Genomic DNA, 288358 nt, shown 5'->3' on the forward strand with positions numbered 1-288358 from the left:
TTTCTTTGTTTTCAGATTTACAGCACAATATAACCATACAATATTTCTACACTACCGTTCTTTTTGAAAAGAAATGTATACTTTTGATCTATTTAATGCATCATTGCTGAATAAAAGTGAGAGTAAAGACATTTGTAATGTTACAAAAGATTTACACTTCAAATAAATGCTGTTATTTTCGACTTTCTATTCAGCACAACTGTTTTCAACATTGATAATAATAAATAATGTTTCTTGAGCAACAAATCAGCATATTAGAATGAAGGATCATGTGATGCTGAAGACAGGAGTAATGATGCTGAAAATTCAGTTTTGACATCACAGGAATATATTACATTTGAAAAATGTATTAAACAAAAAGTTATTTTAAATTGTAATAATATTTCACAATATTTTACTCTATTTTTTGTTCAAATACATGAGAGCTGATGATCTTAAGAGACGTCTTTCAAAACATAAAAAAATATATATATAGGCCTATCTTTCTAACCCCAAACATTTGAACGGTTATGTATGTATGTATGTATGTATATGTGTATATATATATATATATATATATATATAATTTGAAAAGTATAAGGCTCAAATATAAGGCTCAAGTGTCAATATTTGACCACTGTTACAGAATAAACATTTTATAGTGGTCAATTTCTTGAATTGTGTCAGGAGGTCATCTTACATTTTATGAACCATGGTGGAGGAACAAATAGTTTCCCATGAGCTATAATTCATCTTATTAAATTTCAATGCCAGTGGACATCTTATGGTACTGTTACACCCACAATGTTGAAAAACTTCAGACTAAGACACTTTCATACCTTCCAGTGGTTGATATTCCCCACACTTTCTCAGTGCCTGTAGTTTCATTCTGCAGAGTTCTTCGGCTAAAACCTAGACCGACCCTGTCATAGGTGCACACCTGAGAAACAACAGATCACAGACCATCAAGTGTCATAAAATCGAGAGCAGGAGAAACCTCAACTGTCACTCAAAAACATTAATCTATAAATTCTTTAAGAAACTTAATCTACAAATAAAGTGTGCATTAAAAGCACTGCAAATTTTACAAAGTCACATAATTTCACCATCATAATCATCAGTTCATCTTTATCATCAAGCATTGCAAATGTTTGTAATGCAGGTTATCAGCAGGAATCTCCAGCAATCCACAACTGTAGTTTTGTGATAAGAAATGACAGCACGTCACCTCACTGCCTTACTAGAGTAATACAGGAGCACATGCATTGAAAGCTGAAATCATTTAACTTTGCGGGAGATGAAGAAAAATCAATAGTGTCTTTATGGCCTTTATGGTCTCTTTAGACTCAAATCAATGAAAACTCTGGTGCTGCCTTGTTTATTTAATGTTGTACATGAGAGCAGTGAAAGGCTTTCTCTTATCATCTTGTTAATGAAAGAGATTGCATTAGATCATTCTAAACAGAATACACCGTATAAGTGTAAAAATTATTATAATATTATAAAAAAACGGTACTATATATACGGTTATCCGAACCACACGATGGCCTACACCTAACCCCGCCCCTAAACCTTCCCGTCACTGGGGTTAAGACCAATTATACGATGGCCTACCCCTAACCCCGCCCCTAAACCTACCCGTCACTGGGGTTAAGACCAATCATACGATGGCCTACCCCTAACCCCGCCCCTAAACCTACCCGTCACTGGGGTTAAGACCAATCATACGACGGCCTACCCCTAACCCCGCCCCTAAACCTACCCGTCACTGGGGTTAAGACCAATCACACGACGGCCTACCCCTAACCCCGCCCCTAAACCTACCCGTCACTGGGGTTAAGACCAATCATACGATGGCCTACCCCTAACCCCGCCCCTAAACCTACCCGTCACTGGGGTTAAGACCAATCAGGGATGACTATACGGACTATACGGGACTAAAAAGACACACGTGTGGTCCGGATAACCGTATAGTTCCAGAAAAACGTATAATTGTGTTAAGATACAATTTTATACAGATATTTTATCTTAAATATCTGTTATCATATACAGTGAAAGAGTAAGAAAATCTGCATTATAGCTTGAGCTGCGAGTTTCTCTGTATGACAATGTAGATATGCATATAAGCCAGTCAGGGGCGTCACTAGACCCTTTTTACTGGGGCACAAACCCCAGTGAAATACTGTTGTGCCCCAGTAAAATATTACTGATAAATCCATGTCTGACGATCGTGGAGATTAACGTATACCAACCTGAAATCATTTTGACAATATCTCTGTCATGACGACTCTCGAAGTGTTTGGCATGGTAGTGGATATGACAATGTTGATATGTTTGGTCTTGGTGGAATAGATCTGCTACGCTACTGCTGCTGCAGAGCAAGTACGGGACTTGCTATTGCCAATACATACATGACACGCTGCTGAGAGCAAATAAGACATGCTGCTTCTGTACAATATAGCATACGTGAAATACCCGTATCAGATCTATACAGGTGGAGCTGAGGAAGAGGGAGGGTTTCTGAAAGCGCGCTGCAACTGTTACAGCAAATGCTGACCAAGTATTTGAAGGTTGAGCAGCGAGCTCATTGGCTACTGATACAGCAGGAACCAATCAGCTGTGCCCTATAGAGCATGATGTGATTGCAAGCAGATTGAGTTAAGGACCTCAGCCTGTGTCATTTCAGTAATCATGTTGTACTGTATGTTTGCCATCAGATGTTTAGATTCGGCACTAGCAATGGCAGATTCGTCAATGAATCACTCTTTTGATTCATCGGATTACAAGAATGTTTAATTTCACAAATCACTGAATCGTTTGCAGTGGTTTCTCACACCGAAATAGGTGCGAGACACTTTATTTGAGACAAAAGTATACACTCACAATGGGCGAGGTGAATATTTGGCCTAAATACTTAGGTTGTATTCACCTACTGTCCACTGTAGGAAACAAACTTGAAAATGTCTCCTATAATTTGTCAGCAAAGCAGCTCTTTTGTATGCAGATTGTAAACGACTCTCCATATTTTGGAGAAGGTTTGGGCGTGTTTTCGCAAATGACAGTTATGCTCATTTACAATACTCCAAATTCAAAACATTAAAAGAAGAAAAATGAATGTGTGTATGCACACATCAGCATAATTTGTTTTGTGTGATAAGTTCTCCTGTGCGTACAGATACGAAATAATTCAAGGAATTATTAGTAAATGAGACCCAATGTCAGAATTATAGACTGAATAGATCAGGCAACTCACTTTCAGTGAATAGTTCAGTTTACTCCAAATAACCCAAGACCAGTTATGATACAATGTGTACTTTTTTTTGTTGAAAGAATGGTTTAAAAGGAAGATTTGTACAGTTATTGAAACTGAAATCAACTAAAATTTCTAAATGACTGTTCTTAAGACACTGAGTTGCTAAAAAAAATTTTTTTAAATCATACATGAACATGAATTTTTGTTTTAAGGTTTATTTTTATTTTAAGTTTTCAAATGTCCAGTACTCATGTTGGCAGTAAGTTTAAACTGACCTTTGTTGATAATGAAAGACTCTCTTGCACATGGTACCAAATATCTGAAGACATTCCTGCTGGAGCATCAAGAACAACTGAAACACAAATGAAACATCACTTACACTGTGCACAACTGACAATATAAAGATCAGATCTTTCATTTTTAGATTAACTATTTATTTAACCTACCAACTGGTCTTCCATACCCTTTGCAAAACAGATGGATATTTTGGCCGAGGCCGATATCAATCAGCTGGGCACCTGCGAATATGAAGAAATAGTAAAACAATGAGCTGAAGACTTAAGTTCCCACACTGCACATGATCCTAAAGTCTTCCTGAGAAGAGGAGGTCTCACCTGTGGGTGACAGCGCCTGTCCTTCTCTCTGCAGTGAGGCGTAGTTCAGGAAAGCTGGAGTGAAGATGATGAAGAGCAGAACCTTCGTCCAGAAGGATACAACAGCCCAGCAGCTCCTCTGAGAGACAGTCACATCTGGAACAGCGGAGTCCTCTGATGTCTGTGGGTGGGCAGTTCACATGACATGAAGTGACATTGTCCAGGGACAGAGTTACTCCCTCTAAAACAACTTTTTTTTTTAAATCCCAAATGCGTTTTATGCTGCAACCAGTACACTGAAAAATCATACAGAGCTGCGTATTTACGAAACAAATGGTACAATAAGATAGTATCAAATAGTAATACCATGATTTTTTTAATTTGCACCACTGCGGTAGTATTCACAGGGTAAGTTACTTCAAAATACAGCATGGTAATACCAAAGTATAGACACATGGCGTTCATGGGGATTCATCACCTTCTTTCTATCAGGTTTGACCCTGTCCTCATCTTCTCGTCCGTTTGTCTTTCTGCGCAACATATTCTGATAGTTTTTCACTCATATGAAAGATAACAGATGATAGTATAATTGTATGAATGAGCGTCAAATACAATACAGCAGGAAGACACTTCCGCATCGACGGGGACCCATGAGGAGCTAAATGCGTTTCGTTAAAGCTTATAGTACCGTATGTTTTGTGTATAACAAATTATTATACACTGAGCGTTTTGATTATCAAGTTCAAAATGTAGAAATAAAACAATTAAAAACCGTTTCACTTATTGGTTATTATTAGATACTTCAAAATTTGCATTTATTAATTTAACAGACGCTTGATTCAGATTCACAAATGAGGAACGTCAAAAGCAATCATTTAAAATGGACTGAATATTCAATAACAATATTCATACCAAAAATATATATATATTTTGTAATTGGCTACATAATGCCAACAAGCTAGAGCAGAAGTGATATACAAAAAATGTAAATGTGTGTGTGTGTGTGTGTGTGTGTGTGTGTGTGTGTGTATATATATATATATATATATATATATATACACACACTTTTACCTTTTTTGTGTAAAGATTTTAATGGAACAGTGTTAAAAATAAATTGTATCCTCTCTAAGTTCGTCAGCCTTAGGACAAAACAGCATCAACACTCCTCATCTTCTCTAGCGCAGCTCAACCAGGCCTCACCAACTTTTTTTTGCTTATTCCGTGGGCAGGGGTTATTTAAATGAGTAACATTATGACTTCATAAGATCCAGAAAAAGAGTGTTGTAGTTCATTGTATAGTTCTTGAAAAGTGAATTCTGTTAAATAAAATATCTCCCTTCGGAGTGGACTTCTAGCTTTGTAACCTTGCAGATCTTTTTTATGCTCAAACAGCAACATTACAGACTAACTAAAGTTGAAAAAGTGAAAAAGCATAATAAGGCTGAGATGAATCAGGTTCTGGGATGCACCACTTTAATACTAAAAGTCTTGCAATGAAACATCTGTCCTGTAAGAGGTGCTGCTGTGTGACATTATCTGACTGTCAGTTGATTCATTTACACAATAACCATCTTAAACCACATTTTATGTCACACTAGCAGAAGGACACACAAGATCAGTTGTGGCAGAGCTGCACTATAAGAGAATATTTAATGTGGCAGCAGAAATAAAGGTCATTATAAAGGTCAGTTCCAGCACTGCAACATGAGTGTGAGTGCATTTAACATACGCCACAGGATACTGACCCTCTTCAGGCCCTGTATAGGTTCAGAGTTTAATTATGTATACAGTGCTGGTAGTCATTCTAAGGGCAATGCTTCTGTCGCAGATGTACTGTATGTAAATTATGATTTTATGCATGCTCTCGCTGCAGGTTTATGCCAGAGTCCAGCATCCATATTGAACAGACTCTGAAGCCTGTGAGCAACCTCAGTTTGTGTCAGTTTGTTTCCTTAGATGAGGCCATGCTAAACTGAACAATTGTAGATGTTCAAGGCTCTTCTCTGCAGGGACCCAGAGGAAAATAAAACAACAATGACATCAAGTGCCAGGAAATGTAAGACTTCATGCTGTGCCTCAGACAGCAGGTGTACTGTCATGTGATTGCAAGCGTGGCTCTCTGACTGTCATTCACAGCAATCTCTGAACGATAACACAGCAGAAGGAGCGTCAATCATCACGATCTGTTCAAACATGTCTCAAATCGACAGTCATGAGAAGTATCATGCCCGTTCAATCAGCACATGATTTTAAAGGCAATAAATGCATGTGAGGCATTCTATAATTTAGGGTACATTTCACAACAGCAAAATGTAAAAGCAATATGCTTTCTGAAAAAAACAACTATTGGTTTCAATTTATATATTTTATCAGTGTGACTTATCTGCTAGTTGCCAAGCTTAATCATTAAACACCATTTTTGATATTACAGATAAAAAGAGCTACATTGTAAGTGACTCAAATATTTAATGTCTGTCATATGTACAATGATTATTTTAAAAGTCTTCTGAGAATATTTAATTTTTTTGCAAATACAGTATTTGTACTATTCTCAGCAGGGTCACTGAGGACAAGAATGTTGTTGTTTTTTATCAGAAATCTACTTTAAAGATTATTTTGATCGTTTTACGAGATGTTATGCAAAACTCCAGTCCATGTGGATGTAAACTTTACCCTAAAAGAATATTAGAAGCATCATTCTAGATATTTAAAATGTAAAAAAAAAATAATAATAATTCAAACTAGTTGACCATGAGAGTAGCATTCTGTTGACCCAAGTAACATAGTTGACTGGACACATTGTTACAATGACACACAAGTCATTTACATGTGAAGATCTCTTATGTTCCCACTTGCAAGTAAACAACATATAGTTAATAAAAAAAAAGAAAGAATTATCCCTTAACTTATAAACATTGATCAGCGAAAATAAACAGAAGCTCAACTGAAACTGTTTAATGCGTAAGAACAAACCTCATTGGTTCTTGTGGAAGCTCAAACATGATGCGTAACACAAGAATGAACCTCACTGGGTTCTCCAATGTCAAGCACCACAACTGATGAGTGAGTTGATGAATGTTTAAATGCGAATAAAAGCCTAAATTCAATCTGTTCATCATATAAAGCGATCGTGTCTCTTCGGAAAATTTGGACTAAACCGCTCAATTCATTTGGATTAATTTTATGATCTCTTTATGAACTTTTTGAAGCATCAAAGTGTCAGTTGCGTAGTTGTCAGTGAAGCTCTCCCAGATTTTATTAAAATATCTTCATTTGTGTTTCAAAGATGAATGAAAGTCTTACGGATTTGGAACGACATGAAGGCGAGTTAATGATGACAGAACTTTCATTTTTGGGTGAACTAACCTTTTAATCCTTCACCGTCTTGATTCACACTCATGCAAGTACATGATCATGTTCACACAAACACTCAGTCTCCTCTGGCACATATAGGGTTAAATTATGAACAAAACTAATCTATGGCAAACAATGCATTATCATCAGAGGACATGATAATGAATTATTTGACATAAAGGCAATTTCAAGCAAACTGATGTCCATGTTTCCGGTAGCACTTGGTAACACTTTATTTTACAATGTCCTTGTTACATAATGTAACATGTACTTACCATAGTAACAGTAAATTATGCATAATTACATGCAACTAACCCTCAACCAAATCCTAATCCCACACTAACCCTATAGTAAGTACATGTAGTTGATTAATATTACTCAGCACTTATATATATAATTACACTGTAACAATGACACCTTAAAATAAGGTGTAACCGCACTTTATTTACAGTCCTGTTCCCCATGTACACACTATGTACTTATTATAGTAATTGCAATAACTGGGTTATAGGGACCATCCCTAAACCTAACCTTAACCCATGTAGTTACCTTATATTAACCAGTACTTTCTTAGGTAAGTACACGTAAGTGCATGTACTATAGAGTAAAGTGCAATGTTTTCTATTACACTGTTTGTAATTGACATTCATTTACAAATGTAAATAGTAGAATTTCACATTTTGTTGCAGATCATCAAAGTTTGAGGCACATAGGGAAAACACAGACATAATATTACTAGGCCTACTACATAATATTTCACACATTTTCCATAATTTTGATGAAATTACAGCTTAATTAGAAACGATACACTAAAAATATGAACCACAAAACAAAAAAATCTACGCACAAAAGGTGAAAAGTAGCATATATAAAAGATGAAAGCATTATAATGTCATTGTATAATATCATGTTTCAAATTGAGTTGCATGATTATTAAACAAACAATGCTAAAAAAAAATGTACCACAAAACTATTCTAACCTCAAAGGAAAATTACCTCCAAGGCTGCTTTTGTATAATAATTTCAACTTATTTGACATTTTATTGCCTTTTTACATACAATTTGTAAAATTATATTGATGATTTTTTGTATATTTTGCTTTAAATTCTTTTAACATACAATTTTAAATGACAAAAATTAAAAGATTTTTTTTAATTAAATTATATTTATTTTATTTAACAATGCAGAAGACATTTTTATGACAGCACCTGGATTATGAAGATCTGTGTCATGTGAACCATGATCATATTAGATTAAGAGATATGTTTATCCAGATTAACATTTACATGTATGCATTTGGCAGATACTTTTGACCTTGACCTTGACCTTGGCATTATAGCACTGCTACTTCTGCGGAGTGATTTGCTCACAGCACCTGAGAAGCCCCGTGGTGAGGAGCAGAGAGTTCGCTCAGAGTTGGAGTAAACCACTCCGCAGAAGTAGCAGTGCTTCGCCTTCTGAGAATATAGTTCACAGTATGTATACGGTTAGAAGATGGCTGTGTCTCATGTGACCTTGTTATTTGTACACGGTGTGACTATACAAATCACAACATGTAAATAGGAAAATGTTGGCGTTATTTTGTCACTTATTGGGAGCAGTATGGTAGCTGGAGCCATTTACCTCCAGTCTTTGTGCTAAGCTAGGCTAGCGGTGGGTGCGTCAGACAGAGTTACGGCACGCACGGAGATAAAAAGGGTATGTATGGACTTATCTAACTCTGGGGGATACGGTGAATAAGCTAAAGCCCCAAATAGTCGGCGTGTTCCTTTAAACACTAACCAAAGCAATGGAGAAACTCAGAGTAAATGGATGAAGGAGGTCCGAGCCTGCAGCCCTGCATTGCAGTAATGAAATGAAAGCAGGCAGATATGGATGATAAATGGCCGTTATTGAAGGGACTGTCAGGTAGCGTGGGTGCCAGATATTTTTGAACAGTGGCGTTGAGGCCTGCGTTTCCAGAGGCTGTCGTGAGCTCAACCTCCTTCAGCTGTCTCTGTCTGGCCTAATTAAACTTCGGGACGACTGATCTCATTAAATTCAAACCGTACAGAAAGACAGAACAGAATCTGACCATTAATATCCAGAGGCTTTAGCCATTATGTAATCAGCTGGAAAATGTTATTGTTTGTATTGTGGAAGTATAGAGAATTGTGCAGAACTCTAATTAATGTAATCAGCATTTGCCATGTTGTCGGCACAGACAGATATATATGTATATACATAATCATGATTTTACCAGCATAAAATCTGAATGTTAATGGAATAATAGCCTATACTGATGTAGGCTTTTTATTTTTCACTAAATTATACTTTATTTATATCCTATTTGTCCTGTGCATTACCCATGCATGAGTATGTTTCCGAATCACTATACTTTTCCTAATTCGCATTTTTTATTTCTTTTTCTGGAATGATGTTTTCACATATACACTTTTTAATAGGTTTGTTAACACCTGAGATATGTTAATAAATTCATTCCAGAAGCAGTAAATCGATTGCAATCACATCATGTCTGTCTGCAATTAAGGAAAAGGCTGTTTATGAGCAGTTTCAGTGAGTAATCATCATTGATTTGAAATAATTAGCCAAGAAAATAGGAACACGTAGAAGGCTTGCAATAAACGAAGAGACGTTAAAGGAATAGTTACCACAAAGATTTCAGTTTTGCCATTCAGTCTTCTGAAGTCATACATTTGTGTAATAATCTTTGAGTGATTAGATATTGCTTTCTACTAGATTTAACCTTAAGATATTAGCAAAACTTGTGCTGGATATAAATTTCTCCTCACCTCAAAGAGTTCACAAACACTGCATAGTGTGACTCAACATAAAACAGAGAGAAGCACGTGTCAGGTGACCTGTCAATCATCCTAAAGCCAACAACTGTCTACATCTAACTGGCTCTCTGAGGAAGCATGATGCATTTTTAATGAACCATTTAAAAGGCATAAACGCTGGCAGACTAGACACACACCATGTGGGAAGAGTCAGTCTGCATACTGATACAGCTGGAATATTTATATAGCCTACATATTTATATGCAATACTCAGATTTTTTGGAGTAGGCCTATCTAGGTCTTGACTTATGCTTAGTTGAATTTGCATTAGAATGAGCTTGCAAGTAAATATCATACTTTTTACCCTCTTTTTTACAATCCAAACAGAATCACTGATTTCTTCATACCCACAATAATCTATCTGTTCCTTCAGGCTGATCAAAAAGCGATTTACCTGTGCGAAGTGTGTGTGATTCATTTAAAGGAATCTGTTCCTTCAGACTGTTCAAAAAAACAACTCACGCGAAGGAAGTGTGATTCATTTTAGTGAATCGGCTCCTTCAGACTGTTCAAAAAGTGATTCACCTTAGTGAAGTGTGATTCATTGGAGTGAATATGTTAATAGACATTCATAATAAAGGCTAGATGTCTCGTCCGCGCTCCTAGCGAATGGAGGTCGACGTCCGCACCTGGCGGCCATCTTGCCTAAGTCAGCTCGCTCACTCGTATCATTGTGTTTTAATGGTGCATGTACTTTTTAAATAACCATAACTTGCTAAATTTTCTCCCGATTTTCAAACGGTTTGGTTTGTTATAAATATCAGAGATGTAGTTATGACACTGCATACTTATGAATAATTATAACCATGGACTTCAATTTTAACATGTTCAAGCATCCAGAATTATAGCCACGTTAATAACGTTTGTAAGAAACCAAACCGTTTGTAAATCCGTCAAGATTTCAGCGAGATAAGAGGATTTGTGTTCGTGCAGATCGCTCACCTTACAGCAGATACCACTAGAGCCCGCCAGAAAGCTTGCCTGTGACAAGATGGCCGCCGGTGATGACGTTAGAGACTCCACCGTAAGACATCTAGCCTTTATTATGTATATATATGCTTCAGACTGTTCAAAAAGCGATTCACCTGAGGGAAGTGTGGTTCATTTCAGGGAATCGGTTCCTTCAGACTGTTCAAAAAGCAAGGCTTTTTTCTTTTGAGGTATTTTGAAATATCTTTTCATCGCTGTTTTCATCTCCAGTTATATAAACTAGATTCTTTTCAGTTTTATTAGGTGTATTTACTATTGAATTATTGCCTATATTCAAGTATATTGTTTTGTTATCAAGATCTTCATTGTCTTTGTACCAGATAAACACTGCTCTGATTGAGAAAACACATTTTTTAAAATGTATTCAGATTTGTGTATATTCATTTCTGAACTGATAGTTGATATAAAGATGGGAATATAAGGTACAATAGGGCCCCCTAATGCCAATTGCACATTGAGGCTCTTGGATGTCCTTGGCTGCTGGTGTCCAAGTTAGTCATTTGTTGTTGGGTTGTCTGAGTGGGGATCAAAAAATCGCCACACTACAGATTGTGGATCAGACTGAGGATTGTGGATCGGAGTGCCAAATCCTATGCTTTCAGCAGCAAGCAGGACTGATCCCTGGCTTCAGATACAGCATTCAGTGAATGTGATTGCTTTTCCTATTGAATAAATAGAGATATGCTGTAATAACACATAACCTGCACCTCACTGTCTGGTTATGTGTAGCTAGCATTACACCAAATGTTGAGACACCACTGCCAGCTAACATGAATGTTCTCTGAAAGTTCAAAACGTCCAGTTTTTTTAAAATATTTGAAAATATATTTGTGTGAATATTGAGGGAACATTCCCTTTCATCTTTTTGCAAACATTATGGGAACATTACTTTTGACTCTTCTTTTCTGAAACATTTAAAAACATTAGACCGCCATATAACTAAGACGTTTCATAAACGTTCAGCTAACGTTTTGAGAACATTATTAAAGAGCAGATTACTTTGATCAAACATTCCATAATTGTTACTGTAGGAAAGTTTTTTTTCATAACTTTAGGAGAACCTTGCCAGAATGTAAGCCAAAGTTCTGACAATGTTTCCTATTGGCTGGGATGGAGGGCAATTTGTTGTCGTTGTTGTTGTTTTTGCATTTTAGCATGCGGTTATTCTTCACATTATGTTTTAAGAAATAACTGAGTTTGTTAAAACAAGAAGCCTCATTGATACTCTTTATCATTTCTCATGGTTGCTATAAAAATAAAAATAAAACATTTATGCATCTTGTCCACTACCAGTCAAAAGTTTGTAATAATTAAGATTTTTTATGTTTTTGAAAGGTCACAAAGCTTAATTTGATCCATTATTATTGGAGCTAATGCAATAATGACTCTTATTACACTCTCAGAAAATAATACCTTTAGGGGTACAATGGCTTGTCACTGGGGCTGTACCCTCAAGGGTACAATATTGTACCTTAACCTTTAAAAGAAACGGTATATATATATGTACCTTTTATTGCTTTTTGACCCTCAAAAAGGTACATATTCATGGATTTCATCAGGTCCCTTTCCACAGGTTTATAAATCAAGCACAATGCAGTCTGCATTCATAATCTAGGTGCTTGATTTTATACACCTGTGGAAAGGGACCTGATGAAACCCATGAATAGGCTATGTACATTGAGGTCCAATAATAAGCCCTATGGGGTACGTTAGTGTAGATTGTACCTTGGGGGACAGAAATGGACTCTATTTCTGACAGTGTATTATCAATGTTGAAATGTTGTTTATTTGTTTATTTATTTGGATCCCCATTAGCTTCCACAATGTGGTTGCTAGTCTTCCTGGGGCCCATAAAAGTGCTGAAACGTATGTACAATTAAAATACACAAATATAACATACATAAATATAACATCTATATAACATAACCACATGTATACATTTATCCACATATACACATTCACACACATACAGCATTTGAAAAAGTCAGAACCTATAACAGTCACAAATGAACTGATGTAATACTATTAATTGTAATCTGTTTTAGAGTCTTCTTAAAATTACATATGTTGGATATTTGCCTTGTTCTTAAGTCCAATTTATTCCAAGCAGATGACGATCTAACTAATACTGTTCTTGTCATTCAATTGGACCTTGCAGATGGAACCACTAACACACCTGAGCTCACCTGACGCGTAACATGTCCGTGACAATACCCACTAAAAACCAATTTATCTACAAAAGATTTTGGATTGTTTTTAAATAGCATTGTGCATATAACAGAGAAGACTTATATTGAGTTTGTCCTCCACCTTTATCCAGCCCAAACAGGTCTGCATTTTATCCACACTAGAGCGAAAAGAGCAACCTAGGGCTACTCTTGCAGCTCTGTTCTGAACGATTTGTAATTTTTTCAGATGTCCCTGTGTAGCACCGGACCAAATTACTGGACAGTACCCCAGATGTGACAGAACTAAAGACTGGACAACTGTTTTCATAACTAATGGTGGACAACATACTGAACATCTGTTGGCTTAATATTTTTGTGGAAAACATGATAAAACATGATACTTTTTTTCTGGAATCGTTGCTGAATAGAAAGTTCAAAAGAATAGCATTTTGAAACAAAAATCTTTTGTAACATTATAATGATTTCTGAGGGATCATGTGACACTGACGACTGGAGTAATGATGCTGAGAATTTAGCTTTGCCATTGCAGGAATAAATTCCATTTAAATATTTTAATATAATAAAGTTATATTAAATTGTAAAAATATTTAGCTGTTTTTACTGTGTTTTTGATTAACCAAATGTAGCCTTGGTGAGCATAAAAACTTCTCTCGGAAATATTAATCATTCCAAATGTGTATGCGGTGCTTATTCTTAATATCCACAAATAATTTTCTATGCAGATGCTTGTTTCATTCATGCAGTCTGTGACCTGACAGCAAAATAGAAGAGCTCCTCGGTAACACTTTAAAGACATCTTTCTTGACATTTCCACTGTGTCTTCAGCCATCATCAGCCATTTTTCTGTGATGTTTCTTCCCTACTTTTCCCAGAGACACACTGTTTTTCCCAGCAGGAAGCTCTGCTGTGATGAATAGATTTTGAACTATACTGTACTGCTCTCAACAAACTCACATGCAAAATTATGTAGCATAGAATAATTTCATATTCAGACAAGCATGGCCTTATTTTCCACATCTCTTACCTCCATTTTCCCCAAAACATTAATATTCTTAAACTTTGCACAATCCAACACTGCATATATATCCTGCAAATGTCCCCTATTCATTTCTAGGCCTGAAGAAAGACATGCAAAAGAGATAGATTTATTCTCAGTAACAGCCTAATCTGAAGCCAGAACTGAATTTCAGCACACGTTTTCCAGCAGCCGTGTGAGATGTAGCTGTAATTGAGATAACAAAAGCGTTCATGAAAACCCATTTCCCATTTGTGGTATCTGTTGATCAGATATGCCGGGTTCACAGGAAAATATCTGCGGTGAGGGAGTCGTATCTCTGATGGGCATCGTTGGCCTCGAAGCAAACGGCTGGTGCTCGTATCTCCTCCACCTGATTTCCTGCCAATATTCATTTTGCCCTCAACATGTCCATCCAACGGCTCGGGGGCTTTTCAGCTCAATATAGACTCCGCCGTCTCAGATATTCTCTTCAAATGTAATAAAAAAACTTCAAAGCCCTCCATCATTTCTTCTTTAAATCGTTTATCAGATGTGATTTGAATCGTTCACTGCTTGAATTTCACAAATGCGGAATAAGAATTTATTCATTTATTCATGCAAGAGTTATTGTTAAGTGATGTTTTTCAGGTTGATCTGTTCACCAAAAAAAAAGAAAAAAAAAAAAAAAGAATTAGGATTCATTCATACTGGTATCATAGATTCTTTCAAAAACATTTAGTTTTTTTTGTGTAAAAATTATTTGTTAATTTGCAATAAATTATGTATGTACAGTATATATATAAAAGGTTGTTAACAAAAAAAATCTATAATAAATATATAAGGGGGTCTGTATGCCCCCTTAAAATGGAGATTTTACACCTCAGATCTTCAGAATAGTGTGAACATTTATATTTGATTTATTGCAGTAAGAATTTGTATTGTTTTTTAATTATTCATAAATGTTAATTGTCAAAAACTGTTTGTTTTGAATGCAGTCCTCTTATTGCATGATTTTTCCAGATGTAGTATTAAAACTGTGACACTCAGGACAGGAAGTGACATCATTTGGACCCTTTCTGAAAGGTATGAGGAGGTGAGGGCTAGGCATTTCCCTCATTTACATGTCCAGCCCCCTCATATTCCTGATTGTTTAAATTAAAAATGCTGTCTTTTGAACGGGAATGGGTGGATTCTCTGGACTGCTGACGTAGACATTTTTAATAATCACTCTCAAAGAAGCACCTTGTCATGTAAAAGGTAAGCCCATTATTTGAATTATAGCTTCAAAATTCACATCTAAACAAACCTTTAGCTTCCTAGACTCATTTTGATAATAGATGTAACATGTAAGCAAAAGGTGAGAATAGCTTATCAAAATTCACCTCAGGGACTAAAGTGTTGTATCTGCTTCAGAAAACAAAGTCAGCAATGTGAAAAATGGAGGGAAAAAGCTTCATCTGGAAAAAAGCAAGGACTAGGAAATGTACATTGTCTCTTAGCAAGCCATTCATGACAATCCTGACATTTGTGAATATGTTGCCCTTTCTCATGCAAATAGCGCTTTTTCTTGCTTTCTAATATGTGGATATGAGGATCATGTGACTGTCTCAGTATCTGACAGACATGTGAAAAGGGGCACTAGCATCTAAGATGGTTGCTGAAGGTCATCGGTTCCTGTGGCTGCCTTCTCAACCCTGCTGTTCTGCTGTCAGTCTTTTCATACAGATAATGATGACCTCGCGGGTAACAGTGCATGTACAGATAAAAGGGGACACGGACTGTAGAGCTTTATTACAAAACATATGGTTTCATGAAGAACCTTTAACATCCATGGAAAGTAGTGGGAAAATATTCTTCACACAAAGAAAAAATGGTTCTTTTAAGAACTGCAAGCCAAAATGGTTCTTCTATGGCATCGCTGTGAAAACCCTCTTTTGGGACCTTTATTTCTAAGACTGTATGTGCGCTCTTGACTGTTAATGCTCTCGTATTCATGGTTAAATAGTAATAGTAGGTGTGTTCTGAGGCTCTGCCTTCTTTCACGCTGAAATCTTTTCCAGTTCATTACTCCTCATGAGTCCGTCGAGGTCAGATGTCCGTGAGTAAAAACATGTACACACTGAAAAGTGGCTTTATAGTAGAAAATGAAGTTGTAGTTCTGATGAAATGAGACACTGTTTAATATGGCAAAGCTGCTTGATTTTTATCAATCTATTGTAAAAAAAAAAAAAAGAAAAAAAAAGTGCTATATAAATAAACGTGATTTACTAGAGTGCCGAATTGCAAACATATCCACGTTGCTTTGATCAGATGCTTTTCTTATGCTTTATTTTAAAAATGCTTGCTGTTTTCTCAATTTTTTGTGTGTGTTTATTTTGTTATTGAGAGGAAAGCTCGCAGCACATATTAACATATTCATCTAAACACTGAATTAAACTTCATTTAAAAGTTGTAACTTCTTCCTGAGTCGCTTAACATGTAAGGCTGAACACGGCTACTAACTGTTTCTGACATTTTGGCTGTGTGACATTCTCCAGTTTTGTTGTTGCCTTAGTATCCAAAGCACGAGCTGTAAAGGCTCCGCCCTCTTCTGGAAAGAGCAGCTCATTTGCATTTAAAGGGAGACACACCAAAAAACGACATGTTTTTGCCAAGCGGCAACCTCCCTGTCTCTCTCTTGAAACAAACACGGAAGTGAATTCAACGGCAATTAATTGACTGGCCGCTTGAGGCTGGGTGCAGAAGTGAGTCAAATCTGTATCTCCCCCATGTTAAAATACCCAACTTTACAGCAGAAAAAAACACGTTTACAGCCTGGTGCAAAAAGTGGCTTTGGTCTATATAGCTTATTTTTCCCTTAATGACAACTGTGAGGGGGGTGCATTTTTTTCTAACTCATCCGTTTACATTATATTAAGCCTTAAAGTTCTGCATAATTAAGGGCGTGTCCACTTTTGAGTGACAGGTGGATTCCCGCTGCTGTGGTCATTAGTCATAATTAGCCGTTTGTCTGTTGCCTGTTAACCGTCACATTACCTCAGTTCATTGTCTGACTGTAAAAATAAACAAATTCGGGAGTGACGCGCTGCCAAGATAGCGACGGTCGGCCACGCCCACTTTAGGCTTAAAAAACGGTCTTCAGAAACCTACGGGTGACGTCACGGACACTACGTCCATATTTTTTTACAGTCTACGTTTTTTTGCTCACACCCAAATAGGGGCAAATTTGACAAGCTATAATAAATGATCTGTGGAGTATTTTGAGCTGAAACTTCACTGACAGACTTATGTTCTATAAAATGTTCTATGAAGCGCCTAACATACTAATAATAATAATAATTCATTACATTTATATAGCGCTTTTCTCTGCACTCAAAGCGCTTTACATAGAAGGGGTAATCTCCTCAACCACCACCAATGTGTAGCATCCACCTGGATGATGGAAAAAGAATTATACTGTAGTACAAGCAAATATCTTCCCATGTATAGAGTGTGTGTGGAGGACGCTAACACAATTCATTGCCGGTTCAAATCTCTCTCTCTTGCTACCCACTGACTCTTTGACTTATTTATGAGAGCCCACCAGGGTGTTCATGGGAAGGCATCAGAGGCATCAATCCGTCACAGCTCTCTTGCTATCCACGCAGCGCCCATCGATTTCCACCTCTTGTGGCGGGACCGTGCCATCAATCAGTAACAAGTCTTATTTCTGCTGGGAAAACCCGGTCTTTGACTTCAACAGCTTATGACAACAGAGAATGGAAGACATTTAAAAATGAGAAGAGCAAACTTGAATTTAATCTCATAATGCAGCTGATATCAAATGATATCAGGCTCATGATTTGTGTTTAATTACAGCAAAAACTTGTATTTGATTTTGCTTAAATTAAAAAACAATTATCTGTTGCTTTAATTTTATTTAAAAACTTAAATGTCTCTGCATGTAAACACTCATTCATTTATGAAACTTCTCTCAGAACCAACATATGAATGCAACCAATTTTGACCTTAAAAAAAATTAAAATTAAAAGATAATCTTAAGATTTATTTAAAGATAACACTTATCAATTTAACGTGGTTTCATCTTCAATTCCAGATCTGAACAGCGAGTGGATCGAACAAGGCCAGAACAGATTATATTACTGCATTAAAACACATTATATAACTCGTCTAACAGCCATATTCATGTCAGGAAAAGGTAAAAACCCTTGAAACCAATCGTGTTGATAAGTAGCTCCACTCATCTACTTGAAAGCTGCAGTTTTCAGTGTACAAAATGGATAACTGTGTTATAGAGCCAGTGAGTGGACCACTGCAAGAAATCAAGGGGTTTTCAAGAACATTTCAATGTACTTTACACACACACACACACACACACACACACACACACACACACACACACACACACACACACACACACACACACACACACACACACACACACACACACACACACACACACACACACACAGACAGACTGTTGGGTTTTCATGTTTTATGGGGACATTCCATAAACATGATGATTTTTATACTGTACAAACTATAAATACTATCCCCTAAACCTCACACTTTCTGCATTTTTAGATTTTCAAAAAACATCATGTAGTTTGATTTACAAGCTCTTATCTTCATGGGGACCAAAAAATGTAGGACACATAGATAGGCTATATACTGTATATACATGATATAAACAAATATATAAATATACATATATAAAATCTATATTTGTTTATATAATGCAATAATATTTGGATATTTTTGTACGTTGGAATAGTTTTTTTTTTCTTTTCTTTTTTTTCTAATACAGGAAACTTTTTTTTTTTTTTTGCAGAAAAGGTAACATACAAATAATAACACAAAATATAAACAATCAAGACAAACATTTTTTTTTTAAATTAAAAAAGCATAGCTCACACTCAATTTTAACAAATAAGGATATTACAAAATACCAGGGGTATTGAAGAGTGTATCATAGCATTTTAAATATTTCACAGACTTTTTGTTTAATTCAGGAAACTTGCTGGTAGGAAAATGTTTTGTGACATAAATGATTTGGTATGATCCATTCCTCCCCCTTTCCCAGTGGTTCGGTCTGTATTTAGAAGGTCGGATTACTCTGCGTGTGTGTCTCATCCTGCGCACAGATGCACGTGTGACTGGCTGCATAAACTCATCTCAAACATCCGAGCACGAGACCTGGGGCATGGAGAGAGCTTCAGTTTAAAGAGTGAGTCCCATCATTTTTCTCTTCTCTGTCTCTTGCATGTTCAGGGAAAGACACTGCATCACCTGCATGCTGTGACATGGGAAGTCTTTGAACACCTGGATGATACTAGAGTCCATGCATGCTGATGTTTATATAGAAAGTGGTAAGACAGGCATTTATAGAGACTGATGTTGTGAGTTTTACATGATGTTCATATGAACACACAGGTTTCGCTGTCTAATGTTTGGGAATGTGTTTTATCTTCTAAGTTTTACAACTGTTGCAACTCAGTGTCAAATGACATGCAAACATAATTTAAGTTTACTTAGATATTTAGAAAAATTAATAATAATAGTAAGTAAATAAAAAAAATGCCTTTAGTTAGTAAATTAAGGCTTTTTTTCTCTTTAATTACTTTAACACTGTATTTTTAACTGATTAATAAATAATATGAAACTATGATATTATTACTGTTTTTAGTTATTCATTCAATCTCTTGTTTCCCAATCATTTCCCTGTATATATTCTTGCTCTTGCTATGCTGTTTTGAATGATTCTTCTCTTGATTTATGCTACCAAACAATTAAGATCTTTCTCACAGACACAGAACATCAACAATTAAACAATTTAAAAAAAAGTAGACCGTTGTTCACTTCAAATATTAATGTCTTCGTTCTAGGAATGATTTTCCCTGAGAGCGGCGATCAGAGATGAGCACTGACTGACTCAACCCTTGTTGGGAATAGAATTGCTTCTTTTTTTTTTTATGGACTCATGAAACTTTTATTCCACAAATATACAAATGTATAGTACAAATATTTCAAAATGACTTGAAGTTCAATGACTTGAAATTGACTTCAAAGTGAGTGTGTAATGCACACGTCATTGCTGAATGTTCTGCCTGCTGAGTTTGGATAGAATTTTTTTTTATATTAAATATGAGAAACAGTTTTTTATTCAGTTAAAGGACTTGTATGTAATTCATCTCATACTCGTCTAGGGGGAGCTCTCTATCATAGATTTGCCTCCAGAAAACTTTTGAGTTTCTGAGAGAATCAAAAAGCAGCCTGAGACCATGAATCTGTTTTTTATGCTGACTTTAACTAATTTGCCCAATTAGCCAATTATGCACTGTCCTAGCGTTGCATTATGAAATGAAACCCGATACATTGTTCACATGATTGATGAGAGCCCTCTTTACACGTAGTAAAATCAATGTAAAGTGTATCCTGTGAATATTAAGCGGTACAGTTTAATATTCTTTGACATACGAGTTCAGATTAAATATTCAGAGAAGCGCAAGCCCACCAGAGGATTTGATTTATCTACAATGAATATATACTTCGCTTTATTCCTCAGTTCCTGCTACAGAACATAGACACCCTGACAGTCATTTTTCAGATAATATATTTCACTCCTTGGTCTTGGAGTAGAACAGCAATCAAAGGTGCTCTTTTTATAGCAAAATGTAAAGGTATACATATATAGTCGTGACACTAAAATGACAGCTGCTACATTGGTTCAAGGCATTTGCTCCACTGTCTGGAAGATCAATTTAGAGATTTCCTAGAAAACACTGTTTCCCTTCTTTATTTGACAGAAGACGTTTATCCGATTTAGCTATAGACCACTTTGATTTTATGTTCTCCCACATATTAGCAACAAAAAGAATTATGGTAGCACTTTAAATTAGGTCAAATTCTCACTATCTAGTTGCTTATTGCACATGCATATTATTACGACATTGGCTGTTTATTAGTACTTATAAAGCACATATTAATGCCTTATTTTGCATGACCATATTCTACATCCCTTAAACTAGGTTTATACTCGCTGCTGCAAAAATGACGTCATTGTGGTGTGGGCGGTCGTGCGTGTTGGGTGCGCAAGACACCATTTTGCTTGGCGGTGTGCACAGTTTTTTTTGTAACAGCGCGTGGCCCCGCATCCGAAGATGCACGACTTCGAGACGAATCTGGCCGAGCATGTACGTCTCACTGCACCGGCAGCGATATTTTTTTTTCCCCAGGACGGTAGGGGAAGACTCATGAATATTCATTAGGGAAGTCATCCCTGATTGGTCTGATGACCTACCCCTAACCCCACCCCTAAACCCAACCGTCACTGGGGGTCTGATGACCTACCCCTAACCCCGCCCCTAAACCTACCCGTCACTGGGGTTAAGACCAATCAGGGATGACTTCCCTAATGAATATTCATGAGTCTTCCCCTACCATCCTGGGAAAAAAAATAACATGCACCGGCACCCAGTTTGTGCGTCCTAAAGGGGTGGTTGATTATGATTTCACTTTTCGAACTTTAGTTAGTGTGTAATGTTGCTGTTTGAGCATAAACAACATCTGCAAAGTTACAATGCTCAAAGTTCCTAGCAAAGGAAGATATTTGCTTTTAAAGAAATCGCTTTTTAAGGACTACAACAAACGGCTGGTTGTGACTACACGGGCTTCCTCCCGGGTTAGTGACATCACCAACCCTAAAATTTACATAAACCCCGCCCCCGGACCACGATTTATAGATTATCAAGACAGAATATGCTAATGACTAGAAGATAACTACGCATAAGCTACATAAATTCATCAACTAACCATTCAGAAATGTCCTGTTGCATTCTACATGTTGTCACTTCTTCTTGAGTCTCTCCATCTTTGTCTGACTCCGGTTTGAACATAAAAGGCTAAAAGTTTTTTAAATTTTCAATGCATGTCTGTGTGAGTGCAAGCTCTTGAAGCGCCGCCCTCAGTGCCGGGAGCAGCAGCTCATTTGCATTTAAAGGAACAGACACAAAATGGTGCGTTTTTGCTCACCCTCAAAAAGTGACAACTTTAACATACTATATACAAATATCTGTGGGGTATTTTGAGCTAAAACTTCACATACACACTCTGGGGACATCAGAGATTTATTTTAAATCTTGTGAAAAGGGCATTATACCAATACCACCCCTTTAAATTAGTTGCTTACATTTACAAAATGAGCCTATAGCAGACATAAGCCATTTTAATAAAAATAAAGGTCCATGTTTTATAAAATGTCCACAAAACTTAATGAAATGTTTAGTGAAATTAGAAAATATTTAAGAGATCGTTAATTTAGTTGTATAGCCTACATGCATGTTTTTATATCCACATATTTTGGGATATCAGGGATTACTGGATTTTACACGATTATTTTTGTAGTGTGGTATTGGTGGTGATGTACTAAAATAAACATTGTCATGTGTGGACCTTTCTTCTTCTCACCGTTGATTCCTGATGGTTAAGAGGACAATTACTTGAGTCGCCCCCCCTGTCGTATTTTAAAATGTAATTTACACATGATCCTTCAGAAATGATTCTAATATGAACTTAGAACTTAAAACAATGTCGACTAACAAATCCACATACTTTTGTCCTGGTTTCAGATGCTCAAAGCTTAAAAAGCTTTGAAATTCATATTCATTTGTGATAAATGTCATGTCCTTGCACGCCATTTATTTTCTATTTCTCTAATTGCACAGTGGACCTTTTCACATCTCTTAGTGAAATTAAAATTCAGCGCTATTCTCTCTGAAAGACTAAACAACTTGACAGCTTGTCTCTCTCAGATTCATTTATAATAAGGGTTTCACTTCAGTTTTGACAAATCACTAATTTACAGCACTTAAATAAATAATATATACGAGCATACATAAAAAAGAAAAGATTATTAATTAAAACAATGGCTGTGTTCCAACAAGAAAAGTCTCACTCTGAGCTAAGAAATAAAGATGGCGTCTGAAAGTTGGTGATCAGTTTGTGTGTAAATGTACGTTTTTGACCAACGTTTTACACTTCTGGTTTCATTTCTAGTGAGCAATTACTACTGTATTAATTAAATATGTGCTTACCATCACTGAAAAAAATCATTTTTGCTGCTTGTTCAAATTGCTTGATTAAAATGAGCTTAAGCAACACAATTGCTATACATTTTGTCCAAACTTAATTTGATTGTGTTCAATCTGCTTAAATATAGGTAAAATTGAAGTTTACTTAATCCATTTGTGTTGGATTACATGAATGATTTGTGTTGCATTAACTGAAACTGGGCGGTGCTTGTTAGTTCCCAGCATGCTTTGCATATGGCTGAATTAAGAGAGAATAAATGTTGAAATTAAGTGTTATTTTATGTGTTTTTGAGAAAATTAGAAAAGGGGAAGACTTGATAGTGTGTAATTGTGTTTAATGTTCAATTACATTCAAATTATTAGAACCATTTAAATTACAGAGGGTTACCATTGTGGAGAAGAGTGGAGCATTTGGTTAGGTTGTGGACTGATTCAACAACATTAAAAGTAAATGCTTTGGCTGAAAGAGTGTAAACTTACCATTTAAGTTTGGTTCATTTCATGCACTGAAAAGATTTATTCATTTATATTAAGTATAATTTACTTTTTTGATTGAACATGAATAGTCTGTGTTCATGTGTGTTGTTTGCACATGAATAGTCTGTGTTGTTTAAACGTGAATAATCTGTGTTGATGGAACACAATTGTGTAAGTGGCTACCAAAGCAAACAATTTGTGTGCAACCAATGTCCACTATTCAATTGAGTAAATCCAATGAATTATTTTTTTCAGTGTAGTTTACCAAAGCTCTCTCCATTTTGCTGTAGATCATTAAACTGTTTCCTCAGAAGTCTGTGCAGTGCACTCTATGATTGTCATTCTTATGAAAGATGCATACAATGCTGCCTTTTACAATTTGGCTAAAATAAAGTATCATAATCTTGCTACATACCTTTTGGAACTGACTTAAAATGCTGCCTGCATACAGACAGCTCATTAGGTTTTGGTACAGAATCAATGTTTTTGTTTTGAATGCTGCAACAACATTATTTTTTTTTTTCTGTGTCTGAGGCATTATAGTCAGCTCATGCTCTTACGTAACAGTGTAAATCCTAAATCCAAAGAAGCCGGTCGGAGTCCTCCAGGTGGTTGGAGCTTTTCAGTCCATTGTGATATATCATAGAGCCACACTTCATTTATGAATTAATAGTGCGCTTACGCAAACTAGTCAATGATTTATGGGGAAGATGGAAAAAGCTGATATATCAAGACTTTAAAGATGTTGTGTGGGACTGCATACAAATGTATTAGGTATGCTTCTTTTTCATGAGGGTAAAATGTCTAAGCTCTAAATCACTATCAGTTTGTTAGTGATAGCACTGCTAACTAATGCAGTAAACATTTGTGTTGTGTCACTGTACTCGTTTGTTTGCATTGTGTATTTTTGTGCAGGTTTGATGTCTTTCTAAAACCTAAAGCAATAAGCCATCAGACAGCATGCATTGCAATTATTAGTTCTTGAGCATGCATGATGTGAAGCCTTAACTGCATGTGTTCAAATCAAACATATGGCATTGAAGTGGCATGTCGCTTTTATGTAACATCTGCAACAATATTCAATAAATAAATGTATTAATAATTGAAATGAAATACTTTGACCCTCAAGTAATATAGTTCACTAGTCTGTAATGATGTTTTAAAATGGATTTTGTGTCATAAGAGTGGCCTTGGAAATGAGAGGATCTCTTGAATACTAAGAGCACTCTGGTCATTAGCTTATAATTTGAACAGCTATTAACACACAGTTTTCACATTGCATAATATTTAATAGTTATGATGATCAGTTAATGGTGCTAGAGGTCCAGTAAAAGCTTTGAATCCACATTGTAAACAGAAGTGAAGTGCCGGCTGTAGATTAGAGAGGGATTTTCTCTTTTAAGCCCTAGTAACACAGTGACTGACCCCTGTAGCCTGGGCTGTCATGTGTTACTCGTATGTTGCATGCTTTACATGTATAACAGTCCACATCATGACAGCATTTGAGAGATGAGTGACACATTTGGCCAGTTTCCTGCCCCGTTGTAGAGGCATTTAGTTTGCTCATCTGCTGTTTCTGATGTTTCCCTGCAAAACCCAACGAGTTAAGCTAACTGAAACCATTCAAGGAAACCAATTGCTTTAAACCAATTAAGTTTCCAAAAAAAAAAAAAAAGAGTATTTTAATCCACTCAAATACTGCGTGTAGCTAAAAAGCATAAGTTGCATAAAACAACTAAAATAAACTTTAACTCAAATCTTTTATGCAGTTACTTGCTAACAAACTAGCTAGCAATAGCACAAGCATTCATGCATGTCTTAACTTAATGTTCTTTGGCCCATCCACAACCAAACCACAGGCTCATACTCTTCACCACAAGAGTTTTTTTTACCTTGCAGATGATTGAATGTCGGAATGAAACGGAGGTTGCGATAGTCTTTTCTTCCCTGTTGTGACGTATATCCGAGTGAAAAGGCTTCTCAAACAAGAAAAAATGTAGGGTGGGACTTCATATCGTTGTTGTTTGCTTAAAGGTGACCTATTATGCCCATTTTCATATGATGTAATATAAATATCTGATGTCCTCAGAATGTGTCTGTAAAGTTTAAGCTCAAAATACCACCAAGATTTTAAAATGTATTTAATTATTAAAAAAAGTATAGGTGGATTTTTAACATTTAAAGGCTGGTTGTTTACACACTGTGGACACACATCTGTGTTCAAACACCTTATAAAAGTGAATTTTGCATAATAGGTCCCTTTTAAATTATGAGGGCACATGAATGTACTGCAATATTACATAAAAAACAAGAATTGTCCATTAGGATTCCATGGTGACTTTAAATGTGTAAAAAAAAAAGGTGAATAATGGGACACTTCCCCTTTAAATATGCATTACAGCCAGCTCTTGATAGTCATTGAGATAAACATGACAAGCAACTGGCAAATTCCACATGCACATGATAGATACCAAAGCGGGAATGAAATGCTCTTATAGGACTGAATCGGTGCTCTGTTGTACTGAAATGCGTCCAGCTCTCGAGATTAAATTTACCTTGGAACAAAGTCATTTTAGAGCACTGCCTCCTGAGGCATTTGTCTCTGTCAACATAATATCATTTTGTGTAATGACTCAGCATAAATCCAGAGTTGGACTGACAAGCCCCACCTTGCCAGGAGCTCAAACAATCAGGTCTGTGTTCGGCATGTAAATTGTAGGGAATGTAGCTGAAGCACATATCACATTTCTGCAAGGTTAAAGCACTGTTTATGTTATATGGATCTGATAATATATTTACTGGAGCTGATATTACGAAAAGTTGTGGCTCAATCCCAAATGCATTGCAGTTCAAGAGGCTTTAATATTCTATTTTCAGCATCTGTGGCATGAGATTGATTAACACAGACAAAAAATTGGACTCATCCATCAGTTTGTAAAAAAAATTGGGAAATGCATTTACAGTGATGCATTAAACAACGTAAGCCTAGCAGGTGATTTTGCAGTTTAGTCAATAAAAATGTAACATTTGAAACTATCACACACTGTATTAAATGAGATTAAGCGATCATTAGGGTGAAGGTACATTTGAATGGGAAGATGCTCTCTGATGTTACAGTAAGAACTGACCAAAATGTATTTCAAATTTAATACAGAATATATTCCTCAAATGCAGAATTATTGCCTGTGATAGTCAGTCACACAGAGACCGTAAACAACCTGAAATATTCCAGGAAAACAACAACAGAACTCACCCACATATAAGGGAACTGCATCATGGGAAATCCCACAGGTCTGTGTCTCGTCAGTTTAATAGTTAATTAAAACAAGTGTGTCTGCTCAAGGGTGGCAGGGTCTTGTAATGAATATTCTGAGCAGATCTCAATCCCAGCGTGTCTCGGATATCACGACCCACACACTTTCAATTCAACTCTTCACTTACTGAATAACCATGCGGACGTGCAACTAAAAAAAAAAAATGCATTCCTCAAGCCAAGCACAAACTACAAGACTGAAGTACATTTTCATGTTTTTAATACGTTTTCTTGAAAAATCAAACTCCTGCCCACGTCTCCCCAACCACTGTCTAGTCCATATTTTTTCAGCTTTTTATCATGTTCTGTGTAAATTATTAAAAGCTTTTCTTTTAAGTTGTTGGCTTACAAATCAAGAATAAATTTGAGCGTATAGCTATGTGCATGTGAGAACGAATTTGGGCATCATAACTTCAGTTGAGGAGGAGAATTATCTCTAGTCCAGGGGTGTCCAGTCCTGCTCCTGGAGGGCCACTGTCCTGCAAAGTTTAGCTCTCCAACCTCAGTTAAACACACCTGAACCAGCTATTTAAGGTCTTATTAGGCATACTAGAAATTTCTTGGCAGGTGTGTTGAGGCAAGCTGGGGCTAAACTCTGCAGGACACCCCTTAGTGCAGCAGATTAATGGCATATTTCAAGAGAATCGTTCAAATTGGTATAGAAGCATGAAATTTGGCACAGATACTCTCTAAGGGTCACTTTTTGGGAAAAAGGCGTTGGCCACCGAAAAATTCAACATGGCGGCCATTTTTTCAAGATGGCCGCTATTTCTGTAAAATGCTCATTATGTCAATTGTTAAAACAGTGATGTAGGCATAACATTTTGTGAAAATACTCTCTTCAGAATGTTTTTTTGGAAAACGGTGCTTGTCCCTCAAAAATTCAAGATGGCTACCAGTTTTCAAGATGGCCGCCATTTCTCTTGAATCCTTACATCTTTTTTTCAAATGGTGCTGCTATCATGAAATTTGGTACAAATATTCTTCAAGGAACATTATCATGGAAAAAGGTGTGTGCCGCTCAAATTCAAGATGGTGACCATTTTCAAGATGGCCACCATTTCTGTCAGAGCTCAATTTAATGTGTTAAGGAAGGTTTTGTTTAATAGAGTGAACGTCATTACACAACCAGGGCACACTGGTGACTTAACTGCTGTGGAACTCAGCATGGGGTTCAGTGTCAGCTGATCTAGTTTTACTTACACTGTAGTTCTTGACTAGTAGTAATAGTATAGTTAAGTTTAGTGTCCCAAATGCTGTCTACCAGCCCCTCATCAATTAGCTAGTAATAGATGTAGTTAGATAGCCGCACCTGAATTGACAGGTTGTGCCAGCGCGGGAGAGCCGAGCCAAGGGTAAGCGGGGCAATACATGACTTGTTCATGTATGCTTACCTGGAAGGTGTACAGATCACACGGGACTTAAATGGCACTGGATGAATGATCGGGCTAGGTGTAGGTGACCTGTACCTAGTTGTATCCCATACCTGAATGTGTACTATGTCTATGATTGAGGTGGTAAAAGGATAACCCCTCGGCCTTAATCAGACAACAAACCCCCAAAATGGCAAATGAAAATCCCATGTCAGCCAAGAGGCCAACTGATTGGAAGAAATGTTGTCTTTGTCAGACAGACACAAAGGAACCCCTCCAATCACCACCTACCCATCATGTTTCTCAACATGATGGCTATAAATTGATTGCCACCAACATTCCACTCTTACACAAGATGAACAAAATGCCAATGACCCTGGACCTGGAACGACTGGATGAAGGTGGTGGTATAGAAGCTTTGAGAAGGAACCAAGCGAAGTATCACTACAATTGTCGACTTCGGTTCAACAACACAAAGTTACTTCGTGCCCAGAAGCAACAATCCGATGCTCAATGTAGTGAGATAGATGAAGGCCAAACAAAGCATCGCAGAACCATGATGCAGAAAAGTCTAGATGATCAGGTTTGCTTTCTTTGTGATAACATATCTCCTGAATCTGACCTACGTCAGGTAATGACACTGCAACTGAATGACAGACTACATGAATGTGCACAAACACTGAATGATGCTAAATTATTGTCTCAACTAAGTGGTGCTGATGCCATTGCACAGGAGCTGAAATACCATCAATTGCGTCTCATTCATCTTTACAACAGAGAGAAACCTCAGAAGGCTTGAGAAAGAGTCACAGAGTGAAACGATTCAACCAGCCATCTTTCCTATGGCTCTTTCTGAACTGGTCACCTATATTGTTGAAACCAGTCTCAATTCTGATGGTCCTTCCGCCTTCCGTCTCGCAGATACAGTGGGGAGAACAAGTATTTGATACACTGCTGATTTTGCAGGTTTTCCCACTTACAAAGCATGTAGAAGTCTGTAATTTGTGAAAACTGTGAGTGACGGAATCTAAAACAAAAATCCAGAAAATCACATTGTATGATTTAAGTAATTAATTTGCATTTTATTGCAAGACATAAGTATTTGATACATCAGAAAAGCAGAACTTAATATTTGGTACAGAAACCTTTGTTTGCAATTACAGAGATCATTCGTTTCCTGTAGTTCTTGACCAGGTTTGCACACGCTGCAGCAGGGATTTTGGCACACTCCTCCAGACCTTCTCCAGATCCTTCAGGTTTCGGGGCTGTCGCTGGGCAATACAGACTTTCAGCTCCCTCCAAAGATTTTTTATTGGGTTCAGGTCTGGAGACTGGCTAGGCCACTCCAGGACCTTGAGATGCTTCTTACAGAGGCACTCCTTAGTTGCCTTGGCTGTGTGTTTCAGGTCGTTGTCATGCTGGAAGACCCAGCCACAACCTATCTTCAATGCTCTTACTGAGGGAAGGAGGTTGTTGGCCAAGATCTCGCGATACATGGCCCCATCCATCCTCCCCTCAATACGGTGCAGTCGTCCTGTCCCCTTTGCAGAAAAGTATCCCCAAAGAATGATGTTTCCACCTCCATGCTTCACGGTTGGGATGGTGTTCTTGGGGTTGTACTCATCCTCCTTCTTCCTCCAAACACGGCAAGTGGAGTTTAGACCAAAAAGCTCTATTTTTGTCTCATCAGACCACATGACCTTCTCCCATTCCTCCTCTGGATCATCCAGATGGTCATTGGCAAACTTCAGATGGGCCTGGACATGCACTGGCTTGAGCAGGGGGACCTTGTGTGCGCTGTAGGATTTTAATCCATGATGGCGTAGTGTGTTACTAATGGTTTTCTTAGAGACTGTGGTCCCAGCTCTCTTCAGGTCATTGACCTGCCGTGTAGTTCTGGGCTGATCCCTCACCTTCCTCATGATCATTGACTCCCCACGAGGTGAGATCTTGCATGGTGCCCCAGACCGAGGGAGATTGACCGTCATCTTGAACTTCTTCCATTTTCTAATAATTGTGCCAACAGTTGTTGCCTTCTCACCAAGCTGCTTGCCTATTGTCCTGTAGCCCATTACACAGCTCTCTGGTCTTGGCCATTGTGGAGAGGTTGGAGTCTGTTTGATTGAGTGTGTGGACAGGTGTCTTTTATACAGGTAACAAGTTCAAACAGGTGCAGTTAATACAGGTAATGAGTGGAGAACAGGAGGGCTTCTTAAAGAAAAACTAACAGGTCTGTGAGAGCCGGAATTCTTACTGGTTGGTAGGTGATCAAATACTTATGTCATGCAATAAAATGCAAATTAATTATTTAAAAATCATACAATGTGATTTTCTGGATTTTTGTTTTAGATTCCGTCTCTCACAGTTTCAGTGTAACTATGATAAAAATTACAGACCTCTACATGCTTTGTAAGTAGGAAAACCTTCAAAATCAGCAGTGTATCAAATACTTGTTCTCCCCACTGTATGTGCAACCTGTACCAGCAGCGTATCCTTTTTCTAACAGTGGCACTTCCTCTCTGTGGACTACACCTTGCCGTGGTGGAGAGGCTTGTGTACTCCAATGAACCTGAGACCTATGCCGGTGGGGATTTTATATCCCTGGCAAGTTTAACTAAGCTGGACAGGTCAAAGGAGAGGAGGCAGACAAAGCAGACATTATGACTATTTGACAGAAATGGTGGCCATCTTGAAAATGGTGTCCATCCTGAATTTTTGAGTGGCACATACCTTTTTCCAAAAGAGTGTTCCTTGAAGAGTATTTCTGCCTAATTTTATGCTTGCATCACCATTTGAACACTTGAAATAATTAATATTCGACAGGAACGGTGGCCATCTTTAAAAATGGCGGCCATCTTGAATTTTTGAGGGACAAGCATCTTTTTCTATTAACATGTCCTTTAGAGAGTATTTGTATAAAATGTTATGCTTGGATCACTGTTTGAATAATTGATATAATAAGCATTGAATAGCAATGGCGACCATTTTGAAAAATGGCCGCCATATTGAATTTTTGAGTGGCCAACGCCTTTTTCCAAAATAGTGGCCCTAAGAGAGTATCTGTGCCAAATTTCATGCTTCTATACCAAAGTGAACGATTTTTTTACTAATCTGCTGCACTACCTGCTCACACCAACATGACACAAAACAATAAACTAAGTTTTAAAAGTCAGTAAATCTCAGTAAAACTTTACTTATAGATCTTTGTCTATCGTTTTGCCCACATGAGCAAACATATGGTGTGTCCCGTTTTTGTAATGATCTTATAGGATTGCAGAAATTGCACAGTCTGTATGCAACAGTCATAGACCAGTAAGAGCTGTGCGTGTAAACCTCACTCCCCTGATCTCAAGAGGCGCTCTAGCAACCGACGTGGTCTTTAGCCTCCTTGTTAGAGCGCCCGCCTCCAACGCCGGAGACCATGGTTCGAAACCCATTTCACTTGCTTCCTATCGTTGATTATGCGACTTGTATGCAACAGTTGTTAATACCCACATGGATATTGTTCTAGATATTGAGGTTGCTCTGTCATACAGTAGCTTAGAAGATACTGTATCTCTGAACTCTCAGTTGTGTTTCAATTAGATATCAGCTTTATGTCAGATGTTTCTCCTAAGAATAAGACTCTTATTGATGGTGAGAATATAAAGAGGATTGTGGAGCTCAGATAGTATTGGAAGATAAATTTGAGTGTTTGCTGAGAACTGACTTTTGCTTGGCAAATCTGAGAACACATTGAGACATTGTTTAACTTTAGATCTTTTCTGAAACTGGAGACGTGAGATCACTGGAGTCTGTTTCTCAGGGGAAATGTCTAAGAAGAGTTCTTCATTTGATTTCCATTGCTGTAGAAAAATTGAGATATCCTTTTTTTTTCTTTATGGGTATGTAATTATCAATTAAATTCACATGCTTGAATCTTTGTCAACACACATTTGCATGTAAAAAACTAAATTGCTCCAAAAAGGCCCAAAATGAGACGACGGACATCAAAGATTCAGTGTAATTTCTGTGCCATCCAGTGCATTCATGCAAGGAAAATGCAATAAATACACATTTTGTATTGAAATCAATTATTGATCTCTTAGAAGGTCTGAAAATTTATCATAATTTAATGAAAAATGTTAATAAAAAAAAAAGATGCCATTTTCATTTTTAGTAATGTGTATTGATTTTGCAGGGCATAGTGGCACCAAACCCCAAACAGAATTACATTGTACAATGTACATACGCATACGTACATTGATCCAATCTTGCATACAAACTGGCACTGTAGTTCCGTCCAGATCTCACAACCAGAGTTATGTTTAGCACTCAATGCTGTTAAGATGCTGTTAAGAGTAAAAAATACACACTTCAACTGTATAGACATGTATATTATACTGTACGCTGTTAAATGTCAAACAAAACATCATTTTTAAGCATCGCCCATTATTCAGTGCAAGGCATGATTGCATTTTCTGGCAAAATGATCATGTCATTAATGAAGAGTCTTGTATGATCTCATTAGGTGATGAACTGATGAACACACTCCAAATGTTTGTAGAATCAGCAGTGTTTATGAAGCTCTTTATTTGTTCATCTGCATGAGCAAATCGTCCCCCTGTGCTTTGATTTATTGATTAGATGGCAGGCAGTGAAAACAGCGACCTGTGATGGGAACTGAACCTCTGGAATGAATGTTAGCACAGCTCTTAGAATCAACACTGGGGCTGTTTACACGTCTACAGCAATTGCGAGGGGAATTTCCATAATTACGCCATGTTTTCTGCAGGCTTCATTTGACCCCTGTTTGTCCCTGGAGATGCTGTCAGCTTTAAAGAGTTTTGTAAGAATCAGAATCAGGATGACGCGAGCGCGGTGGAGGATGAGTCACCACCGCTGATCTACATTTATATAGATCACCTCGCTGAAGCCACACAGTGATTAAGACCGGAGAAAGCCAAACCAACATGGATGATTTGTTTGTTTTTGTGCAGGTGATTGTGGGAACACAATGAGGATGAGTCAGAATTTGCTTTGTAATATTCTACATCTGTTTGTTCCATTTAAACACGTGTTTTAGGATGGCAAACGGCTCTAATAAGAGTACCATGGTTTTAAACAGACAGACAGAGGACCTGTAAATACCATGGTGGGCTGTATTATCAACATCTTGAAATTAATTAATTACTTTGCACAATAGTTATTGTTTCAAAACAACTATCATCTCATTTCATGACAAGATGAATAAGATTTTCTATGATATTTTTCAGATAATAGTTGAAACATACGGGAACTCTAAACTTCCTCCCCAGTCTAAAACCTGAAACTAATATGCAAAAATGACTTCTTTTTGTTCTTCTGCAACTTTGTCGTGCAGATGAATGACCAGATTATGTGTGCAAAGTTAATCGACGGCAATTTCCCAAAAGCATTCAAATCTGCTCCGTTCACTCCGGATTTTCCTCCTGTTCACTGTTCGCTCCATTGCATTCTGTTTTGTTGCACCGTAATGTTCTTTAATGAATTTTTTTTTATAAACTCTACCATACAAAAGTTTGGGGTCAGTAAGATTTTTTAAAGAAATGAATGCTTTAATTAAACAAGGATGCACTAAATTGATCAAAAGTGAAGACATTTATAATTTAACAAAATATTTCTATTACAAATAAATGCTGATCTTTTGAATTTTCTATTTATCAAAGATTCCCGGACAAAATGTATCACGTTTCCACACAACTTTTTAAGCAGCACAACTGTTTTTAACATTGATAATAAGAAGAAATGTTTCTTGAGTAGAAAATTGGCTTATTAATGATTTCTGAAGGATCATGTGACACTGAAGACACTGGAGTAATGATGCTGAAAATTCAGCTTTGCCATCAATAACATTTTAAAAATATTAAAATAGAAGACAGTTATTTTAAATTGTAATACTATTTCACAATATTTTTTGTTTTTACTGTATTTTAGATCAAATACTGTAAATGCAGCCTTGGTGGGCATAAGACTTTTTAAAAACAAAAAAATGATGCCAACATTTTTATGTTTTTTTTTTTTATTATAGTTAAAAAAAAAAAATTAATGTGAAAAAGACTTCACACATGTATTTTGTTTTTTAATACACAATGAATCTTTGGTCACACCACAGTTTGAGAGTGGGGTGGGTGAATCACATCAAATATTTTTACACTTATACGGAGGACCACAATTCCCAGTGGGAAGCAGCACTCAAAAAAAGACAAGCCATCAAAGTGCCAGCGAGCGTCTGCCCACGTCTCCCCAGTGGCCGTCTCATCCATATTGTTTTTCTTCTTGTTCTGTACAAGAAAATGACCACAAGCCATCCTTCATTTTGTTTGTTGATGTTGTCAAGAAGTCTTGTGTTGCTTTGTGTGTCTTGTATAAGAACAGAGGGTCTTTTGGGTGTGATGTTTAAGCTCAAGGAGGAGAGTAATCGTGTAATTCATGCACCTAGTCTGTGATTAGTTGTGCAAACTAGGAGCCTTTACAAATCAGTTGTTTGCCCTGAGTATATTTAGTGTTCACTGTGCCTTATATTTCAATGTCAACAGTGTTTAGTTTCCTCAACAAGCTTGCCGCTGCCCTTTTGAAACCACGCACACAGTCTGTGCCACTTTATTTTGGAGCGATAAAAGGCTTTTGATGAAATCACTCTAAATCTGTAGAACGCTTAGACCAGAGGGATGACTCACTACTGAGAAGAGGAAATACAATCAAATGAAATAACTTTCTGAACATGCCATGTTTCCCTCAGCACAGACCTCTGCTTCCGTTGCTGTTGTGTGCTCTGGGTTTATGACATGAAACACTGAACACAGAGATGATTTTTTTTAAATACCTGCTGCAGGTACTACAGCTTTCATGATTACATTTCTTCTGTCTTAAACATGCCCTGTCTGTTTTTTTTTTTCCACATCTCCTCCCACACGTGTCTCAGATGTGTTAGGTTAAAAATAGACTTGATTAAACCGGCAAGTGAAGATCAGAGTGTGAAAGTCGGAGTGGAATACCGAACAGGAGAAAATCCCATGATTCACTGCTATTCTTCAGTGACATTTCTTTGTGTATTCCCAGCACTCCGCAAACCACGGATCTTAAAATAGACCGCTTTGTGTGACTGTGGACTTAGACATTAGAAGGAATAAATCAACAAAGCACTGACACAACTGCACACACACACAAAAAGTACCTTTATTTTTACCCTTTATTTTTGTAACTATTACATTTATAGGTAGGGTAGGCAATTTTCGGAGAGGCTAGCAATAGCAAGCTAGCTTTGAACAAATGTACGCGTACCGCATGGAGCAAAAAAAAAGCATTGCGAGATGGCGTTAAACTACCTAATGGCTCAAAGCATGAACATAACAACTTAAAGATTTATTCAACAACAGCTGCAGATTCATGTCGGCGTTGATAGTGTTACAGAGTCATTTACCTTGTATCCTGTTTGGTGTGTGAATCTATTTAACTACTTCAAGAATACAGCTATAATCTGCACTCAAAATTCAAAATCCTTTTAGTAACTTATTTAGTGTGTTGAATAATCTAAATCGCAGAACATCTCCTAACAAGGCCACATACAGTGCTATGCATAAGTTTAGACACCCATGCTAAAGTTGACTAAAAAGAGGAATAAAAAATCATCTTTTGGAAATTGAACTTAATGCCTTAATAAAAATAAAAAAAAGGAAAAATCCAACCTTTAAGGACACCAATTTTCTTTGTGAATGAATAATGTATCGTAAATAAATAAATGTTCTTCCTTAAAATACAGGGTGCATAAGTCTGGACACCCCTATGTTAAATTCTCATAGAGGCAGGCAGATTTTTATTTTTAAAGGCCAGTTACTTCATGGATCCAGGATACTATGCATCCTGATAAAGTTCCCTTGGCCTTTGGAATTAAAATAGCCCCACATCATCACATAGCCTTCACCATACCTAGAGATTGGCATGGTTTTATTTCAGTTAGCCTAATAGCTGGTTTGATTTGCATTGAGAGATGATCTTATGGAAAGTACTCCATGCCAAAAGCTGTTTTTATCATGCTGAAGCAGAGCAGTCACTCCCTCTCATTATGACACATTTCCATGTTTAAGGTCCTGCGTATAAAAGATGACCTTTACCGTCAGAGCTGTAACCTTTGAGTTAAAGAGTACCTACAGCCTGCAGGAGACATCACTTATGCATGTACTCCTGTGTAGCATCTTCTCAGGTGTATATATTAAAAAGATTCTGCTTTTCCTATGCTCTGTAGATGTACAAGCCACTTTTATCCACAGAAATCCTTATGAAAACCTTTTAAAATGAGAGTTTGGAATTTTTTTTTTGACTTAAGTCTTGAGATGATGGGAAACATGGAGGAAGCACATCTTTTTGTTTGCATTTTTCTAGAGTAATAGACTTTAGCTTCCATTATACGAAGTTCAAATATTTCAATGCATAAGTTGAGGAGTTTAAATACGCATATGATCTGAAATCTATCCAGCTCCCATAATCTCTTCCACTCCTTGAAATTGGAAATGAATGACTTCTGGTCTGTCATTTGTCAGAGACAAAAAGGTGGTTTCGGGCAATGTTTAGAATATCATAGCATACTAATACTGTTTCTGTTGTATGTAATATGTGTCCCACAATGCACTGCTCTCAAATTGACCTTTCATTTCCAGTGTACCGAAGAACAAGAAGTAATATCAGTATCAAACTACATGTCTGTCATATAAATATATAGAAGTAGATAAACTAATATACTATTCTGAATTCAGCCAGCATCACTTGTAGAATTAAACATGCTATATCATCATGTGACAATAGCGGCAATGTGGCATACTACTTTTTCTAATATTTATATTTACATACTGCATACTGTTCCCCATACTGTTTAAAAAATTAGGCAGTATACAGTATATACTGCACAGTATTCTGCCAGTCTTCCATCTGTAACGACTTTCGGTGTTGACAACTCTCTTAATTTACCCCAATTAACAGATGAAGATGACTACAAACTTTTCCTTCTGTCTTTAGATCGAGTACAGCTTACGCTCGCCAAGCATCTCAAAACATTCAACCAGTGGGATAATGAATTATTCATCAGCTTGGAGAAACTATAAACTAAACCTTTAATGAGAGCATTTGAGATCTTTGAACTCAACTTACTTCAGTCAGACATTAATCAACCAGTTTGTCTTTTATCCTTATCTTATTTTTCTGTCGTAAGGTGAAAAAATGATCCTACGCTCAGACTTTTTCTTTTTGATCAGATGTAAAGCTTGTAAATGTGTTTGAGTTTGTCCTGAATATGGTTTTGGGTTTTTTGGGGATATAATCAGTGTTGTTTTGGAATGTTTTGGGCTCAGGTCACCTTCACATTTCTGCTCTTAATATTCTTTCTGTCTCTGGTTACTTTCTCAGGTTATTCCCAGAAGGAAACCTTTGAGTCATAGACATCGTCCTGCCAACATGTTCAGCACCAAAAGGTCAGAGCGACACAGTGGTTTGTTGTTTGTTTTTGTGATCTTTTATAAAAATGTACAGTGACTTTGACGCACTTTATTCGCATAATTTAATCATGACCTCTTAGTGACATGATAAATCACTCTTAGGTTAATGAAAATGCACTTACTTGAGATTGTGTTACATTTGTGCTGTCACTTTCTGAAGGGTTTACCCATAAATGTATGTCTTGTGAAGCCATAGGCCTTTGTACTAAAATATATTGTAGGATTCAAAACTCAAAACTTCCTGTCTAGTCTGAGGTTATCCTTCATTGAATTTAAGCAGCAAAACGTCTTATTCTTTGAAATGTTCACATATGATCGCCCACTTTTTTCCCCGCCTGAACGATATACTAAACACCACATTGTATACTGAGATTTTACCATTGCAATTTATTTAATTCAGGCTGTATAGTTTAGATTTACTTACTAATTAACACTGATCATGTTTGTCATTAGAGCAATTTTAACCTAATACATTTCTTATGAGATGTTCGTTTGACATTCTAGATGTGATGGTGACGTTTTTGTTGGTCAGCCCTGTAACCCATTTTGACTGACTTTTGGCAGCATTAATCCAAGAGAAAGAGCAAAGAAAGATCCATATAAACATATGTTGGGTGCATATTGTGCATACATTTTAATGGGAAAATCTATCTTTTACCTAGACATTTCCTTTGATGCATAGCGGAAGCCTGTTGCCATTTTCTGGTCAGAATGTTTTCACATTCATTGCTTTATATTCCAATAGATTTGTTGTTTTTGTTGAAATGTGCATAAATGTAATTTGCATAGAAAGTGACTGTTGAAGCATGAAACATGCATGGTTGAATTGTTCGCAATAAGATCAACAGCTTGCAATTAGAAAATAGAAAGGGTGAGTTTTCATTTCATGCCAACTTTAAATAAGAGAATTTCCAGTTTAACAGCTCATAAGTTTTAGCTTGTAACTAAATGGTACATGTTTGGTTTTTACAGCTTATTTTCTTTCCGCCTCCTTCAACAGGGCAAAGTTGCATGAATTCTTTTCCATCGCATTCCTTGTTTTCTTGGTATTTCCATCCAGCATTTTTTGTATGCCATAATTTTCATTAAAAGAATATGTTGATGGAAACCTGGCTAATGACACTAATACTGAAATGACAACGCTTTCCAACACTATTAGGGTATAGCGCATGAGCACATCGTTTTGAACCAATCCACATCCAGTACAGAGCCATTTTATTGTTTGGGTTTGGATTCTCATCAGAAATTTAATGGCTCATGTTTACATGCGCTTGTTAAACTGTAACGGGAACACGGCTAAATTGAATCCTTCATCGCTGGGATTGTTTATTAAATGCATTACAGTTGGAGCAGCTCATTAAAAATGTTGCCCTGCCATCAGTCTTCTCATGAAAAACGAGCTGTAGTTTTCTTTGATGTTGCAGTAATGCGTATGCGCTCTGGGCGGCAGATAAGGCTTCCTCTAATTAGACTTACCAATGTTTGCGTTTCAAAATAGGCTCGGGCAGTGCGAGCTAAACCCTTCTTCCGATGCCCCGGGCACTGGACTCATTACGCAGTCGTCACATTGCAGCCACCGGAATCATCTTGACCTCCCGTAGCTACAGTGTCACTTAAAATCCAGCAAATATACATCTGACCTTGGGTAATGGAAAGAAGGTTCACTTTTCAGGTCTGTTTTGAGACAAATCACATTATAGCTTAATTTAGTTGTGCATCTGTGATTCCTGCGCACAGAATGAAGTAGACTCCTCCTTAGGATGCAGAGACTGAGCTGTCACATACAAGGTTTTAATTGCTGTCGGTGAGAACTCTCTTGATTATTAAAGTATCAATGAGTCGGACTCATGAGCTACAGCGAACGGTGTGATGCTGTCTAAAACAGGAGGATGTCGTATTGTCAGGATGAATGACTTCATAAGAATGGAAATAGATAGTAGTGTCACTGAGAGCCTGTTACTCGTGGAGAGAAAACTTTGGATGTGATTGTTAACTTGACGGAAAGATGACAGCTGGAGACTTGCTCCATTATTTACTTTGGTTGTGTGAGGAAAACAGAGACGTATGCATATTGGACAGAATTAAAAATCTCAGAAATTAAAGTCTCGGAAACACAAATGTATGTAATAATGTCAGGTGTAAGATTGTCAGGTGTGTGCTTTGTGTTTGTTTCTGTTTCCTGCGACCTAGTTTTTCAGTTTACCTGTTGTTAATCAATTAGCTCATTAGTTCCCTCATTAGTCCTGGTATTTATACTCCCTGTTTTGGTTCAATCCTTTGTCTTGCCTCATCTACGATTTAAATGTGGTTGTGTAATAAGTTGGATTTATTATTAAAAATAAGTTTCTTTGAGCTATTCCTGTTGTGCGCTTCATTAAGCCACACAGCCACCTGCGACATTGATATTATTTTGGATATTGGATAACATGCTAATTTTTCCTATATTTAAATTTGCATTACTCTTTGCCATCATCTAATACTCATTAATCTTTAAAAAGACTCATTTAATAACAGTGTTAAATGTAATATTTAATTCTTAAAATTAATATTATGAATATTTGTACAATTTATAATAATTATATATAATTGTATAATTATTGTATAATAAAATATCATATTATACTAATTTACTTACTATAATTAATTATATTAATACTTTTTTAAACAATAATTATGAATATCTTTCGTACCTTACATTATACTGTTGTGACAGCTACTGTAAACTGACTTGTGTTTAATCCAAAAGCAGGTGCAAAGTAGCCTGGCAAGCCAGACCTACATCAAGATGTTAGGTCTGGCAACTCTCCATAGACACGGCTCAATCCGAGAGGCGGGATAAACGGCTGTCTTTCAAATTCCCTCTGCACGCAATAGGACAGCACTTCAACCAACCAGAGCGTTTTCCCAACAGCGGAGCTAACATTAGTTGATAGATTCAACTTTTGCCATATCTGGCCGGCAAAACTAGGAACACCTCTTCCTTTTTTTAAGAATGACTTAAGTGCCGTTCTTTGCTCTTTTCTCGAAGAAAAACTCCAAGTCCTCCAGAGTCGCGGCCAAAGCCGATTCGAAAGACTGTTCGCCAGCAGCAGCTCTTCTTTGTTTTCAAGTAGCAGGGAACCATCGCAACTCTGTCGTCATTATGTTAAGCCCGCCCCGCCTACTCTATACACGATGTGATTGGCCTGACCCAATTTAGGTTTTTACAGCTCCGAAAGTCAACGGAGAGTTGCTAGACTACCCTGGCTGCAAAATAAATTAGATTTTAATCTAGATTTTTAGGCTAGGTGCAAAGACAAACACATACAACAACCGACAACCAAAGACTGAAAACAGAGGAACTAAATACAGAGAAAATGAAATGATAACGAACAGGTGTGATAATTAGCGTCCATGACAACTGATGACTGGCGGGAAACTAAAAAAAATAAACACATGTGACTGATGAAAACAAACTGAAAGTTCATGAAAACCGAAACTAAGAACAAACAAAACTGAGTGCGTGTGACCGTAACATAGGGGGAATGCAAAAACGAAGGAGAGCCAAACTGAGTGAGTTTTATAAACAGAATAAACATAACAAAGCTAACACCAAGAACTTTACATCTAAGAAGGACAAGACTCGAAAAGGAACGCAAGAAACACTGGGGTTTAAATACACAAGACGTAATAATAGGCAAACAAGACACACCTGGGAATAATCACAGAACTAATAAACAGGAAGAACTACAAAAGGACTACAAAACATGGCGCAGAACAGGAAATAACATGAAAGCCTGGATCATGACAACGTGTAGCATTTACACAATTTTGCTTTAGTTAAGTTTCAGTCTTAACGTAACAAAAATAAATATCAGCTTATATTAGTCCATTCCTAATCTTTACCTTTTGAATATCGTCTTCAATTCTTACTTATTGCTTCTGCTCTTCCCAGACCTGCCGTTGTTGTCAAAAGCAAAATTGATTTAAGACAAATCACAGATGTGACGTTGACAGTAGCAATCAACACCACGCTGTTCCCATGTGTAAAGTGGGCCCGAATCAAACTCCCTAACCTCGCCAAAGAGGGCACTGGCTTCAACGGCCCACACTTCATTAGTTGCATATGCAGAAGACGTTCTTCTTTTGGAGAACATAAGCCATAAAAAGTGATATTCAGTCCTCATCAAAGGCACAATGATCTAATCAGGTCTGAATGACCTACAGTTATGCACAGATATCCTGACTGACATTGGGAATGCTTTGGAGTTCTGAGATGAAATCGCAGAGATGTGTGGAGAGCTCAACCGATTACTGTTTGATCCCCTGCAGTTCCCTTTCCTGAGGGTGATTTTTGATTCCGCAAGTGAAGGTTCATTAGCATAAAGGGGAGGGGTCTGTGAGTTATTCCGAGTGTGTTTTTCAGATTACAGGAGGCACATGCAATCATCGGGAGCTGATTTTGGACTTGTGCTCTCAGGGTCCACAGTTCACACTCTGCAAGATATATTTAATATTTAATATTCAATTTAATAAAATAAAGGCCTATAACTTTATTTGGAATTGGCACATTAGATTGTTTTAAGTTGAATTGTGAGAACTGTAGTCTACCCCTGAGACGTGTAAGAGATGTGTGTGTGTCCTTGCTGACACACATTGAGTCATCCATCGGCTGTTTCTAGTTGCTGTGGCGATAGATACATGCGGTTGTTTCTTCAACTATGAATATATAAATAATTAAAAAACACTTTTATACTTTACTAGTTTATTTAAAGGTATAGTGGAGGATCTTTCCGAATTTTAGATAAGACCCGCCCTCTCCACTTTTTGAATAAGTTTGATTGATTCACCAGAATGATTGACAATTAGGAGGACCAATAGTATAGGTGATCCACCCGGAAGTAAAAAATCCTCCGCTATACCTTTAAATTGTCTACTAACAGTGTCCAACAGTGTATGTGCATCACAGAAGTCATTTTTGAAAATGAAAATTGTCACAACAATGTCTATTTTACCACATCTCAAATTATGTGTTTGCTTTTAATAGCATTCTTTAGTGGCAATAACACAGTGATGGAATTTACTATTTTTTTTAGAATAATATGGCAGAGTCTTTTGTCTTGAAATTTCAGCCAGCATGTTATATATGCTAAATAAATACATTTAATTTAATTTTACATTTACATTTATGCATTTGGCAGACGCTTTTATCCAAAGCGACTTACATTGCATTATCCTATACATTTATACATAGGTATGTGCAATCCCCTGGGATCGAACCCACAACCTTGCGTTGTTAACGCAATGCTCTTACCACTGAGCTACAGGAAAGCAATATTGTAATTTCATATTTTCATTAAAGGTAGGGTAAGCCTTTTTTATTTTATTTTATTTTTTACACTTTTTGTTATACTGGTTGAAACCCTCTTCACATCCTGATAGCAATCAATAATAGAAGTGGTCTACATATAAAAACATGTACATATATCTTCTGTGGAAGTTTTAGGACCAAAAAGTGTTCGTCCAATCATTACATTCGGTCCGAATGCAACGATAGGATGTCTTACCTGCCTGTCAACGTGTATTTCCAAACCTCTGCGCACACCCTGCTCACGCAGACATCCAACTTTTTGCCTAATTTAACAATTTTAGCTTGATTTGCAAATGACGCACAATGAAAATATTCAGTGCACAAGTGATATTTACCTTGATTTTTGTTTCATCTTTACAAATCATGTATATCAAATCAAGCAACGCTCTTCACTGACACACTTGAGTCCTTTTTGCGTTACCTTTCGTACACCAGCTTTTAATAAAACTGTTGTTTGTGATGGAAAAGAAGCCTGAACTGAAAATAAGAATCAAGACAGTCGTCATATGTGTAAAACAATTACTACCATTTTCATCCAATAAATGGTTTATGATTTCAAACTCTTTATTTAGGACATGACTGTTTTTTCTGTTGTTGTTGTTGATATTATTATTATTATCATTCAGATTTTTTCATAGTTTTTATCAGTAGTAGCAGAAGTGCTTTTTACATACTATGAAACAGTTAACTGGCAACCACAAGAGCATTTACATCTTTAGGGCAGAGCGGTGGATTTTAAACACTGTAGAATGAACGCAGCTCCCCCTGCAATTCCCTGACCTATATTAAAATCTCTTAGACCACAGTACATTTATTTAAAGCTCTGGAGACATTAGACGAGGGAGGGCTGCTATAATTTCAAAGTCATCATTGGTTGAGCAGAAATGGGGATATTCTGTTTGGCTGATTTATTTGTAAATTGGCTACTTATGAAAATGCATTTTTATATCAATTTTTCAGAGTGACTCATTGCCACTCGTAGCACGAACACCGTCCCAAAAGTTAGACTTAATTATGCCTACTTCTAAGATGCATTCTTTTCTCCAACTTTCAAGGCGGGAAAGCATCTGTATTCTTGCATGGATTGCAACAAATTTTGTGAAATAAATGAATTAATTATTAATATAATCAATACAATACTGAAAAATATTGTTTTGCTCAATATTTGTGAGTGCTGTGTGTTTTTATGCTGGTGTAAAAATTACAAGATGTCAATGCCCAACACTATTGAAATGAATTGTGAGTCAAGTCTAATGTGTGCTTCGCTGTTTGTTGTGATTTCGGGTTAAGATGCCTATGTAGACAGAGCTGTTGACTCAAGAAAACTCTTTATATGGCGAGTTGAATTCATTTAGGAGGAGCGTTTTATATGGCCATTTGTGTTATTCCATCTCCATTTACCAACATGCTGTTCACAGTCTATTAATGACTCCAGCTTCCCTCCATCTCTGTTTCAGTGCTGGGATACGGTCGTTTTTTTCCAAAGCCAAATACTGAAGCGGTTTTTATGCCCCTGTAAATGAAGCTCCATTTTTATGGGATTATTTTTTTAGGCTGCGACTTTAACTTCAAAGAGACTCCGATCATTGCCGGAGGTTATTCCAAAACACTATTTTCTAAACGAATATGTTTCAACATATTCCCTTTCTGACTGTAATTTATCACCATTCCATATCTCTTTGTTAATGTTTGGGTATTTTATGGGTGTTTTAATCCTAGTCTTTTGACTAAAATGCCATTTATTCATTTTTAAGTCATCTGAATTGTGTTAGTCGATTAAATATAATAAGGTTTTAGTCGACTAGTTAGTTAAATTCTAATGCATCAATTAAGCATTTCTTTAAAATGTCAAATCTCATCATATAGGGTTCTCCTAGAGAAAGCATCTGTTAATATGAATGATACATGCAAGACAGATTTAACTACTGTGACATATAACATGTCTTTATTTATCTTAAAATGAAATAAAACCACTTCTCATAAAGAAACAAGAACATAGTCATCTTTTTAATTAATATGTGCATTCTTTATAACAACTTGCATACAACATTATTTGTTTGTATATTACAATATTCTTCATTCTTTCAATCAGACATATTTATTTGTATTAAATATAGATTCACCATTATGAAAGCTATTGATATTATTCAGTCAAGAACATTGAGTGATTTTTCTCTTTTTCTTTTGTTGTTTGATTACATAAATGATGGACAGCGGCAGGTTTATTAGGCTACTGTCACTTTAAGGCTGAATGTACGTTCACTTAAGAAATAACCAACTGTGTTTTAGTGAATACTCGTCAAAATTGCCATCTGGTCTCCACTTTCTCCCACAAGTTTACATTTTTTTAATGTTTTTTTTTTTTTGAATGTGCCAGCTTATATCCTGCCAGGTAGATCAGCACATTACAATTCAAATGTGCACATCAACCAGACAGGACATCATTCTGACTGGATCTCTTCCCAGATCGTCTTGTTTTTATTCATTGACGAACATGTCAGTAGATCTTTGTCATAGTTTTTGTCAGTTTTTATTTAGTGGTCTCATATATACTGCTTCTCTGTATATAGTAGTTACAGTATATAACTTAGTAACTTTTTTACAACAAAAATGAAACATCGCTGAACTTACTTAAGCTGGACTGTGACACTATTTTCTTCTGGAAACCAACTTTGTTGAATTATTTTCCTGTTATCTCTGTAAAGCTGCTTTGAAACAATCTGAATTGTAAAAAGCACTATATAAATAAAGGTGACTTGACTTGACTATATCTTTTAGATGATCAAATACGATCCTTTTGTTGTCTCTGACAGGATTTTTTTAACACAATTCTCATCCTTCAGCTTTTTATTGATGTTTTGCAAGGACAGAATGTTGTAGTTGAATCCTGGCAGCTGACTGGACAGTATGGCAGCGGGTGTTGTGGCAGGCGGTGCTACTAAACTGCCATGATCATGCACTGAGTATTGAAATGGGTTGCCAAGGAGCCCTGCGTCCTCACATTAACACTTCATATGAGCCGATTTATTGTCTAATTTCATTTCCTACTCGAACCAGCAGGTCATTTATTCTGTCTTTATTTACTTACCCTCATGTTGTTCCTTCTCTGTTTTTTTTTTTCATTCTGTTGAAGCACTATCTTCCAAGGGTGAGTAAATAATGACAAAACATTTATTTCTGAGTGAACTATTCCTATAATAAGAAAGAGTTGTAGAATTGTGCCGTTTTTTGTGTGTGTATGTGTTTTCAGCCACAGTTTCAGCAGAATACATCAGTCATGTGAGGCGTATTATTATTTTTTTATATATATATAATTTATTTTTTATTTTTTTCAGACATGTCAGGCCATTTTAAAATGTGTCTCAGAGCTTGTGTCAGCAGTTTTTCCCCCCTTTATACTTTCAGTATCAAATCATGTCAGATTTTACACTAGACCCTTGATTCGAAGTCTTTAAATGACCCAACCCTGCCACAGGCCTGAACTCCCACTGCATTTCTCTCACACACAAACATTTGCTGACGAGGAGAGAATGTGACGATGGAATGTTCTGCCGCTGTCACTTCACATCGGAGCAAGGCAGTGATGCTCCACTGCGCATTTATTTGAATAAGTGACGTGATTTGTGTTTTTCGGCTCTCTGATGCAGCCGTTTTAGGACGGACAAAATTTTAATTAGATCAGATCCTAGTAATATATACCTTGAAATAAAGTAAAAAAAATGTATATGTGTATATATATAAAGGGGTGAATTGCCCTAATGTGGGACATTTTTTGCACTTTAGACTTTTGTGACATATTGCGATGTGTAACCAAAACATTAAATCCACACCCAATACCATTTAAAAAAACCCAGGATGTGTCCTAATCAAATCAAAAGAGAAGATTCAGATAACCCATTCATAAGAGAAATTATAGACATATTGGTGCTCTTATTGCAAGTCGTCTGAGACAATCTGCAGCTTCCTAATGTGGGACAGTTGTGTCCCCAATGTGGGACACTGACAAATCTATGATAAAAGACCAAAAATGTAGAATAGTAAAATCTTACTGGAGAGTAGATTTAGGGACATTCCATGCCCTGGCCAACAGTTAAATATATAGTTTATTCACAAAGGTACACTATTTTTTTGATGGACAAACGTTTTCATAAGCATATTAGGCTAAAAAGTAGCAGGATTGCTTTGTTTAAAATGTATTTAACTCTTATCAAATTTGTTAAAACTCTGTCACTGGCCTTCGGATGGTCTTCACACAAGGTGCCTCCTGTTTGATGATTGCTCCACCCTTAAATATGATTGGACATTTGATACGTCATGTGATTTTGATCGAATGACACCACAGCTTTGTCTAACCCATAGTTTTACTGTCATTCATGTATTTATGGGGGACCTACAAACACTAGACCTTAGGTGTCCCACATTAGGCAGTGTCCCACATTAGGGCAATTGACCCTATATATATATATATATATATATATATAGACAACAGTTATTTTAGATTACATATATACACACACATATATATATATAATATAATATAATTTATATTTTTATATATTCCTGTGATGCAAAGCTGAATTTTCAGCATCATTACTTAATCATTCTAATATGCTGATTTGTCGCTCAAGAAACATTTATTATTATTATTATCAATGTTGAAAACAGTTGTGCTGCTTCATATTTCTGTGGAAACCTTGAAACATAATTTTATCAGGATCCTTTGACTAGAAAGTTCCTGAAGCAGCGACGTGTTTCTCTGAGCATCCCTCCAGCTGTGGACAGAGGATGAGGAGAATCTGTCAGACGTGTGTGTGTGTGTGTGTGTGTGAGCAGCAGAGACGGCAGGCTGGTTCCTGTTACCTCAGGAGCCTCTGCATGAGACCAGAGCGCCTGCTTCATTTTCCTGAACACACACTTCAGGTCCTGTGAAAAAAGACACAGTTTTTACAACTTCTAATAAGCCTTGGTAAATGCACAGCCTCTCACTTGCATATAGATTGGGAAGCATGATTTACAGTTATAAGCTAAAAAGGGCACAAGTAATTGTATCTTAAAAGTGCTGTATTTGGAGTTTAAATGGGTCATACCCCCATAATTTATTTTTCACCCTCTCTCTTACCCTTAAAATTAATTAGGATGTTTTGTTTTTTTCTGCTGAGCCTTTCAACAGGCTGAGTCTATTCTTTATAAACACAATTGAGTTACAGCATTTTTCTGCACTCACACACAGGCTGCAGGTTTAATATCAAGTTCAGTATAGTTTTAAATTGCCCTATCCATTATAACCAGCTTCTTTGCAAGCTTTTATTAAAGCTGCAGTCCGTAGTTTTTCCTCAGTCGCCATCTGTTCGAAATCTGCAATTGCAGTTATTCGCGGAATTATTGACTTTACGTGGGTTGTGCCTCGGCTCGGCACAGCGCGGATGAATCCAATGTTTTGAAGAGAATGTGCGGATGTCAGTCACAGGTGTGGATACTGTCATTCGCAATCACAGATTCTACTTTTTGGAAGTATGACCAACATAAGAATTTTCACCAGAAAATGTCGTCTGAACAAATAACATCCACTTTTGTTCTGACCAACTAAGGGAAAAAAGCATTGCAGTAAATCGCACTGATTAAATCTAACGATCGCTTATCATCTGACTACATTTAATGCCCTTCCGGTATTTATCCTTGTTTTCGCATGGGCCGGTTGCTGTCTCTTTTTTTCTGTAGCCACTCCGAAGTCTGAAGTCTTTTACAACGGGTGAATCTCCAGTTGTCCCTGATGATTGTCGTTTGAACCTTTCTGGATCCGCCATCAAATTGATACGTTTAATTATATCAAGTGCTGTGAGAAAAGGCTATAAATCTCCACCTCCAACATCCTCACACTCAGTATAGCCTCTACTAGCCGGGACTCCTTCTTTATGTGTACAGATGTTACGTAATGACGCAAAGACATGCTCGAATTTCCCGCGGAAATCCACCAGTACCACTGGAATTAAAAACATTATTACAAGCTTACCGTTTTGAATAGAGCTAAGGCAAGCAGATAGTGCTGAACACTGGCTGGTTATGTACTTGCTCAATTTATTTTGAATAATTTTTAACCCAAAAAAGTTTCGGACTGCAGCTTTAAATTCTGACAGATTCACACACAAAAAAAAGTTGTGGAAACACTGTTGTGGAATCTGAGAGAAAGTTTTCAGTTCTGAAAGTTTTCAGTACAATTACCTTTTTTTTATTTATAGTTGGCATTAAATAGAAGTTGCGATAGTCTTATCTTCCCTATTGTGACGCATAACCGAGTAAAGCTGTTTCTCGAACAAGAAAAAATGTAATGTGGGACTTTATGATTTTGTCCATTGGGAATTGATTGGATGGTTGTGGTTTGCTATTGGTGAAAGGTTGTCCCGCCCTCACGGCATTAAACGCTTCATCAGAGAAGAGAAGAGATACCACTGAAAGTGGGAAGGGAGGTTATTTGGATCACAAGATTACGAGGCACATGAATAAAAAAAAAGAAATGATGCATACAGATAAATAATTTATAATAAATACTCCAATATTCCATAAAAAGGATTTTCGATTTTGATTTCATGGTGATATTAAACAGTGATCCTCATGACCCCTTTAATAAGTCAGATCGTGATCATGTCACGTATTGTATTTTTTATGCACTTGGAATGTCCTTGTGTCCGACCGAGAAGCTTCACAAGTCCACAGCACATGTCAGTGTCACGTCCTCATGAAACCCCACGATGTCCTCCAGCTGCACTGAAGCAGCTCTCAATGATTCCTGACAGAGATGCCCACTGCGACGACTATTAAACATTTATATTTGTTATTTTCTGTCTGGTACAACCATTATATGAATGCAGGTAAATCAACCTCGCTGAGCTCGTTTGAAGAATGCAGTGGCTGAATTAAAGGGGTTTTATGTGTTTGTTTTTTTTTACTTTCTTTAGTGTGTAATTTTGCTTTTTGAGCCTGAAAAAGGTCTGCAAAGTTACAAAGCGCAAAGTCCGCTTCAAAGGGAGTTAGTATTTATATCAGCAAGCACTGTTTCTGAACTCCATGAAATGCCTTGATTGTTCCTTCCGGGAACAAACATGTCAAAATATTTCTCATTTAAATAATTTCCACCCATGGAATACATATGCAAAAAAAAGAAGACGAGGCTTCTTGTGTTAGTAGTGTGTTAACTTGCGGTTATAGTAAAGGGCCTAAAATGTTCGAAGTCATTGACCAATCACAACTCTACTCTGAATATTTTCTTAATGTGACTGTGTGAGGGACAGGGCTTGACATTAACGGCAGCCATATTGCGCCAGAACACCCATCACACACCAGCTTATTGGTGGAGAGGAGACAGTGATAAAACCAATCAGTCAATATGGGGATGATTAGGAGGCCATGATGGACAGAGGCCAATGGGCTAATTTGGCCAGGATGCCGGGGATACACCACTACTCTTTTTCGAAGGACATTTTTAATGACCACAGAGAGTCAGGACCTCAGTTTAACGCCTCATCCGAAGGACAGTGCTTTTTGACAGTATAGTGTCCCCATCACTATACTGGGGCATTAGGACCCACACAGACCACAGGGTGAGCGCCCCCTACTGGCCTCACTAACACCTCTTCCAGCAGATACCTGGTTTTCCCAGGAGGTCTCCCATACTGACCAGGCTCAACCCTGCTTGGCTTCAGTGGGGAACCAGTCTTGGGCTACAGGGTGATATGGCTGCTGGCCATATCTAAGATACTAAGATGCAGCTTTCTGTGCACGCACTTTGGGTGCGAGCACAAAATCTGCGGGAATCAGTAAAATGATGTGCAATACGCGCAATCCCACAGCGAAATCCGCATCAATATTCATCCGGAGCAAATGAAACGAGTGAGTGAGTGGAGGCGGGTTTGTGTGTCAACTCGCTGTCGGAGAGATGAGAGAGCGAGAAAGTGCAGCTGGTATCATGTTCTGAGGAAAATTATTATTGGAAGCGTTTCGGATATTTCAGTATCGAAAACTCTATTTTTGACAAGCACTAATATTTCAGATGCCTTTTTAAAAGACTACAATTGAAAATTTTATTTATTATAAATACAATTCAACCTGCCAACGTTACTAGTAGGACTGACTGCGTTACATGCCACTGCCGAAATCAAGCTCTGGGAAGGGAATAAATGTCTTTATTCTCATAACATTATATAAATCATTATATACAATTAGACCTGTATGTACAGCAATCATACAGGTCTGAAATTGTAATATTTTGCATCTGCGCTCAGAGATTGTTTCCTGTAATTAAAGTCTCAGTTATAGATGGCACTTATCACCTGCACTAAATGCTCGTGCTGCCCTTTTAATGCGCGCTAATGAGTTTTTTGTCACTGATAATATAGATCTTAACCAGCGGTGGTTTAATAACAGTCCACAGACAGTCCGCTTCTCTTGTATGTATTATAAAACAAGGTCAGCACTGTCTGCTATAAAAAAAAATGACTCATAGATTAGGGAAGAATGAAATGCCAAGAGATGAGTTGAAAATCGAACCGCTTCACTTCTTAACTCACTGGTACTTCTTCAAGGACACGGCTGGTAGTTAATTGTCTGTTATGTAATACGTTGGACCACGTGTTCTCTGGTATTTAGATGTGAGAATATGCGGTGAATGTTTAATGCATCCTATAGATTTGATATAAAGGGAACTGATATCTCTGAGATAGAGATATAGAGAGAGAGAGTGATAGAGAGAGAGAGAGAGAGATAGCGATAGAGAGAGATAGCGAGAGAGAGAGATAGCGAGAGAGAGAGATAGCGAGAGAGAGAGATAGCGAGAGAGAGATAGCGAGAGAGAGAGATAGCGAGAGAGAGAGAGAGAGAGAAAAATTTAATTTAATTTATTTATTTATTCATTCATTTATTTATTTATTTTTGCCTATCCTGAAAACATACTGTTGATGGAAAAAAAGGCCCTGTAACACTACAATAAGGTTGCATTAGTTAACTACTTTAGTTAACATGAACTAAGAATAAACAATACTTTCAATACTTATGAGCTTTCCTGTAGCTCAAACAGAAGAGCTTGCAACACCAAGGTCATGGGTTCGATCCCCAGGGAAAGCAAGAACTGATAAGATTGTAAATGTGTACCTTGAAATGCAATGCTTTGGATAAAAGCGTCTGCCAAATGCATAAATGTAAATGTTCTACAGCATTTATTAATCTATTCGTTAACATTAGTTAATTCTGTGTGCACTAACATGAACAAACAATGAAAAATCTGTATTTGTATGAACTAACATTAACAAAGATTAATAAAAACTGTAACAAATGTATTGCTCATACATGTTAGTTAATACATTGACTAATGTTAACAAATGAAACCTTATTTTAAAGTGTTACCATTGGCTCTTTCTGCCACTTCAACAGATGAATACTTACAGTATGAGCACATGACCACATTATTTTATTGACCCTTTTTTTCATATGTTTTTCATGTGCATTTCTATTTTCTCTGGAACATAATTTTTTTTTAGTTTTTTTTTTTGTCCATTCAACAGAAATCAATGAGCTCCGATGCTGCTTGGTTCTCAGTGTTCTTATTTTATGTTCCACAAAACAAAGTGCACACAGGTTTGGAGCTACTTGAGGGTGAGTAAAGGATGACATCATTTTTGTTTTTGGGTGGACTATCCTTTTAAAGTCCATAAAATAATGATAAAATAAAAAGAACCCTGTTGCAGGCTGTAGCATCCAAACACAACATTGGCTCTAGAATTGTAAGCACTGCTTGCATAAGCGTTATATAAGTGAAGATTGATGCAGACAACCATTAGAAATGATGAGAAGAATGATTCGCACAGCTTGATACGATTACATCGATTATTCCGCAGTCTTTTACGCTCAAGGTAGATGTCTGTGCATCCGCCGAAGCTTAATAAATGCCGTTCTGTTTCACCTTCAGCTCAGTAAGGCTTTCAGGCCTTGAGGCGGACCGAGGAATCAGTGAACCCAGAACAGGCGAGAGATGGCGGAGCTGTCCTGACTTTCTGGTGGTTCACTGGAGCTCTCAGTGGCTGCTGTGGCGAATGGAAAGTGACATGAGACAACCACAGGCGCTGTTGTGCCATGCTGATGTGACAGAGCTCATTATAGGGACTCGCCGAGACTTCCCCGCCAGCTGTGCCATGTATTTTTAGTCTATAACTGCTGTGTGCCTCGGTAGATGGGCACAGTTATGTAGCGTTGTTGATTCAGAGATCTTTCAAGTTGTATTGTCATTTCTGAACTGCATAAGTAACAGTTGTTTTCAGACACCTACTGCCCCGCCCACTTCAATATCGGTAGTCCCGCCCCAAACTCTCACCATTGGTTGAGTTAGAAGCCAGGTCGCTGGGGTGTGCAAAATATTGCGAAAAATTTGCATCTGGATATTTTCTAGGATTTTGTCGATGACGATAATTAGACAATGTTTCCTGAGTGTGTTTTGACTGGTTTAGGTCCGTCATTCAGTCATCTGATTTGTTCAGGAATTAAGCAATTGAATTATTGATTTGGTCAAAAACGCTGGATCATTCAGGAACAAAACACCACTGTGTGTTTCTCAGAGATGCACAACTGTTCTGTTGCGGCTTTGTTTGAAACTGTTTTCGTTGGTGAAATAGAGCAAATATTGACAATATTTGCTCTAACACAGTATTAACTTGTTTATTGAACTGTTGTTTAAATGAATATCACATTTGCAATAGAGCTGATATTAGGGGATATGTTTGCATGTTTGCTTGTGTGATATGTTTGCTTGTGTGACACTCGACCGTTTTTTCATATTAAACTATGTTATTCCCTTAACTAAGACGAGTTGATGCATACCTCTCTCGTCTCAGTGCGTGCACTCAATCACTCTGGCGCTCGGCGACACTTTGATAGCACTTAGCTTAGCCCAGTTCATTCATTAGGAACCAAACAGAGATGACGTTATAAGCGATCAAACACCTCCACGTTTTCCCTATTTAGATACAGTTACACGAGTAGTTACACGGCCAAGTATGGTGACACAAAATAAAATGTGGCGCTTTTCTAAGCGGGTAAAAAGGATAACTATAATGTATGGCGGAATAGCTCTTGGAAGCACTTCGACAAAGCGCAGTAAAAAGTCACGTTGGTTCTAATGACAGAAGTGAGAGGGAGAGGATTTTTCAGGAGTGATGATATTACTGCGCCGAGGCGAAGTGCTCCCAAGTGCTATTCCGCCATACATTATAGTTATATTTTATTTTGTGTCACCATACTTGGTCGTGTAACTACTCGTGTAACTGTATTTAAATAGGGAAAACGTGGAGGCGTTTGGTCGCTTCTAACTTCATCTCTGTTTGGTCCCTAATTAATGAACTGGGCTAAGCTAAGTGCTATCAAAGTGTCGCCGCGCGCCAGAGCGATTGAGTGCACGCGATTGAGAGACGAGAGAGGTATGTATCAACTCGTCTTAGTTAAGGGAATAGCATAGTTTAATATGAAAAAAACGGTGGAGTGTTCCTTTAACTAACACAAAATAAATTTTTGTTCCTACATATTGAATTTGGGGGCATTCTGACATCATGCAGTGAAAGAGTGAAGTCTCAACACCCGTTTTTGTTCGTTTTTGTAAAGTGAGTGACATATTCGATGTCAGCTTCTCCATCGTTAAAACAAAAATTACGATATTATCATAGATTAAACAAATAGTTATAAGTTAATGTAAGTAATACATGACTTTTGAACAATACCCGTTCTTGTCTTAGGACAACTTTGATTAACTTTTTTGATCCACTTCAAATGTTGACTACTGTATTTTGGCTGGTTAGCATGGCCTCCTACATTGCTACACAATCTCAACCTAAAAAGAGCAAATTCTAAAAAATCTGGCCTATAGTTATGTATTTGAGCCATGCTAACAATTCATCATTTGTGATCAGATTTACGACATCCAGCTTACTATGACCAACAATACAGCCATTTGGCAGCTGATCAGTGTGTGTGATCTGGACATGTTTATAGAAATCTCACAGCCAGCTGCTTGTCCTTGTCAGAGGACATGTCGGATGCTTTAAATCAAACTTGTGCCTTTGCCATCGCTGGGTTACATAATACATAACAGCTACTTTTAGGTTGAGGAGCCTGAGGACGGCAGAGCAACTGTAATTATCATGAAAGGTCATTCAGCGCTGTAGAGCACACACATCCTCTGGACCGCAGAATTGGCCAAGAACTGCCCAAAGGAAGAATAAGTTAAGGGCCTTTCACACTGACTGATTATTATTTTGTATTTTTTTTACATTGTTTTATCTCTGGAGTTTGTCAGGATACTGTATTGTTGGTCGTAGTAAACATTTCGGCCACAACATTATTGGTGGGCTTCACAAATAAATACTGCATTTGACCATCTGACCTTTGTAAAGAGGACTGACCACACCTGCAGTGTATTGTTTCCCAATTTGCCTTTGCCTATACTGTGCTCTAAAAGAATACTGTTTTTGTGACGAAAAAGTACGTACTTTTGAGTGTATAGCAGAAGAGTAGGCAAGCTTTGGGACAAACTAAGTCATAATTGTGTCTTTAACGGACAGTCGCATAGTTACGTGCATCCTGTCACCGTTTAAACTGCCCTGTCAATCATCTTGTCACAGTTAAAATCCTCCACATTCAATTTCATTTAATTTCCTACCGTTTCGGAGAGAAATGTATTAGCACGTTGATCTGCCTGTCGTTGGTCTTTCATGCGGAGAACTGTCCTTGTGTGTGCAATTTGCTTAATGATGCATTTAAATTTAATGACCAAACGTATCTTTACAAAAGTTCACAATGCTGTTGCAGATTAAATCTAATGTTTTGGTAACACTTTATTTTACAGTGTCCTTGTTACATATATTACATAGTAATAACAGTATATTATGCATAATTACGTGCAACTAACCCTCAACCAAATCCTAATCCTACCCTAACCCTATAGTGAGTACATGTAGTTGTTTTATATTACCCAGTACTTAAATATATAATTACACTGTAACAGTGACACTTTAAAATAAAGTGTAACCATTTTCTTTTAGCTGGCAAGCTTTACATACCTCGAGCTGATTAGTCTGAAAGCTGAATGCATACTGTATATTTATACCACTGTTTATTTGTAGTATTCACAATACCACTGTTACAAAAGTAAAAACCAGAAAGGCTGTTTTAACTACTTACAAGAAGATATCCCAAGAACACATTTAGCAATATGTTTTGGGTTGCCTTAAATTAAGTTGTGGGTAGTGAATGGCTGAAGTCAAGAATTTATACTTAATGAACAACGCAATATGAAAAGGACAGCCTTGTTGCACTATTTATGAATATGTGGAAAGTTGGCTGTGATTTGACTTATTTTGTTCTGTTCATTGCACAAAGCGATCACATTGCTTTAGAAGACTTGAAATATAGTGCACAAGTTGTGTAGACCACTTTAATTATACATTTATGATGTTTTTCTTGTACTTTTTGGAATTTGACTGATCCTGCACTTTGTAAAATGTCATCTTTTGTGTTTCTTGAAAGTCCTACGGGTTTGAAACCACAAAGTTTTTGGATGAACCGTCCCTTTAAAGCTTAATAACATCTCTGACATTTAGAATTTCTGAGTAACACTGATGGTGCTTCATTAGCCTCATGAGTTCCATCATTACTAAAAACATCTTCAATATGTTCTCCCAAAAAACAAGCTCTCCTGCTTTCCGCTCCCTAAAATGCTTTTCTAACCCCTAATGCAAGCTGTATAATAACCCGTTGGCGTCCTCAAACTATTAATTAGCTGTTGACAGTTCAGTGATTCCCGCTAATGAAGATCCACGGCTTTGCCTCCGTAAATGTGATGTCTTCATGAGAGCTTCACGTGATTGGTGTGTACAGAGCATCATGGGAGTCTGCTACACCTCTCCTCACAGGCTCTGTCATCACTGATATATGCAGATGCACGTTTCTTATAGATGTCTCGAGGATGTGAACCATGTCCCATGAATTGCCGCTGGGCATGAGCTGATGTCTTTAATGTCAGCTGTGTGAAGAGATTTCTGAGCCAGATTCTTGCTGAGCTGTATCTTAGCATGCCTTTGTTCAGAAAGGGAAGAGACGGAGATTGAAAGTGAATGGAGAGAAAGAGAGATCAGTCTTTTTTAATCTAGCTCACTGTCCCCACCCCCCTCAAGGCTAACAACCTCCAAACCCTCCATCTGGGTCAGTTGCAGTGGCCGAGATGGTTTCTGATGTGTGAGAAATAATTTAGCACCTACTGCGCACACGTGTTTCTCTAGCCTCATATATGAAACATTCAAAATGACGTGAAAACAAGGTGTGATTATTACTCTCGATTGCTAATAATGCATATCGCCAGCCTTCTCCTTTCTGTCTAGAGTGATTTGTTTACTTATTACATTAATATATCTCTCTTTTGTTAACAACTGTTTATTGAGTTTTCTTTTTTAAAGTCAAGAAACACAAAAATACAAAGCAAAAAGCAACTATACAAATCTAGAACCCATCCCATCTCCTGGTACACTTAAAGAAAAGAAAATACAAACATAGTATTACATTAATATATCACAAGCTCATACATGGCTTATTTATGTTTTTATTCTGGGCTCCTTTTTTTTCAGAACTTTCTCAAGTCTCAGTTGAGTCTACTTTTATTTCTAAGAAATTTTAGGAGAAACATCTGTTGATACTAAAATGAGAGATGTTTGAGTATCTCAACTAAGTCTCATGAGCTTAAAAAGAGCAACCTCTGGGTAATAAAATATTCCTATAATGGAGTTTTGAAAGAGCTTGCAGCAAGACATTAGATGTTCTCAAATATTTCTCACATCTCATTTGTGTCTATTTTTATTTCTCCTAAGACATTTTAGGAGAAACATCTGAAATGCTACCGATACAACAATGAGAGATCACAACTAAGACTCGTGAGCTTAGGAAAAGCAACCACTGAGCAATGCATTTTTCCTCTGGGTATACACACGTGGAGGCAACAGAATGCAGAAAAATGCGTTCAAGAACAACTGATAGACCCTAATGCCATGCAAATGGAATCATTAACAAATCACTTCTTATCTGGGTTTTTGTAGCATTTGTACACTTTCACCCCCTCTTTGCATGCTTGCTTGTTTTGGTCCTTTATCTGAGCCTGTTTTTCACCCCCTGCTGGTCGGTTGGTCCCCAGTCGCCTTTAATGAAAAGACCCGGTCAGCTTTAGCTCCAGCTGATACATCACCTGGACACGGGATAGGAGAAGGACGCCTCTGACAGCAATACACAGCTATCAGCCTCATGGTGAGGGCAAGAAAAGACCAAATTTCAATTTAGCGTCTGTGAAAATGTAATCTACTCATACTGGGAGCTTGAAAGAGGTTGGTGGACTTTCTGCCGGAGGACAACGACAGACACTTTGTCACAATAACACATGGTGAAAAACAAAAAGCAGGTCTATTCATGTAAGGTTTTTTACTCTTTACATCAGTGTGCCTTATTGATCCTAATTTATGCTTTTAAAATATCTCTTTTATATCTGTTATATATCTATTTTTTGACGATATTCAGTATATATTTTGATACTAATATGTGAAATTACGTTGCTTTTTTATATTGCTCTGATTTTTGTATTTATTTTTTGAAAAATAATTAACATTTAATCATTTTCTTTTATACTACCATTTCAAAGTTTGGTGTTTATACTTTTTTATTTATTTTTTTATATGTTTTTTAAAAACTCTCATACTGTATGCTCGCCTGCATTTATTTAATCAAAATACAGTAAAAACACAGTAATATTGTGAAATATATGTGTGCAATTTAAAATAACTGTTTTCTATCTGAAAATATTTTAAAATGTAATTTATTCCAGTGATGCAAAGCTGAATTTTCAGCATCATTACTCCAGTTGTCAGTGTCACATGATCCTTCAGAAATCATTCTAATATGCTGATTATTAAATGCCAGACGATAATTCATAATACAAGTATGTGTTGTCATCAGCTTGGCCATGGCTCTGTTGCGTTACAGTCAGTTTTCTTTTTTAGGTAAAAAATCTAGTTATGTCCTGCCCCTGTGTTGTTTTCATTATTGTAATTGGTTTGACGCTATTAGTTGTGAGTCCCAGTTGAATTGTGTTGTGGTTTTTCATTATTACTGCTTCACTCTGGTGTGGTTTATTTTTGGCTCCAGACCACAGACGGCACCCTGCCATAAATATAAGCCTGCATTATTAGTATTCTGCACCACGGTTGGAAAGCCATCTCAGAGTCTATTTTTCAACCTCAGTCTAGAAATATCATCCCGCGCCACCCACTGCAAACAGGACAGAATACAGATGTGCCCGAGCGGCCCATTTATTATTCAGATATATCTGTAGAGCTTCATATAGGCCACTTTCCATGAATATGGCACTCTTTTTTTAAGCTTTAGTCACTTTTTTTTTTTGTAAGGAGAACTGAGATGATAAATTAAAAAAATTGCCAAACATGACAAGTTTTAAACGCATAATGTCTGTATACCCATTAAAATGGGGATTTTGGCCTGTACAACAACACAAGTTCTTCTTCCCCTTTCGGTAGCTTTAACTACACCATAAACTGCAAAATGGTCTAGCTATAATGTGTTGATGGTTGTGTGCTGTCAGGGGTATTTGTGAGCACCTGAAGTAATTATTTTTGTGTTTTTTAGGATCTGGGTCACTGTTAACCCCAGGTGTTTAGCCATCAGCGGCAAGAATGTGTGTATTGTGCGGTGGCATTTATATGTGTGTATATACAGTATGTGTTTTCCTCTTTCACAATCTATATCTACAGTATGTTGACCTTCACTGTAAGCAAGCAATACTTTTCATGGACGAAATCCAGTCATTTCAGTAGGATTCCAATTTCACATGAGCACAAAAGATCCACACAGATTTTGCAACATGTTTAAGGTCGTGCAGATTTGACATGTTGACCAACAGAAAGCTGCTTGGTTTAAAGGTGACTTCTGTGTGAGATGTTCTTTATACATCACTACATTTTATTGTCAATAAACAATTTTGTCCGTGAAATTGTGCAAAAGTGGCCACACCTAAAGACTATCTAGAATCTGTCGTAAAACCTAATGAGCTGCCCAGCATTTTAAAGAATTTGTTCCCGATGCGACGACTGTTTCAAAACATAGGCATCTTGATTCTGCTCATTTTTAAGGCATGCATATTTCACGAAGAAAGTATTACCTTAAATTCCCTCTTTTGTGCTTTTTCGAATATTACCTTTCATGTACCATGTTAAACCCCTTTCACCCAGAGCGTTGATCCCAGAAAATTGCCATAGAATGCCTTCTGAACGCAAACATGTCCCGGGATTGATCCCGAAATGGGGATCTTGTAACATTGCTGGGATCAGTCCCGGAATGCGCCCTGTGTGAACAAAAAGCAGGACCAATGCTGGTAGGGCTGTGTCGTAGTGATGACGCACGTGTCGTCGCAATGACGAAGTTATCGTGCGACTCTTTGACCTCGGGTTTAAATGCAGATCGACGTTCATGTTCCACATTCGCAAAGAAGAACGTTTGTATCCGTCAAGGAACAATGTGTTCATCAAGGACAAAAAATTGTCTGCGAACAAGTCAAATCCTGATGTCACATGTCTTTACGGAATCTTTACAGGAGCTGTGTGAACGCACAGATCCCAGAAAATCACTGGCAGTGTGAATGAAGCAAAATCAAACGATCTCGGGACACATTATTGGTGTATTTTCTGGAATCTCTGCGTGAAAGGGGCTTTATGTAGATGTTTGTGCATGTAAAAGGTCTGCAAAGTTTCAAAGATCAAAGTGCCTGACCAATGGAGTTATCGTCTCCCAAAAGAGAGAACCGATTCTGAACTGCCTGAAACCAGTCATCTGTAATTCCAGTCTTTCTTTCTGCACGAAGCTACGTAGGTTTGTCACATATATGCATAATGCCAGCCTATGGTCTTCATTGGCTGCCCACTTTTGACCGGCTTCAAACTCTGTGGTTTTAGCTGAGGCCTGGAAGATTTGCCGCTGTTTTCTATGCTGCGAAAGCAATCCCACTTTTCTGCATGCATTTCCAAAGGATGAAGACACAGGCTTGATACTGTAAAACCAACACCCTCGTTTCTGTCCATATCAGCTGAAATTCAGATTTGGTAATGGGCGTTTTGTTTGACACACACACTGTAAGCGGTAGACTAATCACAACAGACTGGGCCATTTGACCAATCAGAGCGGAGTAGGCTCTTGGAAAGGAGGGGTTTAGAGAGACCGAACCATTTCAGACACTGTGTGAAAAGAATGCACCTTGTATATTATGCAATGTATATTATGAGAAACTTAAAGTTTTTCAAGCCTTCCAAAATGGTTACATTTCAAGTAGTCAAAATGTTTTGGAACAAAGCAATAGTTTCAGAGATCAAACAGTGACGGGGGAAAATGCTGCAGCTATATAGATTGAAAACTTGAACTTGCTGAAGAGTGTTAGTCCTCCTTGGCTAGGTAATATTTCACTCGTTCATTCCAATTGCCTCTTTTCATGTTGTCAATATCCTCTTACTCCTGTTTGTTTAGCCTGGCTTTGCAGTGCCAGACGAACAGCTTCAAATCCTCTTGTGTGGCTCAAGCTTTTCTCTGGCACTTGCTCTTCCTGCTTCACCGGTCATTTGGATCTATTCGTTAAATACATTAGCCTGGTGGCCTACTCTCTTTAGGGTCGGTCACATGATCTCGGTTCTGCCTTAGCTTAACCTCAGCAACGCGTCAGTCTTCAGATCAGCTCTGGAAGCGCACCATCAATGGAGCCTGTGCTGCACACACCACGGTATGTACACAACCTGCAAATTATCATGCTCAAGTTTTCTTGGCCTTGCTGGAGACGTCGTGAAAGTTGCACGCCAATAACAAAATCTGTGTCTGAAACACTACAAACACCTGTTATTGGAAAAAACGTTTCTGAATGTGGGCTATTGAATTTAATTAATGTGGGATTTTGGTGATCAAAGAGCAGCGTTTTTCCCTAAATCTTTTAGGGAACAAGAATTGGCTTGCAGCTTTTTGATTGTAGCTTTTATCTGTAAATCGTCCTTAAATGGGGAATTTGCCTTCAATCAATAGGCATTTCATTCAAGTCAATCAGGCTTTCAATCAGTTGCAGGAAAATAACAGCTCTTAGGCGACACAAAGGTGCGAGTGAAGAGATTTGAAAGGATTGTGAAGTCTCTCTTTGGAAAACTTTGGGATTTACCTGCGAGTTCTTCAAAACACAGAGCTACTTTATTTGCCATCACTTTCCCAGTATAATATAGACTGTACATGGCAGAGTGCCAAGAATTTATTTGTTTTGTCAGATATTTGATACTCAAATACCTTTAATCTGTCAGGTGAAATTTAATAGATTTTTTAGACTATTGTTATGCATTGTAATGTATCTTTTTTTTTTTTTCTGTGTATAAATTGTCGACATCACACAAAAAGATTTTTTCTGCTTGCTTCCTGAACATGCTGTCAACTTAATTTCATTGGGTTCAGTCTGCTTAAAATTTGTAAAATGGAAGTTTGCTTAATCCATTAATGTTGGAAGTTTTTGTCGCATAAACTGAAACCGGGCAGTGGATTTCTAATTCCCAGCATGCATTGCATAACTTGGAGAGTAAATGTCAATGTTACTTTACCGTTCAAAAGTTTGAGGTCAGCAAGTTTTTTTTTTTTATGTTTTTGGGGGGAAAAGTCTCTAATGCTGACCAAAATACAGTAAAAATAGGCATATTTTGAAATAATTAGCTATTAATTTAATTTACAATGTAATTAATTCATGCTGGCAAAGCTGTCTAGGATGATCATCGGTAGATTTATGTTGCTTTAATGTTGAATTGTGCCTTTAATTATTAAAGCCAGTATATTGACCAGTCTCTTGTGTCTTGCACATCAAATAAAGTAAAAACAAATCCTGATGCTAGACAGGGAAACATGGGGGTGAATTTTTTATGTGAGTCTGTGAACAGTGTGCTAGCAACAACATCAGGGGCCAGTTGCATAAACATAGCCATCATGTTAAGATTGTGTCTTAAGAACTAGTATGACCAACTAGCAGTTAGTTCAGGGTAATCAGTCTTACTTTTTGGTATCAAATTAGATCGATCTACGTTTTTATTTAACTGACTTAAAAAAAGTTGTGAACAGTCTTAAAAAAAAATTATGACTAACTTGTAAGACTAGTCTTAGCAGTTTATGCAACCGCCCCCAGAACACCATGGCAACGCCCTGGCAACCACCCTAGCATGTTGACCTGCTAGCAGATGCTATGAGGGCAGGTTAAATTGAGGCATGGCAGAAAAGAGCAACATTTACATGAGATGTTTGCAAGCAAATGCTCTTATTAGGTTGTGTTTAAAGGCTCTGTGATTGTTTGAAGTGAAGTGAGCACTCCAGGACACACTTTAAGCCGAGCGATGGCCACGATAATCCCACTTGATCAGAAAAAGTGGATTTACAGAGTTTTAACCGCAGTGTCCCAGTTATCCCGGCTGATGAAAGCCAACCCCCTTGTCCTCCGCCAGCTTTTATCTTTCAATTCATTCATCCATCCATCCGTTTATCCCTGCGTCTCTCCCTTTCAGTGCATCTAAAGCTCATCAGAACTATTTAGCCTCTGGCCTAGGCTAAATTTGCAATGATATATTTGGTTTCAGACACACACTGTTACATCATGGAGTTCATAGCATGCACACTTGTAAAAAATAAATTCATTATGTGCAGTGGAGAAGCAGTAAATATTGGCAAATCAGAGATGTTTAAATTAAATGAATCTATAAACTCATCAGTACGGCAAACCGCTCCTAATAAATTCGATTAATGTTGCCGAATCCATAAATGCATGTTTTAAGTTTCTCTTTTGTTCATAGGAGCATAGAATTACTGAAGAAACCTCACTAAAATAAGCCGTAGGCCCAAAACTAAATGCAGTGTAACACCCAGTGCACAACGCAAACGGGTGATGTAACAAAACTAGAACACTCTCATTATAATCAACAAGGCGTATACATGGTGTAAATAAGAAATTTATTGTGCAGTATAGCCGGGTTCGTTGATTATAATGGGAGCATTTGTAAGAGAACTGCAGGAATCAAACCATAATATGAGTGACGGCTTCAGTGATTATAATGGGACAGTTCTACTACTGCTGTGTTGCTTGCTTTCTGTGTAATTTAGAATTTGAATAACAAATCGGTTTTAATTTTCTCCCAATACAGACATAACTGTATGAGTTCATATACAATGTGTGCGTGTGTGTGTGTGTGTATATATGAAGAGTTCAGATGCAAAAGCCTCTAAATGCCATCTGAATTTTTTTTTATAGAATGATCATTTTTATCAAGCTTGTATATTTAAGTTCAGTAATTTCACTTAAATGATAATTAATAGGTAATCTTCATTGCTTTTTAAGTGAAGTTATTGAATTTAAATATACGAGCTTGATAAAAATGATCATTCTAGAAGAAAATTTCAGATGGCATTTAGAGGCTTTTGCATCTGAACTCTTCATATATATATATATATATATATATATATATATATATATATATATATATATATATATATATATATATATATATATATATATATATATAAAATCAAAATAGCATACAAACTAAATTTCCTTTCACACTTGATTGTTAATCACAACAGACTGGGCCAATCAGAGCAGAGTAGGCTAGAGTAGACACTACATGCATGGGGAAAATTATGTTTGTTAATTGAATATTGGAATTTAAGTTTTAAATTCAATTTGTAACTTTATTAACAAGTTACAACTTATTAGTATCAAAAGACCAGCAAACATGACTTGACAACCAGCATTTATAATTTGCACAGTTAGTTAATACTGGCTTTCAACATTTATTTTAGCATTTATAATCTAGAGTAAAAATACATTTGTTAATTTAGTTTTGTTAGGTAAATTCGTAGTAGGGATTTATTTGATTGCTGGCAGTTTATCCAGCTAATTAATTAAATCCACTAATCTGAATGCATGTTTGTCTGTGACTCTGTGTATTTATTTCCTGGTTGTGTGTGTGTGTGTGTGTGTGTGTGTGTGTGTGTGTGTGTGTGTGTGTGTGTGTGTGTGTGTGTGTGTGTGTGTGTGTGTGTGTGTGTGTGTGTGTGTGTGTGTGTGTGTGTGTGTGTGTGTGTGTGTGTGTGTGTGCATGAGTTTGTTACTCACTGCAGAAAAAGGTCGAGAGTGTAACAGCCGTGCTGCCCAGTCGACTGTCTGCACAGGAAAGGTGTGTTTCATGAAGGTGCAACGCCAGTGCTGCAATGCAGCATGCATAAACAGTGGGAAATTGTTTCATTTAAGAATCTGTGTGCAGTGGGATCATGTTGCAGACTCAGTGTCTGTCAAATTTAAACATGTTGTTCAGCATTTCATTTGTGGTTCACTTAGGAGATTGCTTTCTCTCTGGAGAGAACCTCTCATAAAGTATTTAGCCGCCATTGTAATTTTACCAGGCTTGCGCTTGTATTTATGTAATGAGGTGGGATCTGTTTATTAGTATGAAACTAAAGCAGGGGAACCAAAGATTATACTCAGCATTCAGATATTTTGTAGACACCTACAGTATAATGTTTGTGTGTTCATAGAAACACTTAAAGATAAAGAACTTTTCTTCAGAGAAACTATTGGTCCGTCTCAAAATATCTTCTTTTGTGTTCAGCAGAAGAAATACACTCATTCAGGTTTGAAACAACTTGAGTAAATGATGGCAGAATAAAACTATTCCTTTAAGGATCACTTCAATCTCCTGATATTTGCTGTAATTGAGACAAAAATGTGTAAAAAATAACCAAATTAAATGCTTTGTTATTAGATGTTCATGTTTTCTCAGTGTTTCTGCCAATACTTTGATTGCGTGCCGTGTATAGATTGAAGGCTTGTTGAATTGAATAACGTGTATTGCTTTATATCAGGGTTTGTGTCGTGATTTTGTGATTGACAGTCCTGCGAATGTATAATGGCAGACCACTAGGCATCTGTCAGACCAACAGCATGATGTACAATTAGACACGCAATGACTTTGAGGACACACAGCAAGACAAAAAGTGTTTATACGCACTTAAAAAGTCATCACCTTGACAAATAGTCCAAGTGTTGTGGCTAATACTGCTACTGTATTTACTGCCATAATCTCTAACCCATGCAGGCCAGTATAGACACCCACAATAAATCGAAGATAAACCCAGAGATGTCGCATTAGTTTGTAAATCAAAAATAATGGCAGCTATGTAATCCTTTCTCTATGCTGCTCGCCCAGCCACACAGGCGTTGCTATTGGATTCATCTTGCACGTCGACTGATGATATAAACCTCTTACTGCTTTGGCTGGTCAGCCATGTGGTCGTATGTTTACCAGTGGCTTAAGAAAGACAGAACAGGGCTGTTACGTGACAGAAAAAGCCCCTTAGAGCTGCTGTCTGGAATGTTTCAGCTCACCAAAACATGTCTTTATCCAACATAACTGTGATATGGGTTGATTGGTTGGTTGGATGGATGGATTGTGGATGGATTGATTGGATTGTGGATGGGTGGATGGATGGGTGGATGGATGGGTGGATGGATGGGTTGATGGGTGGATGGATGGATGAGTGGGTGGATGGATGGGTTGATGGGTGGATGGATGGATGAGTGGGTGGATGGATGGATGGATGAGTGGGTGGATGGATGGATGGATGAGTGGGTGGATGGATGGATGGATGAGTGGGTGGATGGATGGATGGATGAGTGGGTGGATGGATGGATGAGTGGGTGAGTGGGTGAGTGGGTGAGTGGGTGGGTGGGTGGGTGGATGAGTGGATGGGTGGGTGGATGGGTGGAAGGGTGGATTGATGGGTGAATGGGTGGATGGATGAGTGGATTGATTGATGGATTGATTGATTTTGGGTTGAAAAGTGAAATGGACTTTGAATAATGACAGAGCTTTGGACTTCACCTTAGACAGTAATATCGAGAAGATGACCGCTTGTTAACGGCCCCATCTTGTGTTCCTCCGCCATCTGTTGTGTCCAGATGGAGGAAGACCATGAAGACAGTGATGGTGAAAGGGTAAAGACCAACTCAGAAATCTTAGGATAGAGATGGTTGGATGGATGGATTTACACAACACAACATACTATATGTACTGTATGTGTATTATGTATTGCACTGAGCGGTTGTATGTATCGCACACAATATATAGGATCAGATTAGTTGAAAACCAAAAGAAGAGTTGAGGACTGTGAACGTGACATTAAGAGTTTGGGCCTATGACACTTCTGCACCTAGTGGTTGAAATGGTCAGACTGCAGGCAGGAGGATTGAAATAAAAGACTGATTCAGAAAGTCATTCCTTCTACCTGAGTGCTGCTCACTCACTCTCATTCAGTGGTCTGATAATCATAAGCTTTCAAAGCAGAACAATGTTCATCATTCCTTCTTTCTTCTCTCTGTCACACAACGTGACGTCTTCAAATAGGGAGTCATTTAAAGAAGTAGACAATGGACCGCACTACCATGAAAGTCCAGAACCATCAGCAACAATTTCATCAAATGAATCTCCCACAGTTCCTTTGTCTCCTCAGCGAAATAAACACTCAAGGCTGTTTCTCAGGAATGACAGCTGTTCTTAGAAAGTTTCGTAGAGATGAGCGCTATTATGCTCGGAGTGATGAATGCTAGTATGATCAGGACTGGAATAGAGATGTGCACCTGCAGAATGAGAAGTGTTAAATCTCAAGCTCACTGTGGCAATGTACATAATACCATACTATCACAATTACCTCCTAAAATAATCACAGACAAAGTGCTTATAGACATTTCAATACAAACAATTCAGTTTGCGGCTGAAACTAATTAATATGAGGCAGTCATCTGCAGCACTTTCCTCTCTGGTACCGTATGCTTGGATGGTTTTATCCTGGCTCCCTTTCTGGAAGCAAACAGATGTCCCACCTGAGCCCGAACATGACGGGAATTTCAAATGGATTTGTGGATTACGGCTTAGGTCAAACATCGGTCTTCTCTGCAGTTTTGAAGGAGTGAACTATTGAACTGAATCTTAATGCTGCTTCTGCTGAGCTGCGCTGTTCTGATTCTGCAAATAATCAGGTCTCTGTTCAATAAATCCATGGTGAACAAGATTGTTTTAAATCCATTTTTTTAGTTTGGTATTACAAGAACAACTAGTCCAGTTTTCCTTTCCATCTCTTGCAATCTTGATTGCTCCCAGCCCAGATTGTGCATAGTCATGCCAGCATGATGCCTGCTGACTCGGTGTGGCGGCTGATGGGATGTGAGGGTGACGTTTTCATGCCAGCTGCCCTGTGCCAGCGCAGACTGACTGGTAGATGGGAGGTGTTGGAGTGGAACGTGTGAAAATCCACGGGTCGACCCAGGAAAAAGCGCCAGGAGCCCAGGCCACCATCTGAACCAAGAGTCCACCCATATGAGCCATTAAAGGCCATGCTGTAAATCTGTTCTGAACTCCTCATGTTGCCCGTAGCTCACAGCTTTTAAGCAGCAAATGTTTCATAAACACGCGCTCCCCGTGACCTCGTCGGCCAGTGCCGGTGGTGTAAAGCCCAATTTATACTTCTGTGTAGAACTCATGCCGTAGCTACGTCGTAGGCTGTGTGTAGCACGCGTACCCTGACATGCACCTTTCCAAAAATAATTGAATAGAAAGTACACAAATCTTTGAATAGAAAGTTCAGCATTTAATTGAAATAGAAATCTTTTGTATAATTATAAATGTATCAATTTTAATAATTGAATGCATTCTTGCTGAATAAAGAAATTAATTTCTTTCACAAAAAAGGGGAGGGCATGCAGTTCATTGGGGAAATAATAATAGAGCAATAGATAATAGGAAACAATAGGAAATCAATTCTGAAAATACATTTATTAACCTCTTTATAGTCACACAATAACACAACTTTTTGGTTTTCATTCAGTTTATCAAAAAACATATTTTTTACAAATTGTGATTTTTATAGATGGGTGCTTGATCGATTTTGATATTTTTTATTCTGTTGAAATGTATTTCTCATGAGTGTCACATCACAGGGCTGAATATAACCCTTGTTCTTTGTGTGTGTGTGTGTGTGTGTGTGTGTGTGTGTGTGTGTGTGTGTGTGTGTGTGTGTGTGTGTGTGTGTTTGTGTGTGTGTGTGTGTGTGTGTGTGTGTGTGTGTGTGGTGTGTGTGTGTGTGTGTGTGTGTGTGTGTGTGTGTGTGTGTGTGTGTGTGTTGGTCAGTGGTCTGAAGTGAGAGTTGTTCCGCTGACCTCCGACTCATTACAGTCTGTCTTAAAACAAATGAGCCTGGCCTGATTCTGCTGTGGCTCGACAGAATCACAGCGCTCTCACTGCACAATAACACATGGGACACAGTCCAACCACTTCTTCTTTCCTCTCATTCTCTCTCCTCCGTGTTGTAATTCAGATCATTTTCCTGCTGAAATCATCAATGTTCTCCTCCAATCATATTTGCTCTCGGCTCACCGTCTCCACCAATGAGAGAGCAGGAGAGCAGGAGTGTGGCTAGCAACTGGAGAGTTATTGAGAGACTGCGGTTAATTCAAGGAACACTGTGTGTGTGTGTGTGTGTGTGTGTGTGTGTGTGTGTGTGTGTGTGTGTGTGTGTGTGTGTGTGTGTGTGTGTGTGTGTGTGTGTGTGTGTGTGTGTGTGTGTGTGTGTGTGTGTGTGTGTGTGTGTGTGTGTGTGTGTGTGTGTGTGTGTGTGTGTGTGACACGCAGCTTGAGAGATGTGCTCTGATTCAGCGAGGGAGAAGTCTGTTTCTGCATCACATTTAGCTCAGTAATGAAACAGACATCAGTTAAATCCCTGCGAGAATCATAAAGTTTTTGCGTCTTCTGTGTGCATCATTCTCTCTGTTTTATAGTCAATTTGGTTAGAAACATAAAGGCAGTGTCGAGAGAGATGTAGCCGTAAAGAAATGTTTGCTGCTTAGTCATAGACCTGTGCTTTTCATTGCATTTTTTTAAGTTTGCGACAAAAAATCCGGTGCAGTTCAATATATAGATGTATTATATGTAATACTAAAACTTTTTTAATAGTTGTATGCTATATTGTTGTCACATAATCTTACTATGTTACATGAGACCTCCTGTTATCATATTGGAAATAAATGTGTAATTATAACAATTAAGTAATTAAAACATTTTAGTATCAAGTATTTCTCACAGTGCAGTGTGCTTGATGATCTTGTAAATGGAAGGTCAAGCCAAGCATATTGCATTGTGCCGACAGTATTCAATCCCATGTGGTGAATTTGCCTAAATCATTGGTTCTTGCGGAAGTAATTTTGTAATTTTCAAGTAATTTTGTCAAACTGAGCAGGTCATCCAAGTACAGAAAATGCACATATTGTGCACAGTATAAATATGCACATATATGCATATTTAATCTGCCGTACTTAAGGTGGACGATAACGCAATTTTCTTCTAGAAACAAACTTTGTTGTATTATTTTCATGTTATCACTGTGAAGCTGCTTTGATACAAGTGCAGAAATAGCATTTGTAATTATATTACTTAGGTTATTAGGCTATAACAAAGCCTTATTTTACCAAACATGCATCTGGCAAAGTTAATACTATTAGACTTATATTGACTGATTTGAATAGTCTTTCTTTTCTCTACCTTTTTATTAAAAATGTTTTGTCAATGTGTATTTTGTTAAATTTCTGATATTTATTCCTGCTATAAAAAATATATGTGTGTGTGTGTATATATATATACACTATATGAAGAGTTCAGATGCAAAAGCCTCTAAATGCCATCTGAAATTTTCTTCTAGAATGATAATTTTTATAAAGCTTGTATATTTGTTAAGTAATTTCACTTAAATTACAATTAATAGGTAATGTGCATTGCCATTTAAGTGAAATTATTTAACTTAAATATACGAGCTTGATAAAAAGGATCATTCCAGAAGAAAATTTCAGATGGCATTTAAAGGCTTTTGCATCTGAACTCTTCATATATATATATATATATATATATATATATATATATATAGACCAATTAGACCAATGAGGTTCATTCATGTGTTACACAGCACGTTTGAGCTTCCGCAAGAACCAATGAGGTTCATTCTCTTTTATTATTATTTTTTTATTTATTTTTTTGCTTGCTTTTACACAGCAGTTTCCAAGACTCTGTGTCCTAAGATGTCACAGTTCTCTCTCTCTCTTTTATGAGCTGATGCTGAGAAATCGGAGAGAAAAGAAGCCATGGAGGATAAAAAAAGTACATCTCATCAGAAAATTTTGGCAGAAATGAAGCCTGCCAGCAAAGTGCAGTACAGAATGACGGTCAGTTTATAGAAAGATGACAGTTCTGCATCAGTATGTTTTGTAACAGAGGGATTGTCAGGTGAAGTAACCTATCATATCAATCAAAATGATATTTCTCTTTTGTCTGTTTTGTTGAAAGTAATCATAACATGCATATATGTGATGCTTTACTAGTATGAGCTATGATGCTTTCAGTTTAGGACTCTTTATCAGGTCACTTCCTGTTTAGAGCATTTGTGTTTTCCTGAGGTTGAACATAGTGACTTATGAACCAAATAAATCATATAAAAAAAACAGGCGGCAGCCTCTGGTATTAAACCTCAGCACGTTGAATTTTAATGCAACTCTGGCCAAACATTTGTTCAAGCCTCGAGCTGTTTACTCCAATGGAGACGCAGTTTATTTCACAGCGCTGTTGGGAAGCTGCTTTATCACTTTACCTGCTTTATGCAATTTCATTTAACACAGTATGGTTCAGAAATGTTTATTTTGATTCTTAAATGCTGTGTGTGTACAATCTTTGTGAGTTTTAGACTCTCTGAGTGAGGACATTTTGGCCGGTCCACACTTTCTGAGACCCCTATAAAGGCCTATTTGAGGGTCAGAACTTGGTTTTAGGGAGAAGGTTATAATTAGGTTCAGGGTAAGGCACTCAGTTGTGATGGGTAGAGTTAGGGTAAGGAGCTAGAGATTGGATTGTGTCAATTAATATCCTCACAAAGGTGTGTGTGTGTCCTTGCATTTGTCTCAATTCCCACTAGTTTGTTTAATATCTTATCATAATTAAACAGCTTCATGCATTTCTGAGTACAGTAGCTCGGCTACTAACTTATTTTTCAGTAGCCTAATAAGTTTTATAGAATTTTCTGCTGAGTAGCGGTGTAGTGAGACAAAATGTTAAATAACAAGCATACTACTAGTGCATATACTAGATGCTGTATTCTTTTTTTCTTTAAAAAAAATAGCATGTTAAGATGCATTATGCAGTGATAAACATTTCAAATAGAAGTGTACTAAATTGTCACATGACTAAATCTATTTCAGTGAGCGGCGTCCAATGTTTCTTGTCAATTGTATGGCTCATGCGTTACAGCTAACCTTTAAAAATATTCAGACGCACTTTTCTAAACTGTCCCCTTTCTATTATGTACGTAGTAATGACAATTTCACTTTAAGTTCGTTTGGATCAGATTAAAAAATAATTACATTTGAATCTCCGTTCAAGCATTGTGAATCTTTTTTATAGTTAAATATTTAGCTGTACACTTCTGTTAATCACTATGTTTTAAGCTTTGTTATATTTAGTTTTATTTATTGTAAAATTATCATTTCATTTGAATGCTGTCAAAATTACTTAATTTTAAAATTTTAAAGGGGTGGTTCGGGATTTTTGACATCGGACCTCATTTTTAAGTCAGCCTGGTTGTTATTCATCAGTGGAGACATTTTTTTTTTCAAAATGATCCAGTCCTTATATTTGGATAGTTAGCCCATGCTAGGCTAGCGCGAGTCAATGGTATATGTTAGCCATCCATTAAAAACCGTTTTACCCACTCCACAGTGCACCAAACGCAAATCAATTATTACACTAGACTATCGATGTATATGTCCGTTGAGAGAATAATGTTAGAAATCAAACTTACCTTTCATCTCAATGATCCCAAAGGAACTAGTTTCTCAGCAGCTGCGGAATTTTACTTTGCTCCGGTTAGTAATGCGGCAAAAAGTAAACACAGAACAGAAGCCACTGTAATCAGTGTACCAGCGGCAGGTAAATACACTTGCGTCATGTGTGGACCGGCTCACTCGGTTGCCTAGGTAATCAATATCACTCCGCTGCTGCTGTAGACAAGGCTTATGATTACAGGGAACAAATTATAACTAATGCAATGTGATGAAAGGTAAGTTTGATTTCTAACATTATTCTCTCAACGGACATATACATCGATAGTCTAGTGTTATAATTGATTTGCGTTTGGTGCACTGTGGAGTGGGTAAAACGGTTTTTAATGGCTGGCTAACATATACCATTGACTCGCGCTAGCCTAGCATCGGCTAACTATCCAAATATAAGGACTGGATAATTTTTTTTTTTAAATGTCTCCACTGATGAATAACAACCAGGCTGACTTAAAAATTAGGTCCGATGTCAAAAATCCCGAACCACCCCTTTAATTTATATAATTTGATATATTTTAATAATCACCTTTTTAAATGAATTTATTTTTCCTTTTTACTACATTTTTTACATTACTACCTTAAAAAGGCGAGCTTCACTCTAATGTAACGACTTTAAATTATGATGCTTTTCACTAGCTGCGTTATTCACCTCACTGTTTTCTATTAATATAAAATGAGTATGATTTCCTTTTAGATGTAGCGTTGTCTCGTTCTGTACATCCCTGTCCTTCGCTGACTCGATTAAGCTGTCAGCTGTTTGAAAAGCAGAGGACTGTCAAGGCCAGTGTCCCATAACTCTCTCTCATAAGAGCCGTGTGTAAACGGCCAAGAGTACCCACAGGAGCCGCTTGTCTCCTGTAAATGACACGTCTTTCTCATGTCCTCATTGAGTTTCATTGCATGAAGTCCGGTCATGGTAATGGCACCCGAGAGCCGTATTTGCTATTGAGGAGCGTTGCAGCGAGCGTTGCGTCAACCCTTCACGCTGAGATGTTCGGTTCCCTGTGCACACCAGATCTGAGTTTCGCCCGGGCTCAAATCCATCTTTCTGAGTGAGATAAGCGTGTGCTGGCTTTGCCCAAATTCCCTGTTGTTTATGCGTCGTTTGCCAAAGCATGTGACTACGCTTAATCTCCAAATGTCTGGCAATGCAACACTCTCTGCGTGGAACATGATGAGGAAGAGGAGAAGAAAATGCTCTTCCTCTCTCTCTCTCCTTTACTCATTAGCTGAAAGATAAGTATTGGCAGTACTGTAACACACACACACACACACACACACACACACACACACACACACACACACACACACACACACACAGATCTCCTTCTGCTCCCCTCCCACCATGTCCCTGTCGTACTCTGTTGGCCACGATAAAGAGCAGCCACGCTCACGGTCTCCATCATCCGCCTGCCAAAGCGTTTAATCTCTCTGCAATTTCCCCCCACTCTGTTTTCCGGCTGATCCGCACTACGTCCTGTGAGTGGGGGGGATTTGGGACAGTTCTAGGGGTTTGACAAAACATTCCAAGAGAAAAAGGTGTGGGTGAATCTCATGAAGCCTGACCAGATCATATATATCACCCCCAAACAAAAAGAAAGATAGCTGCTTCTTTTTATATAGTAGTTCAAATGAAATACTCTATTTTTTTTTTAAACCAATAAGATTGTGTGCATTGTGACATTGTGTTCATGACAATTAAGCATTTTTATCTGCCGTTCTTAGTACTGCAGTGCAAAAAAACTCATTAAAGCCAAAAAATATTTTAATTGCCTTTTTAGCCATTACAGAATTTGCAAATAGGTCAAGGGACAGGATAATTTTTCATTTTACATCTAGTTTTATTTTTTAAATAATCACACTAAATGAAATGTTTAAATTGTTAGTTCTAGCTGATTTAAATGGAGTGGTTAATTACTTCATATATAGATTATAATTGATATGTATGTACCGTATACGTGTATGAAAACGACTTTAATGTGAGTTTGGTGAGACCGTATGCATAATTGTCATGTAAATGAATACACAGTGCAAAAACCATAATGCTCCTAAAATAGACTTTATTTTTCTTTTTTGATTTTGAAGTGAAATTTGCACGGAGCCCATAAAGGGACATGAAGGGGGGGGAAAAAATGAGATGGAGGAAAAAATATTTGTCAATGGTTTTATGTTCTCTCGCAAATGTTTTGCGTTCCCTCAGAAAAACCTTTGCGGAACGTTTTGCAAGCGAACACAAAGTTTCTCAGAGGAATGCAAACCATTTGCAAGAGAACGCAAAAGCACTGACTCATTTTTTCCCCCCACCACCGTGTCCCTAGGCGCTCTGTAAATATGAAGCCTGTTTCCACTGAGATCAAATAACATAGTAGGATATAAAGTCATATTGTGAGATTTAAAGTTATATAATGAGATGTACAGTCTGCTTGTGTATGTTTTGTAACTATGACCCAGACATGTTTTTTGTGATATTCCCCCTTATACCGTGGCATCCGACGACCTTGCTTAACCTCTACCATCTTTGCTTAGCAGCTTAGGAGGGTTTCCCAGTTCTGATTAATCTGAACTGATTTTCTAATTATAACTGGAGCAGTAAGCAGTGGTTTACGGCAGACGTTCTGTACCGATTCAGCGCAGCCTCACATATAATCTTCCCCTTAATTGAAGGAGAATGTTGTTTACATAAACACTCGAGCAGAGACGGCCGGTGCTGACGGTTAAAATACAGCTTCGGCATGAATACGTTCTCCTAATCAGAGCAGAAGTCATGTGGCGAGGCGGCTGTGGTTGCTATTGTTTGAAAGGAGGCTGGAGCTTTGTTTACATCTGGTGTTACGAAGGCTGAAAGCCGGCCAGACCCTCCTCTCCCCCTCACTGTCTTTCTGAGCTGTGAATAATAGATAACGCCACAGTGATGATTGGCACCGCATCTCATCTGTGTGGAGGAATGAAAGAGCGCTAGTTAATACGCACCCCGCATCACAGCGAGAGCAGGACCTCTGCGACGGCTCGCCATTCGGCCTTCATTTTCAATTCAAAAACGCCTGTTTTGCATTTACAATAACAACAGAAGCATCTAAATGGAGGAATGAAGAATGTTTCATTACATGTGCATAAGGAGTACGTCTGACTGAACAAATCACAGACTTTAACTAGCGTCGTTGATTCTTTATTGATCTATTGAATAGTTGATTCATTGCCCGGCCAAAAAAAGTCGCTGTTTGGATTTAAATAGGCAAATGCTTAATAGTCTATGACTGGATCATTATTGCAGTGATTATTATGTTTCTAGCATGTTATATGTTTGGCAACAGTTCTTCTAACCCTAATTGATGGAGTGTGTGTGTAGCTTTTCATTTCTTAAACAACCATGTAGGAAGACACATCATGGCCATATTCCAGGATGACAATGTCAAGATTCATCAGGCTCAAATTATGAAAGAATGGTTGGGAGGAGCATGAAGAATCATTTTCACACATGTATCGGCACCTTAACTCTGGAGTCCAGACCTTAACTTCATTGAGAGTCTTTGGGATGTGCTGGAGGAGACTTTACAGAGTGCTGGACTCTTGCATTGGCAATACAAGATCTCGACCAAAAATGTATGCACCTCTTGATGGAAATAACATCACAACATCAAGAGGTGCTTGTATATATGTATGTATGTATATATATGTGTGAATGATTTTGTTGCTTTATTGTATAATGGGTTGTTAATGAGGTGAATTACATATTTTTATGTAATTATCATTCTCTCTGTATGTAAATTATATAAATACTAGCTAATTATAGTAATTAACTGTAATAGTAATAGTGTGACTGATAAATGCTGACATTTGGTTGCTAAGCTAACAATGCAATAAAAATAAATAACACTTAGTATTTGGATAACAGTAAAAAAAAGCATTTTTTAATCAATGCTTTTTGGTACAAAATTATATTTATTGTCAACAACATCTTTCTCACTTTTACATTTTAAAGTTAATCGCTATACATTCAGCTTACCGTTTGACAGTTTTGTTGGATGTGTATTCTAAATGTTTTTGAGCTGGTTAAGAGAAGACCCTTTGGTTAAAGTCTTGCCAACTGGCTTCAGTTTTCTGGTTGACTTGCTGCTCTTTTGTCTAACCAACTAGTTCTTGTTTTTGTTGGGCTTCCTTAACCGTGTAATCTTGCCAGCCGGTGTTTGTCTTCTGGCTGATTGCATGTATTATGCAATGGTGAGTTGGTTTGAGAGAGAGGGAGGGAATCGCACCTGGAGTCTGCCATCAACATGCAGTCAGAGGTGCTGTCGGCTCTGTTGTGAGCGGTTTATTTAGACAGGTGTCTACATGACATGCCCACACATATCTCTGTTGAGAGAGAGAGAGAATAATTTCATGTTGTCTATATGCAAGGTTTTTAACTGATTATTAAAGTTTTGAATGCGTGATACTAATCTATGATAATCATTTGTGACACATGGGATCAACATCTCGCTCATAATGCTCTGCAAAACTGTTTTCTCACGTATTCTCATGCTAGCAGCTACTGCACCATATGCTTATGAAATTATCACATTGAGCTTTGGTGCTTCTGCACAGCTTTAAATCTAAATTTAGATTAAATTGGGTCTTGATCCCATTCTTCACTCTTTTTTTCCTAATAACTTCTTCAATGGGTTTTATCAATAAAAATGGACTAAAATAAATAAATAAATGCAGATAAAAAAATATATATATTCTTGTTTTTTTTCAGGTTTTCCTATTATATTATTTGATTATTTGATATATATATATATATAAATATAATTTTTTTTTTTTTTTTTTTTTTTTTTTTTTTTTGCTAAGCAGTTTAAATGTTATAGATTGGTCATGGTTATTATTATTTTTATTATTATTATTTGTACAATTTATTACCAGTAGGTGGCGTAGTTTTAAAGCTTTAGGGGACCCCCTTACATCACCTGCTAAACTGGAATTTTAATGAACATCTAAACTTTCAGAACCCTGCTTTTTTCTTCTTCTTCTTTCAGCAAATTTGATTACTAAATTTTAAGCATATTCTCATTTTACCATGTTTAATCTATTCCACAGAAACATAATAAATGCAGAAAAAAAGTCATGCATAAATGTGAAAAAGTCTGCTTCTTTGACTCGCAACAGCACATGTGTATCTGATCATTCCCTCTGAGTCTTCATGCTGGCAGCATTTCAGGATCTGACCAGAAGATGATGTGCAGGATTCCTGGGAATGTTATTTGCTTTTTCATTTGTCCAGCTTTATAGGTTGAGAGAAAATGCGAAGATGATTGACTGTGAGATCAAAAAATAAACGGATCTTGACTCCAGTGATCTGCCTCTCCTTCTTTAGGATCACTACCTGTTTTAAAGCAAATCATTTTAAAGATTAAACATTTGCCCTGAGCTAAGGAATCAAACTCTCTTTTTGTTCAGTGGTGTTTGAAATCCAAAATGCCTCTTTTGAATAATGCAGCATTTTTACAGCTGCTGTTAAATTTGAGGACCTGAAGGCAAATTTACTGCACCATGTTACATTTCTCTTTTTAAGCTGCACAATATATTAGAACCATAACGTGAATTAGAAGAAGCCGTGTTGCTGAAGAACAGACATTTCCAGTCTAATAACCCATTAGAAAGAACCAGTTTCACAGTGTCACCCGTTGCCTCCATATGTTGGCTTTTTTACGGATGCATGATACTACAATTATAGACCTTTTTTTATTTTTATTAGTTGGAATCAATCATGACAGGCCTTTAGCAGCACAAAAACATTTGCAGTCGCACACGTTCTCCAACGATCCATAACGGCCAATTCACACCGCAACACACTTTCCGTCGGGTTTGTCGGATCAGCTTGTTTTGGGCGATTTAACAGTGATTCAGAAGTAGAATGTCTGAGAAGTGAGAAGTGCTGTAATCTGGTGACTGTCTGTGTTAATTGGACTTAAGTGTTCAAACACTGCTTGATGTGGTTTGAAGTATCAGTTCTTCATGTCTTCTGTGCTGTTTCCTCTCAGACTGAAGAAGAAGTCCCAGTCGGTGGATATCGGCTCTCAAAGTTTTCCAGCACGGCTCATCCCAAGTCTGTCCTTAAACAGATCTTCACCACCTGTTGCCAAGACAACCCCATCCGAGGTGCAAGAAAACAACACCACCAATTCCCAGTTCCGTGGTCCGCGGTGCAGCGAACTGAAACGAGGATACACCATAGGTAAATGAGCATCTCTTCAGTATTCACCTGTGTGTGTGTGTGTGTGTGTGTGTGTGTGTGTGTGTGTGTGTGTGTGTGTGTGTGTGTGTGTGTGTGTGTGTGTGTGTGTGTGTGTGTGTGTGTGTGTGTGTGTGTGTGTGTGTGTGTGTGTGTGTGTGTGTGTGTGTGTGTTACTCCATCTCATAAGTTTCATTTTGCGCTTCATCTCTGTGTAAACGTTTGTGTGCATGAAGATGTTCACTTTAGACGAGTGAAAGTTACTCTTCTATCCTCTTGTTCTCTTCTCGGCTCTTTCACCTCATTCTCAACTCTCTCGCTTTCTCCTCTTTTTCTCCTAATACTCTCATGTCACTCTCATCACTCTCTCCTCTCATCTTCCTCTCTCTCCTTGCTCTAATCTCTCTATCCTCTCTTTCTCCTTGTCGTCTATTGTTCCTCTCCTTCTCATCTTTTTCTCCTTGATCTCATGTATATCTCCATTCTATCTCCTCTCATTATCCACTCTCTCTTTTTGCTATCATCTCTCTTTCTCATCTTTTTCCTCTTTCTCATCTATCTAATCTATTCTCCATATCTCACCTCTTTTTCATATCGGTCTCCATAGTTTTTCATCTCCATCTGTTTTTGCTCTCATCCATCGCATCTCTTTCTCCTCTCATTCTCCACTCTCTCTCCTTGCTCTCATTTCTGTCTCCTCTTTCTCTTGTTTCCTGTTTTCCTCTCTTTCTCATCTATCTCATCTCAACTCTTTTTCATGTCTCAATAGTTTCTCCTCTCATTCTCCACTCCCTCTTTTTGTTCTTCTGTCTAATCTCTTTCTCCCCATCTCATCTCTTTCTCCTCTTTCTCCTAGATCTCCTCTTTTTTCTAGATCTCACCTCTTTTTTTTATGCCTCCATAAGTCCATATTTTCTCTTCTCCATCTCTTTTTGCTCTCATTGATCTAATCTCTTTCTCCTCTCATTCTCCCCTCTCTCTCATTACTCTCATCTCTGTCTCTTCTCTTTCTCCCCTGTCTCCTATTTTCCTCTCTTCCTTATCTATTTAATCTCTTTCTCCTATATCGCACCTTTTTTCATGCCTCCATAGTTTCTCATCTCCATCTCTTTTTGCTCTCATCGATCTAATCTTTCTCCTCTCATCTGTCTCTTATTTTTCTGCACTCTTCTGTCTCATCTTTCTCCTCTTTTTCTCATATATCTCACATCATGTCTTCATAGTTTCTCCTCTCATTCTCACACCATCTCTTTTTGCTCTCATCCTAGATCTCGCCTCTTTTTCATGTCTGTCTCCATAGTTTCTCTTCACATCTCTGTCTGCTTTCTCTTATCCATCTCATAAGTCCAATTGCTAGTGCGTTTTGGCTGGGTTTGAAGGGATTGTGAAGAGAGGTCAGAGTCTTTAGAGAGAACAGGAGACTGCTTTCCTTTCATCTCGGCCTGTTTGATTGTGCTGGTGATTTGACGGCACAGTTTAAGAGATCATTGAAAGAGACATTTCCCCAAATCAAGGAGAATCCCCTTCAGTGCCTCTCACAGAACACGGGTTAGCAAATAGACCTGCTTTGTGTTCACTTCATTTGCCCGCTCTTGTAAAGCTGCTTTGCCGAATGTATAAAACAGATAATAAAATATGCTCATTAAACCTACAAAACCATAAGTTGTGCTATAGATACTATAATCTTTATTAGTATAGCTATATTTAATGGTAAGGATTTGAGCAAACTCCTGTGGTAAAAACTTAGCTAACTTATAGCTAACTTGCCCCACAATAACCAGTGTTATTTTAGTATTATTTATATAGTAGGCCTATTTATTAATATTTTGAATTAGCTTTTATTTGAATATTTTCAGTTTTCATTTAAATTTTACATCAAGGTTTAGTCATTTTGTTTTGGCTTTTGTCATTTGTACTAGTTGTTTATATTTCTAAATATTTTTATTTTAGTTTTAGTCTTGTTAGTTCTTCAGTTTCAATTTCAATGCAACATTTAAGTTGACATTTTTCAACTAATATTTATATTTTATTTTATTTCAGATTAATTTCATGCAACAAAGTTATTTTTCTAAGCAATTAGATGTGTAATTTTAGCCTAGTGGATGATAAACCAAGAGCAATCCCACTGATGCCATTGTAGAAGTGAAGCGAGCGGGTCTTGTTAACCTGAAAGGGTTTATTTTGCTTTAATGATCAGTTGACTATGTCCTGCTGCTTAAATAAATGAGCATGGAATATTGATCTGAGTTGAAATTTGATTTCATTAAGTGAGAAGAAAGAGACCGAGCCATACGAGAGACATTGAACTGGCACAGCTATGTAGAAAATGTGTCGCCTGGAATAGCATCCAGCTATAGTTTAAAGTCCCCCTGTGGTGAAAAGCAAGCTTTTAATGTTGTTTATAAGTCTCTGTGGTGTTTTTAATATGCGTTAAGACAAACTATGAGCAAATTCATTAGTCGACACCATTGCTGAGTATTTTCTCCTTAAAACGGCAGTGAACCAAAGACAGTCTCAAAAACACGTGGTGTTTCTGACGTCACAAACTACCTTGTAACCAATCACGTCAACGCGAGTGGACATCTGAGCTGGTGTGAGTGATCGGAGGCGTGGCTAATTTGCATATTCATAGAACCGCGTATACTAAATGAGGCAAGTTACATTCAAGCTATTTTAAGGCAGGAAGATTTTTTTTTTTATCATATTGGTGATCAAATATGTGTTTTAAGGATAAAATTATTGACTAAAGGGTGACTTTAAAAGTCATTATTATCACAATCCAGTATTCATGAGAGTCGTGTCATAATGAACGATATTTTAGTATAATTTCCCACTCTTTAAGGTTATTGGTGATGTTGCTGTTCTCATTGTTTGACTTTCTCCTGTCTTTCAGAGGCTGTGCCCTCTGGCAATCACTGCAAATCACGGCACAGTTTGTCTCCTCATAGTGCCTCTAATTGGTGGAGACGACCGCAGGAGAGAGAAGTGTTATTGATGGCCGCACGCTGGGCATCTTTTCATCCTGTGTCAGAACCGCCATTAAAACCACACCACATATCCCGCTACATTTTAATAACCTGCCCTCATGTATCCCACCAAATTATACTATCATTTCCAGCTCGATGTGAGCGATGGTTAAGAGTGTTTTAATGTTTTTAAATGAAAATGACCCTGACAGACCATTCTGTCTCCTTAAATGAGAGTGGTTTTATAGCAGCAAAGCATACATGCCGCAATAAGTGCTTTTGGTTAGCTGCAAATGGGTCAGGGTGAGCGGGGTATAAATTCGTCCATGTGGACATAAGCCTGCAATAATGAAATAAGTGCAGATCTTGGGGTGATGTGGGAAATGCGCTTCAGGTAATCAGCAGAGGAGTCGTCTGGTCCACAACGGTCCCATAGGGTCCTGTTCTAGGCCTTAATACCTAACTCACCTAATTCTGTTAACAAGATACTGGATAGTCTCTTATATAAGCCTCCTTTATCTGATCTTTATCCTGTAGTTCCTTAGGATGACATTATCTAGCCTCAGCCTTTGGTGCTGGTTATGGTGGTATACACATGTAAAGTTTAGTGGAAACCAGTTATAGTTGCAAAAAGCTACATGGCTTGGTGATTCACCAAAAGCTAAAACAAAACAAAACGTGCCTAAAACATATAGATAACCAGCAGTTGGTTTTAACTGGACATTTAAAGTGGTTGCATATTAATGTTCAAAAGTTTGGGGGGGGGTTTGTAAGGAAATGTTATATTTTTATTCAGCAAAGATGCATTCAAATTGATCAGAAGTGACCTTAAAGATTTATGTTACATAAGATTTATATTTCATATAAATGCTGATCTATCTATTCATCAAGGAATCCATTTGTTTCCACAAAAATATTAAGGAGCACAACTGTTTTCAACATTGACAATAATAAGAAATGTTTTTGAGCACCAAATCAGAAAATTCAGCTTTGCCATCACAAAAATAATTTACATTTTAAAATATATTCAAATAGAAAACCATTATTTTAAATTGTAATAATATTTCACAATATTACTGATTTTTTTTTCTGTATTTTTGATCAAGTAAATGCAGGCTTGATGAGCAGAAGAAACTTCAAAAACATTATAAAATCGTACCCACTGTTGGAAACTTTTATTCCTTCATCGAAGCAGAAACCAGGAGACTTGACATGGATCTTAAGAGATTTATTCTTCCATGTCTGTAGTTCAAGTCTGTAGTTCATCATCATCATCAAGTCTAATCTAAAGAAAGTTGCCTTGCACTTTTATATATATTTAGGGGGAGGGATTTACATTGAGGTTGAACAAAGCATGTAAATTAAGTATACAGGTTAAGGAACTGCCCTAGACTCCAGCGTGTTACCAGTCTCAATCCAATCAGCATAACTATTCAAACGCATATATGCTAATCCAATCAGCCTAACTATTGGGGCTGGGGCTCCAAGAGCCATTTGGGCTCCGAGAGCCATTTGCAGAACAAAAGGTGAGAGTCCCAGTGATCTTAACCTTAAAATGCTAACTTCAATGTACTCAACTTTTACTGTTGCAACCTAAATTAAACATTTAATAAATTTGTAATACAACACCACCCCAAACTTTTGAACGGTAGTGTATATTATTTCTTCAGTATATTATATGCCATTTAAGAAGGATTAAGAGTTGCAGTTAAACTTCAAGTGATTTATTTTAGACACGTGGACTTGATAAAGCCTCTCCTTTGAGTTTTTCTAAGTTCCCTTCAGTCGATGTTTCATGTCATCCTCCAGCCGTTAAATGTAAGCGCCTTCCTCCACATGCGATCTAACGCGGCGTCATGCGTAATGCCTCGGTGTTTCCGTTCTCATTAGGAGGCTGAGTATGATTTGCTGTCTGTGTGATCGGGTGAACTGTCAGACTGCTCGAGACTGATAACAGCACTAATGGTTGTGGAAAGGTAGAATGTTTGTCCTGTTCCTCAGTCTCCTCTCTTTTCAGAAGCACTGCCTTGTTATGCTGACATGTATTCTGAAGGTGCTGACCTGTGGGGTCAGGAGAGATTCTGTATGGGATGAAAATCTGTTTTACAGGGAAGCAACAGATGAGGGTGCAGCATGCTAACAAACAAATGTCATCCTGATGAAGAACGGTCAGGCTTTTGGGAACTGGAGCTGGGTTTCTAATTACCCACTGTCTGCTGCCCTTACAGACCTCGTACTGTCGTCTGCTGGGTATATGTGCATTCACATATTCCAGAACCATCTGAAAATAACTGAACTTTTTGAAAGGTAATGTGAGCTGATATTAAGACCTGAAAAGTGCATTTTGTTTGGTTTTTCACTTGTTGTAAGCATAAACCACCCAAACCCAAACCACACTTTTGTTATTATTGGAAAATAATTATAATTATTTATTTTTATATAAAAAAAATACAATACAAATATAAATATATAAACATTTGATATATGGATATAATAATAATATAAAAATTATGATTAATTTTTTTTATTAATATTTAATAAAATATATGCAATGCCCATTCGTCATTCGTAAGTGCATGGGATGAAAGTACAATATAAACTAGAAGAAAAAAAATCCCACACACTACTCAAACTTGTTTATTTTTCCCCTAGTACATATTAAGTATTCAAAATATTGTAATATTTTAAATGTTTTCATAATGTTTCATAAATTATATATTTTTTTATTTGAATGCATATTTTTCAAATATATTTCTAATATATTTAAATTTTTTGATTTATATTGATATATTTAATTCATTTTAACTCACAATATCTATGTCTGACTGGCATATTTCACTGGTTGTATGTATGAAAGCATGAAAATCACAAAAACACTCCTAAATCAAGTTTGTTTGCACACAGCATGTGTACGCCTATTACCCATGTTATTTACACACTGAAATAGACCGGTTTGGGTGTTAGGTGGAATGATGGCGGTGCAGAGATAGTTACTGTAACCAGCCTTCAGCCTCCACCTGCACGCTCCATCAGCGCCCGACCTGCTGACTCCAATTCAATTAGCAGCAGTTCAATAGATTGAGCAAGTGTTGAGCTCAAGCGTGGCTTCCGCAGGCTTCTCTCGGGCTGGAGCCGCATATATTATCCAGGAGAAAACGTCTGTGACATTTACTCTCCTTTGCTATAAAATGCAGAAGGCCACAATGGCGGACCGATTTAGAATTTATGACTGGTCTGTTAGGCCTAGAGGAGAACTTGACAGTTTTTAGCACTGCGTTTTGTAAAGTGCTAATGTTTATTTGCTCAGATTGATGCTGTCTCGCATGTACCTGATCTCCAGCTGTGCCTGTGCATCCTTCTGTTTACACACACCCACAGCAAATGAAGACACCACTTTTGAGCAGATAAATAGCCCCACGTCTGTCTCAGACAGGATTGACAGACACCCCCGGAGGCCTCAGTGTGGGTAACACACATTATCGACAAGCCTGTGACTGTTAAACGGCGGAAATATGTGAACCACGTTGCATTCGGATCAATCACGCTCCATTCAGGTCAGCTTTAGCTGTGGTGCAGTGGCCCTTCGTGATGTCATTACTATCTCCGCCCTAGTTCACTCTGACCTTTTGTGTTTTAACTGATTGACCTGTCTTGAACCTTATAGTTAATGCTGCTCACAGCCACAGCCTGGGCTTCTGGGCCATGCAGAGATCAGATGTGAAAAGAGGGATCCAGGACCACTTGCTGAAAAGGTCAGGGATGATGGTGGATTACTGAGGCGAGTCCTGCAGCTTTTATGAGGCTGTTTGTCACATTTCATAGTTTTATGTTAGTGGTTGTTTACTATTTAATGTCCACAGGTTTTTATCGGTCCTCTGTGAAATAAAAACAAGCTGATCTTGCATTGTTTTGTGCTCTTTTCACCTTTATGCAAATCAGGTAATGATGTAAATATTCCTCGCAAAATTGTGGCTTTTAGCATCTCTTTTAAATAAACTTTGTCTGTGCCGAACAGAATGACAGTGCTCACGGCACTGTGCTATTCCAGTGCATTTAGCACCTGCATAAAATCGGTTACGAGCGCTCTGTGAAAAAGATTTCACGCAAAATACTGCATGCTAATGTGGTGCAACTATTTAGTAAATCTGAACCTCAGAGTTTGGTTTGAGGCAACTTTGGCATGTAAAATTATATATCCGTGGGTAGAATTGTATATTCAGCTTTGTTTTATGAGTTATGTCTCATAACTTGACTATTGAAACAAAAACTAGATACTGTTTCTGTTCAATGATTTTCAATAGCTGCTACCACATTTTTGAATGGAATAATAATAATTCTTATAATACATTTTATTTATATGGCGCCTTTCCAAAGCACAAGGACACTTTACAATCAATCAAACCAAAACGCATCTTAATACCAGGTGTAAACAGCGCCGGAGATAAGATATCAAGCAAGAAGTTATTGCAGAAAATTAGCATGCAAACATGTCTGATGCATCACATTAGATTAGCACAGGCAGTGTGAAATATAGAAACCAACAATCTAATCAGAAACCATAAGCCGTGAGTGTTATTATAGGTAAAATAGAAAATAGAATAGCATTCTTTACTCAATTTAAAAACTATAGAAGTCAATGACAAGATCATACTGAATCAAACTCTGAATCAACATGCACCATTGCTAAATTTCCTATATATTGTAATCATTATGTTCACAACTTGTAATTATTACTTTAATGAGCTCGTTGTTTCTGCTCTAAATTAATACACTGTTAGCTAACTGCGTGATTTACTATATATGTACATTTCTGAAATACATTACTTGAACAGTCACCTCTGATAACAGATCACTCTCAATTGTAATGTAGACACACACATTTTCTGTAAAGCTGCTTTGAAACGATATACAGTACTGTGCAAAAGTCTTAGGTATGTTAATAGTTGCTGTAGTGTGTCAGTAGGAAATATCAGTTTACATTTCCAAACATTCTTTTTGCCATTAATTGTAATTATCCAGTGAGATTTCTGTATGCACAAGGAGTCTGACAACAGCCGGTATGATCTGATCTCACCATCATCGAGTCCGTCTGTGATTTACATGAAGAAACAGAAAAAACTGAGACAAACTAAATCCAGAAGAACTGCGGGAACGTCTCCAAGATGCTTGAAGAAACCTTCCTGCAAAGCTACAGTACTGTGAAAAGTACTGGCACTTGTGTTAAAATGCTGTAAAGTGAGAATGCTTTCAAAAATAAAATCACAAATTGAATTTATTTATGATTTAACTTCTATTTCTAATTCAAATCAATATACACTCACCTAAAGGATTATTAGGAACACCATACTAATACTGTGTTTCTTTAGAGCATTTAAAGCATTCTTTAGAAATGTTGGCCCATATTGATAGGATAGCATCTTGCAGTTGATGGAGATTTGTGGGATCCACATCCAGGGCACGAAGCTCCCGTTCCACCACATCCCAAAGATGCTCTATTGGGTTGAGATCTGGTGACTGTGGGGGCCATTTTAGTACAGTGAACTCATTGTCATGTTCAAGAAACCAATTTGAAATGATTCGAGCTTTGTGACATGGTGCATTATCCTGCTGGAAGTAGCCATCAGAGGATGGGTACATGGTGGTCATAAAGGGATGGACATGGTCAGAAACAATGCTCAGGTAGGCCGTGGCATTTAAACGATGCCCAATTGGCACTAAGGGGCCTAAAGTGTGCCAAGAAAACATCCCCCACACCATTACACCACCACCACCAGCCTGCACAGTGGTAACAAGGCATGATGGATCCATGTTCTCATTCTGTTTACGCCACATTCGGACTCTACCATCTGAATGTCTCAACAGAAATCGAGACTCATCAGACCAGGCAATATTTTTCCAGTCTTCAACTGTCCAATTTTGGTGAGCTCGTGCAAATTGTAGCCTCTTTTTCCTATTTGTAGTGGAGATGAGTGGTACCCGGTGGGGTCTTCTGCTGTTGTAGCCCATCCGCCTCAAGGTTGTGCGTGTTGTGGCTTCACAAATGCTTTGCTGCATACCTCGGTTGTAACGAGTGGTTATTTCAGTCAAAGTTGCTCTTCTATCAGCTTGAATCAGTCGGCCCATTCTCCTCTGACCTCTAGCATCAACAAGGCATTTTCGCCCACAGGACTGCCGCATACTGGATGTTTTTCCCTTTTCACACCATTCTTTGTAAACCCTAGAAATGGTTGTGTGTGAAAATCCCAGTAACTGAGCAGATTGTGAAATACTCAGACCGGCCCGTCTGGCACCAACAACCATGCCACGCTCAAAATTGCTTAAATCACCTTTCTTTCCCATTCTGACATTCAGTTTGGAGTTCAGGAGATTGTCTTGACCAGGACCACACCCCTAAATGCATTGAAGCAACTGCCATGTGATTGGTTGATTAGATAATTGCATTAATGAGAAATTGAACAGGTGTTCCTAATAATCCTTTAGGTGAGTGTATGGTGTAACGACCCTTTGCGTTTAAAACGGCTTTTGTCCAGATACACTTGCGCATAGATATTAACATGCCTAAGACTTTTGCACAGTACTGTGTATATATATTGTGAAAAGCACTATACAAATAAATGTGAATGTGTGAATTGAATGAGAGAGATGCGGTGTCCTTTTTATTGATGAATACAGATTGAAAAATATGTCTGAGTAGTCAGTGTTCATTAACTGCTTCCCAGAAACAGCGTAAGAAAAACACAGCATCTCGGTTAAAGGTTAACTGTTTGCTGTAACCTTCCCTTCACAGCAGATTTGCTGTGTCGTTTATTATTGTCACAAAATATCACCTTCTTTTTTTTTTTTTTTCAGGGTTCTGACTTATCTGTGCGTGTTACTGTCATGCCATAGTGTTACCAGCATCTCTTCCGCAGATTTACCCTTCTGGAACCAAATGATCTGTTTCTTGAGTTGGTCTGTGAAAAGTGAGAGCCGAAAGATTCTGTGACTTAAAGCGGAGTTACAAAGTGGCGACAAATGCTTGACATGTGGTCAATAACTGACACAGAACGAGCAGAATTATATGGCGGTGTCCTTTTAATGTCATGTGGAGGAGGATATGAGCTACATCACAGTAGCTCTAGAAAGGTTAAGTCAAGCATTAAAGCAACAGGGTTGAACTGATTGTAAATCAACATCCTAACAGCTCAGACACGCATTAACCCAAACAGATGAAATCTAGAGGACGTCTATCATTCCTCTAGATGTCATATTTTTTTTTAGAAATTAATACTTTAGTTCAGCAGTGGCACATTAATATGATCAAAAGTGACAGTAAATACATGTATGATGTTGCAAAAGATTTCCATTTAAAATAGATGTTGTTCTTTTGAACTATCTTTGGTATTCATCAAAGAATCCTGGAAAAAATTTTTATCACAGTTTCCACAAAAATATTGAGCAGCACAACTGTTTTCAACATTGATTATAACAATAAGAAATGTTGAAAATCTCCACATTAGAATGATTTCTGAAGGATTAAGTGACACTGAAGACTGGAGTTATGAAAATTCAGCTTTGCCATCACAGGAGCCTTATTACAGGAGGATTATTAGTAGCCTAATAATATTTCACAATAACCAACTTTTTTTTATCTTATTTTTCGGGCCCAAACTTTTGAACAATAGTGTGCATGCTGTATAAGGACTTGGTGAAAGGTTGTATTGAGCTAGTTCACTCAAATAAATCACCTGACCACTCTCAGGAAAAAAGGTATAAAAGCTGTGACTGGGACAGTACCCTTCAAAAGGGTTCTAATATGTACAATTTTGGAACTAATATGTATACTTTTGGTACCAATATGTACCTTTGAGGGACTAATATGCACTCTTTAGGTACAAAGGTGTACCTTTTGAAAAGGGATCGCCACAGTGACAGCTTTTGTACCTTTTTTTTCTGAGAGTGAATGAACTGAATCACTAAAATGAATCAAACTTTCCCAGTGCTTTATTTGAAAGATAGAGTGGATACTTTAGGATAGCATGTTTGATTATTCCCTCAGTTTGCTTTACTGGGTCGGTATTGGAAAAAGTGCTCGGTTTTGAAAACTCTTGTTAAGTTAATAGCATCATACTTTTTGTTAGTTACTGCCCTGCTCTCAATGCTCTCCATGTCTAACTAGATTGGCAGTCACAGTAACTCTCAGACGAAGGCGCAGAGATTCATGGATTAGGCCGTGGGGTGGAATGAAAACTGTTTGCTTTCCTGGAGGTGGTTCTGCATCCAGGGCTGAATTTACTGCTGCATTCCCCTCGGAAGGATTGGTGCCGCTGGATTTATAACCAGTGCTGTATAATTACGTCTCCTCTCCCTCTCTCTCTCTCTCTCTCTCTCTCTCTCTCTCTCTCTCTCTCTCTCTCTCTCTCTCTCTCTCTCTCTCTCTCTCTCTCTCTCTCCCTCTCTCCCTCTCTCCCTCTCTCCCTCTCTCTCTCTCTCTCTCTCTCTCCCCCCCACAGGGCCCTCCCCCTCTTGATTTGAGCAATTTATCTATCAGAGTCTGAGTTGTCTCTCTGTTGCTCCTCAAAACTCTGCTCATGTGCATTGTGCTGACCAGGGATGGACTTTTAGGGGCCAAGCACTGAAAATGGGCGTTGGCGTTCTTCTTCTTCGTTGTCGTCGTCTTCCGTTTCTTCTTCTTCCGTATGGAAGTCTATGGCAGCCCATGGAACCACTTGCGGGAAAGTTATGAAATTTGGCACACTGATAGAAGACAGTCTGAACAGTCACCATAGCAAATTTGGAGTCTCTAACTCAATCCCCGTAGTGCCACCAACTGTCCAAAGTTTCACTCATGTTTATGCTAATAACTTTTGAACCATAAGGGCTAGAAACTAAATTGGCCCAAGACGATTCGATTGCATCACATGACGTAATTTTCCGTCATAAAAATCCTTCGCCATTTTGATTTTTTTTTTTTTAAACCTACTTTTTTTAAACTTGTCCAAGAGGGTTGCTCCGATTTTCACGAAAACTTAACCAGATCATCTTCAGACCATGCCGACAAAAATTTATGGAATTCAAGTTGATTTGTCAAACCTTTTCTTGAATACCGCGCAAACTAATTTTACGTATCACTTGCAAAATCAAACGTAAGGCTGTATCTCCGCAACGCTTTATCGTATTCAGACCAAACTTGGTACATGTCATCACAAGCATGACTTGAGGCTACATGCTGCGTTTCAGCACAGCGCCACCTACTGTTCCGGAGATACAAAAAAAATGGCTATTTTTGATTATAACTTCTGAACGGTTTGTCGTTTGGAAACATAGGTCGTTGGCAACATGCTAATACCCAAATGTCAAAATTTGTATTAATAAGTGGCAAAAGAATCCAATCAAAGTCACCCATGGGTCATTTTTTATGCTCTATAAATGCTCATATAAATGTCTATAACTCCTAAACAAAATGAGATATTTTCACCAAATTTGACACACACATGTAACACACAAAAATAAAAAGTGGTGGAACTGCGCTTGGCTATAATAGAACAAAACAAGGGCATTCCCTGATTCCTGACACTCCCAGCCATGTTGGAATGTTTCATTGTCTTCTTTGCGCTTGGCCCCGATAATTGCTGCTTGCAGCTGTATTTATTGATTATTATTGATTAAGGGGATTTTAATTGAGGGGCAGCAGTTTTCCCTGTGGTTTTGCCTTCCTATCGATTGAACCCCTTGCTGTGTAAAATAAATTATTCTAGTCCTCATAAAGGCTGATATTTGTTTTAGTTTCCTTGTGCATTTACTGTGCAGGGTCACGTCAGACAGATTTCTGTACTTGTGTATTGAAACTTGAATTCCTAGATTATTGTTTTCCTTATTTTTTCATCATCATTGCCAAAAGTAAATGTTAATCAAGCTTAAAGCCTGAAATTCGCTCATTGTCGCCACCCCAAGACTCTGCTCAAATACATCATAAATTATCTGTTTGGTTTCAGTGTTGAGTGCATTTGTGGCTTGAGTCCATTTATAATGTAATTCAAGGCACTAAGAAAAGTTTTCCACTGTTACACTGAATAATATCTAACACTCTTTGTTTGTTATAGTCTTTGGCTGGTTAGAAAAAAAAACTTGTCCGCATATTTTCATTGGATAATAGTGATCTATGAATTCATTTTATGTACGTGAACATTATTAATTTATTTAAAGGTGTGTGGTAGCTTTTATTGTTTTATTTTGAGGTGAAAAGTTAGACCATTAGGGTTTACATGCCCCTGTCAGAAAGTTGCTATTTTTATAAGAATTTATGGTAACACAACACTTTAGTTTAGGGTCCAATTCTCACTTTTAACTGGTTGCTGCTTAGCATGCATATTACTAGGAAATTGGCTGTTTATTGTTGCCTATAAAGCACATATTAATGCTTTATTCTTCATGACCATATTCAACATCCCTTAATTCTACCCAATTCCTAAACTTAAAGGGATAGTTCACTTTGAAATTAAATGTTGGTATGTTTTAGCTTACCTCAAGGGCATCCAAGATGTAGGTGTCTTTGTTTCCGCAGTAGTTTCAATTTTGATATTTTTAGGTCAAACCGTTCTTGTCTGTCAGTCATATAATGCAGGTCTATGGTCACCACCTCAAAGAGCATGCACAGAGTCCAAATTAAAACAATTCCCCATCGTAAGTACACATTGATGGCCTAAGACACGAAACAAGCGGTTTGTGTGAGAAAACGAACAGTATTTATATCGTTTTTACCTCTTCTACACAACCACGTCCAAGTGATCGGAGGGCGCGGGCGCTTCGGTCTGCGCAAGCGCCGGCGAGAGATCACTTCCGGCGCTTGCGCAGACCGAAGCGCCCGCGCTCTCAGATCACTTGGACGTGGTTGTGTAGAAGAGGTAAAAACGATATAAATACTGTTCGTTTTCTCACACAAACCGCTTGTTTCGTGTCTTAGGCCATCAATGTGTACTTACGATGGGGAATTGTTTTAATTTGGACTCTGTGCATGCTCTTTGAGGTGGTGACCATAGACCTGCATTATATGACTGACAGACAAGAACGGTTTGACCTAAAAATATCAAAATTGAAACTACTGCGGAAACAAAGACACCTACATCTTGGATGCCCTTGAGGTAAGCTAAAACATACCAACATTTAATTTCAAAGTGAACTATCCCTTTAACAACTACCCTACTAATTATTAATAAGCAGCAATTAGGAGTTTATTGAGGCAAAAGTCATAGTTAATAGTGAGAATTGGACCGTAATCTAAAGTGTGACCAAATTTATTATTTAATAATTCTATAGATTAGATGTAATTTTTAAACATCTTCATTATTCATCATAACGTAGTGGAATAATTTAACCTGCATTCTTTCTGCATGTTTTTTTGCAATTAGGCTACATCAGTTAAAAATATAGACCTACTGTATGTGTAATTCATTGAATTATATTATTATTATTCCGATGCGTTTCCTTGACTGCGCTTCTGTTATTTGATTTGTCTGTCATTATTCAATTATTAAAGCGAATTTCAAACTAAACTGTGAAAAATGCAGTCATTTATATAGACTTTACATAAATGTTTTGATTACTATAAAATTATATCACATGATGATTGGGATAATTTTACATCATGGAGACAATGAAAGGAGACAACTTTCATGCTTTTCTAATTTAGCTATAAGAACTATAATGGATATCTAATATATTGGATGATGTATCATTATGCTAAAGTAATCTCTAAATATGTTGCTTGTATTTCAAAAGAGAACAATATTTTTCATAATATGAGCGTTTTAAAGCAGTGGAAAAACTTATAGACCAAATCAGCTGAAGGGTCATTATATGGTGTCTTTCCGGTCCTGAAATGAGAGACTCACAGTGCCAATCACACTGGCACATCTTTGTGATTGTAGCCTCATAGTCTTGATTACCCTCTGCCACCCTGAACCTCTCACCAGCAACATCCACCTCCATCCTCTTTATCACAAGCACTTGTCCGTTTCTTTTCTCTTAATCAGCGCAGGAATGAAAGGAGACAGGCGTTAGGCCATTATAATTCATGCACCAGCGCTTAACATAATGATGAAAAATATGAGCATGTCCTTCTGAAAGTGAAAGCAATTAATTCCCCCTGCAGAGTTCTGGAGAAGACACTGACACAGCGGTTAGCATAAGATTGAACGTGTTTTGTTTACACCAGCCTGATATCTGTGTTTCTCCCACAACATCCTGCTGGGTTATTATTTGACCACACAACTGAGTGAAGCTTTTAGGCTTTAGTGTTTTAATAAATTGACCAGATAAAGATGCTAAAGCATTTCCGACGGTTCTTTCTTTCTGTTCCACTACTGAGCTTCAAATAGATTATTTTAGATATATTTTTACACACAGTATATTTCAAAATATAGTCAAAAATATTCCAAATTTAGATTTTAAAATATATTAACATGAATATACTTTCGATAAGTTTTAGTTACTTATTTCCCTATATATTTTTGGATATTTTTTGTTTCCAGTATTGTCGTATATTTCAAAATAGACAAACAGTTGGCAAAACTATGTTGCAAATATAGATTTTAAAATATTTTCAATACATTTTGGCTTACCTCAAATATATTTTTTTATGATTGGAAATGTATTTTCTTTCCCCTTGAAGTACATTTTGTATAGGCTATTATACATTTTGCCATTTAAGGTCAAGTTTAAACAAAATATATTTTAATTTAACAAAAATTAAGACTTAGCATAGTTTCCTAAACGTTAAACCATATGTCTGTGGAGGCCGTAGTCCTCCAGTAGCTGCACACTAAAGCAGACCCCATGCAGTGGGCTGTTAACGTGGGTGTACACTGTGTGAGTTAGGACACTCGAGAGGTCGTGAGCCATTGCACACGTTACGAGTCGGTTAACATGATAACCGCATTAAAGCAGGCATGACTGTATCAGCTGCAATCATCTGAGCTTTCCTGATAAACACCGAGACTGGAGCTTTCAATGTTACTGGTGTTGCTATGTGATGTGGATGTATGATTTGCCAATAAGGGGACACTGGTCAAAATCAGGCCGACTCCCAGGAAAAATCGTTGATGCTCGTATGGTCACAGCTCGCATTGTGTGAGAGGAACCGAGTACCTTACGACCACAAAATTGTAGAGTCGGCCCAATTTTGACCAGTATATAGGCTGTCCCCTATTGTCAAATCATACACAACCACGTCATATATTCCAGAACATTATTATAGCCATGTGGCTACAACCCTACAGCGTGTGCATACACATACAAACACACACACACACACACACACACTCTCTAGTGGTTTTGTTGAAGAAAATGGCTGTGCTGTTATCTGCTTTTCATCAAATCATTTGCAAACTAGTCTTTTTTTATTTTCTTTCTCTTTTCTGAAGCTATAGAAGCAACACTGAAAGCTCCAGTGTCCATGTTTAGCACGAAAGCTCATGCGATTTCCACCGGCTCCTTTGGCACGATTATCAGGTTAACTGACTCGTAACGTGTGCAATGGCTCACAGCCTCCCGAGTGTCCGAACTTGCACAGTGTACGCCCACCCATACATGTTTAAAAATTATCGGAGGTCGGGAGGTGCTCATAACGTTCCCAGATCGGCTCGTAATTCCTCTCCCACAGTGCGAACCTCGACCATATGAACATCAACGATTTCCACATGATTTTCCAGAGAGACACAAAAAATCTGCAATTTTTTAGGGGCTTGCAACAGCAAATATCCTAAAGTGTACGCCCGGCTTTAGGCTGTGATGTGGATCAGTGCAGTTGTGTGTTATAAGTAGGCTAAAGGTCTCGGCTCTCCTGTATATCTTCAGGAAGAGTAAGTAAGAGATTTTCAAATCAAGATTTAATGTATTACCATGATAACGGCATATTCTGTTTCCAGGTTGATGAGCCAAGAATCCCACTTTTTCAGAATCACGATGCTTTTCCCAGGGGGTTGTTTGTTTGTTCAGGTGTCCCACAATTCTAATGCCTCCTTTGGACTTTGAAGCTAAACCCTTTGTGCTCTGTAACCAGGACAGATATGACATAATCATATCAGCTACAGAAAAAAACAGAGCGGGATGGAAAAAAAAAATCCTGATGCCAAAATGAACACAGTTCAGTATGACGAGAGGCTTATCCGCTAAAAATAGCTTTGTCTTCCTGATGTGATTTTCTTTCTTTGTACAGGGATTTTTCCTTCACAAATGCCATCAGGAAATGCCTGCCGTTAAAGCTGCCTGCCATCCCCTTGTGTACAGGACTGAATGCATGTGACTGCCAGTGATGCCTTCATTTTGTAGAGTCCAATAGTGAATGATACGTTGACATGATGAGGTTCTCAACCTTGGGTCACGTCCCCATGTGGGGTCACCAGTGATACAGGTGGTGTTGTGGGAGATTTTTGTGAACTGATTCCAATTTTAATATACCTTTCGTTTGCACAGTGTGATTTAAAACATGTATTGTGTTGCAGAACAACCCCTACACATAGATTTGGTTAACACTTTTGAGTGATGATGCAAACTAAACAGTGAACGGATTCATTGAAAGGGACAGATTGAAGTTTTTCAGCAGTTTTGCACTGAAATTTAAACCGAAACCATATTTCATTATTATTTTTGCAATTCTGTCTTTAAAGGTAGTGTGGTATATGACACGGGTCCTGCTGTTCAACCGACGTGCTTAACAGAACATCCGACCCGGTATCCGGCAGTAACACTAATTTAATTCCGTAAATGACCAGACCCGTTTGACGGAGAACGTGAGCGGTCTCTCTTGAAACTCGACAGTGTATACGTGGCTGTTGGTCCTCTAAGAAGCATGAAAAATAAAACTTCTATTCCAATTTTAGATTGACTATATACAGAAGGTGAGCAAAGAGCGATCCCTTTATAATCACTGATTCTGGCAATCACTTCAATTCAATACGATTGGCATAATGCTCAGACAGCGGTACAAAACATGTTTTAAATATAAACCTTTGAGAGTCTTCAGAGCGTGAACATTGATATGAAAGGGTCCATTTGAAAGCAGCTGCCTATCAGCGTGTACCGAATTGGGTTGAAATAGTCTTGGCTATTTGATACCCAGTCCGACCATCTCTATTGATTCCCAACCTACAAATGACAATGTTAATATTCTTCTCCCTTTACATCAAATATTAGCAGTTGGGTACCCGCTAACGTCCAGGACTCTGGTGTAGTATGTCAAATATTTAGAGTATACACAACAATTCAGAGGTTTGGGGTTGTTAATATTTTTTTATGTTTTTTACCAAGTCTGCATTTATTTGCTGAAAAATATACAGTAAAAAAAAGTAACATGAAATATAGTTACAATGTAAAATAACGGTTTTCTATTTTAATATTACAAAGAAATTATTTATATTTTTCCTGTGATGACACCTGAAATCATTCTTATAGACTGATTTGGTGCTCAATAAACATTTCTTATTATTATCAATGTTTCCAAACTTTTTTTGGAATAATTTTGAGGAATAAGAATAGATGAATAGAAAGTTTAAAAGAACAGCATTTATTTTAAACAGAATTTGAAATAGATTTTTTTTTTGTAACAATCTAAAAGTCTTTAATTTGATTTTATTAATAAAAATAAAAATAATTTTATTTGATTCAATTTTATGCATCCTTGTCAAATAAAAGTATTAATTTCTTTCAAAAAATACATATCACTCAACCAAACAGAACTGCAAAAATAATGATTGTTTGCAAAGTTTTCTGCATGAAATTTTTCGTTGATCTAGCAGATAATTGGCTGAGTCCAGCGATTGGTTGCTGTAATGACAGTTTACCAGATGATTGGTTGCTGTGACAGAGTCTAGCTGATGATTGGTTACTGCGACAAGTTCAGCAGTTGATTCTATGCAGTCACTGGTGTTTGATGAATGCAGTGTGTAATTGCAGTCCCTGATTCTCACTGCAATGGCTAAGCAACTGCTGAGGTCAATTGAGCAGAAAAGTTAAAATAGCCTCATTAAAAACTCTTCTGTCTGCTGATGTGAAAGATCTGACTGATGCCTCTCATGACTGCACATATTTAAAACTTTAATGCCTCAGTTGATGGATCGTTATGCTTTAGTGTCTTTATGAAATGATTAATTCGCTTGATATTCTACGAAGATGCCATTCAAGGCCAGACTGAGTCATTTGCATTTGTCTTGTGAATATTCATTTGTTTCTGTGCAGTTTGGACAGCATAATCATCTGTTAGATGGTGCTGTCATCTGGGAGAGGGAAAGCAGTACTTATGTGTTTGAGGCAACCATACACCTGACCAGCTATCCACCTGCATGAAAGCCTTCCACCTGTGTGCTGTGCCTCAGGTGAAGTGTGTGATTTCTGCTCCATTGGCAGCAACAAACTGTAGGCTATGGCATTATTGCTAAAAAAAAAAAAAAGCCTTTTTTTTTTCCAGATTTATAGTAATAATCAGTATGCATTTGCAGTTACATAAACTTGGATTTTTTTTTTTCATCCTCTCAATCAGAGGAAACAATTTTCAGCCAAACGGATATTATTGAAAGTAAAATGCAATTAAATCTTGTTAAAAATAGTCAAGGCATGTTTTCCACACATTTTCTATAAAATGAACACAATATAGATTGATATTTACTCATTTTCATTTACTGTATGTGCACCAATTATTTATTTTTTATTCTATATGTGTGTGTGTGTGTGTGTGTGTGTGTGTGTGTGTGTGTGTGTGTGTGTGTGTGTGTGTGTGTGTGTGTGTGTGTGTGTGTGTGTGTGTGTGTGTGTGTGTGTGTGTGTGTGTGTGTGTGTGTGTGTGTGTGTGTGTGTGTGTACAGTTTAATATTTATTATTTTAACAGTTTTGATTTGGGATTTAAAACATTGTGATGTAAAATTTATAAGAAATATAATATTCTGGACTATTTTTGTGTGACTAATCAAGTTAATTTATGTAATCATATGAACAACTTTGTACAAATGTCAACAACTTTGTACAAATGTCAACAAAGTTTAAAACGGAGACCTATTATGATGATATCTATTACAGTGCTCTCATATTCCCCAAGGAGCTGCACTGGAATAGGAGAAAGCAAATTACCATCCAAAAAATTCCCACACAAGGAAAATGGAAGGAAATGAGAAATGTTTCAGGCATTGAATGTCATACATCCATATGCTGTATTTCATCTCCACATTCACAATCTCTATATACAATTCCTTCCTCTGCTCCACATTTTGTGTCATAAATAACATTTCACTTTATCTTTTATCCCAAATGCAGCTGTTGTACGGGAGACAGTCCGTCTGCCGTAATCTGATTGTATTTAGTGCTCATTCATTACAGCAGCAGAGCTTCACTGCCTTCTCTATTAACTGCATCTGCCCAGCCGGACTGAGTTTTTGCTCCATTTGTGTCTGTCTAATTGGGCCTGTAAACTGTGAGGCTAAGGGTAATGTGCAGATGTTCATCCTTGTGTTGATGTGGGTGCGTGCGTGTGTGCGTGTGTGGTGTCTGGACACATTCAATGTAGAGATGGCAGTTCTGGTAGTGGTTTAGTAATGAGATCCATCTCGACTACATGCAAAAAAAAGATTTTCAGGTACTTTTCATCTATATCATCTCTTCCAACCTGATCTCACAGGAAATCCTAACTGTGTTACAAGGTAGAAATTTGGTATGAACAACTTTACGTCTCGTGCTTCATATTTTTATTTTGATGGGTTTATGTGGAAAATATTCCACATATGTGGCAGCAAAAGCGGTTTCAATTCACAGGGCCCAGAACAAATTGTTGTTGGTGGGTTCCTGCTCCCATAGGCTTAAATGAGTAGGATGTACCAGAGGACCATAGAAGGCTCCCTGGCAAAAGCAGTTTGAAGATGTTTGAGTCTTAAATGTTTGTCTTTGCACGTCTCTTACATCAGTGAGGATCAGACTGTTCTTATAATTTAATTTAAGCCTTATGTTACAGTTCCTAATGAATTTACTTGCAGATTGGCAAGTATCTCCATTTAATTTACTCATCAAAGGCAATTTGTCTTGCATTTGGTGCTGGGTGAGTGTTAATTTTAGACTCTTGTTGACTGCATTCAATAATTATGGACCTATAAAGTGTTATTGGTTACAGTGATGATGCGCGTGCGTATACACACTCACCGGCCACTTTAAGTACACCTTGCTAGTACGACAACTCTTTTGCCTCCAGAAATGCCTTAATTCTTTGTGGCGTAAATTCAAAGAGGTTCTGGAAACATTCCTCAGAGATATTCTGGTCCATATTGACATGATAGCATCACGCAGATGCTGCAGATTTGTCGGCTGCTCATCCATGATGCGAATCACCTGTTCCACCACATCCCAAAGCTGCTCTATTGGATCGAGATCTGGTGACTCTAGATGCCATTTGAGGATAATGAACTCATTGTCATGTTCAAGAAATTAGTTTGAGATTATTTAAGCATGGTGCTTTATTCTGCTGGAAGTAGCCGTGATCAGAAGCAATACTCAGGTAGATTGTGGTGTTTATGCGATGCTCAATTGGTACTAAGGTGCCTAAAGTGTGCCAACAAAATATTTCCCACAGCAGCACCCCCACCAGCAGCCGGAGCCTAACCATGGATCCACGCATAAGGAAAAATCCTGCCTTATTCTCATTTGGAACGTTTGATGAATCACTATAAATATCCAATGGAGAACAACTGAACTAATTCAGTGTGCTCCTTATTATTTCCCCAGACTCTCTTCAATTGAAATAGAAGGCGGCGTCCAATGAACACTGTGTGCAATGAGAGAAGAGAGGAATATTGGATGGGAGGGAAGCCCTGCTTTAATCACCCTCAACTAATAGGGCTTATTTTATTTCTCGTCTGTGAAATGAGAACGATAGATCTTTCATAAGACCGATCAAATTAAACTGTTCTTTAATTACAGCTGAGCTTGTGGAGAACATCGAATCAATAGGATGTTTCTGGATCTGTGTTGAGTCCAGCAGAACCTCTTATTATATAAGAAATAATTTAATGACATGCTGGTTTTTGAACTGCCATCCAATTACAGCATAACAAGGGCTCTTTTTTAGCGTCTGTGTGCACTTAAAGGGATAGTTCACCAAAAAATGAAACATCCTATTTTCAGTGGAATATAAATATAATTTTGGGGGATTTTTTTTTTTTTCCTCCAAAAAAAGAAAGAAAAAAAGACCAAAACAAACTGAAATAAATGATACATATTACATGAAAATTTTTTTGGGGAAATGTTGCTTTGGCAACTAGTAAGATGAAGTACAAAAATGACTAAAAATAAAATCTAAATAAAAAAAAAACATTTTAAACTAATAAAAATGAAACAAGCACATTATTAAAAACTAAAATGAAAACAGAAAATATAAAAAATGTCAAATAAAAGCTAGTTCAAAATATTAACTCATACTACTTAAAAAACACTGATAGGGTTAATTACTCCACATTTCCTGCACTAAACAGACCAATTAGAGGAATGATAAAAGACCAGGTCAGGATGATGAGGAAGTTTCATCCGTCAGATGCACCTTTATTGTGCTGTTTTCCTCTAATTACAGTTGTTTTGGCTTGGTGTCAGAACTTTCTGGCTTCAGTGTTACTCAGCTGATGACTTTTATCAGCAGTGGTTTTTATGCATGTCATCTTTGTTTGCTAACCCAGCTGGGCTAAACGTGGCACAAATCTAGCAGGGTGCAACATTATGGCTGACCAGCAGATGGAGTTTCACTCATGTCCTTTTTGGGGATTTTGGGATCTGTGTAAATTTGGCCTGAGAGGCACATTTCATTTGTCACCCTTTGGGATGTAATTAACTTGATGAATTAAAAAGACACTGAACAATCTTTGCAATTAGCAGTGGCTCTCATATCATCAGATGAGCTGTATAGATGTTGTTGAGGAGGTGGAGATACAAATCCGTTTCCCTGCAAGCTGTTTTCATCAAGTTAAAATATAATTGTGACTCTCTGCATAATTACAGCATGTTTGCCTAATTTACCCCCTCTGAATTCAAGGTTTAGGTTACTGTTATTTTGGGATGCTGAGATAGGTGATCATGTGATAGCAGTGTGTCATGCTATGTAACCACCAGTCAAAAGTGTGCCTGAGGCATGGTAAAATCATACCGCATGCCATGATCATCTGGGGCTGGGTGAAAAAAGTTTTAAGTAGGGCTAAGGCACAACATTTTTCACAATTCACTGCTTCAAAACAGCATTTAAATTCATTTAAATTAATAAAAATGTAATCCTCACAAAAATATATTAGTTTTGTAGTTTGAAGTAGTTTGATACTCAATTATTTCTATATTCAAAGATCTATTTTACAGTTTATTTGTTGGTACCCCCAACAAGTAACTTCAAAGACAATATTAGTGTCCACTATATTAAAATATTACCAGGTCAATCATGCACAATTGGGTAAGCTATGTGTTTTTGTACTGTAAAAGCAGATACTGTATGTTCTAGTTAGTAACTAGTTTATATTATGTTTGTTGTTTAGGACCAATTTACGAACACAAAAATCCTCGTAAAACTAGCCAATAAACAAAACACTCTAAAAAATGCTGTGTTATTTCATCACACGTTTGGGTAAAATATGGACAAACCCAGCCGTTGGGTTTAAAATGTTATTTTACTTGTCTTTTTTTCTTTTTTTAGAGTGGGACATAAACTCAAAACACGAATTTGGTATTACCTTGAAACTGTGCGATATTTTTTCAAATATGTTTCGTTCATTTTTTTCTCCCCTCATGTGTTTCACTGTATACTACTACCGACGCGACGCGTCCATCGCGCTTAAAACCCTGACGTCGCAGCCAGTCGACCAATCAAAGTCTTTGTTTACGTCAGCATTCCATCAGTCGCAGTGTAGAGGATGCGCGTTCTGGTAGCGTCGCGTCACGTTGCTCGCGCTAATAACGGCGAAAAGTTCACTAGGCACAGGCAGTGGCTGTCAGTCAGTTTCAGTTCCTGATTCTGCTCTCGTGTTCCTACTGTCAGCTCTGGGCAGATAGCTCGGCGTTATTACGTTGTTTTTTTAAAATTACTTTTTAAATGTTTTAAATGCTTTGGGGAAGATCTGAATATGGATTATATTCAGTCGTTCAGAGACGCGATCGCTGGTAAAATCTGGCCTGTTACCGAAGCTCTGAGAGAAGTTCAGTTTAAAGACTATTCTGATGCCGAAACGCCAATGGAGAACGCGCCTGAAACACACTCTGCAGGTATTAGTTTTGTGTTCTTCTCAAAAGTTGTACAAACTTGTTGAAACGCAGTTGGTGTGCGCCTGTAAACACTGACAGCGCAACATGGCTGCAGTACAGGGTCAGTACATGTCAGCTGTCCTCCTGTGTGTTTTGCATTGGATTTGACTGTTGAACTTTTACGAGGAAGAGTTAAGAGTTTATGTCCCGACCTTGCAATGCACGTAGATGCATTTACTATTGTAATTTAAAGTTTATTACTACATTGTTGTTCAGGTGTTGTTTGACTCTGACATATGCAGGGCTCCTGTGGTCATACACATGTGGAGATGCATACAAAAGCGGTCTAATGAATATGTTTGTCTTAGTTAACATGAACTAACAATTAACAATGCAACATTTATTAATCTTGATGTTAATCTAAACATTTACTAATACATTTTTAACATCAAAAGTTGTTAACATTAGTTAATGCACTGTGAACTTGCATGAACATAAACATTTTCAAGTAGCATTAACAGGTATTTATGAAGAGTTGTATTTATGAGAAGTATATTTTAGTTCAGTAATTTCACTTAATTGGCAAGGAAAATTACCTATTAATTGTCATTTAAGTGAAATTACTAAACTTAAATATACCAGCTTGATAAAAATTATCATTCTAGAAGAAAATTCACTAAGAGGCTTTTGCATCTGAACTCTTCATATATTGCTCATGTTAGGTCAGGTTAGTTTATGCGCCGGTAACTAATGTTAACAAATGAGACCTTATTGTAAAGTGTTGCCGAAATTCATTTTTAATGTTTCACGGATAAAAGAAAGTCATAGGTATTTGGAATAATGTTAAGATTGATTAATTTTCATTGATTTAAAAAAAAAGAAAAATTATAATCATGATGCAATTGGTGAATCAATGGAAATCCATTGAAAAACTGTGGGAACTCCTCATATTGTGTCAACACTGATAGGTTCAGACGTCTCCACCCTAAAACTAGTTTGTGTTTGTGTTCTGTGAACCCTACATCATCAACAGCTCACTCAGTGTTCAGTATCCGTGTCACAGTGGGAGTTAGGTTAATTGCAGGGACTAATTAGGCCTGATGGCATGTGCTGTATGGCAGTCCCATTTTTTTTTTTAAATGTATTTGCAATGCTGCATTTATTTGATAAACATACAATAATATTGTGAAATATTATTACAATTTAAAATAACTGTTTTCTATTTTATTATATTTTGAAGTGTCATTTATTCCTGTGATGCAAAGCTGAATTTTCAGCAGTCATTATTACTCCAGTCTTCAGTGGCACATGATCCCTCTGAAATTCAAGAACATTACTTATGTTTATCATTGTTGTGCTGCGTAATATTTTTGTGGAAACCGTGATGCATCTTTCTCAGGGTTCTTTGGTGAAAGAAAGTTCAAAAGAACAGCATTTATGTAACAATGTGAAAGTCTTTACGGTCAGTTTTTATCAATCTAGTGTGTCCTTGCTGAATTTAAGTATTAATTTCTTTTTTTTAATTACTGACACCAAATTTTTGAACGGTAGTGTAAACACATTTTTGTTGAATTTCTAGAACTGTCTTGTCTTATTAGAATGTTGTTAACATAAGATTCAGGGCTCCAGACTAACTAGGAGCACTGTAGCCCCCTTACTGAAAATTAGCCTTGAATGCAATTATTCACATTTAGCGCTTTGAAGTGCTGGATAAAGTTGTGTAAAGCACGTGAAAGTCCATGAAAAGTACTTGAATTTCACTGTCAGAAGGTTGTACGAACCCTGAAATTAATGTAAAAACATTTGACTATTTCTGCCACAATACCATGATTACAGTTAGTGTTCCTACATTAAATCCATGGTAAATGTTGGTGATTTGTGGACTGAAAAGCCTTCTATAATTTATCAAAAAAAAAAAAGCCTGCAATAAAAATGGCAGCTCTTATCAGTTGGGCAACGTGGTGGGCGCACCAGTGTGACCTCTAACACAATTTTGTCACACCGGCAGGATAAAAAGGTCACTCATCTATAGAACAAAGAAGAGTAAAATGCAAGGATTTGACTGGTGTGAAGTTGACAGAGTCCAGGAAACAGCATTGCACCATCGGTTGGCCTCAACCTTCAGTTGTTAGACAACAGCAAACAATGCTGTTTGACATCTATATTTGACTCTTATCAAAGCAGTGCAACACTAAGAGAAAACACTTTTAAAAAAAGAGGCAAAAATGTACCTTGTCCTCGTGTAAAGAGCATCTAACTGTAGGAAATCACATTTCTGCATTGCTTAACACTTAAAATGAAGCACTGCTCAAGGTACAATAGGGTTGAACAAATACTTCCCTTTTGCATTAAATCTTTTATTTAATGCGTATATTTTCATTATTAATTAGATAAGTATTTATCAACCCCAAATGATCAGTGTTGGAATTTCAGAAGTCAAATTATTTGTAAATCTGCGTGCAGTTCCAAAACAATGAAATAATGGCACCGTTCTCTGATGCGCCTCTAGCCCCTCATTACGTGAGAGGAACCGGTGTAAAGGATGAGTGGGACGCACTGATGCCGTGCTGGAAGCACAGGGAGTCCATTAGCATACATCTGCACTGGCTTTAGAAGGACGTGGGAGGCACAAGACACGTCCTGCTTTTCTCTAGATCACCCCCAAAGATGAATGAGGTGTGTGGGTGTGTTTTCATTACTGAGTTAAGACTAATTCCTTGGTGAATTAGGCAGTAGCCTATATGCTGTGCCAACCCAAGAGGTCATAATTGGATGCCAAGGCAGGTAGAACTGAAGAACATGACTGCTCGTGTGCTGGCCAAGCGCTTTAATCTGTAAAACTACCTTTCTAACTACCTTTGCTAGGGCTAGAGTGGTATTTGTAAGCCCGTTTATCGGTCCAATGGTGGTTTTCCAATAATACGGGTGAAGGTCTTTGCTCGTTACTGTCTTTCCTTTTACGCAACACAACAAGAGCCTACATTTTCTCATATGTATTACCTCGTTATTTCATCTGACTCCATAAATGAAAAAGGTTTTAATGATATCTGAGCATCATTAAAAATGAGCGAATGTTTGATTATTCTTTTTAACTCTTAGTATATTTTACCCATTCCAGACTAGGAAACTATGTCGCTCAGAGGTCCTCACGTCTTCTGTTTAACGCGGCTCTCACGTTCACAAGCTCATCAGTTTTGGTCACCAAACAGATGTAATTGCTATATACCTGAAATCGGTCACATTTACGTTTACACAATCAAAGATACTTTGGTATAGCCCCCATGGAATTGCATACACTTGAATTTAACTTAACGTTTTCTTCAGTAGAGGTATGGCCACTATTACAGATATAAGCTGACCAACATTACTTCTCTTATAATAGCTTTGGATTGGCCATGCTGTGGTTTCCCACGTACACTTATCTATAGTAACATTCAATTAAAACAGAGGTAAGACACACCCAGATTTAGATTGGTCAAGCAGCATTTGCTGTTCTAAACGGAAATTCACTTCTTGTCTTTGCAAACCACGTACACTTAAATTGATGCCAAATTAGTCGTCACTAATCTGATGCAAAACTTGCGGTAACATACGAATCTGTTTAATCTACTTCGGAAAACAATTTCAGAGTCAATCGGAATAAAATCAAATGTAATCATTTATTATGTATCATGCCAATTTCATAATCAGTTCAAAGATAATACAAAACATCAAATGCTCTGGAATAAAGAGGGAAGATGCGAACCTGACATTATAAAATACATGATGCAAAGTCTTTTGCATATACTCAGCATCACGGGCTGATTTGAGTTACAAATCGCCCCGAGCCGCCTTCACCACCTCCCTAAATACTCAGACCGAGTCAGAAACCTCTTTTCAAATGTAAACATTTGCTAACAGTGGGAATTTGCATTCAGAGTGCTCACTCCTCTGTGTGCGAGTTATCTCTAAACTCTTAAATACCTTATTACCTTTTGGTTTACTACTTTGGGAATGAGACCTTTGTACCAGTCGCACTGAGACATTTCAAATTATACCAAATGTGTGTAATACTGTATGATAATTATTCACATTAATCCATATAGACTCTAGGGTGAATTTTGGTGATCTCAGCATGAGAGAGAAGGAATGGGGGATGAAGAGATGTAGATTAGGATGATTCTGGGGTGAGACTTGCATCTCAAATGGTGCACAAGTGAGTTCAAATGTTAATTTTCTTTGTTCTCTCAGAGTTGCCCTCTCTTCCAGTTTTTCCCGTCTTACAGTATCAAAATCTTGTTTTATGGTATGATATGAGTATTTTATATTATGAAAATGCAAAAAAAAAATATTAATAGTCATTAGGGTGTATTTTAGCCTTTTTAATTATTTTTAATAATTACATAATTTATGAAAGCAGTGCATTAATCAACAGACCATGGATTATTCAAACAGACCATATATATGTATAAGTAAATTAAAATATATTTAATAAACTGATATATATTGTACATGTATATAATACATTAATAAATATAAATCAACTATAAAATAAAAATATTGTTTGTTGGATTGTTAATAATCAAATTAATTAAATTCTTCAATGAATCAGTAACAAATGAAAGGTAGCCTACATCATCTCATTTGATTATTTTTTGATTATAGATCTTGGATGCTAACCAAAAGGAAAAGGAAACATTAGCATTGACTCCATGGACGTTACCTTTGAACTTCATTGATTGCTCGAAAGCGTTGCGGCCCCAGTGGTGTTTATTTTGCTCTCGTCTAGACTAAATGCTAAAGTAGCAGGGATGGTTGACGCTCAGCGTATCAAACTTTGCCCTCTATTCAATAACCTTTTAAATTCTGACTAAGCATCCAGACCCAGTGTGTGTCAAGGCAGAGGGAGCTGTTAACCTGCAGCACAGCGGCTGATCTTTCAACTCCAGCCTGCCTCTGGGTCTCTTTTTTTTCCCTTGACCTGCATTATTTGTCCTGTTTTCCCGATGGTGGATATGGATTTAGCACTAAGGCTGCCACATGCAGTAAGATGAAGAATGGTTAAAGCATCTCTGCTGAAGGGAAGTGTTGAGCTAGACGTCACATCTCATCCCAATGTGCGCTTTAGTCATGCTGATAAATTTGAGACTCTAGACTCATTCTTTATTTGTGCCTTGTGTGTCATATAGGTCATGTCTTAGAAATCATGCATCATACCTCCCACAAGAAAATCTGGAACACAATGGCTATGTTTCAAATAATGTACTACTATCATACTATTATACCATTTTATAGTGTGCTGAAGAACTTTTTTTCTTTTAGGCTAGACCAGCCAATTCTATGGGAACGGAAGCTTTCAATGGCAACTGCATTGACTTTCCCCATTCATTAGTAATAGAAGTGCGCTGTCTTTGTTTATATCTGTAGTCTTTGATGCCTTTGTCCAGGGATTTCCTGGAACGTCATACGTTTTATGACTTCTATGAGTCTCACTTGTGGACTTTCAGTGCGAGGGTGCCCTCCTGCTACAAGTATGAACGAAACAGACATTACATCACATGTGTGTACTCACTAATGCTCACAAAAATAGGAAAAATAGTACTTCTCTCTAAAGAAATTTGAATCCGTACGTTTTTCTCCAGTGTAGAGAAATGTTTTTCACACAGTGGATGAATAAGACTTCCTCCATAAGTTCAGACATTAGTCACACATTTAATGTTACACAAGAGTTGTTACATTCCTGTGGTCTGCCATTTTTGGCAAATAAAAAAAATGTTTGTGTGAAAACATTTCCTATTAAGGATAGGTTATTGGTAAGATTATAAGGTTTTTCTGCAAAGGGACTGATGGTAACATTTGCCTTTTGGCTCAGGTACATTTACATTCATTTAATGTAATTAATGAATAAATAAATAAATAAATAAATAAATAAGAAATCAATTTACAAATATTATTTAAAAAGCACGTGAAAAGATGACATGCATGTGGACAAAAAAATAAATCCCTGATTTTTTTTTATTTAAATGAACCATCCAATTCATGTTACACAAACTTATCATTAAAAACATGATATCTTGATGCCATTAGCTAAACTGAAGCTGAGCAATGAAGAACATCATTGTATGCTGTTTTATATGCAGTAGATACTGTATTATACAGTACTCAAGTGCTTCAAACAAAGCCATTGCCCGTTTCCTGAAGTTTTAGTATTATCTTCCTTGACAGAATACTTTAAATATGAATTATTCTTTCAACAAATCTCGTTGTTCAATTCATTATTCAACCTACCAAACCGGGGTATCTTCAGCATTTCTCAGGCGCTCCTATTAAGGGCAGAGTTGAACTTGCAACAACAGAATAGAGGCAGACTTTAGCCACTGCTTTATTTGATTTGCAAACTAAATAGTGCTCACTAAAGCAATAACCGAGTGGATGGAGGGATCTTGCTGCGATTAGTCACCCTGGAGTGAGTGCTAATGAGAGGCTCTGGTGCGGGTGACTCACACAGAGCCACTGACAGGATCGGGGTTTGATTAATTGACCTGGAGTGGGTGTTAATGAGGGAAAGGAACAGGCCGTGTGGAGTTCAGCATCTCCCCTGACACAGCATTCAAACTGCAGATCTAGCAAACACAAACACACACACACACACACACCAGCTACTGTGACAGTCTGGGCCGTGACTGCCGGGGTGTTTTGAGTTGTTCGGTTCAGTGAGCAACTTCGCCATGTTTTTCCCATGGCTGTTATTTCTCCCTCTGCTAAAGGGGTCATATGATGAAACAGGGTTTTTATTGTACTTTTGAACTAAAACAGTCTGATGTACCAGACAGACATAGACTAGCATTAAAACTAAGCTGCAAAAACAGCTGATTCAGGAGTCATCACAACTAACAGTAACACATGACCGGCTACGTTTAGTCATTAAACCCATATTCTGACATGAAAAAAGAGGGACATTTTTTTTTATATAGTCTAATTAGACAGTGTTTATTTAGCATGTAAGGAAGGTTCCAATAAAATATAAATATTTATATAAAGTGTGTGTGTGTGTGTGTGTGTTTTTGTGTGTGTGTGTGTGTGTATATATATATATATATATAAGTAAACATAATTAAATAATTATGTACCTTTATACATGTTGTATAAACTTTTTAATTTTATATTAATTTGTTTTTAAGATTAATTCAAAATGAATAGGGCTTACAAATAATTCACCCCCAGTCTGAATGTTAACAGTAATGGTGGTTATATATATTATTTTCTTTCCTTTAGGAGGATTTATTTGGTACTTTCAGAGTTTTTTTGCAGGAAAAAGTAATAATTTAGTTTTGAATTACCTTTTTTTTTTTTCTTTTTTTTTTGACTTCTACAAAATATATATATATACTGTAGAAGTCAAAAAAAAAAAAAAAAGGTCATTCAAAACTAAATTATTACTTTTTCCTGCAAAAAAACTCTGAAAGTACCAAATAAATCCTCCTAAAGGAAAGAAAATAATAATCAATTTGTTGAATGAAGACAGTGATGAAATGAAAAGCATGTGTCAACTTTTCCTCACAGTCTTGAGAAAGTGTCGTGTCAAGTACATAGTGATTGCACAAAAGTTTAGTTTCCTGCTTAACGCTGGGCAGACGTTTTCAATAGCATTAGTCAGAAATCAGATTAGACTAATCCTGTGATCATATTACATAGTGTGTTTAGATGTAAATACACGACACAGACACTGTTATGGACACTCGTATTAATACGATGCATGAGCTTCGTGGGGCGTCTTAGCATTACTGTGGAGAAAGAATGTGAGCTGGAGACTGACAGTTACATACAGTCATATGAGCAAAAGCATTAAATATGCTAATTTATTACATGCATGTATACTTTAGTCATATAGCTTATATTAAGGCTGGACAGTGTGATGGCTGCCGGTAGCTATTCACAAAAGAGCTCTTTCATGCCTGGAGTCGACAGTTTCTAGAATCTGTGTTCGTTCTGTATCTGGATGTCAAACACAGCTTTACTTCAAGAGTCTGTCAAGTGTTATATAAGTCGAGTCATCCTCTGCAGTGAACGCTGTCACGCCATTGTATTTATTTAAATGTTTGTTTGTCTCTTTATCGCTGAGGATGCTTTGTTTGGTACAGGTCTCTGTTGACACATAAGGAATATCACTTTAAAAAATAAAAATACTGCCATTATTTACTCACCCTCATGTCCTTCATAAGTGTTTTATTTTCTCTTTTTGTGTTTGGAAAAAGTAGCATAGATTTGGAATGACATGACAGTGAGTAAATAATAAAATGCAGAATGCTCATTTTTGGGTGAACTATTTTTTTTTAAGACTGATGTTGGAATAGTGAATCAGATTGTTTGTTCATTGTCTCCCCACAGCCATAGTCATCTCATTCCAGCACATTGGGGTGCGTGTGTGCGTGTGTGCGTGTGTGCGTGTGTGCGTGTGCGTGTGTGCGTGTGTGCGTGTGCGTGTGTGTGTGTGCGTGTGTGTGCGTGTGTGTGTGTGTGTGTGTGTGTGTGTGTGTGTGTGTGTGTGTGTGTGTGTGTGTGTGTGTGTGTGTGTGTGTGTGTGTGTGTGTGTGTGTGTGTGTGTGTGTGTGTGTGTGTGTGCGTGTGTGCGTGCGCGCCACCTGCTTATTATGATGGGGCACTTGTTTCCAGCACCATTCTGAGCAGTAAATGAGAGCGGTCTAAGAATAACATCCGCCGGGCTGTTGCAGCTGCCGCTAACACAAGCCTGGTTGTTTTCTCTGTCACGCTGAAGTTGGTCGCATGCGTTCTGCGTCCTTGTGTGACAACAACACTCAAATAAAGAACTCACAACAAATACATAAAAAGGACATTTTATTTTACTGTGATTGCAGTGTCTGTTTTATAGCAGCTTTATTCGTTTTTAGCGCTGTTTGCTAGCCATTATTATTTTTGCTCATATGTAGGGTTACTATCTCTAACTCTATGGGCCCTATCTTAGACGCAGCGCAATCTGGGCGCAATGCAGCGCCAAGCGCGACGCAAGTGTTTTTTGCTAGTTTCAGTCCGACGCAATTATCATTTTCACGTCCTGCGCCAAGTTGTTTAAATAGCAAATGCATTTGTGCCCATGGTGCGCCCATGGGCGTGCTGGTCAGGTGTGTTCTGGTGCATTGTTGGCACGCCACAATGCACATACACTATGCTTATTAAACACACAAGGACACACAGCAGCACACAAACATGGCAAAAATTTAAAATTAAAGGATTACAATGTAAAAGATTATTATTGTGTACATAAATATATGGTGGAATCCGGCTTGTCCCGTAGATGGTCTGCTTGCGCACTTTTACCTTGCGCACGAGCAGATCCGTTTGCGCTCTGGAGACGGCTTCGGCCTTTCCATTATCAAATTCCGTCATGTAAATAGCGAATCTGCCATGGCATGAGCGCAACTGGCATTTAAAGGGAATGGGAGATGAGACTCTGATTGATTTAACGCACGTAAATCCCAAAACACACCCATTACTCATTAAGAGAATAGGGACAACCCTTTTAGACCATGCGCCTGGCGCGCAGACCATTTTTCCCATCGTTATACTAGCAAAAGTGGATTCATAAGTGAACTTGCGCCGTGCGCTTAAGACCATGTGCTTAGATCGTTAAAATAGGGTCCTAAATGCTAAATGTTAAATGTTGGTATGTTCCTCAGCATGCACCGTTTGATACCTCACAGACATGAATTCTTATTTTCATGTAAACCGTAATACATTTTTTTCAGGATTCTTTGTTTAATAGAAATTTCAAAAGAACAGCAATTATTTGAAATAGAATTGTTTTGTAACACTGTAAGTCTTTATTGTCACTTTTTAGCATATTCTTGCTTCCTTTAATAAAAGTATTAACATCTTTCAAAAAATTAAAAATCTAATTTAAATAATATATTAATGTGCATTATGTTGTGTTAAATATTATGGTAAATACATTTAAAAAGTAAATGAATGAATGTAAAGGTAAGGATACAATTCTCAGTATTAAGTTGCTTATTAGCATGCATAATAGGATATTGGCTGTTTATTAGTACTTATAAAGCACATATTAATGCCTTATTCTGCATGACCATATTCTACATCCCTAAATCCTACCCAATTCCTACTCAATACCTAAACTTAACAACTACCTTACCAACTATTAATAAGCGGTGAAGCAAAAGTTATATGTTAATAGTGAGAATTGGACCCTAATCTATAAGTGTGACCAAAAAAAATAAAAATAATAATTTAATTTGCAATTATAATTAGATCATTACCGTATAAGCCATATTGTGATTCTATGTTAAGGCCTTCTGTACATGTACAAACATCAGTCCTAGGTATAAGACATTGTGTTTTATCACATCTCCATGGTTAAAATCCACAAATTTACTTGCGTCAATAACTGATCATCAACATTGGGTTAATGCTCATTGTATAACAGCTGCAGGCCATTAGAGCGGCTTTGTTTGAGAGCTTTTACTGCTTAAAAGCACAAGACTGATTTACGCGTGTGTGATTTGTGCACGTACATTTAGAGACAAAATAAGGAAAATGTTACAAATGCATCTGATGAATAATATTATTTTCTTTTTCCACTGAAAGGAAAAAAGAGAACATCATGTGGCCTTGTCCCATATTCCCCACCTTTGTTATGTGACCACCATTGAACACTAGTTCTTTTTAGCAGTGGCCTTTATGTTTAGAGATAATCAGCAAGCCACTGTACAATGGCTGTTCTCCAAAATATAGTGAGCTGCCTACATATGCAACATTATAAGACAACATGGATGCAAAGGCTGTGCTATTTTATTCCAAATCAGTGACTTATTAGGTTTCATTTGAGCTAGGATGCTGAACAGACCCAATGTGTCATAAGAGAACAAATGAATATATATATTTAAGAGATTTGTCATATTTTGTTGATGGAGAGCGGTGGATGGACACTGGCTGCACACAGAATGTTCCAGAACCACAGAGACGATGGATTTGGTGTCTTTCAGACACACATTGGGCTCTTTGTTTTGTTTTTCGATGTGGCAGCTCTTATCTCAGCGTGTGAAAAGCCTGTTTCAGGCGATACACACACGTGAGGGTTCAATTCCATACAATTTTGCCGCTTTTCATGGAACTTATCTCTGCTGTGCGTTTGCTCACTGAGTCTCTGACTCATGCCTTAGTCAATGCTGTTGTACTGGTCTGGAATTCATAGACATTAGCATCTTTTTGCTATTTATTATTGGGAGCGGTAGTAAATATTCTAATATTAATTAGGCCTAAACCTCCCCAAATCCTCCATTTTAATAAAGGTCCTCAAATCTATGAATGAATTCATGTAAACATTTTAGATTTAAATGAACACAGATTTTTTGTTTTGTTTTTATACATGGGAATCAGAGCATTATCCTTTGAAACAGCTTTGATATTTCTGTAAAATATATTTATTATTTTCTTTCCCATGCGAAGCTCGTCACCATGATTTAGAGTTTTGTGGGTGGTTGCTATTATGTATCAATTTTATTTTATTTATTTGATCAAAAGGAAGAACCCTTCAGTTATGCTCTGCCCAGACTTCCTGATTCATTTAAAATATGTCAACACAGGAAAGAAAATAGCAGAATTCCTTTCAGTTCCTTATCATCCCAAATTCCTAACCCTAATAATGGGCAATAATAATAATACTGTTCGCTATATAGTAGTTTGTCTTTGCATGTGGAAATCTCAAAATAATCATTTGAATCAGTTTAGAGCAGCTTTATAAATATCATGATAATGTGTTTCTGAGTAATAAAACTCTATCTATGAGGCGACATACTGTAAATAAAGAGAGATCAGCCACTGTCGCTGTTTGCCAGGTTATAGTCTCAAACAGAGGCGTGAAAGCGCTGGATAAAGGATCAGCGTTCGTGTCGGCTCTTGCGCTGGCCTGGTTTCTTTCGCTGCCGTCTCTTTGGTGTGAGCACAGAAATAGCAGGACGACTATGATTCATGGCTGCACAGCCGAGAGTCTCTCTGTCACACTGTCACAAGTGCAGAACCTGTTAGTCGACTGATTCTGGAGACGACCGACCGCCTGAAGCAAAGTGAACATGTGGGGGACTTGCTAACGTTGCTGTGATAACTTTGAACCACTACACATACACACAGAGACACACACACACTCATGAGACTGCATACTAACACATTAGCTTTTAGTATTGGATATAAATGTTGGTTTCCAGATTAAACGCAATCTTAATTTGAATGATCCTTTATCAATCCATTTCAGTAGAGGAGTGAAATTTTTCATTAGCTAAAACATTAGCTAATTTTTATTTTATTTATTTATTTATTTATTTTTAGATATTTTTGTGAATTTTTTTTTTTTAGATATTTTTATAGTTTGTAGTGGGAAACTTATAAATCCCATACATAAATTTTTTTTAAATAATTGGCTATTTCTTTCGGTTACACTTTATTAGGGCTGCACAATATATCGAAATTATCGAAATATCGCAAATGTATCGCGATATGCATATCTCAATAGCTTGCAATAACTGGGGTCATGAATAAAAGACAAAGAGAAAATCACTCACTGCTCTTGGCTGAATAACATTTGTAGCTTTAACAAGAATCAGTATATATATATAATTCATACAGTGAAAAATAAGCACTGTTTTATTTCTACATTTATTTCTACATAATTTTAAATATATTTTAAAGATAATTTAAGTTTATTTTACACACTTTAAGCTTTATCGTATCGCATATCGAATATCGCATTAATTAATGAGTTATCGCATATCGCACTTTTCTTCAATATCGTGCAGCCCTACACTTTATTTTAAGGTGACGTTGTTAGTGCATGTAACTTCTGTAACCGTCACCTTAAAATAAAGTGTTACCATTATTTCTTAAAGTTACATGGGTTTCAGGGTTGACAGTTGGATGAATGTAATCAGCTGCATTGAGATTATTTTCTTGTCACCCATCATGCTGTTGAAAAGGTCCAGATGATGTTGTTTATTAGATGTCGCAATTTGAGGAAAGCTACGTGTTTTACTATGAGGGGAAAATCATACTGTAACATACAAAATGTGGAATACAACCATGTATACGTTTTGGTCAATACAAGTACTAATTAATAATAGATTTTTATTACATAAATGCTGTATGATTTATAATTGTTGCTTTAGATCAAGGAGGTCAAGACCTCTGAATCCTCATTTTAAGGAAGGAAGAGTGTGTTAATCTATGCTAACGTGATCTTAGGTTTGGGGTCCGGTCAGTAAGATTTGTTTTAAAGAAATTTGTTATTTTATTTAGTAAGGCTGCATTAAATTGATCACCAGAAAAGACATTTATAATGATGCAAAAAAAAAAATCGATTTTAAATAAATCCTGTTCTTTCTATTGATCAGAGAATCCTGAAAAATGTATCCGTTTCCAAAAATCAATATTGGTAATGATTATAAATGTTACTTGAGCAGCGAATTAGAATGATTTCTGAAGGATCATGTGACACTGAAGACTGGAGTAATGATTGCCAATAAATTACATTTTAGAAAACAGTTATTTTAAATTGTAATAACATTTCAGAATATTACTTTTTTTACTGTATTTGTGATCAAATAAATGCAGCCTTAGTGAGCAGAAGAGACGTTCAGAAACATTAAAAAATCTTACCAATCCCAAACATTTGAATAGTAGCGTAACTTACCATATGTTAGGTAGTTTTCCTAACATATCTAATAGTTCTCACAACTATTCCTCTAAAAGTTTCACCATATTCGTAGAGTGTGCCATTTGAAATCCCAGCTTAACTAATGTCAGTATTGACTTGAATTCAATCAGTGCCATACGTAACATATCTCTATTAGCTTTACATAAGCATTTAAATTCGCTTCAAAGACACACAGAATCACAGCACAACACACATGTGTCGGGTGGCATCACTACATCTCTGTCTCTTTCTCTCTCTCATAGAGGTCAGGGTGGTCTCTGTCTGTTACGGTGTTTGCAGCAGCAGGAGGCATTGCAAGGTGAAGACACATCGGCTGTCATTGTGCTGAGCGAGAAATAAGAGAGAAAGAGACAGCGGGGAAAGGAGGGGTAGACAGAGAGAGAGAGAGAGAGAGAAACGCTGCGTTCTCTGGCTCTCCAGAATCGCTCGATCACACTCGCTGTTGACGGATGAGCCGTCGGTCGAGGCTGAGAGCTCGGCAGCTTGTGTCAAGCTGAGGGGAGAGCGGAACATGAACATAATGAGAACCTTCCCTCGCTTGCTTTCAGATACCGGGCAGAAGAAGACGCCGGAGAAGAAGGATGGAAGGCGGATGTCGTTCCAGAGACCGAAGGGCACCATCGAGTATTCCGTAAGTGAGAGCATCAACCCCTTTCCTCGTTATTTCTGTGCATGTGCTTTGTGTTTTGTAGGGTCGTATCTCGCGGAGCTCGTCCCGGCTCTGTTTACTCTGAGGATTTTTCCCACATGTACCTGTGAGATTTCTGTGAGAGTTTGCTCGAGGACTGTGTGCGTGTCCACAGGGATGATTTGAGACCGAGCGCGTTTTCATCAGCGTTTAGTATGGAGAGGGGTTGCGTGAAGCCGTGCGAATGTTTACATCAGCCTGTTTATTTTCACCGGTCTGCATGTGAATGTCCTCAACATGCATTCCAGCAGTGTATTGGTGAATGACCTTCCTTTCTGCGTTTGCATTTCTATTGATTTGGCGCGTGTGTGTGTGTGTGTGTGTGCGCGCTGTGTGAGAGAGATTGTGTGAGCTTCGATTGTCTATCTTAACAGCTTGTTGTGTTCTTGAAATGACCCTCAAATTCCAGCTGCGGGCAGAGCGCTTCTCGTCTCTCTCCCTAGTAACAGAGGAGCGTGTGGGTTGAGCCGAGCTCTGGAGTTCTGCCTGGAAGTGGAGAGACCGAGGAGAAGAAACTGCTGGCAGCTACAGCTGTCATTTAGCCAGAAGATCGGAATCATCATACCCCTTTTCCACCAAAAATGGTGTCCGGCCGGGGAATCTGATAACGTCTATCAGTAACAGCCCACGTTTCCACCGACTTGGACGGACTGACTAGATTTTCTGTCTTTGTTTACAAGTTTTGAAAACACATTTTAACATCCAAAGGAAGGACGTGTAAAGTCGACTAGTCAGGGTTACCTGAAGGACCTTTCAATCAATCGTTCAACTAATCGATACATTTAAAGATTGCTGTGCAAACTGTCTAAAGCACAGCACATTGTCAGCATGCTATTGAAAACTAAATAAATGAGGAAAAAGTCAAATTAATTTAAGTCAATTAACCTTGATATTCGATTAGTTAGTGGTAGTTGGATGACCAGTAGAATAGTGAAGCAGTGTGACCCATCCCTAATGCAAAATCATTTAATTAAGTGTATTTTTTATATGTATTTTTAATATATTTTATCAAATATAATTATAATGTGAATTATTACATATAATTTGATATCATTTAAATATACACTACCAATCAAAAAGGGTCAGTAAGTGTGTTTTTTTTATTTTCTTTATTCCTATGATGGCAACGCTGAATTTTCAGCATCATTACTCCAGTCTTCAGTGTCACATGATCCTTCAGAAATGATTCTAATATGATGATTTGCTGCTTAAGAAACATTTATTATTATTATAAATGATAAAAACATTTTATTTTAGACTAGTCAACCATTGTGACCCATCTTTTTAATTTGGTGAGTTGCTTTTGATGCAGCAAGCATTGTTTAAACAAATTACAATAAATAATCATTCTGAGCAATTCATTCACATATATGAAATTTAAATATTATAAATTAGTTTTAGACTTGACTGGTCAGGCACGGCACCCTACGAGTGGGAAATGGGCATCAGATTTAGTTGGGCATCAACTGGCATCAGGCAGCCGTGGAATCAGATGCTGGTGTAGTTGACGTGCTGTGCTCATCAGTGCCAGCGTTGCTGCTGTCACGGTTCTGTTTCCAGACGGTTCTTTTCTCCCCTCGGATCTGAGCAGGTGTCTGACACCCGTCTCCCCCCACACACACACACTGAAGATCTGTCTCTGTCGGCCGAAAAGTGATTGACAGGGCTTTTGTTTTCCTCCGCAGAGCATGAAAAGTGTGCAAGACAACTGCGGGGAATTTGTCACCGTTCATGAACAGCGTGTCATGTGGTTGTTGGTGGGGGTTAACATGCCCATACTATAAAATTCATTGTGGTCTAGTGGTGTTTTGGACCCGCTTGACTTTCATTGTATGAAAAAAAAAAAAAAAACTCTTTTTTTAAATGATGACATTTACAACTTAAATTTTTGGGTGAACTATCCCTGCAAGATCTTCAGTGAAACTGTCTCCATGATTGTGGAAGTCTTGCCTCCTGCTACAGGTGAACGTCTGCATTGCTGTTTTCTCAAGAAGCAGATTTGACCTCAAGAGGGTTTGAAGGAGAGCTAAACTATTGTAGCCCATCTGCTCAGTCACTAATAACACACCGCAGGTCAGTGAGCCCTGACTATTGGCTGGTCTCTGTGGCCAATTAAATCAGTTGGACTGGAAAGGGCGAGAGACACTGAGATCTCATCGGAGAGAAACACTGAGGATTCAGCATCTGCTTTGATGCTCCTGAGTCTGTTGATTCCTACAATAGTCTGAGTCGGCTGGGGTAGTTGTAACTGCGCTGAAGTCTTGTAGCTTGTGATTAAAGCTTATAGTCTCATTATGCATGATGCATACTGTGCACAAAATCAATAGACATTCTGTGCGTATTTATAATTGCATTGATTTGCATTTAACATCAGCCAATCACAGCAATCACTCTTAAAAATACATTTCCGACTTTACATGAAGCTCCTTTGGAATTTTATCACAGGTCTGAACTGTTTTAAATAGTTTTAGGGTGAATGTGAAGAGCTTCGTGCAGTGAGTGTGTGTAACCAGGCTCACCAGTTGCCCCTTGACCTCCTGCTGACCTTTTCCAGAATAGGCATGTTGGAATATTAAATACAGCTCGAGCTGGTACAAAAGTACTGTGGAGGTACAATGGTTTCAGATGGTTCTTACTGTAGTACTGAATGATTATCATATCATGTACCATGGTTTTTTTACAAAGTACTCCCAGGTTTTTCAAGGAATACCATGGGTTTTCCGTGCCCAATGCATGGATGATATTTCTGTGGTGTTTTTGTAAGCGCCGTCTCTTGTACGTCCTGTAAAATGGAGAACGTCAACATCTTGCCAAGACTGCTGAGATAAAATGAGTTCTTTAAGTGATCATCGACGCAGTTAGCCAGCGTGTGCCATGAGGGTAGCAATGACAGCGTCACTATGGCAACCCTCATGCCACGGCAGCCGTGATGTCCCACGCAGTATGGAGCTCGTCTGATTTGACATTCTGCCTGATTGCACCATTTGCTGGAACGTCATTTCCAGTTTGATGAGCTGTGTGTTCTGTGAATCTCACAAAACCAGTCAAGAACATGTAGGGGTTGTTTGTTTGTTTTTATCCCGAAAATAAATTTTAAAAGTTGTATTTTGCAGAATGAAAACAACGCTTATTTTAGGACCACAAATGTTTTATATTGTCACAATTTTTATCATTATTATTAACAAAATGCAAAAAAAATTTACAAAAATTTACGTATGATTTAAATTGTATAGAATTTATACATCATATTTGTTCATTTATTTATTTGTTTGTTTTTGAATTCGATGACCTGGAAATATGTCCTTAACTGTCATGAAATGAATGCCCAATGCTAAAACAAAATAATTGTATATAGATTATATAAAAAATTGTATATCTATTTTATTCTACTAGTTATTTATTATTACTTATTGTTTTATTCGTCTTTTTTAGAGCTTTTAACGCCCTTTTGTTGATGTGTACTTCTGTGTGCATACAATAAGAATAAAGATTCTTATTCAAAATAAATTAATATTATTGTTTTTCTTATATGTATATGACCTGGAGATGCTGTCACATGTAGCCTGTTTTGTTGTTCTCTGTGTTCTGTTCCTGTTTTTCCTGCCTGATTTCCTCGTTAATTTCCTTGTTTGTTAATTAGTCGTTCACTCCTGTTCTGTATCAAGTAATTTATGTTCCTCTGGTATTTAAGCCTGTGTTTTCTCAGTTCCTTTGTTTGGTGTCGTCAATGTTTAGTGGTTGTACTAACTATAATCTCCAGTGATCTCCTGTGTTTTAGTCTGGGAATTAGAATAAAGATTTTTTTTTATAAACTCCGTCGTGCACGTCTCTACAGCACTCACGCCTGACAGATGTGACCTTAATTGTCATGAAAATAATTCATAATGCAAAGATTCTTTTTACTTAAAGAATATAAAAACACATACACACACACACACACACACACACACACACACACACACACACACACACACACACACACACACATACATACAGTGCTATGCATAAGTTTAGACACCCATGCTAAAGTTGACTAAAAAGAGGAATAAAAAATAATCTTTTGGAAATTGAACTTAATGCCTTAATTTAAAAAATTTGGAAAAATCCAACCTTTAAGGACACCAATTTCCTTTGTGAATGAATAATGTATCGTAAATAAATAAATGTTCTTCCTTAAAATACAGGGTGCATAAGTCTGGACACCCCTATGTTAAATTCCCATAGAGGCAGGCAGATTTTTATTTTTAAAGGCCAGTTATTCATGGATCCAGGATACTATGCATCCTGATAAAGTTCCCTTGGCCTTTGGAATTAAAATAGCCCCACATCATCACATAGCCTTCACCATACCTAGAGATTGGCATGGTTTTATTTCAGTTAGCCTAATAGCTGGTTTGATTTGCATTGAGAGATGATCTTATGGAAAGTACTCCATGCCAATCTCCTGTATTTTAAGGAAGAACATTTATTTATTTACGATACATTATTCATTCACAAAGAAAATTGGTGTCCTTAAAGGTTGGATTTTTCCAATTTTTTTTAATTAAGGCATTAAGTTCAATTTCCAAAAGATGATTTTTTTTATTCCTCTTTTTAGTCAACTTTAGCATGGGTGTCTAAACTTATGCATAGCACTGTACATGCATATGAAACTGTTATCTGTTGTTATAAAGCCATTTGTGGCATTTTAAACAGTTGTAAACCGAGCTACCATGGAAGATATACCAATCAGTGAAAGAAAAATAAATCACTATAATAATTAAATAATACACACAAATGATGTGTTTTGAGTTTGGGCTTGAACATGACTGCTGATGAGACACGTGTGAGAACTTGTGGAAACTGCTCCCAGCTGTAGGGTGGTGTAGTAGCTAAACTCGGTCTCATGGTGTTTGGAACCAACCCTAGACATTACTAGTCTTGATCCTAATGACCTAAGAGGTCTTTGACTCTAAATTCAGAATGCATGAGTCGCGTTTGAAGACTTTGTAAAATGTGCCTCTGCTTGCAGATTTTATTAAAGTGGCTAAACAGCGTATAGTTATGGTAAAGAATTCTACTACTTGCCAGAAGAATTATTAACCTTGATAATCATATGTGTCAGGAACCTGGAAGACTGATGCGTTCTGGTGTTTTAAATAGCTGTACATCTTCTCTCTTAGCAGATACTTTCTTAACATTGTTAATAGTTTTATTGTTGATTCTGCTGTAGAGAAACTTTAATGCATCCTCATTTTTTAAACAAGAATGCATTTGACTTTCATTTGATCCATTCACAGTTCCTGCCTCTCAGAAGGAAACTTGTGTCGCCCATGTCTGGGAAATGTTGAGTTTGTCTAGACCGTTTTGATGATTTTTACTGCAGCATGTGTCTTTTTTTCCAAACAGAAGCGACTGGCAATGGTTGACATCTCCGCTGGCACTGCTCGTGTTAGATATTAAGTGATATTTTTATCCACGGCTGCCTTTAGAAAGAGGACGGCAGACCTCAGCGGGACTCCCTGCTATTGAATTAGGAGATGAGAAAACATGAAGGATAGAGCACGTCTAGGCTGTGGAGCAAATCATAAATTCGCCATCTAACAGAGGCATTAGTGTCCAGTGAAGGCAGGTTGTGTTTGCTCTGAAATGAAGCATCCAGAAGCTACAAATAAATAGCCCACGGAAGAGCCGGTCTCAAATGCCTCTCGCAGGGAATCAATGTTCTGTGCCAGACAGACGGGAGGAAAGGACGCCGCTAGCGCGGGGGCATTGGGAATATCGACTACTGGCGTTCCCATCTGGAGACGACCAGAAAACTTCTGTGCAAATTCGTGGGGGGGTTCTTTCATTCTCTAAGAAAAACGACTCACAGAAGTCTGATTCAGAGTAGAAATGGCATTGGATATGCTGACGCTTTTTGCCGTTTTTGATGTTCGTGGAAACTCTGTGATGATGTAAACCAGTTCGGTTATGAAATGCAAGTTTATTTATTTATTTATGTTTAGTTTTTTTGTTTTTGTTAGCTTTTTTGGATTGTCCTCTTGCGGCCTGTGCACGCTGAACACGTTCAAAGGATCCTGAGGCATGTTTTTCAAAGTTGAACTACTTTTAACTTGATGGGGTTTCTCAAAAACACAGCACTCATGCTGCAAGATGCTGGGAAAAAATGAGGCATGTGATTTAATATGAGGCAAAACATGGTCTTTGTTTATTAGGAAGCGGTTAAAGGGATAGTTTACCAACAAATTTAAATTCTGCCATTATTTACTCACCCTCAAATTGTTCCAAACCTGAATGGCTTTTCTTTTTTTAATGTATAGCTTCAATATACATTTCCCTGCAGGCCACATTCTGTAGTGTGTTGTGTTGTGTCTCTTCATCTCACTGTCCTCCTCACATGAGAAACTCCTGATATACTGTAGCAAACAGACAGTCTCAGAACTATGTAGAATCATTTACATTAAGATATTATCAACAATGTAATGGTAATCTTGCTGTCTTAAGCTCAGATGTTTAGAGGACTGTAATCTGGATATATGGCGAGTGAGAGATATTTAGCATGCCAGTGCTCTGTAGAATTGATCATGCAGCGATAAGTTCCACACAATATGTGCAAAAGGGGAAGAATGTGTTCACACCATGCAACATTTCCCTTGCTGCTAGGGTTTTGTCCTCTCACTTTGTTTCAATGTCAAACACAAAAAAATTTTCTTTGTCTTTTTTGCTTGCTTTTCACTGACTTTGACCTCAAATTGTATTTATTTATTTGTATTTATTATAAGTTATTATTATTTTACTGGATATTGGAATGCTAGCTAACATTCTATAGTAGTAGTAGGTGTTTAGAATAAAATTAATTATGAAAATTATCATTCAACAAATCTCTCACACCTAGTTGATGGTTGGACATGTGCATAATGTGGAGTAGCACAAACTGGATCAGAATCGGATCAAATTGGACTAGAAATGAAACAGTTTTACACTACTCTTCAAAAGTTTGGGGTCAGTAACATTATGTTTTTTTATTTGTTTGTTTTGAAGGAAAGAAATGAATACTTTAATTCAGCAAGGACGCATTTAAAGTATTAGTTCACTTTAAAAATGAAAATTAGTCCATGATTTACTCACCCTCAAGCCATTAGGTGTATATGACTTTCTTCTTTCAGACGAATACAATCGGAGTTATATAAAAAATATCCTGGCTCTTCCAAGCTTTATAATGGCAGTGGATTTCAACCAACAGATTGAATCTCAGAAAACATGCATCATCCATCATAAACGAACTCCAAACGGCTCCAGGGGGTTAATACAGGCCTTCTGAAGCAGAACGATGAGTTTGGGTAAGAAAAATATTCAAATTTAAAACGTTACGAAGTTCATTTCTAGCTTCCGGCCAAATGGCCATACGCAATCTACTTGCCCCTAATGCGCAACTTATGAAACTTATGACATCAGAAGTAGCGTAGTGCGTCATGGCGTAGCGTAAATATCAGCAGTACGTCGCATTACTCATAGATATCATATAATAAAGGCTAGATGTCTCGTCCGCGCTGCTGGCCAATGGAGGTCGACGTCCGCACACGGCGGCCATCTTGCCACAGGGAGCTCGCTCACTCGTAACATTGTGTTTTAATGGTGCATGTACTTTTAAATAACTTGCTCAATTTTCTACCGATTTTCAAACGGTTTGGTTTGTTATAAACGTCAGATATGTAGTTATGACACTGCATACGAATAATTGAGAAAATCTGCAATTTCAACATGTTCCAGCGTTCAGAATTACAGCCACGTTAACGTTTGTAAGAAACCAAAACGTTTGTAAATCCGTCAAGATTTCAGCGAGATAAGAGAATTTGTGTTCGTGCTGATCACTCACCTTACTTCAGGTACCACAGAGCTCGCCAGAAAGCTTCCCTGTGGCAAGATGGCCGCCGGTGATGCCGTTCGAGACTCCGCCTTAAGACATCTAGCCTTATATGGATATCTATGGCATTACTCGCATAAGTTGTGCTTTACACTTAAGTGGAATCCGTATGTTCATTTGGCCAGAAGCTAGTTATTTTTCTTTATAAAGTTTTAAATATGAATATTTTTCTTACAAAAACTCATCGTTTTGCTTCAGTTTGGAGTTCGTTTATGATGGATGATGCATGTTTTTGAGCTTCAATCTGTTGGTTGCAATCCACTCACATTATAAAGCTTGGAAGAGCCAGGATATTTTTAAATATAACTCTGATTGTATTCGTCTGAAAGAAGAAAGTCATATACACCTAATGGCTTGAGGGTGAGTAAATTATGGGCTAATTTTGATTTGAAAGTGAACTACTCCTTTAATTGACCAAAAGTGAGAGTAAAGACTTTTAAAGATTTTTATCTCAAATAATCGCTGTACTTTTAAACTTTCTATTTATCAAAAAAAATCCTGAAAAAATGGTTTGAACAAAAATAATAAGCAGCACAAGTGTTTATAACTGATAATAATAAATGCAGTAAAATCAGCATTTTAGAATGATTTCTGCAGGATCATGTGACACTAAAGACTGGAGTAATGATGCTGAAAATTCAGCTTTGATCACAGGAATTTTAAAATATATTCAAATAGAGAATAATTTTTTTACAATATTACTGTACTTCTAATCAAATAAATGCAGCCTTGGTTGAGCATAAGAGACAATACCAACCCCAAACTTTTGAATGGTAGCGTAGGACATCCACCTTGAGTAGACCTAAAGGAACCCAAAGAAATGGTTTTCTCTTCTCCTTTTTCCTTGTTTTTACATGTTTTTGTACATTTGTTGTGCAGGTGGAGTCGCGGGACACTCTAAACAGCATTTCGCTGAAGTTTGACACCACTCCCAATGAACTTGTTCAGCTCAACAAACTCTTCTCCAGAAATGTGGTCCCCGGTCAGGTATGTATTTTCATGTTTAATATCCTCTTTCACTCGTAAATATGTAAATACCTTTGCATTTCTGAAGTAAAATGGGTTTTTATTTTACTTTTAGGAATTGTTTTAAGCTAATGTTGTAATGCCTATAGTTAAAACCCAACTTTTAGCTTTTACTCATTGAATATCTTGTTTGCTCTGAAATGTCACGTTACAGAAGTAAAAAAGGTTGTAAATGCCATTACGTATTAGCTATAAAGTCACAAAAATCGTATACTCTTAACTGAATTCATGGCTGGTTTCGTCTGCAGACACTCATTACAACGCTTCACTCCCTTACCATTAGATCTCTGCCAAGCGCTAGACAAAGAATCAATCTTTGTTTAATATAGCGCAACAGCATATCAATTATTGGCCGAAATGACATTAAACCAGATAATATCTCTCAGATAGATGGAGTGATTAATGACTTCTCTCTTCCAGTCAGTGCATGAGCGGTTATGAAAGATCTCTTGCTAAACAGCTCTAGTATTGCTTCATCATCTCCTCACAAGCACATGTTAAGCAGAGCTGAAGTCGGGATGGTTGATATTCATGTGGCGCTGGGCACAGTAATGAGAGGGTAATAGATAGAGTCAGGCGCTGGAGATGGCGACCGCCGCCTGACACAGTACAGCTGGAGGGCTCTCAGCACGGATCACGTGACCAAACTCTGCGGTTCCTTCCATTAGCGTAATCCTCCCCAGTGTTTCGGACTGCTGAACAGCCCCTCCACTCTGACTCTACTGCCCCCAAACTAACTCGAGTGGAGTCCTGTTCGGTGTGCAGAGATCTGAGGTGCACCTGGAGAGAGACCACATAAGATGGGATGAACTTAAAGAGCTTAATAATATCAAATTGAATTATATTTTAAATAATTTATAATTATATTTATATTCTATAATTTATATATTAAATACTTTTTTTTCATTTTTTTTGGAAAGTGTTGTAATTATTTTTAATTTATTTCAAAATGTACACTGTTTGTGATGTATGGAAGCTTGTTTCCGCCACAGAATAAAACAACTCGCAGTTGCGTGTTATAAAGTCAGAATTGCCTATCTTGCACCCAGCGCAATTGACTTTGTACACCGGCGCATGTACCATTCCTATTTTGCACCCGCGCACAGCGGACTTTTCCCTCCACAGACGCACGTCGGTAAACCGCTCCCGGGGGCGGTTCAGCGCAAAGAGAAGGCGTGTTCCGGCGCAAACGTTCCCTGATGCTATTTTGTAGGTTTAGAAAACAATTCCGCCACTGAACAGGAGAAACCTAGTCTAAAGTCAGTGGCGTGTTGAGCATTATATTCATATGCTATTTTAAGGGCGCATGCTTGGCCATAATCAATGTAGCGTATGCACAACGCGCATACACTTTACTTCTCTCATCTACACAGAAGCAGCCGTTTTCATTTTTGCAAATCATACATTATTACAATAGATAGATAGATAGATAGCCAGTTTATTATAAAAGCATACATCTAGCTTACACATTTACCCAAATTATCATACGCCTGTTTAAAGGGATAGTTCACTTTGAAATTAAATTTTGGTATGTTTTAGCTTACCTCAAGGGCATCCAAGATGTAGGTGTCTTTTTTTCCGCAGTAGTTTCAATTTTGAAATTGGTTTCATTCCAATGAACTGCCGTAGCCAAGGCGACTTCTATTGTATATATCTATACCCGCCCGCGCTCTCAGATCACTTGGACGTGGCTGTGTACAAGAGGTAAAAACGATATAAATACTGTTCGTTTTCTCACACAAACCGCTCATTTCGTGTCTTAGGCCATCAATGTGTACTTACGATGGGGAATTGTTTAATTTGGACGATGGGGAATTGTTTTAATTTGGACTCTGTGCATGCTCTTTGAGGTGGTGACCATAGACCTGCATTATATGACTGACAGACAAGAACGGTTTGACCTAAAAATATCAAAATTGAAACTACTGCGGAAACAAAGACACCTACATCTTGGATGCCCTTGAGGTAAGCTAAAACATACCAAAATTTAATTTCAAAGTGAACTATCCCTTTAACCGAAGCTCATTTGGGTGGGTTTCTCCCATCCCCAATGTCACTTCTTTGTGTTTTACGGCCCTGACGAGAACGTCGGTCTCCTTGGCTGTGAACCGCTGCTGGCGCGCGCCTGGCAAATCCGCCGTTATAATAGCAATCCACCATGGAACAAGCGCGCCTGCTCTTAAAGGGAATGTAAGATGACGCTCTGATTGGTTTATTTCACGTTACGCCCAAACAACACCTATGAATAATGAAGCTACTTCAGACCAACCCATTTTAGATTTGCGTCGGGCACAAGAGTCATTTATCCCGCCGGTATAATAGCAACAGCGCCTAAGACCCGCCCACAAAGTTACTTGCGCTTCGCGCTTGATACTTGCGTTTCAGATCGTTAAAATAGGGCCCATAAAGTCCAATTCTAAGCAAAAAAAACCTTTATATCTTACAATTCTGACTTTATATCTCCCAATTGTGTGTTATAAAGTCAGAATTGCGAGATATAAACATGAAATTCTGAGGAAAAAAGTGCGAGTTTATTTCTTGCAATTGCAAGTATATATCACAATTCTGACTTTATAACTCGCAATTGCGACTTTATATTACACAATTGTTAGAGAGAGAAAAGTCAGAATTGTGAGATAAAAAGTCGCAATTACCTTTTTATTTTTTATTCTGTGGCGGAAACAAGCTTCCATAGTGATGCCATTAATGCATTATTTAATATGACAGATTCAGAACAGATTTGTTCTTTTTCAGCTTCAAATTTGACAAACGTAGCAATATTTAGCATCCATCCATAAAATTATTCTGATGTAACCGTAATACATTTAAAAAAATAAAGTGTAAAAATGCAAACGGTTTTATTTTCAGGTTAGTTGTACATTAGTCATTGTTATTGTATGTATTCTTATAAAACACCAGAGGTCTGTGATACAGTATGTCCTCATTTACATAAGTTGACCTGCCTGTATGTGAGTATTGATTGTTCGTCCATGCATGCAGTTGCTGGCTGGTGTTTATAAAGCGTTACGCTGCGGTTGTGTTTGCAGGTTCTGTATGTTCCTGATCCGGAGTACGCATCCAGTGCGGGCAGCTCTCCCTCCTTCAGTCCCAGCAGCCCACTCTCTCCCACCTCCTCTGAAGCTGACCTGGAGAAAGTGACCACGGTATGTGACATTTCCCTCTTCACACCACACAAGCCTTATCATTTAACCTGTGCTGTTGAAGGACTCTCACACAATCAGAAATGCCCTGAGCATGGCATGCGTTCATACTGAAGGCTCTCTGGGAATTTTAGAACAATTTTCCAGAATTGAAGCTCTGTGTGCTTTTGTTATCTTAAGCTTTACACGAATCATGTGAGAGGGCCCTAATGCCTCAGTGAAATCATGAGGTGACAGCACGAAATGCTGCTGTTCATTGTTAGTCAGGAAACGTTGTGCTTTGTTTTTCTTGGGGTCATAGTCAGCGTTTCTCTGATAGGAAGATAGGAAGAATGCCAGTCTTGCAGAAAAGCTCTCTATTAGGTAGTCGAGGTATCCATGTGTTTGTCAAGATGAACAGGAGCTGGAATTGTTGACTTTAGATAATTAACTCAATGTCAACAACATGTTCATCTTTAAAGCTGAATGTAATTGTTAAAATACTTCCTTGTATCCCAGTTTAATATGCAGACAAATAGAAGACATTCATATGATGATTCCTTTAAAAATGTAAAGATTGTGGCTCTCTGATGCTATCAAAACACACTTCCTGAAGAAGTTATTGTGTTTGCAATTCTGTTTGGTAATTACCTGGCAAACTGCATGCTTCAACTTTAATTATTGGCAAATATGCCAATGTTGATCTGATATTAGTTACCAAAGGACATATGGATACATTAAATATTTATACAACGCAAATAGATTTACTTCTGTAAATTTGCTTTTGAATAGGTTTTGAGATCTCGCGGCTCAAGGCTGTGGTTTTTCACTGTCAGACGTGATATTTACGTACACACCCTCTGTAATCAAATACCTGCCATGAACTGTGTTGACTTGCCCTCATTCTTAGAAGCACTTCATCTAAATCCCTGAGAAATAAGCCATTTCTGGTTTGATGAATAGAACTGGGTGATAGAGCTTATCAATTTTATGACTATGATACAAATATAAGGGATGAACAAAACACTAAACATGGTGAAAGTATTTATGAGACAAAATTATTTGGCAAGAAAAGGCAAACTACAGCCACAGGTTTTATTTTACTGTGCAAAAAATATTGCATAGAAAAACAAAGCTCACAGGAAAAAGCGTACATTGACTACAACATAATCATTTATTAATATTTCGTTGGTTCTCTCTTGTTTTTGCATGTGTTCATATTTCTTTTTATGACAGCCTTGCCAAAATTAAATCAGCAAAATTTTGGAATGTTTCATTGCATTTTCACAAACAAAATAATTGACTGATAATTTAATATGTTTACAAAATCTTTTACAAATTTTGATTAATATTTGAATAAGAGTAAAGAAGTTAATTTTCCTATGCCGGGGACATCATTTTTAAGCCACTACTCTATATAGTTGCAGTCAAAAGTTTACATACGGCTTGCAGAATCTGCAAAATGCTAATTATTTTAATAAAATAAGAGGGATCGTAAAAAAATGCATGTTATTTGTTATATAGTACTGTCCTGAATAAGATATTTTACATAAAAAGATGTTTACATATAGTCCACAAGACAAAAAATAGCTGAATTTATAAAAATTACCAGGTTTAAAAGTTTACATACTCTTGATTCTTAAAGGCACACTATGCAGTTTCCGTTTTTCTCAAACAGCGACCCCTAGAGTCGCTGTGGAGTACTTGTATTTAACGTTACTGTCGTAAATACCACTCACGCAGAGCCTCTGCACTCTTCTTCACGCTTTCTTCGCTTTCTTCGTCGACTCTGCCATGATTCACGTCTGAAATGCGTGCTAGTGTCTTCCATAGAGGCTGCTTTATATGTTGTTGATGTATGTGACGTCGTGCCGTAAAGCAAGTCGTGATTCTCGCGAGATTTGTCGGGGTGCCACCTCTCAAACTTGCATTAGTCCTGTCATTTCAAGAAAGTACTCCTAATGTCCTAATGTCAATGGACACCTGTCCACAGAATCTATATCTTCCATTCCAACTTCTCCACCATCATGGGCAATACCAAAGAGCTGTCAAACGTCAGGGAATGGGCTACAAGACCATCAGCAAGAAGCTTGGTGAGAAGGAGACTTTTGTTGGTGTGATTATTCGGAAATGGAAGAAATACAAAATGAAAAATGAATCGCCCTCGGTCTGTAGCTCCATGTAAGATCTCGATTCGTGGGGTAAGGATGATCATGAGAAAGGTGAGGGATCAGCCCAGAACTACATGGGAGGAGCTTGTTAATGATCTCAAGGCAGTTGGGACCACAGTCACTAAGCAAACCATTGGTAACACACTATGCGGCAATGGATTGAAATCCTGCAGCACCCGCAAGGTCCCCCTGCTCAAGAAGGCACATGTTCAAGCCCATCTGAAGTTTGCCAATAAACATCTAATGATTCAGAGAAGGCTTGAGAGAAAGTGATGTGGTCAGATGTGACCAAAATTGGGCTCTCTGGCATCAACTCAACTCGTCATGTTTGGTTGTAAAACAACACCCTTTTTATCTCCTTAAAAACAGCTCTGTCCACAGCGACCCATTTCGGTGCATGTCTCTTTAAATGATAATGAGCAACTGCTCACCCCACCCCTTTCTTCCGTGGGGCGTGTCGACACAAGACACTTAAAGTGCTCCCTTGGCTGACAGTATACAAATGGCTGAGGGCAGAAATATGCTAATTCGGGACAGTCCGTCCGCGGTCGTGGGCGGGGCATGAGCAATATGATGTCATATTGCTCAGAAAATCCAAACGGCTTGATTATTGAGAGTGTTGGATAAAAAATAAAGGAGTGAATGGATTTTTTTCATTACATGGTGGTTGTGTCCACACACTGCCAAGACACATTTATATGCAAACACCATATAAAAGTGAATTTTGCATCCGATGACCCCCTTAAGGATTTTGAGAGTATCTGTAAAGAAGAGTGGGATCATGTGTACAAACCTGGTGACCAACTACAAGAAACGTCTTACCTCTGTGCTTGCCAACAAAGGCTTCTCCACCAAGTACTAAGGCATGTTTTGCTTGGGGATCAAACACTTATTTCAATTACTGAAATGCAAGTCAATTCAACCTTTATATAATGTGTTTTTTCTGGATTTTTTGGTTGATATTCTGTCTCTATCCGTTCAAATAAACCTACCGTAAAAATTATAGATCCTTCATTTCTTTGTAAGTGTGCAAACTTACAAAATAAGCAGGGGATCAAATAATTATTTTCCCCACTGTATTTATTCATGTGCTTTAATTTTTATATTGAAAATATATGGAATATTTATCGTCCAGCCCTAGTGGTATACTGTATCATCCCATCTCTGTGCTGTGAAGTAACTGTCAGAAGTGCTAACAGAAGTTTTGATGTTGAACTTCTATTTTGCAGTGAACTTTACCTTTAGCATCTTTAAAAGTGGCCGCTGTATACCTCACTGCCTCCTGGTCTCCATAGTGACAGCCTGAGATGCTCCTTTCCCTTTCGTTTTTCACACATATCTATTTAGACCGTTCCTCTGGGAAAATAAAAGCTGTGATCTGTCTAGCAATCTGAGACGGGTACTGCACTGGGAATGAAATGACCTGTTCCAAAATCCAGTGAGCTGCCTACCTAGACACACTGTAGGCGTGCTTCTGACCTTGTTTTATCCAGAATTTAAGACTCTTCTCTCTTCGGGGAGAAGGCGATCCCAGAATGCATTTCAAGAAGCTCTGTAACAAAATTCATTCAAGAAGGCAAGCAAAATTTTGTTAATGGGAGCCTATGCTTACAATTCATTTAATTTTGAAAAGTATTGAAAAAATTATTTGGTACAAGTAAAATGGACCATATTGTATGTGTGTTTGCTGTTTATTTCTATGCTTATTAGAGTATCACATTGTAGGCTTTGCGAGATGCTAATGTAATGAATCAAGGTTATGAATATAATGTTAGAATCACTGAACATGCTTAATGTTAGGAATGCACTGAAATGTACAGTTATTTTATGTCTGATAATGGATAACTAACCTATCAATTAAATTATATACCAATATTATATACCATATTATTTCACCATAAAGAAATGAAATAAACATAAAAAATAAAGGCATTTAAAATAATTAAATAAATTTAATTCAGCGTTTGATTATGGCAAAGAAAATTTTGAGGTAAAAATAGTACATTTCATTTTGTAAAATTAAATATCCAATAATGACAGAAATATATCAAATACCAGCTGGTATTTGTACATTTAAAAAAGTCTAATATGAGCTTATAACCGATAGCAGGGTTGGCGATTTGTTCCAGAAACATTTTTTGTTATGCTAATTAGCTATAACTAGCCGCTCCGAAAATTGCCTACCCTACCTTTAATATTTGTTCTTGTGTTGCTTACAAGCCTCAGTACTCAAGGGGGCAAAAGATTTACCTTCAAATGTCAAATGGATTTGTTATTAATAATTAATCAGGTAGCTAACTATAAACATATTGACTTCAGCTAACTTGCTCAGAGCGATTGTCTTCAAACTGGTGCTTAGCCCTGACAGTAGGTGACCTGAAAGAGAAAACTGACTGTAGAAGAAGACAGTTTATGCTAATGTTCCCTAGAGCGCCCCTTGTGGCAATGCTGAAAATTGCAACACCTACTTGCATGCGAGTTAAATTGGGCAGCAGTGCTCATTGTCCCCCTCAGCCAAAGAGCCTTTTCCTTGCACACTACAGAGTCCTCCAGAGACACAGCAGGGTCAGCCAGGTGCGGTTTGATTCAGTAGTGTAAAGAAAGCACTTCAGTAAAGCAAACAGCTCTTTTCCCAGGCAGTAGCAATCTTTTCATTACAAAGCCATTATTGCAATGCTACACACTGAACTTGTATTTAATTAATAAAGTGGATTCCCTGGCATGTTTGTGTGTAATTAAAAGCAATGGTGAATGCTGACCACAGGGTGCAGTTTATTTGCTTTGGGAAGTAGATGGATTATCTCACCTCTACTGCTGCTATAATGTGTCCTTAATCAATAGTTATGTTCGCTAGTGAATAAATACCAGGTAGTACCATGGTAGTTTGATGAATATGTGAATACTAAATATATTTATATTTTAATTATTTTAATTAATGTATGAATATGTAAATACTGTGGTCACGTTTGTTTATTTATTTATTTATATTAATGACCTAGATAGGTCCTTAACTCATTTGGTAGCAATCACATCATTATCCACATGGCGCAGCTGATTAGTTGCTGTTCCACCAGCGGCCAATGAGCTGCGTCTCAACATTCAAATACTGGTAGTGTTGCTGTTAGCAGTCTGCAGTAGTGGTGGACGATACTGCAAATTTCAGAATCGATCCGATACCAAGTAAATACAGGGTCAGTATCGCCGATATCGATACCGATACCAATACTTTTTCATTTTAAAAGCATGTACTTGAACTTGTATGCACTTTCCTGTGCTAGAGCAGTGTGTCATGATTTATTAGGTGAATGCATCATTAATATGCTAAATCTGAATACGTTTTCATGACTACTAGGCCTAAATATTTTGTGATTTGTGCTCTCAACTCGCTTGTAATTAGTCAGTGACTTTTACAAAACTACCCTAATTATAGTACTAGCCTACTACTAGCCTACTAGTACTAGCCTACTGTTCAAAAGTTTGGGATCTGTAAGATTTTTAATTCTCTTCTGCATTTATTTGATCAAAAATACAGTAAAAACTGTAATATTACAATTTAACATGGGCTATCTGTTTTCTATGCCATAGTAAACTGTAATTTATTCATGTGATCAAAGCTGAATTTTCGGCATCATTACTCCAGTCATGATGATAATTCATTTTAATATGCTGATTTGCTGCTCAGGAAACATTTCTTATTATTATCAATGTTGAAAACAGTTTCATATTTTTGTGGAAACCATGATGCATTTTATGCAGAATTATTTGATGAATAAAGTTGAAAGAACAGCATTTATATGAAGTAGATTTTTTTTTTAAAACAGTGTAAAACCCTTGACTGTCACTTTTGATCAATTTAATGCATCGATCCTTGTTGAATAAAAATATTAATTTCATTAAAAAAAATCGTACTGACGTCAACATTTTGAACCGTTATGTACACTTTTGGTTTGTTTTATTGCGAAATAACTCCCCATTGTTTCTCTGTCATCTAAGCAAGGCTTCGTTTCCCAAACGCACTGGACCTGTGAGCTCAGCTAAGCACCAGCATCGAACGCTCTCTGTGATTGATTGGTTTCGTCTTGTATCCAGATGACTAAGTTCTATCCTACACAATTATCCGCTAACATTCGCTTATTTTTCCACTTAGAAGCTTATTTTACGCACTGAATTGCGTGCTAAATTAATAAAAAATTACTGGTAAAAAAACACACATTTGGATCGATATTTTTATGTGAGGATCAATCCTTTTCGATACCACGTCAGTATCAAAAGTATCGATACTTCAGAATCGATCCGCCCATCACTAGTCTGCAGCACGCTTCCAGAAACCCTCCACCTTCCCCAGCTCCACCTGTATAGATCTGCTATGGGGGGTTCATTCATGGATGTTACATGTCCATCATATCTGTGAATGTATTGGCACTTGCTCTGAAGCAACAGCAGCGGCGTAGCAGATCTGTTCCGCCAAGACCAAATACATCAACATTGCCATATTCATTACCATGCCAATCTCTATTACCATGCCAATCTCTCCGAGAGTTGTCATGACGGAATTACTTTCATTTAAAAAAAAAAAAAGTATTCTAATTTAAATTAAGCAACATTGTTGTTTTATTACAAATTACAAATTATTATTATTAATGCGCTGCACTTTAGAGCGTATCGCCCAACACTACTGTGTACCGATAATCAAAAGTCTGACTAAACAAACAGCGCTGACTCCGTCTATTAAATCTGGTGACTTTGAATTGAGGCTTCTGAGGAGTTTTTGTCTCGTATCATCCTTATCTCACCCTCCCTTCCTGCTGTATGCTAAATTTAGTCTGTGTCACAAGAAAACGAGTGAGAGAGAGAGAGTGTGTGTGTCAGAGAGAGAGAGAGAGAGAGAGAGAGATGGCCAGTGTGTGTGTGTATGTGTGTGTGAGAGATGGCCAGTGTTAATTACAAGTGTCTGCTGGTGTTGGCTGACACTTGGTAAGGTGACTTTGTCTCAGTGTTACTGGTCTGATTTTATGCCCAGAAACTCTTGTGATGCATTGCTTCAGTCAATAACAGCATGAAACTCTACAGAGGTTACAAGGTTATGTTAAGTTAGCACTGCACGTTATCTTGGAGTTACAGGAAAACTTTATCATTAGAAACTCTTATTTGACTTTTGTGACATCATGTATACAATTCAAAACTCTGGACTATTGTATTCAGGGAGACTCATTAAATTCCACAAAAACATAAAGGGGTGGTATAATGCCCCTTTTTACAAGATGTAAAATAAGTCGCTGATGTCCCCAGAGTGTGTATGTGAAGTTTTACCTCAAAATACCCCACAGATCATTTTTTATAGCATGTTAAAATTGTCCCTTTTTGAGGGTGAGCAAATACGCGTTGTTTTGTGTGTGTCCCTTTAAATGATAATGAGCTGCTGCTCCCGGCACAGTGTGTGTGTGTGTGTGTGTGTGTGTGTGTGTGCGTGCGTGCGTGCGTGCGTGCGTGCGTGCGTGCGTGCGTGCGTGTGCGTGTGTGAGTTAGCAGCTCCGATTACCTCACGCAGACACACACTAAAATGTCAGAAACTGTTCTGCCTTTGATATTTAAACTGGAGTCGGACAATGATGGAGAGACTCAAGAAGAAGTGACTCGATGTAGAATGCAGCAGGACGTTTCTGGGTGGTTAGTTGATGAATTTATGTTGCTGATGTGGAGTTAACTATCTTTAAGTCATTGATAAGCCTATTCTGTCTTGATAATCTACAAATCTCTAGTGTGGGATTTGAAATGTTGTAAAATGCCTACAGAGTGACATGCTATATCATTTGTGTTATGTACTGTATTGCAATAAATGTGAAAAAACGGATGTGCTCTACTACAACAAATCTTCCTCTTCTCAACACTGCTTGCTATGGAAGCTTGTTTCCGCCACAGAAAAAAAAATAAAAAAAATAAATTGCGACTTTTTATCTCACAATTCTGACTTTTTTTCTCAGAATTGCGAGATATGAAGTCAGAATTGTGAGATATAAAGTCGCAATTCTGAGAAATAAAGTCGCAATTGCAAGATATAAAGTCAGAATTCTGAGAAAAAAAGTCAGAATTGCGAGATATAAAGTCAGAATTCTGACTTTTTTTCTCGCAATTGCGACTTTATATCACGCAATTCTGACTTTATAAAACATAATTGCGAGATATAAAGTCAAAATTGCGTGTTATAAAGTCAGAATTACGAGATATAAAGTCAGAATTGTGTGTTATAAAGTCAGAATTGCGTGAAATAAAGTCGCAATTGCGTGTTATAAAGTCAGAATTGCGAGATATAAAGTCAGAATTCTGACTTTTTTACTCGCAATTGCGACTTTATATCACGCAATTCTGACTTTATATCTCGCAATTGGGAGATATAAAGTCAGAATTGCGTGTTATAAAGTCAGAATTGTGAGATATAAACTATTCTGAGGTAAAAAAAAAAAAAAAACTCCGTCTTTTTTCCCCCATAGAATTGGACTTTATAATCTCACAATTCTGACTTTATAACACGCAATTGCGACTTTATATCATGCAATTCTGACTTTATATCTCCCAATTGCGAGATATAAAGTCAGAATTGCGTGATATAAAGTCGCAATTGCGAGTAAAAAAGTCAGAATTCTGACTTTATATCTCGCAATTCTGACTTTATATCACGCAATTCTGACTTTATAACACGCAATTGCGACTTTATATCTCACAATTCTGACTTTATATCACGCAATTCTGACTTTTTTTCTCAGAATTCTGACTTTATATCTCGCAATTGCGACTTTATTTCTCAGAATTGCGACTTTATATCTCACAATTCTGACTTAATATCTCGCAATTCTGAGAAAAAAAGTCAGAATTGTGAGATAAAAAGTCGCAATTATTTTTTTATTTTTTTTCAGTGGCGGAAACAAGCTTCCATAGCTTGCTGTTTCCGGGGGTGGGGTTTATGTACATTTTAGTGTTTGTGATGTCACTAACCCATGAAAATGCTCATTGTAAATCTTACCGACCCCAAACTTTTGAATGGTCGTGTACCTCTACATACACACACTGTATGCCTTTTCACTATATCCAGTGTTACTTGGTGCACTTTCTTTGTTCAGATAAAATTAAGGTAGTGATGAAGTATTTGGCTTTCAATAACAACAAAGCCACATATGGATCCATTTTGGGATCTTGAGCGTTGCCATAGAAACTAATAGTTTCTGAATCTAAGGATGTGAATGGCTCCAGGTAGAATGGAGATACCTATTTCAGTGATATCAGTGATTTTACCCTGCAGAACCTGTTTCTGGTCACCAGATGGAGCTGCAGGTTGTTGTCCTAATATTTCATGTCAATCATCTGCATATGAACAAATCCACAGATGACAATTAATTCAAAGTGCTGTTGTTGATCTCAGTTAATATTAGAGTCAGCTTGACAGCATCCTTCTGTGGTGTTATGCGTTCTCAGTATTCGCCTTAATATAATGACAACAGAGCTGTGGAGATTTTGAGTGTTCATCTACTGCTTCAGACTAATAGCGCTTGAGTCATTAACATGAGCTGGTGAAATGTTGCGTGTGAGGTTTAACAGTACTCGTGTGTGTGTGTGTGTGTGTGTGTGTGTGTGTGTGTGTGTGTGTGTGTGTGTGTGTGTGTGTGTGTGTGTGTGTGTGTGTGTGTGTGTGTGTGTGTGTGTGTGTGTGTGTGAAGTTGAGATCAGTCCGGTGATCTAATGATCACATGGATGTCAACCACCCACATGCAAACAGGGTTAGTGCCCTTTTTCCAGGCTTAGGTTCTAAATCAAGACACTGGTCTCCCTCAGGCTGGATTCACTGGGGCCGTGTGAAACCAGCCCAGCGTAGGTAACCTCCAGATGGCCTAGAGGACATGAAGACATAGACTTTTTTCCTCCTCCATGTCGGATAGTAACGTCGCCCAGCCAGAGGACACTGTTGGTCTCTCTCCCACGGTGTCTTTGATGTGCTTTGGTAAAATTCATGAGATGTTCTTCAAGAAGCGCTGAATGCATGTTCCTTAACCCATAGACTAGATTTTATCTTTGCAGAAAGTCATTGTGCGTGTGAACCCGTCTGTGTTGGCCTGTATGCTGTCAGTCCTTGTGCCTGAGTAACTGAGTTGCATTGTTTGCTGTGATCTGGTGCAGTAATGTTGTTTATGAATTGACCACCTGAGTCAATCAGTTAGGACTGAATGACATTATTGGCCGGTACTGGTACAAATAAGTGCAATAAATGTCTTATTATGAGAAACGTTTTTGGTTGCCCTGCAATTGATCTCAATCTCCGAATCATTTTAAAGTCAGTTTGGCTTAATCTGATTTCACACTGAATTGTGTGAGCCACTTTCTTAACTTTTTTTTATTTATATATATTTTTTTTTTTGTAAATAATGTTTTTGTAAAAGAGTCTAGTCATTTTTTTAATTTCTATATAATTTTTTTATTTTAATGTATAAAATTTTTTTTTTATATAACCATTTTTGTTTGTATAGTAAAAAAAAAAAAAAGTGTTTCTTTTTGTAAAAAAAAAATTCTTTTTTTTTATTTATATAACATTTTTATTTGTAAACAGGACTTGTCATTTTTTGGGGGGGACATGCTCTTTTCTTTTCTTTTTTTTAAGTGAAAATGACATTGCACTATGCATGTTCTTCCAAAGCAACTCGACAGAACGTTTTGCTAAAAGTGAATTTGGTCAACTTTTAGGAGTACACTAGAATATATATAGCCTCATCGCTAAAACACGTGGACTATTAGCTGTTCAGAGAACCGACCGACTAGTCAATTTTGAAAATATGTAGATTTGCAGATCCCTAGCACAGATACAGTGATCTCTTTATCCATCCCTAAATCCTGAGTAAAGCTCTACAGCATGCAGGAAAGCGTTGTTTGTTCTTTTAAACTTTTACTAAGTTCCTAATCAACATCTTCCCGGGAACACTAGATGTTCTTTTTGTTTTCCGGTGGTTAATAATGGCTTTGATAATGAACCTATCTATAAACAGCAAGCCGGCGTCAGAGCTCTGGAAATACACACAGCTATTTGTGTTTCGGTGCACGTTACACCAGTGGATCCTTCCTTCCGGCGCTGAGCGAGACAAACGCCTTCTTCCTGGGCTGCCAGAGGAGGAGAGACTGTGTTTGGAAAAGGCGGAGAGTGTTAACTGTGAACAGGGTTTCATGAAGACATGTTTTGACTCTCTGGTTGCTTATTGTGGGATCTGATGGGTGGGCCGGTCTGTCACGGCACGCGGGATGTGCGATGCTGAGGCCAGAGGGCGGGAACAGCGGCCGCTGTGCTTGTCAGGGAAGATTTTGTGAGACGAGAGGTTTGGATTATAAATATTAATTGCAAATGTGTTGAATATGTGAATAAAATGTTGTCTTGATTATTCATAGCGTTCTGACGCAGACATTGTGCTTGATTATAAGCAGTGACGGAGGAATGAATTTAAGCCCATTTCCTTTCAAAAGTTTGGGGTCGGTACAATAAAACAGCAGTATTGTGAAATATTACAATTTAAAATAAATTTTCAGCATCATTACTCCAGTCTTCTTCAATCACATGAGCCTTCAGAAATTATTCTAATATGTTGAATTGGTGCTCAAGAAGCATTTTTTATTATTATCTATGTAATAAAGGTGCCATTAGCCTTGTGGGCAGCACGCCGAGTTGCACACTTGGGTGTCCCGAGTTTGAATCCCGGCTCGTGGACCTTTCCTGATCCCATCCCCCTCTCTCTCTCCAACTTTGCTTCCTGTCAAGTAACTGTCCTCTCATAATAAAGGCCAAAATAAAAACTGCAAAAATAAATAAATAAATCTATGTAAAAAAAAAAGTTGTGTTGTTTTTTAGGATTCTTTGATGTATAGAATTTTCAAATAATGTTTATTTGAATTAGAAATCTTTTGTAATATTATAATGAATTATGTACATTACTCTTCAATCTTTTGAATGGTAGTCTATATAAAATCTACATATTAAATAAACATCAAATTACTATACCATTAAATTCTTATAGTTGATGTCTTCACTGTCAGTTTTGATCAATTTAATGCAACCTTGCTGAATAAAAGTATTGCTTTAAAAACTCTTACTGACCCCAAACTTTTGAATGGTGTGTGTGTGTGTTTATGTATATATATATATATGTATATAGGGATAATGTAGAGTCAGCCTGAAGGGGTTGGGTTGTATTCGCTATAACAACCGCCTTGCTCTACATTATCCCGCTTATTATATGGCTACCTACCAAATAAATCAATAATTTGACACAAAATATTGATTTAAAAAGGAAATATTGATTTAAAAACGATTGTATTGCTTCCGCTAAAGAAAATAGTCCGTTCCGTCTCCACGGTTAGAATCCTGCGTCCATAGCAACGCTCTGTTTTTCATGGCAACGCTGTGTTATACTTAGCAGCGGTCTGTTATCAAGAAATAACAGACCGCATTCTACATTAGAATTCAACCAAGCCATGTAATATATATATATATATATATAGTGTATATAGTCTATATAAAATAAACACTGTCATTATTTACTCACCCTCACCTTCATGTCATTCCAAATTTGTCATGGCTTTCTTTCTTCTGCTGAACACAAAATAAGATATTTTGAAGAATGTTTCTGTGAATTCTTTTTCTCCACACAATGAAAATCAATGGGGTCCAAAAATACCACTGTGCCCCATTGACTTTCATTGATGACAGAATCTTAATTTTTGGGTGAACTATCCCTTTAATACTTGTTAAAGCATGTATAAAGGATGTCTTTGAACGTTTTTGCTAATTATAGTGTTAAAATATCGGTATTCTACTCAAGTATCCTGATCGTGTATCTGTAATTACTATAATTGAGATGCACATCAATGGTGAGCGTCTAATTGTGTCTGTAATTTTAGTAGTGAGATTTTCACAGAAGATTTATAATGTGCTGTGACAGAATCTCTATTGTAAACACATTCACTGCCTTATAGAGAGTGAGAGCAGGAGAGATGAAGAGTCAGTGTGGTCTCTGGTGTAGTCACTTCCCCAACATTGCTTCATTTGGCTCAGAGGTGTGTGTGTCTGTCTTTCTGTGTGTGTGTGTGTGTGTGTGTGTGTGTGTGTGTAGAGGTGAGAGTGGAAGTGTGTGTCGGAGGAAAGCAGACAGCTGTGGGCAGAAGGTTGTGTTTGCAGGAGACCCAGCGCCCACTCTCTGCTCCCGCTGTCGGCTCTGACTATTCACACACAGACACACACACACACACAGTCACACCACTACCCAGAATCCTGTGCTGCTTCCTGTTTTAGGGAGTCCAGGATGAGACCAGTTTGAGATCAGTATGATTCAATGCAGTTCTTAATTCATTCTCTCTTACAGTACCATACACTAGCAGTCAAAAGTTTGGTCTCTGTAAGATGTTTTTAAAGTCTCTTAAACGCTCACCCAGACTGCATTTATTTGATCAAAAATAGAACAGTTCGTTTGTAAAATATTATTACAATTTAAAACAACCATTTTCTCTTTGACTACATTGTAATGTATTCCTGTGATTCAAAGCTGAATTTTACAGCATCATTACTCCAGTCTTCAGTGTCACATGATCCTTCAGAAATCATTTTAATACAGTATGCTGATTTGATGCTCAAGAAACATTTCTTATTATTATCAATATTGAAAATAGTTGTGCTGCTTAATATTTTTGTGGAAACAGTGATACTTTTTTTTCATGATTCTTTGATGAATAAAAAAATATAAAAAAGGTTGTTGACAAAGTAAGAGTACAGACATAGGGTTAAATAGACCCATAAACTGTGGCTCAGATCATTTGGTCTAAGAAGAATTTAATGAGAAATATTCAAGTTCAAATTGAGATCTCTGACTTTTGGTGGAAGACTTTAGGATATCTGCAAATATCTGCATATTTTGCTATAACCAGCTAGCCTGGAAATCCAGACCTAAATCTAAAAGATTAATGGTCTGGCGTCGACTAATGAAAATCGGCCAGCTCGAGGGGCGGCACCAAGAATGCATTGGAAAATCTCACTGCACGCAATTGGATAACACTACGACCAATCACAACAAGTTATCGCTTAGCTACCAGCGGAGCTAACTGGTAGATTAGACTCTTACCGTATCCGGACGGCAAAACAGCAAAAACGCCCTTCTTGCTAAGGAACGACTCGAGTGGCGTCTTCTGTTCCTCTTTTAGAGAAAAGTCTAAATCTTTCATTGTAGCGGCCAAAGCCGTTTCAAACAACCAGTGTTCATCCATAGCTATCTTGCAATGTTAATGAATGACTTCGACGTCGCAGCGCTGTCATCATCTCGCCTCTGGCCTTCCTATATCAGATAACCCGATGTGATTGGTGCAGCTCAGATCGAGGGGCATATTTAATGAGCATCATTTCTCGACACCAGAGTAACTCGCTGAGCAGATTCAACTTGTGCTCTCGCGAGAACTCTGGTTTACCAGGGTAATAACCAGCACTATTGTAAAAAAAAAAAAAAAAATTCTGGAGATCCTATATAAAGTTATTTCGATTTTACTGCAGTAACAATAGCTGTTGTGAGTGATGATATTTTAGTATATATACATCTCTCGGAGTGTTTGGCATGGTAATGGATATGACAATGTTGATATGTTTGGTCTTGGCGGGATAGATGCTGCTGCTGCAGAGCAAGTACGGACTTGCTATTGCCAATACATACATGACACGCTGCTGAGAGCAAATAAGACATGCTGCTTCTGTACAATATAGCATACTTGAAAGACCCGTAGCAGATCTATACAGGTGGAACTGGGGAAGAGGGAGTGTTTCTGAAAGCACGCTGCAACTGTTACAGAAAACGCTTACCAGTATTTGAAGGTTGAGCAGCGAGCTCATTGGCTACTGATACAGCAGGAACCAATCGGCTGTGCCCTATAGAGCATCGGTTCCCAACAGGGGGGTCGCGGCCCACAAGGGGGCCTCAGCGAGCTCTGTGGGGGGTCGCGTCATATTTTGAAAAGTTTTGAGCAATTTGCATTAAATAAAAGTCCTTAACTTTTTTCTGTTCAAAATGTATATAATGAGCGAGTTCATCATGAATCCATTTTCCAAACCGTGTTTTTGTCTTATCCTGAATCACTATGGTACACCTATAATAAGTGATTACATTGGGACTATTTTACACTGGTTCGGATCGCTGCCGCTGCGGAGTAGCCCAGTACCTGCGTGACTCGTCATAGACGCACACAGAGAGAGAAGTAGTTCCGGCTACAATGTTCTTCCGAAAGACGCATTATTCTGTTAATAAACGCAAGTTTATTATCGCTCGCTATAGCGCCAAAAGCCTAAAAAATAAAGCCTCACATTGATAAAGCCTCACAAATAACATGCAAGTATTGAGGCCCCAGACACCAGTCATTTAGTAATAGCCTATATTCATTCTTTTTTTACCTACACACAAGTGTGAATACTGATATTTTTGTTATTGCATTTAAAATAGGGCAAATTTATAGGTTACTCCTAGGCTTACATTTTTTAATTACAAAGGGCCTACTAATGTTTTTGTTATTGCATTTTCAATATTATAGGCTATTATTTGTGCATAAACATATCTGTTTATAGTAAACATACCGTTTGTTTGAAAACAAAATTTTTGTCATCTTGCTGCAAGCTTACAAGAGCGATAATATCATTAAATGTGAAGGGGGGCCCTAAAATATTTTCTTGGGAAAAAGGGGGTCTCAGACAAAAAAAGGTTGGGAACCACTGCTATAGAGCATGATGCGATTGCAAGCAGATTGAGTTAAGGACCTATCAGCCTGTGCCATCTAGAGTTTCATGAGTCATGACAGACATTTGTAACTATTTCCAGAATTTTTTTTGTTATGTGAGTGAGTGACTGCTGTTTCTTTATTTCTGGCTGTAGCCTAACCTGTCTCGTCTCTGTCTCTCAGGACTCCAGTTGTCCACCTCGCTCCGATGCTCCTGCCCCTCCAGCCTTCTCTGCACTGCGGTCCTCCCGTGTGGTTTCCTCCACCTCGGAGGAAGAAGAGGCGCTGACAGAGAAGTTCCTCAAAATCAACTGCAAGTACATCACGGATGGCAAGGTAAAGTCAGCGTTCGAATTTTCTAATTGGCAACGTCTCCAAAGTTGCACAAAGTTAACTTATGGTGGAGTCCTCAGGTTATTCATTAATAAGTCCGCTGCTTTTCTTCTGTCCTCTGGGAAACAAAAGACTGCAAAACTGCAAGGAGCTCCAAGTTTTGCTTATAGAGTAGGAGTTGAGCTGCTGTCTCCAGCACTGATCTGTTCTCCTTAGCGAATCTCTATGCCTGACGAGTGTAATGATGTTAGTGCCGAGATGATTTTCTCTCACACTGTCAAAAACTGTCCTACCCTCACATTCACCCCAGCACTTATAGACAGAATTCCCTGAACAGTTGTGCTGCAGTGTGATCAGTGTGGTCTGGTTCACAAACAAGCGACTCTTATGATCCAATTCTTTTAATGAATCATTCAAAAAGAGCAATTCAGGCCCGGATTTCCCAAAAGCATCGTAAGCCTAAATTGATCGTAAACCAGTTGCACCAAAGGACTCTATGATCTACTCAGGCTTACAATGCATTTGGCAAACACAGCCCAGATCTGTTTGATGGATCCGTTACTGAATGAACTCAGTCTGACTTATCAAAACCGTTAGTGATGAAGATATGTTTAATTGTTATATAATAATTTATATAATAATACTGTGTATTTAATGAAATGTGTGTGTGTGTGTGTGTGTGTGTGTGTGTGTGTGTGTGTGTGTGTGTGTGTGTGTGTGTGTGTGAGACACTGTAACAACATTTATAATGTTACAAGAGATTTTTATTTCAAATAAATTCATTTGAACTTTCTTTTTATCTCAAAAATGTTTTATTGTGGGTTCCATAAATGTATTATGCACCACAACTGTTTTCAACATTGATAATAAGAGATGTTTCTTTAGCACCAAATCAGCATATTAGAATGATTTCTGAAGGATCGTTTGTCAATAAATTACATTTTCAAATATATTAAAAATAAAAATATTATTTGAAATCATAATAATATTTCAAAATATTGCTGTTTTTACTGCATTTTTGCTCAGACAAATGCATCCTTGGTGAGCATAAGAGACCTCTTTTAAAAACATTTATGTGTCTATTTTTTGTTTAACAAAAACCAAAAATAATATATTAACATTTTATTATTTATAATTATATTAAAAAAATTATAATTATAAATAATAAAATGTAAATGTTTTATAAAAAAAAAATATATATATTTTTGGATATATATGTAATGTGTGTTGATGTGTAATTGCCTCTGTCACAGGGAGCTGTTAGTGGGGTGTTGCTGGTGACGCCCAACAACATCATGTTTGACCCCCACCGGACGGACCCTCTGGTTCTGGAGAGAGGCTGTGAGGAGTACGGGATCATGTGTCCACTTGACGAGGTTCAGTCTGCAGCCGTCTACAGAGAGATCACCGACAGCAAGATCCGTGACTCCGTACCACCGTAAGACCTCTCACTTCATACTGTCACAGCACTTCATACTGTCACCCATGTTTCCTGGGGTGCCCTTATAATGTTAGTATGCTTTTTACATCACAAATTTTCATAATTTAGAAATAAAAGGCATTTTTCCTAGCCTGATTTTAGCCTCTGATTTGAAGAGGCGTGTCTGTTGTGAAACTTCAGTGTAAACGCCCACTGCTGTGATTGGCTGACATGTTCGCATATGAAATAGATAGCATTACATGTGGAAATCTCTCAAATACTTTTACTACGTTTTTACTGTTACAGCTATCGAGATTAACGAATCGTGATAAGTTTAAGTATTTAGATCTATTCCATCACATGAAAGTTTGCAGTGATGAACATTGAGCAGATGACAGTCTGTCGATCCCGTGAATGAAGAGATCTCATCATTTCAACGCAATTTCTGCACTCTCACGAATGCTTTCACCAAATAACAATGCAAACACGATGTAAATACAGTAAGAGCTTCGTTGTGCAGCGTAACGGCGTCATTGATTTCATAACGAGTTCTGACCCAGATAAACTCGCCCTGTGTGATTGACAGCTTGGGCGATTGGAAAGGGATTGTTCTTTGATCGCTTTCTGTATATATTTTTTTAATCATAGTTTAAATAAGATTATTTAAATTTTTAAGTTGATGATCTAGTCACTGGCTTGATTTACTGATGCATAAACAGTATTGAACGATTTTGAGAGAAAGATTATCTTCTTCACTGATCACAGATCAGGCATTGGAATGAACATGGTTACTTACATGTTTGTGGCGTTGCTGGCAGATCCATATCATAAAAGTCTGTTTGCAAAGCCTGCTCCGAAACTACGTCTGAATTACCGAATGATCCACAGTGAAATGAATTTTAAAAATGTACTGCTGGGACATTCACATTGTTGGAAAAAAAAAAAGATCCTAGGATTAGAATCCTTTGGAAGGTAATGGTATTGATCCTGTGTCGATATTTTCTCGTTCTCATGTAACTATTCACTAACTGGCCAGTGGGCGGCGCTAAAGATGCGGTGATGTAGACGTAGGTGTTGATACTCTTCTGCTAACGCGGTCTTTCGCTACCCTGTGACGTCACAAGTCTCCACTTTTGAGATCCTGTTGTTTTCTGGCCTTGGTTTCAATAAAAGCAGGTTTTGGAATAACAAGGAAGTTTTGAGTTTTGAAACTTACAGGGTATTTTTATAGTATAACGAACTCTCAACTGTTACAAGATCAAGAAAATGTTGAATTCTCAGATCATGACCCCTTTAAACCAGTTATTTGTTTGTCAATAGACCTTATTCACATCATTGCCATCTTTGATTTTTAGCGGGAATGAAAGTGAGGCTGTGAGGGATAGACATGCATCTCTTCAGTGGGTTGTACTGTTATTTAATGTGTTTTTGGATTGCATTGCAAAAATAGCTTTTCCAAGAAATGTCAATAGACAAAGAACTCCAAGAGAACATGAGTTGTGGAAAATGATTAGTGATTTATGCAGCTTTTTATAGCGGATGCCATTAAAAACATGGTAAGTCTATCCAGTGCCGGCCCGAGCCTTTTGGGGGCCCTAAGCAGAATTTGATTTGGGGGCCCCCTCCCACCACGCAGAGTCACCTGTGCTTGACGATTATTGACACAATGTCACGCTATAATGTTACATTATAAATTAATACAATGAGGTTATGTATTAATACAAAATAAATACTTAATAAAAAATAGATACTTAAAAAAGTTTTAACTTTTTCTTTACTCTTTTACTAACTCTTGGAAACTTCTGAAAACAAACTGTCACAAAACATATAAAAAAAATTATTTGCAAAATATCCTCCAACGTTTTGCAACACTTTGCAGTTTGAATGATGTCTAGTATGAACATGACGGAGTATGTTTTTATGTTTCCACTGTTCGATCGCGCCCGCGACTCTCTCTCTCACACACACACACACACACACACACACACATACATACACACACAAACACACACACACAACATATTCCAGCTTTGTAATCTTCCACTGTGATGTTTCCAAGCACATTTTTGCGCGTGTGAAGAGGATGGTTTTTTCCGTCAATATTGGAACGTGAGTGAAGTACAAAGCCTATGATAAAGAATAGTTTACCATCCAAATCCATCGCGAATGTTGAAACATTTTGATTCTAATGAGAGAGATACGTGAGCCCAACGCCGCTTACTTTCACTTTCGCTTTAAATTATTTCATTTTGGCTTGTTTATAGTTTTTTTTTTATTCTTGTTCTGTTCTGAATATCATTACATTTAAAGGATAAATCATTGATCAAATCGAATTTTTGTGACATGGCTTAACATTACCGTGACTTTGCGCACAAATTGTCTATGCACGCGAGGTTATGCGCATGACTCAAACCCTGGCAGACACAGCAGCAGTTGTAGCCAGGTATATTGATCATGAAATCAGAATTTTCTTGTCTTGAATTATTAATCCTTTCATTCATTTATGTCACTTGTTTAAGTTAATTAATATGTAAAAAAAAAAAAAAAATTCGATTGGGGGCCCCCAGCCGCTTAGTTCGCTTATGCCTCGGGCCGGCCCTGAGTCTATCCCTCAAAGCCTCGCTTTCATATCTGTCATGGCGCTGCTCTGAATAAGGTCTATTACTTGCCTACGGTCGTTTTCAGACCTGTAGATTATTTGTTTTGTTTCGAAACAGGGACTTACTTTGTTACAATGTTGCATTTTCTTCTTGATTCGGTTTGCATTCGCAAGGTAACATTTCAAAGCGTAGCAAATTGTGTTTATTTAAGTCACATTGCGAGTACAACTGTCCTCTTATTGGTCAGAGTTTCCTCTGCATCATCAATCAAGATGATAAACAAGTTCGCTCCACAAGCTTATTGTGACTTTTTATGAATGCAAACTAAGTTCTTGTCCTTGCTCTTCCATAAGTAGCACAAAGGCCAAAAAATAACATTATAAAAATGACTTGAGCCACCAGGCTAATGGTTTTGATGAAGAAAGATTATGAAAAGAGAAAATTGCAGCGGCATTACTCGTTATTAATTGGATTCATCTTCAGATGTCTTATCTAGATTAAAGATCTCTCATGTGACAAATCAGTATTTTGTCTGCAGTGAGCACGAGGAACCACGCTGCTGTACGATTATTTTAGATATCCAGCGTTCAGCTTTATTATACAGGAAATGGATTTTTACTCTAAGGTTAATGAAGCGTGAATTCAGCCGCCTACATCTGAATTATTCACCCATTTTGATTTGTAATAAGAAGTTAATGATTTTAGCTGCGTTTCCACCCCCAGATATTTATATCCTCTGTTGGTTTATGAATGATGATGTGTTTTATTCAGCTCAGAGCTGTGTTCGTTGGTTCATCAGTCAGACGAGGTTCACTGCAGGGTTTCAGTAGTGGATCTGAAGCCCAGGCGCCTTTGATCGTGCAGATGTACAGACAGAGAGACCTACTTTTCATTTGCGCACTTTTATGCTGGGTTGCACGTGTATTAATTGCTCCAAATGGTTTTGATTATGTAGTACCATCCACCTCCCATGTACTTTTTACTAAAGCACCATCCAGACAGACACACGTCATTGTGCACTTGTCTTTGAGATGTTTCAGGCTGTTGCTTTACTGCAGTACAGAAGCCACATCTAAAATGACATTTTAGACTTAAGATAAGAAGCGCCAGAGTGGTAGGAAACAGTGAATAAGAGAATCAAAAGTTTAAAATTTTCCACTTGTGTTCCACTTGTGTTGTTCAGAAGTAGAGTTTTGTTGTTATCAAGTTTTTCACAGTTTATAGTTTTTATAGTATTTGATTTATAGACATTTTTTTATTCAAATTCTTGAAGATTCAAAAAAAAATTATAATAATAATGTAAAGAAAATTAAGAAAAATGTTAATTCCTACCACTACTGTTTTATTAGAATACTAGTTTTAGAAGGTGCATCTCATTGTTTGTGTTTGTACCACAGGGATCTTGAAGCCATGTTCTCTGGAAGTTGTCCTCAAACGGATCAGCGTCTGCGGGAGGGTTACGACAGCGCCAGCACTGCCCCCCGCAGCACCGAGGGCTCCTTCTCAGAGGACGTCTTCACCGAGTCGGAGCTCTCACCCATCCGAGAGGAGCGGCAGTCCACAGAGGAGCTCCAGCAGGAGGACAAGTCATCGGGAGCCTCGTCTCAATCCGTGCAGACCCTCCTCCGGGAACCCCTGACAGCTGACGGCAGTCATACAGAGGAGGGAGAACCGGCCAGCGACACTGCCCAGCCCATCACCTCAATGAGCACACCCACCAGCAAGGACCACCAGCAACCACCCCACTGCCAGACCTCCTCAGGTTCTCAGAGCTCGGCCCCTGGAGCAGACGAGGCCACGGGACAGGAAAGCAGCCCCGATGGGGCTAAACTGACCAGAGATGGTACTCGAGATTCAGAGACGGACGTGGAGGAGCTGAGGAAGATGTGGAAGAGTCACACTATGCAACAAGCCAAGGAACAGCGAGAGAACGTCCAGCAGGCCCAGAAAGAGAATGTGCAGCAACCTATGGGCAGCCAGACACTGAGCTCTGCTGAGGGTACGAGAACATGTCCTCCAATCTCTGTCTTTCTGCCATTTGTGATTCTGAACAATCTGTGATGAAATCTGTGATAGAATTTGTTTTATGTTTTTTTCTTTTTTCTTTTTTTTTACTTAATTAATCATTAATTTAATAATATGTTATTAAAAATATTAATAAAAAAAAAAAAAGATATATATAAGTAATAAGTAATTTTATATAGAATATCTTAAATATATAAATTTTGTTTAATGCATTTTTAGTTTTTAGTTTTTTACATAAATGAAATTAATTAAAATATATCATATATTTTAATTATATATTTGTTAAATATTTTATATATGTTATTTAAGGTATCTTGGCATTTTCTTTATTTTAATACAATTATATATATCAAATTTTTATATATTTTATATATATATATATATATATATATAATTGCCCAAAAAATTCTAAACAATATAAAGTTCTTTCTCTTGAGCCAGCGCGTGCACATTTAGTGTCATTGTAAACTGCATTGACATTATAGTACAGCGTTCTTACATTTTACTATCAAAGTCAGCTTCTGTCTTGGTGTCTGGGATGGGGCATGCTGGGAAGTGCTGATAACCTTGTGTTGTGTGGCTTTGTTGATGGCAAGACGAGAGAGTGCTGGGAAATGAAAAGTGGCTCACCTGTTATCACCTGAGGGAGCGCAGGGACAATTTACAGCAGCTTTTACACGCTGCTTTGATCTCTTGACACGACTGAGCCAGCGGCCCTCTGTCTGACGGCGAGATAAGCTAAAGCCCATCAAAACTGACAACTGCACATGCACACTAACATTACATCAATGAGGCATTTACATAGCGCTTTCATATGTACTACTGTACACCCAAAGGGCTTTACAATCATGTCAGGGGATCTCTCCTCAATCCACCATGCATCAGAAACAACAGCCAGTTCTTTCCTTAAAAAAAAAGATAGCTGAAAATTTTAATGTATTATCTACAAATAATGTGTTTAATCACAAGTTGTTGAATGTGTTGGCTATAGAACTATTTTTTTGTTTATTTATTGCCTAAGGTGGTGATTTTGTATTAATACTCTGCAAAAAGCATGTCTTCTCTTGCTTTTCAGTAAATATATCTAAACAAAATACACTACCATTCAAAAGTTTGGGGTCGGTATGATTTTTTAATGCATTAGTCTCTTAGGCTCACCAACGCTGCATTTATTTTGATCAAATACAAAAAAATCTGTAATATTTTGAAATATTATTACAATTTAAAATAATCGTTTTCTTTTTGAATATATATTTTTAAATGTAATTTATTCCTGTAATGCAAAGCGGAATTTTCAGTGTCACATGATCATTTTCTTATGCTGATTTGATGCTCAAGGTACCATTTCTTATTATTATCAATTTTGAAAACAGTTGTGCTGCTTAATATTTTTTGTGGAAACTGTGATACTTATTTCACTTTTCTTTAATTAATAGAAAGTCCAGAAGTTCCGCATTTTTAAAATTAATTTCTTTCAAAAAAATCGTACTGACTTTTCAAAGGTAGTGTAGAATAAATTATAAACTAAAGCTTAAAACAAGATGCGTTCACAGCAAAAGCGAAATAATTTTTTTAGAAATAATTAAAAGTTTTATGCTTCAAATTAAAATAATAATAAATCAACAATGCTTAATTCAAAGGGAAAATTAGGGAAAACTTCTCCCTCTAAACTAAATATACAAGAAATTTTGTTTAATGTAAACTATATCTTGTTCTAAGAGGTTTAGATGTTTGTTTTTAATAGGAAAACAAAAAAATGTGCATTGTGTTGTACTAAACTTATTATAACCCTATGCCAAGTTTCTGAATGGTTATCATATTCATATTCAGTGGTATTTAGAGGGTAGAGTGGTACAGGTGCAAATAATACAATGGTATGATATACACTTGAGATGCCAGAGCGCTATTACTCAGGGCTGAGAAGTATGTCCACTAGGCTCCATAATCTTATAATGGAAAGCAGATAATGAAATGTTCATTTTTAGACTCCCACTTGTATATTTTTATAATTTTTCCTCCATGCTTTTCAGCTCTAGACGTGCTAAGCTCTTTGTATACCCCAAGATGCTTTCCATCCCAGCGTATGACTCATCTACTGATAGTTATTCTACTCTAACGGCTGATCCGGCTTTTAGAATGAGCTCAGGAGTGAGTTAAAGGTGTGATGATATGAGAAATCAAAGCAGTTTCCTGGATCTTGTGGGATAAAAAAGTTGAAAACATATGGCTTGTGTCTGAACATCTGCAGCTTACTGACATCAGATGAACATGTGACTACCTACGTGTCAACAATGCATATTTGTTGTTGAGAAAGTCCGGTCAGGATGAGGTAGTTCGGATGAAGCAGTATAGATGCGATATTGTTAATGTGTGAAAAAGAGGTTGGACATTTTACTTTTTTTATATATTTTTTATGTGATTTTATATATTATCAAGCTGTAAAACAACATCATAAAAGTAGTCCATATGACTTGTGCACTATGTTTTGCTTCACAGCAACACAACATGGAAGCACAGCCATATTCATCAGTCTCATGCCAGCTTAAAAAATGATATACAGTGCTGGTCAGAATTATTTGCCCCCTCAGTAAATATGATCAAAGATGGCTGGAAAAAATAAATCTGCATTGTTTATCCTTTTGATATTTAATTTTTTTTTTTTTTTATGCAAAAATCTTACCTTTTATTGAAGTAAAAGAATTGAAAGTAGGGGGGAAATCATATTATGAAATAAATGTTTTTCTCCAAAACACATTGGGAACAATTATTTGCCCCCTTTTATTAAATACCTTTTGCAACCTCCTTTTTCCAAGATAACAGCTCTCTCTCTCTCTCTCTCTCTCTCTCTCTCTCTCTCTCTATATATATATATATATATATATATATATAGGCCTATATATATATATTTTTTTTATATATATATTTTTTTTTTTTAAATATATATATATCTATTTTGTTTTATATAAATATTTTAAGATGACAAAAAAATTATGACATGACCTCTTAAACTTACTAAAAAGACTAAAATATACTTTTTAAACAATATTACGTTTTCCCCTCGCTTTTTCAACAGCAATACAAATCAGCCTAATGGCATGGGATTGAACTTTGACTCCTGTCCCAGCGAATGTCCCTTTGTGAATCATCGAACCATTCTGACAAATCACAAGGGGTTATTACCGCAGCTCAGGTCCGACTTTAAAAAGTCATCTGAATTACACACCAAATTAGTCCATTGAAAATGAATGCCCTCCCACTGTGTGCTGCAGTGTAAGTAGATTAATGTTGCATTGGCTGTGTAAAGGGCTTTGGCTCTTACAGCACTGGTGTAAGGTGTTTCTTTCTGCATCTCCCGCTGCGTTAACCTTCTAATCAGTTATTAACAAAAGATGCATTTGATTCAGCACTGGATCTGATCTCCCGGCAAGGGTTTAGTTCATTTGAGGCACTGTTTTTATTTCAGTGACTATTGAATACTGTGCTTCATGTCCTTGATGATTGATGTATCACTGTGAATTTTATAGACTGCCATTCAAACTAGGTCTTGTATTAGTAGTTTTTGCAAGCAACATCTCAGTCGCAGTTATTTCTTTATATTATAGTATATTATATGTAGATGTGCTTTTGTTTCTGTGTTTCAGGCCCCATGTTGTCCAAGGAAAGGCCGAAGTCTCACAAGTTTCTGTGTCTGCGAGTGGGCAAGGCCATGAAGAAGACGTTTGTGTCCAACGCCAGCGCCTCAATGCAACAGTACGCACAGCGCGACCGCAAGCATGAGTACTGGTTTGCCGTTCCCCAAGAGCGGTGAGTCGGACATGTGGACTCAAAGCATGAACTAATATTTACAGATAAAAATTAGATTAACATAACCAAAGATTAATAAATGCTGTATAAGTGTTGTTCATTGTTAGTTCATGTTAACTAACCAAACAAAACCTTATTATAAAGTGTTACCATTATTTTTACTGCTATTATTATTATTGAGTTGAAATGTGACCTATTTATGTTTCTCTATGAAATTACAGCATAATTCAGTTGAAGTCATTTTGCAAGAATTCATTATTATTTTAAATGAGAAATTATGTAAATTTGACTCGGTCTTTTATGCGATTAGCTCTCTAGTACTGAAACAGCACAGTCTTTGTCTCATTTCTTCTACACTGTGATTTCAACACAAGCGCTCAGTGTTCTTCATCCCACTGGAACTTATTCTGTGTTATCACTTCATGAGATGAGTCACAGATATTTTTTAGGAAACACTTTCTGGGTTAAATCAGAATGAGAGAGTCAGAATAGATTAGCGTTGACAGTCTGCTTGTTGTGTGGTGTAGTATTGAACAGAGTCTGTATTCCTGAAGCACTGCGAAGCTCTGTGGCCAAACTGCTGTCTGTTGTTATCACTGAGACATGGTCGGGCTCGGCTACGTGACCTAGTTGGGTGGCGACCCGGATGATCAGTGTAAAGTATCATGACAATAGTGTGAGAGCAGGGGCCGAGAGACGAGGCTTTGAAGCTCACGCCACTTGTCAGCCGCCTGCCGCATCCTGATGCAAGTCACACTGAGTTTTCCACGGCTTTGCCTATTAAAAAAAAGCAAAAGCAGACATGCACTACCTTTCAAAAATTATGGGTCAGTAAAAAAATTAAAATTAAATCTTAAAAGAAAGCAGTACTTTTATTCAACAAAGAAAAAATATGAATCACTGATCAGAAGTGCCAGTAAATATGTTACCAAAAGATTACTTATTCAAATAAATGTTGTTCTTTTAGACTTTCTATTCATAAAAGAACACTGGAAATAAGAAATGTTCCTTGAGCAGCAAATCATCATATTAGAATGATTTCTGAAGGATCATGTGACAGTGAAGACTGGAGTAATGATACTGAAAAATCAGCTTTGCATCACAGGAATGCATTCCATTTTCAAAAAATATATTATTAAAATATATTCAAGTAGAAAAGTTATTTTAAATTGTAATCATATTTTACATTGTTACGGTTTACTTTTTACTGTATTTTTGGTTAAATGGTTAAGCCTTTAAAAAAAAAAAATGTATTCTACAGACCCCAAACCTTTGAATGGTACAGTAGTGTATATTATAGATACCTGATTATTTTTTTAGCAAAATATATTAATGCATTAAATGAAGAAAAAGGTGAAATAAAGATTCACAGTATGTCCACTATTTTCTGCTCATACAGAATATCTTGTAAAAACATAAATGTGTCCCGAAACTCCTTAATTAATAAAAGTGGAACACATTTCAATATTTGCATTATTCTGTATCCCACCCGTAAGAATGTAGTTTAAAGGTGCACCAAGGTATTTCTGAGAAATCCGCTGTTGAAAATGTAAATCAGCACCTAAACATTTAATTTTGTGAATATTTTTTAGATCAGTGAGGTGTGCCAACCTATAATTGGAAATATAATTGGAAGAAGGGTTATGATCGGCAATTGGACCCTTGTTAATATAGGGAAAGCTTTTCAGTGCTGGAGAGACCTGAAAACAGACACAGAAGTTGCTTTGTTTCTGCTCGATACATGAGTAACGTTGGTTTCTGCTGTTTTTCACAGAACCAAGATATGCGAGGTATGTTGTTGAATCACAGCTGATTCTTCCATACTTGGTCTTTCCTGTGTTGCATAGCGTTTTGTTATTTTGGGAGCGGTGTGTTTGTTTGGGTGCCGATTTCAAATATCAACAGCGTTTCTCAGTAATCGCTTACTGCACCTTTAACATATTTAACAACATCTAAATCCATTCCACAGAATTCCTCATATTTTCCCCTAAAATCAGAGCAGAAAAAATCATCAGATTCTGTCTGACTCGTAGACAATTAATAGATGACATGTAATATAATTTTTAACAATGTATTTGCGGTTGTTTCTCTAGGTCAGACCACCTGTACGTTTTCTTCATCCAGTGGAGCCCTGATGTTTTTGGGGATGGGCTAGGAATCATCAGCCGTGATCCTGGCTTCATCGTGGTAAAGAAAATCGAGGAGTCCGAGGCAAATGAGGAGCAGCAAACTGTAGAAAATTCAACCAAGGAGTGGGAGGTATGGCCCGTCCAGCACCAATCTTTGGATTGATATTATATCTGTGATTTATGCCCATGTCTGTATTCTCTATGTTGATATGCACTATATTTGATTCAGATATTTTCTCTTTATTGTATTTGCACCTGTCTTTGTGCCTTTATTGTTTGTTTCTATGTTCCAGGTGTCTGGAAGTGTCTTTATTGTGTTCCCCGCACTTAATACACCTTCATGCACCAGTCATACTTTGTTGTCACATCTCCTGTTTTCAATCTTGCTTAATGTTTCTCTCACTGGGTTGTTTTGCACTTGGTCGATAAGTTTCTTGTGAAACCAAGATGCATTGTTCACTGTGAGCTTGCAGCTGGTGTTTTGCATGATTGTGCAATTGTTTTATTATTATTGTTTTATTTTATTTTTCAAGAAAGAGGAACATGTATGCAGTTTATGCATGCATGAATCCCTCGGTCATGTTTAAAAGGCATGGTTTAACCCGACTAGAATGAGATACAAGCAAATCATGCCTACAGGTGCAAGTGTTGTTTCCTCATGTATTATGCGTGGTGTGGTGGTCCAGCTCAGTTTGGATGTTTTACTGATTGAATAATTGGAAACATTACCACCTGAGATTTCCCTGCATGTTATTGTGTTCCGGTTGCCGTATTGAAACTAATCTGTGGCACTGAGAAACCGATACTATGACCATGGCAGCATTTAAATTTGACTTTAAATTAATGATGTAGGGAACAAAATAGACTGATTTGTTATTCTAGAACTAGAGGATCTTTGCAAAGCCACATGATCTTTTGATATGAATAAATAAAATTAACTTTCTCTAATCATGGCCACAGGGGTGGCGTGGCGTGAGTCATGAACTCAACCGTATATTGTGACGGGATAACTCAGGGGTCAATTGTAACATTTAACAACCTAGAGTAATGACACTTTAGTGCAATTGTTTTTTGTGAGAATTTTTGGTTGGCCCGTATTTTCCTCTGCAGTCTAAAATTGTGATGTCTGTAAATTTAAACATTGTTAAGCAGTTAAACGTTAACAAGTTGGGGGCATTCATATAACGTACATTGTTTCCAGAGGATGCACTAAGATCAATCTGGGATAACATGGATCATCAGGTTTTGCTAGTACTTGTGGAATCTATGTCTGCTCGAGTGTTGTTGTCATTAAAGCAAAAAGAGAGGCATACTTTCCAGTTTATTATGCTGATAAAAGGTAATGCTGGTAAAAGTATTCAAGAAAGCAGTTATATTATTACTTTGAGGTGCACTCTTATTTGATAAACGGCGAGTGGATTAGTATCATTTTTAAGTGTTAAATTTGCTGTGGGTGGTTTTAATACTGACTTCTCATGTCATATGTAATATTTCTCAGTGTAAATATTATAATCGTTGGCACACGTGCATGTTAAGTAGACATCTTGTATTATATTGCCTCAATTTTGCTACTTTGTTGTTTCTCAAAACATAGTGAACAGTCCATCATTGTGGGCATCATGCTCAAAAAATGCTTTCCAGGTTGGCGGCAACTCATTAGGTTATTTAGTGTTCATGCATGGTAAGTGGCATTTGAAACATGGCCAGAGTGTCTCAGTTATTCTGCTCAAAAAGCAGTTTATTGGTTTAACGATAAGGGGACTAAATATAGGCATGTTTAGTCTAGATACAGAACGTGTGTGTTTAACTCTGAACGAGTCCTCATCGACAACATATGTTTTTCATAATGTCCGTTTGGATCCCTCCGTGTTATATCATTAATCATTTTACTCTTCTCAAGCATTATTTTAAAAAAAAGAAAGAAAAAAAAAGATTTAGAGGTCGCGTTTAGGGAGGTGCGATCGTCCCTTTAAAAGCACAAGTCTTCCGTACACGAGGCGGAACTTATTGTACCAGAGCCAATCAGAGACCGAATTGTTCCGTTTCGTGCGATATCATTGGCTCTCAGAGGTGTCCGTCAATATCTTGTCGTGTTTATGTCTGAATATGGCAAGTTGTCCGGCGTCGGCCGAAGGAAGGCTGCATGTGACAGATAGTGATACCGTGTTCTCTAAGCGGGTGATGGAAGGAAAACCACTGACTCCGAAGTACACTTATGTATGTAATCACAAGTGTTTTGTGTGAATGCGTTTGCTGAAGACTAATGTGTGAGTGCTCTGTTGTATTATTAGCGCATAATGTCTGGCTGAGTTGATTGACGCGGGCTGTCTTCATTGGTGTGTGTTGCTGCTTTTAAAGTCAAACAGTATAAAAGTGAGATGTGATATTCTGCTGCTGTTACTGGTCTTTCATCTGTGATGCTGGAGCGCGTGTGTGTGTGTGTGATAGAGAATCAGTGGATGTCTCACATCAGACGAGATGCATTTTTTATGAATGCTCTAGTTAACCTTCCTCCTTGTACATTATTGAGGGTTGTAAAGTGGCAACTTATCGGCTAAAACTTTTATTTACCGTCTTGGAGTATAATGACTGTTGGCTTGATAATTTCTCCTTTAATGTCGATTAACACTGTAAGTCAGCGTGTTGCAGGACTTTAAAGCGATACTTCACCAACAAAAAAACTAAAAAGAACTGCCATAATTTACTCTACGTCAGAACATTCCAAATTCCAAACCAGTATGACGACTTCCATGAAACACGAAAGAGGAATTTAAAGTGAACGTCCTCGTTGCTCTTTTCTGTATAAGGAAGGTGAATAGGGAGTGGACTTTTTAAAGGGATAGTTCACCCGAAAATAATAAATGTTGTCATTAATTACTCACTCACCCTCATGTCGTTCCAAACCCGTAAGACTTCCGTTCATCTTCGGAACACAAATGAAGATCTTTTTGATAAAATCTGAGAGCTTTCTGTCCCTCCATAGACAGCCTATACAATTGAAACTTTGACGCTTCAAAAAGTTCATATAGAGATTGTAAAACATCCATATGAATTGAGTGATTTAGTCCAAAATTTCTGAAGATTGATTGTTTGAAGCTCAAACGTAACAGCGATGTAACACAAAAGAATGAACCTCATTGGTTACGCAACACGTTTGAGCCTCCGGAAGAGGTTTGTTCTTGCGCGTCATTCATGTTTGGTTGAGCTTCTGTATGCGTTTGCAATACTTAATAATTAAAAGTGTAATTCAGTAATTTCTCTCAATCCTGTCGTCACTGGCGCGCAATGAATTCTGGGGTAGGCAAGACAGCAAAGGATCCATCTGTTGTATCCTTCATTTCACGGGAAACGGAGGACGCATTTGAAGGAGCCTTCCAATTGGGACAGCCTTCGTCGCGCAGCAGTGACGCAATCAGCCTTCGAGTGTGCCCTTCAAAGGATGCAGCATTTGTTTGCTTTATTTTGCAACAAAATAATAGTTCCAACGAAAGCCTCAGAGAAACTTGGGTCTTCAAGCAACACACAACGGTGTTTCATTAGTAAACGAATTTGCAGCTTTGAACAAATCTGGAGAGTCAATGATTCAATGACCCATTCATAAATACAGCCGCTTTCTTCGTTACTGAATGAACGATTGACTCAATGACTTAATCATTAAGACGGTGACTTGCCACCACCTACTGGCAATTTTAGTTTCATATTTAAAAGCATCACTTCATTTTTACCATCATTTCATATTTTTCTATTGAACATTTTTTATTTAAAACATTATCTCATAACATTATTTATGCCATTGTAATTGAATTCAATCCACCTCTGAGCAGGATTTAACAGTGTTAATACATCTAGATTCAGCTTGTGCCACTGCAGTGCAAAGATGGCTTTCGTTGATGGTTTCATTTAAATGAAATTATTAATTTAGTTTAATTTATTGCTTTATTTATTATATTAATAATTAAGTTAGTAGAAGAGAGGGGGGTACGCAGAAGGATGTTAAATGCCCCAGGGGGTACACCGCTCTAAAAAGTTTGGGAACCACTGGTCTAGTGAATCGTTCTTGTGAGTCGGATCTTTTCAATGAATCGGTTGTTCCAGTTCACAAAACAAAAAACCTGAACTATTTCAACTCAATAATTTGATGTTCCATTTAACTACTTCAATTAATTACGTAAAAGTATGGCTTCTGAAGACTTTTGTATTGTTTTCTATTTAATTTATGGACTACTTTTATAAAACATGTATTGCCTTTTTTTTTTTTTTTATCATTTTGGAGCTTGACAGCCTCAGTCCCCTTTCACTTTCATAATACTGAATAGGGTATTGGCTGGGGTATTCCTCATAAATAACCTTCCTGGTTTGGTATGACCTGAGCAGTGGTAAATGACAAAAGTTTAACCTTGCTTCTAGTGAACGATTCTTTCATGTTGTTAGTAGGTCATAAGTTGAATGTGTTATTGAATGTGTCACATAGTTAATAGGTGTGGCAACCAACAAGCTGTTAAATTATGTGACAGGTCAGAATTGACATTTACTGAAGATATAAAAACATGCCGTAAAATTTCAAGGTCAGCATAAGGTGGTATTCTTGCTTAGAGGTGCAAGTCTTTATTCAAGTGGAATGGTAGCTGAGTAATTTTAGAGCTTTCTAATCAAGTATGCAACATTTGAGTTTAAGAATAAGGGTGAGTAAAATAATGACAGAATATTTAGTTTCTGTGGGGACATTGGGTGTTTGTTATTTCTATGTGGCTCTGCTATGGCTTACGTTAGCTCTTATGAATATGATTTTCATATCTGTCTGCAGAGCTTCATGCAAAACAGTTCACACAATCATGCAAAACACTCTCTGTGTTGTCTGCTCACATTTGTGCTGTAGTTTAACGTATAGACATGATCTAGACTTTCAATCTTACACTCATCCCTTCCATATACCATAAAGATGATCATTCCTGACCGCAGTTTTCAAACTTTAGTAGTCAACATCTTGTATTAAAAGAGTTCCAATCTGCACATTCTTGTCCATATTTTGGCCTCATCCTGTTGTCCTGCTCAGCGGTGTGGTTGTGTCCCCGTCTCTGGAGCAGGTAGTCTCATGGACTGAGTACCACTGCCGGATCGATGCGTTAAACAGTGAAGATCTGCGCTCCCTATGCAAACGCCTCCAGGTGCACAAAATCAGTAGAACCCTGCAGATGTAGTTCTAGGTTTTGTAGATTGTACTTGCCTTGCTGTGGATGGCCAGTTTGAGCCTGTGACCCAAACAATGTTTGTGCAGAAAATTCCATAATTTCCTGAAATTTGTTTTTCTATACCAAAGTACTTTAAGTGATTTTTTTATTTTTTTTTATTCTTAGATGCACAAATTAGAACTTCATGTCCCTGGAAAATTGCTAAAATATTGTTAGTGGAACTCACAAATTAAATACAATTTTGAATTATTTAGAATTTTCTAATTAGTAGATACATAAATTAGCAGCTTTATGTCATTGCTGATCTGCTACATTCCATTTTTGGAGATACCAAGCAGTTGCATGCCCTTAGAACACACAAGCTGATTGAAATGAGGAATTTTCTGGATGCTGTGTTAGGGAAAAAGGATTGTATTTCCATGACGGGTGTGTGGGTCGAGACCTGCACTGACTGCTGCTCGATTATTTGTTGTAAACAATTGATGTAATTGAAGCACGGTCAGCGTAACCTGAGTGTGTTTAGGCCACTAGAGGGAATGTTAACTGTCTATTTCACTACATTGTAAAATAACACCACTAGTCGCAGACTTTAGAGCAGTGCTTCTCTACTGGTTATGCTTCAGGAACCAGATTTTATATTGAAAATCAAGTGGTGATCCAACACAGTACAAAACATTCTTATAAAAGTGTGATTGTACTTGCATTTAAAGTATACATTTTATCAGTTCATGTGTTTCAGGATTCCTTATGCTCATATAATGAAGCTTGTTAATGTTACCATGAGCTGCATAGGCACAACAGTATGCCTAATTATTATAATAACAGGCTGAATAAGGAAATTGACAAGTTCCACTGGTTGAGAACCACTGACTTTGGGGAAATAGCCTAATGCACAACAAATCTTTTATATGAAAACAATATCCCATACTGCCTCGCCAAAACCTTTCCTGTGAGATTAGATTTGTTGCCTCAGGTTAGTGTGTCCCCTTAGGTTAATTCCACCATAGATAGTCAACTCAGCTCCTGCTCAGGTTGAATTTGCATGTTAGTTCTATGCAGCTTTACTTCCACAAATGTTTTGAATACCAAATCCCTTCTGCGAGGGTAAATTTAAGGGAAGATCTAGAGTCATGCCTTGTTATAGTCTCAGATTTATGTGGCATAAAGCACTAGACGGTTTGCTAATGGTGTCTTCTGTCTTTAGATCACCACAAAAGAGGACGTGAACTCCACACATGGCACGTCCATCTCCGCCAGTCTGGAGCCGGAGACTTTCAAGCCCAACCTGAACGAACCCAGTGACCTTCTGGAGGCTGAGCAGATTGAGAAGGTAAGCGCACAGTGGCGCTGCGGTGAAAGAGCTGCTTCACAGTTTTGCATCGATCCACTGGTCCAAAAATAGACGTCCCTCCCTGCTGTTCACTGGTTATTGATCCTCGACCGGAGGATGGTCTCAGACATGTTAACAGACAGATTTATTCATTTGTCATGTTATGGCCAAGGGCATATGAACAATTGGTTAAGTGAAGGAGATTGTTCTTGAGCCAAAAATTATTACTCACTCTCTTGTAATTAAAACCTGTATGATTTTCTTTCTTTCATGGAATAGGAAAAATTTTTTTACAGAATGTTCATGCTTACTCTTTTCCATTTAAGAAAAACTACTAATACTTGACCAACGCAGAGAGTCACCAGATTACAGCATGCCATGACATCACTTCTCAGACATTCTGATTCTGATTCACCATGTTCAATCGGGCAAAACAAGCTCCAACAGACTCCGACAGGGGTAACACACTTATCCGATAAATCCGACAAAGTATCTGTTGCCGTCTGTCGTAAATTGGACTTTAGGGGTAGATGAGGTGCAAAGTGCATATCTTTACAGCGTATCTAAGCTGTAATACCCCTAAAGATAAAATTCTGTATTAAAATATTATTTAGGATTAATGCCGCTGTGCCGTAGTTTTGTAAGCTTGCAGTCCAAATCGAATGTGATGAGATAGAATGGGTGGCACAAAATAATACAAAGACAATGAATGTCTTTCTATTGCTTTGCTTTTGCTGGATGCATGCTGAGAAGCATTAAGTGTAGTCTGATTCATAGACAAATGACTCATTTGAGTTGGTTCTTTTTAAATTAATCATTCAACAAGGAATTGTTGAGTGAGTTCAGAAAATGATTCCTTATACATATGACTTGTTTTCTGAAGCCATACGATTGTATGAGATAGTGCTCTGGCAACTAACTAAAATAAGATCATTTTAAGTTTAAATAAATTAAAGATATATAGAAAAATGTATATAAAAAAAATGACAGTATCTGTCTGTTCCTTGGCAACTAACTAAAATAAGATCATTTTAAGTTTAAATAAATTAAAGATATATAGAAAAATGTATATTAAAAAAATGACAGTATCTGTCTGTTCCTTGGCAACTAACTAAAATAAGATAATTTTAAGTTTAAATAAATTAAAGATATATAGAAATAAGATCATTTTAAGTTTAAATAAATTAAAGATATATAGAAAAAAATTTTTTTTTTAAATGACAGTATCTAGTCTGTTCCTTGGCAACTAACTAAAATAAGATCATTTTAAGTTTAAATAAATTAAAGATATATAGAAAAATGTGTATTAAAAAAAAAACAGTTGCACATAACAAATTTACTCAACTTTAAACAAAAATTTTGATATAAAAAAAAAGCTGTTTCAAAATATGAGTAAATACTATAATAGTATAAATTACTACTTTTAATAATTAAAAAATAACACTGAAACAGAAAAAAAATGTAAGTAATTTTTTTTATTGCCGTTACAACAATCATGTGTTGTTCAACTTTCTTCCAGAAATAAAGCATGATTGTGTTCAGACACTTTTTGACTGATGTTTAATAAATGTTGCAGTTGTCAGGGACATTTCTGTAATATTCGTACATGACGGCCTGATCTTTTGATCTGATCTCACTGTGCCATTTACACTGTGTTTTGTTGTGAAGCTCCAGCGGTTTTGTGCTGTTATGAGGTTTAAGTCATTGCGCCCTGCGGCTGCCCGACTTTCAAATGCATCAGCGCTCTGTGAATGGATCACCTGAGGTGGCCTCTCACAGACCCCTTTATTCAGACGTAGACCATTTTGTTGGTAAATCAAATAAACTTGTGTCATTACGCAGAGTAATTCAATGCTCTCCAAGCGCTGGGAAAGCCTGGAGCCGCCGGAGGGCACAGAGAACGCTGGACACAAACATGTGTTGAGGAAACGCCTGCCGCCCAGCCACCATATATGTGTGTCTATATATATATATATATACAGTGCTGGTCAGAATTATTTGCCCCCTTGGTAAATATGATCAAAGATGGCTGTTAAAAAATAAATCTGCATTGTTTATCCTTTTGATATTTTATTTAAAATGTTTGCAAAAATCAAACCTTTCATTGAAGTAAAAGAATTGAAAGTGGGGGGGAAATCACATTATGAAATAAATGTTTTTCTCCAAAACACATTGGGAACAATTATTTGCCCCCTTTTATTAAATACTTTTTGCAACCTGCTTTTTCCAAGATAACAGCTCTGAGTCTTCTCCTATAATGAACTCCTGACCTGAGATCAGAGACCATTCCTCCATACAGAATCTCTCCAGACCCTTCAGATTCCCAGATCCATGTTGGCGCTTCTTCTCTTCAGTTCAGCCCACTCATTTTCTGAAGGGTTCAGGTCAGGGACTGGGATGGCCATTGCAGATGCTTGGTTTTGTGCTCAGTGACACATTTTTGTTTTGATTTTGATGTTTGTTTTTGGATCACTGTCCTGTAGGAAGATCCAAACATGGCCCGTTATTAGATTTCTAGCACAGGTTGTCAGGTTTACATTTTTTATCTGTTGGTATTTGATCGAATCCATGATGTGCCATGTGTCTGAACAAGATGTCCAGGAAAATTAGACCCACAGCATTAAAGATACAGCAGAGTATTTCATTTTACACATGGGCTACTTTTTTATTAGCCTGACTACGTCAGACTTCGTACTTCCGCTCAATTTCAGTTCGCTTCAGTACTCAGTCTGAGATATCGACCCATCTCCCAGTTTTCCTCCGGCCTCAAAACAGCCGGCCAATCAACGAACAGAGGGCGGGCTGAGAGCCGTGACGTAGACGCTGATTGTACCGTGGATGCGTAGATTTACTTCACATAATCTGCAAAAGTCGTTCACAGCCATGTTCACTCCGGTATTTCGCCCGATGGTTTTGTTTTCGCATCATACATGTGTTTATAGTTGAAGTTCGATGCGGCTGAGCCGGCTCATAACACACATCATAACCAAACGTTATGTGATTGGCTTACGGGTAACCAATGATTTTAAACTTCAGAAAGAAAACGCTTTTCAATTATGCCCTTCCAGACTCTAAGCGAAGTAGCAGTAGTAAAATGGTATTACCAGGCTACTTTTTTATCCCTGTATGAACCAAGCCCATTTTAAGTGTTTGCTGTCAAAAAAAGCTCTTTTGTTTGTTTGTTTCATCCAAAAGAGCTGCTTCACAGTTTTTCATCGATCCACTGGTCCAAAAATAGACGTCCCTCCCTGCTGTTCACTGGTTATTGATCCTCGACCGGAGGATGGTCTCAGACATGTTAACAGACAGATTTATTCACTTGTCATGTTATGGCCAAGGGCATAAGAACGATTGGTTAAGTGAAGGAGATTGTTCTTGAGCCAAAAATTATTACTCACCCTCTGGTCATTAAAACCTATATGATTTTCTTTCTTTCATGGAATAGGAAAAAACTAAACAGAATGTTCATGCTTACTCTTTTCCATTTAAGAAAAACTACTAATACTAATATTAGACCAACGCAGACAGTCACCAGATTACAGCATGCCATGTCTCTCCAACAGACTCCGACAGGGGTAACACACTTATCCGATAAATCCGACAAAGTATCTGTTGCCGTCTGTCAGTGCGGTGTAAATCGGACTTTAGGGGTAGATGAGGTACAAAGTGCATATCTTTACAGCGTATCTAAGCTGTAATACCCCTAAAGATTAGAAAAAAATCTGACAGTGAATGAAAATAAAAACACCATTAAAATAGTACATATTACTAGTCCATAATACTACTGGTTCGCCATAAAATGGTCTTTTTAAAAAAATTACTTGGACAGAATAATCTGTATTCTTCCACGGATGTGGACAAAATTCTGTATTAAAATATTATTTAAGATTAATGGACCAAAGAAACAGTAGTGTCAGTTACTTTACAAACGTTCTATGGTCAGATGAAACAAAACAAAAAATTGCTTTTTTTTGCCAGCAAACACTTAATATGGGTTTGGTTCATACAGGGATAAAAAAGTACTCCATGTGTAAAATGAAATACTCTGCTGTATCTTTAATGCTGTGGGTCTAATTTTCCTGGACATCTTGTTCAGACACATGGCACATCATGGATTCGATCAAATACCAACAGATAAAAAATGTAAACCTGACAGCCTGTGCTAGAAATCTTATAACGGGCCATGTTTGGATCTTCCTACAGGACAGTGATCCAAAAACAAACATCAAAATCAAAACAAAAATGTGTCACTGAGCACAAAACCAAGCATCTGCAATGGCCATCCCAGTCCCTGACCTGAACCCTTCAGAAAATGAGTGTGCTGAACTGAAGAGAAGAAGCACCAACATGGAATCTGAAGGGTCTGGAGAGATTCTGTATGGAGGAATGGTCTCTGATCTCAGGTCAGGAGTTCTCCAAACTCATCAGGGATTATAGGAGAAGACTCCGAGCTGTTATCTTGGAAAAAGCAGGTTGCAAAAGGTATTTAATAAAAGGGGGCAAATAATTGTTCCCAATGTGTTTTGGAGAAAAACATTTATTTCACAACATGATTTTTTTTTTCCCCACTTTCAATTATTTTACTTCAATGAAAGGTTTGATTTTTGCATTTAAAAAATATATATCAAAAGGATAAACAATGCAGATTTATTTTTTACAGCCATCTTTGATCATATTACCAAGGGGGGCAAATAATTCTGACCAGCACTGTATATAATATGGCGTTCAGCTTCTCTGTGTCTACTGGTGTGGAAAGGTCAATGCTACTGTAATTGGGCTCTTAATGTTTCACAGGTTCTGCTCTGATCCTGCACACGTCTTTTATTCGTTCTACATCTTCATGTTGCTGTGTTATTCATTCGTGTTCTGCTGTTTTCCACCTTTTCTTTTTATCACTTTATTTTTACTTACAGATTACAGCAGAAACTATTTAAAAAATAACAGGAACATTCAGGAGCACAGAAACATGTTGTCAGTGCTGCCCCGTGACTTTTAGCAGTGAAATAGCTTCACTACTGAAAAGCTAAAAGGTGGTAACGTTGCTGATTTTGAAGCAACTAAACTCATTATTTATTCAAATAAATATAATCTTACCATGGTACTTTATTTTACTCTTCTAGATCCAGTTACCTGTAGAAACAAACTTTACTAAGCAAAAAATAAATCAGTATTTTTATCCAATTCTGCAAACACATGTAAGCGGAATGATTCACAGCTTGGTGTCCAGTATTATATATTTATTTATAAACTCTTATTGTTTTTATTAATGTTATTTATTTTTTTATTTTTTTATAATATTAGTAAATGTATGTGTTTTTGTCATTTTTATTATTATTTTTATATTACTATTTACGTTTAATTTATTTTTATTTTAGTGTTAGTTTTTATTTATTTCCAGTTAGTGAATTTAGTGCTTCAACTTATTAAATATCAATTAGTTGCCAAGGCAACATTTAAAAAATGTAATTTAGCTTAAGTTTTCCATCCTGTATTTATTTTTGACTTTATTTCAGCTTTATTTCAATTAACAAAAAAGTTTTAAATGTTTTTAGTTAACCAAAATAACCCTGGTCAGCAGTGGTTCTCTGCCTCCATGTCATGTATTAAAATAGTTTAATGCACACCTAACCATGCATTATCTTATTTCCTGTTTTTCATGCAGTTGGCGAAACATCTTCCACCCAGAACCATCGGTTACCACTGGAATCTGACCTTCAGCACATCTAAACATGGCATGAGCATTAAAACACTGTACCGGACGATGCAGGATCAGGAATCGCCCATGCTAATGGTTATCAAAGACAGTGACGGACAGGTCAGACTCTCTCACAAGTGACAGTCTCAGACCTTAACACAATATTTAAAAAACACCAAAGCCATTGGTTCTCGTATGTCATGTGACCAGGAGCAATGTAAAGATTTTGGTTTCCTAATCTAGTCTCTGTGCTCTTGTAGATGTTTGGGGCTTTGGCCTCCCAACCCTTCAAAGTCAGCGAGGGTTTCTACGGCACAGGAGAGACTTTCCTGTTCACCTTCTATCCAGAGTTTGAGGTTTGTGCTCAGTTTATCCAATCATTTTCGTTACTGGCAGAATAAGCTGTCAGTTTGAAATTAATTCTGATTGTGGTTGTCATTTTCATAATCAAAGACTTCATTGCAGGATTTAAACCCTGACTAAACTGAACTAGAGAGACCAAGTGTGTTTTCTTGTTCTAAAATGCTGTTTCTCTCACTGGCAGGCGTACAAATGGACTGGTGATAATCTGTTCTTCATTAAAGGAGACATGGACTCTTTAGCCTTTGGTGGAGGAAGGTCGGTAACTCAGGGCACTTTTAATATTTTGAATACTGATTTTCGTTAGAGATGTTTGTGTAAGACCAAAGAAATGCGTATGCAAATGTAAACCTGAACGTTTGGCCAGCACACTGCAAGCTTATTGTCTCGTTGCACAAACTAAACATGCAAGTCTTTTCTTAACTACAAATCTCAGTAAGGGTAAGATAGTTTGTTTCAAATGTCTGCAGATCGGTTATTTTTCCGATAGCTAACTGTGAAAATGTTGACAATTTAACTTGGTCGTAGTAGATGACAGTTTCTGCTAATGCACACTTAGAAACTTTTGAGAAAGCAATTCATTCTTACATTACTGTTTACATTTTTGTGAAATTTGGGGGTTGTTAAGATTTATGAAAGAAGTATCTTCTGCTCACCAAGTCTGCATTTATTTGATAAAAAATATATGATTACATTCTATTTGAATATATTTTTATTTAAATTAATTTATTCCTCTGATGGCAAAGCTGAATTTTCTGTCACATGATCCTTCAGAAATCATTCTAATATTCTGATTTGCTGCTCAAGAAACATTTATTATTATTATCAATGTTAATTAATATTTTTGTGGAAACCGTGATGGATTTTTATGAATAGAACGTTAAAAAACAGCATTTATTTGAATATAACAGTGTAAATTTTTATTTTATTTTACTCTCACTTCAATTTAATGGATCCTCGCTGTTTAAAGTGTTAAAAGAAACAAAATCTTACTGACCTCAAACTTTTCAGCAGTGGTTATCATTTGCATCATGACATTTGGAAAGGCAACGACGGATGAAAAATGAGCTTGCGTAGCTAGAGGGACTAGTGTCCTTCTATACTATTTTTGTACAGTCCTTTATTTTTATTTTTAAAATGATTCCCTCCATGTCCATTTACTTGAAGGTTTTATTTGAGAATGTTTTCTCCTCTTTCAGTGGTGAATTCGGGCTTTGGTTGGACGGGGATCTTTATCACGGCAGGAGTCACTCATGCAAAACCTTCGGGAATCCCATGCTCTCCATGAAGGAGGATTTCTTCGTGCAGGATATTGAGATCTGGTCGTTCGAGTAGCAGCATACAGGGAGGTACCTTTGTGTTGTTAGTTGGAAAGAGGAAATTGGACACCAGGCAGATCCCAAACCTTACTGCACATCACCGCGGCTCCCAGGAAGCCCGTAACGGACGCTACTGTTACCGCGCTTGTCGTATGTTACTCCTGCATTTAATACAGAGCTCTTCTTTGTGCTGTTTAGTATATGTGTTTTGTTCAAGCCGTGTGCAGCGTCACTAACTAACGGGAGGATGTAAAAAGGGACCCCCGTGAGCACCTTTAGCATCGAGTGGAGATGACGATGAAAAACCGATGGTGGTGGCGGCACGGGTTTGGGCTGCCCAAGAACTGCCATGGTCCAGTTTACCTGAGCTGAAGCGGCAGGAGAACGTTCAAAAGATGATGTTAGCCCATAGGATGTCACTACTGCAACACGGGGATCGACGGGGGGAAAAACAACTACAGAAAAAGAAACTGAAAATACATTCCCTTGCTCTCAGAGGAAGAATATGCATTTTTTTGGGATCGCGATGGCGTCCACGAGAAGACGAGAACACGTCAGTAGTTTCTTTTGAGGCGAAATATTCAAGTGTCGTGAAACTCGTAGTCTTTCTGTCGTTCACTATCATAGCACACCCATGTCGAAGCACATAATCGGAAACCCCATCGTCGTAATGTTCTGTTCAGTGGGTTTTACGTGTGAGTGTGGCTAACACCGACCCCTCCGCTTCGGAAGGGCCGACTTTTACTGTTCGTAGGCAGAAATGTGTCGCAATAGATTTGTGGAATATGCAAATTCCTGTCATGTGACCTCAAATAATCCAAACGGGGCACTTTTGTTTTCCCTGTTTCTCTTTCTAAGAAACCTTTTACGTCTTGACGGATTAATTGCTTTTCAGGGTATCATTTGAAAAGCCTGAGACGTGGTTTAATTGTTTTTCATGAATATAATGACAATTCTATATTTATGTATATGATTTTATATATATATATATATATATATATATATATATATATATATATATATATATATATGATATGTATTGCTGTTAAGTGTGACAGTGATCTTTTTTTTGTGCTGATATCTCAGCTGTTACTAATATAATGTATATTACCCTGTAAATTAATGTTAAGATAGTAGATTTGTTCTTATATATAAATATATATATATATAAATTAATATACAGTGTGTGGATTGGTGGGTTGCTTCTCGCACTTTATTAATCTAGTTTCAAGCCAGGTTCTTCAGGCCTCATTAGCAGTAGCAGTACAGTATATATTTTTGTTTGTCTTTTAGATCATAGAGTAAATGAATCGTTTATAAAGAGCTTGCTGCTACTGTGGAGAGGAAAAGCCCCGGACGGGCGTCTCAGCGGTCGAGCACAGGGTCGAATCTGACGGACTCTCTTCTTCTCACGTGTCCTGTCCCGGAGTTTTTTTTGTTTGGTTTTTGTCAGGTTTTTTGTTTGTTTCCGGTGTCTAGATTGACTGCGCACACAACGAGAGGAGCACAGACGTCCTTTCAACGTGCAAACAAATCCTTCATCTATTTCACCGGAATATAATGTTACAGTGATGTATAAAGAACAATGAATACTAATAAATTGTTGTAACCTGGGACAGAATCAGGTCTTTTATGGTTTTTATTTTCTTTGGTCTTTATTCAGCACTGAATAAGCAATTACATGAGTTTTTTATTTAATTTTTTTTAATGCTGACTTATTCTAATACCATAGTGTTTTGGAAAGTTATTCCGTGCTAATGCCATGTTAAATTAATATACTAATGATTCAAGTCTGTGGTGTTTGTCAAAGCACCATGATATTATCATCCAAAACTATATCTTTACAATAGTATCACAAAATGTATGGTTCATACAGCCATAAATCTGCTTAATTTGGTTCAGAAGGGAAGTCTGTCGACATGAAATACTATTTCACTTTTGTAATCTGTCGTATTTCTTCGTGAAACAGTTTATTCGTCGGGGAGGGAAAAAAACAAACATAATTTCATCCATTAGTAATGAGCGGATGGTGGTTTAAGGGGAGGGGCTGAAAAAAGTATGCGGGATTTATGACTTCAGCAAAAAATAATTTCTTCGTTGATTAAGTTGATCTAAATTTTTGTTTATTTATGTTTATAAAAACACTGAGACTTGTAAGACAATGAATATATTATAATGTGCTTATTATAATAAGGATGATGATGATTACGTGTGACCGCCACAACACGGCCGTTGATTTTTGTTTGCTCTTGTTGCTGTTTTTATTACCACTTTTAAACTTTTACAGCAGCTCCATAAAGCTTCCAGATGGTAATAGCGAAATTAATTGCCACATTTTGAACCACAAGAACTAAACACGATGAGAATTCACATCAAACGACGTCGCAAAACTTGATTTTGAGGTACAATGATGGGGTGATTGACAGGACGATGTCAAAAAAAGGAAGAGTCCGTGCTTGTAGGAAAGGAGAATTTTTTTGAAGCTGCTGAAGTGTGAGTTCTGGCTGTACTTTGTTTATATCTCTAGTCTGCTGCTGTTTCAGTAAATATATTCAGCTTCGTTCACACTAATGACAAACTCGTGATGTTGAGCAGGTGTTCAGACTACTATGACAGCAGGGCTGTGATGCTGTGAGATGAAAGTGTAAATGCATCTGCCAAGGGCTTATTGACAACACTTAATATATACTGTATATACGGCTGTAGTCTGGATGTTTTTTTTAAAATCTTTTTATTTTGTTTAAAGGGTCAGAGTGACGTTATTGTCATCCTGCTGGTGCAAGAGCGCCACCTGGTGGATATATTGTAAATTGCACAAAAATGTTGCTATGGTAATTAATACCACAAACCTCCATCCAATTATAAAAGAATGAGAGATATTAAAAATGCAAAGCCTTTAAAACAGGTTCACACATGTCTCTGGGTATTCCAGTCTCATAATATTTAAAACTATTTTTGACTCCCAATATAACAAAAAATATATATATATACAAAGAGGGCAAATTATATCGAAGAACGGTCGAGTGGCTACATACACAAAGCCAGACATATTATGAACACAAATGTGACACCGTCATAACCACACACACTCATGGTTGAACTAGTTCACATTAGAAACTAATTCGATCTTCACATTAAAGCTCTTGTCCTCTTTCAGAAAATAGACACATATAGAGTCGAATGCCATTTTCATTGCAAATTAAGAAAAAAAATTGACGGCACTAAATGTTGACCTGAAAACTTTATAAACAACAGAGAAAGGCAAAATTGATAATTAAAATCAAGATGTGCACAATTTTGAAAAAAATCTGAAACAAGTGGGAAAACAAGTGCTTTAACTAGAAATGAGATGCAGTCCCAGTGATTGTCCTTAGTATTTTGAAAATAATTAAAACATTTACACAGTTTTAAAAGTCAAGTAGCCTAGTGGTTTAATCTTTATTTTGCACTCAGCAAATATTGACTTCAAAATAAAGCACAGGATTTTTCCTCATTTAATTGCAGGGGTCAAGGCAAATTCCACGATATCATTATGAAAATATAAGTCTATTAATATCAGACACCATGTGAATACAGGCAAAGAATTTCCTCATCTGAGGCTTGTTCCTTTTGCAGTCTTCCGACAGGAATCCCTTTTTTTTTCCCAAAGAAAATGAGGCACTTGGATGTAGCCACCAGTGGCAGATGTGTCGCGTTCAATGACAGGAGAAATTAAAAATCAGTTTCTTTTTCCGTTTGAAAGCTCCTTCCTAGTAAACCAGGTACTGTAACTCTGAGTAAATGAGAGGAAACATCACGGCACAGGCTCTGTACAGGATGGCTCCGCTCTTGACCAGCGCTCGTGGAATGGTGAGCCAGGATTCAGATCTGAAGCTGAAGTAAATGGCGTACAGGGCCACCGCGAAAAAGTGACCGATTAGAGTCAAGGGTCTCGGTGACAATCTAAGGGGGAAAAAACAGTATATGTATATGCAAGAACCAGTTAAAGAGATCTGATTTGAGGACCGCACTGATGTTTTCAGCTTAATGGTCGAGATGGGTTTTCAGTGTTTGTAAATACTTACACTGACAGAAGGCCGATCGGTCCGTTGATACATTCTCCACCAAGTTTGAAATAGTGGAAACAGGCTTTTCTCAACTGATACAGTGAATCTGAAATCAACATAAGGTTTACATGCATTACAGGTAACTTGGATTACGTAATCAATTACTTTTTTGATGTAACAACAAGTAATGCATTACTTTATACAGTACAGGCCAAAAGTTTGGAAACATTAAAGTTTCTTCTGCTCATCAAGCCTGCATTTATTTGATCAAAAATACAGTAAAAAGAGAGATATTGTGATATATTATTACAATTTAAAATAATTGGTTTTCAATTCATTATACTTTAAATTATCATTTATTTCTGTGATGCAAAGCTGAATTTTCAGGATCATTACTCCAGTCTATCACATGATCCTTTAGAAATCATTCTAATATGATGATTCATTATCAAAGTTGGAAACAGTTCTGCTGCTTAATATTTTTTCTTAACCTGTGATACTTTTTTTAGGATACTTTGATGAATAAAAAAAAAATAAAAAAAAGAAGAAGCAAATGTTTTAAAAATAGAAATCTTTTGTAACAACAATATACACTACTGGTCAGTCATTTGGGGTCAGTAAATTTTTTTCTTTCTTTTTTTTTGAAATAAATCAATACTTTTATTCAGCAAGGATGTGTTAAATTAATAAAAAGTGATAGTAAAGAAGACTTATATTATTAGAAAATATTTTTATTATTTTGAATAAATGCAGTTCTTTTTAACCTTTTATTCATCAAATATATTAGGCAGCAGAACTGTTTCCAACACTCATAATAAATCAGAATATTAGAATGATTTCTAAAGGGTCATGTGATAGACTGGATGTCACATGTGACACTGAAGACTGGAGTAATGATCCTGAAAATTCAGCTTTGCATCACAGAAATAAATGATAATTTAAAGTATAATAAATTGAAAACCAATTTTTTTAAATTGATTAAATTAAATTGTAATAATCTCAGTCAGGTGAATAACATAATAAGTTACTTTTGTAGGGAGTAACGCGATAACGCATTACTTCTAATAAGGAGACTTTGATTTTTGAAAATGTGAAGCCAAAAAATGTATATTTAATGTGTTTTGTTTCGTCACTTACTGTCGGTCGCAGCAAACAGCTCATACAGTGCTTGAGCCAAGACGTTCACTACAAACGAGTGAGATGATTTCCTCTCCCAGTGGAATTTCTTCTTCGCCTGACGACAACAAAAACAGCCTCATTTCTCTGTTGCACCATGATCTCCGCTGCATTTAAGCATTTATCCAATACCATCTGTTCTAAAACCTGTTGAGGTGCCTTACCGTCCACTGCCTACACTTACTTATTGCTGTGCCTACACTGTAAAGAAATGTGTTGGTTTAACTTAAAAAAAGTGACCTGGTTGCCTTAAAAATTTGAGTTAATACAATAAATGAGATTTAATCAACAGACGCTCAAAATATGTTATCTGAACCACATTAATCATCTAAGTTGATTTGACAAAAGAAAAAAAAACTTTTTTTTTTTTTTTACAGTGTAATCTAATTAGCATCAATACATAAAAAACACACATATCAGGTAAAATTCGGTTAATCAATAGAGCACACCTAATGTTACCTACAGTATGTAGTCAACTCGCTAAGTTTTGCAACAAAGTTGATGTTAAACGTTCTTGTCTTGGTATGATTCGCAGTGAGGATCAGCAATGACTGGCACCAGACAGTGATCTGATGTTAGCTGTTACCTGGAGCACAGCTGTATTGTCATAGAGATCAGGGATGTTCTTTAGCAGGTCTCTCCAGATGCGGACGTCATTCAGCACAACACTCATCCCGCCACCGGTCAGAGGATGACGCATGTTATATGCGTCTCCCAAGAGCAGAACTCCTGATGGAGGACAGGTGGGTCATCACTCGCAACACAATTTCACTCGATGCACTTGGTCATAATTTTAAGCATTTTTGCATTTTTTTTAATCATTTACAGTACAGGCCAAAAGTTTGGACACATTACTATTTTTAATGTTTTTGAAAGAAGTTTCTTCTGCTCATCAAGCCTGCATTTATTTGATCAAAAATACATAATTGTGTTTAATATTGTGATATATTATTACAATTTAAAATAATTGGTTTTCAATTTATTATAATTTAAATTATCATTTATTTCTGTGATGCAAAGCTGAATTTTCAGGAATTTTCATTACTCCAGTCTATCACATGATCCTTTAGAAATCATTCTAATATGATGATTCATTATCAAAGTTGGAAACAGTTCTGCTGCTTAATATTTTTTCATAACCTGTGATACTTTTTTAGGATACTTTGATGAATAAAAAGTAAAAAAAAAAAAAAAAAAAAAAAAAATTAATTTAAAAAAAGCAGCAAATGTTTTAAAAATAGAAATCTTTTGTAACAACAATATACACTATTGGTCAGTCATTTGGGGTCAGTCAGTCATAAATCAATACTTTTTATTCAGCAAGGATGTGTTAAATTGATAAAAAAAAATGATAGTTAAGAAGATTTATATTATTAGAAAATATTTTTTTATTTTGAATAAATGCAGTTCTTTTTAACCTTTTATTCATCAAATATATTAGGCAGCAGAACTGTTTCCAACACTCATAATAACTCATAATATTAGAATGATTTCTAAAGGATCATGTGATAGACTGGATGTCACATGTGACACTGAAGACTGGAGTAATGATCCTGAAAATTCAGCTTTGCATCACAGAAATAAATGATCATTTAAAGTATAATAAATTGAAAACCAATTATTTTAAATTGTAATAATATATCACAATATTTTTGTAAAAATCTGTATTTTTGATCAAATAAATGCAGGCTTAATGAGCAGAGAAAACTTCTTTCAAAAACATTTAAAATAGTAATGTGTCCAAACTTTTGGCCTGTACTGTAAATGCAGCATTGGTGAGCTGCCAAACTTAATTATTCATAAACTTTTGAAGTGGGTGTGTGTCTTGATATACAATATAGAGAGTCATTCCTTATGGCTTACCTGGTTTATTGACTGGTGAGGGTGGCAGGAAGCTGGCTGGCATCGTTCTCAAGCGATCATTCTGCAATGCCACCATGAACGGCTCCTTTAAATGCTCTGTGTAAGCAAAATATACAAATCTGTTAGCATTTTGTTGTCTAAATGTTTCAATTGTGGTGTTGTGCTCTATATAGAAATACAACTGAAATGAGAAGTATTTTAGAAATCCATGAGTATAAAAGGACCCATTTTAGCAATGAGTTTTTTTTTTTTTTTAAGTCCAAGTCCGATACCTGGTAGTTGGGGGTAGATTTTTTCTGTCATGTACTGCTTCAGGTCTCGAGGCATCTCTCCTCTCACGTCCACCAGAACCCGAGTCTCACTGGAGGAGATCTGATAGATCAGCACCGGACTGGGATCAGCTAGAACCAGCTCTGCATGATTGGGCTTGAACTGAGGTGAGTCCTGGAAGAGAACATAACCGCACAATCAATCATTGTGTTGCTTGGGAATTTTTAACAGAAGTATGCAACCGTCACCCTTATGTTTACCTTCATTATGCAGCCAACAAAATGAGACGATACTTTAACTTTCCCAGAAACCAGATTCTTCCGGAACTTGGAGAAACAGCCGTCAGCGACTACAGTCAGAGGAGCATGGATCTCCTGAGAGGGAAAGAGTAAAGTTGCAGTGAGGAAAAAGCTTAAATAACACTTTTAAGGAGTGTATTTCATCAAACTGTGACATGCCATGTGCAGTGTTGGGGAAAGTTACTTTTAAAAGTAATGCGTTACAATATTGTGTTACTCCCTAAAAAAGGAATTAACTGCATTACTTAGTTACTTTTAATGGAAAGTAATGTTACATTACTTTTGCCTTACTCTTTCTCACCTGGGCTGGGCTTGCTTGTTTTTAATTACAAAAATTTTATATTTTTGGAAAATGTAAAGGCAAAAGTGAAACGAATAAGCTTCAGGCTGAAGGAAATGCATATTCTCTGCACAAGTATACCTATTTGAGAATAGTAAATCTAAAATATTTTGTTGTACATTTAAGTAATGCATTACTTGTTACTTGGGGGGGAAAAGTAATCTGATTACGTAACTCTCGTTACTTATTGTGCGTTACCCCCAACACTGGCCATGTGAATAAAAGTGTGGCTTACAGAAGTATTTGACCTCGTGTGGATGATTGCCAGAGCATCTCTAAATATCTGTGATCCCTTTATCAACCGAGTATCAGTGTGCCGTTACCTTGATCATCCCAGAGTCTTTCTCCCTGTACTGAATTCCTGTCACACACTCATCTTCTTCCTCCAGGCTTGTCACCGTTCCCTCCACGAACTTCACACTATGCAAATGACATGATATTAAACCCATCAGTTTCTAAATCCTTGGGTGAAGAGAAACAAAAGCCCCTTACAAAGACTCTTTACAAAAATTCAACACTAACACATAAAGAACATCTACACTCTTAAAAATAAAGGTTCCAAAAAGGGATTTTTGCAGTGATGCTCCAAAGAACCTTTCAGTGAACACTGAACAGTTCTTAAAAGAACCCTTTTTTCTCTCAGTGTGAAGAACATTTAAATAATCTAAAGAACCTTTTTCCACTATAAAGAACCTTTTGTGGAATGGAAAGGTTCTATGGATGTTAAAGGTTCTTAATGGATCCATAGATGCCAATAACTATCAGGTTCCGGAAGTAAAAACCCTTATTCAATTTCTCCACAGGGTAATTAATTTTCAATGATAACTTATAAATCTTTAAAGACAGCCCTACTGTAAGCTATGACGTTGTTAATCTATAGTATTTGCCTCTTTTGAAGCCATTGTCTCGCATTATTTCAGTTTATCTTTAAAATAATCGTGTTTAACAGCGTAATTTGTAGTGAAAAACTACATTACCCATGAAGCTGTACAGAAAATTCCACCAATCAGATCTCATTAGCTCCGCCTACTCCCATGAAGCACTGCAAATTATGCAATCGTGTCCCTAAATACTTAAATATTTGAATGAATATATATGCATATTTTTGCAATAAACGTAATATATATATACATATATAAAATAAATGTTTATACTTCATCGTTTTACATTGATTATGCTGTTTGCAATGCTTCATGGGATTGTAGTTCTTTCCCTCACTAAAGCCGTTAAGTACACAGTCTTGTACCTTTGTATTTTTGTCTGATTTTCAAATACTTTTTTGCTTCAAATCAAAAGTTTGTAATGTTGTGATTCCCCTCGTAGCTGATTGGCTTGGTTCATGGCTTATAACGCATTAACAGAGATTTTTTTGAAATTTCTATGGGATAAATGAATGGAAAAATACTTCCATAACCAATGCCACTCTATAAAGAACCTTGACTGACAACTGATCTCACCATATATGAGGTCTACAGTCAAAAATCACATTATGCAAATGTGTGTTTTCCCTTACAGTGGGTTTATATCTGTAAACTGCTTTCCAATTAGAATAATTCTTTGAAATAAGACAAGTAATGATAAGCATGGTGTCATTATATTCATAAATGGAAAGTACAAACGGCATCAGGTATTTACTTGGGCTCAGCGAGGGCAGCTCGACGCAGTCCCATGATAAAGCGTCCATGGTGGAAGGCCCGTCCACCCTGAATGCTGTTCTCCTGCTGGGGATACGGGATCTCCACCTCCGTCCTGCTCTCAAGGTCATGGATTACATATCCATTCACCACATGGGCGTCCAGACCCTCAACAGTACCTGAGAGAAGACAAACACAAAGTAACAAAACTGTGAGTTTATGAAAATTAAATACAAAGCTACAAATGTGAATTTGTACATTACAGATCCAATAAAAACATGATCATTTCTATTTATTAGATATTAAAAAACCAACTAAAATATGAAAAGAGGATTGGAACAAGCATGCGTTTTAATAGAAAGACTATAACAGGGGTTCTGTACCCTCCAGGTTGAGTTCTTTGAGTGCCCGATATCCTCCCGGCTGCAGGAGTTCTCCCACTATCCGATCTGGTTCTTTCATGTCCCTCTCCACCACTGTGACCTTCCGGCCGTCTCGGGCCAGGACGGCAGCCATGGCTGATCCCAGAACACCAGCACCCACTATGATGACCTCGGGATCCTCTGCCTGATCGCACTGACTGTCAGTCGCTCTCCTTCGCTTTACATCTCTCTAGTTAAGAAGAGAGTCAGATAGAAAGCAACAGCTGTCTTTATTATAAGAATATCAATATTTATTTGTATTATTTAAATATTATATATATATATAATTTTTAAATAAAAATTTATGTATTTTTTCATGGTAGCATTCCTGGTGTTCTAAAATGTATTTATATTTAATTGTTTAATTTAATATTATTATATTATTTATATTATAAAAAATACTTGTCAGTTTGAAATGTCTTTAAAATGAAAGAAAATATTTTTTTATGTATTTGTGGACCCCTTGAAGTACCTTATAATGTAATATATGAATAAAGGGATAGTTCGCCCCAAAAAGGTTTTCATCCTTTACTGGCCCTCAAGTTGTTCCAAACCTGTATGAGTTTCTCTCTTCTTCTGAACTCGAAAGAAGATATTTTGAAGAAATGTTGGTAACCAAATTGACTTGCATAGTATGGAGAGAGAAAAAGTAAATGTTTGGTTCCCAAAATTCTTCATAATATCTTATTTTGTGTTTGGATTGGAACTTGAGGGTGAGAAAATGATAGAATTAAAATTTTTGGGTGAACGAACCCTGAATTAATGAACTCTATTTAAATTATGATCGCACAGTTCGATTCAATTTTTTTGTAATAAATAAATAAATAAATAATCTTTATTAGTGGTAAATTATTTCCAGTGTTCATAATAATTGCTTGAAATTGACTGAATGAAAACTAAATGCTCAACTATGATGAAAACACAGACACAAAGTATATGATCAAAAACACAATATCTCACCTTCTTAGAAGTTCGACTACAGCTGTCTGTACTAGACCTGTAGAAGAGTTTTCTGGTCGGAGAGAGTGTTGTCAGGAGTTTGAAAGGCATCTGGAGAAACTGAGGCGCTTTGAGTGTCTGTCCGCGGAACCCGAGACACGTGAATATCAGACCCACGGACACGCACAGCACCGCGGCCACCATCAGCTCTCTGGGCGCGTAACTCACCAGGGCGTCGCATTTCTTATAGATATAAGTAAAACTTGCAATGCCAAGAAAGGTCCACATGTCGAAAATCACTTCAAATATAAGAAACAAAAATAATAAGACCGCTTTAAGGCGTTCAAAAATGTCAATAAAGTCTTAAAAGAACAGCACAGGTGATCAGAAAATAGACTCTGAGTTATTATTCCATGCAAAAAATGTGGAAAAGAATAGTATCTATTTTTCAGAATAAGTTATGGCATTAATTTAAGCAAATGCCTCTTCTTATAAATAATCATAAATAACTGTTTAAGTGTATTATCCAGGTGCACTCGAGCTGGTGCGATGCTTCTAGGTGATGCTGAATAATTTATGATAATGAGGGTGCGGATCCTCTTGCAGTTTGTAGACTGCAGCGTCCCGCCTCCTCTGTTTATAATGAGCCAATCAGCTGCGAGTCTTCGGTGAGCAGAGCTCACGCTATCTGGCCATTGGCCAATCCAAGGCTGCTGGTTGGCGAATGGACTGAAGTATGATGTGATGTCACAGAGAGGTTGTGTTTGGCAGATGTTACGAGAAAAGAGCGTCATTTAATGTAGTCCTAAATATGCACGTTGTATAAATAAATTACTGTAGTAAAGGACTAAAATACATGTATGTCTATAAATTGGGGAGAATAAATAATCGAGAGAGCCCTCTTAATAAGTGCATTGCCATTTTTATGTAAAATGTTATTTTGTTTGTTTATACATAGGCTATAATATGACTACATATATTTTTTTTTTTTTATATATATATTTAATATATTTTTATATACATAGGCTATAATATGACTACATATACATTAAATGACTACTACAACTACATTAATTCCAGGCTCAAAACATTGTTACTTTGTTTTGCTTGATGGATTAAAATAAATGTATTAAATTGATGCAGACAGTACAAGCATACATATGCACATATAAAGAGTATATGCAGAACATAGACACCTTTGTTTAAAGTAATCTGCTCAATACCGCACACTGAGCTAAACAAGGGAGGCCAGACAATTTAACTCATGACTAATAAAGGCTATGTAAAATGAGAGTGTGTGGCATGATGTCATTATGATGTCCTGATGACAAAAGAAAACCTTGTACTCACACCATAAAAACTGGATGCATAAATCACAAATTGGGGGACAAACTTTCTTGAAAATAATGTCCCGGGATTATGGGGAAATTAATAATGTCGCGGTAAAAAAGTCTTAAATTAGGCTTAATTTTCTTTAGGCAAAATATAATTCATCATGAAATGTTCTCCCAAAAACTTAAAGGATTAGCTCACCCTAAATTAAAAATATGTTTTCATTCTGAAATTTAATTACTCACTTAAATTATTTAATTACTCAACCCCCAAAATTCTGAAATTTAACTCACCCTCATGTCGCAGACTTTCGTTCATCATCGGAACACAAATGAAGATCTTTTTGATGAAATCTGAGAGCTCTCTGTCCCTCCATTGACAGCTACGCAACTACCACTTTGACGCTTCAAAAAGTTCATAAAGAGATCGTAAAACTAATCCATATGAATTGAGCGGTTTAAACTAAATTTTCTGAAGAGACTCCATCGCTTTATGATGAATAGATTGAATTTAGGCTTTTATTCACATATAAACATTCATTAACTCACACATCAGTTGTGGTAAACAGAAGCTCAAGCATGTTCACTTGATGAGACCCAATGAGGTTCATTCTCGTGTTACGCATCATGTTTGAGCTTCAGCAAGAACCAATGAGGTTTGTTCTCGCACGTCAAGCATGTTCGGTTGAGCTTCTTTTTATGTTCGCTGATCAGTGTTTATCGGTGTTTATATGTATAATTTCAGGGTGAACTATCCCTTTAAATAAACAGTATTTATATGAAAATCCTTCCAAATGTCAGTTCCACCCTCCGTCTAATCACAGCAATCATGCGAGATGCTGGACAGCTGTGTTGTCTGTGTGTTTGAATAAGTTTGGCCTCTTCACAGTCGAGTGTGTTTTCAAGAAGATACTCTCACAATCATGACGATTCACTGACACACTGAATGTTCTCTGAGGATGTTTGGAAGCCAGCAGCTGTTCAAAAGAATCTGCACACATTAACAAGGCAATGCGAAATCAGAAATTATTTGTATTTCTCACACAAACACCAGCCTCACATCTTCTGCATTTGATTATTTTGATAATGCATGTGTATTAAAACAGTTTTAGGGATGCATTTCATTGTGTAGCCTATCTATTTTGTTTCTGACCTGTAAAAATAGCAGTTTTTGGATGACTACGTCCATGTGGCTTCATTAAAAATGCCATCATTAAAAAACAAAAAGTATTGTGGCGGTATAATGGTACAGTGATGGCATCAAATGTAACATTTTCATCTAAAGTGACTTATATTGCATTACATTACATTGCATTCAAGGGATAGTGCAAGAAAACATGATATTGCTGGTATTTATTTATTTATAAAAAAAAATGCTTAGTTAGTTAGTTCTTTGAAGCCTGTGGTTCTCTAACTCGCATACTTTGAATAATTATTGTTTTGCATACCTTGATTTGTTTCTAATTTGCAATAACGCAATTCCGGCTGTAACCACACGGTGTCGCTCTCTCTCTCTCTCTTTCTCTCTCTCTATCTGCACAGATGTCCCAACCCTGTGGTAGCATTTCTGACTCATGATTTGGTGATTTAGTTGCAATTCCTCAACAATTCCTGTTATAATCTAACGCAGAGCAAAATTAAACAAGATTTCGAGACCTTTAAAAAGATGTACTGTGGCGGTATACCATGGTACAGTCATGGTATTACATATAATACTTTGTAGTTTGAATGACTTCCATTTCACTTAGGCCTATATAATGGATTTGTCACCAGTCTGGAATAGTCTAGAAATTACCATGGTACTTTTTTCCCCCTTCTTGTTTTATGTTTCCTTATTTAAATGAGTTTAGTAAACAGGTAGGCCTAACAACAAGGAACATTGACTATGACTCACTTTCAAGCAGGAACGGTTTTGTAAATTTCCCCAGCTAATGAAATACAGTATATTACAACAACTTGTGTGTGTGAGAAACACTTCCCTTTTCATGATGTTCAGTAAACAGTTTCCTTACAGCAGACACGCAAACCAGATATCACTACTGTTAGTATCATGTATCATCTGTTAGAAAGTGCACTGCCCTGTACTGAGATAAAAGTAAAAATACACAAAAATTATTGTTTATTATGACTATGTGTGTGTGAGATGAAATGCTATGTTTCCTCTAACCCTAATGAACAAAGAGAAGCAGGTCACTTTTGCTGCTCAGTTTCAGGTGTTTTGTTTATTGTAATTAAGTTATAAAATATCTGATGCAGAAAAATCAAATGTAAAAAGAACACAGAACAGTACCCAGACTCATAAATACAGTATTTACATATTATAGTACAGAAGAAAAACAGCAGGGCCTTTGGCCTGGAACACTACTTGGAAACAAAGAGTTTAACCCAATGCTACAGTCCATTCATTTGTATAGCAAACATAAACAAATATTTTGGCTTAGTGGAGAAAGGGCCATTCCTTTGTGGATGTAGTTTCATTTGTCCCATAATGCACCTGAAGGCACAATAAATCCACCGAATTTACCAGGCACTGAGAATGAGGCACTTGTGCACCTGGTTAGAAAGACTAGGGATTGGCACGTGGAAGATGCTACACATGTTGATTGGTTACGAAGAGTTCTCTCATGCGGTGGAATCTGATGGCTTCTTATCTTTCCTCTTCTTCTTTTTGGTGTTCTTCTTGGCCTGGCAGGGTTTGCACACACAGCACAGGATGCAGGGAGAGGCCAGGAGCAGCAGCGGTGACGTCACCAGCACGATGATGCTGACGCCCACCAGTATACCGACCACCTGAACACATCACAGACACACATGAAGTCTAAAGGGAAACTCAGCCAGAATCTTGCCGCTTGTGAGTAGTTTTATCTGGTCTTGTCTTATCTTGCTGATAAAAACATGTCAACCGAAAAAGCAGCAAAAAAAAGTATTTTCTAAAAGTTGCTTTCTAAAATTAGTAATCAAAGTCATTTGGAAATTGGTAAACGTCTGACATAATGAAAAAGCATCAATGCTAATGGCATCCCAGCTCACCTGTGTCCTGTTCCACATGACGGAAGCTCTGGAGTGTCCCAGCTTGTTTCGGCACGGTCCTTTATCATAATGTCTCAGGAATATATCACCCTAGAACCATAGAGACTTTTTATTTATTCATTCAGCAGATGCTTTTATCTAAACGTGCTTACAAATGATAAATGACACAACAACAACAAAAAAATAAACAAATATTTATTATTATTGTTACTGAAATTATAATATTAAAATGTAATTTAAATAATTTATTATTATTATTATTATTATTATATTAAAATGGATTAAACAAAATATTTCATAAAAATATTTGATATATAATTACAATAATAAAAGTATTATTATTATTATTATTAACAGATTATTTTATTTTGTTATCTATCCATTTTTTATTTTCACTTTTAATAATAGTAAATGTATTTCATTTGAATGATAGTAAACGGAATACTATTGTAATTATTATTAAAATTACTATTATTATTGTAAATTATTATCATTAACAACAGATCATTTTGATATATATATATATACAAATTTGTGTATTATATTTTGATAATAATATTATCATTATTACTATTATATTCAAATAGATTCTTTTAAATAAAATAAAATATTTCATAAAACATATTTGATCTATAATTAAAATTTAAATAATACAATTATTATTATTATTATTATTATTATATCATACACCATCTTAGTGACCAACAAAACAAGGTAACATAGTAACGAGCAAAAAAAAAAAACAAAAAAATCTAATAAATCAAGGTATAATCATGGTACCATTTTCAAAATATATATACATTAATGTGGTCCTGTTATAGATAAATCATGGTACGTTTGGAATACCATGATATCTCTATTGTCATAGAGTCCAGAAAGCTTTGTGTCGTCACTTACGTCCAGATTCTGTAGGCAGTACCAGCAGAAGGTGTGTTTGCAGCTCTTGCAGAGCATCTGAGCACAGCCCTGATTGCGCTCTATGTAGACGCCACACACAGGACACTGTTTAATCATCGCATCAGTATCAGCGCTGCTCACTCCACTGCAGAGACCACAGACAGAGCATGTTTACGTCAAACTCAAGGCCGTGTTGTGAGTGATAAGCACTCGTCTGTTGGTGTGGAAATGGGTCGCACTGACCTGTCTGCTGCTGATGTCATCAGTGGCTGGTGCTGGGAGCAGGAATGAGCGTCTGTCCAGAGGCTTCTGCAGCCGCAGCAGAAGACGGCATGGCACACGGGACAGGGCACAGGAACCGGTTTGCCTTCGCTACCGGGCGTCACACTGCACACGGCCTGGCAGTCCAGCACGGGGCACCAAGCCTTACTGGGGTCCAACTGAACTCCTGAACGAGACCGAAAGAAAGAGTGAGGAAAAAAACTTCCCATTCTGGCAGTGACATTGTACTTGCTTGCAAAATTCACTTCCTCATTGACAATTTTTACTTTGAGGTTTACTGTCAATCGAAGGCTTTCTTGCCGTCTCTTGCGGATACAGTTTACTTTCACACATTCTGTCCAACATGACAGACTGTCTAGACGATGGCTAGCATGAAGCTGCCGTCTGAATAAGCTCATTGTTTACAGTTCTTCTAAACGCTGAGCTGGAGCCTGGCAGACACAAACCAGCAACATTAACCCAGACTCAGAGAAGCAGTGGCATTCTCTTACTAGAACTTTATGATGAAACAGAAAATCGTGATTCTTCTGATTGTAAAATATACAACTAGTTGCCATAAGCTAATTTTTGTGTTCGAAACCTTAATGTTTGCCTTTGCAGACATGAGAGTCTGACGGGCCGTTTACATGACACCGTTTTCAACTGAAAAAGAAAAACGAATGCTTTTTGACAACGGTGTTTTGGGGGCCTGACAATGCAAACTTTTGAAAACGGGTTTCAAAGTGCACGTTTTTAAAGCAACACTAAGGAACTTTTCCTCTTCGGTCCCCCTACAGGTTGGAAGCGGAACTGTCCATCACCGCTGTCGTAAATAATTTCGCCGCCCGCAGCCTACCTTCGCACGCACGCTCGCTGTTTATCCAGCAATGGCTTTGGACTGAACGATGTCCACAGACAAGGTAGAGGATGTTGCATGATTTCATGAAAGTATGATGTATTGCGACATCAGAAACGAAGAAAAACGAAATAATGACTATTGTAACGCTTGACGTAAAGCAAGTCAGATTTGTAGTTTTCTTATGTCTCATTCGAACTACAGAAACGCGACCCGGTTTGGCAAACTTGCATAGTGTGGTTATATCAGATATAGGGCTGCAAAGCAAATCCAGAAGTGCCTTTCACCCTGTCACGACTTGATGAACCACTGATATGATTTTGGAAACATTATTTTAAGGTAAAAAATTTTACTTAGTGTTGCTTTAAAAACTATACCGTTATCATCTCTGTATAAACTAACAAAACGTGAATTTGTGAAAACGGTGACGTCAAGCGCATGCGTATTATTACGTGTTCAGTCTATAGGCGAGAACTGTTTCTTTACAAAGTGACATCGCCAACTACTGGCCTGGTGTGAATAATACAGTGTTTTAAAATAGTTTTTGCTGACGGGGATCATTTTGACAATGTTGTCGTCTGTACTGAAAAACTTTCCCGTTTTAAGTACACTGTTGTCATGTAAACGTACCCTGAGATAGCAAGCCATCTAGTCATGTCTGAATTCAATGTAATATCTCGCATAATATGCCTTCATCTGGTTAGTTTTTGAAAGGCAGCAAAGATGCATCCTTCACTTCGACTTCCACACTCTTTTTTTCCTCTGAATCTGAGCAAAGGCCGGCTGTCACAGGACAGGTCATAGTCAAAGAGATCTGATTTTGGTCATTACTCAATGCTGGTCAATTTTAATTTGTTATATTTTAAAGCAGAAATAGAAACAACAGAATAAAAGCTAAAACCAACAAGAACCACTGACTGACATAAATACAGTCTACTATGCCTTTATCAACTCTCTAACGCTTATCTAGAACGGCTTGTTCCTGCCAGTGACGGTTACAGTAACTCTACCCATCAAGAGGGATTATGGGAAGTGGCACATACATACATACATAAGCACGTACCTCTTTCAAACTGGAGCCGCCGATAGAGCTCGACCTGATCGCTGGGGGCAAAGGAGGTGAGCTGTACAAAGAAAGGTATGAATTTATATTCAGGTGATGTTGGAACATGTCATGTTTGAGCTACAGCTAACTGCACGTGAACAGCACATCATGTTTGCAAATCAGGTCTTATGTCAGCTGGTCATTATCGCAAAATAAATACCAGACAAAGATACGTGACCCTGCTTATCACATATCTAAATACTGAGTAAGTAAAGTACAATTTTTTAGTAAAAAAATAAATATATACAGTACCAGTCAAAAGTTTGGAAACATTACTATTTTTAATGTTTTTGAAAGAAGTCTCTTATGCTCATCAAGCCTGCAGTTAAAAAACAAAACAAAACAAAAAACAGTAATATTATGAAATATTATTACAATTTAAAATAATGGTTCTCTTTTTTAATATATTTTAAAATGTAATTTATTTTTGTGATGCAAAGCTGAATTTTCATCAGCAAGTACTCCAGTCTTTGGTGTCTTATGATCCTTCAGAAATCATTCTAATATGATGATTTGATACTCAGTTATTATCAATGATGGAAACAGTTGTGCTGTTTAATATATTTTTTTGGAATACTTTTTTCAGGATTCATTGATGAGTAAAACGTTAACAGCATTTATTCATTAAAACAGTATTTATTCAAAATAAAAAACATTTTTAACAATATAAATCGTTACCATCACCTTTTATCAATTTAACGCATCCTTGTTGAATTAAAGTACTAATTTCTTTAAAAAAAAAAGTTATTGTTCCCAAACTTTTGAACGGTAGTGTATATTGTTACAAAAGATTTCTATTCTAAATAAATACAGTTCTTTTTAACTTTTTATTCATCAAATAATCCTGAAAAAAGTATCTCAGGTTATAAAAAAAATATTAAGCAGCACAACTGTTTCCAACATTGATCATAAATCAGCATATTAGAATGATTTCTGAAGGATCATAAGACACCAAAGACTGGAGTACTTGCTGATGAAAATTCAGCTTTGCATCACAAAAATAAATTACATTTTAAAGTATATTAAAAAAGAGAACCATTATTTTAAATTGTAATAATATTTCATAATATTACTGTTTTTTTTTTGTTTTTGTTTTTTTTAACTGCAGGCTTGATGAGCATAAGAGACTTCTTTCAAAAACATTAAAAATAGTAACGTTTCCAAACTTTTGACTGGTACTGTGTATATATATATATATATATATATATATATATATATATATATATATATATATACACAACATGAAAGAGACTGTACATAAAAAAAAAAAGTGTGACGCAGGAGTTTTAGCATGTATAGGAATATATCAACATTATAAATCAAATGAATATTTTTCCAGAGGCCAGTTTAATGATAGACCCCTGCTGAATCACTGTACTTTTATTTTTGATGCGCAAGTTAAGTTCACAGAGCAGGTTGGTTAAGGTCATGAGGGGAAAATAATACTGGGATTTGTGGAAATAAATATTTGTGGCATGATAAATAAAGCCATTGTGTTCTTGAGACTAATGCTGTGGTTACCGAAAGCAAAACGAAAATGTAGGCTAAACAAGCCCAGACAGATTCTTTCTTTCACTTTTGATTTATTTTTAATTTAAGAGACACGTTGTTGGTGGTTGTAATGTAATTATATGCAGTTGCTAAAGTCTTCCCGATCATTGTTAAACAGATTGCTATATGGTCGCTAGGGTGTTCTGGGTGGTTGCTAGGGCATAGTCAAATGAGCCAACTCCCTAGTCTCAGTTAATTTACATTTCCTTTCAGAGTTTTGGGGTCTGTAAGTTATTTCTTTTGTAAAAGAAATTACTTTTATTCAGCAAGGTTGCATTAAATTGATCAAAAGTGATAGTAAACATACTTAAGTTATATTCACTTTCAAATTCAATATTCACAGCAAATTAATGCTGTTATGTAACTTTCTATTCATTTAAAAACACTGAGGAAAACAAATGTATCATGGTTTTCACAAAAATATTAAGCAGAAATAAGAATTGTTTCTTGAGCAGCACTCAAAAAAATTTAGCAAAAAAACTGAAAACAGGAATTAATTACATTTTAAAATATATTAAACCAGAAACCAATTATAATACAATTATAATAATACTTTTACAATATTATTGTTTTACTGTATTTTTGATCAAAGAAATAATAAGACACTTTTTTTTTTAAATCTTAAACTTTTGAAGAGTAGTGTAACTCCTAGATATAGGATCCTCCTTCAATCTAAGTGACAGTCTGACAGGTCAATTGTAAGTCTAATTCCTTAGAAAAGTAACAGAATACCTCTTCTCAATAAATGAGTTGAGTAATCATTCATACCTGTAGCAAAAACATGTCATGGCAAGTTACACCCTGAAGTTTAGTACTTGGGGTTTAAGATTTGAACAGACCCCTCACCCGAAGTATCCCGAAGTATGAACAATAGTTATTGTGATGCTTGCTTCTGTAAAGCCCTACTGACTAAAATAGATGCTTGGGTAGAGGAAGGATTTCTGTTGTCAGTGTAAACAGCAGCATTTGCGCAGTCAATATTTGAAGCGTGATCTGCAGAACTGGAAACTGTTGTTGACTGAGACAGAAGGAGAGAGTGAGCCAGACAGAAGTACCTCAGAGTCCAGCAGAGTTCCAGTGTTCTCGCAGGCCGGATCAGGGCAGGTGATGGCACTGCCGGCGCCTCCCCGAATCGCCAGCTGGACATACTGTCTTAAACACTGCAAAGACATGAGAGCTGTGACTTCTCTATGGTTGCTAAGAGGTCATTATCTGAAGTGGCACCAAATATTATTTATCCGTCATGCTTTGTTTGGACAGATAGTCTTGATCCGCAACATTTTAGCAATTTTTCTGTGCTAGGATCAGTGATTTCTGGGATCATAATAGTATATTTTGGTTGATATATTACAGTTTTTATTCATCTTTAAAATGAAAATAAAAAAATATTAAAACTCATTAAAGTTATAGTTATTTTCTTGTGCATTTTTTGTCATTTTTATTAGTTTTTGTGTGTGTTTTTTTTAAATATATAGTTTTTCTAAATATACAGTCAACATAGTTTTCTTGTTAATTATTTCCATTTCAGTTATTTTAGTACATGAAGTTAAAGGCAGGGTAGGCAATTTGTTCCAGATTTTTTTTTTGCTATGCTGGCTGAAAGCCTCTCCACATCCAGATAGCAATCACGAAGTTAAGTGGTCTAAATGTATTATTTTTATGTATATACGTATATAATCTGTGGAAGGCGTAGGACCATAAAATGTTTGTCCAATCATTGCATTCGGTCTGGCTCACGCAGACATCACATCACACGTCATCAGCGCTTTTTAGCAGGATTTAGCATATCATTAACAGCGAACTAGCAAGGGAGTCTCAAGAGAAGCTGGGTTATCTCAGTATATTTTTCTGTTGATATGGAAATCAGGTAGATTTAGCAATATAGCAGGTGTATGATGTATATTACGATGTTATGATGAACTACATGACTTTCTCCACTGACGTTCTGAGTCTGAAGTGTTTCTGATGATTGTTGGAAGGCAGCTGTCTGACTCTGAGATGGCGAACGAGAGCATGGTTTGTGTAACATTAGCAACACATTATTAGCTGTTTGATAAAGTAGTCAAGCAAAAGGCTAATCATATTAATTACCGTTATGTGTACGACATTGTAAAGAGCGATACCGTTGTGTAGCGTTTACCTCAGTAAGTTGGGCGAGTGAGTGGAGGCGGGAATGAATTAGCATATTCATGGATCCGCGTATACTAAATGAACCAAGGGTGTAGAGTTACATTCAGAACGATCCATGTTCAGGATGAAACAATATTTTGATAGAGTATTAACAGTATTTGCGCTAGGGGAATTTTTAGGGGAATCAATCATTGAATAGGAAGTTAGGAGAAAACACTGAAAAAATGCACACTTCAGCTTTAAACCACAAAAAGTCAAAGGATTTGTAAGTCTGACCCACAAGATTTGTTTCAGAGGAACAAAACATGTTCAGAGGAACAGGATAGTCTTGGCTAATCTTAAACGGCATGTGAAAGAAAACATCCCCCACTCTGCGAGACTGAACTCTATTGTGCTTTGTTTATTGTATTTCTGCCTTTCACGACCACCTTGTGTTAATAACCCAGGACCACAGCTAGAGAGAACCTCCTGCTTATGGCGAGATGTATGTAAACATCATTTCCTTATAGAACTAGTACTTGCATAATTTATGTAAAAACAACTACCTATTCTGTAGCATGAAACTACACCTCAGTTTTAAAGCTAAAGATAGATTTATTCAGCAAATGCTCTTACCTGCACGCAGAACACACAGTTACAGGACTGCAGTGTGCTGGTCTCCAGTTCAGGGCAGTCGGTCAGGCACAGTTTGCAGTGGATCATGGTGCTCTCTGCCTCCATGCCTGCTTTATGTTGTTGTTTAGCCCTTAAACTTCAGAAATAGAGATGTGACGTCCTCCATGCTTCTGAAGAATACAAGAGAGGAACAAACACAGCTGAGGCAGATAGTTTGCAACGTCAGAACGGTTTCCGCAGCACGCAGATATACGTACTGCAGTTGAGCAACAGTGGAAAGAAAAAGCTTGTGCAGAAATGTAAAATCATCATTCCGACGCAAGAGAGAAGCATTTAAAAACTCACTGTTAGTCAGAGCCTATTTAGCCGACTGCCTAATCTCATTTGTGTTGTGTACACCAACTCAAAACCTGCTCGACCTGCCCTGTTAGTGTGACGCCGAACAAGTTGGTCCGGAAGAAGCAGGAGAGATCTAGATTCCACCCCGTATGATCTCACCGCTTTATAGATTCTTCTAGTCAATATTCCCGTCCCGCATGGGCGACCAAATCTCAAACGGGGAAAAAGTCATAACAACATAATCCAGGATCAAGCTGGATTAGAGGGCCCACCCCCTGCCCACCGCCTGCCTAGACAGGTCAGAAAAATAGAGAACAGTAGGAAAGCGTGAGGTGGAAAGAATGGTGACGTTCATCCACAGCACATTTGTGCTCTTTACATTTATGTCTCCTCTGTCACACAATCAATGAGGATCACATCACTGCCCTAAATGTCCACGGTCTCTGCAGTCAGTATTGATCGGCGGGACACGTGTGACGTGCGCTGACACTTGCAGTATTTATTTTTTTCCTGCCATGTCATTTTCTTTTCACCAGTGAGTTTGCACTGTTTTTCACCGTTTAAACTTGTACCCCCTTGTGACAGAACAAGAATTATTCGAAATTATTAGAAAATGTTCTGAATCAACGTTTGGCAAGAATATGATTATGACAACATCATAGATCACTATCGATCAGGCCAAAAACACACTTGGTCACACCTCATAAAGTGGGTCACTGAGTAAATCCCTGGCATTTTACCACAGCACTGAAAATTATTTACATATCCTTAGGTTTGGAGCACAGGGAAGTGAATCACATGGCTGTTCCCATCAATGATTAAAATCATGATCAAGTCAAAATCTCGCCAAATGAGGAACAGAAAATATTACAGCTGATCATTTCAGTAAATAACTATTTAATGCTTATTTTGTTGTTGGTCTTCTTTTTAGACTTCACTGATTAGTTATACAGAACAGGTGATTTAAATTAACTTATTTAATTCTCTTTTATCATAGTTAGGGTTAGCATGGCGAGTCTGTAAGCACTGACACACTCAGGCCAAACATTCCAGCAATAAACTAGAAATGTTGGCCATGTTTGAAATATAATAATTTTATACTGCATTTGTTTGAACACTGTGCACCTTTTCTGTATCCATAAAATGGCATTTATACAACCATAAAACAATGATGATTACTATAGCGGTGTCCCAAAACGAATACTGAGTAGGTACTACTTAATTAGTAGGAGGAACTTAATTAGAAAGTATGTTCTATATGTGTGTGTACTATGAATGCAATTTGGACGTACTACATCAGCCATGTTGTCATTGTCATGTGACCTATAGCATCAGTTCCACTGCATCACTGTTATTCACGGCTGCGATGCCCGAATTAAATGTTAGCTTCACTTCCTGTCTCCTGAGATCCGATTGATTTTTGTATGCAGCGTAGATGTATCCTCCACTGCCTTTGATATCCCACAATCCTGTGCTTTCCATTCTGTGACAGTTGAGCTTGAAAAATAAAGATGACATCTAAAAATTGTGGTTGGTGGTCAGTTTGTGTGTAAATATAGGTTTTTGACCAACTTTTTATGTCATTTCTAGTGTGAAATTACTATTGAAGTGATTAATCATTCGCTTCGTTATCACCAAAACTCTCTTTTTTGTTGTAGATCATTAAACCATTACACTGCCTGTCCGAAATGAGTTTTGTGAGGTAAACTTCGTGTGCAAACGAAGTCAGCTGCCTAAGCTTTCGGACACAGCGTACTTCTCCTCTACCTTGGCCTTATGGGATAGTTGCTGTAAGTGTGCATTGGATGTAACAGAAGTTGTCATCTGGGTACATTTCATGGGTTGCAAATTCAACATACTTCTCATTACTTTTCCCCCACATTCTACTATTTAGTAGAGAAGTAGGCATATTCGAAGACAGGGTATGTTAGACATCCCACAATGCTTTGGGTACGATGACACAAACCAGAATTTCAACTGTGAACACCCAGAACATCTTGACTCATTTAGTGAATCAATTATGCAAACTTTATTACAGTATCTGACTGTAGCAAAACATTCTCAGCGTGAGAATTAAAACTTTATCGTAGCATACTGTGTTTTTTTGTTTGTTTTTAAATAATAAGCAGCATATACTGCGCAGTACACTGTATTCACCTCTGTTATGGCGTCAGCACAGCAGCTTCCGCGTTAAACATAAACACAACGATTATGTAAATAAATTCAGTGTTATTGTAGCTCTAGTGCGGTTACTGTCGAGCATAAAAGACACATTATTCTTAACTTTCACGCAAACGCACTGCAAGACAAACCAGCTCAAAACTTACATATAACGTTTTGCCTACAGACCAGACCAGGTAGTGCCTCAAAGCCTAGTGTGCTGCCTACGTAGACCCCTTGTTTGGGCATAACAGACACCTCAAAATTGGAACGCGACTATACTAACTTAAAATCTACAGTAGGTGTTAAAAATAGGTTTTTAGACTCGGTAATAAACTCACCTCACTGTTTACTGTACTCATGTCTGGAGTCTGTGTGCTGCGGTTCCTCCACCGCAGTGATTATCACACGCGCCTCTGATGATGAAAATGCTGAAGATTCCTGGATGATGGTGATGATAATGGAGAGTCAGTCAGTCTGGTTTACATGCCCTGCTCATTCACCTCGATCATAAAGCGGTGTCATGTCCCACAAGGGTGTGTGTGTGTGTGTTTGTGTTACTGGACGGGTTTAAAGGGTTTGGGGCCACTTCCTGTTTTCTCCTCCCACTGACTAACGTTAACTCTTTCAATCACAGAGTCTTGGGACTATCCTTAAATTGTGCTTGGACTATAAAAAGTAATTATATTTTTAATTTTAATTTACAATTTGATTACAACTGCAAGTTATTTATAAATATTATCATTAGTATTAACAATTAATACATAATTGTAGAAATGCATTATTATAAACAATTGTATAGTAGCCTATCATCATTTATAATCATATTTAATTCGCAATAGTTGTAACAGTAAAATATATTGTAGCCTATATAAATGATAGGAAATATTGTCTATGACAGCAGTTTAACTGCTGGGGTTTCATTTCTATCATCTTTCTTTACTCTTATCAAACTGAATTTGAAACATAACAGGGATTTAATAATTCACTTCAATCATCTTTACAATAATCTAGGACTCTGGGCATAGATTCATGTAGATTGCATCTTTGCAGTTTTGGTCTTGCTGTCTTTTATTGTTGTGTAGGCCCTATATTATGGCACTTGTATGGTTAGTTAAGTGTCCAGCTGGTTTATGTTGGTTCAAGCTGGTTGATGTCCCCATGTTCCCATTCATGAATTTGCAATATAACCTAAATATGAGCTCAGTAGGAGAGTCTCACACATTCACTGCTTTCAATTTGTGTTCTTTTAACAGACGTGAGTGTATAGGCCTACCTTATATATTGCTATTGTTTTTCTTTTATCTTTATTAAATAACCCAAAATTAAACTTTAAAAAGTTTTATCAGTTAATATTCTGTTAATGTAATGTAGTAATTTTACTGTCATAATAAACAACCATGTGCAGTAGAGTAGCATCCTCTAGTGTCAAAATCAAATGACTACCCAGGGGACAAACTGTTCTGGTGTCAGTTACCTAAATATTACAACCTCAACATGTTCAAACTCTGATATAAGAAAGCTGTTTCCTCCTCGTACGCTTTCAGTGAAGTAAACAGATGACTAATAACAACAAACATGCTCTCTCATATGACATCATATGTGACATAATGTAGTTCCACTGGATCGTGGGTCATGGGGCTCGGCATTCATATATCAATAATGTTCCATTACAACCAATTCAATTTCCAATACTTACCCTCAGATCCCACTTAAAGTTCTAAAAGATAAAATGAGGTCACAAAATTATGAGCCATCATGCGAGAAGCTTTTCTCTGCTCTTTTAAATGCACAATGCAGTGTTTTTATAGCTCAATATAAACCTATATATGAATATGATCTGTGTGAGTGTCTTTGTGTCTTTGTCCATCATGAGGTGCAGGTATTGCAGCTGCAGTTTCCACAGGGTCCCGTTACAGGGGAATCTCGCTGCAGCAAGCGTTCAGGGCAGGCGAGTGCTTTGGTTTGGCTCAGGCCACAGAAATCTGATGCTGCACCTTGCGTTCAATGCATTGCTGGCATTTCTCGGCAAACTGTCAACATTCCACTCCAGGCTTTAAAAGGATGTTGGCATCATTGCAGTCATCTAAACCTGCATGTAATTGCCTAATGCCTCTGTCAAGTCAGGGAGGAACCAGCAGAAATGTGGTCTCAGTGTGGTCTAGATGCGGTGTCTTAGTAATCATTATTCTATACCAGTCATTTCAATGAATAGAGAGAATTAAACACATTTAAACTCTCTTCTTTGTCCTGTGGGCTGTGGTATGTCAGCAGCTAAACCACCTGAACACTATACAGCTCTGAAAAAAAAAAAAAAAGAGAGACCACTGCAAAAGCAGGTAACCTGTTTCTTCTAGATTTACAATTTACTATTTTCGATGGTTTACATCGAGTAATACAGTAGTAACAAGTAAATGTATGATATCTCGTGGTTCCATCACAATGAGGGACAGTCAAAAGGCACTTAATATTAAACAATTCTATTAAAATACCTACCTTTTCTCGATTTTACCTACCTGCTTTGGGTTAAAGAGTCTCCAAAATGATGAAATGTAAACATTAATTTCATATATACTTTATATATTTATTTTATTTTATTTTTCAGATTTGCTTTTACTGGCTTGATGGACACCCAGAATAAACTAAATGGATCTCGACACCAGGGTGGATGAAATGGGGAGCTCTGATACCCGGACAGCTGCAGGAACATCTGGGGCAGCCATGACATGAACCCCTGCCACTGGGGCAGACGAGATATGGCATTTAAACAGCATCTGAGGCAGCTGTGACAAGAACTTCTAGGACCAGGCAGTCATGCAGGAACCATAACAGGAAGCTTGAAAAATCACTCTCGACCACTACAACAAACCCACAAAGTGTGAAAGAATGTCACGCGCTTATAAACCCTGCGCGTTCTATTTGAATGCGCACTATTACATCATAGGAAACAAACACACACAGCGATTTGGAGCGTCTCAATACTGTATTAATGGTTTGTTATCGTTCAGTCCCATCATACACTATAATATTAAAAATGTAAGTTTTAAATGAAACATGGAATAAAAGTAAAATATCAGAACAGTGAGATAAGGCAAATATTAGGCTATATTATATAGGCCCTATTATATTATAAAACAGTTATTGCTGTTCGTATTTTTGTCTGGTTTAAAATCAAAACAATAAATATATTTTATATAAAAGACTAATGAAGGCATGACTCGTTTTGGTACACTGTAAAAAATGTCTAACCTCTCCAAGTCAAAATTTTCTAGTGACTGGTCACATCTAAATTTTTAAATTGGTAAATTGGTTAAGTGCAATTCTTGTTGCAATAGTCTGTTAACATTGGCTCAATGAGAAATAATACGTCAGACTAATTGAAAAATTTAGATGTGATCAGTCACTAGATATTTTTGTCGTGGGGATGTAATTTTTTTTTTACAGTGTAACTTGTTATCTAATGCAGTGATTCCTATTCCTACATGTGGCCAAACTGCTGTAGCCGTCAGTGTATTGAGGACGTTTTTAGTTTCTCCAGTAGAGGGCGTCTATTAAATGTATTAATTTGTTACAGGAGAATGCATAAAACATTTCTAAGGAATGTTAGAAATTCCTTAGAAAATCATAGCTTCAATAGAACTTAAATTTTAGTGATATCAACTTCAAATTTGTAACACAACTTGGTTAGACATATGGCGTTGATTTTAAAGCAATTTTAGGGTAAAAAATATTTTATAAAATATAAATATTTTAGCTATTAAAAAAATGCTTAATATAGTAGGCCTAGCCTGCAGCTAGATCTGCATTATAAATGTGTTAAAATCTAACCACTTCATATCTGAGAGCAGTCTGCATTGTGACTGATTGGTTTTATTCATAGACAGTAAAAAAGGTTTTATTTGAAAAATTGACAAATAAAAAACTAATTCCTCACATTCCATTCATTCCAACGGGAGTCAAATTGACCCACGAGGGAAGGATTTATTACATTTTTTAATTTCGACCACGTAAACTCCTCCAATCCAGATAAAAAAAAATCGTGTGTGTATTCCAAGTTCAAGTGCAACAAAAGTCCTTTTTTTAAATTCAATTAGTGACATAAAACCAGCATGGGGCAAAAGGCACAAAGTATTGATACAAATAATTTAGCTAAAATTATTTTAATATATTTATGTTAATACTTGTTCAAAACAATCACTTTAGCAAAGTTTGTACTATTTTTGGTTTATTTTGATAAACAAGTATGATGGTTTTATTATAAATATGGTGATTATCTCTATGGTGGACACCCAACTTAATATATGATATTTCCCATCTGAATCTAACCATGTCATGACAACAAATGGAAAAGTCAGCCGGCTGTTTGTTATCATGTTAATTATTGTTCCATTAACCCCAACAGCAGGGGTGACTTTTACCCCAAATACCATACTTTTACATTTTCTTCCGGTATTGAAAAACTGTTACTTTAATTACCTTGAACATAACTGAAAATCATAAACAAGACATTTGTCTCAAAATATAGGCAATCACTTTTATCGAGTCTCATTTGCTACATAAATCTACAACATTTAAAAAAAACATAAAATATTAGATCAAATTAGGGCAGAATCAACTTCGGGTAGCTGTCAGCGATCGTGTCAAGGATCAGCCAGATTTCCACGTGCATCATCAAAAGCAGTTTACCCCGGTGCGCCTTCAGCCCTGTTGTACCCACTGAATATTATAATCGCACCACTGTAATTGTACGTGTCAAAGGGTTCAAATCGATCTCGTTTCAGGGGTGGAGAGGGGGGAAAATTGAAATTCTGATTTGTGCCCCCTCATGGTGGCGGCCCTGAACATCACTTATAAGTTATAACAGGTTGATGCACGTCGAGGCCAAATTTAACATCGTCCCGCAGGAATCCTCATGTCCTCTTTCATCAGTAACTCAAGAAAGGATTGTTCACACTGCTGAGTGATGGACTACAAGTCTCACCTACAATACAAGAATCTAGCAGACTGGTGTATGAGGATGGCATGCTGCTCTGAATGCCACGGTGTGAGATAATAATGCCTTGCGGCTTTGGCACAGGTGTTGACAACCGAGACAGACAACAAGGACCCTCTGACATCACATAAGTGTCAGAAATATCTGCACCTTCTTCTATTTTTACTTTTTCAGAATATCAGGGATGCTTTGTTTGTTTGTTTGCTTTTCTATACCACACATATACTGTATATTGCATACTTTTAAAAAGCACTATTGGCACCAACATGCATTACCTTGTTTTTAGTGCAAGGTACCATGGCAGCCAACATCTAGTTTGGTTGCTATCAGCAATAACCGTTATGTTTTGACGCACATACAACAGGAAATCTGAGCTCAGATGGGACATTTGGCACTGTTGACCTGGTGAAGATGTGAGTCTTGCATTTCAGTGAAATGGTCGTGGTATTAGTCATTTTCCCACCTCGTCAAACTACACCAATCTGAGCTGACTACCGTGGCCATGATGGCAGGGTGTAAAAATAGTAACAAACCCTATTTATAAGACACAGACACACTCAGGAGGGCAGTAGCAGCCTTTATCAGAAGATCTGACTGATAACGTTCTTATCTTGGCTTGTTTGTTTTGACCGCTCACTGGATGAGATGCATTGCCTGAGCCAGACGCCCAGGTCATATCTGCTGAACTCCTACAGTGATTTCCAGGAGACTGATGAGATTGCCAGAGAATCGTATGAGGCCACCTGGTTAGACCTACTGATGGAGACCAGACCAGAATATAAGTATGCGTTTCTGTCTCTGACTTTGTTTTGTCTTTGCAGATTTTTGATGTGTTTTAAGGAATGCTTCACCCAAAAATTCTAAATCTGTAAATATTTACTCGCCCTTGTTGTTCCAACCTTGCATGCTGTTATCAACAGTTACTAGTAATCAGGACTGTCATCCAGGACCAAAAAAATAAATAAAAATACAGGAAAATCATCATTAAAGTCCTTATCGCTACATATTCAAAGATTTCTGTGAGGAACAGACCAACATTTTTTGGTTATTCATTGAATATTTTTTCTCTGCTGCAAATCTCATAGCTTGCATTTTGATTTGCATGACAGTTTATATTTTTCCTCACAGAATGTTATTGTATAGCTTCAAAAGACATATATAGCACACAAGTTCTATTGACTTTATTTCTTTCTTTCTTACTCCAGTCTTCAGTGTCACATGATCCTTCAGAAATCATTAGGCTATAATATGCTGATTTGCTGCTCAAGAAACATTTCCTATTATTATCAATGTTGAAAACAGTTGTGCTGCTGAATATTTTTACATAAACTGTGATAATTTTTTTCAAGATTCATTGATGAATAAAAAAATAGCTGCTGAATAGTTAGCCTACATTTATTTCTATCCAGCATAAAAATCGTAGTAACCCCAATCCTTTGAACAGAAGTGAATTATTTGTTTCTTCTGAGGTACGATTGTAGGCTAAAGTGTGATTTTGAGTTTGTCAAAAAAAAAAATTAAGTTGGTTATTGTTCAGAATTTACTTACTTCTTATTAACTTTCACAAGTCCTCCTTCACAGGATGACACTAGCTGAGAAGGACTCGATAAGAAAAGAGAGCTACGAACGTAAGCAGGTGGTTCATTTCACGGTGCGACGATCCCCAAACCAGAGGATTCGCATGGGGAGAGAAGGGGAGCCGATGTCGGAATATCGTTTACCTTACAGAAACATTCTTCCAATCCCACTATTTGTGCCCAGAGTCGCCACACCGCCTGACGTGTCCCGCGAGCCGTCGCCCGCTATGAACACTGAGACTAGTTTAAATGGAGTTTGCCTTCAGAAGAGAGAGGTCTCGTCCATTACCGAACATAAACCACTGGTAATCCAACCCAGGAGTCCAGACTTCAGAGCGTCCAGCCTCATCTCTCCACCACGAGACGCTCTTCGCTTCCAGCGACGAGAGTGATGAGCTGATGAAAGCTGTCTGCCATCATGGACACGGATACGATGACAAGTATGGTGGGTGACCTCACTCACACTTCAACTCCAAAGCCTTCTAACCCCATATGCTCACAAATATTATTTACTTGAGAAGCCTTAAGGAAGGAGGATGCAGAGGCCACAAAATATAATTTTCAAGATTGTCCAAGACTAAAATGCATGTTTGAACTGAAAGCAACTAAAGAGATGTCAGTGCCATTGTTTTGTCTCAAGATACACACCAGTATTTCTTATTTTTTAGAGCATGTTTATAAAAGCTACTTAAAACTAAGGCTTAATTCTGGCTTAGTCTAAGCCCTATCTGTGAAACCAGGCCACAATTTATGAATATTATGCCATTGAATCATATCCGTTTTATCATTTGAAACTTTTTATTGTGAAATTATTTGGAAGTGTTTATTTATTTACAATAAATGCGTGATATGTAATGCAGTAACATTTATACATTTTCTAAATGTGGCTTAAGGATCTAAATTTGTTTAATTGATTATGCTAAATAGTTTCGCCAAAAAAGGATAAACTGTGAAAACATTAATGATCCTGATCCTGAATAAAATGTCAACACTGCACAAGTCTGAATGAAATGTAATTACATTTTTATATGTCTGATTATACATTAATGAGCTGTTGCTCTTTCTCAGCAGGTTTACAATGAACTGCAAGGACAGACATCTCTGATGGACGATCAACATCTGTTCAAAACAGTTAGTAGTTCTTGGAAATAAATGCAATTAATAAATGCTTTCTTGACTGTACATTTCGTTCATAATTATGGCTCACAATAAAAAAAAAAGAAACCTGAGTCGATAATCTGTAATACATTTCTTTTCAGAAAACATTTATTGTCAGTATTTTTATTTTTGTGGTACATATTAGTTATGAACCATCTTTAGATTGAGAATGAATTAATCCTCTTAAAGGGACAATGTGTAGCTTTTTAGGTATTTTATTATCTAAAATCTATATTTTTATTCATAAATATGCCCTCAATGGTGTACAATTACCTATGCCAATGTTCAGACTAATCCTCGTAAACGAAGAATTTATTATCTTTATATACATGGGACGGGTAAGTCCACGGAGGCTTCCATGTAGTTCCGCCATCTTGAAAAACTATAATAGCAGAGAGGGACAAAAAGTACTAGGCCAACGCGTTTCCACAACGCGTTTCGTTCAGAGCCAGCGTCACGTGACTGAAGCCAGCAGAAGCGGAGGAGCAGAGCAGTGAGAGGCGCTTGTCACTGCCGCGGCAAGTTTAAAATGATGCACACTGCACGGTTATTTATACACCGTTCATTCATACATACATATGAGTCACAGGATAAGGAGTCCTCGTCGTCGAAAAAGTCCAAAATAGATCGTAAAAGGAAACGTGACCGGAGATTACAAAAACAAGGGTTACTGTCAGGATAGCTAATGCAGGAGAAAGCTTTCAAAAGAGACCCTGAAGTTGCCTGCTTTCTTCTCGACAGGTAAGTCAATGTTACAGTCTTAATTACAAGCTTTTTTTTAATTGCTTGGTTGTGTACTTTATTATATAGACAGTCGAACATTTATAGTTAAAAGTTAAACAGGCTCTTTGATGAATAGCAGCTATTGAGTAAAGTAACGTTAGAGAAGGCTCTGATGATGATGATATCTAACAATGCACATACTTCAAAAAATATAACGAGTAAAGAAGGCATTACTACTAATTACCATAGTTAATGTTTTTGACAGTCAGTAGTTCATACTGTAACATTCTTTTTTTCGTTGTTTCAAGTTTCAGTTTGTTTTAAATAACAAACCTGTTCACCCGAAGAAAAACTCGAAGTGCTATTATAAGACATCCTGTCATAGCTTTTAGGTACATAACGGCTACCGTAGATGCAACGCGCATTTGAAAAAGTGAGGCGCTGGAGAGCATTATTCATTTGAATGCAAAATACAATTTCACCACTAGATGGGAGAAATTCCTACACAATGTCCCTTTAAGTTCATAAGTAATGCAACAAATAAGAAACCATTTGATTCTTCTGCATTCTACTTGATCAAAAAAGGAGAAAGAAAACAAAAACAATTCATGTTATGATATGATATGATATGATTGTCAAGGACTCAACAGGTTTCCTGAAAAAGTTTGGCATAGCTGATAAATAAATCATGACGATAACATTAGGAAAACATTTATGGAAACAAAATCGCACTTGTCTCTTTTCATAAAGATCAACTGTCCTGCATCAAGGTCTGCTGGAGGATGGCGATGCTCCTTTGAGCGTCTCCTCTGCCCTCTTGTGTTTCTGCAGGGTGACCTGCAGCTGCCAGTACCTGAGATACAGCCACATCAAATTCCCATTCCTGCGCTTATCCATGTTCAGTAAATCTGCACAGTGTCTGTCGTTCTTAAAAATGTCCCTGAGATCGTCCTCTAGGTTCAGCTCGGCACCCGCCGGGTTTTTAGCCACCTTCAGCAGCAGGTTCTTCTCCATCTCCACACGATGTTCCCGTGGCATGAGGATGCTGCAGAAAGCGTCCTGCCTCTCCACTAGCTGAACCTCCAGTTCCTTTAGCAGAGCCTGAGCCCTGCGCTGCCAGTCCTCCTCTCGCTGCAGGGCTTTCCGCAGCGCCACCCCGGCCACGCCAGACTCCAGCAGGTGCTTCTTCTCCACATCCAGATCCCGCCGTTCCTGCTGAAGCTGCTTCCGTTCCTCCATGAGCTGCTGACTCTGAGAGATCAGAGCTTTCTTGAAGCCCTGCACACGCTGGCGTTCCTTCTCAAGCTCCACCTCCAGGTGTGCTGCCGTCCGCCGGTTTTCCCTCAGCGTCTCCCTGTACTTCAGCTCCAGGTCTCTGCTGATGGCTGCCATGTCGCAATCGTACTTGTTCTTCACACCTTGGATCTGGCTCTGTGATTCTCGAGTCCATATCCAACCTAGTTGAAAATACACCCACAGAGATTTTAATATATATATATATATATATATATATATATAAACTCTTTCATAAGAGTGACCAAAACAATTTAAACAGAATATGACTCTAAATCAAAAATCTACAACAAATTACATATATCAGTTTACATCAGTTTTATTGTTTTATTTGTATTTTTATTTTATTGTTAAAAATGGTTCAATTGTAAACCAGAAATTTTGGGGATTTCTAGCTATTTATCGTACAGTGGATCAATAATATGTCCTTTTGTTTATCAATCAAAAAGATTACATATATTTTGAAAGGTAAACTGGGTTTTTTTATATATATATTTGGAAACCCTATATCCTTTATTTCAAACTTTGATTTGATTTTTAGTAATATAATGCATGAGGTAGAAAGAGATAAAATAGCTTGATTCTCAACTTATTTTCACCCACAATTATTACTACTAAACCATTAGTCATTTAATAATTTACTGTTTTTCCAAAATTACCCCTTTTTATAATATGATTTGCTTCTCTTGTATGCATGACTATTTCCAACTCTTCTTAATGTGTACGTAGCTATCTGAACTGACCTTTTCTTTTCCTCCTTTTTTGGGTGTGTTTTGGTAGTTGTTGTTTTATGTTCATTATTATATTACCATTATGTAAAAAAATTAAATAAATAAAAATAAATAAATAAATAAATATATAATTAAAATAAATTATTAATTCAAAAAAAGCTCAAATAAAATATATATACTAGTTAAAAAATAATAAATGTTGCCTTGGCAGCTGACTAAAATAAGTTTAAGTACAAAAATTGCAAAAACTAAAACTTATAAGGCAAAACAGAAAAAAAGAGAAAGACTGTGAATTTTAAATAGTTAATTAAAAATCTGATACAACATAATTGTTAACATATAGGAGATACACTAAAGAGGTAATACTGTGGGAAAAGCTGTAGAATTTACTTGATGGATTGCTTTTACAAACCTCTCATAAACCCAGATTTCATTACAGATACAACCTATAAAGTGGATTATCCAGTATAATGTAGCACACAAACATTCAAGACATTAGTGAGGGTGAATGACTTTGAAAAGCATGTAAAGACCCCTTACGAAATGCTGCCAGTCCGATCATGGGCACCAGCAGGGCATAATTCCATCTGCCCCCGTCATTTCCGGCTGGCTCTGGTCTAATATTCCATCTAGGAGGATCATTCAGGTCGTTCATGGAGAAACTCTGATCAGAAAGTGAAGTAAGGTGCTTTGTCACAGTCTGCCACACATCACAAACCACTACACTGCATACATCAAACTATATTCTAATAAAGAGTACACACAACACAACACTGCTAAAGCTGCAAGTGCAACCCTGAAAAATATTATAAATGCATTTCTATAACAATAGATTGCACAATAGATATGTTCACATTTTACTCTTGAGAACATGTTTCCTTTGCTTACCTTGAACAATCAAAAGTTTTTTGCATAAAGTGCTTCCAGATCCAGACAGCCTGGACGATTATGCAATGTTCCATTAAAAACATCCAACATCCATTTATTATTTCATGAGGGAGTTGAATACGTTTATTATAAAAATATACATATCGAACGCATCGTATACAAGTATAAGTAGTCTTTAAAATAACTGATTTTGTATATACGTATTATTAAATGTTCATAGCTCCATCTCCATTTTGCATATTTGCAAAAATTACAGAAATACAACTGTATTGGATTTTGAACACCCCTAAAATATAGCAACATATTGGTATAGTCCGGAGAGCTGCGTATTTGAGATTCTAGATGTTCGCAACTGCGCAGGGGATGCGCAGAACAGATTCAAGACATACATGCTACTGCTGTACAATATAGAATTACCTGTAGCAGATCTATACAGGTGGAGGGAGTCGCTGCAACTAATACTGCTACAGAAAAAGCTGACCAAATATTTGAAGGTTGAGCAGCGAGCTCATTGGCTACTGATACAGCAGGAACCAATCAGCTGTGCCCTGTAGAGAATGATGTGATTGCAAGCATGCTGAGTTAAGGACCTATCAGCCTGTGCCATCTAGAGTTTCATGACTGAACTTTTGTATTTATAATGATCAGCTTCCAGTCTCTGCCTCACATTGGTCCCAAACACTGTGTATGATAATAATAACTATAATGATAATAACCAGTTAGTATTGATCTTCTGTATAGAAGATACTTCAGTTAGTATCTTTACTGGGTAACTCTGACTTCACAATATGGCATAGTATCCTTTTTGCATTTTTCCTTAAAAAAAAAAAAAATTATTGTATTTGTTTATAATTATTGTATTTATTTATCTTATATCATTTTCTATAGTATTATGGACAATATCCTCTTTAACTGTGTACTATTTAAATGACATATTTATGACATATTAATGACATCTCATCTTTAAACTAAAATGTTTCATGAATTGAGCTAAGGACTGTTATCAAACATAAACTAACAAATGTATAACCAAAATTCAAAGAGAAGATAGCCCAGTACTCTTGTTCCATTAGAAATGACGGTGAAAGATAGTGTGAGAAATCTTGGTGTCATAATTGACTCATCCCTATAAGCTTTGATAAACAGATAAATTATGTTGTAAAGAATAGTTTTTATCAGCTTAGATTGATTTCTAAGATAAAACCCTTTCTTAGTTTTAAAGATTTGGAGGTCGTCGTCCATGCTTTTATATATGTATATATGTATATATGTATATATGTATGTATATATATATATATATATATATATATATATATATATATATATACATACTGTATATACATATATACATATATAAATATAAACACACATACATATATACACACATTCATACAGTCTTAAATACACAGACTAATGACAAGACGAGGGACACCTGTGAACAATGATCAGACAATTAACCAATGACAAGACACATGGCAGGATCACATGACAAACAGCGAATCACATGACAGACATGGAAACATGACATGAACAAACCCAAAACGTGACAGACTAGTGTCTGTGAATATTAAAGTTAAAAGAGACTGCAATTGTTCTACGCGTCTCTGGGAATGAGCGCTCAATGTGTGCTCCACTCATAGAATGTAAAAAAAAAATGGATGTAGTGTCCGTGACGTCACCCGTAGGTTTCTGAAGACCGTTTTTGAAGCCTAAAGTTTTCTAAAGCTAGGTCTTCTAAACATTAGATCACTCACACCTAAGGCAGTTATTGTAAATGAAATAGTCACAGATAATAGCTTCGATGTACTTTGCCTTACTGAAACCTGGCTTAAACCAAATGATTATTTCGGTATTAATGAGTCTACTCCTCCTGGATACTGTTATAAGCATGAGCCCCGTCTGATTGGTCGTGGCGGAGGTGTTGCAACCATTTATAGAGATATTCTAAATGTTACTCAGAAAACGGGTTATAAGTTTATTTCATTTGAAGTACTTGTACTAAATGTTACGCTCTTAGATGTTAGAAAAACATCCCTATTATCTCTAGCCTTGGCTACCGTATATAGACCGCCAGGGCCTTACGCTGATTTCCTAAAAGAGTTTGCAGATTTTCTCTCAGACCTATTAGTCAATGTCGATAAAGCATTAATTGTTGGAGATTTTAACATACACGTAGATAATCCAAATGATGCGTTAGGAGCTGCGTTTACAGATTTATTAAATTCATTTGGGGTCAAGCAAAACGTCACCGGACCAACTCATCGTCTTAATCATACACTCGATTTAATTATATCACATGGAACCGATCCAACCGATATAGATATCATTCCACAAAGTGATGAAGTCACTGATCACTACATGGTAACTTGCATATTACGTACTGCTGTAATATGTCATGCGGCGTCGCGTTATCAACCAGGCAGAACAATCCTCCCATCCACCATAGATCATTTCTCAAATTGCTTATCTAATCTGTCTCAGCTGCTGCCTGAACCCAAACAAACAGATGAACTAGAAGAACTAACTAGCACTATGAGCACCATTCTCTCTAGAACATTGGATGTGGTTGCACCTATTAAATTAAAAAAGGTCAGAGAGAAAAATAAAGCACCATGGTATAACAATACTACGCATGTTTTAAAGAGAGAAACCCGTATTTTAGAGCGTAAATGGAAACAAACTAATTTAGAGGTCTTTAGAATCGCGTGGAAAGACAGTATGTCACGTTATAAAAAGGCCCTAAAAGCGGCCAGGGCTGAGCACCTCCGCAAACTAATAGAAAACAACCAAAACAATCCAAGGTTTTTATTTAACACCGTGGCTAGACTAACAAATAAACAGACGTCACCCGAACAAAATATCCCGTTACAGTTCAGTAGTAATGATTTCATGAACTTCTTCACTGAGAAAATAGAAAGCATCAGAACCACAATTGTAAACGTTCAATCTTCAATCGCGCCTTATAATTCAGCTTCAATTATCACCCCGCAAGAACAATTACAGTGCTTTACAACTATAGAACAAAAAGAGTTAAATAAACGTATCACTTCATCTAAAACAACAACATGTTTATTAGATCCTATACCAACTAAACTACTGAAAGAAGTGTTACCTGTAGTGGAAGAGCCTCTCCTCAATATTATTAACTCGTCTTTATCTTTAGGTCATGTTCCAAGAACATTTAAACTGGCAGTTATAAAACCTCTCATTAAGAAACCACAATTAGATCATAATAATCTAGCAAATTATAGACCCATTTCAAATCTTCCATTTATGTCTAAAATATTAGAAAAAGTGGTGTCCACTCAACTGGGCTCTTTCTTGCAACAAAATGATATCTATGAAAAGTTTCAGTCTGGATTCAGACCGCATCATAGCACTGAAACTGCGCTCGTTAAAATCACAAATGATTTACTTTTAGCTTCTGACCAAGGCTGTATCTCAATACTAGTTTTACTTGATCTTAGTGCTGCGTTCGATACTATAGATCATACATTACTCTTAGATCGACTACAAAATTATACTGGTGTTCAAGGACAAGCACTAAGCTGGTTCAAATCATACCTATCTGACCGCTACCATTTTGTCTATTTAAATGGAGAAAAATCGATCATAACTCCAGTAAACTATGGAGTGCCGCAGGGATCTGTGTTAGGCCCTCTGTTATTTTCCATATATATGATGCCACTTGGAAATATTATAAGGAAACATGGAATTAGTTTCCATTGTTATGCTGATGACACTCAAATATATATTTCATCACGGCCGGATGAAAACGCTAAATTTTCCAAATTGACAGAGTGTGTTAAAGATATAAAAGATTGGATGACGCGTAATTTTCTTTGATTAAATCCAGACAAGACAGAGGTAATACTTATCGGTTCAAAAAACCGCCCACAAAACCTCGCACAATACAACTTTAACATCATAGGATGTCCTGTTACTTTATCCTCTACAGTAAAAGACCTGGGTGTTATACTCGATTGCAACCTGTCTTTTGAAAATCATATTTCATATGTTACAAAAACAGCCTTTTTCCACCTTAGAAACATTGCTAAGCTACGTAACATGCTATCAGTTTCTGATGCAGAAAAGTTAGTTCATGCATTCATGACCTCGAGACTGGATTACTGTAATGCTTTATTAGCTGGTTGTCCTGCATCCTCAATAAACAAGCTACAGTTAGTCCAAAATGCCGCCGCTAGAGTTCTTACTAGATCAAGAAAATATGATCATATAACACCGATTTTATCATCACTGCACTGGTTACCTATAAAGTTCCGTATTAATTACAAGGTATTGCTACTGACTTATAAAGCCCTAAACGGCTTAGCTCCAGTCTATTTAACGGATCTTCTATCGCCCTATAATCCATCGCGCTCTTTAAGATCACTAAATTCAAGGCTTTTGGTCATACCTAGGATATCCAAAACCACCAAAGGAGGGAGAGCATTTTCACATTTGGCTCCAAAACTCTGGAATAGTCTTCCTGATACTGTTCGTTGCTCAGACTCGCTCTCCCAGTTTAAAACTAGATTAAAGTCGCATCTCTTCAGCCAGGCATTCATATAATCCTACAGTTCAAACTACAATCCGGCCTCTAGCTCATAAATGCCAGAGGAGAACTGGCCCCCGACTGAGCCTGGGTTCTCCCAAGGTTTTTTTTCTCCATTAGGTCACCTGATGGAGTTTTAGGACACCGTTAGGTCACTTGATGGAGTTTTTCGGTTCCTTGCCACTGTTGCCTTTGGCTTGCTCAGTTGGGGATATTTTGGGGATATTTAATTTAATTTTATCAATCAATAAATTCCTCTTGAAACAAACTTTGTTGTATTATTTTAATTTAATACTGTGAAGCTGCTTTGATACAATCTGTATTGTGAAAAGCGCTATACAAATAAACTTGACTTGACTTGACTAAAGTGGGCGTAGCCGACCGTCGCCATCTTGGCAGTACGTCACTGCCATCACATAAACGAAAATGGGCGAAAAACCCTAACGTTACGGCTAACAGACAGCAGACAAACGGCTAATGATGACTAATGACCACAGCAGCGGAAATCCACCTGTCACTCAAAAGTGGACACACCCTTAACTATGCAGAAATTTAAGGCTTAATATAATTTAAACGGATGAGTTATAAAAAAATTCACCCCCCTCACAGTTGTCATGAAGGGCAAAATTAGCTGTATAGACCAAAGCCACTTTTTGCTCCAGGCTGTAAACATGTTTTTTTTCTGCTGTAAAGTTGGGCATTTCAACATGGGGGAGATGCAGATTTGACTCACTTTTGCAGCCAGTCTCAAGCGGCCAGTTGATGAATTGCCGTTTAATTCACTTCCGTGTTGGTTTCAAGAGAGAGACTCGGAGGTTGCCGCTTGGCTCCACTACACAAACACTGACGCTCGTGGTGTTTTCAGCGTTTCACTGTATTGAAACATGATGTAGAATACACATGTGAACTTCATCGCAGAGCTGCTATGAGAGTCACTTCACGAGAATTTCACCATTTAATTTGATAAAACTATCGTCATTCATTCGTATCATATACAGACAGAAACTGTAATGTCTTTACGACAACCTGTCAAAATAAAAGTTAAGTATAACTTGAAGAAATTATAACAGAAATATATTTACAATTGCACAGTAGAGTACAGTATACTTCAAGTAGGCCTAATAATAATAGTTTATTAAAACACAGAAACTCAAATGTCTGCAACCCACCAAAATAAAAGTTCAGTCTAACTCAAAGAATTTAGAAATTGCACAGTAAAATGTACTTTCAAATAATAATAATAATGACATCTATTTAAAGGTTATTTTAAAGGAATATCACACAAGTTTTCATACATGTTTTAATTTAAACAGTGAACTTGCCAAAACAATAACACCATTTTTTTTCAAAAACACCATTTCTAAAAGTAAATTTGTATTTGTGCCTATAATGTTTTCATTTTATTATTATTTTTTTTATTATTGTCAGCTGATAAAACATGTGCTTCAGGGACCATATTTATATAACATCTAAGGCTAAATGTAGCTCTTAACTGGCTGAGTTAGATGGTGATTAACACTAAACAGTAGAAAATCAGTCCAGTCTCCCCAGCTGTAAATGACATTGGCTGTTAAAGTCTTGTGTTGCTTTTAATAAATTGACATGTTGATAACACTTAGTCTTTCATAATACTCTCAATTACATGTCGATCCATACTGTATACATTAGTGAGTGTGGTGGTGCTTATGGGGTGACGCTCTGGGACGGGTGAGTATGAGGTGAGTATGAGGCACAGTATACTCACTACAAAAAACTAGACTACACCACTGATATACACCTAGGATGGCTTGAGGGTGAGTAAATCATAGGGTAATTTAAAAAAATTTTGGTGAACTATCCCTATAAGTAGTCTTGTGCTGCATTGGATATATTTACATACCACTATATAAACTATATAGCAATATCTTTGAGTAGACACTTTTATTGTTGCCACGACGATACATGTAAGCAATAAGGTTTGAGAGGCTGTGCTGTATCGTGAATAAGTCACGGCTGAAGGGCGTGTTATAAGTTATAATTCAGCACCAGCCTCGAGTACCTTATTGCTTTTATAAAACGGTTACCACACAATATAAATATTAAAGCCGAAAAATATGTAAACCTTGGGTGAGGACCTTCCTCCACTTTCCACATCATTTATATACAAGTTGTAAAGAAGCCAGTTTAACCCAATAATTATAAAAAATTAAAGTAAGGAAAAACCGTTATGAATCATAGGTAGACTACGTTCACACTGACACTGTTTGGGATTAACAACCGCATTTACTTCCAGATGTGAGTCCTTTACACGGCGATTTACATAGCGTTTTGAATGCTGTCTGGATGAACAAGTAAGCGAAGTCAAGCATGTAGGCCTATTCTATTTGTGACCATTACCTATAATTATAGCAACGGTGAGTAAGGTATCAAAGATGGCGACATCCATACAACTAAAAAAAATCTTCGTATCACAATTGAGGAGTCCAATCAAGGTGTGACTTCATCTGTCAAATCTGAACTAGCAGCAGCTTTTATGACTTGAGAAGATAGGATTATTTGAGTCAGACTCAGACCACAAAACTGACAGGAGCAGAGAAAGTGCTTCAAATAACCAAGGATATAGTTTATCGTGGTTTGTCCTGTCAGATACTTCGACAGATGCGTGTGGACTTGAGACGTGTGTATAACTTACATTTGATGGTTGTGTGTTGATGGGAGTGCAGTAATTCTGACTAAAACATAAGTTTTGCTAAAATATTTATTAGAAATGTAGGTTTAATATTCTACATGTATTTATTCTACACATTTATGCATGGCATAGTCAAAGAACCACCTGACACAAAGTCGTGGATCATGGAATAAATTCATTTCTTACTCAAATTATCAAGCTGGTTATGCTACACTTTACATTCTAAGCAGCAGCCAAGCATGGTATAGTCGAAGAAGGGTCTATAGGTGAACCACACCTATAATCAGCAGGTAGATTTCCAGTTCACTTGAAAGGAGGTTTACCTCAAATGTGCAACTTGGCTGGCATTTTTTGCATGTATTTTTTTTCTACTGAGGGATCAAGCAAAATGTAAAGGCTGTTGTGCATGATGGGTTCCAGAAAGTGTTCCTGTGTGTTTTTATTATTATTTATTTATATATTCTGATTTGTAACCAGTAAGAGAATAAAGTTGCCCTTAACAAATCATTGAAAGCATTATTTAAATAAAGCCACGTGTGTCATGCTTATGCTTATATTTATTATTCTGTGCTGAAAGCAAAAAAAGCTATTTAAGTGCCCCTCGTAAATATTAATGCAGTAAGACAAAATGGATCAGTGAAACTGCATTAACCGATGCAATAAAGGTATAACGGTACTGTTTTTGTTTTCACATGTTATGTAGCCTACTGGTAAGGGGAATAAATGCAACAATGGTTTTAATCAATGCTTGTCAAATTGTATGCTGATCAACTATGAACAATGAGCCATCAATGTATGTATTTGGTATAATTATTTAAAATATATATATATATTTCCATCTTTACACTGTATGTAAGTTACGCAATGTGACGCCACAAAACGAATTCACATGTATTATATCTGTGAATTAAAGCGACAGCAGCTTAATGTACTGTTGCTGTCTATTCTGTTAATGAGAATAAAAGCAGAAAATCACTCTTGCCTGAATAACTTTTTTTTTTTTTTATTGAAAACATTACATAAACAGTCACAATGTAAAACGAATAAACAAAAAGAAAGACGGGTATAACTAATCAGAAAAAAATACATATCAAAGGAAAAGATTAAAAAGATTTACATTATTTCAATTGTTTTTAAAGCCTTCTTGTTACACGAGTCAGAGATAGTCCCAAGGTAATGTTGTACTTCAGTAATCAAAACATAGAAAAGTGGTTTCTGACCTGAAAATTTACATTTATGTATATAACATTTTGTTAAAAAAAAAGAAGATTAATTAAGAATATTTTGTTTTTGTGTAATTGCTCATTTTTCCAATTAACAATTCCAAAGAAAACATTTTCCCAAAGTAGAGAAAAATCCTTATCAATGTTTTCAATAACAAAACGGGAAAAATCTTTCCACAACAATTTAGAATAATGGCAAAGCCAAAACAAATGCACTGCATAGTCTCTGGGTGCTGTCCACAAAAAGAACAGTTTGCATTAACATCTACCTTGAATTTCTTTAAGAAAGTATTAACGGGATTTACACGATGGATAATTCGAAAGGAAACTTCTCTTATCTTATTAGTAATTAAGTATCTATTTGGAGTTAGCCAGACTTTTTTCCAGACAATATTGGGAAGAAAAGCATTCCAATAAACTGTGACATTTGGAATAGAAACATATTAATTAAGAAATAATAGACGTATTGATCTATTAGAAGAAGAGGATGAAAAGCAATATTTCCCCACCACTGTAACTTTAGGATCTAAAGGAGGTAGAGAAGAGGGGTAGGGGATATGTTGAAATAGTCTAATAACTCCAGATGGTATGGCATCAATAACAATAGCAAATTCTTTAGGGGTAATGGGAATGTTAAAACGATTAAGAAATTCTTCATAATTTAATAAATGGCCATGTGCATTAAACAACTGACTTACAAGCAAAACATCAGCCTCAAACCAGCAACACTGTAAAAAAAAAATTACATCCCCAAGTCAAAAATTTCAAGTGACCTACTAGTCTGTGATTAGTTATTTACTGTTAACAGACTATTGCAACAAGAAATTCACTTGGGCCAATTGAAAAATGTAGATGTTATCGGTCACTTGAAATTTTTGATTTGGGAGGGTTAGAATTTTTTTACAGTGAATGGAAGAAAAGAGATTTGTTTTTATACAGAATATCAGGGTTATTCCATATAAAATATTTATAAGGAGAAAAGTTGTGTTTGTATATCAGAGACCAGGCAAGAAGGATCTGCTTATGAAATTTAGATAATTTAGCTGGTATTTTTTTCAAAATTATAATTAGGAGCTAATGGTTTCTGTCGTTAGAGGAATGTTTCAGTGACGTCACGGTACAGCGCGCTCAGTGGGGGAGGCGGAATTTTCCGTGACGTCACAGTACAGCGCGCTCAGTGGAGGAGCTAATGGTTTCTGTCGTCAGAGGCGGAATTTTCAGTGACGTCACAGTAGAACACATGATCATTTCTCGCTCTTCATTGAAGTGAAGTGGTCTGAAGTAACGAATTACAAATACTCACAATTAAGTAGTTTTTCCCCCAGAAATTGTACTTTTTTGAGTAGTTGAAGAATTGTGTAATTTTACTTTACGTGAGTACATTTTAAGTGATGTATTGGTAGCCTACTTTTACTCCTATTTTCATTCTGTTTGTGGTCGTTAATCGTTACATGCTTGTTTTAAATTTTTATTTTTAGCCATCGTGATTGGATCGAGTATCTAGTCTCCAGACTGTCGTCAAATCAACTTCTGCATAGAAAACTTGAATCGCCTACACCTGCTGTTACTCGTGGCTGCTGTGAAAGTGCATTCTTCAAGGATAAGGATCAGTTCAATCTAGATGTCAGCGTCTTAATAAGGTACATTTCACATTTCTGCTTACTATGATATTTATATAGGCTGGCCTATCTATAGGGCCTGACATTTAGTGTGAGGTTGGGGGTAATTGCTTGCCGTTAACTCCCTCAAGTGCCGCGTTCATAATGCGGTAAATTCGCGCTCCCATTTACTTCATATCGAGAGACATATCGCTTAGCGATCTGTGCACTGCTTGTCTGTCCCTCGCGCTCGACATGCAGGAGTGTGAAGGTGTGTTAGGGACACTAAAACTGGAAAAACACCTTCTGTACTTAAATTGGAGGCCTAGATTCAGTATGCAGTGCACCTTATGAACAATGGCGTTAACTTGAACTGCATTTCTGTCAGCGCGTGACTACAGCTCGTTAATAAACAACGTTTATTTAATAAGTGCACTTCAGCAAAAAAATAAAATGTCAAGTTCAACATCTGTTGTTGTTGTTGTGGATGCTGCTGATAAAACAGCTTCGCCGACACTACAAAGAGATATGCATTTGTTTGTGTGTGTTTCTTTTGTAAAAGTTTCCCCATATGTACCTACACCTGCCTTTACATTACAATGTGAGTAACAAGTTTTTTTTAATTGTTTGTTAACATGGACAAACGGTGCATAATCTAATTACAGATGTGCCAATTTGCATAAATCCCACAACAGATGTAAACATTGGGTATAGCCAGGTGAAAATGTCTTGTTGAATCTTGTTGACGTATAACAGTAAAAGACTAAATGTTAAGGTCTGAATGGAACCCATTTAGGCTACCCATGAGCATTAATACATAGAGGCAGGAAGAAGTACTTTAAAACAGCCTTTATTAATTATTATTGCAGAGATGGGGTTTGGGGCTGGGTCCGTGGGACTGTTTCTGGGGGATGAGTCTGAGGGAAGAACAGGAGACAAGGGTGAGTAGAATGCAGAAGACAAAAAGGTAGGTAAAAATAAAAAGTGTCTGGATCAAAAAATCTAATTACGTACAAAATTCACCACTAGAGAATCTCATCTTCATTCTCGTCACAGGCCATCTGCATTGAGTTTGTGCAGCTCACTCCCCTCCGGACACTTTTTATTTTACCTACCTTTTTGTCTTCTGCATTCTACTCACCCTTGTCTCCTGTTCTTCCCTCAGACTCATCCCCCAGAAACAGTCCCACGGACCCAGCCCCAAACCCCATCTCTTAATAATTAATAAAGGCTGTTTTCTAAAGTACTTCTTCCTGCCTCTATGTATTAATGCTCATGGGTAGCCTAAATGGGTTCCATTCAGACCTTAACATTTAGTCTTTTACTGTTATATGTCAACAAGATTCAACAAGACATTTTCTCCTGGCTGTACCCAATGTTTAGATCTGTTGTGGTATTTATGCAAATTAGCACATCTGTAATTAGATTATGCACCGTTTGTCCATGTTAACAAACAATAAAAAAAAAACTTGTAATACATTTTTTTGTTTGTCTTGATATAAGTAATCAACTCAGTAATTTTCATGGTGATGTCTAAAGATTACATTTTTTACCCTATTCATGTGAGAAAGATAATGAATAGGCATATGAATAGGATATATTTGGGTCTTTTTCGGAACTTTCCCCAACATTCTTCGGGGCTTTTTTTTCCTTACTCAGGACATATGGAGGATACAAAATCAGTTGAGTTTGATTCTGTTGCAATTTGTTCACCCTTTTTTCCTAAAACGCCTGGACTATAGGCGGAATAGGCAAATGCTAGGAGCGCCACTCATCCATAGGGTCGCCAAAATGAGTGAACGAGTGATTTTTATTTATTTATTTATTTTACTAATACCATTTTAAAACCATAAATTCGAAATACTACCAAATAAAGCAAAAAAAAAAAAAAACTCCACAAACACTTAACTAAGTCCCCCGACTCCGGTCCGACGCATCAATCTCCCACTGCCCAGCGAGTGCTTGAGGTGCGTCAGAAACAGAGCGCGCGCGATCATCTCTCTTCTCATCTCTTTCGATTGTTGTGTAGCGTCGCCTTACGTTTAAATTGTAACATATTTAATGGCATGGAATTACGGCGTAATTAGTGTTAGCTCACTATCTTAGCCTTTTTTCAGTTACTTAGGTGAGGTAAACTGATAATATTAGTGATTCTCATTTCTTTATCAGAAGACAAAAACTGGTACCGTTTTGGAGAGAAATTGGGTATTTTTTCAATCTCTCTATTTAACCCATCTCATGGCGTGTGATGCTGAACTATCGTATGAGTTTCTAAAGGTTTTTGAATTCTTTGCACAGTTATGAACATATATATTTTATGTGTAACAAGCATGCTCAGGCTCAGTGGCCTTAGGTCTAATTTTAAATGTTTTTATTTTCCAAACAATATGATTTAAATGGTGGAGTGTACTGTTTTGATGCATTTTAAAAAGATGGATATATTCTTAAATCTTTCTGACAAAGAACAAAAGATAATGTGAATTACAGTATGTACAATGTTTTTTTACTTTATTAATTGTAGTGCACAGTGTTTATTATAAGGGGGTCCGCACCTAAGTAACTTACTCACTACACTCTCAGAAAATAAAGTACATAATTGTACCTTTAGGGGTTATGTTAAAAATTAAAGGGCCGGGTATACTTGATTTTCCGCGCTCTATCTCGCGTTAACCGTTAGTGCGAACACAAAAATTGGGCTACACACGGATATGACAAAAATTGCAGAATGCGGACGACATAAGTTTACGTTGGGCTTTAGACAACAAGCTTTCAGGTTCTTGTACTGTATGTTTACTCAAAAATAATCTCTTCCCTTTCTCTTTCTTTTATAGGTTTTCACAGATATAGGTTGCAAAAAGTATTGTTCACTTCTAGTTCATTTTCTACATCATATCCAACATGAGTATGTCAACCATTCCCACCATTTTTGAGCGTGCAGAGCAGTCCTCATCTACTGAATTCTCAGATGAGCTCTCTACGGCCCTTGCTGCGGGGCGGTGGTGGGCGATAATGGAAGTTTCAGACCCCATATCTAATTATCCTGAGTATCCGGACTTCACCTCAGGCCACTGGTGGGAAACAGTGGAGGACGGAGAAACATCAAAGGGAGCACCTGTGCCTGCTGCGTCCGCAAAGGGAGCACCTGTGCCGGCTGCGTCCCAAAAGGAAGCACCTGTGCCTACTGCGTCCCCAAAGGAAAAAAATGTGCCTGCTGCGTCTCCATCCATCCAGTCCTCACATGGAACACCAATGCCAGGCAAGGACAACCTCAGGATCTCTAAGCAGCAGAGGAAGAAGTTGAGGAAACAGTCGGGGCAGCAGCAGAGGCAGAAGAATATCCAAAAGGGAGCACCTGTGCCTGCTGCGTCCCCAAAGGGAGCACCTGTGCCTGCTGCGTCCCCAAAGGAAGCACCTGTGTCTGCTGCGTCCCCAGAGGGAGCATCTGTGCCTGCTGCGTCCCCAAAGGGAGCACCTGTGCCTGCTGCATCCCCAAAGGGAGCACCTGTGCCGGCTGCGTCCCCAAAGGAAGCACCTGTGCCTGCTGCGTCCCCAAAGGGAGCATCTGTGCCTGCTGCGTCCCTAAAGGGAGCACCTCTGCCTGCTGCGTCCCCAAAGGGAGAACCTGTGCCGGCTGCGTCCCCAAAGGGAGCACCTGTGCCGGCTGCGTCCCCAATGGAAGAACCTGTGCCTGCTGTATCCCCAGAGGAAGCACCTGTGCCTGCTGCGTCCCCAATGGAAGAACCTGTGCCTGCTGTATCCCCAAAGGAAGCACCTGTGCCTGCTGCGTCCCCAAAGGAAGCACCTGTGGCTGCTGCGTCCCCAAAGGAAAAACATGTGCCTGCTGCGTCCCCAAAGGGAGCACCTGTGCCTGCTGCGTCTCCATCCATCCAGTCCTCACATGGAGCACCAATGCCAGGCGAGGACAACCTCAGGATCTCTAAGCAGCAGAGGAAGAAGTTGAGGAAACAGTCGGGGCAGCAGCAGAGGCAGAAGAATATCCAAAAGGGAGCACCTGTGCCTGCTGCGTCCCCAAAGGGAGCACCTGTGCCTGCTGCATCCCCAAAGGAAGCACCTGTGTCTGCTGCGTCCCCAGAGGGAGCATCTGTGCCTGCTGCGTCCCCAAAGGGAGCACCTGTGCCTGCTGCATCCCCAAAGGGAGCACCTGTGCCGGCTGTGTCCCCAAAGGAAGCACCTGTGCCTGCTGCGTCCCCAAAGGGAGCACCTGTGCCTGCTGCGTCCCTAAAGGGAGCACCTCTGCCTGCTGCGTCCCCAAAGGGAGAACCTGTGCCGGCTGCGTCCCCAAAGGGAGCACCTGTGCCGGCTGCGTCCCCAATGGAAGAACCTGTGCCTGCTGTATCCCCAAAGGAAGCACCTGTGCCTGCTGCATCCCCAATGGAAGAACCTGTGCCTGCTGTATCCCCAAAGGAAGCACCTGTGCCTGCTGCGTCCCCAAAGGAAGCACCTGTGGCTGCTGCGTCCCCAAAGGGAGCACCTGTGCCTGCTGCGTCCCCAAAGGGAGCACCTGTGCCGGCTGCGTCCCCAAAGGAAGCACCTGTGCCTGCTGCGTCCCCAAAGGAAGCACCTGTGGCTGCTGCGTCCCCAAAGGAAAAACATGTGCCTGCTGCGTCCCCAAAGGGAGCACCTGTGCCTGCTGCGTCTCCATCCATCCAGTCCTCACATGGAGCACCAATGCCAGGCGAGGACAACCTCAGGATCTCTAAGCAGCAGAGGAAGAAGTTGAGGAAACAGTCGGGGCAGCAGCAGAGGCAGAAGAATATCCAAAAGGGAGCACCTGTGCCTGCTGCGTCCCCAAAGGAAGCACCTGTGCCTGCTGCGTCCCCAATGGAAGAACCTGTGCCTGCTGCATCCCAAAAAGAAACACCTTTGCCTGCTGCGTCCCCAAAGGAAGCACCTGTGCCTGCTGCGTCTCCAAAGGAAGCACCTGTGCCTGCTGCGTCCCTAAAGGGAGCACCTCTGCCTGCTGCGTCCCCAAAGGAAGAACCTGTTTCTGCTGAATCCCCAAAGGAAGCACCTGTGCCTGCTGCGTCCCCACAGGAAGCACCTGTGGCTGCTGCGTCCCCAAAGGGAGCACCTGTGCCTGCTGCGTCCCCAAAGGGAGCACCTGTGCCGGCTGCGTCCCCAAAGGAAGCACCTGTGCCTGCTGCGTCCCCAAAGGAAGCACCTGTGGCTGCTGCGTCCCCAAAGGAAAAACATGTGCCTGCTGCGTCCCCAAAGGGAGCACCTGTGCCTGCTGCGTCTCCATCCATCCAGTCCTCACATGGAGCACCAATGCCAGGCGAGGACAACCTCAGGATCTCTAAGCAGCAGAGGAAGAAGTTGAGGAAACAGTCGGGGCAGCAGCAGAGGCAGAAGAATATCCAAAAGGGAGCACCTGTGCCTGCTGCGTCCCCAAAGGAAGCACCTGTGCCTGCTGCGTCCCCAATGGAAGAACCTGTGCCTGCTGCATCCCAAAAAGAAACACCTTTGCCTGCTGCGTCCCCAAAGGAAGCACCTGTGCCTGCTGCGTCCCCAAAGGAAGCACCTGTGCCTGCTGCGTCCCTAAAGGGAGCACCTCTGCCTGCTGCGTCCCCAAAGGAAGAACCTGTTTCTGCTGAATCCCCAAAGGAAGCACCTGTGCCTGCTGCGTCCCCACAGGAAGCACCTGTGGCTGCTGCGTCCCCAAAGGGAGCACCTGTGCCTGCTGCGTCCCCAAAGGGAGCACCTGTGCCGGCTGCGTCCCCAAAGGGAGCACCTGTGCCGGCTGCGTCCCCAATGGAAGAACCTGTGCCTGCTCTATCCCCAAAGGAAGCACCTGTGCCTGCTGCGTCCCCAATGGAAGAACCTGTGCCTGCTATATCCCCAAAGGAAGCACCTGTGCCTGCTGTGTCCCCAAAGGAAGCACCTGTGGCTGCTGCGTCCCCAAAGGAAAAACATGTGCCTGCTACGTCCCCAAAGGGAGCACCTGTGCCTGCTGCGTCTCCATCCATCCAGTCCTCACATGGAGCACCAATGCCAGGCGAGGACAACCTCAGGATCTCTAAGCAGCAGAGGAAGAAGTTGAGGAAACAGTCGGGGCAGCAGCAGAGGCAGAAGAATATCCAAAAGGGAGCACCTGTGCCTGCTGCGTCCCCAAAGGAAGCACCTGTGCCTGCTGCGTCCCCAATGGAAGAACCTGTGCCTGCTGCATCCCAAAAAGAAACACCTTTGCCTGCTGCGTCCCAAAAGGAAGCACCTGTGCCTGCTGCGTCCCAAAAAGAAACACCTTTGCCTGCTGCGTCCCCAAAGGAAGCACCTGTGCCTGCTGCGTCTCCAAAGGAAGCACCTGTGCCTGCTGCGTCCCTAAAGGGAGCACCTCTGCCTGCTGCGTCCCCAAAGGAAGAACCTGTTTCTGCTGAATCCCCAAAGGAAGCACCTGTGCCTGCTGCGTCCCCACAGGAAGCACCTGTGGCTGCTGCGTCCCCAAAGGGAGCACCTGTGCCTGCTGCGTCCCCAAAGGGAGCACCTGTGCCGGCTGCGTCCCCAAAGGAAGCACCTGTGCCTGCTGCGTCCCCAAAGGAAGCACCTGTGGCTGCTGCGTCCCCAAAGGAAAAACATGTGCCTGCTGCGTCCCCAAAGGAAGCACCTGTGCCTGCTGCGTCCCCAATGGAAGAACCTGTGCCTGCTATATCCCCAAAGGAAGCACCTGTGCCTGCTGTGTCCCCAAAGGAAGCACCTGTGGCTGCTGCGTCCCCAAAGGAAAAACATGTGCCTGCTACGTCCCCAAAGGGAGCACCTGTGCCTGCTGCGTCTCCATCCATCCAGTCCTCACATAGAGCACCAATGCCAGGCGAGGACAACCTCAGGATCTCTAAGCAGCAGAGGAAGAAGTTGAGGAAACAGTCGGGGCAGCAGCAGAGGCAGAAGAATATCCAAAAGGGAGCACCTGTGCCTGCTGCGTCCCCAAAGGAAGCACCTGTGCCTGCTGCATCCCCAATGGAAGAACCTGTGCCTGCTGCATCCCAAAAAGAAACACCTTTGCCTGCTGCGTCCCAAAAGGAAGCACTTGTGCCTGCTGCGTCCCCAAAGGGAGCACCTGTGCCTGCTGCGTCCCCAAAGGGAGCACCTTTGCCTGCTGCGTCCCCAAAGGGAGCACCTGTGCCTGCAGCGTCCCCAAAGGGAGCACCTGTGCCTGCTGCGTCCCCAAAGGGAGCACCTGTGCCTGCTGCGTCCCCAAAGGAAGCACCTGTGCCTGCTGCGTCCCCAAAGGAAGCACCTGTGGCTGCTGCGTCCCCAAAGGGAGCACCTGTGCCGGCTGCATCCCAAAAGGAAGCACCTGTGCCTGCTGCGTCCCCAATGGAAGAACCTGTGCCTGCTGCATCCCAAAAGGAAACACCTGTGCCTGCTGCGTCCCCAAAGGGAGCACCTGTGCCTGCTGCGTCCCCAAAGGGAGCACCTGTGCCTATAGGGTCCCAAAAAAGAGGAAAACTCAGGATCCCTGAACATTTGACTAAACATCTGAAAAAGGCCGCTTTAGAAACACCCATGCCCATCCAGTCTCTACAGAGGGCACCAGTGGATGCCTCAAAGGTGCTCACATGCACCTCACATGGAGCACCAATGCCAGACATGATCGAAGCTAGGCCAAAACGAACGCCCCCTAGACCACTAAGACAGTAGCTGCTGCAGCAGAAGCCTCAAGCTTTTCTGCAGGGACCACCCATGCCTGACAACATCTCAAAGAGGCAAAAACGAAAGATCCCTGAGCCTGAGATAGCGCCTGCCAAGACCCCACAGAGAACACTTGCTCCATCGTGTTCCCCACAGCAACCACCCAGTTCTCCCAAGGGAGCACCCATGTCCAGATGGAGTAAGAGTCCCTTATATCTTTTGTTTTTAGCCACGAAAAAGAAGCTGGAAGCGGCAGGGGACGTAGATGGACGAATGAACTGCTGCTGAAGAGCTTCCTCCACATACTCCTCCATAGCCTTCTGCTCCGGGATGGACAGAGGATAAACACGGCCTTTAGGTAGAGTGGCTCCAGGTAGCAGGTCGATGGCGCACTCCCATGGCTGGTGAGGTGGTAGCTTGGTCGCCAACTGCTTGCTGAACACATCCTGGAATGCCCTGTACTCTACAGGAATCTCCACCTGGTGCTTGACTTCTGAACTCTCAATGGAAGTGGTGCAAACGGAAATCTTGGGTCTTCCCACTGAAGACGAAGAAGAAGGAGAAGAAGAGGGAATTCTCTGGATCTTCTTAACCGGAGCTAGACAGGCATGAGAACAGTTCTCCCCCCAGCGAAATGGCGAATTCGACCTCGGCCCGGCGGTTTTCCCTGGATGGTTTGGACTCTGAGATCTGGATGACTCCGGCGCTTACGGACGTTACATTTTTTAAGGAGCTGTGTTGAAATTAAGTTCCCCGCTGAGCCGGAGTCGAGGAGAGCTTGCGCTGAGACACAGACACGAGAGGTTAACAAATGAACAGTAGTGCGATTCAAGGTTTCAATCTTAGGAGGAATTTGAATGGAGCTTACCGCCGGGCGCTATCTATTCTAAGATAGAAGCCTTGAATCGCACTACTGTTCATTTGTTAACCTCTCGTGTCTGTGTCTCAGCGCAAGTTCTCCTCGACTCCGGCTCAGCGGGGAACTTCATTTCAACACAGCTCCTTCAAAAATTGAATGTCCTTTAGCGCCGGAGTCATCCAGATCTCAGAGTCCAAACCATCCAGGGAAAACCGCTGGGCCGAGGTCGAATTCGCCATTTCACCCCCACACTGACGCTCCGCATTGGCTGCTTACACTCTGAAGACATCTCTTTCATGGTGCTGGAGGAGTCCACTGCTGAGCTCATCCTGGGACGCCCTTGGATGGTACAACATCAACCTACCATCAACTGGAAATCCGGGGAGATCCTTTGCTGGGGGAAGAACTGTTTTCATACCTGTCTAGCTCCGGTTAAGAAGATCCAGAGATTTCCCCCTTCTTCTTCATCTTCAGTGGGAAGACCCAAGATTTCCGTTTGCTCCACTTCCATTGAGAGTCCAGAAGTCCAGCATCAGGTGGAGATTCCTGCAGAGTACAGGGCGTTGCAGGATGTGTTCAGCAAGCAGTTGGCGACCAAGCTACCACCTCACCGGCCATGGGACTGCGCCATCGACCTGCTACCTGGAGCCACTCTACCTAAAGGCCGTGTTTATCCTCTGTCCATCCCGGAGCAGAAGGTTATGGAGGAGTATGTGGAGGAAGCTCTTCAGCAGCAGTTCATTCGTCCATCTACGTCCCCTGCCGCTTCCAGCTTCTTTTTCGTGGCTAAAAACAAAAGATATAAGGGACTCTTACTCCATCTGGACATGGGTGCTCCCTTGGGAGAACTGGGTGGTTGCTGTGGGGAACACGATGGAGCAAGTGTTCTCTGTGGGGTCTTGGCAGGCGCTATCAGGCGTCCCCTGCCGCTTCCAGCTTCTTTTTCGTGGCCAAGAAGGAGTTTTACACAGTGCGTACAACTTGATTCGTATTCGTCGGGGTGATGAATGGAAGACGGCGTTTGTCACGCCCTCAGGACACTATGAGTATAGGGTCATGCCCTTCGGATTATTTAACGCTCCAGCAGTCTTCCAGGGTTACATGAATGAAGTCTTCCGGGAGTATCTCAACAGATTCCCAAAAGGAAACACCTGTGCCTGCTGCGTCCCCAAAGGGAGCACCTGTGCCTGCTGCGTCCCCAAAGGGAGCACCTGTGCCTATAGGGTCCCAAAAAAGAGGAAAACTCAGGATCCCTGAACATTTGACTAAACATCTGAAAAAGGCCGCTTTAGAAACACCCATGCCCATCCAGTCTCTACAGAGGGCACCAGTGGCTGCCTCAAAGGTGCTCACATGCACCTCACATGGAGCACCAATGCCAGACATGATCGAAGCTAGGCCAAAACGAACGCCCCCTAGACCACTAAGACAGTAGCTGCTGCAGCAGAAGCCTCAAGCTTTTCTGCAGGGACCACCCATGCCTGACAACATCTCAAAGAGGCAAAAACGAAAGATCCCTGAGCCCGAGATAGCGCCTGCCAAGACCCCACAGAGAACACTTGCTCCATCGTGTTCCCCACAGCAACCACCCAGTTCTCCCAAGGGAGCACCCATGTCCAGATGGAGTAAGAGTCCCTTATATCTTTTGTTTTTAGCCACGAAAAAGAAGCTGGAAGCGGCAGGGGACGTAGATGGACGAATGAACTGCTGCTGAAGAGCTTCCTCCACATACTCCTCCATAGCCTTCTGCTCCGGGATGGACAGAGGATAAACACGGCCTTTAGGTAGAGTGGCTCCAGGTAGCAGGTCGATGGCGCACTCCCATGGCTGGTGAGGTGGTAGCTTGGTCGCCAACTGCTTGCTGAACACATCCTGGAATGCCCTGTACTCTACAGGAATCTCCACCTGGTGCTTGACTTCTGGACTCTCAATGGAAGTGGTGCAAACGGAAATCTTGGGTCTTCCCACTGAAGACGAAGAAGAAGGAGAAGAAGAGGGAATTCTCTGGATCTTCTTAACCGGAGCTAGACAGGCATGAGAACAGTTCTCCCCCCAGCGAAATGGCGAATTCGACCTCGGCCCAGCGGTTTTCCCTGGATGGTTTGGACTCTGAGATCTGGATGACTCCGGCGCTTACGGACGTTACATTTTTTAAGGAGCTGTGTTGAAATTAAGTTCCCCGCTGAGCCGGAGTCGAGGAGAGCTTGCGCTGAGACACAGACACGAGAGGTTAACAAATGAACAGTAGTGCGATTCAAGGTTTCAATCTTAGGAGGAATTTGAATGGAGCTTACCGCCGGGCGCTATCTATTCTAAGATAGAAGCCTTGAATCGCACTACTGTTCATTTGTTAACCTCTCGTGTCTGTGTCTCAGCGCAAGTTCTCCTCGACTCCGGCTCAGCGGGGAACTTCATTTCAACACAGCTCCTTCAAAAATTGAATGTCCTTTAGCGCCGGAGTCATCAAGATCTCAGAGTCCAAACCATCCAGGGAAAACCGCTGGGCCGAGGTCGAATTCGCCATTTCACCCCCACACTGACGCTCCGCATTGGCTGCTTACACTCTGAAGACATCTCTTTCATGGTGCTGGAGGAGTCCACTGCTGAGCTCATCCTGGGACGCCCTTGGATGGTACAACATCAACCTACCATCAACTGGAAATCCGGGGAGATCCTTTGCTGGGGGAAGAACTGTTTTCATACCTGTCTAGCTCCGGTTAAGAAGATCCAGAGATTTCCCCCTTCTTCTTCATCTTCAGTGGGAAGACCCAAGATTTCCGTTTGCTCCACTTCCATTGAGAGTCCAGAAGTCCAGCATCAGGTGGAGATTCCTGCAGAGTACAGGGCGTTGCAGGATGTGTTCAGCAAGCAGTTGGCGACCAAGCTACCACCTCACCGGCCATGGGACTGCGCCATCGACCTGCTACCTGGAGCCACTCTACCTAAAGGCCGTGTTTATCCTCTGTCCATCCCGGAGCAGAAGGTTATGGAGGAGTATGTGGAGGAAGCTCTTCAGCAGCAGTTCATTCGTCCATCTACGTCCCCTGCCGCTTCCAGCTTCTTTTTCGTGGCTAAAAACAAAAGATATAAGGGACTCTTACTCCATCTGGACATGGGTGCTCCCTTGGGAGAACTGGGTGGTTGCTGTGGGGAACACGATGGAGCAAGTGTTCTCTGTGGGGTCTTGGCAGGCGCTATCAGGCGTCCCCTGCCGCTTCCAGCTTCTTTTTCGTGGCCAAGAAGGAGTTTTACACAGTGCGTACAACTTGATTCGTATTCGTCGGGGTGATGAATGGAAGACGGCGTTTGTCACGCCCTCAGGACACTATGAGTATAGGGTCATGCCCTTCGGATTATTTAACGCTCCAGCAGTCTTCCAGGGTTACATGAATGAAGTCTTCCGGGAGTATCTCAACAGATTCCCAAAAGGAAACACCTGTGCCTGCTGCGTCCCCAAAGGGAGCACCTGTGCCTGCTGCGTCCCCAAAGGGAGCACCTGTGCCTATAGGGTCCCAAAAAAGAGGAAAACTCAGGATCCCTGAACATTTGACTAAACATCTGAAAAAGGCCGCTTTAGAAACACCCATGCCCATCCAGTCTCTACAGAGGGCACCAGTGGCTGCCTCAAAGGTGCTCACATGCACCTCACATGGAGCACCAATGCCAGACATGATCGAAGCTGGGCCAAAACGAACGCCCCCTAGACCACTAAGACAGTAGCTGCTGCAGCAGAAGCCTCAAGCTTTTCTGCAGGGACCACCCATGCCTGACAACATCTCAAAGAGGCAAAAACGAAAGATCCCTGAGCCTTGGATAGCGCCTGCCAAGACCCCACAGAGAACACTTGCTCCATCGTGTTCCCCACAGCAACCACCCAGTTCTCCCAAGGGAGCACCCATGTCCAGATGGAGTAAGAGTCCCTAATATCTTTTGTTTTTAGCCACTAAAAAGAAGCTGGAAGCGGCAGGGGACGTAGATGGACGAATGAACTGCTGCTGAAGAGCTTCCTCCACATACTCCTCCATAGCCTTCTGCTCCGGGATGGACAGAGGATAAACACGGCCTTTAGGTAGAGTGGCTCCAGGTAGCAGGTCGATGGCGCACTCCCATGGCTGGTGAGGTGGTAGCTTGGTCGCCAACTGCTTGCTGAACACATCCTGGAATGCCCTGTACTCTACAGGAATCTCCACCTGGTGCTTGACTTCTGGACTCTCAATGGAAGTGGTGCAAACGGAAATCTTGGGTCTTCCCACTGAAGACGAAGAAGAAGGAGAAGAAGAGGGAATTCTCTGGATCTTCTTAACCGGAGCTAGACAGGCATGAGAACAGTTCTCCCCCCAGCGAAATGGCGAATTCGACCTCGGCCCAGCGGTTTTCCCTGGATGGTTTGGACTCTGAGATCTGGATGACTCCGGCGCTTACGGACGTTAAATTTTTTAAGGAGCTGTGTTGAAATGAAGTTCCCCGCTGAGCCGGAGTCGAGGAGAGCTTGCGCTGAGACACAGACACGAGAGGTTAACAAATGAACAGTAGTGCGATTCAAGGTTTCAATCTTAGGAGGAATTTGAATGGAGCTTACCGCCGGGCGCTATCTATTCTAAGATAGAAGCCTTGAATCGCACTACTGTTCATTTGTTAACCTTTCGTGTCTGTGTCTCAGCGCAAGTTCTCCTCGACTCCGGCTCAGCGGGGAACTTCATTTCAACACAGCTCCTTCAAAAATTGAACGTCCTTTAGCGCCGGAGTCATCAAGATCTCAGAGTCCAAACCATCCAGGGAAAACCGCTGGGCCGAGGTCGAATTCGCCATTTCACCCCCACACTGACGCTCCGCATTGGCTGCTTACACTCTGAAGACATCTCTTTCATGGTGCTGGAGGAGTCCACTGCTGAGCTCATCCTGGGACGCCTTTGGATGGTACAACATCAACCTACCATCAACTGGAAATCCGGGGAGATCCTTCGCTGGGGGAAGAACTGTTTTCATACCTGTCTAGCTCCGGTTAAGAAGATCCAGAGATTTCCCCCTTCTTCTTCATCTTCAGTGGGAAGACCCAAGATTTCCGTTTGCTCCACTTCCATTGAGAGTCCAGAAGTCCAGCATCAGGTGGAGATTCCTGCAGAGTACAGGGCGTTCCAGGATGTGTTCAGCAAGCAGTTGGCGACCAAGCTACCACCTCACCGGCCATGGGACTGCGCCATCGACCTGCACCCTGGAGCCACTCTACCTAAAGGCCGTGTTTATCCTCTGTCCATCCCGGAGCAGAAGGCTATGGAGGAGTATGTGGAGGAAGCTCTTCAGCAGCAGTTCATTCGTCCATCTACGTCCCCTGCCGCTTCCAGCTTCTTTTTCGTGGCTAAAAACAAAAGATATAAGGGACTCTTACTCCATCTGGACATGGGTGCTCCCTTGGGAGAACTGGGTGGTTGCTGTGGGGAACACGATGGAGCAAGTGTTCTCTGTGGGGTCTTGGCAGGCGCTATCAGGCGTCCCCTGCCGCTTCCAGCTTCTTTTTCGTGGCCAAGAAGGAGTTTTACACAGTGCGTACAACTTGATTCGTATTCGTCGGGGTGATGAATGGAAGACGGCGTTTGTCACGCCCTCAGGACACTATGAGTATAGGGTCATGCCCTTCGGATTATTTAACGCTCCAGCAGTCTTCCAGGGTTACATGAATGAAGTCTTCCGGGAGTATCTCAACAGATTCGTGGTTGTCTATATAGACGACATTCTCATCTACTCCTCTTCGCTTTCAGAGCATAAGCGCCACGTCACTCAAGTTCTGGAGAAATTGAGGGCTCATAAGTTGTACCTGAAACTGGAGAAATGTGAATTTCACACCACCACTGTGCAATTCCTGGGCTACGTCATAGACCAACATGGAGTCCAGATAGACCAGAGGAAGATGGAAACTATCCTGAATTGGTCCCTGCCCTCTACTGTGAAGGATCTTCAGCGATTCCTCGGGTTCGCCAACTTTTATAGAAGATTCATTAATAACTACAGTCTCATCAGTGCTCCCCTGACCTCATCTCTAAAGGGCCGGCCCAAGTCTCTGTCCTTATCTCCAGAAGCCATCTTAGCCTTTCAATATCTCAAGGAAGCCTTTCTGACCGCTCCAATCTTAGTCCATCCTAACCCTGACCTGCCTTTTGTTGTCGAGGTTGACGCATCCTCAACAGGGGTTGGAGCGGTCCTCTCCCAGCGGCAGGGTGATCCTCCCAAACTCCATCCATGCGCCTTCTTCTCTAAGAAGCTTTCCCCGGCGGAGCGGAACTATGATATTGGGAATCGGGAACTGCTTGCCATCAAGCTCACATTAGAGGAATGGAGGCATTGGCTGGAGGGAGCCAATCACCAGTTTGAGGTCATAACCGATCATCGCAACTTGGAATATCTCAGAGAGGCGAACAGGCTGAACCCCCATCAAGCTCGATGGGCCCTCTCCTTTACCCGCTTTGATTTCATCGTATCATACCGACCTGGCAGCAAGAATTGTAAAGCGGATGCTCTCTCCCGTCTTCATCATTCTTCGTCACAGGATCTTCTACCTGAACCCATTCTCCCTCCAGCCATGATCGTCAGCCTGATCATCTGGGACATCGACGAGCAGATTTCCCAGGAGAACCTTCGTCATCCCACTCCGCCGGGAGGTCCAGAGGGGCTTATATTCGTACCTCGTCATCTTCGTGCCACCCTTCTGCACTCCGCTCATACCGCTCCGGGCTCTGGACATCCAGGTAGCAGGCGTACCCTCTCGCTCCTCAGTAATCAGTACTGGTGGCCGTCCATCTCGCAAGATGTTTCCAGGTATGTCAGAGGATGCTCAGTAACCAACACCCCCAGCCATAACCAACACCCCCCAGAAGACTCCTGGAGGGCAAGCTTGTGCCACTTCCCATCCCACAACAACCGTGGTCCCACATTGGTATTGATTTCATGACTGACCTTCCCAGATAACCACACCTCTATCCTCGTCGTTGTGGGGCGACGGTTCATTTCAAGGGTTTGGCAAGCATTCTTCAGACTCCTCAGGGTTACTGTTAGCCTATCTTCTGGATACCACCCTCAGACAAACGGCCAGACTGAGCGGAAGATCCAGGAGATCGGACGTTATCTGAGGACCTATTGACACCAGTACCAGGACAGCTGGAGCCGCTTCCTCCCCTGGGCAGAATACGCCCAGAACTCCTTTCGGCAATCCACCACAGGGCTCACCCCCTTTCAGTGTATCCTGGGTTATCAACCTCCACTCTTCCCCTGGTCGGGTGAGCCCTCGGAGGTTCCAGCTGTCGACTACTGGTTCCATCAGAGCGAGAGGGTATGGGACTCGGCTCACGTGCAACTCCAACAGGCAGTGCGGAGGCACAAGAACCAGGCTGATCATCGTCATTCCAATCCTCCTCAGTACCAGCCTGGACAAAAGGTGTGGCTTTCGACCCGGACCCTGTGATTCATCCGCCATCCGTCTTCATCCGACGTTCCGTCTGCCTTCTTCAGTCATCTGCCATCTTCCTGGGATCTTCCAGCCTCCATCTGAAAACAGAGACTTTGTTTATTCTTCAGTTAAGTTCCTGCCTGATTATCATCTGCTTGCATACTCACCATATCTCCATCTGGTTCCGTGTTTCTCACACGATTGCATATAGAGAGGTTGCATATTGCGATTGCTCGATTGCATATAGAGAGGCTTTAAAAGCTGCTAGATCTGCTTATTTTTCAAACCTATTAGAAGAAAATAAACAAAACCCTAGTTGTTTATTTGAAATAGTGGCTAAACTAACGAAAAATAAATCCTCAACCCCAGACGTTTCTAAACAACACAGCAGTAATGACTTTATGAACTTCTTTACTAACAAGATTGATAATATCAGGGAGAAAATTATAACTATGCAACCGTCTACTACAGTATCGCATCAGGCAGTGCATTGTAGTCTCCTTGAAGAAAAATTTGATTCATTCGTTGCTATAGGAGAGGAAGAATTTACTAAACTCGTTAAATCATCTAAATCGACAACATTTATGTTAGACCCTATACCGACTAAGCTACTGAAAGAGATGCTTCCAGAGGTCACAGATCCTCTTCTTAATATCATTAATTCATCTTTGTCAGTAGGATATGTACCGAAAACTTTTAAGCTGGCTATGATTAAACCGCTTGTTAAAAAAACGCAACTTGATCCTACAGAATTAGTCAATTATAGACCGATCTCGAATCTTACCCAGGGGGCAAAGGGGGTTTAGCAGACATGGGCTGCTGTAAAAGGTTGTCATATAAAAATGAAATCTATTATGTCTGAGGATCACAACCTGGGTGGACAACCCGGTCAACAAGCTGCTGGAAACTTGTAATTAGGGTCAAAACAATGCTACCTCAAATTCTGCTTTAACTCCCCGGAATCACCCAAACATGCTGAAAAGGTTTAATTATATTCATGGATCCTGAGCCATATCTCCCTGATACTTTATGCTAGAAACAAACTGAGCACACCTTTCAAAAGAGTGGAAGATAAGCTTTCATCTGATGCCTTGATTGTACATGTAATTAGAATTTAACAGTTAACAATGCCTCTTAATTCATAGGTAGAAAAAATAATAATAATTGAACATTCCATTTGTAATCGGTAGCATTCTTTTCCCTTTGTTGTTGTTAAAATAAACAAATTACCATGTGAAGTTAACTTTTACTAGATGAAATCATATTTTGATCATTTTCACTAACCAGACAGTCCTCATGGCCCATAACACATTTAGAGGGAATTCAATTTCAAGCCTATAATAGCCTGTCAATTCAAACAAGATCCAAGAAAGAAGTTTACCATTAACTGGTGTTAATTGTATACTGCTCTGTTTCCGTATGTACAGTATATCGTTTGCATATTTATGCAATATCTATTATTTGTATTGCAATGTCTAGTATTTCTGATATTCTTATAGCTTTATTTATTCTATCAAAAAAAAAAAAAAGGATTTGAGGATTTTGGGTTAGGCTGGTTACTGTTCAGTCCAGGTGTTTGGAGTCACTGCTGCTGTCGCTGCTCTCTAGTGTTTCAGCATGCTGTATCCTACTACATTTGGTTGCCAACCCCTGGCAACGGCATCCTATGTAGCATGGAATTGCCCTCTTTGCACAGGAGCAGTTCTTCTGACAACCTTTAACCAGAGATGGGCACAAATACATCAAAAAGTATTTAATTACAAATAACAAATACTTACTCATCAAATGTATTTAAATAAAATACAAAATTCTGCTGTGAAAAAAGTATTTAAGTAATTAATTAATTAATTAAAATACAAGTAATTTGAAAATACAAAAAAATATTTACAGTCTTCTGTAGTGTGAGAGTAAGTGTGGCGTTAGATACATGCAAGAGTCTAGAATATTGCAATATCATTGTTTAGTGCAGAAGATGCGCTTTTAACGTACACGTTGCCACATACTCTCATAATAAAAGATAATTACGCATATAACGCTATATTTGTATTATATTACACAAAAACTAGTTAACGCTGCTGTGAGGGTGTTTCTAAAAGCGCGGCTGTGACAAAGTTGACAACTTTCTCTCTTCCGACTGCCATTATCTATTTTTTTACTCTTTTTGAAAGTTGTGAAAACGCTGTTGTGACGTTTTTCTTTTGCTATTTTAGCAAATTGGAACACAAAAAAATATATTTAATGTAGTCTTTCATTCACTGCTATAGAAGTTTACCCAACTATGATGCCTTCCACTTCTGAGAAACCCAGAAATGTGAACAGGGTCAATAGGATGTGTCACATCACGTGATTGACTTGCCAAAAACTGTGTTAGGCAATTTGGTAGTCCTATTTGTATTTTATGTCTATGGTCCTAGGGATAGTTCACCCAAAAATGAAAATTAGCCCATGATTTACTCACCCTGACGTCATCCTAGGTGTATATGACTTTCTTCTTTCAGAAGAATACAATCAGAGTTATATTAAAAAGTGTCCTGGTTCTTCCAAGCTTTATAATGACAGTCAATGGGTATATTTTTCATCAAAGTGCCTCTATCCATCATAAAAGTACGTCTATCCATCATAAAAGTGCCTCTATCCATCATAAAAGTGCCTCTATCCATCATAAAAGTGCATTTATCCATCATAAAAGTGCCTCTATCCATCATAAAAGTGCATCTATCCATGATAAAAGTGCATCTATCCATCATAAAAGTGCATGTATCCATCATAAAAGTGCATCTATCCATGATAAAAGTGCATCTATCCATCATAAAAGTGCATGTATCCATCATAAAAGTGCATCTATCCATCATAAAAGTGCATCTATCCATCATAAAAGTGCATCTGTCCATCATAAGTGCATCTATCCATCATAAAAGTGCATCTATCCATCATAAAAGTGCATCTGTCCATCATAAAAGTGCCTCTATCCATCATAAAAAAGCATCTATCCATCATAAAAGTGCATCTATCCATGATAAAAGTGCATCTATCCATCATAAAAGTGCATCTATCCATGATAAAAGTGATGGACAGATGCACTTTTATGATGGATAGATGCACTTTTATGATGGGTAGATGCACTTTTATGATGGATAGATGCACTTTTATGATGGATAGATGCACTTATGATGGATAGATGCACTTTTATGATGGATAGATGCACTTTTATGATGGATAGAGGCACTTTGATGAAAAATATACCCATTGACTGTCATAAAGCTTGGAAGAACCAGGACACTTTTTAATATAACTCTGATTGTATTCTTAAAAGTGATGGATTGTATGATGGATGATGGATAGATGCACTTATGATGGACAGATGCACTTTTATGATGGATAGATGCACTTTTATCATGGATAGATGCACTTTTATGATGGATAGATGCACTTTTATGATGGATAGATGCACTTATGATGGATAGATGCACTTTTATGATGGATAGATGCACTTTTATCATGGATAAATGCACTTTTATGATGGATAGATGCACTTTTATGATGGATAGATGCACTTTTATGATGGATAGATGCACTTTTATGATGGATAGACGCACTTTTATGATGGATATAGGCACTTTTATCATGGATAAATGCACTTTTATGATGGATAGATGCACTTTTATCATGGATAAATGCACTTTTATGATGGATAGATGCACTTTTATGATGGATAGATGCACTTTTATGATGGATAGACGCACTTTTATGATGGATATAGGCACTTTTATGATGGAAAAATGCACTTTTATGATGGATAGAGGCACTTTGATGATGGATAGACGCACTTTTATGATGGATAGAGGCACTTTGATGAAAAATATACCCATTGACTGTCATTATAAAGCTTGGAAGAACCAGGACACTTTTTAATATAACTCTGATTGTATTCTTCTGAAAGAAGAAAGTCATATACACCTAGGATGACGTCAGGGTGAGTAAATCATGGGCTAATTTTCATTTTTGGGTGAACTATCCCTAGGACCATAGACATAAAATACAAATAGGACTACCAAATTGCCTAACACAGTTTTTGGCAAGTAAATCACGTGATGTGACACATCCTATTGACCCTGTTCACATTTCTGGGTTTCTCAGAAGTGGAAGGCATCATAGTTGGGTAAACTTCTATAGCAGTGAATGAAAGACTACATTAAATATATTTTTTTGTGTTCCAATTTGCTCAAATAGCAAAAGAAAAACGCCACAACAATCTGTTTGTCTGTTTCATTAATCTTTTTTTTTATTTTATTTTTTACAAATTGCTACTTAATGTAGGCTAACCGTTTTAATCAGTAAATACTTTTAAACCTACTCCACACATGACTCCTGTGTGTTTTAGTCTTTCAACATTTAGTTGTCAGTACCTTTGTCTCACACTCCAAACACCTGGACTGAACAGTAACCAGCCTAACCCAAAATCCTCAAATCCTTTTTTTTTATTTCGATAGAATATTAGAAATACTAGACATTGCAATACAAATAATAGATATTGCATAAATATGCAAATGATATACTGTACATACGGAAACAGAGCAGTATACAATTAACACCAGTTAATGGTAAACTTCTTTCTTGGATCTTGTTTGAATTGACAGGCTATTATAGGCTTGAAATTGAATTCCCTCTAAATGTGTTATGGGCCATGAGGACTGTCTGGTTAGTGAAAATGATCAAAATATGATTTCATCTAGTAAAAGTTAACTTCACATGGTAATTTGTTTATTTTAACAACAACAAAGGGAAAAGAATGCTACCGATTACAAGTGGAATGTTCAATATTTTTTTCCTTTTTTTTTTTGCCTACCTATGAATTAAGAGGCATTGTTAACTGTTACATTCTAATTACATGTACAATCAAGGCATCAGATGCAAGCTTATCTTCCACTCTTTTCACTCTTTTGAAAGGTGTGCTCAGTTTGTTTCTAGCATAAAGTATCAGGGAGATATGGCTCAGGATCCATGAATATAATTAAACCTTTTTAGGATGTTTGGGTGATTCCGGGGAGTTAAAGCAGAATTTGAGGTAGCATCAGTGTTGCCAGATTAGAAATGTCGAAGTATCGTACCAAAACCTCAAAATTATCGTTTTTTGAGAAAAATTATCGTACACGAACCAAACACATAAAATATAGCTATTTTCCAACAATTTTATTTTCCAAATAATTTTACAGCCAATTTAAACAAGCTGTGTAATACGCTCACACTAACTGGAGGAAGTCTGGCTACTTAACTTTTTTTTGCCAAAGTGCAAAAGATATGCCGACAGTCCACATTTTGAACTAGACCATAATTAAACTATGATACAGAGAGAAAAAAGTGCACAATTAACACTAGAAAGATTCAAATTCGATCTCTAAGTTGCTGTCATCATCGGATTGTGCTGTGTTGGCAGGTGTTGTTGGTAGGGGAATCCTTTTACGGTACAGATTGGATGCCATCATGGAACTGATCTAAACTGAACTGTCTTCTTCGGCAAAACTGTAGTGTAGTGTTGACGTGCGGTCGACACCATGTGGTGTGTGTGTGTGTGTGTGTGTGTGTGTGTGTGTACGTGTGCTTGCGTGCAGGCAGGCGAGCCTGCGAAATGATTCGGGGTCAGAGAGAGAAGCGATAGGATGTGTGTTTGGACGAAAGACTGAAAACTCTGAAATTATCGTACATTATGGGATTTTTTTCATTATTGATCGTACATCGTACAGAGGTCAAAATTATCGTACAAATACGATAATTATCGTACATCTGGCAACACTGGGTAGCATTGTTTTGACCCTAATTACAAGTTTCCAGCAGCTTGTTGACCGGGTTGTCCACCCAGGTTGTGATCCTCAGATCATAGATTTCATTTTTATATGACAACCTTTTACAGCAGCCCATGTCTGATTTCCTAAAAAACAGGTGTTTTGCCCCCTGGGTATCTGCCTTTTCTGTCAAAGATACTAGAAAAGGCAGTATCCTCACAACTATGCTCCTTTTTAGAAAGAAATGGTATCTGCGAGGATTTCCAGTCAGGATTTAGACCGTACCATAGTACAGAGACAGCTCTCATTAGAGTTACAAATGATTTGCTCTTATCATCCGATCGTGGTTGTATCTCTCTATTAGTGTTACTCGATCTAAGTGCTGCATTTGACACTATCGACCATAACATTCTTTTAAATAGACTCGAAAATTATGTTGGCATTAGTGGAATTGCACTAGCATGGTTTAAATCATACTTATCTGACCGTTATCAGTTTGTAGCAGTAAATGAAGAGATGTCTTATCGTTCACAAGTTCAGAATGGCGTACCACAAGGCTCAGTACTAGGACCGTTGCTGTTCACTCTGTACATGCTACCCTTAGGAGATATCATTAGGAAGCATGGCATTAGTTTTCACTGTTATGCTGATGATACTCAGCTCTATATTTCTTCACGCCCAGATGAAACTTACCAATTCACAAAATTAACGGAATGCATAGCTGATATAAAAAATTGGATGACTAGTAATTTCTTACTTCTTAATTCTGAAAAAACAGAGATTCTAATTATTGGACAAAAAACGTCCTCACGTAATAACCTAGAATACTGTCTAACACTTGATGGCTGCTCTAAGTCTTTGTCGTCGGTTAGGAACCTGGGTGTGCTCTTTGATACCAATCTTTCATTTGAAAGTCACGTGTCTAGTATCTGTAAAACCGAATTTTTCAATCTTAAAAATATATCTAAATTACGTCATATGCTCTCATTGACAAATGCGGAACAGTTAGTTCATGTGTTCATGACCTCAAGGCTAGATTATTGTAATGCTCTACTGGGTGGTTGCCCTGCACGCTTAATAAACAAACTACAGCTGGTCCAAAACGCAGCAGCTCGAGTTCTTACCAGAACTAAGAAGTATGACCATATTAGCCCAGTTCTGTCAACACTGCACTGGCTCCCTATTAAACATCGTATACATTTTTAAATATTGCTGATTACTTACAAAGCACTAAATGGTTTAGCTCCGCAGTACTTGAGCGAGCTCTTAACACATTATAGTCCTTCATGTCTATTGCGATCTCAAAATTACGGCCAGTTAATAACACCTAGAATATCAAAATCGACTGCTGGCGGTAGATCCTTTTCCTATTTAGCACCAAAACTTTGGAACAATCTTCCTAACATTTTCCGGGAAGCAGACACACTCTGTCAGTTCAAAGCTAGACTAAAAACACATCTTTTTGACCTAGCATACACATAACACATTATAGACTTCTATAATTCCATATTAGGCTGCATAGATTAGGCCAGCCGGAACCAGGAACACTTCCCATAATTCCTGATGTACTCGTTACATCATAAGAAGAATGGCGTCTACGCGAATATTAGTCTCTCTGTTTATACCGAGGTTTACCGCAGTCCGTCGGATCCAGGCCGTATCCAGATCTGAAGAAGAACCAGCGCATGGATGCGACGACAACGCAGTCCTGAAGAGTCAACAAGACTCTCCGTTTCCTGAAGTGAGGTGGACCTCGGCCGTATCCAGATCAGATGGTGGATCTGCACCTGGACCTAACCATGACGCATCCTGAAGTGCCAGCCTCATCAGCCCTGTGAAGGCCTCATCGACACGACCAATCTGACTTCTGACCTGTAACGCTGCCTGGATCATAATCATACACTGTTCGCTCGTTGGCCAGAGGAGAACTGGCCTCCGACTGAGCCTGGGTTCTCCCAGGTCACCTGATGGAGTTTTGGTTCCTTGCCACTGTTGCCTTGGCTTTTGGCTTGCTTAGTTGGGGACATTTAATATTCAACAATATTATTGATCTGCCTTATTATGGGTGGACGATGATGCAATTTTCTTCTAGAAACAAACTTTGTTGTATTATTTTCATGTTATCAATGTGAAGCTAATACAATCTGTATTGTAAAAAGCGCTATATAAATAAAGGTGACTTGACTTGACTTCCATGTTTCTGTAAATAAAGCTACATTTCACTTACCACCTGTCTGACTCCTGTTCCATCCGTGACATAACCCTTGTGTGGTGTTCGTATTTTTGTTATTCAGCCAGTGTTCGTGGGTCTGATCGACCCGCTGCATTTTGGGGTTTTTAATTCAACACAATCAAACAATTTTATGGTAAAATACTCAACAGATGTTTACTTCATCCCAATTACAAGCAATATAAACAGCATATATGGTTAATATTTTCTCTTTACCTTTGTTAGATCACATTTAAGAATTGCAACCTTGTGCGGGAACGGCAGGGGTAGAAACACAAAACTCACTCTTGCACTCACACTTACACACAATCTCTCTCTCTCACGCGCACACACACACACTCGGATATGTGGTTTACGGCAGAGGTGGGCACAAATACATCAAAAACTATTTTGTTACAAACTACAAATACTGGCTCATGAAATGTAACAAAATAAAATACAAAATACTGATGTGAAAAATGTATTTAAATAAAATACAAGTAATTAGTATTTTGAAAATACAAAAATACTCCCACAATAATCTTAAAGGGTTAGTTCACCTAAAAATGAAAGTTCTGTCAGTAATTACTCTCCCTCATGTTGTTCCAACCCCGTAAGACCTTCGTTCATCTTCGGAACACAAATTAAGATATTTTTGATTAAATCAGAGAGCTGGATCACTCCTCCATAGGCTTCTAAGACACTATAACTTGCTGGCCAAGAAAATGTATTAAAGACATCGTTAATATAGTCCAAGTGACTACAGTAGCTCAATCTTAAGTTTATAAAGCGACGAGAATACTTTTTGTGCGCAAAAAAACAACAAAAATAACGACTTTATTCCACTATTCATTTCCTTCTCTCTGGGCCTCGAGTTAGTTCACGTAGTGTTTTAGCGCAGCGCGTCTGTGTTGCACGTCACCACGTATCACACACATGACCAGCGTCGGCCAATAGTGAGCCTACGTGTGACGTACAACACAGACGCGCTGCGCTAAAACACTACGTGAACCAACTCAAGGCCTAGAGAGAAGGAAATGAATAGTGGAATAAAGTCATTATTTTTTTTATTTTTTTTTGCGCACAAATCTTTGTGCATCCTGGACATTGCCATTGCCAACATCAGACCGAAAATATGGCAAAATCATTTACTATGGTGATAAGCATATGGTGATTTTTCTTAAGTATTTAAGTATTTGAAATACTCTAAATACACTCCCTCAAAATATTTTGTTACAAACTACATTTTATTTTTTCCACAACTGCAAAATACAAATTACAAAATACACTAAAGTAATTTAATACGTATTTAAAATACATTTAATTGAAATACTGCCCATGTCTGGTTTACGGGGACTCTCCATAGGCGTAATGGTTTTTCCAATGTACAAACTGTATAATCTATCCTCCTACACTAACCATCAAATATGAGACTTATTTAATTTCTGCTGTAAAGCAGCTCTAAAAAGACAATAGTGTCATTTTTCAGCTCAATTTAGTTCAGTCTTTATTCAGTTAAGCTCAATAACTGTGAAGTTCATTAGTTATGAAACATGTATGTGCACTATTGCTTATAATTTTTAGTGGATTCAAATGAAGTAAGATCCCATTACTCATAAATATTTGTAATTTGATTTATTCAAAAAATTTTAGTGATTTAAACTCAATGGGTTTACTCAGTTTTATTTGTCATCATGGTACCAAATATATCTACTAAATAACTTTTAACTATACATTTACTCAATTCATTAGGTAGATTTAAATCCTAAATTACGTTTTTACAATCTTAACATCTTTAATATCATCTATGTGAAAACAGAAGAGCAGCGATTAACCTGATTCTGGTGCAAGATCTAGAACTGAAATTATAAATCTCTGTGCGGAATCTTGAGATCTTGAAGTCCATGAAAGGGATTGTGACATGGTTGATCATGTTGTTCTGTTTCATGGCATCAAACTGAACCCCTTTTGTTATTTTCTCCCTTTCTTCGACTGAAGTGGACAAACCCAAGAAGGAGCTCAAACGTTCCACCTCACGTCCAGTGTCCTGGAAAAGACCAGGAAAATACACACTTTAGACATATTTCTACACTTGATAAAATTGTCACTTTGTGAATTTAACTTACTTCAGCCAGATCCTCATAGAACAAGTACAGTAGGTTAGAATATGTCTGTTTTTTCTCACACCATCCGCTGACATGATCATACCAAGGACCAAACACATCTGGCGGGAAATTACTGATGTTAAAACAAAACCTCCAAGACAAAGTTCTTGATTGATAATGTAGGGGTTGTAATTAAGAAATGAAATATATTTACATTCTCAATGTTATATTTATAACATCCTTTTTAATCAAGACATTCAAATTATAGATCGCACCCAAGCTGTGATTGATCAATCTACTTACTTTTCACTTTCATGAATTTCTGTATAAAGCTGTTCCAATCTCCCAGTTCAGGCTGTACCATGTTCATTTGTTCAGGCTGTACCTTTTGCATTACGTGCTACATACACAACCTGGAATAAGTGGGAAAAAAAATGATGACATAACACAGGACTTGCTATGATATAGGCCTATGTTGAATTATGCAAAACTATCCAGAAAGTTACAATTTCATTACATTCATTACAGAACTATACTTAACTTTTATTAAAGCTGCAGTGAGTCATTTCTGTTCCACCAGCAGGACCAAACGTAATTCCTTGCATAATGACTATTTCCAAACAGGTTTCACAAACACCTGCCATTTTTCAATTTGTCTATAGAGTAGATAATATTGAAAGTGGCCCACTGGTTCAGGCTTTGTTGACACGCAATATTTTGGTAGCCCTACAGAGCAACATTTACACTTTTCAGAGAACTCAAGTTTCAAATTAGTTGCATGGAAATATTAGGGATTATTAGAAACCTCAAGACATAAGCAAGCCACTCATTGGTCACATTTATTGAAAAGGTAGTTTCAAAAGCTAATCTTTTAAATCTTAATGAAGACAATATCCAAATAGAATGTCAGATTTTGGCAGATATGATTACATTTATCATCTATTCTAGCAGTCAAAAGACCCGGAGTAGGCTACTTTACCCTTGAGTTCTGCTCCCAGAAGGACTAGGGTACAAACGGAACAGGTAAGTGAGTTTTGATGAGACGAGGAGAGGTGGGAAGACTATCAGCCATTTCTGTCCCTGTAACTGATAATTAGATGTTGTTTAAAGTGTCATTATCATTGTGGTTATGCCAAAACCCATTTGAGGCCTTTAATAAACAATTTACATTCCAACATTTAACATTCCAGCAATCTTAGAACAGATGAAAAGGTGCAAAGTTTAAAGAATCTGGTCAACTTTTATTCCGATGGTCCACTTTAGACATTCTACTAACTATATTTAACTTTGCAACTACATGTCAACTAAGTCCCATTATAGTGTATGGACTGTAGTAGACTGTTAGGCTTAGACAGTCTACTAATACTCTAATGATTGCTAGTTGACATTTATGTGCAAAGTTACTTATATAATAACAATAATAATAAGTTACATTTATATAGCGCTTTTCTCTGCACTCAAAGCGCTTTACATGGAAGGGGGGAAAATCCTCAACCACCACCAATGTGCAGCACCACCTGGATGATGCGACGGCAGCCATATTGCACCAGAACACACACACACACACACACCAGCTTACTGGTGAAGAGACAGAGTTATGAAGCCAATGAGTATATATTGGGATGATTAGGAGGCCATAATGATGGACAGAGGCCAATGGGCAAATTCGGCCAGGATGACGGAGTTAAACCCCTACTCTTTTTTTCGAGGACATCCTGGGATTTTTAATGACCACAAAGAGTCAGGACCTTGGTTTCACGTCTTATCCAAAGGACGGTGCTTGTTACAGTATAAGGAGCTTTCGCATCGAAGGAACCTTTTCATCGTTCCTAGAATTATTGGTGGAAGTTCCCGGATTTTGGTGCATTCGGACCGCAGGAACTAGGAACGATTTTAGTTCTAGGAACTCCTTTTGAAGGAACTAATTTACTCCTACTTCAGAGTCGGTCTAAACCAGCGCTATAGGAACTATCCGTGACGTTAGTGACGCTGATTGGCCGAACGCACACGAAACACCAGCACCCTCCATTAAAAAAAAACAAAAAAACACGAACATGGAAAACAGTGATAGATGGACCTCTTAACCTTCAAGCTGAGGAGAAAATCTTTGAGGAAACCAAGAGAAACATGATTATGTATTTCTGCTCAGCTAGCATCTCTGAACAGCAACCACATGGCATTCGCTAATACCTTTTCATTACTGTCTACTTTTTATGTATAACAGTTCAGTTCTATCTAATATCGTATTAGACAGGACTGTTAGACAGATCGTAAACTAATGAACACAGAGAATGCGAGCAGTGTTTGCTCAGGCTCTGGCATTCTCAGCACCATCAAAATAAAAGTCACAACAACAAGCGCGGCTTATGTGACTTCAGAGTTCCTACTGGAGGTGCGAACGCAACCAGGAAAACGTTCCTAGGGGAACCATTAGTTCTCGGGGAACCATCCTGGTGGCTAGTACCTGGAACTATCCGGTGCGAAAGCCCCTAGAGTGATGAAGACAATCAGTATATATTGGGATGATTAGGAGGCCATAATGATCGACAGAGGCCAATGGGCAAATTTGGCCAGGATGCCGGGGTTAAACCCCTACTCTTTTTTTTTCTTTTTTTTTTTAGGACATCCTGAGATTTTTTATGACCACAGAGAGTCAAGACCTCGGTTTAACGTCTCATCCGAAGGACAGTGGTTTTTGACAGTATAGTGTCCCCGTCACTATACTGGGGCGTTAGGACCCACACAGACCACAGGGTGAGCGCCCCCTATTGGCCTTACAAACACCTCTTCCAACAGCAACATCGTTTTCCCAGTAGGTCTCCCATCCAGGGGTGCGTTTCCCAAAAGCATGTTAGCCAACTATGTTCGCAAGTTCCGTCGTGATCAGTAGTTCAACGAGTCTGTGTTTCCCAAAACTATCATTACAACCAACATTCGCAAACAGCATCTCAAAGTTGTGAGTTTAGAACGACAGCTCTCAACCTGTGGTTAGAAGCAGAGTTTCTTGTTTGCATGACATGTGATCTTAATAAATCCTTATCTTGAGCAAAATAAGCAAGTTGGCATTCAGTACAACCTGTGTCTTTTATTCAGAATACATACAAATGTCATTTACATTTTTTTGTTTGTCAAGAGATTTAAAGCACCGTTTTTGAAGAGTGTTTTCTGAATTCTGAATTTTCGAATACTATTTAGGACGGATAGTATGCAAATTGGGACGCAGCAATAGTAAAATATGCCATTGAGTGTTAAACATGTTAGAAACATGCTAGCAATACTTTATGCCAAAAAAAAAACTTCACACGTTTGATAAGAGTTCTGTTCTGAACACACATCCATGCTCATATTCAGTTATAGTCATAACGCCACCTGCTGGCAACAGGCGTTGACATGTTTAACACTGTTGTGGTCTCCTAATAACATATAAAAAAGTGCCAGCAGGTGCTAAACAGGCTAGCAACATACTAGAAACATGCTATCAAACACTTAGCTAAGTGCTAAAGCATGCTATTACTGCAATTAAATATGAATTTGCTGTAACTCAGGCATGCAATGTCCAATCTACCCCAAAATTAACATGCAATATGCTAGAAACATCATTAAACATGCTAGAAATGCTAAAGGAAGTTGTTGTAACTCAAGCATACAATGTCCAATCTGCCTCAAGCTTCACATGTTTGATAAAAGTCCTGCACTGAACACATCTACATAGCGATATTCAGATATAGACATAGCCCCATCTACTGGCAACAGAAACTGACATGGTTAACACAGTAATGCAGTACTAACCACATAATTATTGTGTACTAAGCATGCTAGAAACATACTAAACATGCTAGCAACACTTAGCTGAGTCATGAAGCATGCTATTATCACCATAATACAAAACATTTTATAATTTACTTTGACATACTCTTACTATATATACCTCCTTAAATGCACATTGCCCAACCATGCTCTGTCTTCCTAAAGCCACCGAGTGACGATGGCACGAGTGTGAGGGCCCTTTCATCGCTGCTTGCCGCTTTAATTTTTATTTAGTTCCTTCTTTCTCTCTACACTGATCTAACTATACAGTTGTGTGAGGAGTATGTCTAAGAGTGTGTAGTGATGCCTTCACTTGCTAGGCTCGGTAAATGTTTTTATACATGTATGTTTTATTGTTTTTGTTATAACTGTGAAGCACTTTGGGCAACAACATTGCTATTAAATGTTCAATAAATAAAAAGTTGAAGTATAAAAAAATTTATTATTGAACTATTAAAATATGAACTGAACCATAATCACAAAATCATTCACGAATCTGAAACTGTGATCTTTATTTGACAAAATTATTTATTTCACTGCATTTACATGTTAAACCAATATGGACGTTTCCTGTTGCGTTCTACTATTCTCTTGTCTTTATCTGCATCAGAGGGCGTTTCATTTTCATACAAAACAACAGACTCTACAGCAGGAGTGTTGAGAGGTCCGCCTTCCATGATGGAGATTTGCTTCCGTATTATTGCCGTCTCCTTCCTGACCTTTTCATAGCAGAATCCACACAGAGTATGCTTCAGTTTCATGTTGCCACACTCTGAACACGGCTCAATGTTGTACTGGGAGAGAAGGAAAAAATAGGATAAGTTGCTCTTCATCTAAACAGACATCTGTTTACTACAACACAGGTTTACGTTGATAGCTCTTTTAATTTTTTTTCATGCTCTAGTCTAGTGGGAGTTCTTACCTTGACTTTTATCAGTTTATTTGGGTCTCGCCTTCTGCAGCGATTTACTTCAATGGTTCGTCTCTTTTTAGGGGCGGCCATCCAAAAGATACTGTCCAAGAAACTGGGCTGAGCGTTTTCATCATCACTGCTGTGATGGGATTGAGGAAGAATCCCGGGACCATTTACTGCCAGAGCTGGACCTGGAGAGAAAGTTTATGTGATTGATAGATTAATAAAATAATCAAACTGAGTTACGCAAATAATTTTAAAGACATGCTCACACTACCATTTCAAATATACCTTACCCTAATCTTTGTCCATTTATTATTTATAAAAGGAAGATATGGGCTTACATTTGACTTAAGGTGATATAAATATATTTTTAAAATATGTTGAATTATTATAAAAAATAACATATATATATATATATATATTTTTTTTTTTTTTTTAAATAAACAACCTTAAAACAAACAAAAAAACTGAAATTACCCACCACATTTCACATTAACAGAATTTATTCTTTAATAAAGATGCGCTTAATTTGCATTATACATTTAATAAATACTATTTATTTTAAGACAAAAAGATGTATATTTTAAACACCGTAATGTTCAGATTAAAGAGACTTTTTATCTTATGTAATGTATCCTTCCCTTAAAAACACAACAGATGTGCCATGTGTCTCCTTGAGACCTTGATACAACACCAGAGATTATGACATTAAAAACAAACTCTATATTTGATGTTACAACACACAGGTAAGTCAAAGAAAAACAAACTGTTAAATGATCTTAAGTTAAGCTTCAGTGTAATATAAGTGTACGTACAGTGATATGAGTGGAGTAGTGTCACACATGACACACTACAGTAAATGCACTCACCGAAGCGGTCAAATCCCGCCGCTTGCGATAAACTAAGTTCCAGACGCTGCAGAGAACGACCGACAAACTGAAGTAAACCCGTTAATGACATTGTGTTTGGTATTTTATTTCAGTTTAACCCAACATGTACAGACCAAACATCCTCACGGTCACAGCTCAAAAAGACCCACTGCGCCTGCGCGTTCTTCTCGCAGTGCATTCTGGGATCTGTAGTACAACGATATAAAAACTCGACTTCATTCTGAGCGGGTGAGAACGGAAAATGTAAAACAAAACCAAAAAAAACTAAAACATATTTTAATAATGGTTTTAAATACTCAGTGGCAAACAGAACGTGACGCCCAACATTTGTTTAAACTTATCTTTAAGCTGCCTACAATACCCACAATTAATTGAGTTACCCTAGTACCTCTTTCAACCAATCAGATCAAGTAAGCGTGTGTCGTCACTTCCCCAACAGTCACACAGCCATGGCAGACAGAGGCTACAGTTTCTCCCTCACCACTTTCAGGTAATTAACATCATGATTTTATCATATTCAATGAATATCATCATATTAAACGAGTGTGTGTTTTTAGCGAATCGCAAATCTCGAGGTTTACGGAGAGCGTTTTGTCAGTTAAATCGTTAATTCATTATCTGAGCGCTGATGCAGAGTCACTGTGTTTGTGATGGGTGCTTCTTTCATTCATGAGCATCAACGTTCATGCATAGGGTGAACTAAACACAATAATGCTTCCCAGATCAACATATACAACACTCTCAGGAGTGCTTAAAAGACAGACTAGTGCACAGTTTTGTCTTTGTGATAAAACTTGCTGATTTTACTTTCACTTTCAGTGTATCATCGTGGAAACTGTTCATTTTATATACACATTTATATGACTTTTTAATGCACATAAGTGAGCTTGCAGTTAACGATTATCAGTTAATGGTTTCCTTAGTCATTTAAATATAGTATAACTGAAAACAGAACACTCATCATGTGTGACATTTTACGGACCATTTTATAATCTTATTTTTGTGTTTTCAGCCCTTCAGGGAAGTTGGTCCAGATTGAGTATGCCCTGGCCGCTGTAGCAGCCGGTGCTCCTTCGGTTGGAATAAAAGGTTTAAAAAATTATATTTGTATTTATCAGGGTGTGTCTTGAAATTTGTGTTGTTTATAAAACTTTAGGGTTTCATTATGTGCTTATTATAAATGGCCTTCTTGACGTCTAAACTGTGTCCATTCACTGAATCTTCACTTTCATTTCATCCTCATTTCTCTTTCACAGCCTCAAACGGTGTTGTTCTGGCTACAGAAAAGAAGCAGAAATCTATACTGTACGATGAGCAAAGTGTTCACAAAGTAGAGCCCATAACCAAACACATCGGTATGGTCTACAGTGGCATGGGTCCAGACTACAGGTATGGATTTGGAGCCTGCATGATCTAACGCTACATAATAATGATTCCTAACATGTAGCACATGAAGCTCAATGAGATTTTTTGTTGTAAAAAAAGTTGATAAAGTTGGCATGAAACAGAAGTTGCAATAGTCTTTTCTTCCCTATTGTGACATATATCCGAGGGAAACAGCTTCTCAAACAACAACAAAAGTTGGGCGGGACTTGATTATGCCCATGGGGAATAGATTGGATTGTTGTGGTTTTGCTATTGCTGTGATTGCATGTGTCCCACCTTGGCTCCAGTAAACATGACATCAGAGAAGAGATGTTGCGGCAAGAGGGAGGGAAATTTGTTTTGATTAAAGATTGAGGTCACAAGAATTTTAAAAAAAGTGATGTGCACTGATTAGTCAGTTTAAAAAAAATGCAGCAATATTCCATAAAAAAACAAGAATTGTTCATTTTGATTTCATGGTGACTTTAATCATATCTGCAGGGTTATGGTGCGAAGGGCACGAAAGCTGGCTCAGCAGTACTTCCTGGTCTATCAGGAGCCGATTCCTACAGGCCAGCTTGTTCAGAGGGTGGCCTCTGTTATGCAGGAGTACACACAATCAGGGTATGCATGATACAACAGTTGCACTTCAAACAATTGTTTTGCAGTGTTGTAAAACAATATTTTGAGAAGATGCTTGACGTGCATGTACCAAAGTGACAATGGCATAACATGCAGCTTTTTTGTTTTGACACAGAGGAGTTCGGCCTTTTGGGGTGTCACTCCTGATTGCTGGCTGGGATGAAGACCGCCCATACCTTTTCCAGTCTGACCCCTCAGTATGTTATTCCCTTTGGTGTTATAATTATATTTATTGTATTACTGCAATCCAGTTTAAACTTAAATCAATTATCTGTTAAAAATGTGAGGTCTTTATTATGTACTGTATTCACAAAATAAGATGGACTTTGATCTGTTTAAGGGAGCATACTTTGCATGGAAAGCCACAGCGATGGGAAAGAACTATGTGAATGGGAAAACATTCCTTGAAAAAAGGTATAGAATGTACACGCATGGTCCAAGTCTAAGAGCTTTTTTTAGTCTTTCTAAACACACAGCCTCTCATTTGCTTCATTTTCCTATTTCAGATACAATGAGGATCTGGAACTGGAAGATGCGATTCACACTGCTATTCTGACTCTTAAGGTAATAATTGACAACCCAGCTATGTCTGTTCACGCTGTGTTCCGGTCAGTTTTATTTTTCTCTAAAATGCTAGTTAATGTTCTGGCATTAGACTAAAACCTACTGACTTTGCTCGCAGAGGGCATAACTCCCTCCAAAAAATATAATTTTTAGCCTTTTTTTTGTATGTTATTTCCACCTTTTTTTGTTTTTAACCATCTTCTTACAAAAATTACTTATTCCCTTGTTATGCTATTATTGCCAAATAATGGATTCAATCTTTTTTTGGAACTGATTAACTGTATTCCTCATTTATTTGAGCTGATGCACCTCACTTTTCTTTTTAACGTAATTTTTTTGACCAGTAACACCATAATAAAGAATTTTAAATTTTAATAAAGAAAGAAATTTAAAGAATTTTAAAGGACCTGTTTAAGGACCTGAAAATCTTGTAATGTTAAAAAATGTAATATTAATTGCTGTATTTTTTCTGCTTGTTTGTTGTTTGTTTTTATTGTGTATATGTCACTCTTGTATTTTTGTGATTCAGTTTTTGCCATGAAGAAAGCCACAGATGCTGACATGGCATTAAATAAAACTATACTGATACTGCCTGAAACTGCACCTGTCACAAAGCATGACGTTTTACTTGCCAGTGCTCTAAAATGTCAAACATCAAAGTTATCTATGACTACTTTTGTTACAGGAAAGCTTTGAAGGTCAAATGACAGAAGACAACATTGAGGTGGGAATCTGCAATGAAGCAGGATTTAGGCGACTGACCCCAGCGGAGGTGAAAGACTATCTGGCTGCCATTGTTTAATATCACTTTTACAAGTTGTTGTAGATTGAGCACTGATTATCTTGTATTCATCAGTCCAACTTCATTAGTACTTACTTGTTTGTTTGAGCAATCTAAAGAATGGAAATAAGTGAAAGTTGTATTGTTTAGGAAGGAAAAAATAAACAAGTCTTTTGAAATCCTGTTGTCTGTTTCCATTTGTACTACTGTGGAATGTTTTAGATTTGTGCAAAAGGCAACAACTAAATGTAACCGAATATACTCTTTGTTTTATATCATAACTTTAATCTGAAATAAAAGTTAGATTATACATGGCGCCAAATATCTGATTTCTGTGCTCGACTGTCCTTAATAAACAAGCTTAAGACGGGGTTTGGCCTGCGTCAGCCAATCAGAATCTTGAGCCCCGCGTCACTTATGGCGCGCCAAAAATGAGTCGGTACACCTTCCTAACAGTATTCCTACGCAAAATCGTATTACTTGCACAGATAATAAACCCTCAAAGGTTTTGTCATCGAAAGGTCCAGCAATTTCTCTCCTATAATTTCTACATATCCAGTTGAATAACACGTTATATTTGAAACAAGGGATTTGGTAGGGCGGTCATTCGCATTAACAGCCCTAGTTTCTGTCTCGCTAGCACATTCGTATTTGCGTTCGGTCATTCGACCGTAAGTGACGTTTGTGGCGCCAGAAATCAAGGAGGAGCGGACTAGTGCCTTTTCAAAACGATGTGTTTTAGTTCAAAGCATTCGGCGTTTTTAAGTCTCGACAAACACAGCTTAAAGTGAAGTTGACAGTGAATGGTCTGGGGGTCTTTTAAGACTCGTTAAAGATGGTGATGTTACGCAGTAACGGTGAAATGGACTCGAGCTCGGAGTTTCTGTCGCTGAACCCGCCTCAGAGAAAGTCCGCGCGGCTAAAAAAGGCCCATGATGACAGTTTAACGAGCGCAGAGGACAGTCCGGCCAATGTGAGTTCATAACTCTTCTTTACTACTACAAATATGTCAGTAATTTGTTTGTTTACCTACAGTAAATCCCGTGCTCTATCAAAACAAAGTTGGCGCTTAAATTGAGCGCGAGACGCTTGAATGAAGTGCATGAGCGCGCGACTTGTTAACAGTTCCAAAACAAAAACAGATGAGGTGATTATCAATGTTTACCTCAGATATACACAGGTATAAATGTACATGGTGCAGGAGGATACATGTAAATGGGTATTTGACAAGTCAAAATCAGAATTCCGTTTTATTGGCCAATGAAGTTTTACCGCAATGAAAAATATCCATCCATAGCTTAACCTTACACAGTGAACAATATATAAACTTGAATCACCTGTAAATCTTTAAGTTATAACAGTTATGTGGTGTGACACTTTTGACAATTACAAATATATAATGTAATCATGATATATGAGCTCCTGTCAGTAACTTGTATAGCTTTTGAAAATAGTTATATATATATATATAGAGAGAGAACAGCATGTCATTCTACTGGACACTGCTATGATACATTGAATATATTTATTTTAGGGGTTTTTGTCTGTAAAGGAGGAAAACGGCATGAGGGGCAGAACTCAAAGAGGAAGACATGTAGTCACCTTTGCTGATATGAATGGACAAAACAGCAAATCTCCAAAATCCCCTCCAAAAGATGAGAAAAGTGTGAGGAATTTAAGGTGTGTGTCTGTGTGATGGTTTCATTTCTGATTCTCTATTTGTTTAATCAAAAAATCATCTTACATACTGAATGTACTTGATACACTATTTATTAACTTGTATATTGTTTTATTTATTCATTAATTCATAGGAAATCTCCAAGATTTCAGGCAGATGGGGAGCGATCGGCAGATGAGCACACAGGTGGGAACGTTAAGAGTATTTGATAAACGTCAGACAGCAGTTCTGTTGGTTTGCTGCTTGCTAAATATGAATCCATTACTTTCTTCAGATGAGGTGGAATCAACTCCTACTTCTCGAAGCCTGCATGCTCAAATTGTAAGGCGAGAAGAAGACAGTGCTGTGAGGCGTAGCTCAAGAATCACAAGATATAAGCTTGACACCAGGAACCAGTCGGTCCTCTATGACAGGCTCATCACAAAGTATGCACTTATATAGAAAACTCTGTTATATTTCTGTTTATAAGGACAGTGACTCATTTGACTCACATTTTCTGATTTTCCCATTTTGATGATCAGAAGTCTTAACATGGGGTAGATTCACACAAACCAGTTTCACATTGGACCTTTATATTCAGAGTCAGATGTGCAACTGGCTTTGTGTGTGGATATTTCTGTAGTTCTTGGTTCTCAGTGGCTGTTTTCGTCTGTTTTAGCACTGCAGAGGCTGTGCTTCAGAAGATGGATGACATGCAGAAGATGCGTCGGAGATTGAGGAGCAGAGACAGTGAGGAGGAGGTGCGTCATCATGATCTTCATCACTGACTCCTCCTGTACTTCTGTGATCTGCCAGGACTTAACTCACTGTTATTGTGTTCCTTTTTAGAATTTGATAATTTACTCTGGAACAAAGAGGAAGAGGGTCACAAAACCTTCAGTCAGAGGACAGGAGGAGAGTTCAGACAACCAGGAGAATGGTGATGATTGTAGATCAGAATTCATTAATCCTGCTTTATTTATTGTCTCATCCTGAATTTGTGTTTACTGCACCTTTATCTAGCAGTTGTTTTGCGTCAATGGTGAATCTATAGCCCCACAACAAAAACATTTACATTAGCTCTAAAATGTTTTTGGACACTCATTACCATAATTGTAAAAAAAAAAAAAAAAAAAAAAAAGGATTGAAAGATAAGAAAAATGTTATACACAGGTTTATTAGGTTTCAAATTATAAAACTATATATATATATATATTTTAGGGGTGGAATGGTACACAGAAGTCACGGTTCGGTTCATACCTCGGTTCAGACATCACAGTTCGGTACAATGGAGGGAAAAGCAAAACAAAAAAGCAGAAGGCTTGTGCATGTCTCAGGCTGTTCCACCAAAGGAAAATAAATTACTTAAGCCTTTTATTTTTTAAATAAGTTTTATTTATAAAGTAAAGGCATAGAACCAGTTTATTTGTGGTGCACTGACAATAGTTTTATATAATTAGTTTATTAATTAAATTACTAAAAAGACAAAAAGACCTTGAGTAGGGCTGCACGATTATGACAAAAAACATAATTGTCGATTATTCCCTTGAAATTGTAATTGCGATTATTAATTACGATAGACACAATTTACATTGAACGATGTTTTGAATAGCTTTATAACACTGTATGAAGCCATATTTATACCATAATGTTATATCAAAATAAACATCTGAAAACGCTCTTCCTGAAAAACTTTTATTGCTTTTTTACAGCATTAAGCCTCAAATTAAAACAATTAAAAAACCCTTAAGATAAGCTGTAGAAAGAAAAACACATCTTAAGCACAGAATAAGGTAAGTGGATGTTTTTGTGTTGTAATTGCAACTTTGAACGATTACATAATTGTGGCATCCGTAATTGTAATCGCGATATATACGTATCTAACAGTAGTTCCGCATTACATTCATTAATTTGCACGCAAGTTTTATTTATTTTTATACCGTGTATTCTCTGTGTAAATTTATGCACCGTACCGTTTCGGTTCAATACGAATACATGTACCGTTCCACCCCTAATATATATAGATATATCTTATAATGAAGATGCGTACAACAACAATTTGTTTTTGTTTTTAAACAAATGATGAAGCTGGTTCTAACACACTGGTGTAACAGGTTCATGAGACATGAATGAGTCTAATCACTGCCCTGTTTATTTGGCGTGTGATAAAGGTACAAATGTTTGGTATAAGAATGGTAGTATAATTAACTGCATATGTACCACAAAATATTATTGTTTTTTGTTTAGCATGTTGGTTGGCCTGAACCTGTAATTATTTCCCAGAATACAGTGATCAAGGGGAGGATGGAGAAGGTGAGGAAGAGGAAGAAGAAGAAAATGATGAGGGAGATGATGACGAGGATGAAGATGAAGAAGAGAACGGAAAGCGCTATGAGTTCCGACAAAGGAAAGCTGTTGTGCGTTACCAGGCGCCTCTTAAAGGTTTGTGTGTGATAGTTCATTAAAGAGACCATGCACTGACTATACATATCAGAGATACACATCCCTGATTTAAATTTGCTTAAATCTTTTTCTCTGCCTTTTAGTATTTTCCTTTTTACGATATATTTTTTTATTGCAGAGCCAAAAAAGCAGAGCATCTTTTTTAAACGTCACTCCACGCCAGTTAGACGAAGATATCAATTTAGTTCCTCAAGTCCCAGGGGCTTGTACAACAACAGGAGGAGCACCAGGTCAGTACTAGTCTTCAATTTCTTTTTCAACATTATCAGTTTAAGGCTGGGCTTGACAGGGTCTTGATTCGTATTTGAAAGTGCGCTATGTTTGACACCCTGTCTTAAAAAACGAGACACAGATGTGAGCAAGATGCTGAAGGAACAGCAAGCCACAGTGCAATTGCCAAAGACATTGTGTTAATAAAACAAGAAGACGGAACTCGCTTCATCACCCAACATCCCATCTCAAGTAGTCGAGTATTAGAGTCTTATCAAAATGCACACCCCTTCTTTGCACTTTCCATGTTATAATTTCAGTCCCACTCATCTTTGTGTTTCTCGTGCTGTAGTTCAGGCAGGAGCGAGGGTGATGGGTAAGCCAAGCATTCATACAGCCTCACTAGATCTGCATGTGGAAAATTAAGGGGCTTTCAAAGTGAAGACAACAAATGCCACTTTACAATACGTCACACTAATATAATGATTACAAATCTGTTTTGTGCACATTTAAATTAGTTTGTTTTGGAAAGAGGTGTTAGGGTGTAAGAGGTGGTGGAGTATTTTATGAAAGTTTAGACTTTTCATTGATGGGAATGTTTTATGATAGTCTAAAAAACAATCTTTCTGTTCTTTTGTTTTCATCTTAGGAGAAGACATGCAATCCACAGTAGTGACTCCACATCATCATCATCATCTGATGAAGAGAAATTTGAGAGACGGAGAAGTAAGAGTCGTAGCAGGTCAATAAACAGGTAAAGAGCTCTGGCTGAAAGCTTTTATTTTAGAGGTGCTATGTTTAAGCAGGGTTTTTCCTGGGTCAAAAATGGTTTTCGGTGGTGGCCAACAGACACTAGCTACGTTTACATGGACACCTTTTGGTTCAATCGGAATGAAATCAATACGATTGATGAATCCGAACACGGTGTTTACATGAACGGTAAATAAAGTAATCGGGTTGATGTGCGCGTTTATATGTCACAAGTTTCAAATCGGAATAGATTTTTTGACATGCGCACACTGCACAAATATACAGAGTTTCCCGCTGTTCACGCATAACTATTCTCCTCTATTGGTTCTTTACTTGTTTTAAACAGCAGACGTAATTTTAATCCGTCTCTGGTCATGATTTGGAGACAATGAGCATATTGACCATTTTACCGTGCTGCTTATATTTATCACGCAGTAAAAATGCCCCTCCCCGCGGCCAAAACAGTCATCTGTGGATGAGAATCCAAAACAAGGATTGGTGGGACGTTGTCCTGCTTCACTTCACAGACGCTGAGTGAAATGAGAATTTTAGAATTTATATGGCCCTTTATTCAACAGGAAGTACAGCTCGTTCCGCGCATTAAACGTCATTACGCTATTTAACGTCATTGCACATGCGCAGTCCTTTCAGTTTCGGTTTTCAATCCGATCAAGTGTTTACATGATCTCTCGGTCGGATTACAAAAGGAATAAACCACCCCTTTCAATCCGATTGAAATTTCATTTGGATCGAGCTCAATCGGATCGATTAAGGTGTTTACATGAAGGTTTTTTAGTCCGATTGAGCCGTCAATCCGATTATAAGTGTCCATGTAAACGCAGCTACTGTCATCCTTTCTTTGCCCTCAAAAAAAAAGAAAAAAAAAAAAGTGTCTTTTATTTTTAACCACTGGATTTCATAGCTTTGTAAGATAAAATCCTTCTTTGCTAGACCTGATAATTATTTTGGTATATAATCATTTCAATATTAAAAAGGAGAATAAAAAAGAAGCAGTAAAGTTTATTTCAACTAATATTCTAGTTTTAGGCAATAATAGTTTAATAGTCAGCTAGCTAACAACAACATGCTTTGCACTTTTTTTCTGGTTTCACCTCAGATCCGGGGCTCTCTCTCTGCTCGTTCTTTCAGTAACATGCGCCCTGTCACAAGCGCAGCAGTCATACATGACTCACCGATCAAATAAGGCTTTGGCGGGACAAAAACTCGCTTTGGCGGCTGCAAAAAAAATGTCAATGCAGGAAAAACCCTGGCTTAAGACTTGCTTTAAAGTCTTGCATAGCAAACATGACCAATCAAATACAACACCTGTTCTTGTGCACACAATAAAGAAGCTATATCTGTTGTTACTCTGTAAGAGTTGTTTCTTAGATATTATTATTATTATTATTATTATTATTATCATTATTATCTAGATTTTGTAGTCTTTAAACATTTAGTTTAATAATTGCTTTCAAATATTTAATCACATTTTGCTTGTAGATGCCTCCCTATGAATTTACGGAAGGAGGATTTGTTGGGAATCCATAAGGACAGGATTAAAATTGGAGCAAGTCTTGCAGATGTTGACCCAATGCAAATTGATCAAACGGTATGTGCTTGCCGTTTTACTTGAACTACAAAAATTGTAAAGACATTTTATATGACTGTGGTTTCCATGTGCAGGTGCGCTTTGACAGCATTGGGGGTTTGGGCAAACACATCTCCGCATTGAAGGAGATGGTTGTGTTTCCTTTACTCTACCCTGAAGTCTTTGAGAAGTTCAAGATTCAGCCTCCAAGGTTTGAAAAGTGATATTGACAAATATTCACATTAAAATGCCTATTTGGATGACTAACCAACAGATTGCAAAAATGAGAGGTAATGCTGAATATCACCTTTGGCAGAACGCATGTTGAATTATTTTTCCAGAGGCTGTCTGTTCTACGGCCCTCCTGGCACAGGAAAGACTCTGGTTGCTCGAGCCCTGGCAAATGAGTGCAGTCAAGGCGAGAAGAAGGTGTCGTTCTTCATGAGGAAAGGGGCAGACTGCCTCAGCAAATGGGTGGGCGAGTCTGAGAGACAGCTCCGCCTCCTGTTTGACCAGGTTTCCCCTCATTTCATTTAAAAAATGGTCATTCATTGATGCCTAATTTTGTCTCTGCGTGATTTAAAGGAACTTTGCCATTTATTTGCCAGGCGTACCAGATGCGTCCATCAATAATTTTTTTTGATGAAATTGATGGCATCGCACCTGTTCGGTCAAGCCGGCAGGACCAGATACACAGGTGTGTTAGTCTGCGTGTGTGTGTATATATGTGTATATGTATATATATATATATATATATATATATATATATATATATATATATATATATATATATATATATAATATTTTTTTTTTTTCTTGTTTAAAAGTTCTTTTTGCTGTTCTTTTGTTAATGTTAATCGTTTGTTTATGTTTATGTCTTAAGCTCCATCGTGTCCACCCTGTTGGCTCTCATGGACGGGCTGGACAGCCGTGGTGAGGTGGTTGTTATTGGAGCCACTAACCGTCTGGACTCCATCGATCCTGCGCTCAGACGGCCTGGGCGATTCGACAGAGAGTTTCTCTTCAGCTTACCAGACAGAGAGGTGAGAGTCTGGAGCTCTATTGTAGAATGACTTATTCAGTGTTTATTTTTGACTGCAGTGAGTGTTTTGTTTAGGGTAACCCACAAGACGTTGTTGCTTCTTTGTAGGCTCGCAAAGATATTTTAAAGATCCATACCAGGCAGTGGGACCCGCCGCTATCTGATGCGTTTCTTGAAGAGTTGGCTGACAAGTGTGTTGGTAAGAGCATCTCATGTTCTACTATGTTAAACGTCCTGATGAGCGCATCTCAAATAATAGCTTGCCTTTGTCTCGGCTTGCTCAGTGCTAAAACAGATGCTCGAGCTTTCCAACACCCCCAGGACCTGGGTATTGCTGTGTTTGGGTTTTGGGTAGCATTGTTATGTAACGTTCTACTGTTCTAGTGCTCTCACTCTTTAGTACTTTAAATTCTGGCATTTAGTGAGACCTCAGACTGTCTTGTCCTGTCTAAGTGGGCAGTGCTTTATTAGAATGAACTGCACTTTCATCCTTGATTTTTATACCAGTAGTCAAAACTGTCTCCCTGTGCTCCTAGGTTACTGTGGTGCAGACATCAAAGCCGTGTGTGCAGAATCAGCTCTGTGCGCCCTGCGCAGGTGCTACCCCCAAATCTATGCTTCCTCCCAGAAGCTCCTGCTGGATGTGGAGTCCATCAGCGTGAGTGGCCGGGACTTCCTCTCAGCCATAAGGAAGATCGTTCCGGCTTCACAGAGGGCAGTAGCATCTCCAGCTAAAGCACTCACCCCTGTTATTGAACCCCTGCTGAGCTCTGTCCTCAATAACGCCATGGAGATGCTGCAGAAACTCTTTCCTCATGTAGAGCAGAGCCTCAAGAAGAAAAGAGACGCTGGTAAAGATAGCTTGCTATTTTTATCTCCCTTCTACATTGCTATAAGAACATTTGCATAACACTGTAGAACTCAAACCATAAAACGCATTATATCATGCCACATTTGCACGGGCAGACGCCACTCACCTTTTTTCTTTTCAGAAATTGTAAATGTAGTTTGTATTTTGAAATTCTTAATCATGCCATCAATGCAAGTAAATATTGTTTATTTTAGGGAGGGTGTCTGACATCTTAGAGGATCTACTGCAGAGTGAAGATGAGGGGTCCCCTGTGTGCTCTAGTAATAAAGGCCAGAAGAACACTGGGCCTGCTCCATCTGCTCTTCATCTGACCAGGTTAGAAATGCAGAAAACTGACTTGTTTCAAATGTTTCTTGTGCTTCCCTATATATAAAAAATAAGCCTGTTTTTATAGTAGTAAATAATTTCCTGATATCCAGTTCAAGGGATAAACATGAGTCAAATGAAGTACACAATTTCCCTTTTCTTGACTGAACTGTTTATATGTGGTATCATCCACTGTATACAGATAAAAGTTCACAGGAAAGCCTTATGAAATAAAATACATTGCCATTAAGTTTTGTGTAGTTACAGACTTGTTTAAAAACAGGATGCAACTTTTCTAAAAAAAATAAAAAAAAATAAAACACCAGATCCAGTTTATCCTCAACAACAGTTTTTTTTTTTTTTTTTTTTTTTTTTTAAAGACAGCATGCCTATGATGCCTTATTATGCTGTCTTGGGAGGTCACTTACTTAGTATTTTAAACACAGAGCTGCAGACTCCAAAACATGTTCAGTTACTACAGTTACTAGTATTCAGCCTATGGTATAATTTAAGTAATTTTGACCTGCTTTTATTTCTTTCATTACCTGTATTACAGGAATGCCCTGCAGCAGCCCACCTCATTCAGACCCAGACTGCTACTCTGTGGGACATCAGGTTCTGGTCAGACTTCACACTTGGCTCCTGCTATTCTTCACGCCCTGGAGAAGTTCACTGTTTACACACTCGATATTGCTGTGTTGTATGGAGTCAGTTCAGCCACCGCAGAGGAGGCTTGTGCCCAGGTGAACACACTGAATTTATACAAAAGCTCAAGATACACCCCGATGAATTTGTTTTATTAAATGACTATCGACCTGTATTATACATCAGGTTTTCTGTGAGGCGAGGAGAACCACTCCCAGTATTCTGTATATTCCACATATCCAGCACTGGTGGGACACCGTGAGCTCCACTTTGAAGGCCACATTCATCAGTCTCCTGCAGGACATCCCTTCATTCTTACCCTGCCTCCTTCTCGCCACATGCAGCTTTCCTCACCAAAAGCTCTATCCTGAGGTACCACATGAACTGTATAAACCAGTATTGGGGCTTGTTTGGCCTAAAGACTAAATGAAATATCATTTGTGATGCATTTTATCTTCTGTAATGTTACTGTATGACAGTTTTTTTTTGTTTTTGTTTTTTACCTGTTTAAAGGTGCAGGACCTTTTCCATGTTGAGTATGGTGAGGTGTTCAATGTTCCGCTTCCTTCTCGGGAGGAGAGGCTCAGATTTTTTGAGGATCTTATTTTAAATCAAGCTGCTAAAGCCCCAGCATCTAAGAGAAAAGCAGGTGAGTTCTTTTGTGGTGTTTTTCACATTCTTAGTGGAGTGTTTTCATGCACACCTGTGATAACTCCCCTTCTCATTCTCAGTCCTCCAGGCACTAGAGGTGTTGCCGGTGGCCCCTCCGCCGCCTCCCCGCCAGCTGTCTGAGCAGGAGATGCAGAAGCTAGAGGAGCAGGAAGAGAACACGCTCAGGGAACTCCGCCTCTTCCTGCGAGATGTCACCAACCGACTGGCTCAGGACAAACGCTTCAAGGCTTTTACAAAGCCTGTGGACATCGAGGAGGTAGTTTTCAGTCCCACAGTTCTTCTGAATCAACTCTCTCTAGCTGTTGATATATTGTTGAACCAGTACTGTCCTCACTGAAGTCATGTGGTTTTCATTGGGAAAGGTTCCTGATTACACTACAGTCATCAAGCAGCCCATGGACTTGTCCACAGTTCTCTCCCAAATTGATCTGCACAAGTATGAAACCGTGGCGGCTTACCTGCATGATGTGGATCTGATTTGGCAGAACGCCCTTGAGTACAATCCAGACAGAGACCCCTCAGGTAGGCTGGGAATTGTAATGGTAATATATTTTGTATGTATATGTGTGTGGTTTATCTACTGAACATTGGTGACAACCACTGAATAGTATGTGGGTTGAACAGTTTCTATTCAGCTTGGCTCAATAAATGTGTGGTCAAAGGATTGTCAGCTTTGGCTTTTATTTCAAAGCATATCTATTTAAATTTCAGAGTTGGAACTATCCTTTATGATTCTCCAAGTGTGTTTTGCATGACATTTGTGTGATTTCTGTAGTGTACTATGCAATATCTATGATGTTTGTGTTTGTGATAGATCGGCTCATCAGACACCGTGCCTGTGCTCTCAAGGACACTGTACATGCCATAATCAGAGATGAATTAGATGAGGACTTTGAGAAGACCTGTCTTGAGATCAGGGAGTCTCGCACCAAACGAGGTTTCAGTGATGATGCATTAACTTTTAGTGTGGGATCATATTTGGATTGGAGTGATCATATTTGTGAATGCATCACTTACATTTTATAATATTTTATTTTTAGGCTCCACCTCATCACGGTTCACACCTGCCTACTACCAAGTGCTGCCAAAGATGTCCGCTACAGTCGAGCAGAAGATGAGTGATCCAGCACCCAGTAAAGATGCTACACCTGTGCCAGCAGCACCAGCAGTGATTGCATCACGTCAAACAGGAATTAATACAGGTGACTGCCAGTGCTTTAATTCCTGACATCAGTGCTGGAGAGTCTTTTATTACTCTCATCTGGAGCTGCACAATTGATCTGGTTAAATAAAAATAAAAAATCGATTCTGAATGAAAGCAGGCGTCTATCAGCAGATCCCTAATATATCCACTGATAGCCGCCTGCTTTCAAATGCTCCCGTGTGTATCTGTGTAAGCGCTCTGTGAATCAGTTGTTTAAAGGGGTCATATAAAGCCATTTTTGTACAAGCTAATATTTTTCTTTAGGGTATTAATTAAAAGTTTGTAATATACTTTAATTAAAAATTATCATTAGTATTGTAAGAAAACACTAATTTTACCTGGTCAAAAACAGCTCTGTTTTCAGCACGCCATATAAGTGCATGTGTCTTTAAATGATAATGAGCTTTGCTCACCCCGCCCCTCTGTTCTGTGCGTACACCGTTTGTAAAAACACAATAACCATAACGCGTTGTTCATTATAAACGTGGGATTATGAATTATATTGAGAACGTCGTACATAGAAAACATGCCATAATGTACCCTGAGTGTAAACCTTAGCCGCCGCATTCATCGTGAAGTGTGCAAACGATTTGCAAAGATTAATATAAAGGTTAATAAAACGTTACACTCACTTCAGTTCTTCTGGAGGTGCAGCAGGAACACGAATAGTTGGTACTGATCCTTTTTTCAGGAGCAGCTTCTTAGCAAAACCAGCTTTATACTGACCAGGGCTCCAGACTAACTTTTTTCACCTCCGTCCTGGAACCGTCCTGAAAAACGATTTGAACCGTCCTAAAGTGAATGTCAACCGTCCCAAAATAAACATGTTGTTTCTGTACTTTGTTATTATCATCTATAGTTGTTAGTTACATAATAAAAACACCATTAAAATGTTTATGATATATATTATTATATTTATTTAGCTCCATTCAAAGTAGTTATCTGTAAAAAACAGATTAAATAAAAAATAGAGTTAAATGCTTTTTTGTATTCATGCAGAACAAATTTTTTCTTTTTTTTTTTTTTTACATATACGAAAAATAAGATAAAAATACATACAGCTCAAAACGTTTTTGAGTTGGTTGAATTAAAAAATAACAAATAAATACTGGTGACTACATATCTCAAAAATATCATCATTCTTTATTCTTTCAAGCAGCAGACATATTTATTTGTATGAATTAAATAAAGCTATTAATGAGCAGTGAATGCTTTTCTCTTTTTCTTTTGTTGCTTGATCAATATTAAGGACACAGACCGCATTAGGTTTATTACCCACTGTCACTTTAAGACATCGGATCATGTCCAATGACATGCGGATCCAATTCACTGATGCACATAGATACACTCACAACTGTTTAAGACATAACCGACGTGAATACTCTGCAAAACGGACATTTAGACATAATGTTGTGTGTATTTGTCCACTCAGACACGAAAGAGAGCTCAGTTCAGTACTCGCGCGCTGTATGGGTGTCTCTGTGCATGGCTGCACGCTTCGGGTCGGGTGTGTGGTGTGCGCACAGAAAACCGTACCGAATAGAGCTCTTTTTTTGTGTCGTCACTCTTATTCAGATCTTCATGTCTGCTCTACTCATTCTCCCAGACGTTTAAGTTTTTTAACGTTTTATGAGACATGCAGGATTCAGCGCATGTCAACTCGTGTGCCGCTGGGTAGATCAGCACGTCACAGTACAAATGTGCGCATCTACCACAAACGCAGGACATCAGTTCTGACTGGATCGCTTCCCAAATCGTCACTATCTAACATTTTTGTCTAGTTTTTATTCGTTGACGAAAATGTCAATAGATTTTCGTCATGGTTTTTGTCATTCAAAACTAGTTTTTATTTAGTTATCGTCTCGTTTTTGTCTGTGAAAATAAGCCATGTGATAGATGTACCGCGAAACAAGTCTCCGGGTGAGTAGCCGCCGCCGGCCAGTGATAGTAACTATAGTAACAGCATGAGAAGACGCGCTCAGTTGTAGTCAGCGCTTGGTCGGTTAATTTTGGCATTTTCTAAGTAAGTTACCCTAATAGGCTAGTAATAAATGAACACACATACAAAAATGTCTTTCGTCCTGTAGGCGTCCTGGAGAATATTTCTGTTCGTCCTAAACACATTTTCTATCGTCCCCAGGACGATAGGACGCCGTTAGTCTCGAGCCCTGATACTGACCCTCGTTTGTAAAGCAGTCTGGTGTGTGAAATGATTCGCGCAAACATGAAAGCATTGACGTTGATCGTGGGGAATATTCCCTTCGAAAACAAAACTCAGCCACTACGTCTTCAACGGTTCGGATTTAGGAACATCAAAATGACTGCTGTGTTCCTTATTACACCCAAGAACAGAATACCACAATTGCTTAGACGCCATTCTGCTCCAGCGTATCAACAACGGCGGACTATGATGACAGCTTGCTCACGAGCGAGGGCGGGTCTGTGTTGAAACGCTGCTGTCAATCAACAATCGTGGGAGGGGCGTCCGATCTTGTGACGTCACAAGATCGAACGGCTTGATTTGAGACGGGAAAACATAAGGAGATAAAAAATAAAAAAAACACGATGGATTTTTATCATTTTATGATGGTTGTGTACAGGCACTGCCAACACACATTTCAGTACAATCAACTTTTAAAAGTGCATGTACCATTATATGACCCCTTTAAGAATCCGTTCAACAGCGCTCAAAATGCTAGGGGGAAAGCTGGTATCGTCACATTTTTAAAATTTCACTTTTGACAACACTAACCACAATAGAGACAATAGTCCAAAATCTCTACCGACAAATACTGACAAATTTCTACCGGTTAATCGTGTCTACCAGTATATAGCCCACCCCATATGACAACTGCTCTCTCTGGGTCAGTGGCAGCACCAACGCAGATTCAGATGTTCACTGTGAATGTACTTGTTAAAAGCTGATAATATACTTGTTAAAATACTTGAATGCTACATGCCTTATTGTAATACATTTTAAAGTGAAATATTAACATTAAGATAATGACATGCAGCCTTCTAGTATGTTTCAAATAAATTATAAAAATATTGCCTTGTAATTAATTTAAAGAGCCCGTAATAAAGACCAAGAAAGTGGTTTTGTCTTTCTTGTCAAATATTGTTTGATTTATTAATAGCATTTTTTTAGCAGTGGCTTATGCTTAAATTATCTTACCGGTACTTTTGACATCAAGTTAGATTGAAATATTTTGTGTATCCACAGCTTCACAGATGAAAAAGAAGAGGAAAAGCCGATGGAAAAACGGCTTCATCCGCAGAAAGAAGTCTTGCTCAAATTTGAACTCTAAAGACAACCCTAACACGGCAGAATCAGGGGATGGAGAGGAGGATGAAGAAGAGGATGATGTAAAACTGGCTGAGAGTGAAGATCCAGAGAAGATGAAAGATGTTGAATGTGAGTCAATGGAGGCTGATGAGTGCTCTCGTGCAGAAGGGCCCACAGAATCCACGGAGGTAGTGCAGAATAACATCTCCGAGAGATGGGACATTGACAATACAACCTCTACAGTGGATGAGGTTGCGAGTGTTGAGACGGTCCAGAATAATGTCACAGATGTGCAAAATGATGTCCAAGCATCAGAGAACACTGAACCTAAGAGGACAGAGCCAATTGCAGAGGACAGCAGTGGAATGGGTTAGTAAATCACAAAACCATTTAGCATAACAGTTGTGTTTGTATGAACATGAAGCAGTAATTGAGATTGCATGGGTTTTTCAGAGTTCAGACTGAGGCGGATGACAAGAGGTTTTAAGAACCAGGCCGAACAGCAGAGTCTCATCAGTGTGGATGCTGCCATGAAGATCCTGGAGCAGAAGACCTTGCCTCTTATCGTGGACCACAACAAACTGAAAGTACGCCACATATCTTTATCTAACTGCAGAAACAATTACAATAAGTGTAATCGATGACCTTGTAAGTGTGCGCATGTTGACTCGACTCCTACACTGGAAGGGTGTTTTTAGACTCTGTTTTGTTTTCGTTCCCGATTCAGGAACTTTTACAGAGAGTTGTGGACATGACAGATGGATATGAGGTCGATCAACTGGAGAAACTTTATGCTCTGTTGTGCCAGAGCATTTATAGACACCGGAAAGATTATGACAAGACTGCACTTATACAGGTATGTTTTGGTAATGCAGAAACACGTCCTCCAGCCTTATTAATTTACTCTTCTGTTGATTGAGTAGTAGATTAATGCTATAATTTTTTTTCACATTATTACTTTATATGCCTACTTAATGTGTATTTTCTTTTCTTTTCCAGGAGATGTCAAAAGAAGTTGAGGAGTTTTCTTAATAAACAAACAAACTACAATATATTTCTTACAAGAAGTTACTGGTCTATAAAGTATATTTTGCTAATTCTTTAGTCCTGACTTTGTGTTGTGCATTTTTGAGTGCATATTAAAGCATTTATCACAAGTCTCATTGTCTCGCTTTGGTTATTGTCATTCCAAACATGACTTTATAATGGTACAAATATAATGATCTACTATTTTCATAAAGTACTGCAAGTAGCTGGGTGTTGTAATCACTTGTGGTTTCTGCTCTTCTGGTTCTGATGAAATCTAAATAGTGCTAATAGGAAACATGGGGGGAAATTCCATTTGAATCTGCGAAGAGATGTATGAGGGTCACGTGACCGCACCTTTACTCTGATTGGACGGTTTGGAGTTTGTACGTTTCTATTGTCACTACTCGGGTTTCTTAGTTTATAGAGAGGTTTAAAGTCTACAAGAATGTGCAATTGGATCCTATTAAGTCCTCTGTGAGTGTCTTGACTCAATTAACGTGCAAACGTGTTGTTTTATCGCCGATTTTACGTGACGGCGAGGAGTCGCCTGGCGATGATGTCACGACGTATAACACTGACAGCGGTGACGCCTGATGATCATTAAAAACTGCCATTAAAATGAGCGCAGATGATTATTGTGTTTACTGAGAGAGCAATAAAACACCCGCGCGGCGTGCCCGGCAAAATAATAGAGGAGCTGAGTCATCAGTGAGAGAAGCATCCGATCAGCGTGGCATCTGCCCTGTCCATCCAGGGTTTTCCCCCTCTCTACCCGCGGCGGATCTCGGTCCGCCTCGCCTCCGCTCTTCCTGCAGCCGAGCCGAAGGATACTCGCACCCAGAGCCGCGATCTCACACTAAACCCCGCGGCCGGTGAGTTCCAGTACATCCCTGAAGCTCCCTCACTAACAAAGTAGCATGGTATCATCTTGTTTTTATACTTTGTAACATGGTAATACCATAGTAATTTTAATAACCTTGGGGTACCAGACATGTACAATGAATCATGGTACAGTTCTGATATTTGGGAACACCATAGTACTTTTAACATAATACTATGGTGCTGATATTAATGTAACATTGTACATAAAGGCAATTTGGTAAACATGCTACTATGGAAATTTGGGCTTGTACCTTGATATGGTAAGTTACTGCCACAGTGTTTGCAAGGGAACACTCTAAACACACAATTTTATCATGCTCAGTGATGATGCCTATCATACTGGTGAGTGGTGGCTTTAGATTTTAACAGTGGTTATTCAACTTTAGTAATTTTTTTTGAATACTGTACTGCTCATTTTTAGTTAATGTTAGTTATTAATGCATTAACTAATGTTAATATATATAACTTTTAATGTTAATAATGTATTGTAGTTTAAATTAACCAAAATAACTGTCATAATCTAAGCCCCGTCTGTGAAACCAGGCCTTAATGTAAGCTACATATTTAGCAAAAAAGAAAGATATCAGACAGCTGTGGCACTAAATCTATAGGGCTATAGATAAATGTGTCAAATGTTAGATAAGAGATAAAACGGTTCACAACTTCACATTTACAGATGTTTTATCTAGTGTTAACATACTTACTGTAAAGTGCTCTCTAGATTCTGCAGTGTTGGATTAGCATTTCATCTAAAAGAATTGTATATTTTATCTTATCTACAGTGATTTGATCTAGTGTGTAAAGGAACGCGTCATTGACTGTTGATCATGCTGTCAACTGTCCTGTGTTTACATTATAACCAGTGTCTTGTGTATGTTTTTGTTTCTCTGTATCTTTCAGGATGCTGAGCTCAAATCTTGGAATGGGACTAACATTTAGCATATAAATTCAACCTCCTGGAGGTTCTGGCTAGCTTATATTTTTCACACTCACAAGCACAATGTCGAGCAGAAGGAAGTCCACGACCCCCTGCATGGTGCTTCCGTCAGATGTTGTAGAGCAAGATCCAGATATGGAGGCCCTGGAAGGGAATGAAGGAGCCGAGAGTATGGCAGACGGTCCTACAGAGGGAGCAGTGGTTCCCATGGAAACAGAGACAGGTGAAGTTCACTTCTCAAGGCAGTTTTTTTTTATGTCCTTTCAGAAAAGTGCTCTGTCCATACCAAGTGCAAGTCATTTTTCTGTTCATATTGAAAGCTCAAATGCTGCAAAATCAAAACCTTATTGATGGTTAATATACAACTATGTTGAGTGCAATTTTGGACCAATGAGATTAACACTGTGGGCGGGGCTACCTATCACATTGCAACAACAAATATAAAGCAACCTCGTATCGCACATCGCTGGTTAGGACAAAAAAAAAAACGTACTTTAACAAGTCAGAAGTGCTGTTCTACTTATCTGCTAAGCATCTGTTCCTGTCATGTACTTATACTGACTCTAATCAAAATGATCCTTTCACTGTGCTTACAGAATATGAGGGGAGTCATTTCTCGAGCGAGGACTGTCGTTCTTCAGGAAAACGCTCAGGTCAAACATCACTAGAGCAGCCCATTTCTGATCTGACCAATGAGGGTGGTTTTGTGCAGACAGAGATGGAGGATAGTGATGACCCCTCAGTTACTGGAATCCCTATCAGCAAGACTCCCATAATGAAAATGAAAAGCAAGTCTGAACCCAAGAGAATAGCTATGTCTCTAAAAGGCACAAGTGAAAGCGAGACAATGGCTGAAAATGAGATGGAACTGGAGCCATTGGAAGCATCAGTGATGGGCTCTTCCATGGCAGCAGAACACATGAGCCCATTGCTCACGGAGTCCATAAAGCCCAGCGTTCTCGTCAATATTTCAAACCCTGCGGTAGCAGATCAGAAGAAGCTGGTTATGAACTCTGCGACGGTTCTTCCGGCCGGCTTGGCCCAGGTGCTTTCTGCCTTGCAGGCCCAACAGAACGCTCAAGCTCAACTTCTAATTCCAGTAAGCAGTATTCCCACATATAATGCTGCCATGGACTCCAATGCAGTCCTGATCAACATTTACAAGAAGTTCCCCTACCCGTCGGTGTCTGAGATCATGGGACTTGCAGCCCAGACCAAGTTCAGCGAGGAGCAGATAAAGATCTGGTTTTCAGCTCAGCGTTTGAAGCATGGTGTTAGCTGGACCCCAGAAGAGGTTGAGGAAGCCAGGAGGAAGCAATTTAATGGCACAGTCCACACAGTTCCCCAGACCATCACAGTCATCCCAGCCCATCATCTTTCTGCCACTAATGGCCTGCAATCTATTCTTCAAACCTGCCAGATTGTGGGGCAACCAGGTCTGGTTCTGACACAGGTTGGAACAGCCAACAACCTCCCAGTGTCCACCCCGATAACGCTGACAGTAGCCGGAATGCCCAATCAAAGTCAGACTCCCAAGATCGCAACCAATCAAATAAGCCCAGGTCTCAGTGAAACTAAGAGAGCTACTACGGTTCAGCCCCCATCACTGACCCCTCAGGAGAACTCTGCACTCAGTGCCGATCACTTTGGCATGCGCCCTAAGAAATCCAAGGAGCAGCTGGCTGAATTGAAAGCAAGCTATCTGAAGAATCAGTTTGCTACTGATGCTGAGATAGCCAGGCTAATGAAGTTGACCAACCTCACTAAAGGTGAGATTAAAAAGTGGTTCAGTGACACCCGATACAACCAGCGCAATTCTAAAAACAGCCACACCATCCTCCCGAACGACAATCCCAGGGGTAGTAGTAGTGCCACCATTGTTATCGACTCCAGTGACGAAACGCCACAGTCTCCAACACCATCACCTGTCAAAGAGAAGGAGACGCGCGCCAAGACCTGGAACCCCTTCCCAGACTTTACCCTGCAGAAGTTTAAGGAAAAGACACCGGAGCAGTTAGTGGTTCTAGAGGAAAGCTTTCAGAAATGTGTCACACCAACTGATGAAGAGCTCAGCCGACTAAGAGCCGAGACGAAGCTTACCAGACGAGAGATTGACGCCTGGTTCACAGAAAAGAGAAAAGCCCCTGTGCCCGATTCCTCAGAGTCAAAAGCAGATGGTGAATCTTCCCAGAAGAAGGGGAGCCAAACTCCACCTGGTGGGAAGAGGGTAAGCAAAGAGAAGGTTACTAAAAAAACTCCAGAGCAGCTTCATGTTCTAAAAACTGCGTTCGTTCGGACCCAGTGGCCCTCGGCAGAAGAATACGACCAGCTGGCTGAGGAGAGCAGACTGCCTCGCTCCTACATCGTCAACTGGTTTGGCGATACACGCTACGCCTGGAAGAACGGCAACTTGAAGTGGTATTTTTACTATCAAAGTGGAAATGTGGGAGGAACAAATGGCAACAAAAACAGAAAACGGAGGATTCGGAATCGCGGTTGGGGGAGAACCCGTAATAGAAAAGTGAAGAAGCCCACAGAATCGGAGAAGAATTTACCTATCAGGTTTAAGTCTGCACGAGATATTTTGAAGGAATATTATTTGAAGCACAAGTTTCTGAACGAACAGGACTTGGATGAGCTTGTCGCCAAGTCTAACATGAGCTACGAGCAGGTGAGAGAGTGGTTTGCTGAGATTCGTCGGAAGGAGGAAATGGGTACCAACCCATTTGAAGATAAAACGGGAAATGAGGAACAAGATGAGGAAGAGGACGAGTCACTGGGTGAAAATGAGACGGCAATTGAAGAGCAAGGACCTTCTGCCTTGGGAGATGAAGAAGGTGACGATGATGACGACACTGATGACAGCGATTCCTGGGAGCCTCCACAGAGCGTTCGAAAAACGTTATCGATGTCTGAGGGTCAGTGATCTGTCTGAATTGGCTTTATTCTGAGCAATGGCCCTTGGTGGAAAACCATGACTGTGTTGGGTCTCGACTACATGCCCTCTACCACTGCACCAATTCTGCTTATATTGTACATAGTTTCAATTAAGGTTTGACAAGTTCTTTCTAGCATAAACATTGAGGAGAATAATGTTGTTGAATTTTTTTTTTTTTTGTCAGAATGTTTGGTTTCACTCAGAACTTGAGAAATCATGCACATGAACAGGGTTTTTTTCTCTGTGGCTCTGAAATGCAGCGATAACTCAAGAGCCCTCGGAAAAATCTTGACAATGTCATGCATACAATCTGAACTTTTGCCTACCAGAATTGGTTATGCACCTTATCCCTTGTACATGCAAAGACATCCTAGGCCTCTCTGTAGGGGCTTTTAATGGGGCTTTTCTCACTTACAGTTATTTGGAGAATTTCTTAGTGCCAAAGGTATAGTATTGAATGTTATGGTTCCCTTTACAATGAACACAATAGCTTATTGAGGGAATATGCATGAATACTTTGTATCAGATGGATACAACAGGCACTTTGTCAACCACCGTGATGTACGGTGTTTAAAGGAGAACTCGGCAACTCTAGCGAACTCTAGTCACTTCTTCGCTGATTTTTCCTTTTGTTGTCGCATGTTTTCCCCACGTATATTTCACAACACGGTCGTAAAAAACTCACTTGCGGCGGCCTCCTCCCCCTCTCTACCGCTGCTCATGTGCGTTTGTTTTGATCGGAGCAAGCCAACTGTATCGTGTGGAGCTATGTCTACCGAGGTGGGTCATCTGGTAATACATCATACATGCGTGTGTGTTTATGTTGAATTGCCGTAAAGCAATTCGTGTTTCGCGCTCGTTCTCGTTCTCGTTCTCGTTCTCGCTTCTCACGAGACTTCCAATTTCTATCTTGCCGGGACGGTAGTCCCCAAGTTGCAAGGTTGGTTTTCCGCCTGGGAACGCTGGGGGGAGCGGGGAAAGTCACCAATATCACCAGAACAGGTTGTTTAACCATCCAAATGAATTCTAGACAGTTTTATTAAGTTAAAAAAGTTACCAAGTTCTCCTTTAAAACGCAACCAGCCACCTTTTTTTATGTTGGGCAAGACCAAACATTTCAAATCGAATTTCAAAATTCAGTGACACACAAGTGTTTTATGTCTCATTCCCAGTGTTTTATCATCCATATACTGGCAGTGTATATCTGATATACAGCACACTACATCCCAACAGGACGTGGTAGATGTTCCTGTAGTCCATCTGACTTGAAAATATAACAGCTAATATTTTACAAAATATTTCATGAAAATGTCAGTGGTTGTAATCAACAGGAGATGTGACTGTTTTGCAGCTTTTCAACTGGACGGTTTTAAAGTGTTTAATTCAATGGGAACATGGGGAATTCCTGTTTTTGGCTGTCATTTGCTGTTTATTAATTTTAAAGTGTAACCTCCCTCAGATGTCTCCTCTGTTGGGCTGTCAGAGATGTTCTGCAGGCAAAGGGGACTTTCATTTGCTTGACAAATTTCAAATGATCATGTTAAGAACTTAATGTGTATTTGCCCTAATCATGAAGTGTTATGTTTTCCATTTCTATGACTTTGCAGAATTTCTTGCCTTTTTGAGGAAAATGTGTTTTTCTTTTCTATTAATATCTTGCTTTTATAGGACTAAACATGAACTGTTGATGAATAATTACCATGTGGGTGTAATTTGAGTTTGCTTTTTTAATATTTCTGCATGAAAGCAACACTATTACTTGTACTTTTAAAATCGCACCCCCGTGTAAGACGTTCACCATCTTAATTATATCTGCATGTATCCGACATTTAGGATGGTGGGGAAAAGTGTTCAGTTTGTACATATACCTTTATGCTCAACTAGTAGTTTTAAAGCCTTTTTATAAGTTTGTATTTATAGTGATAAATTTCACCTCTACACGAGTGGGTTGCTTGTATGGTGATCATTCAAATAATTATTTTGTGATTTGAGATATTTCTCAGATTTTAAGAGTTCTGTGTTGTATTTTTGTTTTTACGTCCTGGATTTCTTTCTTTTTCTGGTGAACATTTAATTGACTTGCTTGCAACCCTCATTTTCCTGTGAATACTGTAGTGTATTATAGACAAGAGGTCAAATGTGCCTCTGTGAACATGGTAAGTACTGTTTGAACAAAATAGCACATTTAAACTTAGGAAAATGTGTCCTCTCCACTGTTAACAACTGATCCTTTCATGTTTTTTAGAGTTTGAGAAGCTTGCTGGGATCTTGCTTTGAATGCGTATTAGTGCAGAATCAAACCGCAGTTGTATGTTTTGCTTCCTTTCAGCGGTCACTAATAATAATACGTTTAATAACGACAGTGTTTCTTAAATTGTTATCAGATTAGTCTGTTTCTTGGCTCTGTAAAACGCAGATTTTTACACAAATAATAATAATACAGATCTGGAACCATCATGGATTGTGATTTGAAACTAATGACGAGCCTTAAAACCTGTAGATGCCGCTGTGGTGGCAAAAAGCTTTATTTCCAAGAGCCATAGGCCTTGTGCAATGCTTTTATTTAATTGAACTGTTTTAATAGGCTTTTGCTTGATTTAGACTAAATATATATTTTCTACTTGTTTGAGGACAACACAATAAATTTGGATGAAAAAAAAATGCTCTCTGCTTTTCATTTTCTCCTCAAAGTTGATCTTTTCCATATAAGTCGCTCTAATGGCATCACATTCTGGGAGAACAACATGTAACGTTAACATATTTTAGCCTAATCGTTGTATTTTATAGTAAGCGATTACACTGCAGCAAGAGGATAATGTGTTTTTTTATGTATTTATAGTATTATGGGAATTACATTTTTGGAAGTGGACTAGTTAAAACAAGTTAACATTCGATTTGAATTAAAAGCAAAATTATTAGTATTTTCTTAATTAAAACACTTATAATCTGGTAATGGCACCTAATACTACTACTCTTAGAATACGCTAAATATCTTCATTCACCCACTCAAACCAAAACCTTTTTCTTGAAAAGAAAATCAGTAAAATGATTTGAGTGATATAATGACAGCAGTAAATGGGGAGTGATTCTTTAAAATTTCAATGAAATTACAGATAAATACCACATTAATTGAAATGATTATTGCGTAAGTTCTTTGGAGGACAATGAAATGTACAATTATTCTAATTTTAACATATAAATGCATAGGTAGAGAAATTCCCACAAATCTAACCATTAAATATGTGTAAAACGGGATTAAAGATAAAGAGACGCAAATAGGATCTCTTAGACTTAGGGCACACAAATGTTTACCTATTTGAAGAATCACTCAAATAAACATGTTTAAACGTCAACCGTGAGACTTTTATTTTGAAGCAGTTGACCAGTACGCAGCCATTTAGCCCTCAGCGCTGGGCGGAGCGACCAATGAGGTCCCCTCGTGACACCCACGTGATTTGTAAACAGGAAGTGTCTGATCTGTACTGCAGAGGGTGAGTGACCAGAATCTAAAATAAAATAAAAACATAATTCAGTCACATGAACGTATAAATGTGGATTTGGCTATTACAGTGCATCACTTTATAGTTAACCATATTTAGTGCGTTCATACCGTTTGAGCGCAGATTCAGCAATAAACTAGATTGTTATTGAAATATATAATGGGGAAAAAATAATTTGAGGTTAGACTTATGTAAAATCACCGTAATCTGTAATGAAGGCAGTCATTTAAGTGGTTAGTATGGAAAAGTAATGCTTTTTGATTGAATGTCATCAGATCTGGCCATCACTGAGGAGAGACTGAATGATCAGAGAACAGATCTGCTGTTTTCTTCTTCCTCATCATGGTGGATTTTCTGGCAGAGAACAACCTGTGTGGTCAGGCCATCCTGAGGATTGTGTCCAGAGGAAACGCCATCATAGCAGAATTACTGAGACTGTCAGACTTCATTCCTGCAGTTTTCAGACTCAAAGACAAGAGTGACCAGCAGAAATATGGAGACATAATCTGTGATTTCAGCTACTTTAAGGTACTCTCATTGTCATCTGTAATTATGTCATCATAAATGAATTGCATCTGATCTTTCCAAGATGCTCAGAAAGATTTGCAGTCAGCAACTGGTTCTGATGTGAATCTGTGTGTGTTGTAGGGTCAGGAGTATTATGAGGGTAAACTAGAAGCAAAGCCGGAGCTGCAAGATTTGGATGAGGAGTTTCGGGAAAACAACATCGAAATATTGACGCGGTTCTACCTGGCCTTTGAGAGTGTCCATAAATATGTTGTCGACTTGATAAGGTATGTTGTTTTCAAACGCAACGTATCTGAAATAATGAACATTTTCAGCAAAAAGAGGGGAAAATTCAACAAGCAAATCAGCACCATTAGTTTTGCTGGAGCAAATATACATTATTTATTTATTTGACATCATTTAGTTGATTTCTCTCTAAATCAAATCTTATTATTGCTATTTATTCAATTTAAAGAAATGTATTGCTTCCTCTGAAGGTACTTGGATGATCTCAATGAAGGGGTCTACATTCAACAAACACTGGAAACTGTTTTACTGAATGAAGATGGGAAACAGCTCCTGGTAAATTTCTGACTCACTAAATATAAAACAAATAGGAGTTAATTGCGTAAATCAGTTTGTAAATGCATGTGATTTCTGTCAGTGTGAGGCTCTGTACCTGTATGGAGTCATGTTACTGGTCATTGATCAGAAGATGGAGGGGGAGGTGAGAGAAAGGATGCTGGTGTCCTACTACAGATACAGGTAAGACAATATCTTGCCTTACACTCTTGCATTTTTTGGAGGTGTTTTTTTAATTTTTTTACTCAACTCATCTGAAAGCAGCTCAGATGAGATGATTTATCTCATCAAATGGACAAACACGTCCAGGTGTTACTGAATGAACACATTAAACACTATTTCTCATTTCCCCAGCGCTGCCCGCTCCTCGGGCGACTCCAACCTGGACGACATCTGCAAGCTCTTGCGCAGCACGGGATACTCCAGTCACCCGGGAGCCAAACGGCCACCCAACTACCCCGAGAGCTACTTCCAGAGAGTTCCCATAAGCACCACCTTCATCAGTATGGTGATCGGCCGCCTCCGCTCTGACGATATTTACAACCAGGCAAGACAGTGGTGTGATTTAAACTGGGGGAGTTAGGGACTCCTCGGGAAAGTTCAGAGAAAAATGGTGTAAAAAATAAAATAATAAACAGTAAAATAAAATAAAATAACACTAATAAATAGTAAAATAAATTAGATTATGTTAAATGATTTTGTTTTATTGACATACAAACAAAAAATGAATCAGTAAGGTTCAGATAATTTTTTTTTTAAACATACATAAAAATGAATGATAAAATAAGACGGATAAAATTCAATAAAGTTACTTAATCTAAAAGTTCAAAGAAAAAAAGTGCAAAAAAACAATTATTAATAATAAAATAAATTTGAAAATAATAATTATTTAATTTTATTGACAGATAAATGTTCACAGAAAAGGTGTAAAAACATTTATGTGTGTGTGTATGTGTGTGTGTAATAAAATAAGTTTGATAATTAAATTTTTTTTATTCTATTGACATCAAATGCAAAAATAGATACATAAATACATACATATATAAAATAATATAAAATTAAATACATTTGACAATGACAAATTATTTCAATATTTTGACAGATAAAATGCAAAAACTTTATAGAAAGTATATTTTCTAGTTAATACATTTTGCATTTTTTTTCTACATTTGTCTTGCTGGCTTATATTTATATTTTTGGAAGGAGGTTCCTCACATATTCGGGGTCTTTGGGATCAGTACGTTTTGAAAACCCCTCATTTAGGCAGATAACTCATGTTTAATCATGCTTCATGTTATGTACAATGTTTGATCTGTTCTAGGTCTCTGCGTATCCTCTGCCGGAGCACCGGAGCACAGCGCTGGCCACACAGGCCGCTATGCTGTGTGTCTGCTTATATTTCACCCCCTCCATCCTGCAAACACAACAGGCCAAGATGAGAGAGATCGTGGACAAATACTTCCCTGACAACTGGGTGAGAAGACTTTATGAAAGGGATAGTTCACCCAAAAATGAATTACTCGCCCTCATGTCTTTCGTTCATCTTCAGAACACAAACGAAGAACTTTTTGATGAAATATGTAACTACCACTATGTAGCTACGTAACTACCACTTTGACGCTTCATAAAGAGTTCATAAAGAGATTGTAAAACTAATAAAGAATGAAAACTGATATGAATTGAGTGGTTTAGTCCACATTTTCTGAAGAGACTTAATCACTTTATATGATGAACAGATTGAATTTAGGCTTTTATCCACATATAAACATTGATAAGAGAACATAAACAGAAGCTCAACCGAACCTGCTCCGCGTGAGAACAAACCTCATTGGTTCTTGCAGAAGCTCAAACGTGCTGCGTAACACGAGAATGAACCTCATTGGTTCTTGCAGAAGCTCAAACGTGCTGCGTAACACAAGAATGAACCTCATTGGTTCTTGCAGAAGCTCAAACGTGCTGCGTAATATGAGAATGAACCTCATTGGTTCTTGCGGAAGCTCAAACGTGCTGCGTAACACGAGAATGAACCTTATTGGTTCTTGCGGAAGCTCAAACGTGCTGCGTAACACGAGAATGAACCTCATTGGTTCTTGCAGAAGCTCAAACGTGCTGCGTAATATGAGAATGAACCTCATTGGTTCTTGCGGAAGCTCAAACGTGCTGCGTAACACAAGATTGAACCTCATTGGTTCTTGCTGAAGCTCAAACGTGCTGCGTAACACGAGAATGAACCTCATTGGTTCTTGCTGAAGCTCAAACGTGCTGCGTAACACGAGAATGAACCTCATTGGTTCTTGCTGAAGCTCAAACGTGCTGCGTAACACGAGAATGAACCTCATTGGTTCTTGCTGAAGCTCAAACGTGCTGCGTAACACGAGAATGAACCTCATTTGTTCTTGCTGAAGCTCAAACGTGCTGCGTAACACGAGAATGAACCTCATTGGTTCTTGCGGAAGCTCAAACGTGCTGCGTAACACGAGAATGAACCTCATTGGTTCTTGCTGAAGCTCAAACGTGCTGCGTAACACGAGAATGAACCTCATTGGTTCTTGCTGAAGCTCAAACGTGCTGCGTAACACGAGAATGAACCTCATTGGTTCTTGCTGAAGCTCAAACGTGCTGCGTAACACGAGAATGAACCTCATTGGTTCTTGCTGAAGCTCAAACGTGCTGCGTAACAGGAGAATGAACCTCATTGGTTCTTGCGGAAGCTCAAACGTGCTGCGTAACACATGAGAATGAACCTCATTGGTTCTTGCAGAAGCTCAAACGTGCTGCGTAACACGAGAATGAACCTCATTGGTTCTTGCTGAAGCTCAAACGTTCTGCGTAACACATGAGAATGAACCTCATTGGTTCTTGCAGAAGCTCAAACGTGCTGCGTAACAGGAGAATGAACCTCATTGGTTCTTGCGGAAGCTCAAACGTGCTGCGTAACACATGAGAATGAACCTCATTGGTTCTTGCGGAAGCTCAAACGTGCTGCGTAACACATGAGAATGAACCTCATTGGTTCTTGCGGAAGCTCAAACGTGCTGCGTAACACATGAGAATGAACCTCATTGGTTCTTGCGGAAGCTCAAACGTGCTGCGTAACACATGAGAATGAACCTCATTGGTTCTTGCGGAAGCTCAAACGTGCTGCGTAACAGGAGAATGAACCTCATTGGTTCTTGCGGAAGCTCAAACGTGCTGCGTAACATGAGAATGAACCTCATTGGTTCTTGCGGAAGCTCAAACGTGCTGCGTAACACATGAGAATGAACCTCATTGGTTCTTGCGGAAGCTCAAACGTGCTGCGTAATATGAGAATGAACCTCATTGGTTCTTGCGGAAGCTCAAACGTGCTGCGTAACACATGAGAATGAACCTCATTGGTTCTTGCGGAAGCTCAAACGTGCTGCGTAATATGAGAATGAACCTCATTGGTTCTTGCGGAAGCTCAAACGTGCTGCGTAACACATGAGAATGAACCTCATTGGTTCATTGCTTCCGTTTGCCACTACTGATGTTATGAAAATGTTATATGCATGATATGTTTATATTGCAATATCGACCTTAAATCTTCAGGTTATAAGCATATACATGGGGATCACTGTGAACTTGGTGGAAGCGTGGGAACCATATAAAGCTGCTAAAATAGCCCTGAACTACACACTGGAGACAGCCAACATCAGAGAACAGGTACAGTCACCTGTGTAGTTCCCATTCACACACACGTGTGACTCTCTAAACCAGAGTCACTCTGGGCTCACACACAGTTCTCTCGTCTCAGGCCGGTCGATACGCTGCCAGTGTGGAGAGTTTGCGGCCGCAGGTGCAGCAGTTGTTGAAGGAGGGATTCCTGAGAGAAGAAATCGTCCTGGACAACATTCCCAAACTGCTGAACTGCCTCCGCGACTGTAACGTTGCCATCCGCTGGCTGATGCTGCACACTGCAGAGTCCGGTGAGGACAATAAAGCCAATAACACAGCACTTTTCAACCTTTCTGACTAAGACCTTTTGACATATACCAGATATTTTTGGTGCTTCTGCTGTAATGACAAAATATTTTTTAACCTTTTTTATTTACAGCAACTAGTAGTGTCAATATATTTAAAGAAATAAATAATTATATAATAATATATTGTTATTATACACTGCCTGGGCAAAAAAAATTAACTGTTTAAATAGGCAAATGCTTAAGAGTCTATGATTGGATCATCGTTGCAGTGATTATTATGTTTCTAGCATGTTATATGTTTGGCAACAGTTCTTCTAACCCTAATTGATGAAGTGTGAAGGAAGACGTATCATGGCCATATTCCATGATGAAATTGTCAAGATTCATCAGGCTCAAATTATGAAAGAATGGTTGGGAGGAGCATGAAGAATCATTTTCACACATGAATTGGCATCTCTGAGTCCAGACCTTAAATTCATTGAGAGTCTTTGGGATGTGCTGGAGGAGACTTTACAGAGTGCTGGACTCTTGCATCGTCAATACAAGATCTCGACCAAAAATTGACTCTCTTGATTGAAATAACTGGCCGACTTTTTTGGGCCGGGCAGTATATTTAATACTTCTAGATAATTAAAAGAAGTATATTCCACATTGACATTGGACATGACATTTCAAGGTTTAGAAATTACACTTGTAACTAATAATAGGCTTGCTTAACTCTTTCACCACCAGCAGTTAAAAAAAAAGATAATTTTGACAAAAATTTCATAGCCCCCAGAATATTTTGTTGTATGAATATCTGAAAATGCATTATATATCAAAAGAAAGAACAGAGCCTCTGCTTTTAAACAAACAAACAAACAAAAAAACATTTTATTCTAGCTTCATGCATTCTTTTTTTTTATCATACTTGAATGTGGGTAAGTTTCGTAAAAGAAAGAAAAGTATTTTTTCAAAGACTATAATGTACATTAGCAATGCTTTTATCGCTTGTTTCTGCTTCTTTTTTGCCTGTGTTTTGATCTGGATGTTCTCTATTCCTTCAGAAGATGTATAATAGCGTGTATCCCCCTACCGTACACGGAAAGCAGGAAAATTCTGTCAATGGCGAGTAATCGTTGTCTCATAAATGACGGAAAATTTCGTCAGTGGCGAGGCAAGAGTTAAATATCCAGGTCTTTCAAGACCATAGGAATTCTGGTGCTTAAATAAAAATAACAGTTGTTGAGGGAGTGAATTGTGGGGAGGGCCCCCTTGAGGGTCCTAGACCCCTGACTAAGAACCATTGGTTTAAATGTTTTGAGCTTTGATTACTGAATCTATTTGAAAGGAATTATACCTTTGGAGAGTTTGCTGTTCGATATAATGCATCAAAATGCTTTTATGAGTAATTGTGGTTGTTTTTGTTTTTTGTTAAAGCTTATGATCCAAACAACAAGAGACTGCGTCAGATCAAAGAGCAAATTATCAATGACTCCAAATACAATCCCAAAATTCTGTTTCAACTGCTGCTGGACACGGCCCAGTTTGAGTTCATACTCAAAGAGGTAAATCGAAATAATCTGAAAGATGTGCCTCAGCTCAGACGTCACTGTTCCTTATTTTGTTGGTTTAAAAGTCTTGTTTTTTTATATTTTTTTATTTGATCTGTAACCTAAGACAAAAAGGTACAAATGTAATTCATCCTAGGGCATATCTACCAATCTCAGCTCAGACCGTCTCCCTGTTCCGACTTATTACAATGTATTTTTGTCTAGTGGACTTTATCTGTCCATGAGGCCAATATAGCCTTCCATAGTAAAGGCTTTTATTAACTTTCATGCAAGAGAACATTTTCTAGATGTACACTACTGTTCAAAAGTTTGGGGTCAGTCAATTATTTTTGTCTTTCTTTAGACAAATTAATGCTTTTATTTAGCAAGGACTCATTCAATTGATCAAAAGTGACACTAAAGACATAATGGTACATTTCTATTTCAAATAAATGCTGTTCTTTTTAACTCTATTCATTAAAGAATCCTGTAAAAGTCTATCACAGCTTCCACAAAAATATTAAGCAAAACTGTTCTCAACATTGATAATAATAATACATTTTTCTTGAGCAGTAAATCAGCATATTAGAATGATCATGTGACACTGAAGACTGGAGTAATGATGCTGAAAATTCAGCTTTGAGATCACAGGAATAAATTACTTATATATATTATATCAAATTAGAAAATAGTTATTTTAAATTGTAATAATATTTCACAATATTACTGTTTTTACTGTATTTTTGATTATACAAATGCAGCCTTGGTGAGCATAAGAGACTTCTTTCTAAAACATGAAACAATCTTACCGACCCCAAACTTGAATGGTACTGTATTTTGATATGGGATCTCACATAGAAGCCTCTCATTATTCTTTTCTCTCGGTTTGCGTGATTTGCAGATGTTCAAGCAGATGTTGGCAGAGAAGCAGCTCAAGTGGGAGAGCTATAAGAAGGAAGGATCAGAGAGAATGATGGAGCTGGCCGAGGTGTTTTCCGGGGTCAAACCTCTCACCAGGGTGGAGAAAAACGGTAAACATGCAGAACCACAACATGCAGAAGGCACTTGTAGACATCATTGCTCATGCATTGATTTGTTCATCAGAGAATCTTCAGGCCTGGTTCAGAGAGATCTCCAAACAGATCGAGTCCCTGAACTACGAGGACTCGACCGCTGCTGGCAGGAAGACCGTGCAGCTCATTCAGGCTCTTGTGGAGGTACGAACGCATCTGAACGTGTGCTGTGATGTGATTCTCTTCGGTGATTTCACATGAAATTGTTTCTCTGGGAAAGGTCCAAGAGTTTCACCAGCTGGAGTCGAACCTGCAGGTGTGTCAGTTCCTGGCGGACACACGCAAGTTCCTCCATCAGATGATCCGCACCATCAATATTAAAGAAGAGGTGCTAATCACAATGCAGATTGTGGGGGATTTGTCCTACGCCTGGCAGATCATTGACAGGTATTGGCGTTACATTGGCCTCTTTTTGTTTTCTCACACATTTAAGGTTAAAGTTCCCCAATTATGCTATTTAAAGATTTATCATTTTGTTTTGGAGGTTTGTTGCAATAGCTTTAATGCCGGAACACACCAAGCTGACTTTCGGCCATTGGGCAACGTTTTTCAGTGTTTTTTTGGTGTTCCACAAACTTTTTGGCTCTAGTCAGGGTTTTTGTGCCGATTCATCATGTTGAATCGGCGTCTGGCCGTCGGTAAGAGAGAGAACTCTGATTGGCTGTTCAGCTTAGTTTGGTGAGTCAGTGCACGTGAATAAAAGCGAAAGTGGTGAAAGCGAGCAAAGAAGATCATTTTACATAATCTTACCTGAGCATTTGAATGCACACGATTTTCATAATAACATAAGCCGACTGGAATGAAGAAATTGATCCGCGTGATTGATATTCAAAATAGTAAGCAATCACTGCTTTGTTTAAGGTTTGTATTTCTGTAGTCCGAGTTTCGGTTTCTCTTTTTGAATTACGAAAATAGACTATTGATACCTGGTGATATAGACAGATCACAGGCACAGAACACATGTGCTAGTTGACAGTTGCCTTTTTAGTCCTTTTGGTGTGTTCAAGCACAGCTTTTTGGCCGAGATGCAGACAACGTGTCAGCTTTTGTCATCGCTAGTTCTTTGACGTTGGCTTGGTGTGTGCCGGGCTTTGCGTGCGACATGTCGACAACACGAACCAAACTCTTCCAGCCGTCAGCTACAACTATAGTATTTGAGGGTGGGTCAAAGTAGATGTTGTTTGCTGGCAGCCAATGAAGACCATGGGATACCATTATGCAAATTTGTTACAAATCAACATAGCAGAAAGTTAGACTGAAATGGCCGACGACTCGTTTCAGGCGGTTCAGAATCGGTTCTTTCTTTTGGTAGACAATAACTCTTTATCAGGCACTTTGATCTTTGAAAATGTACAGACCTTTTACATTCACAAGCAACTATATCACACACTACATGAAAGGTGATATCTGAAAAAGCACAATGGTGGCACTTTAAAGTTCCTTTTCCCAATGTGTTTCTCACAGCTTCACCTCAATAATGCAAGAGAGCATCAGAGCAAACCCCTCGATGGTGACCAAACTCAGAGCCACTTTCCTGAAGGTGAGTTAGACTGGCCTGGTAATGTATGACACCAGAAACAAATCCACTTCTAACTCTTCATTGTGAACACGAACAGCTGGCGTCTGCGCTGGATCTGCCTCTTCTACGGATCAACCAGGTCAACAGTCCAGATCTGCTCAGCGTGTCTCAGTTTTACTCCGGGGAGCTGGTGGCTTATGTTAGAAAGGTTTGGAGAAGAAATCACTTTATTAATCTCTCTGTATTTGTTCCATATCTCTTTAAACGTGTTTCATGCAAACATGCAGGTACTGCAGATCATTCCAGAGAGTATGTTCACCTCGCTGGCCAAAATCATCAAACTGCAGATCCATGACATTATGGAGGTGCCCACACGTCTGGACAAAGACAAACTGAAGGACTACTCTCAACTCAGTGCCCGTTATGAGGTACGACAGATACATCTGAGTTCTTGAATGTGGCTGTAATAAGCGATAGTGTTTCCTTCGGTTGTCTTTGCCATCAAACCAGATGTGATATTATCTAGGAAGCTTACTATAAACATGCCCCATTTGCCCTGAAAGTTTATGAAATATTGACATGACATTTTAGTTAGTCAATTTTAATATTTTACAAGTTTTTGTTTGTTTGTTTTTTACAAAACCTGTAGATTATCAGCGGTATAGTTTAATTGACCAGTCGAATAGTCTCACACATCCATAATTTATTCATAAATGTTATATAGTATTTTTTTTATTCTGCTTTTGATTTATGCTGATTATAAAAACTATTATATTATAAATGTAGTATCTATTGTATTATTTTATTCTATATATTTGTATTTATTTTACTCTACATATATTTATATTTTGCATTATTTTACTCTATATATTTATTATATTTTGTATTCTTCTATTATATATATAGAGAGAGAGAGAGTAAAATAAATAAATAATAAAAAATTATATATATATATATATATATATATATACAGTATATATTATTTTTATTTTACTCTCTATATATTTATATTTATTATTTGTATTATTTTACTCTCTATATTTATATGTATTATATTTTGTATTATTTTACTCTATATAACTAACTTGCTCAGCAAAATTCTCCACAAAATCAAGCCTGTGTAAAAACATGGAGGTGTTTGCGTTCACATACTTCGAGTATGTTTCAGACC

At 38.2% G+C, this 288358-nt stretch overlaps 11 protein-coding genes and 1 pseudogene across 19 annotated transcripts in view; 6 read left to right on the forward strand and 6 right to left on the reverse strand.

Annotated features, from left to right (window-relative positions):
• The window catches only part of LOC309484453 (uncharacterized protein), a 25825-nt gene extending 21356 nt beyond the window's left edge, over positions 1-4469 (reverse strand). Inside the window, exons 1-5 of the mRNA XM_082150799.1 lie at positions 4304-4469; positions 3847-4006; positions 3679-3750; positions 3508-3584; positions 819-919 (exon numbers count right to left, since the gene is read on the reverse strand). Of these exons, the coding sequence (XP_082006925.1) occupies positions 819-919; positions 3508-3584; positions 3679-3750; positions 3847-4006; positions 4304-4366 (473 nt within the window). The 5' untranslated portion in view covers positions 4367-4469. The remainder of the gene's footprint in view (positions 1-818; positions 920-3507; positions 3585-3678; positions 3751-3846; positions 4007-4303) is intronic.
• A 14855-nt stretch (positions 4470-19324) lies between these two features.
• On the forward strand, positions 19325-173997 carry oxr1a (oxidation resistance 1a; the record flags this gene model as incomplete). Of its 4 annotated transcripts, XM_082150691.1 has the most annotated exons (17): positions 19325-19422; positions 37865-37929; positions 79376-79569; positions 118020-118102; positions 126945-127052; positions 130139-130255; positions 146356-146508; positions 147759-147943; positions 151923-152524; positions 156192-156354; positions 158448-158613; positions 163568-163648; positions 164877-165002; positions 170665-170817; positions 170958-171053; positions 171242-171315; positions 172257-173997. In XM_082150691.1, 16 exons carry the CDS (start codon positions 37913-37915, stop codon positions 172390-172392), a joined length of 2454 nt encoding a protein of 817 aa, XP_082006817.1. In that variant the 3' UTR covers positions 172393-173997. The 4 variants fall into 4 exon arrangements, with proteins under 4 accessions (XP_082006817.1, XP_082006816.1, XP_082006819.1 ...); XM_082150690.1 differs by lacking the exons at positions 19325-19422; positions 37865-37929 and having other exon boundaries at positions 79350-79569; XM_082150692.1 differs by lacking the exons at positions 19325-19422; positions 37865-37929; positions 79376-79569 and adding an exon at positions 103452-103775.
• A 1605-nt stretch (positions 173998-175602) lies between these two features.
• sqlea (squalene epoxidase a) lies at positions 175603-183949 on the reverse strand. The gene is made up of 11 exons (XM_082150738.1): positions 183387-183949; positions 182388-182616; positions 182006-182183; positions 180694-180790; positions 179992-180105; positions 179734-179905; positions 179462-179557; positions 178185-178327; positions 177560-177656; positions 176441-176528; positions 175603-176318 (listed from the first exon to the last, which is right to left on the reverse strand). The coding sequence occupies exons 1-11, from the start codon at positions 183651-183653 to the stop codon at positions 176126-176128; spliced, it is 1674 nt and encodes a 557-aa protein (XP_082006864.1). The 5' UTR covers positions 183654-183949; the 3' UTR covers positions 175603-176125.
• A 2950-nt stretch (positions 183950-186899) lies between these two features.
• On the reverse strand, positions 186900-198215 carry rnf144b (ring finger protein 144B). Of its 2 annotated transcripts, none has more exons than XM_082150824.1 (8): positions 197982-198215; positions 195142-195311; positions 193452-193556; positions 190804-190864; positions 188867-189071; positions 188624-188768; positions 187727-187816; positions 186900-187486 (listed from the first exon to the last, which is right to left on the reverse strand). In XM_082150824.1, exons 2-8 carry the CDS (start codon positions 195244-195246, stop codon positions 187319-187321), a joined length of 879 nt encoding a protein of 292 aa, XP_082006950.1. In that variant the 5' UTR covers positions 195247-195311; positions 197982-198215; the 3' UTR covers positions 186900-187318. The 2 variants fall into 2 exon arrangements, with proteins under 2 accessions (XP_082006950.1, XP_082006951.1); XM_082150825.1 differs by lacking the exon at positions 197982-198215 and adding an exon at positions 195487-195723.
• A 3440-nt stretch (positions 198216-201655) lies between these two features.
• Positions 201656-206714, forward strand: LOC309484633 (telethonin). Of its 2 annotated transcripts, none has more exons than XM_082150958.1 (4): positions 201656-203415; positions 204215-204655; positions 205279-205564; positions 206621-206714. In XM_082150958.1, the coding sequence occupies exons 1-2, from the start codon at positions 203279-203281 to the stop codon at positions 204600-204602; spliced, it is 525 nt and encodes a 174-aa protein (XP_082007084.1). In that variant the 5' UTR covers positions 201656-203278; the 3' UTR covers positions 204603-204655; positions 205279-205564; positions 206621-206714. The 2 variants fall into 2 exon arrangements, with proteins under 2 accessions (XP_082007084.1, XP_082007083.1); XM_082150957.1 differs by having other exon boundaries at positions 201661-203415; positions 205282-205564.
• ccdc127a (coiled-coil domain containing 127a) lies at positions 205590-209143 on the reverse strand. Of its 2 annotated transcripts, XR_014200931.1 has the most exons (4): positions 209004-209143; positions 208656-208779; positions 206695-207548; positions 205591-206659 (listed from the first exon to the last, which is right to left on the reverse strand). XR_014200931.1 is itself a non-coding variant. In XM_082150956.1 (3 exons), exons 2-3 carry the CDS (start codon positions 208768-208770, stop codon positions 206857-206859), a joined length of 807 nt encoding a protein of 268 aa, XP_082007082.1. In that variant the 5' UTR covers positions 208771-208779; positions 209004-209012; the 3' UTR covers positions 205590-206856. The 2 variants fall into 2 exon arrangements, 1 of the variants encoding a protein (XP_082007082.1); XM_082150956.1 differs by having other exon boundaries at positions 205590-207548; positions 209004-209012.
• A 35638-nt stretch (positions 209144-244781) lies between these two features.
• On the reverse strand, positions 244782-246263 carry LOC309484691 (cytosolic sulfotransferase 3-like; annotated as a pseudogene). The gene is made up of 5 exons (XR_014211702.1): positions 246254-246263; positions 246065-246171; positions 245389-245498; positions 245107-245204; positions 244782-245027 (listed from the first exon to the last, which is right to left on the reverse strand). The product of XR_014211702.1 is annotated as a cytosolic sulfotransferase 3-like (transcript).
• Positions 246264-249387: 3124 nt separating this feature from the next.
• On the reverse strand, positions 249388-250856 carry mrpl32 (mitochondrial ribosomal protein L32). The gene is made up of 3 exons (XM_082150157.1): positions 250678-250856; positions 249815-249996; positions 249388-249686 (listed from the first exon to the last, which is right to left on the reverse strand). The coding sequence occupies exons 1-3, from the start codon at positions 250766-250768 to the stop codon at positions 249435-249437; spliced, it is 525 nt and encodes a 174-aa protein (XP_082006283.1). The 5' UTR covers positions 250769-250856; the 3' UTR covers positions 249388-249434.
• A 231-nt stretch (positions 250857-251087) lies between these two features.
• Positions 251088-254229, forward strand: psma2a (proteasome 20S subunit alpha 2a). Its single transcript, XM_082148932.1, has 8 exons — positions 251088-251188; positions 251711-251787; positions 251955-252087; positions 252565-252687; positions 252821-252902; positions 253046-253119; positions 253212-253269; positions 253955-254229. Exons 1-8 carry the CDS (start codon positions 251148-251150, stop codon positions 254069-254071), a joined length of 705 nt encoding a protein of 234 aa, XP_082005058.1. The 5' UTR covers positions 251088-251147; the 3' UTR covers positions 254072-254229.
• A 481-nt stretch (positions 254230-254710) lies between these two features.
• On the forward strand, positions 254711-269789 carry atad2 (ATPase family AAA domain containing 2). Of its 2 annotated transcripts, none has more exons than XM_082148859.1 (28): positions 254711-255023; positions 255585-255730; positions 255862-255914; positions 256003-256153; positions 256387-256468; positions 256557-256647; positions 257991-258149; positions 258289-258400; positions 259030-259134; positions 260631-260739; positions 260814-260929; positions 261060-261234; positions 261327-261415; positions 261602-261761; positions 261869-261959; positions 262297-262611; positions 262826-262946; positions 263494-263680; positions 263769-263954; positions 264096-264231; positions 264314-264510; positions 264617-264776; positions 265069-265191; positions 265295-265456; positions 268682-269113; positions 269198-269331; positions 269472-269600; positions 269744-269789. In XM_082148859.1, exons 1-28 carry the CDS (start codon positions 254886-254888, stop codon positions 269774-269776), a joined length of 4092 nt encoding a protein of 1363 aa, XP_082004985.1. In that variant the 5' UTR covers positions 254711-254885; the 3' UTR covers positions 269777-269789. The 2 variants fall into 2 exon arrangements, with proteins under 2 accessions (XP_082004985.1, XP_082004986.1); XM_082148860.1 differs by having other exon boundaries at positions 255603-255730.
• Positions 269790-270138: 349 nt separating this feature from the next.
• zhx1 (zinc fingers and homeoboxes 1) lies at positions 270139-276473 on the forward strand. Its single transcript, XM_082148881.1, has 3 exons — positions 270139-270645; positions 271556-271815; positions 272189-276473. Exons 2-3 carry the CDS (start codon positions 271656-271658, stop codon positions 274516-274518), a joined length of 2490 nt encoding a protein of 829 aa, XP_082005007.1. The 5' UTR covers positions 270139-270645; positions 271556-271655; the 3' UTR covers positions 274519-276473.
• A 1477-nt stretch (positions 276474-277950) lies between these two features.
• Positions 277951-288358, forward strand: part of washc5 (WASH complex subunit 5) — a 17613-nt gene continuing 7205 nt past the window's right edge. The window contains exons 1-16 of the mRNA XM_082148870.1: positions 277951-278021; positions 278306-278558; positions 278679-278824; positions 279035-279119; positions 279202-279302; positions 279474-279666; positions 280441-280593; positions 282690-282803; positions 282895-283066; positions 284483-284610; positions 285497-285626; positions 285700-285812; positions 285889-286055; positions 287133-287208; positions 287285-287395; positions 287475-287615. Of these exons, the coding sequence (XP_082004996.1) occupies positions 278373-278558; positions 278679-278824; positions 279035-279119; positions 279202-279302; positions 279474-279666; positions 280441-280593; positions 282690-282803; positions 282895-283066; positions 284483-284610; positions 285497-285626; positions 285700-285812; positions 285889-286055; positions 287133-287208; positions 287285-287395; positions 287475-287615 (2016 nt within the window). The 5' untranslated portion in view covers positions 277951-278021; positions 278306-278372. The remainder of the gene's footprint in view (positions 278022-278305; positions 278559-278678; positions 278825-279034; positions 279120-279201; positions 279303-279473; positions 279667-280440; positions 280594-282689; positions 282804-282894; positions 283067-284482; positions 284611-285496; positions 285627-285699; positions 285813-285888; positions 286056-287132; positions 287209-287284; positions 287396-287474; positions 287616-288358) is intronic.

This window comes from Leuciscus leuciscus, assembly GCF_965113295.1.
Source record: "Leuciscus leuciscus genome assembly, chromosome: 20".
Taxonomy (NCBI): Eukaryota; Metazoa; Chordata; class Actinopteri; order Cypriniformes; family Leuciscidae; genus Leuciscus; species Leuciscus leuciscus.

What these genes read in the sequence shown, in the direction of transcription:
- sqlea (XM_082150738.1), bottom strand. Translation starts at nt 183,653, where the DNA reads ATGTGGACCTTTCTTGGCATTGCAAGTTTTACTTATATCTATAAGAAA. An exon ending in GTAGTCGAACTTCTAAGAAG is followed by an intron (nt 182,617 to 183,386) that starts GTGAGATATTGT and finishes CTTCTTAACTAG; the next exon opens with AGAGATGTAAAGCGAAGGAG. An exon ending in AAGACTCTGGGATGATCAAG is followed by an intron (nt 180,106 to 180,693) that starts GTAACGGCACAC and finishes TTTCCCTCTCAG; the next exon opens with GAGATCCATGCTCCTCTGAC.
- rnf144b (XM_082150824.1), bottom strand. Translation starts at nt 195,246, where the DNA reads ATGGAGGCAGAGAGCACCATGATCCACTGCAAACTGTGCCTGACCGAC. An exon ending in ATGACATCAGCAGCAGACAG is followed by an intron (nt 188,769 to 188,866) that starts GTCAGTGCGACC and finishes TGGTCTCTGCAG; the next exon opens with TGGAGTGAGCAGCGCTGATA. An exon ending in ACTGCCTACAGAATCTGGAC is followed by an intron (nt 187,817 to 188,623) that starts GTAAGTGACGAC and finishes CTATGGTTCTAG; the next exon opens with GGTGATATATTCCTGAGACA.
- LOC309484633 (XM_082150958.1), top strand. Translation starts at nt 203,279, where the DNA reads ATGCATTGCCTGAGCCAGACGCCCAGGTCATATCTGCTGAACTCCTAC. An exon ending in GAGACCAGACCAGAATATAA is followed by an intron (nt 203,416 to 204,214) that starts GTATGCGTTTCT and finishes CCTCCTTCACAG; the next exon opens with GATGACACTAGCTGAGAAGG.
- ccdc127a (XM_082150956.1), bottom strand. Translation starts at nt 208,770, where the DNA reads ATGAACGACCTGAATGATCCTCCTAGATGGAATATTAGACCAGAGCCA. An exon ending in GATCGGACTGGCAGCATTTC is followed by an intron (nt 207,549 to 208,655) that starts GTAAGGGGTCTT and finishes ATTTTCAACTAG; the next exon opens with GTTGGATATGGACTCGAGAA.
- mrpl32 (XM_082150157.1), bottom strand. Translation starts at nt 250,768, where the DNA reads ATGTCATTAACGGGTTTACTTCAGTTTGTCGGTCGTTCTCTGCAGCGT. An exon ending in GGCGGGATTTGACCGCTTCG is followed by an intron (nt 249,997 to 250,677) that starts GTGAGTGCATTT and finishes CTTTCTCTCCAG; the next exon opens with GTCCAGCTCTGGCAGTAAAT. An exon ending in ATAAACTGATAAAAGTCAAG is followed by an intron (nt 249,687 to 249,814) that starts GTAAGAACTCCC and finishes CTTCTCTCCCAG; the next exon opens with TACAACATTGAGCCGTGTTC.
- psma2a (XM_082148932.1), top strand. Translation starts at nt 251,148, where the DNA reads ATGGCAGACAGAGGCTACAGTTTCTCCCTCACCACTTTCAG. An exon ending in GGCATGGGTCCAGACTACAG is followed by an intron (nt 252,088 to 252,564) that starts GTATGGATTTGG and finishes TCATATCTGCAG; the next exon opens with GGTTATGGTGCGAAGGGCAC. An exon ending in AAAACATTCCTTGAAAAAAG is followed by an intron (nt 253,120 to 253,211) that starts GTATAGAATGTA and finishes TTCCTATTTCAG; the next exon opens with ATACAATGAGGATCTGGAAC.
- atad2 (XM_082148859.1), top strand. Translation starts at nt 254,886, where the DNA reads ATGGTGATGTTACGCAGTAACGGTGAAATGGACTCGAGCTCGGAGTTT. An exon ending in AAAAGTGTGAGGAATTTAAG is followed by an intron (nt 255,731 to 255,861) that starts GTGTGTGTCTGT and finishes ATTAATTCATAG; the next exon opens with GAAATCTCCAAGATTTCAGG. An exon ending in TTCAGACAACCAGGAGAATG is followed by an intron (nt 256,648 to 257,990) that starts GTGATGATTGTA and finishes ATTATTTCCCAG; the next exon opens with AATACAGTGATCAAGGGGAG.
- zhx1 (XM_082148881.1), top strand. Translation starts at nt 271,656, where the DNA reads ATGTCGAGCAGAAGGAAGTCCACGACCCCCTGCATGGTGCTTCCGTCA. An exon ending in TCCCATGGAAACAGAGACAG is followed by an intron (nt 271,816 to 272,188) that starts GTGAAGTTCACT and finishes CTGTGCTTACAG; the next exon opens with AATATGAGGGGAGTCATTTC.